Here is a 205,832-nt window from a genome sequence, read left to right on the forward strand (position 1 = left end):
TGAAAGAACTATTTTTATTAATACAAAGTTTTTTTATAATATATATTTAAGATTTTATATATTTTGCTCAATAGGTTACGGGAGATAAAAATATATAAAAAAAGCAAATTATGTTTGCCCTGTCCATTAAATTGTTTTTTTAAGAGAAATTTTGAATTAAATTTGTTTTTCATAGTGTTTTTAGCCTTGCATTCTGGGTTTTTTAAAATTTTGTTTCTATACCATTCTTAAAATAATTGCATTTAACAAGCAAGATTGTTAATATTGAGTGACCTATTACTATATTTTCTCTTTACAGATACAATGTAGAACTTATAGTTGGAAATTATAAATAATTATTAACTATAACTTAGTTACGCAGTTTTCAAAACATGAAAACTGTAAATGAGAATCCGATAAGTAGGTCAGAAGTTACTAAAAATATTAATTTTCATTCGTGTATGCATTAAATTAAAATATAAGACACATATGTTACAAGTAAATTTGTAAATCTGGAATTGTATACAATGCCAAAAATCAAATAGCAAAGTCTGAAATTAAAGCATTTCATGGTTTTCCTACAGATTGCATTCAGTACCTAATCACCAGACAGCAAAGTATGAAATGTAATCATTTAATCAGTAATATTAACAAATATTAGCTTTAGTTTCTGAAATAATTTCTTGGTTCTGTGATTAGATTCAAAACTTTTAATTGTTTTCTTCGATAAAAGAACCCTAAATTTTCAGTAATTGCCATGTGTTATGCTTGAATTGAACCAGATAATTACCCGAAATAGATGTGTGGACCATTGCCCGATATTCCCTACACTGAAATTCTCAAGATAAAAGACTATTGCCTTGTTTTCCTCACACTAATAGTCTTTTTAAAACTAGAAAGACTTAACTAGTATATACCTATATTGCAACAACAATATATATATATATATACTACAATATATACAATATTGGGCAATATAGGTATATACTAGAAGATTAGTATATACCTATATTGCCCAAAAGCAATCAAAATGACTGGATTGTAAAAGAATAAATAATGTGTAAGGAAATTTGTTTAAAATCAACTTTTAATATTTTTTATATTATTTACAGTTGTATAACAAGTTATTAGTGGATATTAACAATAAAATAATTATAAAAGTCACAAAATTCTGAGAAATTGTGTCATTATATACATCATTGTTTTTCAAATTGAAATTAAAAGCAGTCAAAATGACTTCCTTAGGCAATCTGGTGTTAAAGGCAAAGAGCCATAATTCATTATTACCAACACTGATGTTTTTCCAATTAGGATATTATTTTATGAATAACCAAATCACGTGATTAAAGTAGTTTCCTAAAAAATTCACTTCTTGAATAATGAAAATGTTATTTTTGTTTAGTTATTAGGACAGTACTTTATATATCTATATATATATTTAACCAAATCAGATGGTTAAAGTAAAAGCAGTGTTTCCTAAAATATTGACTGCTTGAATAAAGAAAATGTTATTTCTGTTTTTCAACAACGCAGTGATATTTTTTTAAGAAAGTGAAGCAAAAGCATTGCACTGTTTCTTTCCACGCGATTCTCATACTTCAAATTTAGTCTAGGACACATTTGCACTGCTTAAAATGCTAATATTTTGTTCATTTTTGATAACCTATAAAAGATCGCTCTATGTTTGTGTGCCAAACATATGAAACGTACTTCATTTAATTAATAAGAACGAAATAAACTCATTTAATTAATAAGAAAACAATCAATTTATGGTGTGCTTATGCCTGTGTGCATTGAAAAGAAAAACAGACAGAAAATATTCAGGAATATTAATCTTTTTTTCAAAATACTTCGAATTATAAATATTTATTCAACGACATTTTTTAAAAGTATGTTACAATGTTAAAAATTTCGAAAAATTCCCACAGCATTAGTAAAAATAAAAATTTAAAAATTATCATTTCACAAAAAATTTCACAAATTTTTTGTGAAATGATATTGGAAAAAATAAATTGCTTAAAAATAGAAAGCAATACAACGTATAAACTTTAAATATGAAAAATATTATAGTTTATAAGCCTAAAAAATAAAGATTTCACTAGTATAATTTGTAGAAAAAGTTTTGTAAACGCTTTTAAGTACAAGAATCAATAGATTATTTTATTCAGTAAAAAATTTTAAACATTCTAACTTTTTATAAATTCTTATCAATTTTACGTTAATTTTACGTTTAAGTACGTTAACAATAAGATCACATTAAAGTATTAACGTAAAAAAATCTGATTTTAAATTACAAAAACACTATCAGTATTAAGATGAAAATAATCAAGGCTGATATTTTAGAATCACGGTATTAAATTCTTTTGTATTGAAAAATAAAAATCACTGCAAATTAAAACGACATTGGCGGAATTCCAATTTAAAAGTTTCATAAAAAGCCCTATAAAAGAATTTATTTTTTCCCAGATAATTTAAAACTTGCGTAGAAGTAAACTGTTTTACTAAGCGTCGTATTTCACATATTGTCTCCAAAGCAAGTAATTTAAAGCTTAACAAATTTGTTTCTTCAGAAACATAAGATAATGCAGTAACTAATAATAAGAATTGTCCATATTGTACAGATCAGTCCATATTGTACAGGATAAGTAACAAAAAGTGATACTTGTAGCAATAAAATATTCATTTTTAGGTAATAGGTTAAGGAAGATAATGGATATCATTTATTTTTATATTATATTATATTATACTATATTATATTATATTATATTATATTATATTATATTATATTATATTATATTATATTATATTATATTATATTATATTATATTATATTATATTATATTATATTATATTATATTATATATATATATATATATATATATATATATATACCGAAGAGCCCATTACATTATGGCCACCCTCCATCTATAACAATGGGCTCACCCAGGTTTTCATGGTTTCTCGCCTAGGAACAATATTTTCATGAGGCACATTAGGATCCATAATCCTCATAGAACAATCCCTGACGTCAGTAAGCTACTTGAACATAGTTGCAGACCAGGATCACCCATTCATGGCAACAGTTTTTCCTGTGGGGGATGGTGTTTACCAACAGGATAATGCACCATGTCATAAGGGTCGAATCGTCGAGGAACATTCTAGTGACTTACAAGTCATGTCTTGGCCCCCAAATTCACCTGACCTTAATCCAATAGAGCATTTGTGGTCCTACTTCGAAAACCAAATTCGTGCTGCCACGCTACCCCCTCGCAATGTGAGGGAATTGCATGACCAGTTGGTGACTGCTTGGTACCAGATACCTCAGACTACCTATCAGAACCTTCTGGAATCAATGCCATGGCTGGTGCTAGCAATTTTGAGGGCTAAAGGTGGTCCTACATGCTATTAGCAGGGTGGTCATAATGTAATGGCTCTTCGGTATATATATATATATATATATATATATATATATATATATATATATATATATATATATATATATGGCCATTCGCAGCAGTTACAAACAGCCTCGCAAAATGGGTCTGTCCCATGTTTTATTCAGGGATTCTAAGAGAAAATGGCAAGCAAGAATATCTTTAAAGTAATCGTACGTCACCCAAAAGAGAAAATTTAACCGTCTTGGTTCGTTTCAACAGATGACGCCATGCAGACTACAGGGAATTTTTAAATTTGTTATATTTCCAAAAATTATAACCCATTAACTTGCATTCTGGACGTCATTTTCGTTTAATTCGATTTTCGTACTTATATTAATTATAAGCATACATAGTATCAAATGAGCAAGTGTAGCAAATCGAATTGTGAAGCAATCCAAGATATCTGCAAAAGCAAATTTCGGGACTTTACAAGCATAGCGAAAAGAAAAAGTGGGCCATCCTAGTTATTTTAAAACTTTTATTGTATTAAGGCTTTCCTTACTAGATATTCATGAATAGGCTTCTCAAATTAGTCAAGGAACTTGATCTGAGAATTGAAAGTTGTGGTGGGCGTTCAACATTCCATTTTTTAATAAAAATAACAGTGTAAACTTACAAGATTATTTCTATAAATAAGTCATATTTAAGCGAGGCAGATATTTTCTATGAAATTCTTACAAACTTTCCCCGTTTAATTCCTCTTTTTAGTATCCTATTTTAAACGGAGAAAAAGCGATTTTAAATGTTCACGCTACTGAAAAAGTCTTTATGCTCATTAAATTTGTAAGGTTCTTCCGGTTTCCACGCGTTAAATTCGATGAACAACAATTTATTGTATGTTGGGTAAAAAAATAAATAAATAAACTCTGTAAAATAGCTATTTTATGGCGACGTTTCTTTTAAAACTTGAAAACAAAGTTTTTACGATTTCCCGAAATACTTAAAATGATAACAAAGAGTAATATTTAAAATAAAAATATAATGCTTAAAGTCTTTTATCAGTGAAAGTGAACTGTTTCTAAAGCACTTTCCAAATTTAGCAGTAATATTACAGATAATAATGTAGTTATTTGAATTAAAGCCATTTTTAAAATAGAATGAAAGCAAACAATGCTGAAAAGTTAATGCTTTGTTTATTTATCATATTTTGTTCCCTATTCTGCCATACATGATAAAAGTAACTTATACAGTTTATTCAAAATAGAATATGTCCAAACCCTTTGACGACGAATTTATATTAAATATATTTTTCATACTTTTTTTCATTATTTTGTATAAATTGAAACCAAAATAAATTAAATATATTATATTAAGTATTGTGATAATTTATAGTTATGAAATACAACATGAATCTTTTTTCTGTGTTAGAGATAAAATCTTCCAAACATGGTTAACTTATAAACAATTTTTTTTCTTCAAATTTGCATTTATTTACGTGTATTTAGATCTAAAAAAGCAGTTATTCATCTTCAAAATTTTAGTTAATTTACAAAATCAATTATAGATAAACTTTTAAATATGGCTAGAAAAAAATTTCAAACTGCTTTACTTGGATTTCATATTTTAGTACAAATATAATTCCGATAATCTACCAGATTTTTAAGTAACTGATTTTTATAGTTAAGAAATGACAAATTGCAGTTATTTAAATCTAAGAGAAACAGTTATTCATCAGCGAAATTTCGTTATTTTACTAAATTAATTATTGATACATTTTTAAATCTGAATGGAGAAAAAAAATCACACGGCTTTGTTTATATTTTAAAACAAATATAATTCTGATAATCTAGCAGATACTTTTTAGAAACTGCTAAACTATTTTTTACAATTATAACTTTTCCCTTGTAATTATAGAGTTAGAAAAATATATACATATAAAGGACAGCTATGTTCCCTCTGCGTCAAAGGGTTAATTGAGAAATCTAAATGAAATGAAAAAAAGAATAAAATACTTGCTTTCTAGAAAAAATACCATCAAAACTCTCATTTTAGTTCAGTGAAGTACTAGAAAACACCACTCGCAAATTCCCGTGATATTTTTCACCGTTGTTCTTTTACTGTTATTATTGAAAGTTGATATTTTCATAAGGAAAATTGTTTTGTTACTAAATACGAATTTGAAAAATAATCATACGAACTAGAAAACAAAAATTTAAATTTGGGAACATGGAATGTCTGATTCAATGATAAAAAATAAATTAGTTGTTTACTTCTACGATTACACTTAAGGAAATTAAAAAATAAAAAAGTGGTTGGGGAAAAGTTTTCTGATCACTATATTTATGTCTAAGTACTATAACTTTAAATTTTAAAAAAAATAATACAGAAAGATATTTTCTCAACTCTTTTTCAAGCAATTTCTTCAAAATATTATCTTTTGCTCAAATGTGTTTTATAATCTTATAAAAAAAATTTTTTTTTACTTGATTCTAATACTTACATTCTACAGATAAATTACGCAAAGCCTTTAACACCTCCTGTAAAAATATTTCTCAAATGGACATTAAATAGAAGCAAATTATAAAAACAACCTGTATAGCATTTTCTCAGAGCATTAAATAAAGCAGTGGGAAAATATGTGAGATATATCCCCGGTAACAGAATTCACTAAGTGAACCTAGAGCACTATTTTCATAAATCCAAATTTGTTTGTGACCTTAACCAACACCACCTAGAAAAGAAAAGTCGTCCGCACGGGTTACCATGAACGAGAAATCCGATTCTTTAGTAGTCCGAACGTAGTGACATCTTTCTTATTTTCCCTCACTGCGCAGTTTATTAGCCTGTACGTCGTGACATATTTCGTATTTTTCCCTACTGCGCAGTTTGTGTTTGTTTAGTCAGACTACTAAATTGATTCGTGCAGAAGAATATTCTTTCTATTAGGAAGTGTTGCCTCAACGCAGCCTGGCAGCATTTATTATTGTGAAAATTCAGCTTAATCTAACATGCAGGTAGCAAAATGAGGTTATTATACACAAAATGCATGAGGTTATTATACACAAAAGCTTTATGTTGTTTAAATGTAAGTTCATTTTGTACAATGATTTTGATACAATAATGGCAATTAAAATTGGAATAAATCCAATACAGTTAAAGTTAAGCTTGTAATCAAAAAAATTAAAAAAAACTTTTTTGCCTGGCGAAGTTCTCTAAATTCAGCTTTTTAAGTTTGAATTAAAAACAAATTTAGAGATATTTTTAAAAGGAATATCAGTAATTTCGCCCTCATTTATTTCAAAAAGAGTTTTTTTTAAATTTAAGTGGAAAGTGATTTGCAGATCCTGTAGTAATTTAAAGTGCCGCTGCCGTAGAGGGTTTTGGCTACCTGGTTTACAACCTCTATTTTGGGTGCAATCGCTTCTGAAATAATAAAGCGGTAGTTGTTGTCGCGGTTCTTCTTGTATTCCAGCAAAACTTAGATAATTTTTGATACTAAGCTTTGATTGGCTGGTTTCTGAAACAACTTGGGCCACGCGTTAACCTTTTGTCACACCAGGGCCACCGGTGTCTTTTTTGTATATTTTTTTCTGAGACTCTAATTGCAAGCAAAAATATATTTTGGTACTTTTTAATTATAAAAAATAGTCTTATAGTTTCTAAAAAAAATCTGTTAAATTATTGGAATTATATTTGCAATAATATAAAATCCAAAAACAATTAGTTTAAAAAAAGAAATTTCATTTATGATCAAAAATTTATCAATAATTTATTTTCTGAATTAAAAATTTTCAATTATTAAAAACTGTTTCGATTAGATCTAAATGACTGCAAAAGAGTGCAAATTTGAAAAATCATTATTTGGAAGTGAGCCGTGTTTGGAAGAGTTTACTTTTAGCTCAGTAAAAGACACCGGTGTTTCATGATATATTTCATAACGATAAAGTATTAAATTGCTCAACGTAATATTTTTCACTTCAGCGTAATATTTTTCAATAATATTTTTCACTTATTTTTACCTAAATAAATACAAAATAAGGAAATACTCTAAGTCAAAGGAATAAAGACCTTTAAGGAATAATTTCTTTCAAATATAATAAATAATAAAAGCAAGTTTTTATTATTTATCACGTATAACAAAAAAGAAATTCGCTCAACACATTGCTCTACTAGTTATCCTCTATATTATTCTCCGACGGCTTGTTACTTTTTTTACCAAATTTCTGCTTTTAACTAAAAAAATATAGTTTTAAAGGACACAAAAATATCATTGGTGATCTCCAAGCGATCATCGTGTTATATATCGTAGAACTCAAAAAAACAATTCAATTCACTTTTCCACTTTAAACATAAAATACTTTTTTTCGTTCAACATATTATTAAATTTACAAAACTGTTTTAATAGACAACTAATATTATTCCTGAACAATATCCAATTTTCACATTATACAAATTCTTCAGAAATATTTCAAGAGAACTTTTAACTATTTAAGTATCATATTATGCCTGAAGATACTAAATACCCCCATAAGTATGACTAACTTAAAGACAGCTTTTCCTATTCAGCCCGTTTGTTTGCTATTAGAAAGATAAAGCGTGTATCTTAAATTCAACAAAAGCTTCCTCTCTGCAAGTTTTAAAATGTCAATAATCCGATCACTAAGAATATTATCTTTGAAAACGACACAAAGCAAAGTTTGATAGCTACTCAATACATCAAGTAGTATTGAACATTTAAGTTGAAAACTCATAAAACTAAATAATGAAACTTGAAACATCCTCTTCACTGATGATAAATTTCCGTTACGTCCTTTGATGTCAGTATTTGAGAAATTAGCATTGAATAAATGAAAATTGAACAAAACTTTGATTCTTATTCATTGCGACTACGTCTTTCATGAGTCTTGATAAGTAATTAAATATATTCAATCGTAAAATTAATTTCTGCTTAATTTTTTTATTTTATTTGTTATGTAAATAAAATGTATATTTAACGTGTAATCTCACTAGAATTATTCTCTACTATGCAAATTAATTTGAATAATTTAGCTTTTTTCTAGCCTTCTAGACTTAAGAGGATGCTATATAAACTGGAGAATTTTTTCATGGTTGTTTTGCAAAAATTTAATGTTCGGTTAAAAGTGAGGTTAGGCAAGTCTGGAGTAAACCATAAAGTTTCAAATTCTGAAAAAAATTGACTTTTTACAAAATATCAACACGCAAACAGTACGATTCTGTCATAATTTGTTTGATGTTTTGAAGACGTTTTTTTAACTTTTGAAACGTCATTATTTAATGTAAGTTTACCAAATTTCACTTTTCCTATACTTTAAATTACTTAGAGATCGAAAAAAGAATTAGCCACCAAGGATTTTTCCCAAGGCATAGCGTCCTCAGAAGCATGTTTCACAAACTGTAAAACACCATTTGAAGAAGAAAAAAAAATTTCTTTAGCAAACATTGTAAGCTTTTCCCCCATTGTAATGTATTACGAATTCCTAAAAGTGTACACAAAACAAGAACAACGTACGACTGCATACTGACGTCTGATGGGGACATTTTAATTTTGCTTGGCCCATTGCCAGAATTCAAAAATAGTCAAAAGATTTGTACGGAAAAATCAAAAAATGATATTTGATTTGTATGAAAATTAACCAGACTTAAGTTCAACTTAAGAACAGGTAGGTCATAGATTTTATGAAGAGTCGTTTAGGTAAAATGAAGAAAACAGCAAAAAATAAACCATGAGAAATAATTCTGTATTAGTCAAGCTCCTCTATGATGAAATTGGGAATCTCTATGGAGTCAATGACAAAAACTATTCCAAAATTCATGATTATTAAAGAAAGACAAAACATTTTTCAATGTATAATAAGACTTAAAGTTCGGCTATTTTGAAGGGAAAAAAAGGTCATTTTCATTTTGTCTTAATTAACAATCACGGAAGAAAAATTATAAAATTTAAAACATTTAGGTCTCGAGAAAAAAAATGGATAATAAGAATGCAAAAATGGAATAAGTAAGTTGATGTTCGGCTAAATGTTTCAGTAAACAAAGAATTGAATTTCGAAGGATTTTATCTTTAAGTCATACCTATATTAATAAATGAAAGTATGTGTCTGCGAGTGCCTTGATTATAATTTCCAAACCACTTTTACTAGGGTCCTAAAATTTTGACATTTGACACGAGTTGTAATTATTTGGTTCTAGGGGAATGCTTGAAAAACGAATTTTATTCTAATATTTGCAATGCGCATTGCTGCAAATTAAACAGCCGAAATTCTCCTTTTTAATGATTTAGGATATAACATCACTGATGTTCCTAGTTTACAGCTCTATTTAATTGAAAACGAGATTCATTCTGAGTTTATCGCACTTACTTTAATAATTATTTATTTGTGATTCACTGTGTCAGACAGATGGTATGTGAGAAAGTTTCTGAATTAGTTTTAATTTTAGAGCTAATATAAAGTCAGGTCACTCGTTGATACTTACACTTCTAAAGCGTGCTACAATAAACCTAAATTATATATATTATTATAAATTATATGCATATCGAAAATTGTTCACTTTTTTTATCCTGCTTAAAGAACAGGTATTTATTTGACTCATTCCAAAAGAAATCAACTTAAATAAAAAATAAAATAATAATCGTATTCATCATATCATAGATTTTCATGAAAACTTTTGTAAAAAAAATCTTTATAATGGGCGGCGAAAATATTTTTTCCAATTTTCGAGCCAAAGCTATGATTAACGGGACTTTTCGAAATTAGACCCAATTTTAAAAAATGACGTAAATGCAAACGGAGGTTCCTGTATTAAAAATGTCTATATCTTTTTTATTTATGAGTCATTTTTTTTTAATTTTGGTGTCATTTGAAAGAAAAAAGTCAACAGTATGTAACTATGCTATTAAAACGATGAAAATATTTGCGTATTTTTTTAAAAAATATTTATTGAAATAATTTTTGAAGGAATCTTTTTGAAAATTTCAAACCTTTTTTACAGACAAATAACAACTTTCACCACCTCAATTTTTTTCTCTTAACGTTAAACATCATATTTTTAAACATAAGAAAATCAAGAGGGTTTTTTGGTGTTAAAAAATCAAGAGGGTCTTTTTGGTCAGTAAGAAAATAAAAAGTGGATTTTCGCTTTTTTGACCTCAATTTTTTTTATAATGTTAAACGTCATATTTTTTTTATACAAAAAAGTCAAAAGGGTATTTTTTTGTTTTTGTCCAAGGACTAAAAACATCAAATAGTTTATAACCAACCTACTTCAATATTTTTTATATCAAAAGATGAAGTTTCTGACTTTACACAATGTTAAATGTTATACTTTTCAGCATAAAAGAACATGAAAAAATTTTCACTTTCGGGCATTTAAAAAAATAAGAAGCAGTTTTTAGTCAAATATCTCAAAAAAATTTTTAGATGAAATAACAAAGCTCCCCGATCCCAATTAAAGCAACAAAAAAGGACTCTCTTCATTTTTTTTATTAAAAAATACGATGCTTTATATTATAAGGGAAAAAATGATGTCAAGAAACTTTGTTTTCATGCTATAAGAAGTTCTTGCGGTTTTTTGCCGGCTAAAAACCACTTTTTATTTTCTTAAAAATTCAAAGAATTAATTTTAAATGCTACCTTAATTTTTTATGCTGAAAAGTATGATTTTTAAAATTATGAGAAAAGAATTGAGATGGTAAAAATTCTTACTTACCTAAAAAAAGTTTGCTGAAGATATCATTTTAATAAAATTTTTCTGTAACTTTTAAATAATAAAAATAATCTCAGAATTTTGCTAACTTTTTTGCATAGTGTTTACTTTATTTTCGAATGGCGCCAATATTAAGAAAATTGGCTTACAAATTAAAAAGGATATAGACATTTTCAACATACAGACCACCATCTGTAACTAAGTCATTTCTTAAATTAAGTCGAATTTCAAAATGGTCCCCTAAGAATATTTTTGGTCCAAAAATTCCTTAAAAAAAAACAATTTCTTCCGTTTTTCGCCAAACCCTTTTCAACATGAACAATTTTCATGAAAATCTGTGAAATAACAGCAACGGCACCCATAGGCCTAATGTAGAGAATTAAATTAAATGAAATAAGCTTTTCACGTGGGAAAAAATTAAAGAGAATGAAATAAAATTTATAATATCAACTCTATGATAGTATATCAGTAAAAAGCTTAAGTTATTTTTATTTTAAAATTTTAATAGTTTAGTTATTTAATATTTAATTTTTTAAGTTTTCCCTTATTATTACTTTTCGCTGACATACCTTGTTAATTCAAAGGGAATTTTTGTGTTCATATAGAATAAAGTAAAGATCCAAGACTTTCCGAAATTCATATTTCTCTGTCTGGTAACTATTCTAATATTTTCTTTAAAGATTTTTCAAACATTCGTTTAAGTTTTTCTTATGCTATTTATTCTTCGCTCAATTTACTCCCTGGCAGTTCAAAGTTTCCACAGCTAGCATGACTTGCATCAGAAAAGAAAAATATTTTCTAAGGTACATAACTTAAAAGCATCAAAATAAGAATACTTTTTCCACTTTAAGCTGTTTCCTTAAACTGAAAGAAAACATTTTCGGTGACTAAGAAAAACTGTTGAAAAAAATCGCAAAGAATCTTCTAAATTTTCCGCTGAGGAACTTCAATGCAAACATATCATTTTAGCTGTTCTATTCAATCGATTCAGAACATTTAAGGTCCTTACCATTGGTCATCGTTTAGCACGGTAGGTGGCGCTGTAAGTCGTTAGTAGTTAATGGGCGAGAACAAATTTAAAGCTGATGGGAGAAAAAATATTTCTTTTTTATCATTGATCTTTTTTTTCTTCTTTTTCTTGTATAAATATGATACAGAAATTCACCTTTGTGGTTAACGGTGAACGGTCCCAAAAGAACGATTACGAACTCCTTTTCCTGTTTTTCTTTTCCTTTTCAGAATCTAAGATGAGATTGTATTTAAAAAAAAATTTTATTATGCTTCCAGACTAGTTTTAGGCAATATGAATTTTAAGTTTCATTCCATGCATATGAACGCATTGAACTAAAACCGGCAGTTTACTAATAAAACAATGGATGCGGAAAATGCTAGTGTTCAAATCATATGATGATTGATATAAGATCTTTTTTTAAATTGTTGAATGAAAATAACAAATGTTTTGACAAACTGCTAATTTTCTGAAAAATAAATTTAAAATTTGTAGCAGTATTCGTAAGAACAAGCAGCGACTGTCTTAACACAAATTGAATTAAAAACATGCTGCTTATTTATTAATCCATTAATAACACTTCGATGCATTGAATGCTGGGACAATAATGATTTAAATTGGATTGCAATTTAATTCTCATACTATATTGTTAACCTAATAATATAAATTTCGCGTTTTAATTTTAAATTTACCGGTTTAAAAATAAATAACAACTATATTTACAAATTGAAATGGAGATTTCAACTGATTTTCTTTAGACAAAGTTACAATTCAATTTTTAAACGTGGCATACCATTTTAAGGAGAGGCTTTTAAAGAAACTATTGATTTTAAATTCGTCAAGAAGTACGATATATTTTTAATTGCGATGTTGGAACTCAGTTCTAAAATTCCTCTCTCTCTGCTTCTATGCCTCTCAAATAAATTTTCAAATTATCGTTTGGAACTCAGCTTTGAAATTCATCTTTCTCTGTCTTCCAAATAAATTTTCAAATTGTCGTTTGGAACTCAGCTTTCAAATTCATCTTTCTCTGTCTTCCAAATAAATTTTCAAATTATCGTTTGGAACTCAGCTTTGAAATTCATCTTTCTCTGTCTTCCAAATAAATTTTCAAATTATCGTTTAGAACTCAGCTTTGAAATTCATCTTTCTCTGTCTTCCAAATAAATTTTCAAATTATCATTTGGAACTCAGCTTTGAAATTCATCTTTCTCTGTCTTCCAAATAAATTTTCAAATTATCGTTTGGAACTCAGCTTTGAAATTCATCTTTCTCTGTCTTCCAAATAAATTTTCAAATTGTCGTTTGGGACTAAGCTCTGAAAATTACTATAAAGCTGTCTCACTATTAATATAAAATCTTCAAACAATCGTGATTATCATGTCAATATTTTTTTCCAATGCCCACCTGGGGAATCGTCATAAAGGCATCTGAAGGGCAGATTCGTTGGCCACTCTTTCTTAGGGGCACCGTATTAGGTGGACAACGTTATTCCTAAAGTAAGAACAGATAGTAGAGAGAATGGAAAAACATCCATGCCTTGCCCGGGATTCAAATCCAGAACCTTTCTGATGCAAAGCCAGTTCCCTGACCCTGAACCGGCCGGTCGGCTATCATGTCTATACAAATACAAAGACAATTTATCAGTGCAATAAGAATTAGGTGTTAATATCTCTTATGCGATCATAAAAATTGACTTCCACGCTTAAAAATTAATCGACAAATAATGTAATAAATATCCATAGACAGTTATTTTTAACCTTAAAACAGAATAACTACTTTTATTGTGTCACATAACTATATTTTCCTTAAAAGCAAGCATCTAAATCAGGTACATAGCTGTTTAGAAACGATGCCAAGACAAAATTAAATTCTTAGATTTCTCTTAAGATGTGAGAGGTTTCCTGGAAAAAGCATTTGATGTTCCGAAGGTCTGATTGAAAAGCAGAGGATTACCAAAGTATTTTAAGCATTTACGAGGAATTGCGTTTACGTAAGTGCTTTTGCACCTTCAGTTTCATGGATCCATTTATGAAATTGCTTTCCTACTTTTTCAGTGAAAATTGACTGTTCCTTTCTAGCTGAGCAGAAATTAAATCTAAAGCACTTTTGCCTTCTAATAAAAAAATCAGGTTATGATTTAGAGGAAGGTATTTCTGTAAAACAGGGATGAGCCATACTTGGAATTTGCTTTCCTATGCTGTTTTAAAATTTTTAAACTTGGGTATCAAAATTTCTTAGTTTTTTTAACTTTAATTTGTAGAAAACGAAATTATAAAAGTGATACAAGAGAATACAAAAGCTATAAAGAGTAAAAAAGTTTGAATAAAAATACAAAAATGATAATTTCATAACGTTAATGTTCAAAAATATTTAACTCAAATTGGAAATTATTTTTTATAAATTTTTGACTTGAAAGGGTGTTTTAAGAGAGAAACTACACACTTTACTTAACTCATCCGATTGAGCAATAGTTGGCAATTATGACGACGAAAATTTCGATTCTTTTTTTCCTTTTTTGTCTGCAATTGAAGTTTTGTTCATTAGCTTTTCAAATATCTTAAAATTTTTTTAATCTCCTTTCTTTAAAATCGAAGTTATAGTTGTTGTTGTTTTTTTTTTTGCATTTAACAGAAGAAACAGAATAGCAATTACATACTTAATATGCTTTTTCAGAAAATTGTTGATTTTGAAAAAAACCACACATTGCCAAAAAAGTTTATAATAGAATTCCTTGAAGCATTAAATGTAGATTTTGTGTAATGTTAACTACGTTTAGAACTAAACTCCGGGGTCTAAATGTGAATTTATTATTTTCATTTAGTGAGAATACTAAGAATTTTTCTTTCAAAAATCAATTTTGAACAATATATTTAATACTATTTCTTTGTATACTTGAAATTTTATAACGGTTTTAGTTCAGAACACAAAAACGCAAAAATTCGAAGAAAAAAGGTTTTCAACATTTATACATTACAATTTGTTGCATGGCATAAAAATTTAGTTTCTATGCTCAAATTTGCCCCTATTTTGAAAAAATATTTTATAAATTTTTAAAGTTTACTTGAGATTTCTAAATTATTTAAGACTCTTGCTCACGAAAAATGAAATTAAAATTTTAATTAAGATTGTTTTCAAAAAATAAAATTGTGTCGAGTCCAGCCGGATACCTTATCTTTAAGTTTAACAGCTTTTGTTTCTCTTTTATTTTTTTAATTTATTCTTTGAGACTTGTTGTTTCTGATCAAATGTTCAACTTTATTGTAGTTTTTCTGAGAAATTACTTAACAATTTTCAAAGTAATTTCGTTATTGACACCCATTTTATTTTAATATACCCTAACATGAAAATTTTTTAAATTATTAACTAATAATTCTTTCTAATCAAATAATTTACCTTTAAGCGTAACTGAACGACTGAAGTACCAAAGAAAGATAAAAGAATAGAATGAAAGTAAGAACCTGTGCCAAAAAAAGGACATCATTAAAAAAAACTTTTCTAAAATAGTAAACTCGTATGAGCTAGATAAATTGGTTGTCAGTTAAGGTATCTAATGACACGAACTCATGATACGACACTTGGTAAAATAGATTATCTGTTGAATCCCTTACCTTGAACCATTATATATGGTGAAAATATAGTTATAGTTGTTATCTTATGCCACTTGTCAATACTGATAAGCCTATTTTTTAAGGTAGAGGGGTGCGCTTTTTGCTTTCTAGTGACGCCTTCTATAGCCAAGAATGCGACTGCTACCACAACATACGTCACAATTCACTTTACAAGACACATTCACACACCATCCATCCATTCGTAGATCGTAATTTTGACCTAAACCAAAGTACGATAAATCTCCGATACAGTACCCTCAGTTGTATTGATTTGTTATGGGAACTTGGAGGACCTTGTGACCCCGACAGATTTACTAGAGCACCAGTCACTATGTAGTGCATGGGGAGTCTTCGGCGGGTGAGGATCGAACTCGTGACCTCTTGGACATGGATTCCTTCCAATAGAATATTTCGGCCGTGAAAATATGGTGCACCGCATTAAAGTGCAACGCATAACTATGCCTAATCTGTTTTCGGTTTTTTTTTACGCAAAATTACCCTTTCATTTATTTGTTTCACTCAAATATTTAAAAACAATCAAGCAACGAAAATACTTTTGCGTTAATATTTGTCAAAAACATAGCAAATAAGCTGATGAAAATTTAAGAGACATAAAGATGTTAACTGAAGGGGAAGAGTACATTAATCGTTATAATGGGAAAAGTATATTAATGTGAATATGCGCATTATTAGAATATACATTGTACTGTGAAAGTTAAAAGCACATTAATCATCATCTTATTATCGGAAAATGTTATATAGTGATAAGAGATTTTTTTCCTCCAAAAATGGTGTTTTTCTATCAAACTGTTCTTCAGTATTGCTTAAAGACAGATACTTTAAATGTGTTTAGTGTTTTCATTAAAACATAACACATTATGTAGAAAATTCACCAAACAAAATGTTTTCCTGAGTTTTTTTTTAGTGTAGCTTATTATTACATTACCCTTGCATTTAAATATACCTAATCAAATCTATATGGTCTTATTCATTTAGCTTAGACTAGTATGAAATTTCCCCTGTATTAAGTTCGCCTTAGCGCAACACTAATATTTAAAAACAAACCATTGCTTAACTTTTTCAACAACATTTTATTTTATTTTGTATACTATAACCTATGTTAAGCAGCCGACCCAAATCTATGTTTACAACTACCAATGTTCAACTTCGCAGCCTTGTAATTTTAAACCCAACCCAGGAGACTAGGAAACTCTTGGATCAATCATTGGGACAAACTACAACTCGCGGGGAACTTTTTGATGGAACTAACCCGCATTTACGTTACAAAGAGAAGAAAACCACGAAAATCTCCCATGGTTAGCCCAACGGAAATGAGATTCCAACTCATGATCCGTCTGCCACTGAGGATATTTTACATTTGCACTGCGATCAGTGTTAGAATTCATATCAACCTGACACCGCTGAGATTCAAACTTGGGTCATCTCATTGGAAGGCGTATGCTCGTCCCCTCAGCCACAGCGAACCCGGATTCAATTACCCTGAAAACCATGTTTTAATTTCATTGAAAACATGGTTTTAATTACATTGCAAGCCTGGTTTCAATTACATAGAAAACCTGGTTTTAATTACATCGAAAATCTGGTTTAAATTACATTTTGATTACATTAATAGTTTAACTATTAATAAAAACTGCAGTTTCTCATAATTTAGGAGGAACCATCTCATGCTCGCTATTGCTTTCATTCCAGTAGAGGTCACTATTTTCCTCAAAGACAAAGAACATTTTTATTAAGAAATTAGATAGCTACTATAATCTTATGTAAGAACGTTTTACCAAGGTGTTGAAAATAATGAAATGGCCATTACCATTATGAAAAATAAGAATCAACTCTACCTGAACAAAAAATCATTTAAACTTGTAACATGATAAAATGAAATTAATGAAAAACAATTTTACTCGTTAACGAGCTTACAGCACTATAAAAGTTTAAATAGAAAATAGTTTTTAATAATTAGTTTATTCTTTTTAGATTTTCAAAGATTTTAATATAAATGTCAAGATTTATTAATGGAAACATCTGATAATTTTTTTTTTTTTTGTAATTTCAACATTGACTCAAGCACGAACTTATTAAAATAAAATAAGTTTCCCTGCAGTAATGGATGAATAGTCATTATTATAAATGATATATAAAGTATATATAGATGTCAAGATTTATGCATGGAAACATCTAATGTCACTTTTTTTTGTTTTGTTAATTTAACCATTGATTCAAGTACGAATCAAAAGTAAGATAAGTTTTCCAGAAATAATGAATGAATAGTCATTATTAAAGCAGAAATAAGTGAGAAAAAGTTCTCGAAAAAAGCAAGTATAATTGCAGTAATTTTTAAATAAGTTTAAATTAAGTAAAAAACAATTCTAGTCAAAATCATAATTATAAAATGAGCTTTTCAGCACGTTAAGTGTCAGCGACGCAGTTTCATTTCTGTGGACTGCAGATCGGCTTACTTGGTATTTTTTATTACAAGTCAAAGAATAAATAATTCTCAAACTAGTTATCAAATTTTAATTTTTTTTTTCATTGTACCCCCTTTATATTATTTCTACACCCATTGCAAATTTAAATTTCTAAGTCTTACTGTTTCTTCGCAGTAAAGCAAATTGAAATGTAAAGTTACGTTAAGCAAAAAACAGAAAAATAATCACGGAAAAGGCACTAAAAATTACGCCAACTTTCAAATAAATTGGAAATTTCGAAATAAATATAGGTTGAGTACATTATATTTCAACATTGTAGTGGCTTTTCTTCTGCTAAAGGGTGGCCGGCATGCTACGCTTTAATACAAGTTTAACAAATAATGATTCTAGAGATAGTTATAGAATGATAATATTTTTTTAATTCTTGTATACACACGTACACAAGAATAAAAAAAGAACATTTTTTAATACACCAATCGTAATTCCAAGTTTTCAATTGATAACTTTTGCGCGGCAAAGCAGACTGCAATATATTACAAAGATATTCTTACGACATTTTTTAAAAAATAGAGGAAAACTAGTAAATTTTCTACTGTTTATTTCAAATAAACAAAAAATTCTGAAATCTAAAGTCTTAACACTATTCTGCATAGTGATGCAACATATGCAACAGCTTCCGCCATTTCCTCTTTATTTTCTCATAAAAATGTGTTTTGAATTTATTTAGAAAAAAATCTTCAGTGAACGAAACCGTATTTTACATTAAATGAAGAAAAAAATTTTAAGAAATATTCATAACTTCCTTAAAATTTCCTAAAAAAATTTTTAACGAAGCGCATTTTTAGAATAAATTCCAGCAACATAGGTTAACTATCTATTTTTTCATGAATCTCCTTACCTAAACTGTCTTTAAAAATATTCTCTTTTTTAACATTCATTTCTATTTTAAATCATTGCTTTTTGTTCCCCTTGCACTTATAATGCTCACTGACATCTTAAAACATTTTCCATTTTTACAAGAAAACTTTCAACTCCTCTTACGAAATGGATGCAATTATTTCACGAACCTTCTAGAAATCTCAACAGCTCTAAATTTGTGTAAAAAGCACTTAATGTTCCAAAACTCTGCTTGAAGACTCGAGAATTTTAAGATGGGTCACAAGCGCATGCGCAATATCTATTCTCTAAGAGCTTTTTCCAATTTTACAGTTTTATTGGAAAAATAAATGGTTACTTTTAAGATTTAAATATACATAGAAAGTCGTACAGACTTTAGTCCAGAAATATCAATATAATTTCCTAAATAAATTCATAGAGTAATATGCATGTTCGATTAGAAAAAATACATAACGGAAGCAAAATTGCATGCTATCTGGGAACTTTTAATAATCAGAGAGTAAGGTAGCTTATTTTTAGCTTTTAATCGTAAATTAAAACAGTATTTTAATCAAAAGACGCAATTAAATACGTAATTTCTTAAACGAGAGAGATAACGTGCTTATAGCACTTAATTTACAGAGACTAACTGTCCAGGAAATTGAAAGATTTATTTCTTTATTTGTTTTTTCGTTAACTGTATCTGTATCGGAGTCGTGGTCGTAGAGCGCTCAACTCCATATAAGATGACCCAGATTCGTATACCAGCGTGGGCTGGTTGATTCGAATTCAACTCCCTGCTCACTCCAACCACAATACCTTCATAAAATATCCTAAATTGTTGACGGATCGTGATCTAGAATCCCCTTGCCGTCGGGCTAACTATATGAGGCTTTCGTGTTTTAATCTTTATGTAACGCAAATGAGGGCTTTAGCCATCTAAAAATCCTTCGCTAAGGTTATTTTGTCCCAATCCTGATCCAGGAGTTCCTTTCTCTTCTTTAATGGGTTCAAAATTACAGAACTACAAACATTGATGGTCTTAAATTCAGAATTGGTAGGTTGTTTAACGATGGTCATAAAATTAATTATATTTGTACTATTTTTTTTTATGTCTGAATCAATTTTTGTGTGACTATATTAATTTTAGTGTCGTGTTATTGGGTTCAAACACAACTAGGTTTGACACAGTAACATGTGCTCAAATAAATGGCGGTGGTGTCGTATCTACAGTAGATCAAATATTCCCATGGATTGCAAACACACAAGCAGCAGTCTCAGTGATCTTGTTCGAGTAGAGTCGCTCTACGCTCTAGTGAAGTCTCAACTAAATGAGTTGTAATATATGATAAAACGTTTCCTTATCTTCATGCATATGTTCTCTTGTGTTATTTGTTCCTCACTGTTGTACTTACTAACAATGAGAGGGCATGACTTAGCAAATTCACTTTTGGATGAAATTTGGTATATACACTACTGGCCATTAAAATTGCTACACCAGAAAGGAATGCAAATGGCAGAATGATATTCATTGGGCACATACATTATAGTTGGAGGAACAGGTGATTAAATTTTCAAGATATGTGGATGTATAGATCCTCAGGAATCAGTACTCAGAGCAGTACTACTTATTTAGAAGTTGTTCATTCTTTAAAACATAAATGTTATTATTAAAAAATAATGAGACTGTCATTTCAATAACAGAAACCTTCGTAATAAACTTCAAATCCACCATATTCTGCAGAGCATGCGGTAGACAATATTTGTATTCAAATACCGTTATTAAAACATGAGAATTTCAAATAGTATTACAAAATATGACAATACTTGACAATGAAATGTGCAATAATAATATTATATATTTTATGGAGACATTTCAAGGGATATGCAAGCATTCTACTAAGGATGAATGTTTTTTAAATAAAGTAAGAAAATAAGGTCACAATAAGACTATTATTTAAAAGTGGTTCATTCTTCAAAACACTAATGTTATTATGAAAAAATAATGAGACTGTCATTCCAGTAGCAGAAACCTTCATAATAATCTTCAAAACCACCAAATTTATCTACAGAGCATGCGATAGAATATTTGTATCCAAATATCGTTATTAAAAGATGAGAATTTCAAACATTGCAAAACATGACAAAAAATAAGTAATCTACTATATTATAGTAGATTATAAGAACTAGAAATAAATTGAAAATTTATTCGTTTGAAAATAACTGTAAAAAAAAGAACATTTCTGAAGTAGTATATTTAAAATATATAAAATATCTTCGATTTCAATTATCCCTAACTTATTGAAGAAAAAAACGTAAAAAGTGTACTCAAAATTGGGTAAATAATGCGTTTTCGTATCGTATCGTACTGATTTTGCTATCGTCAATTTGAGACCCACTGAAAGAGGAAAATATAGATCATGCAGCAAAAAAGTTGCTAAACTAAAATTGTATTATTGCGGGTTTCCCAAATTTAGAAATTGTGTGTGAAATAAAATTGAAAAAAATTGAGATTTCGAGAACTGTGTGAAAATCCGTGAAAAACCGGTATTATCGAGAATATCTAGGCATCTAATAGACATCCTGATGCATTGTATTTTATACTTTACCATTTTATGCATTTGGTAGTACATAAAAAGCGTGGACAATATATGAAACGTTTAATCGTTTCATACTTACTCGGTTAGTTTTCAGCATTGTTTAATTTTCTATATAAAGCCTAATTTCTCTGAAACCAATAGGATGAGCATAATTTTTTCTACAAAATGCCTAGTTATTTATCTGAAAGAATAATTTTTCAATAGAATGCCTGATTTCAAGTTTTATCTGTAACATGAATTACATGTAATTTATCATAAATATTCATTCCTCAAAAATAAGTTTATTCATTAGTTCTTTTTTTTTTCATGCCTATTTCCAGTTTCGGAAGAAAAACATATTTGTAGAAACATTTATGCATAGAAATACAGGCCATTATTAGATCCAGCTAAATTACATCTTTCTCATAATTTATGGTTGCACAAATTTCAACGGAAGAAAAAATATATTCTTCATATTTCCATATTGAACCACTCATAAATCGCTCTTATCTTGCTACAAAAACCATTAAAAATATTGGTTTTGCTGCGGTATAATTTCTTTTTCGGTTACAGATTTTGAATTTCCACACGAATGCTCGATATTTTGAAAGAAAAATGAAATATTCTTCTCTTAGCACTATTTTGAGCCTAGAGTTCAGCTAACATCCATCCACCAAAGTAAATCGCTTTTCAGGAAAAGCTAGATGAAGAAAATAAAAAAAAAGTATCTCTCATTACTTAAAGCTCTCAGAATGATTAAAAATAAAAAATGGAAGGTCCACACAACCATGGAACTGATGCCACCTCGAATGCTGTTGAAAAATAATGATCGTCTGCCAAGCTTGCTTTCTTTTTATTCTTTTTACAATATCGTTTGGGAAAAAACTGAGGTAAAATAAAGCCAGTCTCAAAAATATGGATGGAATTTCTTTCAGTCTTATATTAATTCAAAATTATGTTTATATAATGATGTAATATCATGAAAAATATTTTACTTTTTTTTATTGTTCAAAATTATAAACTTTTTTCTTGTAAGGAAAATAATCGTTTTTCTAATATAGCCAAAAAAAATACAAACCTGTTTTGTAAATAATAAATAAAATCTCACTTTCAATGCGCTATTTCTCTCTAAATTAAGACTGTGCTCTCACCTTTTGTTAAAATAAATAATATAGTTTTTGTTAAAATATATGTAACATAAGAAGCTTCAATTAATCTTTTTATGTAATTCCTTTTCTGCAAATTTTTTTTTAATTTATCATTTCAAATGAAGCGCTCTATCTCACAATTTAAAATTCACATCCTGCTTTTTAATCTATTTTTAGTTAAAGTATGCATTAATTAACATTTTAACGTATGTAATGACGTGACTAAGCATGATAAAGATAAATTTCTCTTGACCTATTTAATAGAACAATTATAATTATTAAGATTTCCCTAGAACGAAACATTTTACGGATTTACTTCGCAAGATTTTCTCTAACTTCCATCGTGTCACTTGGATACTCATTTCCAAACTATGATAGATAAATAAAATTAATTTACTCATTTTAAAATCGTTAGCCTGTCTGTCCTGCTTAAACCGCTGCCACCCTTAGATATATATAATAATTTACATTTTCTATATTCTAAGAAATTTCTAAGCACTTCTATTTCTTTCTCTTTTCTACAAGAAATATGAGAAATTTATCTTTAAAATTTAAACATTTTATGAACTAATACAATTGAATATCTGAAATCATTATAATACCATTTTGTAGTTAAATGAAACTATTATTTTTGTTAACAACAAAAAACAAATTACATTCAAAAGTTTTTTTTTTATTCAAAGTTATCTAGTAAAGAAATGTCACATTTAATGACTGTTTGCTTATAACATTCTGTTATTTTTCACACTTCAAAGAATTATATTTTATAAAATAAGTCATACGAGAGCACTGCCGTTTTGGTCACAAACTTCTTACAGCTAATAGTTTAGTCGTGGGTAATTTAGGAATGATTAATGACCGCAGTCTTAAAATTGAAAAATTCTACTAGAATTCCTTTTAAAGACATTTAATTTCATCTCTGCCATAACACATTCGAACCATTTGGGATTGCTCTAACAAACATCCTACTCTATAATTTTGTTTTGAAATCAGTCCGGAAGACAATGAAACTGCAGAATCAAGCAATGAAACAAACTCGTCTTCCTTATAAACATTGTGTTATAAAATCATGAAAACCTTACAAGGTTAGCCCTACAGTTGCTGATTTCTTACCCAATATCCATCAACCCCTAGGAATATTTTTCGTCAAAACTTTAGTCGTCAACATTCGAACCTGCATCGTTTAATTTAAAACGAATGTTATATAATTGGAAAAATCTCAGCATTTTTTTTTTTTTTTTACAAAATTAGCGTTTTACCATTTTAATATCTTTTAAAGGAATCCGTAATTCATCACATATATTTATTTTTATATCACAATTATTTATTTTATAAATTTTAATTCAAAGAGTTTTCAGATCTTGATAATTGTATGCATTTTTTAATGTTTTATAACACCTGGAGCGCAAGCATCTTGAAACTTTTGATAGTTCTCATAAGATTTTTTTTTTAAATTTCTTATTCTTTTTTCAATCATTGAAAATCGTCCTCTTATCTCAATTAGAATGCAAGATAAGATTTAGTTTAATTTTTCACGCGTATTTTAAAATCGATGTATATCAAATATTATCAAACTCAACTAGAAAATATTTCTATAATGTATATTTCAGATATTCTACTTATTTTACTTCAGAAATTAGTATTTTTTGATGTATTTTTTGATATGAGGAAAACTAAAACTAAAAAAACATGCCATTTAAAAAAAATTCTTAATTTTAATCGTGAACTGAAATCTTGCGAAAAATTAAAATAACAATATTTTTATTCAAAATAAATCAGGATTTGTTAATATAAATGTATAAAATATTGTCAAAAATTTGTTAAAAGGGCAGGAATTTCTTCAACTTTTAGTAAGTATCAAAATGTTTCACAAAATTTATGGTTGAATTTTAAATATATATCAAATGGTACGAAAGCACAAAAAAACGTGCATTTATAAGCTTTTAAAAGTATACACCATTAAATGAAGACATCAATTTTTTTTCTCTTTCTTTTTCTGCGATTTACGATTTACAAAATAATTTTTTTCATACTTTGTAATATAAGGCTGGTTAGGTAATTATATAAACTAATTATCAGCTGTTTTCTGTTTACCTTATAAACATTCTATTTAAAAAGAAATTCGAAGGTTTTCAGTGTTCTACAAAAACAAATTGATCGTATGACATTTCATGATCAAAGAAATATTTCTTATAAAATGCAGTTTAATCTTAAAATTTAAAAATATAATTCGATCCTCTTTCAAAAAGAGCACATAATATGTTATTTTATGTAATTAAACAAGCAATTCCAAATAAATTAAAATTATTCAAATATCTATAAAACATTTACTATCATTAAAAAAGGACATAAAGAAAAATATTAAAGCACCTTAGGTTCATTTTACGTTAACGGTAATTAAAAAGATATTAAAAACACACTTGCTCTCTAATTACTTTAAATATTTATTCTTACAGCTGGTGCAATGTGTATTTTTTATTTGCTGAAATTAGAAAATAGTAGTAAATCATTAAGAATTATAAATTGTGATATTCTATATAGCCATATAATTAAAGATTTACTGAAAGTTTTAAAAAAAGGAAAAAAAATATCCTTAACGTGTTATTTTTTTTCTTCTCAGATTTAAAGATTATATTGTTTAAAAATGCTTATTTTGTGCAATATGACATTTAAAAATGTTAATTTAAAAGATTTTTCGTATGAAGTTTTGTAAAATATTTTAAATTAAGCTACGAATATTTTTATTCAAAATAAATCAAACTTAATTGATATTTAAGTGAAATATTTTCCTAAATCATTTAAAATAAATTTTTAGTGATTTTAAACTTAAGGAAAGGTTTTTTTTTTCTTTCAATATCTTAAAATAATTTTATAAAATGAGGTACTTAATTTTTTTCAATATAGTTTTGGTAACAATTTCATTTGTTGCTCAATTTTTCCTCGATAATTATTAAGGACAAAAACAATTAACACTCAAAAATTCGGTTGAGCAATGAATTGCAGCATTTGTACCGTCACACTATTTTACAAATTCACTGCAACTTTAATAAGGCGTTCAGTTAAACTATGTTTTAATTCGGGTAATACTATATTGTCATGCAATAAAATTAAAGGTGTACTTGAGCAAGATAATATGGGCCAAACTGATACCGTATATAAATTATATTGCCAACTTTAAGCAATATTGCGACTTAACGTAGTACAAGGCTTTTATTAGTTCAGTTAATCTTCTAAATCTTTCCAACAGTACAGATGCTGCTTAAACACTCATAGATAAGGAAGTTATTGTGCATTACGTATCTCTATAATTTAAGACGCTTATACGCAAGTATATAAACAGATAAACTATCCATTTGAAGACCTGGAACCAGCATCGACTACTATATAAAGTTTTTTAATTCACCCTGGCTCTGATACATCCATTCCTATGGTGGTCAGAGCATTTGACTACTGACACGGAAGTTCTTGTTTCAGTTTTCCAGTGGCTTAATGGCATTCCTCACATTCTTCCAAAATTTTTCTCTCAGTAGGTATAGACTGGACTTAAGTACACGTTTCTATTAGATCACCGAAGTCAAGCATCACTGATTGTAGTCAGTGAGCGGGTGGGTGACCACTTTGATCAGCCTGGAACAAGACCAAGGGTGAACGGTATCTGTTCTCTTTAAGATGCTCCACCGTGAAGTTCCACCAGGTCGTCGGGCTACCAAAGCGGATGAGCCATCCCTTCTGAAGAGGCTCAAAATTGTGATTAATGTCTTCGCATCATCCAAATGGATGCTTTCAAGACCGTCACCAATTGTGCATCTCTGGAGCGATGAAAATAAAGCACCACTACTGCTACCTCCACACCATTAGAATTTTAGGAATATATTGAGCCCTAATTTCGTTAAACATTGTTCGACTATGAACCGTACTATTTCACTAATTAATAATTACTAAAACCTAATTATGTATTGTTACGTTTCATCTTGAACCGATAAAGGCTTTAATTTAGCACCTCATTAGAGTTGTAGGAAATATATACAATATTATGGTTTAAAAAACCAACATATTATTCTCCAGTATTAAACAGATTTTTTCAGTGCAATTTACGAACTTAAAAATATAATTTCTTTAAAACAAATTAAAATTAGCAACTTTTTAAATTGAAAAATTACTTGTAAAACATTCAACATGATCATTCAAAACATCAATTATTACTAAAACTTAATTATGCATTGGTACGTTTCATCTTGAAACGAAAAAGGCTCTAATTTAACACCTTATTAGAGTTGTAGGAAATATATACAATATTATGGTTTGAAACACCGATATATTATGCTCTAGCATTAAACAGATTTTTTTTAGTACAACATGCAATTTACGAACTAAAAAATATGATTTCCTTAAAACAAATTAAAATTAGCAACTTTTTTAAACTGAAAAATTACTTGTGAAACATTTATTTAAAACATCAGAATCAACTTTGCAAAATTATCTGAACAAAATACAGAGACTAATTCTATGAGTAAGAAGATAATCCTAAAGACAAACATTAAAGCTTTCATTTCCTCAGTTCGGAATACATTAAAATTCACGGTAAGCTAAAGAAGCAGAAAATTACATCCCAGCGGTAATGTTAACTGAAGATTTAATTCATATTTTATACGGCTTAGATGTGAATTCGTAATCGTGTACTGGAGTATTTCGGGTGTTGCTATAGATTCTAAGGATGTAAATATACGGTTAGAACCAAGGGTGATTGATTTATACACTAAAGGGTATAGGAGTGTCTAGTGGAAATGGCTAGAAGCAGAATTCTTGACCGATAACCCAATAGGAGATCGATAAACTTAACGATTTTGCTTCCAAGCAGTCGTATACGCTGGGTACATTCGATAATGTAGTTGCTATCTCAAAACATAGGCTTAGTTGCATAGATTTTTTCTGGTGTCTGATACTTGCTGCAGAAAGTATCGAATAGATTACACCAACGTGTTGCTCTAAACTTAGAACTTTTTGTTACTTTTTATCATGATTTTAGTTAGAAAAATTCTGGCAAAAAAAAAATGTTTTTATTCAATTAATAATTTTTGACACATATTAGTGGCACTAAATAATCTCAAAACTATGCAATTATTTGACGACAATCATAAATATAAATATGTATAATGCATAAAATATATAACTATTAACTATTGTCTATATTTTTACACTCGCGGAAAAATATCGGCATTTCGAACCGTAAAATAGTTTCAGATCAAATTTTGGGACCTTGAGTGCAGAATCCGAAAAAAATTGTTTTACAGTAAAATCCATTTTTACCATAAAATTTTAAACCGCAATTTTTACAATAATATTTTTAATTACAGTGATTCTGTGATTTTACATGTTACTTTATATAAAAACTACGGTATATCAGAATTTTGAAAAGTAAAATCTTACGGTAAAATTGGATTTTACGGTAAAAAGTACTGGCACCCTGAGTGCCAGTGCTTTTAAATGTAATTTAATGAGGTATTTTTTACAGTGTAGTGCAAATTTACTGCAACTTTTATAATGTTTTATATAAAGGCATACGTTTCAATTCAAGTTGAACGATATTATTTTTTCAAGTACTATGAGGATATATTGAGCCATACGTTTCAATTAAAATTGATCCATAATTTCGTTTAATAAAGGATAATCAAGGTATACTTGATTATCATACGTTTCAATGGAAATTGAACAATAACATCGATTATTCAAGTATTAGTAGAAGAAGTGAATTGCACATTAAACTATTTCAGTTCGGTACTATATTAAGGTTGCATTAGTTATTCATTATAAGAAAAAAAATATTTATTTTGAAATCTTTCTCGAGTTTAATTTGATTTTGGAAAAATAGACTAAGATGAATAGCTGAAAAATAGACATTGTATGATTAAATAATCATTATAAAATTTGATTTTATATCTTCTATGAGATTTACAAATTTTTTTGTATTCTCAGACATACCTTTATAAATAGTTAGAACTCTACACCTATCGATAGAACGTATTATAAATAATAAAATACTTCAAAACTAATGAACACTCATACATTTATGCATTCAGCAGATTTTTAAAGATGAAGTTTTGGGAAGGAGGATAAGAAAAAAATTTAGTCCCCATTCCTTTTTTGGAGGGAATAAAAGGCAGATTATTGCACCTATTCAACATAAAAGCATCTAAGAGTATTAAATTTTTAAAATTCTTATAAACTTCTTTTACTTTCTTCCATATAAAATGAAATATTAGCTTTTCTGCAACCCTGCAGTTACATTTTCAAAATTTATATTTTTGACGTTGGAAGTATCTCTCCATTTTATAAGTGAAGTGTAGCTCACTAGTGAAATTTTAATGCATTAGAATAAAAACATTGATCTATTATCAGCAAAAGTTAGAGAATTTTTCGCACGAACGTTTAGAACGTTTTTTTTTTTTTTTTTTTTTTTTTTTTTTGATATTTTTATGTTCTCTTTATTAAATACGTTCAAGAAATGTAAATATAATGCTTGGAAAGTGGTTGCAAAACAGGTATAACGACTATTCATGGGAGTAAGTGTAAGTAAGTTCATGAATAGTCGTTATATATTCATGAAGTAAGTACTTACTTTACGGATATATAACTACTATTCATGAAGTAAGTTAAAGTTCATTCCTCAAAACATGGAATAGGTTTTGAGGAACTTAGAAATTTTTAAGCAGAGTAACAAATATTTAGGAAACATTTTGTTTTAAGAAAGAAAAATTTGTTTAGTTTTACTCACAGTTTCCCAAAAAAGAAAATTATATCTTATTCTATTGAGCTTCAGAGAACTATTAACCCTTTAATGGGCCCTTTATTTCTAGTAAAGGTAAATTAAAATATTTTTGGAATTGAAATTGTTTTAAGAACAGTAATTGATATAAAAAAGCTCATTTAGTTTATAAAAATGCCATTTTTTTGGTGATAAATATATTAGGAAATTACTGACTTTTGTTTTTCTTTATTTATAAAATAAATTCCTCAAATGCTACAAACTTCAAAAGGAATTATGTATTTTATAACTTTTATACGTTTTTTAAAAGTGACAAATGGTTACCAATTTTATTCAAGCTCACTTCAAGAAAGCTGAAGTTATTGAGAAATGGAAACCTAAATTAAAAGTGGTAAAACGTGGTGGTAAGTATACTTACCATGGCCTTCAAAAGGGTTAACTCTGAAACTATGTAAACATAAGTGAATAAAATCATGTCGCGCCTATATGATAAATACAAAAAACTTTTAGATGTCTGTTATAAAAATTGACGGAAATGATATATTAACTTTTTTGGAAAACTGTGCGCAAAATTAAGTAATTTTTTTTTTCATTAAAAAAAATGTTTCATTAATATTTGTTATTTTACTGAAGAATTTTGCTACATAAATGTATGTTAGCAATTTTGTTTTAATTTTAATAACAATAATTTGAAAATTTTTCTTAGTATGTAAGAAAAACAAACTTTTAACTAAATGAAAATAATGAATAAATTTTAGAAGCTATACTTTTAATACGTAATTGTTCATAAACTTAAAGCTGTTTATAAACTAAAAACAAAATTATTTTTACTTTTAGAATGAAATTGTTGATATATTGAGAATATTACTGTAAATAACTTTAAATTACAAATTTTTATAAGCAAAGTAAAGATACGTTCCAATTAGATCATTAAAAATTTATTCTGGTTAAATAAGTAAAATTTAATAAATTAGAATTTGCACATATTATATAACATTATATAACATAACATTATCTATATGTAAACAAAAGAATTTCTAATTTATGCATTTTTTTCTCATTTCATCTCATGTTCATTTAGTTTCGCTTAATTTCCTGCCATTCCATTCTGTTTCGCTTCCTTTCGCTTTCTTTCGTTTCATTTCATTTTATTTTTTTAACCACTCTACTTAATTGGATTCATGTCAAAAACTATAAACATCGTGACCTTGTCATTCTGAAGTAGATGACGATATGAAATCAAAGTAAAACAGAATTTTTAAAGAGCGAAGCGAACCATCTAGGGACAATATATATATGTATACATATATATATTTTTTTTTTACATTGATTTAAACGTATTCTAATAAAATCAAGTAAAAAATAATTTCCCGAAAAAAATAAAATAGCTTTTATCATACTGATGCGTATATTTTTGTCTTTTTTTTATCTCCGACCCAAGGGATTTTTTTACATTTGTAGCCCTTTTCTGTTTTATTTCTTACTGATTGAACGTATTTATTGGGGTTGCAAAAAAAAATTTATTGCTCTAATGCAATACAAAACCACCTTATTTTAATGCTAAAATCTCCACTAACGCAAATATCTATTCTCTTATCATGTTACTCATATTGATCATCGTCAATGTCAAGAAATGAAACTTATTCTACATTTATCCCTCTTTTTCTAAGCATTCTTTAATATTCAATATTGTAAATAAATTTAAAAGGAATATTTTACGCGTGTTACCGGCAATTTAGGGAATTTCAACAGCGTCTACAGTGCTTATGCATTGTATACATTGCCTGGCCTTTTTGAGAGAAAGTATGAAATTTAAGAATTATTATATATTTTATAATGGCACTAATTTGCAACTATTATATAACATTACATTATCTATGTATAAACTGGAAATTTTCTAATCTATGCACTTTTTTCTCATTTTATCTCATCTTCAGTTTCGTTTATTTTCATTCTGTTTTGTTTCCTTTCGATTTCTTTCATTTCATTTTATTTTATTAGCCACTCTGCCTATTTGGATTCATGTCAAAAACTATAAACATCGTGACCTTGTCATTCTGAAGCAGACTCAGTCGATTGAAATATGAAATCAAAGTAAAACCAAATTTTCTAAGAGCTTACCAAACCATCCCAAAACAAAATTTTTTATTTATTTATGGATGGTGTTTTCTACACCAGGGTGCGCTGCGAGCTCTTTACTGCGTATACTTCCGGGTTACTCTTTCCGGTGTATTTTGAAGCCATTTGGCTCACAACATAATCATTGTGCTTTGAGTTTTTCTTGAGTAATCCTGTATATGTGTATTCTCCTGAGTATTTCCTGTAAAAGTGTATTTGTTACCTTATTTATTATTTGTGTTTAAAAAAAGAATAGTTATAAGAATCTTCATTTGAAAACATGTTATTTGAAGACTTAATAATCGTCATTTGAAAAAACGAATCGTTTTAAAACACTTCTTACCTTGTCAGCAATATACCAAAATCGAAATTTAAGTCTAAATGATAATTTGCAAAATGAATTTAATCTCGTTTCTAAGCAATATGCTAACACTAGCGTATGATGGGAGACTGTTGGCAACAAGAATAATAAGAAACATAAATAAAAAGAGGCCAAATCGGGACTGACAAAAAAGCGAGTTCTTTCTGAATCTAGAAACCAAGTCACCTTTTTTAACACTATATCTACAAATAACTAAAACAAATTTTCACTTCACACTCACCAGAATTATTTAACGTCATTAAAATCTTATGAAATACAGCATATTTGAGCTCAGAAATTATATAATATATTTCTTTTAATACAAGCAAAATTATTTGTTATCTAAAAATTATTTTTTGCCTCGCAGAATAAGCTTTATAACTTTAAAACCGTGGTTGAACAGCCGACCCAATTTTATGGGTTTACGACTACTTATGTTCAATTCTACAGCCTCGTAATTTTGAATCCAATCAAGAAGACAAGGGAGCTCCCTCGATCGAGTATTGGGAGAAATTTGCCTTCCTGGAGGACTTTTTGATGGAGCTAACCCGCATTTGCGTTCATTGGAGAGGAAGACCACAAGAACTTCCCACGGTTAGCCTGACGTCAGGGGGACTCTAACCCATGCTCCGTCTACCACTGAGGATATTTCAAGTCAGCACTGTGGTCGGTGCAAGCCGGATGCGGAATTCGTATTAACTGGGATTCGAACCCGGATTGCCTAAATGGAAGACGAATGCTCTATAACAGGGGTTTACAACTTACATGAGGCCGCGGGCCACAATTAAAAACACAAATCAAGTGGCGGGCCACAACTTTATCAAAATTTTATGAAGGACTTTTTTATGCTTGAAAGAACATTAAGTAAGTTGTACAAAACAAAAGTATTGAATTACAAATTAAAATAAGAAGTTGATTTTTAAAAATATTTAATTGTTATTAATAATATTTTTAAAAATATTAAATAAATAATAAAAATTCGGGCTACAATAACTTTAATGTGCATCTAACAAATAATGTGCAACAGACATCTAATTGTAAAGATATAAAACTTTAAAAAGGTTGGTATTAAAACTTACATAGTAGCACACAAAATATTCAATGAGAAAATTGAGATTTGTCTGCTACAACCACCAGAGAATAGATATTTACCTTTAAAATTTACAAATGTGTGTGTAAATATTTTCGTCCATAATGAGTGAGTGATTTCAAAAAGTTAAGTCGGAAAATTTCTTCGAGAAAATTTCTGATACGCACATGCTAAATTATATTCACAAAATATAAAAAAATGAAATAAAATAGATCTACATACACGATTATTTTTGCATTTGAATATTTTCCTGGGTGCAAAACCTGAGAAATAAACTTTTTTGCACCGTTGGTATGCTAAATTTCACTGATACGAAGAAATTAGGTTTTTATTAACGAGAAAAGTATTTTAAACCCATATTGATTCTTTACGAAAATTATGCGCAAAGAAATGCTAACTAATATAGTTAAGTTCGCGGGCCACGAAAAAAGGCTTCGCGGGCCGGATGCGGCCCCCCGGGTCGCCAGTTGGAAACCCCTGCTCTATACCCTGAGCCATTGCAGCTCATCGCAGAATAAGCTGTAGTAAATAGCTATATATTTTCTAATCGAAATTAGAGCAGGTCAAGAGCTCGAGAGTTTTGTTATTTACATTTATATTCAAAACGCCATCTATTGATATTCTAATAAAAGCTAGTAAAAAAAAATTTCCCGAAATAAATAAAATAGCTTTTATCATACTGATGCGTGCATCTTCGTCTTTTTTTTATCCCCAACCCAAAGGATTTTTTTTTTACTTATGAACCTTTTTCTGTTTTATTTCTTCCTGATTGAACGTATTCATTGGGCTTGCAAAAAAAAAACGTTGGTTGTTCTAATGCAATGCAAAAACAACATTATTTTCATACTAACATCACCACTAACGCAAATATCTATTCTCCTGTCATGTTGCTCAGATTAATCATCGTCAATGTCAAGAAATGAAACTTATTCTACATGAATCCCTCATTTCTTTCTGGGTCTTCTTTAATATCTAATGTTAGTAATACATTTAATATGAATGTTTTAAGCATGTTACCGGCAATTAAAGAAACTTCAACTGTGTCTACAGTGCCTATTCATTGAATACATTACCTGGCCTTTTTGAGAGAAAGTATGAAATGTAAGATTCATTATATACTTTATAATGGCATTTAATACAAAGATATTCTTTATACGAAGTATTTTTTTTTAATCGCGGGCACTTGGAACTATTGTCCATTGGCCTCAGAAAGTACCAGAACTGCTACCCTCTTCTCGTTACCCAGTGGGCACCTGTGGCGAAACCACGGCGGTGGAGCAGCGTCTCCCACGTCACACAACCACAAACCCGTTTATAGGGCGGGTCACATTCACACAATCACACACAAAGGAGAAAGGACATAGAACACAAAGAGAAAAAAAGAAACATTCATGCCCAGAGCGGGATTCGAACCCCCAGCCACTGGCTCCGCAGTCAGGCACGCTAACCGCTCAGCCACCTGGCCGGCTTATACGAAATATAAAATAGGTAAATTATGTACAGAGAAATAAATTCTGCTAAAATTATCATACTGAACGGTAAGACCAATTCGGGAAGGAAACATAATTATTGTCATGAAAACCAAAATTTACGGCATTCAACCGATATATTACTAATTTTTCCGTTCATATGATAACGGTTTACCGGAAAATGTAGTTTTGAAAATTATAATCCTTCCTACCACATATTTAATGAAACTGCAAAACTAAAAAATAAATTTTACCGAATAAATGGTTTTCACCGAATAAATGCTAAAAGATAGCATGATAAAATTATCACATACACCAAATTTTATGGCATATTATAAAATTATATTTATTATTAATTTTATCAAAATCATTACCAAAGCTGAAAAAATAACCGAGCTTTTGTTCTCAGAGTAGAGAAAGAAACAACACACTAATTTTTCATGGCTTTCTGTTTTTGAAAAAGTATTACTGAGTTAACAACCAAAGTAAGATAAACTTTCTTTAATCAATAAATCAATTTTTTCTAAAACAAATTTTACTTTAACTGGTTTATTTGGCTATATCCAAATAGGTAAATCATCAGTGTAAAAAATACCGATCAGTTGACTTCGTAATTGTAACGGATTATTATCCCAGTTAATCTAATTATCATTAATAATGCATGGCGAGTAGTAAAATTTCTGCTTTTCTTTTCAAAAAAAATGAGCAAAATAAATAAAATATGAAATTATTTGTTGCCCAAAAAATTAACACTAATGAATAATAATATTATCAACTTCATACGCTGAGAAAAAAACTATGGTGAAAACTTTCAATATATGTTGAAATTTATCGTATTTATGGCTCTGTGGGAACACCAAAAAGTTCTGTAGTTTTTACCGAAGCATTTTGGTAATGGTTTTGGTAAAATTAACCATAAAATATGGTTTTATAATTTGTGACAAAATTTGGCAATTTTATCATGATACTTTAGAGCATGGCATAAATACCTTTATTTTCTGCTTTTCAGTTTTGCATTTCTAACAAAATGTCTGGTATTAAGAACTCACGTTTTGAAAACCAGAATTTCTAATTAACTGTTACCACATGAACAGAAAAATTACTAAATGAATGGTTTAAATAGCGTATTTTATAGTTTTATTATCAAAATTATCGGGGTTTTCTTATTACCAGAAATGTTATTACTATACAGTACGGTAATTTTACCAGGATTTTTTTTTTCTACGCAGTTTATCGATCGGGAATTTAGCATTGGATTGAATGCTTAGGCAATGGGAGAAATGTTTAATCATTTTCTACTTAGTCAATCGATTTCGGACATTGTACACGATGCAATATTTCCTACTTAACTTACAGGCATTTATTTTCATTGAAAATATTTGAAATTATATTGTTATTTAAACTATTCATTAAAAAACAGTTTATGATCTGAAATCCTAATTTCTTTGACTGAGTAATAAAATATCATGTCGTATTTTAATAGAAAAATCGATAATACAGAGCACAATAAGAAAGAAAAAGAGTAAAACTTGAAACTATATGAAAGTGTTAAGCAACATCTGGACATAATAAGCAGTTTTATCAGCTACAAAATTCATACAAGAGTCTAATATGACATGGGAGAAAGTATTTTTAAATTCGAAACTTGGTTAATTTAGAAATTCTGTTTGAGATGAGTTTTACAAATATATTTTGACTTTATACAGTGCTGAAATTGAAAAAATAGAAAGAGAGACAATAATGCAAACGACAAATGCATATGTTTTTTTACCTCGCAATTTTGTTGTTCCCAAAACTAGTGTTACTCGATATTCTTTAAACTATCAATTGAGATTTTCAAATGTGTGTTGACTTAAAACAGTGTATTAAATAAAAAAAAGAGATTAATACAAATGATAAATGTTTATTTTTCTTTCACCTGACTCGGTACCACACAAATAAAAAAAACATGCCTTGAAATCATGCATTTTTGCAGATAAAGCATTTCAAATTAAATAAAACATAAATATATGCAAGTAAAATACATTTGTTTTTTCAAATTTTAATCCTGTTTTTTCTTTTTTTCCGTTGGATTTTTAATTATTTTTTACAATTGAAATGGGATCAAGTTATTTTTTGAAGTAAGAAAAAGAGTAATTAAACAGGAAATCATTAATCCCTTCATTAGAAAGTAAAACATTTTATTTGCATTTTTTTCTTTTTTAAAAATAATAATTACTGAGCATAAATGTTTAATTTGTTTTTTACTGCAACGTTTAGGGAATATTAAAAGGAAATCAAATGTGTGTCTCTGTGGCATTTAATTTCAAATCTTATTTTTTATATTGTTTTGAGAGGGAAAAAGTAATTGCGTATACTCACGCTTTGAAACATAAAAATGAGAAGTTTTTGGTAAATTAATCATTAATTTTCTACTGTTTACTATTTCCTACTCTATTTTCAAATAGTATTAAGTTTACAATAAAAATAGTAATACGTAATAGTACACGTAATATTATATTTTAATACTTTTAAACAATTTAATTTTGTGAGTGGTTCAAAAGTCTCTAAATTTAATAAAAATATGAAATAGGAGTTTGTTTTTATAGTCTCTAAAATAAAATTAAATGTTAGTATCAGAAAACAAATTTAACATGTTTTATCAGATTTTCAAAAATAAGCTCATTTTTTCACGATTTTTTACTTTGTGTTTAAATAGCATTTAGTTTTTAAAAAAACAACAATATCGTAATATTCTTTTTTAATGACTTTTAAGTTACATTTAACGGTTCAATTTAATGGATAGTTTTTTAAATGTCTTTAAGTCATGTATAAATATAAATTTGTAATATTTTTTAAGTTAATTAACATTTAATAAATAATTTGTAATTAACTGTAAATAAATAAATTAACTGCTAAAATAAAGCAACAAATTTCATGAGTTTTTATCAGATTTTGTAAAATAATAATAATAATAATAAAAATATTTATTTCTCGTATTTAGCGTTATGTCTTTCAATAACAAAAACTTACTTTAATTTAAAAAAGCAACTAAATTCTAAAAAAATAAATATGCATACATAAAGAAATTTTAGATTAATCCGCATAATGATTCTGTACAATGGTTTTATTTTATTTTAATTAATGACCTTCATTGAACAATTAATTTTGAGTTCATGACTACCAATCAGAGTTGGCCAAAAATGTAATCGATTACATTTCTTGATTACAGTAATCAATTACTTGTAATCATGATTACAATTTTCAAAAATTTTGATTACAGCTGTAATCATGATTACAATATTGATTACAGTAATCAATTACTTGTAATCGTGATTACAAAGTTTGATTACAGCTGTAATCATGATTACATAGTCTATTACAGTAATCAATTACTTGTAATCATGATTCCAAGTAATTGCGATTACAAGTAATCACAACAAAAACGATTACAAGTAATTATGATTACAAGTAATCAAAATATATGATTACATGTAATCATGATTACATGTAATTTGATTACATGTAATTGTGATTACATGTAATCTAAATACACGATTACAAGACTATTGTATTCTTATAAATGATTATATTTTACAGTAGATAGTAGAATGTATTTTATAATGATACATTTTGCACGTATTAAGATTTTATCTAGTACATATGTTCAGACATTTTAGTTTCACACACATGTACATGCACTTATATTGTAGGTATAAAATATATGTACGTATGTATATAGATAATAATTACGTATGTATGTGCAAACAATGTAGACATGTACATTTATACACAATGAATATATGCATTTTATGCAAATATTTGTGCATGTAAAATGTATATCTATGTTCATGTACGCATATATATACAAGTACTTGTGTTTGTACGAACATAAATACATTGTCTGTACAATGTATGTCCCATGCATGCATGTGCAATTCATTTATGAACAGTATAATATATGTATGTATGTACAATATAGGTATATCTGTAGGATGTACAATATATGTATGTATACATGTACATGATATGCATGTCCAGTGTATTTATGTACATATACATAATATGTTCATGCTCAATGTATGTATCCAAATAGGCATAATACATTTGTGTACGATTGTACGTACATTAGGCGCATTTATATTTTACATATATTCATACATACATTCGACATGCATAACGTACGTACATACACACATTTGAGATGCATATAGCGTACAGATGTATATACATATAGCGTACAGATGTATATTCATATAATGTACATATGATGAAATGAACATATAATGTTCATATAATGTGCATATGTGTGTACATATACAGTACATATGTGCATAAATATATTGGGCATAATTCTTTCGTACAAATTTTGCATGTGTACATGCATGCTATCCCTATCTATGCATATGGTGCAATGTATATATGTCCAATGAATGTTTCCACACATGTACAATACACGTATGTTCCATGTATGCATATCCATATGTACTATATATGCACGTACAATACATGAATGTATGTACATACATTGTACGTACGTGCATACATTACACGTATACATATGTACATACATTGTACATACGTGCATACATTACACGTATACATATGTACATTACATTTATGTCTAAATATGTGTACAATGCAATAAATAAAATGCATGTAAGTTAGCTTGTAATGACTCAAGCAAGTTAAATGACAAAATCAAACGATATTTAAATTTAGTTTTCAGCTTTAATTGTTCTATATCATTTTGAAATTCTCTGAATAAAAAATTATTTTCAGGTATTTTCATGAAATGTTTGACAATACAGATTTATTTTTTTTATAACATAATGCATGATTCATAGAAATTTTTTAAATGGTAAGAAAAACGGTAAATTTTATGTGTGGAATTAATATTTAGAAATTCAAAATAAAATTATCGTTTGCTTTCTAAAAAATATGAGGTCAAGTTTCATATGCCTCAGAATAAATTTTAAAACAAATTTTAATAACTTTACTCATATAAATTTTTTTAATGTATGCTCAATGTATGTGTATATTGTAATTACATATATTTAAATGTACGCATGTATTTGTACATTACTTGTAATTATGTACATGTATACGTTGTATGTACATTGTGCATATAACTATTTTTTTGTACATCCATGCATTACATGCGCATAAGTATTAACAAAGTATGTAGTTATACAAGTACATACGTAAGTTGTACATAAGTACATACTTTGCGTGCACATATATCGATGTGCATATAAATATGCATGTATACATGTACGCATTTTATTTACGCAACTATGTGCATATATTGCACCTTTAAATAACATTCTTACATATTGTACGTAAATACGTACAATTTTATGTACATACGTACATTGTATATACGTGCTATTATCGTAAATTTATACAATATATGTACTTAAGTACATAAAAGCATGCAAACGCATAAACATTATTTTCATATACGTTCATACATACATTGTCTATGTATACAAAAATACAAAACATTACCTTTTTGTACAAACTAACATACCTGCGTAAATGTATCATAAATTCATAATTATATGTACTAAGCATATGCGCATTGCATTAAGTATATTACAATATAATTATGAATATTGTACGTACAAACAACGTTTGTGCATACATTGTATGTATAGGAATCGCAAATTGTACGTTCATGCGTGCGTACATTCTATGTACATAAAAATATGTAAGCACATGAATACTTACATAAAAAATTTGACTATAGTATACAATCGTAATAACTTGTAATCGTATAGTTTGATTACAAGTAATCACAATTACATGTAATCAAATTACATGTAATCATATATTTTGATTACTTGTAATCATAATTACTCGTAATCGTTCTTGTTGTGATTACTTGTAATCGCAATTACTTGGAATCATGATTACAAGTAATTGATTACTGTTATCAAAGATGTAATCATGATTACAGCTGTAATCAAAATTTTTTGAAAGTTGTATTCACGATTACAAGTAATTGATTACTTGTAATCGTGATTACAAGTAATTGATTACTGTAATCAAAATTGTAATCATGATTACAGCTGTAATCAAAATTTTTTGAAAGTTGTAATCACGATTACAAGTAATTGATTACTTGTAATCGTGATTACAAGTAATTGATTACATAGCTGTAATTATCTGTAATCAATTACAGTTGTAATCGATTACTGTAATCAACGGCCAACTCTGCTACCAATGTTCAACTCCGTAACCTTGTAATTTTTAACCCAATAAGGAATACAAAGGGACTCCTGTATGAAGTATTGGACTGATACAGGGACTCCTGTATCAATTTGCTTTAACAGAGAACTTTTTGATAGAACTAACCAGCATTTGCGTTACTTGGAGAGAAAAACCACAAACTCTCCTTCTGCAAGGAGATTCTAATTCGTGATCCGTCTACCACTGTGGATATTTTACGCCAGCAACACAGTCGGTACGAGCCGAGTGCAGCGAGCTATATGTAAACTAAACCATATCGACCACCCATCACTGGGGCTTAAGCCAGGGTCTCCTCATCAACAGGTGCGTGCTCTATTCCCTGAGCCACCATGACTCCAGTATAAATCAAACTGTGAGCATGGCAGAAGAAGAGAAAATTGAAGACCATCCCATGACCGAAATTGTCATCTCATCAATTGTCAACGCTTCTTTATAGGCTAGCTTCTTCATATGTTCACTTTATATTTTCTAGGCATTATGGTTGAAATTCGCGTTCAGATAAGTCTAGAAATAGCTATTTTATAGTAATTGAATGATTTAGGGACAAATTTGGTAAGCCCTTCAAATCAATAAATAACAACAATCTGGAGTTTTATTGCATATGACTAAAGAAAAAAGTTCAGATAAATCTTATTAATATATAGTAGATATGTAAAGTAATAAATATATGTAATGCAGAGTAGACATGTATAGTTTATAGAATATATATATGTAAAGTAGATAGAAATCATTTGAGGCCAGATATATTTGTATTGTATATGACTGGAGAAAAAAGTAATAAGCCAATAAATCTGATTATCTACTCTCTTATTATCAATAATAACTTGTCTTCTGGATTGGGTTCAAAATTACAAGGCTACGAAGTTGAACAATAGTAGTCGTAAGCCAAATATTGGGCCAGCTATTCAACGACGGTTATAAAATATTAAAAAATAAATATATTTCAAAATAAACTTTATCAACTGAATGCAATATCTATAAATTAACACTGTTATCAACTCGATTCTTATAAGTTACACCTAATATTGCCCAATATTTTATTTCCTTCGTACTTTTTTGTACGGAACCAAAGAAAACTTTATTTTTTACGTTTTTCAAAATTATTTTATTACTAAATAATTTTTAATGGCGGATTTCGATTCACTTCAGCTTACTGTTAATAAAATGCAATTTGTACAAATCATTAAAAATAATTTAAAAATAATTTTTTTATTTGTAATATCTTAATGAATACAAAAAGGAAAGCAGCAAAATAAATGAAAACAGGCAATACAAATAATATTCTTCAGAATCTCTAATTCTTTTCCATCTTAAAAATTATTCGTTGTAAAATTTGGTACAGACTTGAATTTGTAGCATAAATATATTGTATGTAGTTTAATATAACCTTAGCTGAAACTTGAAATTTAGTATTTTTTGTAATATTTCATAAGTTACTGAAAGAGGTCACTTAACTTTTCCTGCGATTTGAGATTAACTGGTGATTTTTGATCTTCAAAAAAAACAAAAGACTTTTGATTGCGGCGAAATTCAAATTCTCTGTGAAATATTATATTCCACCAAAATTCAGTTATTCATCTGAGTTGATAATTTATCTCTTTCAGAAATAATGGCCAAAGTTTTCAGAAACTTCGGAAACTTCCATTAAGTTCCTTTGATTACCTTCGGATTTGATAAGAACTCAGTGCAGTTTCGAAAGATAATTTGGTTCTCAAGACCCCATGAGAAAAGGGAAACCAATTCCTCTCATGAAAATATCTGAAGAAGCTTTAATTTCGATAGCTTTATTGATTTGTTTGAATTGATGTGAAAATATGCAATGATCCACGTTCGTAAATTATAATTCTCTTCTTTAAATACTACTCATAGGAAAGCACTAAATAAAGACTATTACTCTGGTCAAGAAAAGAACAAGTCGCGAAGTGAATACAATGCATTTCAATTTCTTCCCTGAAAATATTCGAAGATGCTAGAATTTCGAAAGGTATATTAGTTGCCTAAATCAAAACTTCTCTCATTCACTTCAAAAATATACAAATATGAAATAAAATAATATAAATTATATATCTTATTACAAATTTGATATAAATTATTTCATATAATAATATAAATTATGTATCTTATTGCAAATATGATATAAATTATTTCATATAATAATATAAATTATGTATCTTATTGCAAGTATGATATAAATTATTTCATATAATAATATAAATTATGCTTCTTATTGCAAATATGATATAAATTATTTCATATAATAATACAAATTATGTATCTTACTGCAAATATGATATAAATTATTTCATATAGTAATATAAATTATGTATCTTATTGCAAATATGATATAAATTATTTCATATAGTAATATAAATTATGTATCTTACTGCAAATATGATATAAATTATTTCATATAGTAATATAAATTATGTATCTTATTGCAAATATGATATAAATTATTTCATATAGTAATATAAATTATGTATCTTATTGCAAATATGATATAAATTATTTCATATAGTAACATAAATTATGTATCTTATTGCAAATATGACATAAATTATTTCATATAATAATATAAATTATGTATCTTATTGCAAATATGACATAAATTATTTCATACAATAATATAAATTATATATCTTATTACAAATATGACATAAATTATTTCATAAAATAATATAAATTATATATCTTATTACAAATATGATATAAATTATTTCATATAATAATATAAAATATCTATCTTATTGCAAATATGATATAAATTATTTCATATAATAATATAAATTATATATCTTATTACGAATATGATATAAATTATTTCATATTTGTATATTTTTGAAGCGAACCGAAGTTTTCAATCAGGTAATACCATACAGCTTCAATTTCTTGGGATTGTATATTTAATTAGTTTAAATTGATTGGAATATATGTACTGATTTGTTTAATCATGATTCTCTGTATTAATTATAGTCCGTAAGAAATCCTCTTGAGGTCAAAGAAAGAACAAATAATTGAACTTAATGCTATTTTTAAATTTCCAATGTGAAATTTAAACCTTACGTATTTTTAAAAATTTTAGAAATAAGCGTTCAATGTTACAAACTGCGTTCATTGTTTCGTACATGGTATAAACACGTACAGTGTATAATACACGCTTAAATTATTTTTTCGACGCAATTTAATCGTATATTTTGAAAATGACTGACGCATTGATAAATATAAATGAAAGTAAAACGAAAAATTATGTTTGTTTCATTCTGCTTCAGTAACCATGAATTTTTTCCACATTTATTTAGATGAATTTATTTAGAATTTTTCCAGATTATTTCAGACGAATTTAGTTTCCAGATTTATACAAATTCTAAAAGATGGCGCTGAAAATGAGAAAAACTTTAAAACAATAACAACTATTTTCCTTATAAACATGACGCAGACCGAGAACAAAAATCAAAAGAACCCTCCATATATTATTAGCAATTAGGGTTTTTTTTTAATTTTTAGTTAACATTTTAACTTATTTATATCATTGTTCACCATTCAGTAGAAAATTTTGTTTAATCATTTTTTAGATAGCAGCTCTATCTGCTTGCAGATTTCATAACTATTTTAAGAACTTGGTTTTAAAAATTCGTTTCCTAAACAGGACACAACAAACCATACATTACTTCTTCTCTTTTGTATTAATTGCTTTTTCTGATCATCGACCGTTTTGGGGACATCTAGTAGCTAAAGATAGACTTTTACAGAACACTGTTCTGACTGAGGTCTCGGCGTGTATCATTTTAAAGATATCTAAGGGAAATGGGTGGCATTACGGAGACTGTTTAATAATGGGTCTACCTAATGAATCAAAAGATGTCATAAAAAAAGTTAAAAATCAACCTCTTCGCGAAAAATATGCCACCTTGATGCACAAATGAGCCTGAACAATTAAGACAAAAAAAAGTCTAATCGTGAAAAAAAACAGTGACTAATTAAAAGCATCAATAAGAGAAGGAAAATAATTCTTTTTTCATACCGTTTCCCGTAATAGGATCATTTTTTCGGTATTGTTTCCTAAATAGGATCGATTTTTTACGATAAAAGGTCTTTAACAGATACGCTAATTTAACTCAAGTTTCCCCGTACTTTTTAGGGGTTTACTTGAAATGATTTGCTGAATTCTCGAAAAAGGAAATGAAAGCATTAACTCAATTTTTTTTAACACTTAAAATTCAGGAACTAACTTGTGGGAAGTCACATTAGCAGGGTGTTTTGCACCTATTTGAAAAATGAATAAATAATAAGTTATTTACTTTTAAGGAACTTTAACTTCGCTTTGAAGTGTTTATTACAATTAATTATTTTTAAAAAATGAGTCTTCAAAAAATTCATTTTAACTTATATGTATTATTTATTTTTTAGTGCACTAATATTCACATGATTTCTATTCTACACCTAGCCTCCCATATAAGTAGTCCCCGCTATTCCATTTATTCACTAATTTTGAAACTTTTTCCTTAATTTAATTAATTATAAATAGCTTAGATATTAATAACAAGTAAGTAGTTGTAATTATAAAAATTAAAATTAATTATAAAAATAATAATTAATTATTTATTTCTGAGAGGCTTTAGCTTATTGGTCTAAATATTGCTCTGAAGTGATAATTATCATTTATTATTTTTGAAAAACAAATTTATTTTATCATATATTATTTATTTTTATATGTGCTATCATTTATTCAGAGTCCTCAAAGTTCTTATTTTACATCTAACCACCCATGTAGTTAACAACACCATTGCATTTATTCGCTAATTTTGAAACCATATTTTTTAATTTAACTATTTAAGTAAAGTTTTAGCTTAGAGCAAGTGCTTATCACGATTGATTACTTATAAAGCAATTTAATGAAAAATTTCGATTTTTTTTTTTTTTTAACTCGCCGAGCTGTTATTTACGAAGTATTATTTGATAGCCAACTAATAAATTATTCTACTTATTCCCATAATTCAAAATCCATTTAAAAAAAACAGTATAATTAAATTTTGAAATGTGTTAGCTTTGTGCAGGTCTGCGATTAACACTGAAGTGGGTGTTTAAATTTTAATGGAATTATTTAATTTTTAGCTTGATATTATTCCACAATAGTTCTAATTTTAGCTAATCCTCAAGCCATTATGCTAATTCTCTAATAAAATCCAACTTTTTAATTTTAATTAATATTTCGTAGCATTATTTGTTTTTCAAAATGTTATTATTCCCGTAGCACTATTTTTTAGCTAGCCGTGATGTCAAATCACTTATTCGCTTAATACAATACCCTATTTTTAAAATATATTCATTCTGAAAGCTATGATTTCATACAAATCCAAAAACTGCACAGAAATTTTTATCATGAAAATTATTTCTGAAAAGTTTACCTTAAACAAACTTTTAGATAGCATCATTTTTTTTCCAGCTAGCTAATTATTCACGTAGCTCTATTTTTTAGCTAAACATCATACTTCTTCCCTTATTTGCTGACTTCCCACACGGAGAAAAATAATCCCGGAAAAATTACGGTACTGTATGGTAATGAAATTTATGTTAAATAAAAATGAAATTTTGGTAACAAGAAGCTAAATATTTACGCTATTTAAACTATTCCTCTGGCAATTTTCCTGTTTATATGTTATCGGGAGTTTTTTTCGACTTTTCTTAAATGAAATAATAAAAAATAGTAAATATTTACTAAAAGTTATTTTTTGCATGTAATTATCTTTGGATAAACGAATTTTACAATTGCTTACAAAAAATTTTAAATTCTCTCGAAAAGTTCTTGAGGTTTAACTAAATATGCAATTATAGGGACAAATGAACTATGAAACTAACATTTCCCAGATTGCGGCTATGTTTTGGGGGTCAGAAATTCAAATCAGTGGAAAAAAAATTATGTTTATTTAAAGGAAGTACGTTTTTATGTCTAATTTCGTAACTTAAAATATCGTCTGCAGTAATTAATTAGCATATTTTAAATCGCCCCCTCGAACTATCAAGTTTGATTCCTAAATAGTGAAAAACCAGTCATTAGATCAGTCGTTATTCAAGGTTGTCCGTTTTTTATTTTGGGCACTATACACTCGAGGATTGTGTTTGGTAAAAGAAACATTACAAACCAATTTCAATCATTCTATTCTATTAGACCTGAAAATTGAAATTTTCAGTTAGTTGCCAGTGGCCAGTAGACTTTAATAACTTAATAGCCACTTTTTAATCCACTCTAATGAGTCGGTGACCGATAGGTCCTTTTCATGTAATAGCTTCTTTTTGAAAACTTTCAACGCGAGGTGTCCTAGAGCGTGAAGATCCGATGAGTTCTAGAACGTGAAGATCCTATCATTAGACCAAAAGATATTCACATAGATCAGCTTTTTTTTGGTACACTGTACATACATTGTTAAAAATCAATAAGTTTCTTATTTAATGAAGTTCTTATCGCCCTTATCGGTTCCATGGGGTATTCATCCACTTTTCCTTCGAGGTTAATATCTCTTTACCTGTACTATGCATGATTCCTTATCGCCTTACGAGATCATCGCCAACAAAACCAATTATTTTTATTTTTTGAAAGGCCGGGTGCTATTTAGGCAAAGTATGAAATAATCGTCCTGATGAGGTTATTATGTAAATTATGTGCATGTTACTGTGAATGACCGAAATCGGTGGTTGTTGACTTTCACCGGTGAATGTTGACAATCAAATTAATCGCTTTGGTGAATGTCCGAAATATGTATTACATCCGATTTGATATTAATTTATTCGTGGATATAATTACATTTATTCGATATTTTAATACTTACTGACGATAGATTAGAACAAACATCAGTGTTTGGAGTATCGGGCAAATATATACCGGGCAGTGGCACTCGACTTTAAAAAAACATCAGTGAAGGGTATACCGGGCAAATGCATACCGGGCAGTGGCACTTGACCTTAAAAAAACATCAGTGTAGGATATACCGGGCAAATGTATACCGGGCAATGGCACTTAACCAGACCTAGTATGACTAGACCTTTGGTAAATGTCCGAAATATTTACGCAGGTCTAGTGCCACTTTTACTAAGGCTTAAATATTTAAAAAAAATTAAACTAAGCGTTTGAATCAATTTTAAACTGATAACGAAATTATTGTTTTAAAATTAAAAAAATAATAATGATAACTGCGCCAAATAAGAGTAATTGAAGTAGTTGCTTTATACAGCGCATGTGCGGAAAAAAAATTTTAAAAAAATAATCCAGGTGCATCTAAAAGTGGATGAATATCCCAAGACACCGTTCTTATCACCTTCCAGAAAATTAATATCGTGCAATAAATTAAATCGAATGTGCTGAATTTCTGTTTGGTTTTCATCTGCTAAAATTGCGTGATCATCAGTAAAATATGTAAATATACCTGAAGAATAATTATTTGGGTGTCTGAAATTTCTATTGACAAATAAAATGAAAAACATGTCTGTCTTTAATATTACTGGAGATAAAATAAGGAAATGTAAGTTTTTATCAGACATGAAATGTCCTTATTTACATTATTTTCAGACATTTCGTGACAGCTACAAATTCACTTGGAATATGTTCGAAATTCAATCTCAAAAGTTTTGTTTACCCTGAGCAGATTTATTTCAGTCTTTATATTACGTTTAAAACAAATATCTTCCTCAAATATTTAATATAAGTGTCGCACTCATACATCATATATAGTATCAAAAGATCTACTACTAATATTAACATATCCCTGAAACCACTTTGTCACACCATGTTAACACATTAAGTAGTTTCTACCTTCTTTGACGCTTAGTCATGTAAAGTAATACTTAGACAGCCTAAGGAAGAGCACCACTTAGAAATTTCTTTAAAAAATTACTTTCTTCACATAACTTAAAATAGCAAAATCGATAAAATTTTAAGCATTTTTTTCAAAATCAGGTGTTGGGTTCGACTTTGTCTAATTATTTTTTCTGCTGTGTGATGTTCTACTTGTAAACTCATTTTATTTTTAAAGAATTACTGTTTGTATACCTAAATTTAGTGTATCGAACCTAAACTTCTGATTCTTACATTACATAAACTCGTAAAAATAACTTTATTGATTTCTATATGTATTTAATTTTACTGAAATTATACATTTTAGTATAACTCAATAACATACATAAATGGTGGCTGCTACCTTACACCAAGTAGTGCACCAAGTAGAACATTTCAGGTGCTTCTCAGCACCAAGAACATCCTTGGGTTTTGGTGAAGGGGAATACTTAGAAGAGCACCACAATGGGGTAAAGTAGTCAAACATTTTTTAGCTCAGTTTTTCGAAAATTTTTACAGTGTTCTAATAAATCCTTGAATTCCCTATATCACTCTATTTAAATTCATAATTAATTCGTTTTTCCCTTCTTTGACATATAGTCATACAGTGTAATATTAGATTGCCTAAGGAAGATCACCACTTTTAATGTTTAGATATTTTTAAGCAGCGTTTTAAAAATAAAGAGTCGTGTGACCTCTTTCATCTTCCGCTAGTTTATTTAAGAACATAACAACGTGTATATTATTCATGCAGTTTCACAGCATGCAAAAATGTATCATTTACTGCATCGATAAATGATAAAAACTAAAACAGCTAATAATAGCATATCTCTGAATCCTTGATATCATATTACTCTTTATTTAATTATTAATTCATCTCTTCTATCTTCGAAATTTATTAGTGTAGTGCAATATTTATATAGCCTAAAGGAAAACATCAGCTTGAAGGTTTTTCAATCTCGTTTCGTTTGTAATGAAAATGCAGAATTTGTAAAACATGTCCTAAAAGTATAAATAGAAACTCGTATGACGAATAGACAACTAATGCAAAGTCAAATAACCAATTTTAAACTAAAAGGCATTTCTTGGCTGGGTGATCACTTTATCAGAGGAACATCACGCATTGCTGTTCGATTCCGCAGTTCGAATTTCCGTCATACCCCTTATTTGTAATAAGATGCTCAAACAATATGCAAAAGGCATTCATTCATTTAAATGAATCGTTTAAAATCGTTATTGTTAAAAACGCCGATGCTTAGTTAAGTTTAGTAATAGGTGCGGCTGATTTTACGTTAATTGATATTGTTTCATAAATACTAATTATATTTATATAGATACAAAAATTCCTACTATGAGTATTGAGGAAATAGGGCTTTTACTGCCCACAAAAGAAATATGTAGTAGAAAAGATCGCTGTCATGAGTTATACTCTTGAAAGGGCTTGATTTTAACAATAGATAGACTGAAACTTAGTATATACCTATTTTGCCCAAAAGCAGTCAAAATGACTGGATTGCAAAAGAATAAATAATGTGTAAAGATATTTGCTTAAAATTATTATTTAATATTTTTTATATTATTTACAGTTATATTACAAGTTATTAGTAAATATTAACAATAAAAAATTATATGTTGTACAAAATTCTAAGAAATTGTGTCATTATATACATCATCGTTTTTCTAATTGAAATGAAAAGAAGTCAAAATGACTTTCTTAGGCAATATAGTGTTAAATTATATTAAATATATTTAATCTTTATTTTATTGGGATGAACTTCTGAAAATGCATTTTACTTCATCTAATAATGTAAAGCTACTGGGAAGGCAAATGAATGGCAATAAATAAATAAAAACTGAAACTGCCTTTAGTTCAATAATCGTATAATCTTTCTGTTCTGTAATGGTTTCGTAATGTTGATTAATACTGTTTGTTTATTTGCTTTTCTTTCACCCCGTGCGAAAAAGTGCATTCAGATAGTATTCATATACATTTAAGAGGTGCCTAATTTATCAACCATCATCTTTAAACATATTTACTGCATTAAAATATCAAAATGTATTACTTGAAGAGATATTATAAAGCAAAGTGTTGTAACATTCTATACTCCAAAATAAAAGACTTTTTCGAAATTCAAACTATATCTATAAAACCAAAACTCAGAATTCGAAATTAACTAATATAATGAGTTTTCCCGAATAATTCATCCGTAAAAAAAAGTCTCGAACATAATCCTTCATTTTAGTTATGATAAAACTGATAGACGATGAAAGGACTGAAATCTATTTATCGAGACAGACTGTTGGGGGGGAAAAAAAGGAGAAAACCTTTTCAGTATATGCAAACTAAGTCCCTAATATCATCTTTTGGATCGTTAAATATCTCCATCCATCATCTTCATGTCAAAGATTATTAGTCATCTAAATGCCATGGCATCACACTTCGTTAATGCAGATATAATGGAGAGAAAATTTTTCCTATAGGGAGAGAGAGCTCTTTGAGGAAAACATTTTTAACTCTTTATGGATTCCATAATGAATTTGGGAAGTCATCTTTGATAAACAGAACCCATCATCTTGAAAAGGTGGCCACGTGTTTACTTTTAACAGTTGGATGAACTGATGTTTTGTTCTTGTTGGGGAAAGATAGAGATCTGTAGGGGAAATTTAAAGCGAAATTGGAGGAATTAACCAAAATTACTTCAATTGGGTATAATATAAAAAAAAACACAACTACTTCCACTTAGTAGGAATAACATTTACCATGACGCAATGCTAAATTCTATGCCACTATCCACATAAATCAATTATTAATCAAAAATCGAATATCAATAACTTTTCTTTATAATGCAATAAAATCTGGCGAGCAGCTATTTAAACGATCAAACATTTCGTTTGTTTATTTGTGGCTTGAAGTTAGGCTTGCAGAAAATGCCGTTCATGGGTTAAATTTAGTAGGAATAACACAACCTGTGACGTAGGCTATAGTATACCCAATTACAATCGGAAAATAAATTAAGTACACTCTCATTAATAAGACTCTTACTTTGATGATTCAGCAATCCTTGCGGAGTATTTCGATAACTTTGAGAAATATTCCGTCTCGAAATCTAGCGATTTGTGACGAAACGCGTGATCCAAATTTATGACGAAAATGTTTTCTCAACTGATGCAGATATATGATGACAAAGTTCAGATGATTATTAGAAGAGTTAGAAACATTAGGTGCCGACCGGACTGTGTAGTGGTCAGGGAGCTGACCTTACATCAGAAAGGTCCTGGGATTGAATCCCGGACAAGGCATGGATCTTATTTCATTCTCTGTATTATCTGTCCTTTCTGTGGGAGCAATGTTATCCCACCTAATAGGGTGCCCTTGAAAGAGTGTCAACAAATCTACCTTACTAACCTGAACAAATGACAAAATATTTTTCTTTAATTTTGAAAAAATTAACCTCCGTAAAGAAGTAACGATAGTTATTTTGTCACTTTGACGAAATTTTGGCTCGGAGCATATACCAAAAAACAGTTTCGGCAAAAACGAAGAAAGTTTCGTGATATTTGAGTTTCTATCTGTTTTTGTAAATCTCCAACTACATAGAGCAGATAATCGGTACTCGTGTATTGGTTCTCAAAGTTTTCCCCATTCCAGTTTTTTTAAATTCTCCAATCGCAACCCAAGTACTTAAAAACCAGAAAATTATTTGAAAAATTGAATTTGGGCAGAGATAAATCAAATTTCCCATTATTTAAAATATTGTATGTCATTGTATCAAATCTCATTTTGTAACAGTAAGCATTTTAAATAACATTGGAATTCAACCAATATGTGCGTACCAGTTCATAAAATTTCCAAGATTTGGCGTACCTGTTCTAAAGTATTTTGGAGCAAAAAATCGGTATTTAAAAACAAGCAGTTTATAAAATCGAAACCGGACAAATGATATTTGGCTAATATATTAAACAGAGCTAATATATTAGACAATATTCATTCAATTAAAATCAGCAATTTGAATAATTTTTCATCTGAATCAAATCTCCAATAGTATAAACTGATAACACTTTAGAAAGTTATGGGACTCAGTGACAGAATTTAGAAAGTGTTGAGAAGTACCAGTATGTTCGCATTTAATTTTATCTATCATTACACTAAATTTTCCAAAATATAGTGTACCGGTTCTGAAGTATTTTGGAACAAAAAATCGGTATTTAAAAACAAGCAGTTTATAAAATCGAAACCGGACAAACGATATTTGGCTAATATATTAAACAGGGCTAATATATTAGACAATATTCATTCACTTAAAATCAGCAATTTGAATAATTTTTCATCTGAATCAAATCTCCAATAGTATAAGCTGATAACACTTTAGAAAGTTATGGGACTCAGTGACAGAATTTAGAAAGTGTTGAGAAGTACCAGTATGTTCGCATTTAATTTTATCTATCATTACACTAAATTTTCCAAAATATAGTGTACCGGTTCTGAAGTATTTTGGAACAAAAAATTGGTATTTATAAACAAGCAATTTATGAAATAAAAATCGGAAAAACGGCATTCGGATAATATATTAACCAATATTCATGCCATTACAGTCAAAAAATTAAATAAAGTTTTCATCTGAATCAAATTCTCAATTGTGTAAAGCTGATAATGCTATAAACAATATTTTAATACTGTGACAAAATTTAGTGTTAAGAAGTTCCAATACGTTCGTATCATTTCTTTGATTTATCAAAGTTTAGCATATTGGTAATTATAATTTAATTTAAAATCGGTACTTTAAAACAAACAAATTATTTAAAAAATCAAAATCGAAAGCCCAGTCACAATAGCCCAATTGCAATAAGAAACTAAATTAAAGCTTTTTAGGGGGAAATAAATCTTCAATTGCATGAAGCAGATGACGCATTAAACAGTGATATGCCATACACGGGGAAAAAATTCTGGTAAAATTACCGTACTATATGGTAATAAAACTTCTGGTGAAAACGGGGAGAAAAACATAATTCTGTTTAATAAGACCAAAATTCGTTATTTAAACCATTCACTTGGTAATTCTTCCGTTCATATGGTAACAGTTTACAGGAAATTTTAGTTTTCAAAATTATAATTCATATTGCCTCACATTTAGTAAAAAAAAGAGAAAAACTGAAAAGTAAATTAAGTAAAGTAACTGAAAAGTAAAGTAACGTAATAAATGTTAATTTTACCAAAATCGTTACCCAAGCGATTCGGTGAAAATCACCGAGCTTTTCAGAAAAGTAAAGTTTTTTTAAAGGATATTATTTTTATTGGAATTTTGCAAAGTCATCAGCAGGCCTTAGTCCTTTAATTGCACATTACATTTTTAGTGCCACATTTGCGTCTCCATACCTACAATACTCATTTAACCACAACATGCTTATTTTCAATAAATTTTGTGGAGCTCTATTTCTTATAAATATTGTACCAACTTTTGATGTATCATAACAAACCGAATTGAAAAAGACAAACTCAAAATTGAAACGTATCAAAGAATCGGTCATATTAAATTATAATTGTTCAAAGAAATCAACGTAATATATCATGTAATAGTTTACTCTCTGAACTAAGATTAATTTTACAAAGCTCCTCACCTTAATTGAATTTTCCGCCATTGAAGAATAAGTTGAAGTTTCATGCGTCTTTAGAAGACTGCTTGCATTTGCTCTTTTTGTAGAATCTTAGCGTTTGTGTAGACTACATAATTTGATAGCTGCATAACTCTCATCAACCAGCAATTAGTTCCTATGTCCGGCTTTTAACAATAAGACTTTCTACTAACTCATGATCTTTTGGAACTTTTGTTCATCTTCTATAGACCATTTTCGAGCAATACAATGACAAAGTGATTTATGAGACACAAAGCCTGTGAAGCACGCTTTCATATCATCAAAACTGTTGGCTTACGTAAAAAATTCGAACAGTTGAATTTGAAGAAATTGCTTAAATTTTTAATTACTTGACTGCCGACTTTTCAAACAACCAACTTTACAGTTCTTAAGCGACTTAAATTTTGAGTTATTAATAACAATTCTTTTATCAATACTTTGAATAATTTCTGTCGAAAAATAAATTACTACAGAACTGTTTAAAGTTTTAAAATTAATAATATTTAATTCTCGATTTTCAGAAACTTAGTTAGCATTCCATATAGATCTCCAGATAGGACCGTTTTGCCTAAAACACACCAATCACATTCTCAAGTATCATACCAATCATGTTCATATCAACCATATCATTTCAACCAATCATATTCTCTGAATTTTCATTTTGATGAAAAAATTACTATAAAAAATTGTAGCCGACACCATTTTAGAAAAATTTTAAATTATAATTTCTATTTTAAATAAAGCATTTAATTTGACACAAAACTAATCTCTTATGAAAAAAAATGTAGGCAAAATACTGCACCACTGCTACGTTAAAAACGTATATAAAATTTATATGAGCTCGCCTTCTACTAACGCTGCTGCTATCTAATGACAAAGATAAAAAATAAAAGTTTTTCATAATTCCTTTCAAGAATAAAATGTACAAAACTTGATATTTATTCTATTCACGAGTCATTAAAAAGTTTTTACCATTTTCCATGGGAGAAGGGAGGAAAGAGAGCCCACGTTATTAAAAAAAAAAAATTTATATTATAGTAAAGCAGTATCTTTGATTTCAATGAGTTAAAAACTTTATGAAACTATTAACTATAGTAACTGGTGCTGTCATCTAATGATGCTTATAAAAAGTAAATATTCATCATATACTTTCATTACAAAAGATAGAACTTATTTTGGTATTTTTAGAAAATGCACACTTTTTAAAACATACCTCGAAGAGAATTCAGCTCAAGTATTATTTACTTAAATTTCAAATGAATAAATTAAGCATTACGGGTTTTTTACTGCCATGGGAAAATGTCACAAAAACAGTCTCGGCGCTAGTTTTAGGAGAATGCGAAAAGGCCCAGATGTGTAGCAGAAAATCATTGCTGTTTTTTAGTTATTTTTTGGCTGGAACGGTTCATCTCTATAATATGTCTCTGATCTTCTGAATCTGAAAGATTATAAACTGATTGAGTGATGTCGAAGTTTATCATCGTAAGACTCGGTTTTCAACAGATCAATGAAGTCAAGCATCACTGGCAGCGGTCAATGAGAGGGTTGATGACCAATTTGATCAGTCTGCGAAAGGACCGTGGATGCGTGGTATGAGACTTCATTAAATTATTCTCGACTCCTTGCGCAAATCGTCGAGCAACCAAAGTGAGAAGCCATCTATTCTGCAGAGGATCGAGAGATTGCATGTCTACGAATCATCTTCAGGGATGTTTCCCAGACGACACCAATAGCCCATTGCACAGCTCTTATGCTACTTAATACTACTATAATTGGCAACTGTTGTAACCGCCGAAACTAACTCCGTATCAGGTAGCTTGCAATTGGAGGAAATTCTATCCTCTTACTTTTTTCCCTTTTCTTTTCAACATTTTACCCAACTTCAAATCATTTTGACAAAAGATTTAACGTTAGATAACATGTTTAAATAACAAGCTTTTATTTGTAATCAAAAATATTATACAGCAGTACACCAACTTTAATTTTCTCAGTAACTCTTCAATTAAAATTCGCATGTAACATTAATTAGAGATTTAAAATTTGCTTGGTGCAATTCGTAGACAGGTTTGATTGGTGTAGAAAGAATGGTACCTAAGTTTGTGAAAATTATGAATGAAATAGAGTATTATTATTAGTTGAAGTTTTAAAGGATTTTATTTAATTTCATAAAATTCGTCTATACTTAGATAATTTCAAGGCCAAACGTAATTCTTAATAATTGTTTATAATATTTTGTAAGTTTATTTCATTATTGTCGAACAAGTGTTGAATTGTAAGGTACACAAATCGTCACATAATTTTAAAGAATCTAATTTTCTATGGCAAAATGCAACAAAAGTTGAGCGAAATAGGTTGAATAGTTTCTAATAAATCGAATTTTAAATACCAAATTTTCTTAAAATTTGATCTATCACTAATTCTTCTACCGTTTTCGTTGAAATTTTTTTTCAATCCTTATTCATGAAAATCAAATCATTACACCAAACGCTATTCATGGGGTTCATTTCTTTGCTCACAGTTCATCCAATAAATAATCTTCTTTGAATAATCTTTAAAAAAAAACTGAACTAAAATTACATTCAACGCTTGTTTTAAATTTCAATCCTCGTTTTGGTATTTTTCCACGAAATTCTTCTTTAAAGAAAGCCTTTTTTGATAAAAATAAAAAACATAAAAAATTTGTCTTGGCTTATGAATTATTAATATTCTTTTTTCATTACTTAAATATCGATCAATGCAATATATATCTTTCAAGCGATTTGCCCTCGTCAAAAGATAATATCTGAGAAAGAAAAAACTAAAGATTCGCCGCATTCTTTTATTTATTAGCTCCCATAGCTCTATTCAGTTATCTGTAATTGCCCTCTAGGGAGTAATATAATGCGGTTGATGCACCAGGACATGTTTCTCGTCCTACATCCTAATTTCTTGCAGTTCACTTATTCTGCCCGTACCATAATTCAACATTTAAATTATTGTGTTATAATGTTTTATACGTAATCTTAAATTTGACCGATTTTTGATAAAATTATGTTGAATAAATAGTTAACTTTTTTTCGCGTCATTTAATTGAATTTCTTTTTTATGAAAGCTCTAAGTTCACATCTATCAGCATTTAAAACCATAAAAAAATTTAATTTGCAAATTTGCAAATGCCTGAACAAGGCTAAATTAAATCAGTAGCTTAATTGATACCATTAGGGCTGTCTTAATATCCTAAAATGGAAACATAAACGTAACGGGTTCGAAATCCATAATAACCCTAGATGCGTCTATTTATTTACAAGGCATACGCAGGCTTGCGTGTTCTTAAAGAAAGCTTGACTTATGTGTCTCAATCAAGTGAAAACACAGATAGAACAAGATAAAAAAATAAAAGACAGCTCAAGCATACATTCTGAGACAAAGTGGGATTCGAACCGTCTACCTTAATGTTACAATAAACGTTCTCTGTAACGTCTTTTCTAGTTTAAAGAATCGATTCTTCAACTTCACGAGGGCTTATAATAAATCATACTTTGTAATAAGCCTGCTTATTTGTGTGTAACAATAAATAAGTAAATAAATTCGTGAAATTTTTTCAATTATTTTCTACAGCAAGATCTTTCTGCCAAACGCTATTTAAAATGGAGGTAACCAGTTTGAATCAAAGCTTAACTCTGGATACGTAACGCTTGATGTAAATAATTGGTGAGCACATAAATAAATTTAGTTTAGATACATATACAGGTTCAAAGAATGGCATGGCTCTTGTCAAATTCCGGAACAGATAGCCAAAAATGAGAAAATAGCACAAAGATATTGAACCCTTTTACGGTTCAAGGGGTTTAGCTGAAAGACGGCAATCGTGGCCCCAATAATATATGGCTGTCTTACTATAAATCGTCGCTACCTTCATAATAAACGTTCATTTGAAGAAAGAAAAAAAACTATGGAAGCGTAAACAGATTATTACCATTCCATTTGTAAGAGGCATAGACGTTATGAAATTAAAAGTACCAAATAAATAATAAAATGAGTGACAGTTCTGAAGAATATTTCGGAAATTTTATTATGATACCTAAGAACATAAAAACCATTTATTTGGTTAAATTTACTTTACAGTCTTGTATTTGTAATAGGAACTGAAATTTTTAAATACAGAATTTCCACTAAATCGTTACCACATGAATGGAAGAATTATCAAATGAATAGTTTAAATACAGTGATGTGATTTTATTAACCTCAATAATAGTTTTTATTTCTCACTGGAAATGTGATTGCCACACAGTACGGTAATTTGGTAATTTTATCAGAATTGTTTTCTCCATGTACGTTTAATGCACTATCTGCTTCATACGGTTGATAGTTTTCAATAAACCGTTACCATTGCGAATGATAAAACTACCAAAATAATGGTTTAAATACCGTATATTTTAGTTTAATTAGCAAAGTTATGGTTAATTTACCAGAAATGTCTTTACAATATAAGTTTTGTAATTTTGGAAGAATTTGTTTCACGATGTAGTAATAGAGAGCTACATTTTGTACCTATTTTTTAGAGGAGTATTTAAAAGCAATTAGAGCCAATTTATCGTTGAAAAAAGAGTTAGTCTTAGCTCAAGATGCATTTTAGAGACACTACTAAAATAGAAGCCTGGGTTCCAATGAGTTAATTTAACAAAATTTTTGAAACCGAAAAGAACTTTTATTAAAAGATTTCAAAACAAAATATTGATTATTTTTAATTTATTTTAAACAACACATTAGATATACAAATATGAATAATTAGGGAACAAACTAAAATCTTCAGTACATAACATATTTAGTATGCACTCCCATATAATTCATTTTCCCTCTAAATGTTCAGATAATCCAACGGCAAAAATAAGCGATGTTTGCTGTAATTATTTTTCTCGTTGATATATTCTGCCATCAAAAGTATCCAAAGAATGTCTTATTTAAGATATCCTTCACTCATCCTGTAATCATACTTCATAAATGTTGTAATATAAATAAGAGAAAAGTTATTATTACGTCAAGAAGCAGAAAGATAACGGTGCTTTCATTTGTAAAGGAGTTACGTAATAATTGTGTTTAGCTATATATATGTTTGAATACAGAAGAAAATTTATAAATTTACAAATTTCAAAAGAAATATCATTATTTAAAATATCATCCCCTTACGTCTGAGTTCAGTTTATACATAGACGAAATTTATTTTTGTTACACAAATATAACAAATATAACAAAATAAAGAAGAGAAAAATTATTATTAAATAGTATGATTAATATAATTAATGTAATTAATGTATAAAGAAGACAGGTATTAAAATTAAACACCATTTATATAATATTAAACACAATTTATAAAACATTAAATACGATTTACAAACTATTATTTGGTATTTTATAAACCTCCTTATTCTATCACCGTATGGTTAACAGTACAGTTCATTACTCTGAGGACTGAGAGCAGACGCATGACAGGAACAGTAAAAAAGCTTTGATAACTGAAAGTTTACATATGACTGGAACGATAAAAAAGCTTTGGTAGCTGAAAGTAGACTCCCAATTTGAGAGGTAAAAAAGCTTTGGTGGCTGAAAGTAGACACCAGATGGGAACGGTAAAATGTTTTGGTGACTGAAAGTAAACACCCAACTGCAAAGGTAAAAAAGCTTGGTTGGCTGAAAATGGACACACGACTATCTGAAAGCTGACATATGACTGAAACGATAAAAAAGCTATGGTGACTGAAAGTAGACACATGAGAGAACGGTAACAAATCTTCGGTGGATGAAAGTAGAAACATGACTTAGAAGGCAAAAAGGCTTTAGTGGCTGAAAGTAAACACACGATTGTAACTGCAAAAAGGCATTGGTGGCTGTAAGTAAATACCAGATGGGTGCTGTAAGAAGCTTTGGTCGCTGAAAGTAGACAACTTTCCAGTTAGATGTCTAGCTGCAAGTAGCCACCTGACAACAACGGTAAAAAAGCTTTGGTGGCTGAAAGTATGCACATTATAAGAACGACTCACGATTTGAACGGCATAAAAACTTTGATGGCCGAAAGTAGACATAAGATGGTAACGGAAAAAAGTTTTGGTGCTGAAAGTATACATACGACCGCAAAGAGTTAAAGCTGTTGCTTTTGAGCTAGTTGATTTGGTAATTACAATGCTGGAAGAAAGTATGAAGCAGAGCAAAAAGTTGCCAAATATGAAACATCACTGTTATAGCTGAATAGGCAAATTTATTTCCTACCATCAAATGTGAAGCATAATGGCGTGACAATTTGATTTTTTTCCGCATATTATTTAAATCATGGCAAAATTGACCTTATCTTTGAAAAACAACTTGGAAAAAAGTATAAACATGAGAGAAAGTGATTTGCTCCAGTACAAGAAGCAAATCTGACTGGTATAAAAGCAGATTTTGGGCAGTGTACAAACTCAATTTAATGCCAAAAAGAACTCATTTAACGAAAGGTGAACAAGATAGAATTTTGACTTTTAAAGAAATGGGTTTGAGTGATTCTTAAATTGCAAGAAAAATTTGACGATCCAAGGCAGCAGTGAATAGTTACCTCAGGAATCCTGTAAGTTATGGCAGTAAACAGCGTATAGGAAGGCAAAAAGAATTCCCCAAGGCAAAGAAAGACGAATCTGAAAGTTTGCTTCTTACGGTAAGATTTCATCTGCACAAATTAAAAATGAAATGTAGTTACCATGCGGATTAGAAATTATTTAAATAATAATCCGAACATTCAATTTAAAAATATAAGAGGAGAACCACCGTTCTCCAAATTACGCAAAGATGCTCGTTTAACATTTGCAATAAAATATCTTAGGAAGGTACGAATTGCACTTTATCACCAAATTGACGTTTTCTGAACATCAATTTGGTGATGGGTTCGTTATGGTTCGGACCGCTTTTGCAGCAGGCGGTACAATTTTAATTACATTTATACAAACTAAAATGAATTCAATTATGAATCAGGATATATTGGGAGATAATTTAATTCATGTTTCTCCTCATATAACATCCAGAGACTAGAACTTCCAGCAAGACAATTCGGCAGTCCATTCTTCATATTCAACTAAGTCTTGGATGAAAGCAAATGAGATTTAATCCGTTTGAGATTGAATCCGAGTAAACCTTTGGGGCATATTGGAAAAAGAACTATCCGACAATTCAAAAGCAAGTCGGATTTGAACAATGCAGTCAAGATTACTAGGAGCAATACTGATACCTCCATTTTACGAATTCTATCTGGATCCATAAGTACGAGATTGATAAATGTAATAGAAACAAGAGGATCTCACATTGATTACTGACGTAATAATTGCACCGACTTTATGCTTTTTTCTAAAACTTACTTCGTTGAAATCTTATTATGACACAAAGAGTAATGTGCAATGTATTTCGCTATTAATTTCATTTTGCTTTAGATTTTATTATGTTATTACCAATGGCTATTTTATAAAATAAAACCATATTAGTTCTTTCTTCTTACGTTTCATCATTTTTTTCAGTGACTTTACACTTTTTTCCAGCACTGTGTGTACGATAGCCCCAATTTTAATACAGACTGTACCGTTATGATAACCTTCAATTTATATATTTTGCGTTCCTTATCAAAAAATGACATTTTAATAAAATATGCACGTTTGGAATTATTGCAAATAAATATTTCAGCGTGGGTAGAAGCAAAAACGTTATTAAAATTTAACGAATCACTACTGAGAAAAGCGGGACTGAAAACATCTACACCTGTTTGGTTCAGGGGGGAGGACAGAGAGAATTCGAAAGGTAATTATAAGATAATAATAAATTCCTTTTTCATTAAGAAATCAAACTTTAACTTTTTCAGTCCCACCTTCTCCAGTAATGATTCATTAAATTTCTATAGAATTTCTGCTTTTTGCGCTCAAATATTAATTAATGACACTTAACGTGTGCACACTTTTTTCTTCGTTTTTGGCAAGAATTCGAATAATACGTAGCAAGGAGGATCATTACGGAGCGCCCTGCATGTTTGGTTATTATACAAAATTAAAAGCTTAGTTAGCGTGACCCCCTTTAAAAGTGCTAATTCTAATCCTGAGGTATTGCTTGCCATGTTCGTACTATCGTAAATTAATTTTTTTCTCGTTCACTGCCAGGTCAAAAACGAGAAAATTATGGCCCGAAAATTAATAACAGTTTTGTTAAAATCAGCGTTCTAAATTTTATCCGTTTGCCGGTAACAATTTTAGATAAAGATATTTCTAGATTTAACTTAAAGTCGCCAATTCTTTCACTGATCTATCATCATACAGAAAGAAATATAACAAAGTAATAAAAATTCCTTTCTATTAAATTGAAAGAAATTCTATTGAATTAGACTGATACCAAAGTAAAAATTTTTATTCCAAGTTCCTAGAGTTTCGTAATTTTTCATTCTTTTTACAGTAGGATATATTTTTTTATTACTCTGTGTATCAAAGTACTTCATTTTAAAGGATGTGGAAAGATATCCAATTTGAGAGGAAAAAAATATTGAGAATGTGTATTTCATTTTGGTAAAAATATAGTTATTCAAGTACGCAATATTTTGTAGAAATAGATATACTAGAATTGAAATTCAATATCTATTTTTCGATTCTCCGTTTGAAATACATTTCAATTTTAGTTTTCTTCGCATTCATAGATTCGGAACCGTTAAAATGAAATTCTTTTTAAATCGATAACTCAAAATTTAAATACAATTCTCATTTACTGTAGCGCTAGTAACAATATATCTATTTTGAAAGTTTCTTAATAAATAATGAGTTCCGACCGATGAATTTTGTTTTAGAAACTCATTATTATGTATAATAATTTGAACTGAGCGACATATCAATCCATTGTTAATTATTATCACATTTAAAACATTGCGATCGTAATTTTTAGCATTCCCACCGTATATTTTAAATATCATATACGATAATTTAATGAGAATAACAGGATACGACATTATAAGATACATAATACCGCTCAAGTATTATTGATAGCGAAGACTAAGGAATACGATTTTACTTTAAGTGTTAATACAGTTCATTTGCATTAAGAAATTACAATGTAATAAATTTTAGTGTATCTCAACGCCAAAAATGGTGGCAATGTATTTTAGTGAAACATCATACATAGCACTTGGATCTAGGTGTTTCTCAACACCAAGAGTGTTCTTTTATACTACTTAGTGTAAAGTAGCCGCCACCTTATTTTTTATTCAGAAGCACTAAAATATGTAATTATGGTAAGATAAGATACACCTAAGAGAGTTAGTAAAGTTATTTTAACGATGCAATATAAAGCAAGATATAAATATTTAGATGTGTGTGTGATTCAATTCAATTTCTGCGTATATATATATATATATATATATATATATATATATATATATATATATATATATATATATATATATATATATATATATATATATATATATATATATATATATATATATATATATATATGACGCCCGGTGGCTGAGCGGTAGCGCTTCGGCTTCGCACTGTCGTGCCACAGGTCCCTGGTTCGATCCTCGGGCCGGGCAGGGCTGACTCAGCCTCTCATCCCTTCAGTGGGTCGATAAATGAGTACCAAGCATGCTTGGGAACTCAACACTGGGGGTTCCGCGTTCGGCTGACCACCTGACCGGAGCATCTGCTCCTGCACCCCCAGAGCCCAAGGTCAAGAAAACTGAGATGGGCACAGTAGGCCTTGGCCCTCAAGGGCTGTCGCGCATTAAAATTGCTTCACCAGGAAGGCGACACACCACGAACGCGAAATTTGCAGGACGAATAAAGCATGTCGCAGCATGCAAATGATTAGCTTATCAACGTATTCATGCAAAGCAAGCGGCGGTAGCGACACCTACAATGTGTATAAAAGAAGAGATTTGACAGTAAGTTTCTCATACAGAAATTGAATTTGAGCTCTGTTCTCGGATGAAAAAGTTCTTTTATGACTCGTGTAAGAAGGAGAAATGCCTACCAACACGTGTCTGAGTTTTATCGAGGTCAAATTGTGGCCTACGGGGATTGCTGTTTACGGGGCATTTGTTACGGGGGCTCATGGTGATTATATGGAACGCCGTGTAGGATCTCAGCGGCCCCCATCACTAACAGCCCAGAGGACAGACATGTTATCCACATGGCCTTAAGGGATCATACAGCTACGTTACGAACCCTGAGTCAACAAATGGGGTCATTTGCAAGACAACAAGTGTCTACACGAACAGTTTGACGACGTTTGCAGCAGCAGGGACTGTCAGCACGGTGACCCTGGCTTCGGCTACCCTTGACACTACATCTCAGGCAAGAGCACCTCCAATGGTGGGATCAGCGACGAACATGGAAGCAGGAATGGCATTTCGTCATCCTTTCAGACAAATACAGGTTCTGTATACAGCATCATGATGGCCGCATCCGTGTTAGGCGACATCGTGGAGAACGCCCATTGGCAGCTTGCTTTCGACATCGACATACTGGCCCATCACCTGGAGTAATGGTATGGGGTGCTATTGGATACACGTCTTGATCCCCTTTTGTTCGCATTGCCGACATTTCGAACAGCAGCCGTTACATTTCTGATGTGTTAGGGCCAGTTGTTCTGCTTTATCTTCGAGGCCTCCATAACGCTACGTTTCAGCAGAACAATGCACGACCGCATGTTGCCCGCACTGTCCTGACCTTCCTTGACACAGATCATGTTCGCTTGTTGCCCTGGCCAGCACGTTCTCTTGATCTCTCACCAACTGAAAACGTCTGGTCAATGGTTGCCGAACGGCAGGCACGCCACCACTTGTCAGTCACTACGGTCGATGAATTGTAGCATAATGTTGAAGCTGAGTGGAATGCTGTACCCGTCCATGCTATCCAATCTCTACTCGATGCCCAGGGGAATAACTGCTGTTTTTGCTGATAGGGGAGGCTGCTTTGAGTACTGATACCTCAGGATCTATACATCCAAATATCCTGAAAATTTAATCACTTGTTCTTCCTACTATAATGTATGTTCCTAATAAATTTCATTCTGTTATTTGCATTCCTTTTTGGTGTAGCAGTTTTAATGGCCAGTAGTATATTGGACTAACTTACTGTGGTTCCCATTAATTTATGATCTTGAGAGCATGCCATTTCTTTTTTGTTATCATTGTTTTTGCCACATTTTAATAAATTTATTTAAATTTCATTTGATTTAATTCATTTCTTGAGTACTCCGTGAAAAAGTGTTTGTTCTTTAAATTTTGGCTATAGGAGTATAAATCGGCTCTCCACAATGACTTTTCTTAAAATGTATTTTTGTAATTATAAGTCTGCATTAATAATCTGCATTATTTATTACAGTACGAAATTCCGTCATCAATTATTTCCTCGACAGGGCGAATCATCGGCACCACATCGGCGCCAGATCATTTCATCGACTTGGTCGTTTCTTCAACAGGGTTGTTACATCGACAAGATTGTTTAGTGGGCGGATCATTTAATCGACAGGGCTGTTTCTTCAACAGACAGTTTTTTCATTGACATGATTGTTTCGTCAACAGGGTTGTTTCACCGACAGGTCATTGCGTTGACAGAATTGCTTCGTGCCAGGTTATATCAGTTAGGCAATAGCTATCTATAATAATAATATAAAAAAGATTATCTGTGTGTCTGTTTATCTCTCTTATAACTCCAGAACATTTTGTGCTAACGTCCTGAATTTCAGTTAAATCGTTCTTGAGAGACGTTTGTAAATTGGAAAGTCTTTCATTATCTTAAAGCTCTCAGTTGATATAAATTAAACTGCAGACGATTCTGTTTGTTCGAATATTTTAATGATGACATCAGTTACGCTTGCTAGCTTAAAGCTACCTAGTGAAAAGAAGAAGAAAAATTTGCATGCAATATGCCTAATTAGTTTTGGTAATAGGCATTACAGGTAGTATGGCAATTGGTGCAGTTTTAATAGGTTCCAAATATACTAACATAGAGACAGTGTATTACTACATTAGTTTATTTGGTACCTATCAAACCAGCATGACTATGCAGTTTTAATATAAATATTACGGAAAGACCTTTTTTACGATCTTCGAAAGAGATACATATAGCAGAAAACTGCTTGATTGTGTTAAAATCATGAGTTGACCTCACGTAACAACTCATGCCAAATGAATACAGCTAATTCTTATTTTGCTGGGATGAACTGCGAAAAACGTGTTATGCTTAATCTAATAGCGTAAAGCCACCAGGAAGGACAAAATACGATATTAAACAAAACAAAAAATATTATTTTAGCTTTATTGTGTTGGTATATATTTCATTTCTGGGCGTGATTTCTTAGTGTTGTTCAGCACTGATTCATTGATTATTTTCTTTTTATTACGTTGTACTAAGAACTGAAATTCAGCTAGTTATGAATAATTTTTGATAAAACAATCGTATAAATGGAGAAAAGGTCTAGAAAAAGAAAGGAAATGAATTAATAAGTTAGAAAACCTGCAAACATTGAATGAAGTTATTAGTGAATGGGTGAATCGGACAATAACCACTGAAAGTCATTCTTGATATAGCGAGTGAATAAAAATTGAAAAAGACAAGGAAATGGACCTTGCCGTCAAGGAATGACCCTGTCAAAGAAATGTCCTGGTCCACGAAGTGACTGCCAATGATGAACTGAGCAATTTCTTTACACCATAACTTAACTAGTACAAATCTTAAATTAAAAAATATTATACCAAAACAATAAAATATTGAATAACATTTTTATGAAACGAAGTTACTCCTACAGTAGAAAGCTACTTCGGAAACAAATGATAAATTGTAAGAAAAGACGTGCATGGTATATTCATTTCAGATAAATGTTCTAACATTTCTACATTTCCAGAAGTGCCTAACAATAGAAGATGAGGTATGTTTTCTTAAGATGTATGCCTGATGAATAAGAAAGCACCTTGAAGAGAAAAAACTTCAGGACTTTGCGTTGCATGACACGCATAAATGTATAAAATCTTCATCTTCTTTCCTAAATCCACAAAATTGGATTCCAAGAAATAAAAGTGTCCCGTTCCTCTGGATCTTCTTGGATATCTCTTTTCCAGTTTCCTATAGTAAAGAAGATGGTTGATGGTTAAAACAATGCAGAATACATTTAGAGAATGTGTGCTTTACGTGAATCGAATGATGGATTATGCTTGAAATATATATATATATATATATATATATATATATTTATTCAAGCTAAAGATTTTGCTTTTTCATGAAATTTGTTAACTGTTAATTTAGTATTTTACTTTTAAACCGAAACCACATTTTGCTCCACGCTGCTAAGTTTGATTTCTGCTTTCTTTTATTTCATGCTCTTTTTCAACTGAATTTTTCACCGATATCGATACATATAAAGAATAATTTTTATCTTAGGTTGTTCTTTATTCAGAAATATCACGTTAACTTATACCAAAAGATGCGTCTTGAGAAGGACTTTTGGTTTTTCACATTAATAGTCTTCTTAATTATATTATTTTATTATTTGTATATATATATATATATATATATATATATATATATATATATACATAAAAATTGTCAATTTCATACTGTTAGAATTTTCGTTTTAAAATTACGATAAAATAACTTGCTGTGATCTGTCCATCTAATTAACTTTAAAATTTACCATGAAGGTCATTGAACCATTGATTTGAAGCCTTTTACAACTGGTATGGTTAATAAACCATAAATACAAAACTACACAGTTTCTTAACCACTTACAACTAACCTGGATTTTAAAACAGTAAAAAAAAAAATTACTGGTCATTAGAGCTAGGCTTTTAATTAAGTAATGGACATTTAAGTTTGATTGTGGTTGAGTTGTGTTTCTTCAAATGAATCTAGAAATGTGGTTTAATTAGTATATCCGGTTGTTTCCCCTATCGTGAGAGATGAGAAACACTAGACTTTTTTGTGTTAAGCTTCTTTATGGTGATCTACGTGTGAATGAGAATATCGTATTCTAATAATCCATGGTCACAAATTATTGCAGGATGCAGGAAACTCTTCATGTTTTAAAGGAAATAGAGGAAATATTGTAGTTTCAAAGCACGGACTCGAACCCCCGTTCTGACAGTCATTAGATTTACAGATTAGCCTACTCGGTTGTAACATATATTCAGCTGCAAGGAACTTAGTGGCTTCATTGGATAGGTTTAGTTGGTGGTATAAATTTCTGGTTATTTAATCGTATTTGGTGAAAGCAATTAACAAACGGTTTTTTTTAGAGTTAATTGTTTGAATACCATCTTGTTTATGGCTTTTTAACTGTTTTGTTTGAATATGCAAAATAACAAGTAAATAGTTTGTTAATTAGCCATTTTTTTCCGAGAAATTTCTAACCGTAAAAAGTAAAATAAATATCACAATTTTATTCGTCTATATACTGCAATCAGAGCTTGCGTCTGAGTTACAATAAAAAGCTTTCTAGAGTAAAACTATCAAAGAAATGTTGTTTTTAAGCTTAGTTATGATTTGGGCTACTGCATATCTCCTGCATGGTAGTTGAAAAATAAATTCGCTGTTTTTTCTGACTAATAATAGATTCAAAAGAAATTAATAAAGATACTACTTTACTGTGGTATTATGTTTTGCACTGTCCACCGACGGGGAGAAAATTGCTCCAAGACAAGAGATAAAAAACAGGAGAACTCCGGGATCAAGTATTGGGGGAAATTTGCCTTCGTGGAGGACTAATTAGACCAGCATTTGCGTTACATGGAAAGGAATATCACGAAAGCTTTCCATGGCCAGCCTGACTGCGAGAGAACTCCAACCCATGATCCGTCTACTACTGAGGATATTTTACGTAAGCGCTGTGGTCAGTGCAAGCCGGATGCGGAATTTTTATCGACCAGCCATCCCTGGGATTCGAACCTGGTTCACCTCAATGAAAGTCGAACGCTCTATCCCCTGAGCCACAAATGAATATCTGGACAACTAATTGAGATTAAAACAAATCGTTTCTTATAAGTCAAGTTTTTCGAATAGAAATTATAACATATCCGCTGATTTTCTTATTTGCTTATATTTTATAAGAAATTCTTACAACACATTTTACATAAAAGGAACATAATATCTGGAAAATTAACTGAGACTAACTGAACTAGTAACTGAGACCTCGATTATAATAGGTTACACTTAATATTTTATTTCTTACTTTTTTATGCAAAACCATAAAAAAGTTCTTTTTTTTTTTTTTTTTTTTTTTTTTTTTTTTTTTTTTTTTTTTTAGAATCGTTACCGAAAAAAATGCAAAATCTCATGTGCAGCTCAAGATTAACATTTAAGAGCATTACATTAGCATTTTAACATTTAGCTTCCTGCAACCATACAATGACTAAATATTTCAAAAATAATCTGGTCAACCTTTATCCTCATAAAGCTCAATTTCGAATTATTGAAAATATAATGTAACGAAATTTCCTAATGTTAGGATATTTGAAATGATCGGTGATAAATGGTCGCCATTTAATTACTTCGCATTGTTCATTTCATCAATTAATCACGCTAGGAGGACATTATCTTTTTGGCTGTCCCTTAAAACCGAAGTTTATCCTTCAGCGAACCTTTTCATTAGCTGTCAAAATAGTGTTATACATATCTTTTGCGATATAGCTTTAGTTTAATCAATTTTTGTTTACATGTGATGATTGGTATTATTTTCCACTTTAACTTTCTATTCACTGCAAATCATAATGTTCTACATTGAATCATATAAGACTTCGGCAGAAAGTACAACTTATAGTAAAAGATAAATTATTTTATATTTATTCTACTTTTGTATTTTTTTTTCTTTTTCTTAGTACTTTGTATTATCTTTTTTTCTTTTCCTGGACTTCTTGCAAAGCCTTTGGGGTACAGAAAGAGCAAATTTTAGACCTTTGCTTGCTCTCTCCATAGAAAAGGTTTTGTATTATTTTTATGACTTCCGGGGCTGGTACCCCCTGACGACGTCAACTTCGGTTGTCATTATTATACTCTTCATATTTTTCATTGTTTTTTTTCTTTATTTACAATTCGCTATTTTAATTTTATAACTTATTTCATAAGCTTTAACTCTTCAAGTGTTCCGTGAAGAAGTTGTACTGAAATTTTCCTGCTGCATATTGCTTTACGGGTGGAAAAGAAATGCGAAATGGGAGAAAGAAACTTTCTTTTCTTGTAAAAAGAAAGCCTTGAAAAATTCCGTACAAACAAGTTCCATTAAAAAATATAAGTATAGGTAAAACCGTTTTTGTAGCTAAAAACCGGTTTTAAGAGAGGTTACTTAAACTACCATCGTGAAATTAGAAAAACTCTAGCACTAGTTCCGAAAGAGAATAATATTAGATTTTTAAACATTTACATTTTTATTTTGTAAAGAAATCTTATTTTCAGGGTGGTCAATTTATATACTTTATAAGAAGACAGCGAAGATTTAATGTTATAATGTAAAAACAGATGCAAATGATCAGCAAATTTTCGAATAAATAATGTTAAGAAAAAAATCATAAAAATAATTTTTTTTTGAAAATTATTCCATGTATTATTGAGCTAATATATTAAACTCTAATATATTCGCTGCATTCAATTCACCTTTCCCTAAAAAATGATAAGTAACTGACCTACTTATAATTAACACTACTAGAATGTTTGATTTTACTTTAAATTTATTACTTAAATTTTCCAATAAAATTTTATTAATTTAGATTTTTACCATGAAAAAATAATGAATTATAGTTGTCATACTTACGCCCGGTGACTGAGTGGTAGCGCTTCACGCTCCCGTGCCACAGGTCCTGAGTTCGAGCCTCGGGCCGGGCAAGATTGACTCAGCCTCTCATCCCTTCAGTGGGTCGATAAATGATTACCAAGCATGCTTGGGAACTAAACACTGAGGGTTTCGCGCTCGGCTTACCACCTAACATCTGCTCCTGCACCCCAAATCCCAAAGTCAAGAAAACTGAGATGGGCACAGTAGGCCTTGGCCCTCCATGGGCTGTCGTGCCACTAAGTTTAGTTTTAAATTAGTTTAGTAGTTGTCAGACTTATGTAAGGTCATACTTGTATACCTTATACTTGTATTAAAGTTTCCTAAAAGCTGATTATTTTGAGAAATAATTTTATCTCTTTTTTTTCAAAGGCATAGCCTAAAAGCTGAAATTTGTTATAAGGAAGAACCTAACTCTATTAAAAGAGCTGATGATATGAATAGTACACCAAGAAAAAAATTTAAAATACTGCTTATAAAATCAATATTTTTTAGTATTAAATGAAAAAAATAATAAATTCAATTGAATTACACTAAAAAGAATTTAATTAAATCTGATTACTGTGTTAACAAATATATTTCACCCTGAAGCAATTTATTTTCTGTCAAGTAAATTTAAAATAGGAAGATCTATTTTATCCGGAAAAATGGTATTCAAGCATTATTCAATTCCAAGCGTCATGTAGTTTCAATTTCTGGTATGTTTCTTAACAACCATTATTTTCTGGACTGTCTGCTGAATGTAGCTTTTTAATTAAGTGTTGTGAGTACAGTCTAACTAATTTTCTTATAGTTTGTAGTATAAGAAAAGCAATGGTGGACATGAAAAGCAACGGTGGACATCTGGGATCCGCAAGGGGGGAGGAAGGTTGAGGAGAAGGGATAAAAGGGAGAGAAACTTATCTAGACAAGCCATCTAGATGGCCATCTAGACATTGAGACGTTGTTTCAGATGTATTTTTTTTTTTTTCACTAAATCGAAGAAAACCAATTTTACGCTGATAGAACTAATAGTTTTAAGGTTATTTATGTTTCATGTTCGTAAAAAAAATAATAAAAATACACTTTTATGCTTGAAAATGAGAACAAATAAGGTATTATTTCCTACATAAGTGTTTAAAAGTTTTTGTGTATAAAAAGTACAGCTCTGTACTTATAGCTGCACTGGGAAAAAAAGTATGGTCAAAACTACCAGAATATGGAAAAATTTACCGTGTTTCTGACTCTATAGGAACACCAAAAAATCTCGGTAATTTACCTCGTTTTACAGAAACGCTTTGATAATGATTTTGGTAAACTTAACAATAAAATATGATTTTATATTATGCAATAAAATTTAGTAAATGTGGTGAAATCAGGTAATTTTATCATATGTAACCTTAGAGTATGATATAAAAACTACTTAATCGGTTAAATTTACTTTTCTGTTTTGTATTTTTTACTAAATGTGTAAAATAAGAGCTATAATTTTAAAAAACAGTATTTCCGGTAAACCCGTACCATATTAACGTAACCGAATAAATGGTCTAAATACCGTATATTTCGGTTTTTAATACCAGATTTTTTTTCACCGTATATTTAAGCATCTGACTTTGCTATCTAGGCAAGTGAGGTATTGTTTCCTGCGTATTTCTTTTGCACTGAATCGAAAAAGATCAAAAGTAAGTCGTTAGAATTGGTAGTTAGATATTATAAAATAGTTTTAACGGTTTCCTGAGTACAACGTATAATTTTTAACTTATAGCTATTTACGCATCTTATATTGCTATCTAGACAAATGAGGCATTGCTTCTTATGTACTTTTACACTAAAGCTAATACAGCTAAAATTAAATTAATAGAACTAATAAGTTAGAAGTAAATAGATTTTCATTCAGAAAACATATAATTTTTGACTTATACTCTAAGACGATAAAACATTTATATTTCCGAAGCTATTAGTTTCATTGACTGGATTTAGAAACAGTGACCTACTTGTCTAGATAGCAATGACAGATGTTAAAATAGGTAAATGTGCAAAACTATGATTTTCTTCATATACATTTTGAATTATAAATTCCATTGGCTTTGTTTTGATCTCATTTTTATCAGTGTAAAAATATCACGTGAGAAAAAAAACAATATCTCAAATACCGAGAAATAAAATTATAACGCATATAATCAAGCAAAGCTGTAGATTTTATAGGCGAGACATACTTCTTAACTATTGATTCTATTAACTTGAGATTGTTTTTATTCGATTAAATGTAAAGAAAAAATGTAATGGAAATATACCTCATTTGTCTAGATAGCAATATGTGAATTTTTTCCTCTGACTATACTTCATCACGTGATGGAGTCATTTCACACGTGATGAAATTGCGAAATCTATTAATCAGTCATTTTAAGTTTCATTTTATTAACTGAAATATATTCTGTTAAACCTAGCTGCTGAATTTTGAATTTCGTGATTGTAAATATTTTGAAAACTCGGTTTTTCAAAAAGTTAAAAGAATTCGTCTAACCAGAAATTTAAAATTATGCTACTAGACTTAATAGAATACATTTCTGTGAACAAAATAAAACAAAAAATATCTGAAAACTAGAGAGAAAAAGTGAAAAGTGATGATTTTGAACTATCTTTACGATTTATAGGATTATATAACTGCTTTTTTATGCTTTTAATCCTGCTTTCATGAATAGAGATTTGTCAAATTTTGGTTTTTCCTCACATAAATATCGATTCAAGATCTCCAAAATCCAAGTAAGTCGAATATCAAAATTGAATTCCTGAATAGCAATGCATCCCTCTAAACAATTTTTGGTAGGATTTGAAATAGTCTATAATTTGTCCACCTTAGACAAATCAAATATGATTTTCTTCAATAGCGATGCGTCCGCCTAACATTTTTATGTAGGAATTGGAATAGTTTTATAATTTGTCTACCTAACTGTTGCTGTTGTTGTTGTAGTTCATTTACGTCGCACTAGAGCTGCACAGTCGGCTACTGGAGACGGTCTGGGAAACATCACTAAGGATGATCCAAAGACATGCCGTCACAATTTTGATTCTCTGCAAAGGGAATGCCACTCCCGCTTCGGTAGCCCGACGACTTGCGCGAGAAGTCGAGCATTTTACGGTAGAACAGTTTAACGAGGACCAATACCGCACACTCTCGGACCCTTCGTAGACTGACCCGAGCAGTCACCCACCCGCACAATGACCGCAGCCAGTGATGCTTGACTTCGATGATCTACTGGAAACCGTATCTTAACTATCAGTCTTCTGCGGGAGACCTACCTAACTGAAATCAAATATGATTTTCTTCAAAAGCGATGCACCCGCCCAACAAAATATTAGCAATTCTGCTAGGTGGACAGTATATTAACAATTCCGCCTAATTGGAATTGTAAATATTTTTTCCACCTAAATCAAATCAAATATAATTTTCCTCCTGCCCACCTCAGCCCACTTTTTGAATCGATATTACAAACTTAATTCTTAATAATATACCCGTTTTTCTGCTTTGTTGCATTTATTTTAGTATGCTTTAAATCCGGAAGAAATGTTTCATCTAACTAATAATTTGACAAATAGGTACCGCTCACAAACTATAAATTTCCCAAGATAGTTAAGAGCGAAATATTAATAATAACTGCTGTCCTAAAAAAGAAGGCAACTAATACAGGATGTTTATAAAGTTCCGGACCCGTTTAATAACTCATAAAATAATAAAGATAGATTAAAATTAATAACATAAATTATTAGATAGACTCAAAAAGTTTTATGACCCTTGTCAATGAACTTCCACGTGTGCCCCCTTCGTCACACGGAGAATATCAAGTCGATAGTCAATTTCACGCCAGGTAGCGGCAAGCATGTCGGCATTCACAGAGGCTATTGCGGTTGTAATTCTGGCTTTTAGGTCATCAATGTTCGACACGATCCTCCTGTAAACATTGTCCTTTATAAATCCCCAAAGAAAAAAGTCCAGCGGCGTTATATCAGGTGATCTGGGTGGCCAAGGAATTGGACCTCCTCGCCCAATCCATCTTCCTGGAAAATGGTCATTCAAAGAACTACGAACGATGATACCCCAATGAGGTGGTGCACCATCTTGTTGCAAAAAGACATGGGGCTGAAGCTCTTCTAGTGGTGGAAATACGAAGATATCATCGAATACGAAGGTATATTAGGGTATCACCGGGACTTTATAAACACCCTGCATTTCCACAAATGTTAATTTCAAGGTGAGGCATATTTCCTTAGATAAAGCTAAGACACTATGAAAATAGCTATAGATTCCCGAAATACATAAGTGTGTTGTAGTCGTTAAATTGTGTTGTTGTATAACATGACCTGAGTAGTATCAAACAACACAATGAAGAGTGAAGCCGAAAATGGCGAAATTAGCAATGACCTTCTTGCTTAGAACAGCAGATTAATACAATTAATAAAAAACAAGAAACGCTATTATACCTCTCCCAAATTATTTCCACTTATATTCAAGGACTTCAGGACTCTGTTGCGATCAATTACATTTCTAAGGAAACAACCACTATTTGATGTTAAACTGTTGTACGATATGTCTAACTCACTTAACATATGGTTTGACAACAAACTTTCACAGATACTTGAAATTCCTGCATCGCCAATGAGATTGCCACTTACATCAAAACTACTCAAGGTTTTAGACTTTGTTAAAATTTTACACAAATCTGTAATACTGTCATTTGCAAGGTAATTTTTTCTCAATTTAAGTTTTCGAAGATTTGACATTTCTGATAATTTTCCGATTGTGTTCCATGATTCTGCAGAAATCATGCAGCAAGATAAATCTAATTCTTCAATAGTATCTATTAATACCAAATTGTCAATTAAACAAGATATATATTTTGCATTTAAACACATTCCAACTATCGTCACTTGGCGAAGTTTGGCGAAACTTAAAAAGCCCTTGCAAAACCCTTCGAAAATGCTTGAGTTTCTTTTATTAATTGAGCAATCACTAATTATAACAGGAAAGTTGAACAATAAAATTTCTTCCAAGTTTGTAAACATTGGTAATATCTTAGACACGTTACCTACTAATAATAGACTATCATTTATTAAGTTTTCGTCATGGTTTTTTTCGTTTATCACATTAAATTTAAAACCATTGATAGTTAATTTGAGTAGATAATTTCTGAATGGAAAAATAAGGACTTCCAAGTCTTCGTATTGGATTTTTTTCAAAATAAAATCATCCAGTGCATCTTGTACTAAGTGCGAAGCAAACGTGCTCTTCCAATTACAGCAAGATAACCAAAAATCAACGTAACTCCATCCTTTCTCTTCGCACTTTCTTTTCCAAAATGATTCTTCATCGATGAATGAAAAAACAAGATCTGATCTCAAATTCAAAGGCAAATAAGTCATCAATTGTTGCTTCTTATCGGTGGGAAAATTTAATAGAGCATGCTGTGTTTCTACATCTAAATCAAAGAAATGAAATTAAAGGTAATACGCACACTTACAGAAACATGACAACAATAAACATAATAACAATAGGAAACATGATAACAATAACGTTAATAAAAATTTTAAAAACAACATTTCACAAGCAGTTAACAAGAATTTAAATAATTTTTTTATTTTATTTATTTATTTATTTTTAATTTATTTTCATTCTTATTTTTTTTTTTTTTTTTTTTTTTTTTTTTTTGGTGGGTTGGGGAGAGATTGAGATTATAATCCGTAATTTGCTTAATAATTTGTTTTTTTCTTCAAAAACATTTTAAAGTTTTTAAGTAAAATAAAAATAAAAAAATTCTTTTTGAACGATCTATGTTTTACGATCCAATAAGTTTTTTATACTTTTGTTAGAAAAAAATTTCATTTTTCTCATTTTGTGCAGTATGTAACTTTTTACCAACAATTTTACTTGCAATATGCATTATTCATACACATACAACTTACAGGAATTATGAAAGTTATCAATATTTGCTTTAAAATAGCTTTCTTATCTGTATTCAAAAACGCACAAAGCGAGTAAATTAATTTCTAAAACTTAAATAAAAATATGTATTGCACTCAATATTGAAACAAACACATTTCATCACTTGTTTAAAAACTTTATTCGTTTCAAAAACATACAAATTTGAGATTACAGTCAACATGTTTCAAGCGCTTCAAAAACAGTCCCCCATTTTCAAGACTTGCCAGGTGTGGAAAAAAAATCATGCCCAGCAGTCTTGAAAATGGATGCCTGTTCTTGAGATCTCTTGAAACAAGTCGACTATTATTTCCGAGTTGTAAGTTTTTGAAGAGAATGAAGTTTTTAAACAAGTAATATCTTAACGCTTCAGCATCTTGGGATTATTTATTTTAACACATTACATATTTATCAATATTAAAAATTAGCATTTTGATGTTATTTGATTTATTGATTAGATTCCTTTTAACCCTAACAACTTATAATAAATCTCTTTTGCACTTTCCTGCTTTAAAACTTACGTAAAAAAAAGAACGTTTGAACGTAAAAAAGACCGTTAGACAATAACTGGTAGAAAGAAACTTAAACTAAATTATACTGGAAGTAAAAGTTGAGTTGGAATTAATAAATACCCAAGACAAAATTTATGATGGTACCATCAAAGGATTTTGATGGTTTATGTTGGTTTCAACAAGATTCTTGATGGTCCAACATGTTTTGATGGGCACCATCATACAACAATTTCCATCATGGTTTGTTGGTTTTTGATGGACCAACAAATTCCAACATAGCAAGATGGAAAATGTTGCTGTATTGCTATGATGGTAAACCATCAAGTAATGTTGGATTTTTCATGGACCAACAGTAGCCATCATATTATGATGGAATATGTTGTATTCCCTTTATGATGGTCAACCAACATGGTATGTTTACTATTGATGGACCAACAACAGTCATCAAAATATGATGGAAATTGTTGGTTTACATTTATGATGGTCTACCAACAAGTTATGTATATTAATGTTGGCCCAACAATAACCATCATATTATGATGGAATATGTTGTACTCCCTTTATGATGGTCAACCAACATGGTATGTTTACTATTGATGGACCAACAGCACCATCAAAATATGATGGAAATTGTTGGTTTATATTTATGATGGTCAACCAACATGTTATGTATGTTAATGTTGGCCCAACAATAACCATCATATTATGATGGAATGTGCTGTATTCCCTTTATGATGGTCAACCAACATGTAACGTTTATTATTGATGGACCAACAAGATCCATCAAAATATGATGGAAATTGTTGGTTTATATTTATGATGGTCAACCAGCATGTTATGTATGTTAATGTTGCCCCAACACTAACCATCATACTAAGATGTATTATGTTGTATTCCCTTTATGATGGTCAACCAACATGTTACGTTTATTATTGAGGACCAACAAGAGCCATCAAAATACGATGGAAATTGTTGGTTTATATTTATGATGGTCAACCAACAAGTTACGTATATTAATGTTGGCCCTACAATAACCATCATATTATGATGGAATATGTTGTATTTCCCTTATGATGGTAAATCAGCATGGTATGTTTACTAATGATGAACCAACAACAGCCTTCGAAATATGATGGAAATTGTTGGTAAAAAATAGTTATTGCAAATAATAGCAATAATTATTTTCATTAAGGTGAATTTGAGAAATATAGAACAATTAGGCCTTATATCAGGACTAATAAAGTTAAGAAATATTCATTCATAAAATTTTTATGTGTACGTGAACTGCTTGAGCTTTGTGTGTGACATTTTACTGAAAGGTTTAAAGTTGTTATTTAAATTACTAAATATGTGGTGAAAGTATTCTTATGAAAGTTAAAAAATAAATGGTTATTGCTATTTAGAAACACAAAACAATGAGGCACACGTTGGGTTTAACTTAATTAAGAAAAATTTAAATAAGATAAAATTTTTATTCGCGTGAGTTATAGTCGAATATAGTCTTGTGATATTTTGCAATATGGTAGAAATTTGTGGTTTTAATTGCAAAAAATGTAATAATATGTTGTTAAAGGTTAAAAATTAATAGTAACTGCAATTGATAACATTAATTTGAATTTTAAATTCAGAAAATAATAAGGCTTCATATCAATATTGATGAGATTAAAAAAGATTCACTCATATGGGTACACGACTGAGAAATTATGAGCACGTGTAGTATTTGAGCATCGTCTCGCGGCATTTTATTGAATGCTTAAAGGTTGTGGTTTAAATGATCAAACATGTGGTGAAATTATAACGAAGGGTTTAAAATAAATGGTTATTGCAATTCATAACATTATGGAGAATATTAGAAACACCAAACAAGAAGGCTACATATCAGGATTAATTAAATTAACATAGATTCAAAGAAGATAAAGTTTTTATTCACACGTGCGGTATAGTCGAACATATTTTTATGAAACTTCACGATAGGGTCGAAAGTTGTAATTTTAATAGCAAAAATCATAGTAATATGATGTTAAGGGTTTAAAATTTATATTAACTGCAATTAATATCTATAAGGTAAATTTAAATTCAGAAAAACAGTAAGGATACATATTAGTATTAATATGATCAAAAAAGATTTATTCATATGGGTATACGACTGCGAGATTAAATTATGAGCATGGTTTGGTAATTGCAATTTAATTACCATTTACATAAATGGTAATTGCAATTCAAAACATTATGGTGAATTTTAGAAACACAAATCAAGGAGGCTATATATCAGGATTAATTAAGTTAAAAAAGATTCACACGTGCGTTAGTTTTATTCACACGTGCGGTATAGTCGAACATATTCTTATGATACTTAACAATGGGGTTGAAAGTTGTACTTTGAAATGCTAAAAATGTAGTAATATGTTGCTAAAGTAGTAATAATATGTTGCTAAATGTAATAATATGTTACTAAAATATGTTGCTAAATGTAGTAATGATAGTAACTGCAATTAATATCGTAAAGGTGAGGTTTAAATGCAGAAAATAATAAAGCTACATGTCAGGATTAAGTTAAGAAAGATTCATTCATATAGGTACACTAGTGATAGATTAAATTTTTATGTACACGTGCACTACTTCAGCATTGTCTGGTTACTGAAAGGTTAAGACTTGTGATTTAAATTATTTAACATGTGGTTATTGCAATTAATAACATTATGGCGTTTTTAAAAAATACAAAACAGTAAAGCAACATATCAGAAATAATTAAATTTAGAGGATTTAAATAAGATAAATTTTTTTAGAAATTCTGCAATTTGTATAAAAGTTCTATTTAAGGTTAAAAATAAATAGTTATTAAATATAATAACATTGAGGTAGATCTTCAATTTAGAAAAAATTATACGTATTCACAGAAATTAGAACGATTCGTGGATTTAAGTAAACGAGTGATAGATTAAATGAGAGGAACAAAAGCCGTTATTTGTACTTTTTCTTAAATCGTGCATATTCTAGTAATATTTTACAACGGCGTGGAAATTTACTATTATAATAAATAAAAATTATTATATATATTGCTTTGGTTGTCGTAGGTCATTAAAGTAAGGGCTGTGTGATTGTACTTGTTTTCCAGTCACACAATCTAGGGCCTAGAATTTAACTTCTGCCACATCCATACATCACACCCATTTATATGGCGGAACCCATTCATAAATCCAATCATTCATTCACGGATCCTAATTTTGACCTGAACCAGAGAGCGATCAATCTCCATTCCAGTACCCCCCACCCCCACCCCAGAGATTTAATCTGTTATGAGATCATGGAGAACTTTGTGACCCAACAGATTTAACTTTCAACTGTCACCATTTATTACACGGGGAGTCTTCGAGGGATGGATTCAAATTCCCGTTCTCACGACCGTTAGTCCAGCACCTTGCCAACTAGGCTATCCCGAACTATTATATAAATGAAATAATATTTAGTAATTGCAATGATTAATATATTGAATTTTAAAGTTGCTAAGGAGTAGGTAAAAACTTAAAAAATACTTATTAAATTTATTATTTAAGTATTTTGATGGTGATGTAAACACACAAAATAACTCTGAATAACTTTCGATCTAATGATAGGATTTTCAGATTATAAATTTTCTCTATATCCCTGTACCCATGGTATAGCTAAGAGACCGAATACAAGACTTTCGATTCCTCCGATTTTACGAGATTGTACATGGCATGTACTCTCGGAGGGTCTTGGCTGAGTCAAGGATCGAACCCCGAAAGATATTTTAATAGAAAATGAATTTAAAAAAAAACACTTTATATTGCTTTGTTAAAATTCCAGAGTATACTTTAATTTCTCACAATATACATTCGACCCTGCGTCAATCGCAATCAGGAGTGCAGTGTGAATGGTAGTTAAGTGTTCTTTTCAAATTTTGCGTTTGGGGTGAGCAGCAAAATATCAGCTCAACTTCTTATTGTTTGTTGACTGTTCACCCTCGTGAGGGTTGCAATCACGTAAGTTTTTATAAAATTATTTATTCTTTTAATTATTATATTTTCAGTACCTTTTCTTCTAGATAATTTATAGGGGATAGTTCCGTATAGTGATCTGTCGTACCAACTGCAATTGCCAAGGTACCAAGTAGATTTTAAACTTGTTAATGTTTTCAAAAATAACACGTAGATGTTTGCCCGGGGATGTCTATTAGTAGGACTGGGCGATATAAGAAATTTTATATCGTGATGCATCGTCAGTTTTGCATCGCGATATAGTATTTTTGAAATTCATTTACTTGTAAGGCGCAGAAAGTCGGATTTCTATCAAAACTTCATACTCAGATTGATTTAAATCAATTTATGAATTTGATGTATATGTTTTACTTAAGAAAGATAGGATTTTCTAAAAATGATCGCACAAATAACGAAAGATTTCTTAGTTTAAAAATCAATAATAAAAAAATTAATAAAATTGAAATTTATCAATATATTTACCTAACAATATAGAAAGAAAATTCAAAAAATAAGTTCGTGAAAAATTATTTGTATGCTTAAAACAAAGTGCTAAATAAATTACACAAAATAAAGCACTTTTAAAACAACACTACTTTTTGTCATTATTATTTCAAATAAATAATAAAGTTAAATTGAATAATTACCGAATTCTGAACGAAAAAACAAAGTAAGGTTTAATTTCTTAAAAATAAAAACAAAAGAATTATGATATTCAATAATATAATCAAGTGACAATATTGAAAGAAAATTAAAAAACATGATTATACTCTTTAATAAAACGAAGTGCTAAATGATTTTAAAAAAAGAAGTCGTGGAAAAATAAGTTTTGTTATAATTTTATTTATAAAAATGAAAACAACTAAAGATTTATAAATTTAAAATCAGTAATAAAAACCCATTAAATTATTATTTTATCCAAAAAGTCTTTAATAACTTAAAATAAAGTAAAAAATAGCCTAACAAATTTGACTACTTTTTAATTTAATTCTTTATGGGCACCTTAAATTAGATTTCCGTTTGTAATAAATTTAATAATGTAAAATAATACTTAAACATATAATATCAAAATTAATTTTCACATTTAAAAATAAAAAAGAGCTTTGTTTAAAAAAAAATGTACCTAATTAATACAGAAACACTTCTTTATATATTCTTTTCAATAATAGATTACGTTCAGAACAAGGTAACGACGGCGATTACCAAGTCTGAAGTAATCTACAAGAAACGATCAAATCACGGCAAAGAAGAAAAAAAAGTAAGAGATGCGGAAAAGAACATGTGAGATCACGATATATGTTCTCAAAACTGATTCTGATTCTACCGCTCAGCAATCAAGGCCGTTTCAATATAACGATACGTACATCGTCTTTCCCAGCGCGAGTTGTCATCGAAACGTAAGAGATCTTTGCGTGTCTTGTATCGCTATATCGGATTTCTGATGCATCGCCTGGAACGAAAGTCACTGTATCGGCCTGTCGATACAGGCGTTAAATCAAAATGTCGCAATATATCGATTAATGGCCCAGTCCTAGCTATGAGTTATACCTTTCGAGTTGGTCCCTTTCAGTGATGTTTTTTTTTTTTGTTTCTCTCGGGACACTGCCCGGAAATTTCAAGACTTGGCGATTATACCCACAGATCATGGTACGGAAATCTCCATTTATTTTTATTCTTTACCTCGTGTAAAAGTGCAATGTTTATTAAAAAATTATGTGGAACTCGAGCTATAAATTGGCTGGGGACAAATCATAAATTCTATTATTATTTCATCTACCATCAGTATTCTCCCTAATCGTTTTTTGAAGGCTCTGCCTGAACTTTGGTACCAATAAATCAACCCCTTTTCATAAAAATAAACCGGTATCAATTCAGATTCTATCTAACCGCTATCTATTCCCTAATTTATTCAGATTCAATTTTGAAAACAATTGATTCATTGTTTAAAATAAATATTAATTAAACATTGATAAAATTATCTGTCTTCAGAGGTCTGTCCAAGCCAAATTTATTACCGTTCAGGGGTACCTTCAACAATTCAACTTCAAAACAGTAGTTTCACAAAATACTTTTTCTTAAAATTTTGTTTTTGTGTCTCATACGAAATGATAAATCCATAATTTTATGTTGATTTTTTAATATAATTTGTAATTTTCACTAAATATATCTAAATTTTCACGAAACAGGTACCTCTCAGAAAAACCTAGACAGTCCCTTGGTCTTTAACATAAACAGTGGGAATTAAAATAAATAAATTTTTTATTGATGTTATCGTAAAGATATTTGTAACATAGAAAATGATGGATAAAATAATTGTGATTAATGCTGTTGAAAGTCTTTTGAATTTAGTCTCTGGTGTAAGATCGTCACTCAGAAGCGAATGCAATTGCCGTACGCAAACACTCGGTGCATATGGCAAAGTTCCAAAATCCTGAACCTCCGTTGCATGGAAAGACATATGTTCATGCGTCTGACTGAATCTCACGAGATAATCTCTTCTGAGATTGAAATTCGAAAGGGGTTTAGGTAGCCCAAAGTGTTGCAATAAGGCTTTGTGTCCCGAATCTTAGAATTAAGTCGCTGAGCACGTAACTTTTGAGACTAAATTTTAAGACTGGTATCCTACAACACTAGTGATGCTCTATACATTAATAAGCAATTTTGTTTTTCTTTCATTTTATTGTTATGATCTTCTGTTTTCCCAATCTTTTTTGATAGTTTGATGTGAGCTTTTTTGTTATCCATAATGCACACATCTATATTATGTAAAGCAGTTAAAGATAAAGTATCTAACAATTAAACTACTTTAAATTCACTCCTGCTATTTTATCAATTGTATGAAGGACAAATGTTCTGATAGCGATACCCATATTCACATTTTTGTTTATATTCTGTAAAGTGACTGAAAATTTACTACAATTTTAAGATTATTTATTACCATTTTATTATCCTTATACGAGCGTAATTTGCTGAAAATTGTTGTAAACATAAATATTTCTTTTAAAATGTTCATTCCATTCTAAACAAGGTATTTCGTATTTAGGGCAACAAAATGCAATTTATTTTTTTCTATTAATTGACTTTCTTTTCAGTTCATTACTTTGGATGAGTTAAAAGGAACATTTAAACGTAGAATCTGTTGATCATTAGGATTTCATTTCCATTCATCTGTTTGAGAGGATGGGTAAGTTTTGTTAGTGCAAAAAATAATCATTTTCATTTTAAAATTTAGTTAGAATTAAGAAGCTTTTTTAATTTTTCTTCAATTAAATGGGTAAACTTCTTTTTATAATGTCTAACTTTTATTTCATAACTATTTTTATTTCATAATCTGGAGTGATTTTTGTGTATCTAAAAATATCAAACTCGAAACTTTCTAAAATATACTAGATCCTGGAAAGCACTTTGTTTACAAAAATTAAAAAAACCTGAAGTAATTAAGGTTTAAAAATAAGGTTTCCAATTTTCTTGTCGCCATCGTACTTGTGAATCAGAATTTTGATATCTGACATAAGTATTAATTTGAGTTTTTGCATAGCATTAAGAGTTATTTGGAAAATTTTCAAAAAATTGCAAATCACAGTCACATAGTGGTTCGGGCCAAAGCTGTAGCGTTACTGAAGCCTCATTTCATTTCTAATAATTTATTAGAAATGAATTATTATGTTTTTGTTTCTCAGTATTCAAAATGATTTTTAAACTAAGATTTTTAAAAAAATGTTGTGCGTTTTTTGTAGCATTAGAAACAAAAAGAAAATTCTGTTAAAGAAATTATAAGCTGAGTCAAACGCTTGACATTTCTTTTGGAAATAAATATTTTTAATGTGTCCTATTTTTTCTTACTGTTGTCACTAACACTGCTTTTAGTTTTTTTTACTTATTTTGTCTTTTAAAATTTTCTTGAAAAAGTCGAATGTAGTGACAATTTTGTCACCAGATAATTAGTTGAATATTTTGTATTTAGTTAACTGATCGTTTGCTTTTTTGTTAGAGTCTTCGTTTAGGACAACCTTATTATTTTATTACTAATAATTTTTGTAGCATTGAAGTCATTTTTCCGGCTTACTGTTATGGACTTAAGAATTTGTATTTCTAAGACTTCATAATTTGTTAGAAATTTAATCTTGCAAAAATTAACAAACTTAGTAAGAATTGCATCTCACATAATGGACATAATTATACAATGAAAACCTCTCAGGAGAGACCATTCTCTGTTCCTCGATAAAATGGACTTGGGAATGGAGGTTGGTCGTTCTTAGTGGTGTTACCTTCATCGACTCAAAGTTACGTGATTTTTCGCAAACAATTTTAATTATAGACTGTCATTCTCTTGGTATTGAAATGTTCCTTGTGTTGATGTCGTGAAAACTGGATGGGTGAATAAAATTTTACGTTAATAGAAATTATCCCTTCTAATATAATTATGTGTGAAACGAAATGTACCAACTATGTATGGTGTAGTTTTTTTAAATAAATAAAAAATTATGTTTTTAAGTTAGCATTTAATTTTTTTTTTCTTCATAAAAATCAGCTGTAAAAGATGATAAGGGATTTGTTTGTTTGAGATGCTGAGTTTTTTCCAATTGACTTTTTTTATATACTTAAAATAACTAAAAGTAATCCAACAAAAATTACTGATTAATCAAAAATAAATCATTCAACTCTGATTACTAAATTATCGTCTTTAGTGCAATTTGACTACAACATGAAGTTGTAGATATCTGAGAGATCATCAGAAATAATTCTTTAAATAAAAAGCAAGCAAATATTTAGAATACATTTTAAACTACTTATTTGTTTTGATATTTTATTGTGTTTCCTTACTTGACCTTTTCCTCATCTTGTGCAGAGATTTTGCCTAATTGCTGGGAGAGGTTTTTATGGTCTCTGCTAAAGTCCATGGAAAAAATACCTTGCCTCCCTAAAGTGGTTGTAAATAGAGTTCGCTACATAGAGGTGATCTTTCCTGGAGGTTTCACTGTATATGGCATTTTAATGCAGGGCAACAGTTTTATTAAACAGATGTAGAATTGTAATTTATTGATGTTTAATCTTTAACTTTCTTCCAAGCAATAGCAATAATTATACCTATTATTTTCATATATTCAACAACTTTTAAGAAATGTGTTTTAAGATTACATTTCGTCCGTTAAATTTCTATCTTATTTAAAATAGGACACAGTTGTAAAAGCTTAAATATTATATTTTATTTTTTCCATCGAAAATAATTTTTCCTAATTGCTAATATTTATTGAAGAATAGTTAATGTATAATTTATTTTATAGTAATTTTATTTATTTATTTTTGAATAAGAGAGAAATCATATTTTTCTACTGTTAAACTTCTAATTGTTTTGTTTACTGATTACTTTTTTGCCTTAAAACAATTTTCCCTTATAAATTTAACACTAGAAAGACAAAAGAAGCCAAATTAACCCCTTTCTCTTTTTTTTTTGGTTTCTCTATAATAGACAATTACAGTCTTTTTTTTTTATAATTTAATTCTTCATGCATTCAGAATTCCTTGAAACTCCCAAAAAGCATTTTATTACTTTACTTGTACCATTTGTAAAGTTTTTTTTATGCAAAAAACATGTACTTTCCGTAAACATAATTTTATTATACCACACTTGTCCATCTGCCGTTCATTTACAATAGCTGTGCTATGAAAGCCAATACATTCTTGCTTTCATTTGATTTTTTGTGATTAAATCCTACTATTTCACATGGTCAATAACTATCTGTATTATAAATTTTGCCCTTATGTAGCTGAATGAAAATGTGGGTTTGATATAATGTATTTTTATAATGTTAAAATTCAATGGTACCCACTGAAACATTGTTAATAGTTGACAAAATTTTCTAGTTCTGAATATTTAAGATTTTTTAGTTCAGTAAAAAAAAGGTGTTAGAATGGTATGATGTAAGTGATATCAAAACTAAAATAGCCTTAGCAGATGGAGGCTGCACATGTGGCCTCATAACGAATCAGGAATCGTTTTTGATTGCATTACTTACAGAGGCCTTTTTTGAGTTAAAATGTTTAATAAGTAAACATTTGGCAAAAGAAAACAATTTTACTTTTGGTTTTAGGAGAGAATTTCCAATAAGTTAGGATTGAAAAAAAATTAAAGAGATGCTGTACTTGTTCATTCAAACACTAACTTACTGAAAGTGCTGAGTATTTCTGACCTTCCATAAATTGTTCCAATTTAAGTGCTTATTTAATCATTCATGCCTTAGCAATATAGAAACATGTTAAAAATACAGTGTTTAGTTTAATCAAATATTTTCATTAACTAATTAGAATGAAATACCACAGAATTTCAATGATCAAGCCTATAGTATATTTTTATTAAATAATTATATTAAGATTTTGGATGTCTAATCACTAACCCCCTCAGTCTTTTTAAGGTATACAGCAATGTTCAGTTTTTCTAGTATTAAAAATTATGCAATATTTTCATCCAGGACTATATTTATTTTATATGTTTTCATTATTATTACAGGATTGTCAACTTTCTACGCTTTTTTTTCCAAATATTTATTCTAGTGCTACATAAGTTTATGTTTTAGGATATTATTTTCTATTTATTTTAGCCAATTTTCCATGCCAATTCTCATAAATTCATTCATTTGCAATGAGATTTTGTTCTAGGTCTTTTGTTTTAAGGCTGTTGGCAAATTTAACAAAAATTTTTAAAGCTTTGATTTTTAAATGTCCACCACTTTATAAAATATTTTTTAAAATGCGTATAAGCTGGCAGACCTGTTATTATTTTCAGCATAAAAATAAGCAAACAGCTACTGTCATTTGTTTATCTAATGTGTTTTAATTTGGTTTTTTTTATTTTGCAGTTATAATTCGAGAATTTATGGGAATAAAGTTCATCAATATTGTATATTGAAATTCAACATTTATGTATGTCAAATACTTTTGTAGATTATATGTGTAAAAAAAATTATTAAAAGTACTATAAATGTATTAAATGTATTTAAATAAATGTTTTCAATTTACATGTTTGTCTTTATTTATCAAAATTCTATTTTTTGAAATCTATTATATATTTTTTGTAAATTGTACTTATAAACTATAGGAAATTTTTTTTCCTCTTCAATCTTAATGTTAAATTAAAAATAAATTATGGAATGCTATCTTGTTTTAAATGTAGGAAAAAACTTTCTGTAAGTTAGGGTCCGCCAAATGATTAGAGTCTCAAGCTTTAATTTTGCTTAATTTAATTTCAATATTATAATGAAACTTCTACATAATCATAGCCGATATTGACATAGTATTCCATACAAAAAAATTTTTTTATATATTATTTTCAAATGTAAATTGGACTAACATAAAGATGTTCGAATCATGCTTATTAAAAAATACATGGATTGTGGCGAAAAGTTATGGTTGTAACCAGCCAATTTTGTTTGCGATGTACTTAGTGGTTCACCATAATGAAAACAGCAATATATATTGGTTTTTTATGTACCAACAAACAAGCTGAAATATGGGTAATGGCTAGTCTTCAAGAATTAGTAGAATAGTATGATCATCAAGAATTAGTATGATTGTTGTTGGAATTCGTTCATTTGTGTTTTGTTAAACCATGGAGCAAAGTTGGATTAGCTCATATCTGTTCAATATAGGTTGTTCCAAATTCTAATATGAAGTGATGGTCTATATTGATGGTACCAAAGAATAAAATGGTTTTTTTGTGACATTAAGTTGGAAACCATCAACACACGTAGGTTTTCTAACATGGGGTGATGGTCAGTTTTGATGGTGGCAGCAGAAATTAAGCTGGTTTTTGATGGAATGTAAGTTGGAAACCAACAAAATATGTTGGTTCCTGATTATTTTTTGTGTTGGACCATCAAAAAATACCATCAAACCATGTTGGTTTTTGATGGATTGTTTTGTTGGATTATTGAAAAATACCATCAAAATATGTTGGTTCCTGATAAATTTTTTTGTTGGACCATCAAAAAATACCATCTAACCATGTTGGTTTTTGATGAATTTTTTTTTGTTGGACCATTGAAAAATTCCATCAAAATATGTTGGTTCCTGATAAATTTTTTTGTTGGACCATCAAAAAATACCATCAAACTATGTTGGTTCTTAATGGATTTTTTGTTGGACCATTGAAAAACACCATCAAACTATGTTGGTTTTGTCTATGTTGGCCCAACATAAATTTGTTCCAATTCCTAATATGAGGTGATGGTCAGTCTTGTTGGTACCATCAGGAATTAAGATGGAATATAAGTTGAGACCAACAACATATGTTGGTTCCTGATTAATTTTTAGGTTGGGCTATCAAAAACTACCATCAAACCATGTTGGTTCTTGATGGATTTATTTGTTGGACTAACGGAAAATACCATCATACTATGGTGGTTTTGTTCATGTTGGTCCAACATAAATTTGTTCCAATTCCTAATATGAGGTGATGGTCAGTCTTGTTGGTACCATCATAAAATATGATGGTTTTTGATGGAAATTCATGATGGTTACCATCATATTCATGTTGGTCCATCAAAGAAAAACCATCATAAAATTTGTCTTGGGTAAAAATGAAATGTACAAAAGGACAATTTTAAAGATTATAATGGGAGCCTAAGCCCCCTGTTCGTTTCAGCTCTCCAACCCGGATGATTGCTTTGCAATAATAGTTGTTTCTTTTCATGAAAGTTTCTCTACAATTGTTGAAATTATTCACTTAAAATATAAGTACAAGAATTCTGCTCTTCTGATTGTTCTCGCTTATTCCCTCACTTTCTACAACCAACATTTTTATTTCTTTAAATTAAATCTTTATTTTGAGTCCCACTTTGATTAGTTAATGGCATGAGAGATTTCGATTGATTCTATTTCCCATAAGATCTATTAGTGCAGGGATTTCCGACTGGCGGCCCGGGGGCCGCATTCGGTCAGCGAAGCCTTTTTTTTTGTGGCCCGAAAACTAAATTTATTGGCGGACAATTTTCGTAAAAAGTCTATATGGGTTTAAAATACTTTTCTCGTTAATAAAAACCTAATTTCTTCGTTTCTGTGAAATTTAACATACCAACTGTGCAAAAAAAATTTATTTATCAGGTTTTGCATCCAAAAAAATGTTTATTCAAATACAAAAATAATCGTGTATGTTGCTCTTTTTTATTTCATTTTTTTGTATTTTGTGAATATAATTTGAAATGTGCGTATCAGAAATTTTCTCGAAGGAATTCTCCGATTTAGCTTTTTGAAACCACTCATTTTGGACGAAAATATTCACACACACATTTGTAAATTTTAAATTTCAAATGTCAATATTTATTCTCTAATGGTTGCAACAGACAAACCTCAATTTTCTCATTGAACACTTTGTGTGCTACTATGTAAATTTTAATATCAACCTTTTTAAAGTTTTATATCTTAACAATTAGATATCTGTTGCACATTAATTGTTTAATATATAGGTGCACATTAAAGTTACTGTAGCCCGAATTTTTAATATTTATTTAATATTTTTAAAAATATTATTAATAACAATTAAATATTTTTAAAAATCTACTTCTTACTTTAATTCGTAATTCAATACTTTTGTTTTGTACAACTTGGTAAAAATCTGACAGTAATATTTAATGTTCCTTCAAACATAAAAGAGTCCTACATAAAATTTTGATAAAGTTGCGGCCCGCCATTTGATTTGTGTTTTTAATTGTGGCCTTGTGGCCCCCGCCCTCATGTAAGTTTGAAACCCCTGTACGAAGCTAAATATTTCTTGCTTTGTTTTCACTTTATTAAAATAAAATTTTAAATTAAAGATATGTTGTTATATCAAATTTGGAGTGGGAAGTTCACTTCCGCAATTTAATATTATCGTTTACCAAACAGCCTGACATATTGAATACAATTTGAGCATGTGGTCGTTAAGTTTTAAATCATATAACGAATCTCTTTACAGTAATTTTTAATAAAATATTAATTTCATTTACACCAAAAAATAATAATTGGAAAAAGGTTACTAAATTTAGACAGCAGTTTAAATAAGTTTTTCTTATAATGTAGCCTAATAGTATAATTTCTTGTTTATTAAAGTAATAGAATAACATTATAATAAAGAAACAACTTTTTTAGTTCTAAACTCTTAATTTAAAAAGTAATCAAAAGAAAGCGTAATAATAGCCGAATTAATTAATAAAAATATTTTACAGGATACAAAAATATTTTACAGGAAAATAATACCTTTTTGTCTTTTATTAATTTTATGCTGGTGATAATGAAAAAGATATGAAAATTTATATGGGAAAACTGGATCCTACCATGTGATTTTAAGGCCAATAAAAAAGTAAGGACTTAAATGGAAACATTAACTTTTTAAATATAGTTAGAAATTTGAAAGACAAAAAATCTAAAGTATAATATATTTTTAAAAAAAACTCTAAGCTGTACTACTAAGGAGTTATTCATCTTACCCGAGAGTTTCGAAGTAATCACAAAATTACAAATGTCGATCAGCTTTTGTGCACTAATTACTGATTTTGTATCAGAGCCAGTAATAAAACGATAATCCATTTTAAGGTAGTAACAATATTTAATGTAAAATATGAAATATATTAAAAATAAGTGGAAAAAATTTCCTTGATATTCTTTCCATTAAAAAAGAAGGAGAAATAGCTTAAAACTAAATACTAATCTTACTGCTGTACAAATTTGAAAATTCGGATACCGAAACCACAACAAACAATAATAAACAGACGAAATTATTGCAATGAAGGCGAAATTTTAGAAACAGAAACTGGCAATTGAAGTCAGAAACGTGTGCGCGGTTGGATTGCAGAGCCGTTTAAACCGCAGAAACAGGGGAAAGATCGTGAATAAAACTTGTAATGAAAATAAGGGCTAGAAGTCCCAAAATATAGTTAAAACTTCCTGAAGTTAATAGAGATAAATGAGATCAGGGAGATAATTTTAAACAAGTAAAAGGTAAAGTATAAAATTCTCTCATTAGAGTGTAGGCGCATATGCTCATCCCAAACAAACCAAACTGTACATTTAAAGACACCCAAATCTTCAATTAAAAAGTTTGCTTGTACCGATGCGTCGAACCTACTGTGGGACAAAAATCACGTGATCATCTGGGCTGCCATTTTGTTTCGTATTGCTGTCGTGTCTAAAATTACAGTATTTTTTTCTCAATTATTATTTAAAAACGCATTGATTGCAGTTAAATTCATCGCTCTGATATTATACTCACTTCTCGTGCTCTGATTATCAATCCTCTTGTTACTTCGTTGAGACACCTAGTTAAATTAGGTTTTATTTACATTCATCTGTAATCAGCTGTGAGTTTTGTTTTTTCACAATAAACTAATTATTTTAAATCATTGATTAGTCTAAAAACTTATAAATAAAAATCGATACATTGCTTCCCGTTAAACCATCATTATATGTTTGATTATCATCGATTATTAATTACAATATTGAACGGGTATAATTAATAGCGATTTCCTGTCCTACCTTGTTTACTTTTAGTATTTTTGTTAAATTTACGTTAACTAATTACTTAAATAAAGGTATTATAAATACTTACTTAAGAAATGCAATTTTCTGTACTTATTCTTAATATATGTACTAATTAATATTACGATCTGTATTTAAGTAAATATATGCCCCCGTTAAATCATGTAATTATAGAAAGGTTTATTTATATTAATTAGTTATCAGCAAAGAGCTTCTTTTTTTTTTTTTTTTTTTTTTTAGTTAGACTGATTAGTGGAAATATCAATTCACCAACTTATTAAATACTGGTCCACTTAACAACCAACAACCATATACGTTATTAGGATTGAGGGATTAAAATTAATTATAACTTTCTCTCTTAACTTGTTTGCTAAACATTTATTTTTGAATAGATTATTTCTACCTTTTTTTTTTCATGTTTTGGCATGTTAAATCTGATCTAGCAAATGTCTTTTACCTTTTTTAGTGCTAAAATATGCACTAATATCTAGGTTAAAATGAGGTGACTTAATGCCATATAAGTTTTCGATATTAAATTAGCATCTAGCAATAGCTAGAATAACGATAAAATTTCAAGAATTTTTTGCCACTCTCAGAAGCGCAATTATATTGTGATGCAGTTGTCATTTCCGTGATTACTGATTCATGTTGATAAAAATTTCTGTGTTTATTTTTATCAATTTTTCACTACAATACTATTATTGATAAGGCAAGTTAATATTCAGATTCATAGTATAATGAATGAAACAACCAAGAATCATAGTCATGGTAACCAAGAATATTCTTTGAGTAGTGACTTAGAGCAAACTTATGGTTAAGGGTAATTCAATTATGAGAGCAGTAGTTATGACTATAAAGACAAAATTAGTGTTGATAGTGTTTGTTTTAATTTTGTGACGAGAAGAAATCTAGTGGAAGATGAGGTTAACATAAATGAAACAGTCTGACTTTGAGATGAAACATCAAAAATAAAAAATGTGTGTTTATTGTCTGTATTTCAACAAATTATACTCAGAAATACTTGCAGAAAATGGAGAAGTACCAGTTTTAATTTCATATTTTAATTTAGCATTTTTACCTTCCTAAAAGGATATTATAATGTGATGTTAAAAATTAAAATATTTTTAAATTTTCAAACTTTTGCATGTGTTGAACAAGAATATTAACTATGTGATTGATTAAAGTTTAAGTCAATTTTAAGGTAAAATATTAGGTGGCTTACAAGTCACTTCACCCAAGGTAGTAACTGAGTTCAAAAAAAAATTTTAAAAAAAAAACTTTTTTATTTATAATGAAGTTTAACTTACCACATGAAGAAAAGAGTTGAGTGTAGATATATTTTGTAAAATAATCTACCTATCTTGCAATTTAGTAGTAGATGTTGAGGAAAGTCTGCCCTTTTTATGGTATCTAATACAGTGTTTTAGTGAAAGTTAATGTAGAAAATTATATATATATAAGCACCTACCGGAATAAGTAACAGAGATAATCTGCATTGTTAATCTTTGTTTCTGCATATATTCATATTATATGTTCTTCTTAATTTAGCATTTCTATGTTAAGATGTCCTATTTGTATTTTTAACTCTTGGAATTTTAAACTTTAAGACTGATCCCTTTTTAATAATGGGATGCTACATAATAATGGATGCTTTTTAATAATGGGAAGTAATAGGATACTACAGAAAAAAGAAGTTGAAGGCATGTCTAATTATTTATATTAATTAGCATTTATTATAAAGTTGAGAAGCTGGCGCAAGTAATTTCTAAAAAAACAGTATAGCTTCAAGATCTTTGATAAAGGACATTGATCCTGTCTTAAGGGATCTTTGATAAATCAGATATTTGATGACAAGCAGAGCTGAGAATAGTCTTTCCATAATACCCTGAAAAGAAGGAAAAGCTGTTATTGTTAGGGCTATTTCTTTTAACTTTTCGAGATAGATTTGTATAAGTTCTATAAGTGGTCGTAGAACGATTATATTCCTCTGTTTCTTTAAGGTCTGTGTAGAAACCTTGTTTGTATTTTTTCATGTTTATATCTAAACGCCCCTGGTTCATTATTTTCTTTTAATTCTCAGTTTTCTTTTGAATTATGAGTCAATGTGTTTTTATTTGATTAGAACAAAATTAGTTCTTTCACACTATTACCTTAGGATAAGCTAAAGGTAGTTTTATAACTAGAAATTGAGTGGATACATTTCCTGCAATTAGTTTTGGCTTATTTTTATATTAAAAACCAGGGTTGGGCTTTTGACGTCAAAAAGTGGTTTTTGACATGACAAGGGTATAATACTGGTTTAAACCGTCAAAAACCCGTCAAAAATGTCAAAAACTGAAGTTTGCCAAGAAAATATATAAACTTCAAAACTACCAACAGTTGCCATGCATTATATTGAAATTTAATTATACTATAGGTAATCAGCAGGTTTTAAAATATTTTTTAATTAAAATTAAGGTAAAATAACAGATTTAAAATCTCAGAAATTTATATTCAAATGCATGTGCAGAAAAAGTTTGCACAAAAATTGCTTAAATATTTATATTTAAAAAAAAAATTTTTTTCTTTTTGATACTTAAGAAAATTAAAAGTTTATTACTATGCATTTTTGACATATAAGGAACATATAACTAATATTTATAAGGAACTTACAAGTTATGTTGTATAAATACAAACTTGATATAAGATACAAGTGTATAAAAAAAATTTTTAATGTTATACCGAATATCTTAATTATCCAGTATGTTAATTTGAATTTAAAAGTAGTTATATTTATGAATAATGATAAATATAATTCATATTGTTCATTATATTTATTTCTAATTATTACACTTATCATTTTAAAACAATTTTTATCTCTTAATTTTTTTTCTCCACTTGTATTAAGAATACAAATAATGCATATCTTGAAAGCAAGAAGTAATTATTCAACAGCTGAATATTTAGATATTCAACAAAACTATATCGTATTCAGCAAAATGAAATTCACAAGTATTTGGATAAACTAAATTTTCAGCATAGTAAATGAATAGGCTGAATATACTGTAAATCGACACTAACTACTCTGTGTATTTAACAGAAAGCACTTAAATTTATTTGTATTGTCTTATATTAAAAAGATTATTAAGAAGATTTAAAAGAACATTAAAAAGATTTTTCTTTAAAAGAAGATGTCTAATGTACAAAACTGCTAATGTTTATCTTTAAAAATGTCTAATTTTTAGTATAATCTATACTATACACTAAATTTGGTTATAAATAAATTTCTTAATAATATCACTGCAGATTTTCAATAACACATGAAAATGAATACATAATATTAAAAAAGATGTGAGTTTTCAAAAGTACAAGATTTTGGTTACTATTCAAAATATAAGTGTTTCTTCAAAATTTTAAATTAATTTTTTTTAGAACATATTTAGAAACACTATCCTTTAAAAAATATATAAATTTTATGTATTAATTAAATTTCACATATGAATATAGGTTTTTGACAGTGAGGTTTTTGACGTGACGGTTTAAACCATGGTTTAAACTGTCAAAAACTGTCACAAGTCAAAAACCTGCCAACCCTGTTAAAAACACTATCCATAATCTTGGTAGACTTGTGAAAAAATATGATACTCATTTATTAAAATAATGAGAGAAGTGTAACAAAATTTCTTTTTATTTGCAAATGAAAATCCTGCTTAAGAGTGTATTGTCTTTCAAGAGTCAAGTTTAAAAGTTTATAATTGGGCTAACAAATATAAATTGGAAAATTCCTGTCAAGAACTAATAATACCATTGAATGAGAGAAGATTAAAAAAAGGAACATTGAAAAATAAATATTTTTTTAAAAATCAAATACTAAGCATAAATTAAGTAAAGAGACTTTAACAGCTACTACTAACTTAATATATTTTTATTTAAATGAAAGAAAAAAAAATATTAATCTTAATGAAGTTCTTCCTACAAGGCTCATTTTTAGAATATTAAAAGACAAAACAGATTTGCTGTAAAACAATTAAACATTTAATTTAATTGTTTGGATAGTTTTGAATCATTTGTATTGCAGAGCAGAGAAAAAATCTTAAGGTCTATGAAATTGAGGTAATTATTTTTTATACAGCTCTCTAATAACGAAAGATCTTGAGATTCTGTACTTTTAAGAAACAATTTCAATGATACATTTTGCTTCAAATAATTTGAAAAAATGTCCTCACTAATTAAAAATATTTTTATATGCATTTGGATATTTTTTAAACCATTAAATAAACTGATTTATTTTTAATGTTATTTAGCTCTTGAATAAACTATTACAATGGCTGAAACTGCTTTGACTTTTGGTCCTGACTGGTAAGTTTTTTCTTAATTCTGGACTCATAATTTAATCTAATTTAATTGTTGTAAATACCTGTTTACATCTTGTTTTCTTATGCATGCATATTTGATATCTTTTTTTTTTTTTTTTTTTAATTTAAAGCTTATCTCGTTAGGAAATAAAATTAAATGTCAAATTTATGTGAACTTTTTTTTAACTGCTCAGTCAGTCTCATTTAATAAGTTTAAATGTTATCTTTTTCAATCAAAATACATCAATAATTTTTATATGTTACTTAAATAATTTCGATATGTGATTCTAGTAAATGTTTTCCTTTCCACATAAGTTAGCATTGCCATGTTTTTATGTATGATGCTGCTATGAATTTTGTTAGGAAAAACTTTCCCCAATTTTTAAATTTTGTTTATTCAGAAATTTTCATGTGTTTACCAGAAATTTTGGTGGTACACGTATAATGTTTGTACACATATGAATTTTTACCAATTAATGTCAATTTTACAAAAATGCTATTGTTTAGGAGGGATTTGATGTTCTATTTAATTTGGTAATTTTGTTGGGGGGGGGGAGTTTTTAATTCTTGGGGGGGGGAAATACCTTAATTTCCTGTGCATTATCTCTGACGGCGTGTAATCCACAGTCAGTGGTTTTTAACCAAGAAGGAAAAATTTCAGCAGACAGTCTGCCTTGCCATATAATCCAATCCATGGATTATGATATAGTTCTTTTAGTCCAGTTTTAATTTATGATGGAAATGACATAAATAATCAATAGAAATACGCAATCTTCTCTCATCGGCAGAATCTACATCTTACATGAGCCAATGGGTATCAGCAGAGACATGATCAAGTTTAAGAGGCATTCACCGTGAAAGCAAACAAAAACCTGATTGGTGAGTTTTGCAGGTAAATATATTTCATCAATAAGGTACTCATTCTCATCTTCAAATTTTTTTACGTGCACGGATTTTTCTTTTCCAGCGTGAATAATCCCTTACGCTTTTATAGCTGAGAAAAATTTATAGTAAATTCGCAATATTTGATGTCAAAAAAAATAATTTTGACAATTTCTTTTTTTTTTTTTTTTTACTGGTAATCTGCAAATTATACTCAAGAAATGTAAATAAAAAAAACTGTGTGCTAGTCCATTAATTTCTTTAAATAGGTTAATTATTTTGCATCACCATGCATTAACAGTATAATTAAATTTATAAAAAAATTATAAGCAAAAATATTTATGCCGGAGAGGATATTAGTTATAAAAATCGAATAGATAATCCCATATTGTAAAAACACAAAGTTTCAACAATTTTTACTTTTAACCTCTAGATTTAATTTACTTTATACTATATTCATATGTTGCATTTAAACTTCATAAATTAATTTTTTTCTTTCATCCCCATAGGATCCGTGCTTATTCTGCTGGGGCAGCTGCATCTAGTGCAGCTAATCCGCCTACGGTGATGAACATACCAAAGTATAGTTTAGCAGAATATCGCTATGGGCGTGAGGAAATGTTGGCCTTAATACCTAAAGATGCAAAAGTACCCACCTGTATGAAAGATTTTCCTCATTTAGTTCGTGAGCAGTTTCAAATGCCTTTGGCTTTGATACCTATGACTGAAGATGAGCAGGTATATAAAATTTTGCTGAAATGTGTAAATTAAATTGCTTCAGATTTCCATTCTAAATCTCTTATTAATTAACATGTTTATTTGCCAACTATCAAATTTTGTTTATTTATTATATTGTTCTGTTTAAGCCTGCCAATTAGATCATATTTTACTGCATAAACATGCAACAACATAACTCATTGCATGAAGTTAAGGTTTAATAAATTTAGACTTAATATTTTAGATTCGCTGAGCAATGCATTTTTAGGTATCTTCCACTAAATAACAACGATAAATAAATAAGTTATATGCAACTCAGGCTTGGGGTTTTGGACGTCATAAACTAGTTTTGGACAGGACACGTGGGTTTTACTGTCTTAAACTGGGTAAAACTGTCCAATTCCTTGAACTTTGGTAAAAGGTAAAAATTCTATAGGTGCAACCATTGTACACATAATAATTACATGTATCAAAACTTCAACTTATCAAAAGAAAGTAAGATAATATAATAGGAAGAGGTTTATAATTTTTAAAACTCCACAATTCATTGAACAACAAAAGTGAATACCTAATCCTTTAAATATAAATATGCTTTTAATACTCATAAATAATGTTTTTGCATAAGGATAAATAATGTAATATTAAAGAATAATAATTTTTTTAAAATAATACTAAATTTGTTTAAAAATTAACCTTTTATTTTTCACAAAACTTTTTTAAAAAAATTTTATTTTTTCTGCATCACAGGATGATAAAAAAGACATTTATTTTTAAAAAAAAATTGTTTTTAATTATAAATATATTAGTTTAAATTGAAAACACAAAATAACTGTAAAATTTATTAACAGCTTTGAAGGGCATAACATCAGTTTCAGTTACTGACACAGGTGATGTATCACCACTATGCTAAAAGAATTGAACATGAATGAAATAACAGTATTCTTGAATAGTACTATAGATAAATAAACCTGTTTATGATTAACCAAGCACTTAGTCCCTAATAGCTTAACCTGTATGGCAAGGTCAAACTTCAGTTATGTAGTATTGAATGCGAGGACCAATTGAACTTGATTACTGATTAATCTTCATTTGTTTAATGTTTAAATTGAAGAGTCAAACAATATTAATAAAACATTATACTTTTAAAAACAAATATTCTGTAGTAGATTTAATTATCAATATGTTATTAGTTCTATGTTTATTTTACATCTTAAGTATTGTTCAGATAAAATTGTGACATAATTTGAGTAAAAGGGTTTAGGACAGTTTTGGACAAAGGGATTTTGGACAGGACGGTTTAAACCGTGGTTTAATCCATTCTGTCCTAAACCTTGCCAACCCTGATGCAACTATAAATAAATTATACTGTAATAATATTGAAATCTAAATAACTTGAATGAATAAAGATAATTTTTAGTGTCCCTTAAGCATTTTCTCAGTTTGCCATCTTGAACACAGTTGCAACAAGAACAATCAACACTTTTTATATCACTCATTATAATGAAGATGGTGTTGTGTTAAAGAGTACAGACTGTTTAATAAAAGTTTATACTTAGTCAAAACTCCTCTATACCTATATGTACAGTAGGGAACCGATTATCCGGAATGATCGGGACCATTGTTATTCCGGATAACTGATTTTTCCGGTTTTCTAAATCGCTACGAAAAGCCGTTTTTTTATTGTTAAACCCAACTAAAAAAAATAATATTTGGAAATAATCTTAAACAGAAAAAAAAAGATGGAGTAATATACTAATGATTATTTCCAAAATGATAGTAAGGTAAACATCTTTCAAAAAAGAATGAAAAATCTTATGAGGAAAAGAAAAAAAAAAAATTTTTTAATGGCGGGAAAATTTATCAAATTTTGTTCTGGTTTTCTAATTTTAAGGTAATGGGTTCTGTACTAATAAAATAAACAATTTGTGTATGTCTCTCAGGGATGAAAGACTTCTGCAAAAAAGCAAAAATTTACCTTTTTCTCCCAATTTTTAAAATTTCCGGCAATGTTCCAAAAACATAGTTATTAGTGGGTTCAATTTTTCACTGAACCCCCTCCCATAACTGCCAAAACCCAAGCCGTCTGAACGATAGCCATACTTGGAACAAACATCTTTGCCTGCAGTAGCCTTATGGGTAAGAAAGATTTTCATGAGAAAATGGGTGGGGTTTCTGCAGGTGCACCGTTATGCAGAAAGGATGGGGTTCTTAGTTGTTGAGCTCTAAGCAGTTTCATTTCACCGGCCGATATTTAATCCGGGGTTTTTCTCCTTGGTGTGCCGTATATTGAATTTGCACATCAGTGCATTGTAGTTTTCTCAACTCCACCGGTTCTTATTTTCATCTGTGAACGATGGAAGTCAATTTGATAGACGAACGCAAAGTGCATATGATGGATACTGCTGAAAAAATATTAATTCAAGTTTGATTGGTTAAATAAAAGAGTCAAGGTGACTAAAACTGTTAGTAACAATCTATCAGAAGATAATGAGTTAGTGACTGTTTTAATTTAAAATGATTATTAAGCCTTATATATTTCTTACTTTTCTTTAATATATATCTTCTTTAATATAGTCAAAGATTTTTAAATTTAAAAAAAAACTTAAATTTCACTTTCCAAATGATTCTGCCATTTTCAATATAAAATAATCTCACGGCAGAGTTAGAAGTTATGTTTTTATATAATGTATTGATATCACAGTATTACATACAGGGTTGGCAAGGTTTAGGACAGAATGGATTAATCCACGGTTTAAACCCTGGTTTAAACCGTCCTGTCCAAAACCCCTTTGTCCAAAACTGTCTTAAACTGTCCAAAACCCTTTTACTCAAATTATGTCACAATTTTATCTGAACAATATTTAAGAGGTAAAATAGAAACAGAACTAATAACATATTGATAATTAAATATACTACAGAATATTTGTTTTTAAAAGTATAATGTTTTATTAATATTATTTGATTCTTCAATTTAAGCATTAAACAAGGGAAGATTAATCAGTAATCAAATTCAATTGGTCCTCTCATTCAATAGTACACAACTGAAGTTTGACCTTGCCATACAGGTTAAGCTATTAGGGACTAAGTGCTTGGTTAGTCATAAACAGGTTTATTTATCTGTAGTACTATTCAAGAATACTTTTATTTCATTCATGTTCAATTCCTTTAGCATAATGGTGATACATCACCAGTGTCAGTGACTGAAACTGATATTATGCACTTCAAAATTGTTAATACATTTTTCAGTTATTTTGTATTTCCAATTTAAACTAATATATTTATATTTTAAAAAAATATATTTTTTTTAAATAGATGTCTTTTTTATCATGCAGAAATTATAGCATTTTTTAAAAAAAAATATTGTGAAAAATAAAAGGTTAATTTTTAAAAAATTTAGTGTTTTTAAAAAAAAAAATGTTATTTTTTAATACTGCATTATTTATCCTTATGCAAAAATATTATTTATCAGTATTAATAGCATATTTATATTTAAAGGATTAGGTATTCACTTTTGTTGCTCAATGAATTATGGAAGTTCAAAAATTATAAACATTTTCCTATTATATTATATTATTTTTTTTATAAGTTAAAGTAAATTGCATAAAAAATATCAAATATTTATTGATACATGTAATTATTATGTGTACAATGGTTACACCTATAGAATTTTTACCTTTTACCAAAGTTCAAGGTTTTGGACAGTTTTACCCAGTTTAGGACAGTTTTATCCAGTTTAGGACAGTTTTACCCAGTTTAGGACAGTAAAACCCATGTGTCCTGTCCAAAACCAGTTAAAGACGTCCAAAACCCCAACCCTGATTACATAGAACACTCCTTCCCCCCACCTCTAAGTGTCTGTGTTGTAAAAGTTCAGTTTTTTTTTTTATTTTTACGACATTCAAATGAGTACAGTTGAAACAAAGATGCCAAATTTTTGATTTTTTTTTTATACATTTTTAATTCAGAGACATTTAAAAAATTGAATTTGTTAAATGGAATGGTGTGGTAAAATTCAAATGTTCTGTAACATTTAATTATTTTTTATTAATTCAGGAGAAAGAAGCTTGATTGTGGTAAATTTTAAATATCAATAATTGCTTCTAGCAACAGCATTGTGTTAGAAGATACTGAATACTTTATTTTTATGGGGTGGTCTATTAAATATTTTTTTTGCTTAATCTAATAGCATAAAGCTAGTGTGAAAAGGGCAACAAATAATAAGTAAATAAAAACATTGGAATTATTTTAGCTTCATTATTTGTGTTGGTAATTGCTTTAAAATTTTGTGCAAGATTTTGTAGTGGAGTTCATTACTGATTAATTGATGTTAATTTTTTCTCTCTGTACAAAAAAGGGGTAATTCAGCAAATAGCTTTATATTATGTTCATATCTTTCCCTGTAAAAGTAACCTTATCTAAATGTGGTATTCATTGGTATTTAAAAATTGGCCCATTTAATTTATTCCCTAAACACAAACAAAAACTGATATAAGAAACATAAATACATGACTTGAAAAATAATAAAAACAATCTATTGTTTTAGTTAACATTCATTCTTAAATATTACTCAACAGAAACATTTTCATAATCTGGTTTTATGTTTTTTCCCTTTTTTAGCGTCTTTGGACTCGAGTTAATAGTGATGCAGCTTTAAGAGCTTCTGGGAACCCAAGAGGTGGTATGGGTAGAATTGGGCGTGGTGGATCTGTAGACAGAGGAAGAGGACGTGGTGAGTTTTAGTTTTAAAATTAAATTTCATTCCATATAATTTTGTTTATTTTAATTACACACATTGAATATTTCACTTTTTTTGTGGGGTAATTAATGTGTTTTGTAGTTTTCATACTATTACATTTGTATCTCATTGTTCCAGAACCTAATATGCTTTTAATTGTGTAACTTTCCCAAAATTTAGCCATTTACAATAGATTTTTTCCCTCCTATTTTTATGATACTTAAAATGTGTTCAATTTATTTTATATCAGAGGTTAATCTGAATTAATATATATAATTTTGTAGCACTTGATTCTTTTAAGATAGTTAACCTTGAGAGTTATCAACAGGACTTTTTATTAAATAGATGTAGGTAAATGCTATGACCTATCACAAGGAAGAAAAGTTTTTTTTCCTCTCCCATATGTTCTTTTAAATATCTTTATCTAGTGATAATTCTAATGAATTAGTTTAAACTTTTCTAAGTCAGTTTTTTAAATACTACTAAAGATTTTATGCCTGCCCTACTATTTTTTATAGGTCGTGGCGGTTATTATCAGAGGGGGCTAATACATGACGATGATGATGGTTTACATGGTTTTTCACGTCCAAAACAAGTAGAGAGAAGTTTAAGTGCGAATGAAAGAGATATGCGATGGGATGACAGGTATATAATTAAGTATTAAACTGTTTTCTTCTCTTTTCTTTTCTTATCCTTTTTTTTTTTTTTTTTTTTTTTTTTTTTTTTTTTTTTTTTGGGCATTTATTGCTCGAAACTTAACTTAGTAATTGGAATGTTAGGAATCTAAAAAATAGAATGCCTAAATAACTTCTGATCTTAGGATAAATTTTTTAGAAGCTAACAAGTAATCTCAATGGTTCCTATGATAATATTTAATTCAAAATGTGATACTAAAAATTCAAATATTTTGCAGAATTTCTTGAGCAGAAAAAGATATTTTATATAATTATGTTTTCGTTTTTTTGATATTTTGAATTGTAAATTCTAAAAGTTATTTATATTTTATTTTAGAGATCGACGATACGATCGACCTTATTCAGGTAAGAATTTACTTTTGGTTTACAAAAAAAATTTCTTGTTATGTTACTCAAAATTTCCTTGTGTTATATCATGCCTAGAATGTAGAAAAGTTATAAAATGTTTATCATTTAGTGTCAATGATCATCATTCACTAAAGTAAATGCATCTTCAATAAATGGTTAAAAGTGTTTGATATTATAAAATACATTTTATAGCAATGAATGAGAAATATTGAAGCTTACAAAAGCTTTTTAAATTATCGTGAATCTTTGAAATTAAATTTTACTAACCAAGTAAATAGACTATTTTATAACCTTTTCTTCTTCAAATTAAAAATTGTAGCTTGTGTTTTATAAATATAAATTCAGTAAAAGTAACACATAAATGTAACAATATAACCTTTAGTGTATTTGTATTCTTTAATTTTTCTAATTTTTTTCCCCTGTGCATTTTGGTTTATAAAATCAAATGTTTTCAGGGCAAATAAAATTTTTATGTGTGCATAAGCACTTTGTCTTTTTTTTTTAACATTGATATTTATATGTAATTACAGAGTTAATGTATCATTTCAAAAGTAGAATAGAATTTCAAGATGTATAGATAATGTCACCAATTGTCAAGTTTTACTTGTTGCTATAATTTTATCAACTTATTGTTTTATGTAGTGTGTGGTCTAATAATTTCAGGGGAAATGAGGATTATAAAAAAATTCATAAATTGAATTCAAGCTGTAAAATGTAGAGTTATTTCAGCTTCAATAAAGATTATTTTATTTAAAATACATCTTTTTTCTGACTTAAACCAAATTATTTTCTTCCTAGTTATCTTTTTTTATTTTTTTTAAAGGGGGGGGGGGTTCTAAATGAACTAGGTTTTTATTTTTTTCCTTGACAAAAGTAGTTTCATCTATATATATATATTTAGTTACTTTTAAAATATGATTTTGATTTTTAAATAAATCATTGAAATACGTTTTTTTACACACATGTTTTGGTTAAAGAAAAGTTAAAAGGGATAAAATTAGATTTAAACACATTCATTTTGGAATAAATTTATTGAAACTAAATTTAAAAAATTCTGAAGTTTAGCTAGTATTTATGTAGGTTTTTATCAGTCATTTTTTGTTGTAAGATAGTGGGCTGCAGGTTGTGCATCCCTTATCAATTGTATATTTTTAACATGAAAGTATATTTTTAACATCACGAAAAAAAAAAATAAGATTTTCAGTTTAAAAATAATAATAAAGTATGTATTTTGCACCGATCCTTTTTTTAACTTTTTAGTAAGATATGAAATTAAATAACTCATTTGGAATTAAAAATATGAAATAGAACTAGTTTGTTATTGATGCCTTGACTATTTTGGGATTATACCGCTCATAAAGTAAACACTTTTTTAATCCTTAAAGGTCGGGGTAGCGGTGGTGATGATGGCTTTTTAAAACAAGATAATCCACGTGCACCTCACGATTATTGGAGGAAGTTTGATAAGGATGATGAAGGAGATTGGAGATCTTCTGGATCCCGATCATCTGACAGAATTGGTATCTAATTGTTCATAAAAATTCTTATCTGTACTAGATGTATAATTTTTTTTTTTTTTTTTTTTAATTTTGCATAAAAGCATTAACAAGAGTTCTAAACTATATTTATTCGAGATTACTGATAGACTTAGCCAATTCCTGATGTGGTTTCCTGTTTGAGAGCTTTCACTTGGGTGTTAAAATTTTACCTCTGTTTTTGGTGATGTGGTAATATTTTCTCGCCTCGCTCTTTCACTCAGAAGACTGCTTACACCCCGACCAGCATCCGTGCATGAGCAGCACATGTAATGTTCTCTTTTTCCGTGCTGATCCTTTTTAACGAGTTTGCTTCAATCGTCAGCATCAAGTGTCAACAATTAAGTTTAATTTAGTTCTTAACTAGTTAGAGAAAGCATGTATTTTACTAATACTGTTTATTTTCTTGTACAAAAACATTTCATTTTTTAATAATGATGTGAAAATGATCATTGAACTTTTTCTATCCTTGTAAAAAATTAAGGGTAAATAAATAAATTTTTTGGATCAAAATTTTAAATTTTATTTGTTAAAATTAAGTATTTTTAAAAATTAATTTAGCTTAAACATCTTTTATTTAATGACGCCCTGTTCTTCTTAAACTTGAGAGAAGATTTGTTTCTTTGAAAAATCTGGTTTAAAAATTTTCAGCCATTTTGTCATTAGAGTAATCACGTGTATAATATTAGATTTGTGTATTTTCTTTATTATTTTTAGTTATTCTCGTGTATTTTGTTAGTAGCAACTGTTGTATGTTCCAAAATATGTATATGAATCTCTCATTTATTTTTTAGGTGGCAGGGGCTCTTGGCGAAACAACTCAGAAAGAGACCGACAAGGTGCCTCAGACAGAAATCTTCATAATCGTAACATTAATCCTAATAGCAGGAGTGGTCCGAGTCCTCACAAAAATCATTCTTGGAAAGAACCTTCTGGTATTTTATTTATTTATTTTTATTATTTTTTTTTTACTGAAGCAATTTCAACAATTTTTTTACAGCAGAATTTTATTCCTTTTTTTCCTCGCCTCTTCTGTTCTTGTCTAGCTTAAACGATCCCACCATAAATGCTATTCTAGTGATATGTGTTTTGTTGTATAAAAAATAATAAACAAAATTGGCAAAATTCATGATTTTTTTTTTTCTCTGATAATTTAAACATGTTTTCTTAAAGTGTGATCGGCTCTAATGTTCTTCATCATGGAGTAGGCCATTTGGATTGGCCCAGTCTAATATAGTATGTTTTTTCTTCTAATTCAGGGTTGCTGCAGGCGACTAAAATGCAACTATTTTCAGTATGATAAAATGCAACTATTTCCAACAACTATATTCAGCTAAAATGCTGCTATTTTCATGCAACCTTTTCAGGCAGAAAAAGTTACCATAGACTAAATGGATTATTGTATATGACAATTAAATCATTTAATAAAATTTTAGTCTTATTTTTGTTCTTATTTAGGCAGCTATTTTCATAGTTTTCGGCAATTATTTTCATGCTTTAGACCAGTGTTTCCCAAAGTGTGGTACACGTACCCCCAGGGGTACGGGAACAGTTTAGCGGGTTACTTCTCTTATACGAAATATCTTACAACAAACGAAAATGTCAATTTTTTTTTTTTTTTTTTTTTTTTAAAAAAGCAAAGCTAGTCGTGAAAATTTATGATTACCTTTTTTTTTTATTTGCTGTTTTTTGCAGAGTTAACAGTTAAAAATTAGTGGTGTCAACAACCAGTTATGACTTTTAACTTTTGCGCAATTTTTTTTATAGTAATAAATACATTCATTTTTTTATTAGTGGTACACAACGTTACAAAAAATTTAGAACGGGTACACAAAAGTCGGAAACACTGCTTTAGGCTACTAAAAGCAACTATTTTGTTCATTTTTTTTCTGTGGCAACCCTGCTAATTAAGTAAATCTTCTAAAACTGATAAATCACTATATCAGTTTTGATAGAGTTTGGTTAATCAATGTTTAGATGAGCCCTTGCAGTTATCATTTCAATTCCTTGAAACAGAATTAAATTATCATTAAACGAAAATGAACGACCTGATTTCAATAATCTTCAGTCCTTAGTTTTTTTCTTTTTTGTATTTGAGCTTTCGCATTTCTGAAAATTAACATTTTCTACTATTGATGTACCTTTTATCTGTTTGAATATTGCCAAACAAAAACAACAAAAAAATTGTAATTTTGAGTTTAATTGCTAATGGTAATTCATATACTTAAAATAGACATAAATCTGCACTTTTTAAATGTTTGCGTAGAATTACAGTTTTGACAAAAATACCATGTAAAATAAATTCATGTGAGCAAATTTTAGATAAAATCATGGGGTCTCTTACAAAATACCTAAAATAAATTCGACAATAACTAATTCCATGTTCTGTTAGTTTTTAAAATTAATTAAATACTGTAATTATTGAAGGAATTAGAAGTTTCTCAAACTTTACTTTTATATACTTGTTAAAAATACATAATGATTGCTTAGTTTTCCGTTACTTGGGTAAAGAAATTTATATTGTATGTATGATATATTCATTATTTTAATATTTCAATTTTTATACTATATTTAAAGAAAACTGTTATAGAAAAAATATTCAAAAATTGATTTAAAATATTTTTAAAGTTCCACCGTTAGTTAATATTTTTAGTTACGGTTAGTTAATATTTTTAAATATTTATTATTCTTGGTTATTTTTTTTTAATTGATAGATCTAGGGCATACCTTTACTTTTTTATATGTTTGCATTTATGTAACTCATTTATCAATTTTACTCTTTTATATCATTCAATTAATTTTAAATATATTTTTTTATTGAAATAATGCATTGTCTTACTCCTTTCTATAAAAACTTGTATTGATTCAATAAATAAAATTAATTTTTAAAAAAATTTACTTATAACAATTAATTGATATTAATACTGCATATTGTGTACTGCTAAATATTGACATGATTGTAAATGATACTATAATATTTGATTTTTATACATACTGTCTATCAAAAGCGAAACTTCTTTATACACGCATTACCAAAATAACATTTACTTATTAAATGCTTATTTATATGTTAAGTGGAGTTGTAAAGTAATAAATAAGCTTGTTTACATCTCTAGTTATACTGTTTTATTATGTTTTTCATATTTATGAAACAAAAGTGAATAGTTTTGAATTCTTTATTCAAATTGTTAATCAATAGTTAAAAAAGGTTTCTGCGAAAGGATTTTTTTAATGGTTTGTGGTTCCTTTCAATTTGGATCTTCAAATATTATTTTACTTTTTGTTTTAAATAAACCGAAAAACCTGGTTTTGGGAAGTTTTTTGAAACAAATCAGTTTTTTTCTAACACTGATATTAAATTTAACAGAAATGTATTTATTAAGGAATCTTTCATGTATAAACTGTTGCATAATTAAGTAAATTACAATTTATAAATGCACGGAGATATCCTTTTTCCTTTAATAAAATATTTATTTAATTGTTATAGGTAATAATTTACCTGAATGGAGTGTTGAAGAAACGAATGAAACTGATACTGTGGGAACTTTTGATTCTAGTGGAGCCTTTTTGGAAACAAAAGTATTCGATATTTAAATTTTTATTTATAATTGAATATTTATTTGGCTAAATTGCTTAATTTTAATTTTTTTTCCAGACTTCTGAAGATGCAAGTGTGGATGAAATATATCTCTCAGACTCAGCTGATGAAGGGTCTTCTAAAGTAATACTTGTTATTTTCAAATAATATTCTTTTTTATTACAAAGCTAATTATAATGGATGTGTTTGTAGGGTAGATCCTTTGGAGCCGGTTTAAGTTTTTTAAATTTAAGGTGTTCGTAAAATCTCTCACCTATTAAAGACTCGTGCTTCCATTTTACAAATGTACCCAAGCTATAGATATTTGCTGACTTTTTTGGAAACAGTTTTATCTATTTGTGAATTTAGAGTCAACATTTGTTAATTTGAACTCATTTTAAACAAATATTTTTATAATTAAAAGTTTCAGTTGGTCAAATTTTATGTACTGAACTTACTTTTCAAATTCTGAGCATCTTCGACAAATGTTTGTATCTGCTCTAATAAACTGTTTTTAAATTTATATCATTTTTGTGCAAAGCATTCTGTCTGCATTGAATGATTGTCCTTTTTATCTTTTTTTAATACGATTCTCATTTTACCTATTAATGAATTAATTTGTGGTTTTTTAACTCAGGGTAAAGAAATAACTGCAAAATTTCATAGAAAACTGCTCATCTTAGTTTTTAACAAGTTTTACTCTCTAGTTTGACATTTGTGGGATATAGAATATCTTTATTTTGTGTCTTTTTTTTTCTTAAAAAAACACTTATTTTTTTTAAAAAAAAAAAAAAAAAAAAAAAAACTTTTTCTTTTTTCATTCTTTGAAACAATAAAAGCCTCCTTAAAACTATCAAGTTGAGAGTTTTTATTATTCTGGCAGTATTAACTTAGATTTTATAATATTCAAATATTTTTTTTTCTTTCAAATATTTAATGTGGTTTTGTATATCAGAATTAGTTATATGCTTGAATCACAAAAATGTGATTCCACAAAAAAAAAAAACACTTTTAAGTTTAGTAACCATGCTAAACCTATTTTTATAAAGTTACTTTATTTTTGTTCTCCTTTTTTTTTTTTTTTTTAAACTTATTCTATTTATTAGAAAAACAAAAACGTTCTTTCATTTTGTTTATATAAATTCATCGAATATTATATTCTAACTAACAAAAATAAACAATTTAAACTTTTTTTTTCTGCTTAAATTAAGTCTACCATTTTACATTGTTGCTAGTGTTCAACTTTTTATGGTTTGTTATTATACAGTTTTGTAAATTTATTAAATAACTTGTATTTCATTATTATGTTATAATATCTTGTATACAAAATTTTTGTTGGAAAGAATTTTCTATTCACAAAGTGCTATTTTTAATATTTCAGGAAAACCCAGAAGCAGACAAAAAAAATCTTAAGAAATTGCCAAAATCTACGCCAAATATTTCAAGTAATAAAACCTCTTCAAACAAGAAGAAAATAGACAGCACCTCAAGAGAAAATAAAACAGAAGTAAAACAAGCTCAAAATAGTCCTGAACTTTCAAAAAATAATTCTAAAAACTCTAAAACGGGGGTCACGAAGTCTGCTAGTGAAGTGATAAGAACTAAATCAGATGCTCAACTACAGCAACTTCGTTCTCAACCAGAATCTGAATTCATTCCAGATCCAAACACTAATGTGCCTGTTGTAAATTCAAAATGTAATAAAGTGGAGGAGTCGGTTGTGTTAAGTACTTTAAGAACTTCTGATAATGCCACTCCGACAAGTGGTACTGCAGAAGAAGATGCATTTGCCCACCATAAAAAAGCAACTGAAAATATGGTTGCTCAATGGACAGAAGAAGTAAGCATTTGTTATGAGTGATGGTTAAATTTATAGAAATTATTTATAAGCATTTTAAAATTTATAATAACTATTTAATTTCAATGCATTTTAATCCCGAATACAGGATTCTAAACAAAAATACTTCTGGAAACTCAAGGTCTGATTACAGTAACTATTTTACAGTAGTTTCACAGGGTATCCGCGCACCCGGAAAGTCATAAATTTTGGTATTGAACAAAATTTGTCATGATTTTAACTTTTTTTTCTTCTTTTTTTAAAGTCATGGATTTAGGTCCCCGAAAGAAAATTTTTTTTTTTTTAAATGGAGTCCCCCCCCCCCCTTCCCAGTGTTTCATGGTGTTCCAAATATCTGAATTTGTAACAAAATCCCCACTCAGAGTTTATATTTTATTAAAATATAAAAAGTTTTTATCATGTTTATTAAAAATTATGGCGTTCTTTAAAAAAAAAGAAGAAAAATCTTAATTTCTAGAGTGAAGTATCTTATAAACTTCTGTGATTTCAGAATTATTATTATTTTTTATTTTATCAATTTAAAATTCTAGCTGAAGCAAGCCAGTCATTGGTAAAATTTTTTTATTCGGAAATGAGAACAGAAAAATCAGGAGTATTCTTTTCCCTTCTGATGAACAAGAAAAGTATCTTTAGAATATAATTCTGCAGAAAAAAAAATAATTGCTCAGCTATTATTTTTTCAACTATTTTATTGCTTCAATTCTACCTTTTTACTCTGTTTTTTAAATTTAAAATCAATAAATGTAAAGATGCTGAGTATAACAGTTTTGATTATACCTATCATTTTAATTAATGTTATTATGATGCTTTTTGAATTTATTATTCTGTTTTAGTCAGAGAAAATAGTAACTTTGTTAAGGACATACTTGACCAGTTTTTAGTGATATGGGTCATATGTATATCTTTTAGCAGTGAAGGAATTGAATATTAAATTAAAAAATCAAATTGCGGCATATTTTTTGCTAAATAAATCTTTTAAATTGTAATTCCTATAATTTAATATTTTAATCAAGCTATGAAATAAACACTATGGCAGTAATTAACTTAATATTGTTTGTTGTAATAGTATCATTTAATAGGATACATACATAAACATTGCCTTTCAGCTTTAACTTTAAAATATTATCTATCAATTGATGCAAGTTTGACTTTTTTCTATTAAATTCTTCTTATAATATTTCATATATCTTGGAGACTAATATGGTGAAAAGGTTAATTTTAGTTGTCTGACTCTTGAGATTTGTCCATCCCTCTTTATTTCTGTCATTATAAACTACATTATTGTGGAAACACTTTTTTTTTATCCAGAACTTAGTTTATAATTTAGATCATCACTTAACATAATTCAGATCCCTAATCCTATAATATTTATTCAAAATAACCGTGTCTCATCAATCTCCCTCTTAGCTTTTTTTTTATGCCTAATGTTTTAGAAAATTGTTCATCAAATGTTTGTTACCAAAATCACTTTTCTTTCACTTCAAAACTTATCAAAAAATGCCATTTAAACCCTTTATTTATTCAGATTTTCATTCAATAGCTATACTTGAAGTCTATTTAACTTATTTCATTTTACAGTTGAATGTTATATAAAAATAACAGAAGACTGTATCTACATGTTTGAACAGCTTCCTGTACAGTAGAAATCAATACATAGGATCATCAAATGCTATTTCCGTTTTGTAGCCAGGCTTGGTTAAATAATAATATTTATCCTTGGAAAAGTTAAATTTATTTTCTGCTTTTTTTTTTTTTTTTTTAAGTTTATTTATTACTATACTTTACGTTATCTAAATTAGACTGTGTTGAAGAACTATGGAGCTACAATTCTTTGATAATTTAGTAATTAAAAATGAAAATCTTTATGACAAAAAAATTTGAAATTTAAAAATTTGGACCACTGCGGATATTTTACATCTGCACTGTGGTCAGTGCAAGCTGGGAGTAGAATTTGTATCTACTAGCCACCACTGAGATTCGAACTTGGGTGGTCTCATTGTGAGGCGAATGCTCTATTCCTTCAACCACTGTGCATCTTGTTTTAATTACATTGAAAAAGAAACATGAATTAATAATTTAACTATTAAAAAAAGTTGTATTGTTTCATGATTTAGGATGCACCATCTCATGCTCGCTATTGCTTTTATTCCAGTAAATGCAATAGATGACATTAGAACACACTTAAAAAGTTGCCATTGACTGTCAGGAAATACTTTTTCAATGATTGACACAACATAATGATTGGTATAAACATAAGATCCCTTATGTAAACAAATATGTTATAAAGTAATGGCATTTGATTGATGTTGTGGAGCCATGAATCCTTGAAATTAATAAAAATTAGCAGTTTAAGATTTGATTTATGTTATATTTATTTATTTTGAGGGAGGCATTTTCATATAATTAACACTTAGTCAATACCTAGAAGTTTATGCACCTTAAAAAAAATCATAAGGGATCATATTTCATACGGACTTTAAAATTGTGACTTACAAATTTGTTAAATTGGATAACCTTCCAAGTATTTATTTCCTAAAGTTAGTATTAAAAGTTACATGATACACTACATTTCTGTTGAATAACCTGTTGGTGAAAAAGACAATATCACACAATTGCATGAAAATTTCAGGTCAAATTCTCATAAGTTATATTCTAATAAATATAGTGAGTACTATCAAACTTCACAATGCACATTCTCTTTTCTAAACAAATAAAATGAAGTTAATTTTTCCAAAATTGTCTTCTTTTTTTTTACTGTTTATTTAAAAAATACTTATTGCAAATATTACTAACCTTGGTATAAACTATCCTGCTTCAACCTTGTACCTTAAACCCTAGTAACTAAATTTCATTAATTTTTATTGTTTGCTTATAATATATAGCTGCTAATAGCTAATGAATGTTTTTTTTTTATCAATGCATATATTTTGAATATGTATATAATTAATTTTATGAAATAATGAATATTCTGCTACACTTTTATATAATAATTTTTGAAAACATATTTATGTAAATGTGTTGTAGAAAATATTTTAGAACTTATGTTTTATTACTTTTTTTAGTCTCACTAATGGTTTTTATAGTATTGCATACATAATATCAAAGTGTGCTATTTATCGTAAAATTGTTAGCTATAACAGTAATAGTTTTTCCACTCAACTTTACATTACTGTTTTATTTGCCATCCAGGAGGAACAGCAGGCTATTTCTCATACTGTAGACATTCATGCACCTCACGAAAAAGAAACTAAATGGTTTTATCAAGATCCACAAGGTGATATACAAGGTACGAACAATATTATATATTTTAAAAATATTTTTTTTCTCAATAAATCTTAGTTTTAATATCAGCTTTAAAGTTAATATATATGTATATGTATATATATATATATATATATATATATATATATATATATATATATATATATATATATATATATAAATACAAAAATTATAACAACATTAAAACTCTCTGATTTTCATAAAATGTCTTTGGTAAAGAATAGGTGTAGAAATTCTATTTTGGGACTTCAAGGTGTTCCATAAAAGATCTACCGGAACCATCAGGAGTTTTGTCCACACTGCCTCCCTTGTGGAGTGGGGATGTAAACTGTTATACCCACCAGCCTACCTTTAAATAAACCTTTTAATAGCGTATTATGGCTTACGACTGAATTATTAAAGCTGCATACAACAAGGATGTAGCCCTGTTATTATATATATATATATACACTTTTTGTCATGATGAGAAAATTAATAAGTAAATTTTTGCTTTGTTTTTGAAATTTTAAATTCTTATCCTACTTTTTCTTATATCTTTTCCTGATGTTAAAGTCAAATTAAAATAAATATTAATATCTAACTATAAAGTTTAAGTAATTTATGGAGGTGTTCTTATATTTTTTTTTCTTGCATACATAAGAACTTCTTATAATTTTATGCTAAATTTTAAACTAGTTTTGATTTTTTTCCATATGGGGCCATTTTCTGCAAAAAATGTCAATGGGGGTTCGTAATATATTTTTTTTCTTTTTGTCATTTTACACTATGACTTGAAAAATTGACTTAACATTTCCTCCATAGACAATTTTCTTTATTTTAAACCCACTTACATAGAACAGTCATTCCTTTCAAAGAAGAAAATAAAATTACATAAGTTGTTTTACTGTCTAATATATGAAGAAAAAAAACTTAAATAAGCTGGAGGGTATTTTGCAAATACCGTCTGCTTCAGACTAACCGGTCTAATGTGACCACAAGGTATGCAGGATAATGAAATAGTCAAATAGGACTACCACCTTCTATTATCTCTCCTATGCACTTAAAAACTACGGAATTTTAGATAATTGGTTAAAGCAAATCTTCTTTTTGTTTATTAGTTAATTACAAAAATACATTAATTTTTGCTTGCAAGCAAATGCTATATTTGTAGAAAAATATTTTTATTTACGGTTAATAACTTCCCTTCATTTCTCTCCCAGCCTGTCTTCTGAAATATATGTGCAAGCATCTTACTTTTTTTCAATATTCACTATCAATGATTGTTTGTAATGTTCCTAACTTATACTTATATTTTTCTATGACAGTATTTATACTCGTCCAATTGTTTTTCAGGCCCATTTAAATCGCCAGAAATGCTGGAATGGTTTACCGCTGGTTATTTTACAGAAGATTTAATGGTCCGAAGAAATTATGATGAAACGTTTCATAAACTAGGTAAAAAGAAAAATTAAACTTTATGTATACCAGTACTGTACTATGTATGTGTATACCAGTACTATAATACTAGTTTTTTAAATTGAAGAAACTAAAATTCATGTCGTTAAACAGGTGATCTTATTAAAGTTTGGGATAGAGTACCTTTCCTACCTGGTAATCTACCTCCACCCATAAGGGTAAGATTTTTTATTATTATTTTATTTTGCTTAGCCTTTAAATGCATGGTATGGTGGAAGGTTAGTTTATTGATTTTTAACATGAGGCTTATAAACATTTCAACCCCAGGTATGGAAGACTTCTGCAAAAAAGCGATGCTCTTCTTTTTTCTCCCAATTTTTTAAAACTTCCGACAATGTTCCAAAAAAGTAATTTTGGGGGGGTTCAATTATTACAGACCCCCTTCCATAACTGCTGAAGCCCAAGCATCCAAACAATAGTCATAGTTGGAATGAACTTTTTTTTCACTGCAGTGGCCTCCTGAGAAAAAATTATCATCAGCAGAAAATGGGTGGAACTTCGGCAGGTGCACGTTTGTTTTAATAACCGCGACTTCCAGTGTAGAGTGAAAAGGGTAAGGTTCTTGGTTTTTTAATTCTGAACAGTTTCATTTTGACTGCCAATATTTGATCTGGGGTTTTCCACCTTGGTGCGGCGCATATTGAATTTCCGCATCCGTACATTATAGTTCTCTCGACTCTGCTAGTTCTTGTTTTTTGTGGTTACTATCTGTCATTGAAAAATATTAAAATAAGCCTTAACGCTTGGGCTTTTTTTGTGACCTGCTTCCTTGCATATCCCATGGATACCACTCTTCCGTCCTGAGGAACTGAAATCAGTCTTCAGAAAAGATCAACGGGCTGAATTTCATCCTTAAATTAATATGTATTTCTAATTTTTTTATATTAAGTTATCAAAATGAATGAAATAAAATTTTTCTTTAAATAAATTCAATAATGTATGTTAGAATAAATAAATAAAATTTAACTTTTTATGAAAATATTGTTATTTTTCATAATTATTGCAAATGTCACACCACAACAAAAGAATGGGGTCAACTGAACTTCTACATATGCTTGTATAAACAAAATTTGTATTGTTGAATCTGCTTCAGTTTTTGATTTTTTTTCCAACATTTTGAGCTGCTAGGTGAAGTAAACTTTAGATATTTTTTTAAAAATCAAATTTTATGGCACTAGGACAAACATTAAGGGTGCAGAGATGAAAATTAAGTAAAGATATAAATGACCCCAAGAAAAAAGTTAGGGGTGTAACTCAGCAATTGGCACTATTCTTATAGAAAATTAACTATAAATTTCTTAAAAATAGTATAACTATAAATTTCTGCCATCGGCTTTCCCGTCTGCCCCATAGTTTTGATGTGGCTTCTGAATAATTTAATAAAATTAATTTTTCTTTGTTTCTTTTGTCAGTTTTTAAATGTGTTTTTTTTCTTTCTTTCATCATTGTGCAGTTATATGTAGCTAAATTAAAATAATAGTAAATAATTGAAAAAAGTCTGAAATATATTTCTTCACTTACCATTCAGGAAAAAAACATTATTAAATTGTTGAATACTTTATTTTAATCTTTATCTTACACAGGCATTTTAATGGCCCTTAATCTATGTTCTTCAATACTAAAGCATTGTTTCTGTGCAGGTCACTCCCCTTTCTTCATCAATTCCAACACCAATTACTCAAACCAATGTGCCTAACCCAGCTACTACATCTACACCTTCTCAGTTGCCAAAACAAGATGACTTACTGGCTCTGCAAAGACAACTGTACCAGCAGCAGCTTATGCAACAACAGTTAATTATGAGGTTTATCAATTTGTATTTTTTTCTTTGTTGTATTTTTGTGAAGTTTATTTAAGAATAGATTAATAATTAATATGATTTTTAGGCAACAAGCTCAAATGCAGGCACTCCTTTCCCAGCTAAAACAACAAGACAACTTTTCTAGTCTACCTTCTCAACAGCAACAACAAGTACTTTTGCAACAATTTATGTCACAACAGCAAATGGCAAGGTGAGAATCTTCTTTTTATTTGATTTATGTTACCCAGTTTGGTGATGGAAATTGCAGTCAGAGTAACTATGTGAATGATTAATGTACACAATATAGTAAATATTTTTTTTTTTTTAAGAAATTGATGATTATGAGGTAAATTACATAAATCAATCTATACCTCATTAATTTATCATTTAAAATTATTTATTTTTTTTCTAGAAATTTAGGCAGGAAAAGTTTATTGCTGTGCCACATTAATAAATAATATACAAAGTAAATCTTTATATAATATTTTACAAATAATTAATTGATTAAATTCACTATAAATTTAATTTTAATTCCTGTAAATAATTGGTATGTTATTTGTTACTTGTGATAGCATGTAAGTTTATTCTTGGATTCTGTTCATGTTATTATAAATATCTCGCATACAACTGCCTTAATATAATTTTATTGCAATTTTGTTTTAGTTTTGTAAATTACCTCAACAATTTTTAATATAAAATATGATTTGCAGTATTTTCATTGAAAATTTTATTATTATTTTAATTCTTGAAAAATAAATGTTAAGAAATCAAATTTACTTTTATAACAAGCTTTGCAATATTCAATTTAAAGGTAAGATATAAAATTTCAAAAGAATTGTCTGTTAATATTTTAAAAAAATAATTATAATTATAATGTCATAAAATATTTGGAAAGATTCTTTTTATTTCCCTCTTTGTTTGAGTTGAATATTGTGCAATTGGCAGAACCACCAACCTACTGGTCCTACTAAATTAAAGGTGATTCTCCAGCTTTTAAAGACTTCAAATTGTTGTTTGTAGGTGAAATTCTTTCAAAACATTCACTGTACCTCAATAGTAAAACTATAATGTTTATTTTAAAATCTTAATTTAAACAAAATGCCATAAATTATTGAAAGATTAATTCAACATTTGAACTAAAGGGTTCATGCTTGTGTCCCCGTTCATACCTTGAAATCTCACTAGCAAAATCGAAGGTGAATTTAGCATAAGCAGTGTTTTCATCGCAGAAAAGAAATGGGTGAGAATTTCTCACCCTTTCTCAAAAACAGGGGGAGATTTCAAAAAGTTAAGTGAGGTTTCTAAAAATTATAAAAAAAAAAAAATTTTAAAAAATGAGACTTGAAAAAAAAAATTTCTTTACTTACAATACATTTTTAACATCTTCTAATTTTTCAAGCGTTGAATATTATTGCTGCATCATCAGATGGAAAATGTTCTATATCTACTTTTTCATCAGCTATTCTCATTAGGTTGCTCAAATGCGTATTTGTTTCGTTTTGATCGTTTCTACCCACATTTGTTTCATTTTCATTTGTCCGTTTCGGAGTAGAAGATATTGCCTTTACAAGGTATTTGTCCATCTTGCATTAATGCGCAAAAAATTTGAACGTCTAACATGAAGAAACCTTACCTACAGTGAAATGCGTTCTGAAAGAGGTTCGGAGGGATGGTGTTCTGTTGTTCTTAAAGGTTCTGAACAATACTAGTAAATAGGGATGGGGCAGATATTGAAAATAATGAAAGATCCAAGAAGAAAAGTGAAACGGATTTTATTCTAAATGGCGCGATGAAAAAAAAAAATTTCAAAATGCGAAACATTCGCGAATTTTGAAATTGTTTTATAGAATGCGCGAATTTCTCGCGGTAATAATTTTTTAATGCAAGAAAAGAAACAAAATATGCGAGATTCTCGCACTGTAGTAAAAGCACTGATAAGCTACATATTACGAATTCAAAAGCCATTAGACTAACTGTCTAAAATCAGCACACAATCTGGTAAAACAAGAGCCCTAATAAGCATGTTCGAAGACTGTATGCTATAGTTTACACAGTCAAAGAATAAAATAAGTTATTTCATCTGAAAGAAAACAGGGTTTCATCTTTTAAATTCTAATTTCTTAATTGCAACCAATTTTCAAAGAGAATGAAAATAAATGTTATCTGTTTTTAATTTTTTTTTTTTAAAAAAGAATTTTTTATTTCAATTTATTTTTTTTAAAGTCTTAATATTTCTTAAAAATAATACATGAATTTTCTAGTATAATTGATCCAATTTTTTGCTTTCTCTAAGGTGACAACTTACATGTGCCAGACATACCAGAAACATTTTCTGTTCAATAATGCTACCAAATGTTTAACATTATGGCAAGTTGTGTATAATTTTATTTTATAACAGTCGTTGAACTGCCCACACATTTTTGGGGCTTATGACTACTAATGTTCAACTCTGTAGCCTTATAATTTTGAATCAAATCCAGGTGATAAGGAAATTCCTGGATCACGCATTGGAACAAAGTAGCCTTTGCGGGGGAGTTTTTAGTAAAACTAACCCACACTTGTATTAGGAGAGTGTCTGGTACCCCCGCCCACTGTCAATTTCATATGTATAGAATATTTTTTCAAGTCAATGGGCCATCGGACATTAATTGTTATATTAAAAATAGATTATTTTCAAAGTTTCAAGTATTTATGCAGCTGGTAACATGGTAAACAACAGTTTTGAAAATATGTTGAATACAGTAGTCAAATTTTTTAAATTTCTATTTTTTTAAGTTTAACTATTCTTTTTTTGGTTTATTCTTCTTGCATTATTTAATTAGATGATAAAACAATAGAAACATACATAAATATTGATTATTACTCAATATTATACAGAAATATAAGCAATACTCCTTAAGTGGGCGGGGCTACCCGACTCTTCCCTACATGGAGAGGAAAACTACGAAAGCTCCCATGGTTAGCCTGATGGCAAGGGGACTCTGACCAAAGATCCATCTAGCACTAAGTATATTTTAGCACTGTGGTCAGTGCTAGCTGGGTGCAGAATTCGTATCAACCTGCCATCGCTGAGATTTGAACCTGGTTCACCTCATTGAAAGGCTCTTGAACGCCCACGGTTCAACACTAAACTTTGTAAATAAATAACAGTTTAAAGAACATTATTATGTTCTTTTATCTGTTATTTATTTACTAAGATAAAAGAACATTATTATGTTCTTTTAGCTGCAATGTTCAGCCAAATAAGGAGAATAATGTGTTTCATACAGCTTTTGTATGTATGATTGGTTAGAACAATTTTCAAAACAAAAAAATGCGTGTATTTTCTGTTATTGAAAACTTAAAACACGGTAGTCTTTTGAATAACAAACACTTACCTATTGGATAAGAAATGGAAAAAACTGGTTTTTTGGCAGGAAAAGCAACAGGTAAAAGTGCTTTAGGAAATTAATTACGCTGTTATTTTATTGGAATCATGTGTTTCATCTAGCTTATGTTAATGAGTCTAACTTTTATATCATTTTTCTGAGAACTCTGAATTGATTATCAAAAAAATCTTTGTTTTATCTCCTGTACAGAGTTATATATTTTTTTTTTTAAAAAGTGCTATAAAATTTTCTCTTAATAAGAAAAACACCAGTTTTCATCAATTACTAAAACCTTATTACTCATTTTAGGCCAAATGTCAATCCCTTGGCTGATCAGCCACCCATGTTAGATCCTTTATCAACACTCCCTCTTCCAATGCTTGGTATGTCTATGCCACCCATGATGAGCGACATGAACCTGTGGAATACAGCTGGTTCTGGTATGTTTATCAGATCTTTATTATTAAAGCTTTTATTAAAAAGTATATTATTTTAAATATTGTATTAAAATTTATTTTTACTCTGTTTTAAATAATGCAGAGTAAAAAAAAATTATTTGCAGAATAAGTTAGCCATTTAGATTGATATATTAGTATCTGAAAGTAGTTAACACTCATATGTGTAAGGATGAGTGTTAATTACTTATAGATAGAATAAATGAATATATTAAGAATGTATCTAAGATGATCTATATTGAGATGATATAAGCAGAAAATTATTAAATATTAAAAAGAAACTGCTTGTTTAATTTTTGTACAAATTTTTCTGTTTAGAAATAATTTGTTTTTCTTTGCCTAATTTGGATATGATGTTAGTTCAAAAAGCCTTTTTAATAAAAACATAGGTAGCATCTTACATCATATTTATTGAAAAGAAATTAGATCAATGATTTTTAAGTTGGACAGTGTTCTTACAATCTCCATATCAAATAAACTAATCCTTTTTTTGTCGTTACTATTTTAAAAAATTTAAGTACAATTGCATGTATTGAAACATTAGAAAATTTCTTTAAATTTGATAATGTTCAAGAAAGTTTTTCTAAAGAATATTTTATTTTTTCCTGTGTTTCAGTAAAAAAAATAAATAAAAAGTGAATAATAATTTATTGTACAAAATAATAATAAATAAAAAGTGAAAAATAATTTATTCTACAAGAAAATTGGTCCCATGTCTTTCTCACTGCTAACAATTTTAATTACTATCTTCTTTTTTTATATATAGAAAATTATGTTTATATAATGGAAACTTTCTATCATCCATGTAAAAAAAAAAAAATTTCATTTTTTAAATTCAAATAAGGTATGTATTTTTAACCTATACATGGTGGCTGGGCAAGTAAATATTTAATCAAAAATACAATAAAGTACAGATGAAACACACACTCTCAGATTTTGAAAAAGCAGTACCAACTGAGAGAGAAAATTAGAAAATGAATTTGATTTCATAAAACCTAAATGTTACTAAGTTTTATGATAAAATTCATTAAGAAGAAAGTTAGCTTTTTTATATTCCCCTAGTTATTTTTACTTAAAATAGTTTGTCCTGGTTACTGTGTATTTTTTAAACTTTGATACATAAAAAAAAATAGTAATAATAATAAAAAATTGTACATTGGTTGCTGTTCATGTACGAAAAAAAGCAGAGTGAAGGGCATATCCTTGCCAATCATTCTTAGCACTTCCGATAATATATCTTTGCTAATAACAATGCACTTCATTTACTCTGATACTTATTCGGGCAAAACAACCAATAAGAATGCAAATCAAATTTATCAATGAATATTTGGGTTAAATACTTCTTTGTTAATAACGCTTTTAATTTTTACATTTACACCTAAAATAAAAATGTCGGTTTAGACATAATGTTGTTTTTCCCCTACAGGTTAATAATTTGCATATTTATGTGTAAAGATGTTTGTGCTTGAACAAAATTCATTTGAGTATGTATTTTTTAATTAAAGTGGTTGGCAGCAAATGTAAAGGAAGAAGGCTAGCTTCAATAGACATAAAGTAAACCGGTCCCCCAAGGGTTGGTAAAATCTGTATGTAAAAGAAAAAAGCAACATTTAGGGGCACAGAAGAGTTTATTCTTCTTGAAATGTGTTTGTACCCACCTCTCCTTCCTACTGCTAGGGTTTGGAACGAGATGGAACGTTTTCTCTTTTTATCTATGGTTGATCTGCTGTTGAATTTTTACACTGTTTATTAACAATACTGTACTATTTATTGAAATATTTCTTTGAAAATGCATTTATATTTTCCGTGTTAATTACGTCTTCTAGCATAGAAAGAATAAAATGGCAGTTGGTGAGAGTGCCCAGCTAATAATCGGTTCAGGTGATATAGCTCCTAATCTCTGTAGCTTTGCTTCATATGCACATTCGTTCATATGCTTGCAATTTTCCGTGTTAATTACGTCTTCTAGCATAGAAAGAATAAAATGGCAGTTGGTGAGAGTGCCCAGCTAATAATCGGTTCAGGTGATATAGCTCCTAATCTCTGTAGCTTTGCTTCATATGCACATTCGCTGAATCTTGGTACATATGATGCTCTACTAAATCTGAATATGTTGCTCTCCTTTAATAATTCTGTTTTTGTAATTGCATCTCATACTAAGCAGTTCTCCATGTTAGTTACTGGAGGACTGGACTTTTTCAGCCTTTCTATATTCTTTGGTTTCGATCATCGCTCAATTTGTAGGTAATACTCCTTATTTGCAATGAATTCTCCCATAAAAATTTGAATGATTTTACGACTAAAAAATTTTATACATAATGCAAATTTAGTAATAGAATAGCATAAGATCTTGATCAGAAAAATTATAAATTAATTGAAAACGTGGAGTCTTATTTTATAATTATTAAATTTGTTTCAGAGAAGCAAAAACCACATTCAAGTGTATTTAAAATTGTGGATTTTTTTCCCCTCTATTTAGGAGCCTGGCCAATGAATATGAGTAATCCTCAACCAACAGGTGCTAGCATTTGGGATATGGATCTTTTAAAATCTAAGTCTGAAGATTCTGAATCTGGAAAGGTTTGTGAGAACTAATTAAATGAATAATGATAATCAGCGTTTGCTTGTAACTTTCGATTGCAAAGCCTAGATTCAAAAGATACTAATTCCTAAACAAAATATAAGATATAATTAAAAATAAGATAGTGAATGCTTCATGAAAATATTAAAGAAAAAAAAAGAATAAACTCAATTTTTTTTAAAAACTGTTTTGCAGGTTATATCATGGTGCGTAGCATTTTTAAAAAGTGCTTATTTTTGATTTTCTTTTTTTAAAAGCCCTTAAATGTGCTTTTTTTCATTGGATGTTTTTAAAAAGTACCTAATTTTCCCTCTTCAAAAATGAGGTATTTTTCTTTACCATGTCTATTTTCACCTCCTATTCTGCAAAAGCGTGCTTTTCACATTGTTCTATACAACGTTATCACATTTAATTCAACTGCACAATCTATTTCGGCGTACCGTCGATCCATAGCGTGTGAAAGCCCCTATCATTTTACATGTTTGATGACATACTTGCGAGTCCGCATGTTCGTTGACTGAGCGGGGGTCGGTGAGATAGTTGCACTCTCATGTGCAACTGTGCTGCATTTTGCAAGATATTCTCAATTTCAGGCTTCATTTTCCGCCCTCTGATATTGAACCGAAAAATCTCTTGGATCATTTTATAATTACTAATATAATCAAGAAAAGAGTTAATTGTCAGAAACTAGTTATTTTATTATGATCATGTAAAGTCTTTGAAAATTATTTTGCATTTTGTGCATAAAAATATCTTTTAAGTGCTTAAAAAGTACTTAAAAGGTGCAAGTCTGCCTTAAATGGCATTTAAATTGTTTGATTTATCACAAAATCATACTATTTTGTGCCTTTGTGGGGTTTAAAAAGTAAAATGCATCACTAACCATGTAAAATTAATAAACAGCTCTGTTTGTAATGAGAATTGGTCTTGATATAACTGTGCAAATTTGATTTTTCTGATTTATTGCTTTGAAATATTAAATGAATTTTGAGAAAAATATTCTATATTATTATAAGTTTTTTTTTTTTTTTTTATGTAAACATCTTCAAAACATTTTTTTCTTTTTTGAGAATAACTGTAAACATTTGGAATTGTTTCCTTTCTTCATTTTTCCAACCTTTAACTAGACAATTTTCATTGTTTATTAAAAATTACGCTACTAAAGCGGAATTGCTATTGTAATTTTTTCGTAAACAATAACTATTTCACTATTACCCAGTCTAGTGATCTTACTTTTTTTCAAGCTAAAGTTGAAGATAGAAATGTTGTTTTTTTTTCTTTCTTCTTTTTGTTGCTATTTTAATAAATCAACTAAAATGGATGCCTTTATTCAGTATATGTGGTATTTTTTCTTATGTTACAATTCACACTACTTTTTTACAGAAGATGACTGAAGAACAAGAAAAATTGAAAAAAGCTGAAGAGCTTAGACTGGAACAAGAGCTTGAAGAAAAAAGACGCCAAGAAGAAATCAAACGTAAACAAGAGGAAGCAAAACTTCTCCAGGAGCTGCAAAAGCAGGTAAAAAATATCAATATTTAAGTACTTGGGTTACTAATTTATGGCAGCATAATTTCCAATTAAAATAATTTTTGGGAGTATTTCCCTAATTTTTAAACTATCTTCTCAAAAATGTAGATATACCTATTTTAACAACGAAAATAGCATTTATAAAGATTTAGAATGACTCCCTTAAGTTATTTGTAAACTATTTTAAGAAACTAAATTTAATAGTTATATACTGAATATTTTTTTCTTTTGTGTACTTTATTTATGTAAACTCTTTTCTGTTGATAGTGATTATGTTATACAATTTCTGCAAACAAAGCTTTTAACCTCTCTAGGTTTTATTTTAAAACATTGATATTTAAAAAATTCTTGTATGTTATTTAAAAAAAATTATACACTATTCTATAAAATACTCTATTCTGTTGAATTTATTTAGTTACTTTAAAGTTAATTTTGTATTTGTTTTTCAACACTCAATGTTTTTAAAAAATCCTCCTATTTTCTTTACTATTTTCTGAGAATTTTGTCTGCTGTCCCTGTAGTTAGTAAATTGGTCTAAGTGTAATGGTCAAAAAGGAAGGTACATGGTCTAAAGTTGATCCTAAAAAAACAATTCCAGCTACATATCCTGAGTCTCCCAGAACAGCCATGTTTGTCCCACTGTTGCCATTCAACAGAAACAAATTTCTTTAAAAACTACTTGAAAAATTTATTTGAATTTTTAAATGTTTCAGGGCTTAGTATCAGAAAAAAAGAAACTTTTTTCTTATATTTTGTTCTCACTATTCATGGAATGACCCATTAGAAGATTCTTTAGTTTAATGTAAAAAGTAATTATGACTTCAAGTGAAGATAATATGGCATTAAGGGACAGTATCCTTTAAAAAAAATAAATACTGTCGTTCAAAACGGGAGGAATATTATCTTTATTTGATAATAAATTAATTTGTTGTGAATAAATTTTTCAGGAAGAAGAAAAAAGAAGATTAGAAGAATTAAAGCGTCATCAAGAAGAAGAACGGAGGAGACAGGAAGAGCTTAGAATACTTGAAGAGAAAAAACGGCAAGAAGAACTTAAAAGACTCGAAGAATTGAAGAGACAAGAAGAATTAAGAAAACAGGAAGAGCTCCGAAAGCAAGAAGAGTTGCGAAGACTAGAAGAATTGAGAAAGCAAGAAGAACTAAGAAAGCAAGAGGAGCTCCGAAAACAAGAACAGAGAAGGTTAGAAGAATTGCGAAAACAAGAAGAACAGAGACAAATGGAAGAGCTTCGAAAGAAAGAAGAGCAACACAGGCAAGAACAAGAAAAGAAACTAGAGGAAAAGCGAAAAAGGGAAGAAGCGTTGAAAGAAGAAAAGGTATTTCAACAGCATTTTCTAACTATTTGTTTTGTTGTCATGAAATTAAGTTATAGACTTTTCCTCTTAATTCTGCTATGTAAAATCTTCTTATCTGGCTTCACATTTATAGCTATGCTAATTTATATTTTGCTGTTTTTGCCAGATTTTTTGTATTTAAACGTTTTACCCCCTTTTTTTTAATCAAAAACCCATTAAAAAAAATTGCATAACTTTTTAATAAAACACTTCATATTATTTATTTTTTACTCAAGAGCAGGTGCTACCTAAACTATCATTTATTGGCGAATCTACGCCATATCGTAACAAATTGTTACCATTAGATGAAAAATACACTTGTGCTTTGAGAATATGCAAGTCATCGAGATTTGGTTATATTTCATTTAAAAAATAATTAGTCCTTAAATAATTTCTAAAGAAATATACATTTGGTGGTACTCAGATAAACTTTGTACATGAATTCAATTAAAAAATGTAAATCTCTAGTTATAAGTAATATTTTTATATGCATATATACATATCTGTTCAATTTTATTTACAGAGAAAACTAATTGAGAAAGAACAAGAGAAAATCTTAGAGATAGAACGTCAAAAAGAAGCTTTACGAATAAAAGAAATTGAAAGAGAAGAAAGGTATCTTGCTGAGAAGAGAGAAAGAGAAGAACTTGAATTAATGAAGTTAGCTGAACTCAAGCTTGGATCACAAGTAAGATTTGGCAATGTATTGTTGTTGATTTTATTTTATTCATATATAGGGTATTGCAAAACTAAGTTTTTATATTTATTATTACTTTACTTTCCCAAGCTCTTTAATTAATAATATTTTTACATGCATGATATTTTTAAAACTGAAATCTATGTTTTTGCTTAACTGATTTTTTTTTTCTTTGTTGTGAATTATAACAGCAGATTCAATGTGATATCAAAACCATAGCACACTTAAAAGATATCAATTATAAAATAAATAATTTATAACCATATATATATAAACAACTTTGTTCCAGAAAATATGGATTTGAATAATAATTTAAAATTAATACTGATTGTAATTATGAAGAAATAAGATTCAGGGTGCCATTTATTTTTAGAAGACAGGAAAAGCCAAGGGTGCCATTTATATATTGGTGATGATGATAGGCAGGTGAGGTTGGAGGTTTGTATTCGTATAGTGGGCCAGTTGAAGATAGTAATGAAAACAGAAGATGATGAATATAATAGTTGAGCCGGATTAGAATTAATAAAAAAAGGCTTTTATTTTATGTATAGTATTTGTAGAGCTCGAGATACAAAACTAAATATTATCCATAAATTTTAGTTGAATCAGTTTTGCATAGTAATAATTAAAATAGGTCAGGCCATGGGAGACAAATCCCCACGACCTGCCTAATCAAAAGCCAAATTAAAAAGTACATGTAATTTGTTCCGATCAGACACAGGAGAAGCATGGGTAGGAGATCCAAAATTGGCGGTCTATTAAAATATTACATAGCCAAAACAAAGCCAACCAGCCTATCAATATTGGGTTTAAATTAATACCTTGGCGATCACGAGTCGCCAACAAATTTATGAGAATTATTACAACCATGCAACCGAAACATTTAGCCGTTGGAAATTTAGAATAAAAAGTTATAAATAGATTTTTGTTTTCGATTAAAGGCGACAGTGAATTAATATGTCTGCATAATAATGAAATAAAAAGAAAGTATCCGTTACATTGATCTGGAAGAGAAGAAATAAATATTTTATGTTCATTTAAAAGATTAAGTTTTTGATTTATTTTTAAATGTAATTCTATTAATAAAAAAATCAGCTTAAGTAATGAAAGATATTTTAAAAGATAGGAAATAAATATGTGTATGCCAATTCTGGCATCACAGTAATGCTTCCTCTATTTTTTTTGTTTTGTTTCTTATATATATATATATATATATATATATATATATATATATATATATATATATATATATATATATATATATATATATATATATATATATATATATATATTATCATTTGTTTTATAGGGTCCAGTGTGGGGAATTCAAAACTCACAGTCTTCAAATGAGCTATCTCTTGCAGACATACAAAGACTTCAAGAAGAAAAGGAAAGAGAAGAAAGACAAGAGGTTGCTCTCAGTTTATCATATGATCAGGATTATTATTAATGAAAGGGATCTCCTAGCTAAAATAAATATTTTTCAATGTATTTGTGTGTAAAAAAAATTCTTATGGCTCAAATGAATGGTTAATTTATGTTTTAACCATTTAAATTTTTAGTTTTTCACACACTATCCACATATTTAGCATGTCTATAGATTGCACAATGTGGATGTCCACAATAGAAACAAAAACTTAATTTAACTGATTTGATTTTAAAGTTAGTAAAATGGGAATGGGACATTTTATTATTATTATTAAATACCATAATTAATCTTTGATTTTTCATTTTGTTTAGATAGGAGAAAAAAACTAAACATTTGAAAGTTAAATAAGCCTTTTATTCTTTTTTTTTTATATAATCAAGCATTTAAACAAAGTGCAAATAGAAAAATTTGCTAAAAATTTATTTAAAACTAATAAGTTGTATGCTATTAAAATTTCCCAGTTGAGTAAAATTGTATTCCTAAAATAATTAAATTTCTCTTTTACTATTCAGTAAGGGAGGAAAAAGATGTCGCTAGCAAAGATAATTTTTTTATGTAATACTGTTAAGTCCATTTTTGAAAATACCAGTTTAAACTTTTGCAATTTGAAGTAATTAATACTAAAAGCATGTGTGTTAAATACTTAACTGTATAAAAATCTCCCACACTTAGAATTTGAAATGTTTTCCTCGGGCATAAAAATTTTCATTGAACTTTTTGATTTGTTTTTTAAAACCATTAGTACAAACTGATACTAGTATTGGAAATAGATACCTAATAATATAAATTGATAACTGTAAAAATCAAATTGCATATTACTTGTCTTCCAAAGTTCCAACCTTTGTTCATTTTCTTTTAAAATTTAGGTAAAACACGCATAAAATCAAAAGTTTTGTCCATAGTAACATAAGTTAGTTAATAATTTTTTCAAGTTGTCTCTCTATAAGTCATACAGACTTTGATTATGCTTAAGCAAATAAAATGTCACATTAATATATATTTAAACTTATTACGTTAAACACTTATAAACAAGTAAATAACCTTAAAATGGTGTGTATTTTCATGATTAAATTTTATTCCAGAAACTCCGACAACAATCATTACAACAACAGACTGTAAAGACAGTTCAACAGAATAAAAGTAGCCTTAGTTGGGCTAAAAGGTAAATGGGTATATTTATTGCTGTAATGTCATGCAATCAGCATATTCTTTTGAATAATGTGTGTAATTACATTTTTTTCTCCTTTTAGAGCTACTGATACTCAGCCAGCTGTTAAGTCTCTCTTTGAAATTCAACAGGAAGAAGCTGAAAGGTTAGCTCAAATTCAACGCACATCAAAGCCACAGCCGGTAAGATCAAATTTTTCAACACTAGTTCTCTGACTCATTCATACATTTAAACTTAGAAACTCATTAAGTTTTAGTTACACATTTCTCTTATTTTATGCATGTATATTATATTCTCTTATTTTATTTAGATGGCTATATATGTTGTATTTTTGAAGCTACACTATTTCTCCTGTACTACTTATGCAATAATTGTCAATTTTTTGTTATATTTTTGCTTAAAATTTATTTTATCAAAACTCCAAACTACTGGAATCCTGGATTAGTTTTTCCAATAAAATTCTATTTTAAATATCATAAATCTGCAAATTTATGTGGTGTTAATAAAGATGCAACTCCTACATAAAATTCATTGTATTCTTTAATTTTAGTTAATAAAAAGTTATAAATATAAGTATTAATAATGTAATTTCTTTTTATTTATATTTTCTCTTATATGATATTAGTGATAAAATCTTATATATAATTTAAACAATATCTTATATACATAGTTGCCAACTCTTCTGGATTTTACCAGTTTCTACTGATCTACTGGTTTAATTGAAATTCTCCTAGTTTTTGTACATTTTAAAAAATTTCTTAAAATTGACTAAGTTTCTTTTAAAAAAAATGGCTACTGAAATAGAATTTATGCACAGATGATTGCTTGCTTGAATATTTAAATAAGTATTATTGATACATAATAAAGCGAGCCTTTATTTATAGTAATCAGTTGAAAGCTTTTTTTATTCTAAAATCTTCAGTTTATTTTTATTCAGAACTCTCTTTTTAAATTAATTTTAAAAAAATGGTAAATATCTTTGATGAATTAAATGCCTATTACTTCAGAATTGAGTAAACATAATGCATAACATTTCATGTTCATTTATTATCAATCATGACTGGAAAATAAAGATATTTTTTTGTAGAACAGCTGTAGCTAAAAACCTGTCTAGCACAGATATGAAGCACCAATAGGAATGATAATCCTGTAGATTTTTCAGTTAAAATACCTTAATATATCATAACTTTTATCGCCTTTACCTTAAAAGTTTTGAACTTCCACAGACTAGTATGGTTTATATTAGACTTGAAGTAGTAGACACCTCTCAGCATTCTTCAACTCGCACAATTTGGAAACCCTAGCTTTAATCTGGCTGTTTCTCTTACATTTTTACATGCTTTATTAAACTTTTGTTGAAAATAATCTTCATTCAAGTGATATTTTTTTCTTGATTTTTTTATAGCCACCCCAGACTTTAAGCTCCAACGCAGGAGTTTGGGGTAATACTAGTCACTTAAACAAAATCACGGCTGCGCCTCAAACATGGAACACGAGTAATGTGTCTTCAACGACTGGTTTCTGGGATGATGTAATTAGCAACAATTCGCACTCTAGAAAGCAGCCTCAAAAGACCAGGTGAATATTATGCTTGTAACAAAGTGATGTAAATTCCATTTAGTCAGGAGTCAATGCCCACTGAATTGGGAATATCACAAAAAGCTTTATTTAAAATCTATTTAGGTTTTCACTGTGGTTACATATTTACCAAAAATAATTTTTGTCAAATATTGAAATAGTTATGTTTAAATAGTACTTAAGTTCTTTTTTTTTTTTCTTTTTGTGGGGGGAGAGGTCAAAAACATAAATTTTTAAGGCATAAATATTATACGAATTTCGATTTTCAATCTCAAAAATATTAGCAATAGTAATTTTTTTAAAAAAATAATGCAAAATAAAACACGTCTCTTAGAATATTCATGAAAAACCTTAATTTTCATAAACAAATACGTGTGTTTTTGATTTTCAACCAGATTCTTAGGTTATGTTATTATATAAATGCAAACTTAGATAAATGTTTTCATTTAGATACTTTTTAAATGTTCTAAACTTTAAACCTTAAATTCATTTTATGTTTATGCTTTAAAAAAATTAAATTTATAATTTTTTCCCCACAAAAAGAATAAGATTTTAGGCTTATTTCTGGAAATCAAAATATATTTCAATCTTACTAAAAGCAGGGTTGCCACAGGCGACTAAAAAGCGACTATTTGCAACTATTTTCGACCTGTGGCAACTATTTTTGGCTTAAAAAGAAGCAACTATTTTCAGGAAAAGAAGACTATTGGGAGACTTTTCTGCTCTTCTAGTGATTTTTTTTTTTTTTTTAAACAATAAATTGGGTTGACAACCTGTGGCCTGCGGTAGCTTCTGAACATAATGAATTTTTTTTATACAATAAATTGGGTTGACAGCCTGTGGCCCGCAGTAGCTTCTGAACATAATGAAATATTTTTTCTTTAAAAAAAAAAAAAAAATTGAATTTTAAATTTGAGTAATCACTTTTTAATGAGCTCAATTTTCACAGATTCCATTGTGAATCTATTTTGTTTCTCAGTCGCCTTTTCTACGATTGCTACGAAATTCTGCGTGATTTTAAAGAACCCTATTTTTAATACAATATTATGATGCGTGAATTTGGAATTTTATTAATAATTTTTCAGTACATATATGTTTGCTAAATCAATTATTGGTAAAAGGGAAAAATTTTTAGAAAGAGTATGTTTTTAACAAAAAAAAAATTTCTGAATTAATTCTAGTATTTAAAAGTATTTAATTTTCTGCTAATATACTAATTTTTTTTATATAAAAATTTAGTGCTAGAACACTAACGTTTATTTAAAAAGTATCATATTGACCATCAACTTGACTAAATGGATCATGGTATATTACAATGAAGTCATTTAACAAAATTTTAGTAATATTATTGAAAAAGTTTTGTTCGTATTTTGGCAACTATTTTGTTAATTTTTTTCTGTGGCAACCCTGTAAAAAAAGTGATTCTCTACTACTTAATATTCATTCAAAACGTTACAATTTTTTTTTCCTCATTTTTTTTTTTTTTTTTTTTTACCAGTTTTGCCCATATTATTTAATTAGAAACTAGTTGCCAGCATGGAAAATACTGTGCAGTTTTGCCTAAAAAGGAATTATCAGCTCGTCAAATTTACTATCGTTAATTTAATTATTTGTATGTTTCATATTAAAATTAAAAAAATATGATTTTCTATGTTAATTGCTTCAACTTAATTCTTTATTCTTGTATATTTAATTGTCTTATTTATAATAGAAATTTAAAGCTATACAGTCAATTCGCTATAACTCGAAGTACGATAACTCGAATATTACTATAACTCGATTTTTTTATAAGGTCCCGACCCTTTTATCTTCAATTTCATGTTAATTATTCTCGATTACTCGAATTTTACTCCCTTTAACTCGATTTTTTTTGGATCTTTTAAAGCAAGAGAAAAACCCAGGAGCTGATATCTTGCCCCTTCCTTTGCAAAACACGCACAATGTCTTTCGCATTCTTCATAGAGAAGCTAAAGCTGTCCCTCTTGAAGTATGTGAACAGTGATTAAATGAAACGTTACCAAATTTACTTCAAGGATACAGTTAAAATGATGTTTTCAATATTGATGAAATGGGTTTATTTTTTAAATGTCTTCAAAATAAGACTATGATGTTTAAGGATGAAAACTGCTCAGGGGGTAAAATGAGCAAGGAACGTTTGACTGTCCTAGTTGGAGGAAATGCGTCTGGGACAGAGAAATTGCCCTTACTTGTTATCGGAAAAAAAGCGAAATCCCCGATGTTTCAAGAATGTAAAAACTTATCCTTTGGATTACAAGTCTAACAAAAAGTTTTGGATGACATCAGTTTTATTTGAAGACTATGTAAGAAAATTGGGTCGGAAATTCTTCGCTAAAAAAAGAAAAGTGATTCTCTTTATGGATAAATGCACAGCGCATAGTGATCTACCTAATTTGAAAGCAGTAAACTTGCAGTTTCTCCCGTCAAACACAACAGCAAAGTTGCAGCCGATGGACCAGGGTATCATAAAGTGCTTAAACAGTCTTATCGTAAATGGCTTGTCAGAAAAATGATCTTAAATATTGTAAGCATTTAGAAGATTTGTAATTAATAAGCATTAATTAAATAATCCGACATATTTTGAAAGTCCAAAACCTAAACTAACGGTAAGTCGAACTTCCGATAGGTCGAAGTTTTTCGTCAGTCCCATCAGATTCGAGTTATCGCGAATTCACTGTATTTATTTGAATTTCTGAACAATAAGCCACTTTGCTTGATAATGTAAAAATTTCATTTACTTTAAAGCATTATATTATATAAGTGGAAAAAGTCCGCATACATGATTGTTTAAAAATAACTTCCCTTTCTGAAAACTCTTCAGGCATGAACGAAGTAAACAAAATAGATATGAACCAAAAAATTTGAAATTGAAAACAAGAGATGAAAAATAAATACAGTTATAAAAGGAAACTAGGAAAACCGAGGTAACCTGAGAGAGACTATTTAGAGCAGGCTTCATTTTCAAACACTATCATATCTCCTTTATTTTCCATTTTATCGTTACCAGCTTTTAATAATTCAAATCTGTTTCATTTTCTCATTCATATCTGGCAAATCTTGGGAATAATTGCTTATGTTTTCATGCTCAAATTCTAACTTTTTCCACTTCTATCATTTCGACGCTAATGATGTTTATATAATCAAAGATATCTTTCCGCTTTATTTTCTTGGGATCATTCATTAAATAAATCACTTCAAGTATCTCAATATAAATTTATATGTAAAGATTATTTAACAAAAATTCTTTAATGAAACAGGTGTAAAAATATAATTGTAATTTTTAAGTATGTGCCTATTAGTTTATACATGAACTAGGTGGGGGTTCACCCTTGAAACAGGGTCAACCTATTCTCAGGGAAATTTTCCCTTAACTCTGAATTTTTTTTTTTTTTTTAATTTTAGCAATTAGCTACATTGTTTGTTATATTCATTTCAACTGCATTTTTTTCAAAACCAGACTATCTATGAAGTAATAAGATAATGAAAATTTTTGGTACAGTCATAAAAAAAAGCTTTTGTTCAATACCATGAATATACTAGCCTTGGCTCAATGAACAATTTTAATGTAAAAGAATAAAAATTTTAATTTCGATATTTTCTTCAGTATTTAGGTATAAATTCTTAATGTATATGTGTAAATTTTTATGCTAGTTTTAGTCTTGACAATTTGCAAAATATTTTAATTTTACTCTGGAAATATCAGGGATTAGTGGCTCTTTTAATGTAAGGTGTGTGCATACTTATTGCAAAAGATTTTAGCTTTAACTAATAAAGTTCTTAATATTTAGTTTGGTTTGTTTCACACTTGATGTAACTAGATACTAAAACTTTTAAATGCATTTTTTTAATTATACTATTGAGTTACAAATATTGTATTACATTTTTGATCGACTACGGTATTAGCATTCTATTTTTATTTTCTTTCTTTCCAGTGAAACCAGTGCCTTTCCTGCTTTAGCAAATCGTGGGCAACCTGCCACTGTAAATAATAAAAGTAAAAATGTCCGAGCCAAAAAAGAAGAGGTTAAAACTAATTTTTTTTTAAATTATTCTCTTTAATAGTGCCTTGTAGGAATTTTGATTAATAATTGGAATATTTTCTATTTAGGATGCTGTGACAAGATTATTTGGATCTCACCACAAGCCCACCGATGAGTTTACCAAGTGGTGCACAGATGCTCTTTCGTCTATGCCCTCTTCTGTTGATGGTAAATATCATTCATTCTTGTGCTTGGTTGATAGTCAGTATAGTAATGAATTTTAAGTCATATTTTTATTTTTTACTTTTTAGTTCCCACTTTTGTTGCATTTTTGAAAGATATAGAATCTCCATATGAGGTACGTATGTATTGTTTAGTTAGTGTATGTATTATTTGTAGCTAGAATATGTTATGTTCCTAAGAATGTAAAAAAAAAAAAAAATATTAATATTTAACTAATGAAGTTGAGGAAAAAAACTTGGTATAATGATTGCTTAACACAACTATTTTTTCTCCCACAAGAACACAGTTATTAAGTCAAGAGCCTGGTTCACTCAAATGATAAGTTAAATCTACCTTTTTCTTCTCTTCCTCTAAGTGAATAGGATTTAGATATAAGAAAATAAGCAACTTGTTTTCTACATTTTTTTTTTAAAACTTCAGCTTTTCTTTCAGTTTAAAAAATTCATGTTAAAGTAAAATAACTTGGTGAAGATTATCGCTTATTTTTAATCTTGCTAAAAATTTTAAAAAAAGAATGATAAAAGCATTTTTGCTAGTCTGAAAAAATAAAAATTTTTAATCAAAAGTTGTTTTTTTTTTTTTTTTTTTTTTTCCTTTAAAATTGTTAATTTTTTAACACACTTGCTCCGTGTCATTTTTATTGATGCATCAATTTAAGAATTTTTTTAAAGAAATTATTTATTCTTAATAAAAACTTATTTACTATGTTTAAGTGATTTTTTTCAAGTGCCTTAATTACTTTAATGAGAATTTTAGCTAATGTATTTTGTTACTGTGTGTATTATTTTATTGATCTGAATAGTCTGGAAAACTAAAGTAATATTTTTATTCAGATAATTATAAAACCTAAAACATAAGTAAAAACTTGAAATCTTTGACAAATTGTTCTTTATACAATTAGATTAATTAAGCACACACAGAATTTAATAAAAAAGATGAACAGGGGTGTTATATTATAATGCAATTACACATTTAAATGGAATTGTGAAGGTTATTACTTAAACATGGCCCAAAATTTCTACTTGTCATTGACAATCAAATATTTAGGATTGGTTTATAAGTGGTGCCTTGAAAAATATTTTGTTTAAATCAAACTACTGTATTTTCCTGAAAGTTTGTTGCAGACAAATATTAAAAATGGGCAGCAAGAGCATCAGACTTTAAGAGGGATATTAACATGTGCAAATACACACATCACAAAAGGGCTGACATCTGTGTGTTTTTACCCAAAGAAACTCTTGAAGTTGGGATAGAATATATAAAGAAACTTTTTTTGTATTTAAATCTAATTATCTTTAACCTGCCGTTAGTCGCGCGCACCTCACAGGTGCATCCCTACTGCACTTCCACCTCCTTTGCCGTCAATAGATTTTTCCGGGGGTCGAGCCTAATGTTATCTTCCTAACTTTGGATTACTCAAATGTCCGTGTAAAACCGACCTTCGAACATGTCGATGGAGAGTTGGAACCGCTCAAATCACCCCTCTGGTGCAGCGCGACCATTGACGCAAGTATTATGGATATAATATTTTTATGAATTAAACACATATATTTTATCTCATTTTCTGTCCTTCTCAACGTAGCAGGTATAAATGGTCAAGATATATACACAGAAAATGGTTACGGAGTAAAAAACCGCAGAACCTTCTTGCGTCAATTGGTTGAACATCTTGTGATGGAGGAAGAGATCCGACGCGGGAGAAAGAAAAATTTATCTTCGGTACCTCGCTAAATAAGTTTTTTGATATTTATCTCTCTAAAGAGTCTTAAATTGGTAACAATTAACTATTTAAACTAGACTAAATTTCATTTGGCTTTCAAAAAATCAGAAACACCTCATAGGTGCAACGCGATTAACCATGTCGGAAACAAGTGCGCGACTAACGGAAGGTTAATAAACAAGTGAATGCTGTGTTAGCAAAGTGGGCAGAATTTAAGTTTATGTTTTCCTCACTAATATGGACTCTGGTGGAGAATTTTAAGAGTGTTCAACAAATTTCCTTAAATTAGCTCCAGTTCATAATATTTCATGATATTTAAAAGTTTACAGCTTCTACATTATTTTATTGCTTTTGGCCACAAAAAGTTCTTTAAGCTAAATTTATCAAAATTTTAAAAATCTTCAGATTCTTCATGAAAATACAGGGTTTCCATGTATCAGGGGAATTGTCTTGGTATTTTATTTTAATTCTAAAAAGCAGGGAATAGTCAGGAAAAGTTGTGATTTTTTACAAAAACCTTGAAAATTCTTATATTATATCTGGAAAATAACAAGTCTTAGAATTGTTAGTAAAAGTAATCAGTTATTGAAATTAGAGTTAAACAATTCTATCTATTATAATTATTTGTTATAAAAATTTCACATTTTAGTCAAACTGATATGTTTCTATCCTCATTCAATATTTTTTTGCCCATGAAATCTAATTTTGATATTACAACTTTTCACAAAACCAATATTTTCTAATGAAAAATTGCAAGGTATGGATAAAATATGGTCTGGATTTTCCTCGAAATTTACCTTATATACCTGGAAATGTCAGGGAATGTTTTTTCTGAAATTGAGTGGGAGTCCTCAAATAGTGGCAAGTAAAAATTTTTGTTTTGCAAACACCTTTAAAACCTAAATTCCATGCCTTGTCTTTAAATATCTATATACATAAGTGGGTCACGTTCATTTATTTCGCATATTATTTTTATAAGTAATAAGATAAGATTAATTTGATAAATAATAGTAAGATCTGTGCAATTTCATACTTTTTTTATGCATTAATTTTTATTTTGACAAAAAAAGAAACTATTTTGACCTTGACAAGAACTTAATAATAAGACAAGACCTAAATTTTACCTTTGGTGTAAAAGAAAATCCATTGAAAAGTTCGTTATTCACAACTTCAGCCTCATATGTTAATTATGTATTGCATAAATTGTAATTTTTAATGTTGTATTACCTTAAACACAATTGATAAATAATAGTTTATTTGATCTATTTGTTGAAAAAGTTAAGTTAATGTTGGCATATGTTTATAATTCCTGATTTAAACCGGACTCTTGCTATTTATATTTAGGTTTATGATTATGTAAAATCTTATCTTGGAGAAGGCAAGGAACCAAGAGAATTTGCCAAACAGTTTATTGAAAAGCGAAGTAAATATCGTAACCAAACAAAGCAAGCTCCAACTGAGGTGAAGTATTTTTTATTTAGATTCGATGATATATTTTTGTTGGAAATTAATTCCTTATAAATGTTACTTCAAATTTTTTAATTAATTCGAATATTAAATATATATATATATATTTTTAATTGAAATACAACAGCTAATATTGTAAAATTAGCTGGGTTTTTTTTTTTTTTTTTACCAAATAAGTTTTTATGTGCTACTATTAATTGCTTCAGTTATATAAATGACTATTTCTTGCATTTTATTTATTTGATAAGTATATTTAGTTTAAATTTATTATTGATATAAATAATATTGATATATTATTGATAAAATTATTTACTGATATAAATCAGTTTTGATATGCTACTATTAAGTGCTTCAGTTATTATAAAGGACTACTTCTAGCATTTTAATTACTAGATATTTGATTTAAATTTATGGCAGAACATGCGTAAACATAATTCTTTCATAGTTATTGACAACCAAAATGATCATTTATGAATTGGATATGGGAAGTCTTAGAGAATATTGAGCATTTTCAAAACATCATGATTCTTTAAAACTGTTAAATTGATGATTGAAAATCATGTGACACAAGATATGTCATTGACAATTTTTCTATTTAGCTACCCAATATTTGTGCTGCAGTTTATGATCAATAGACAATTGTCCAAATCAGCGATTTAAAAATCACTTAGCATTGTGATTTGTCAACAAAACCTCTATCCTTCATAAAAATAAAAAGGAAAATATAAGTTTGCAGCAGAGTATCATGCAGCTTTTCCCAATAGTTTGTAGTACGACTCATTATTGAGAATTTGGAAATAATTTTTTTTTTTTTTTTAATTTTTTTAATGGCGGGCACTTGGGGGTTGTCCCATTGACCACAGAACTGCTACTCTCTTCTCGTTACCCAGTGGGCACCTGTGGCGAAGCCACGGCAGTGGAGCAGTGTCTCCCACGTCACACAACCACAAACCCGGGTCACATTCACGCAATCACACAAAGGAGAAAGGACATAGAACACAGAGAGAAAGAAACATCCATGCCCTGAGCAGGATTCGAACCCGCAACCAGCGGTTCCGCAGTCAGTCACCAGGTCGGCATTTTAAAAAATAATTATAGCAAAGTCAAATGTGTGTTATTTATTTTTTAATTCAGTTTTGCTTTTTGCATAGCATGTATGAAAAATAAAATTTCTATTTTTCTTAAATATTTGTTTCCCAGTACAATTTTAAAAATATAAACAAGTATAATTACAAACTATGAAAGCATGTAAAAAATCTATCTGAATTAAAATTCTATCCATTTTGAGCACAAGAATTTTAGAAAAAATTTTAACTGAACTTTGACTTGCATATAAAGTGCCTATTATCCCTGTAAACAGACAAACCTAGAAGATTCTCAAGAAAATTAATTATCAGTTCCGGAATTTCTTAGAGTATTTTGCTGTGTAATGATCACTTAACATGACTGTGTTTCAATCTATTTTAAAACATTAAAATTTTGTTGAAAATTAAAATTTTGTTTTTTGATCCTTATAAAAACTTATCCTTATTGACTTACACTTATTCTTAAACTCATTTAATCTTATAAAAACTTTCATTTATTTTATTTTATTAAATATTTCTAACTAATAATTTTATATGTATTTTTATTAAACATGCATTTTTTTATTGAGTCTAATTTTATGAAACTTAAAGATTATAAAATCATTTTTGTAAATTACTTCACATTTAAAGCTTTAATAAAATTAATGATGAGTTTATAGATCAAAAATTTTTAATTCTTAAGTGTGAAATAATGTGAACAATTTTAGATTGAAATTTATTACAAATTTAAAGAATAAATTGTGCATTTATTAATTAATTCTTAATGCTATGCATATATATCTATTTAAATTACTATTAGAATTTTCTCTTACAAAAAAGTAAGATGTTTTTGAGGTTGACAGATGTTAAGAAAAAATGAGATTATGTTTTGCTCCAAAAATAGCCTCATTTACACTTTATAAAATCATCCTCAAATGTACTTATTTGATTGAAGTACAAAAAAAAATAGCTTATATACCTCAAAAATAACCTCTCTAATCTGATTGCTCTAAAGTAGGTTTCTACCAACCTCAAGTGTGAATAAAACAACTTAAAGCACTTTGATAGGTTGATCTTTTAACGTTCTTTTTGAAGTCAACTTAAAATAGACATTAAATCAACCTTGATACCTCAAAAACACCTTAAATTTTTGTAAGGGTTACTCCATGAATCTCAATGAATTTGTGTTTGCCTGGAGAATAGTCACCCTTTGCATACAATTAAAAAAAAAAATTTCATTAATTATTCACCAAAATTGACAATTTGAATTTTTTCTACTTTTTAGGAAAATACTCTTTGGGGACCAGCACCTGCCATCACGCCCACTGTAAATAAAACTCCTGTACAAACTTCTAACGACTGTGATGGCAATTCCAATGCCAAAAGTAGAGCAAAGAAAAAGAAGAACAGGATGCAAAAGCTGGACAGCTCAATGCTCGGCTTCACCGTTCAATCAAATCCCGACCGAGTGAATGTTGGAGAAATCGATCACATTGAAGGGAATTAAAACTCGTTTGTTTGCTCTGGTGCTGCAAGTGTTTCATCTTCGTTAAAGCTGAAGGAGAAAAACAATTTCGGTCGACAAAAAAAAAAATTATGTGATATATAAATATATATTTAACAAATTTAAATTAACCAGCCATCATCTTGTGATATAAAATATCATTGTACAGTATTCAATAATAATAAAAGGTCGCTAAAAGTGTCACTGCCAATGGAAAACTGTTTTCCTTTAAATCTATTAAATTTATACAATAAAAATAATTGTATGGACACTTCATAGACAGATGACATTAAAAGTCTAATTGTATGACCCTTTGATCAAAGTGTTAACTTTGATACAAGTTGTGTAGACATTGTAAATAAACTTGTAAATGGCAGCAAAACTACTGATTGCTTTCTGATTGGAGAGAATAATCATTATCTAATGAAAGTAATCATAATAATGAAATTTTAATCTAATATAATTTTTGTACAATATGTAAATTACTATACATAACTGATATGACTAAATAATGTCAACAGCTTCTAAATAAAAATGTTTCACTTGCTTTTAATTTCTTTGTTTTATTTATTTCCTTACACAAATAAGAATTTCTCTACTGGTTGGTATTATGCATCTGTTGCTAATGACCAGGATTTGAATCCATACCATTTGTGTTCCTGTAGAATTTGCTCAACAGTAAATAACTGTTATCCTGAAGCAACAGTACTCTTTTTATTCCCCGCTTAATATTTTTCTGTTCAGTTTTATTTTTGCCTCACTATAGTTGTCATAAAGGTATTGAAATTAGCAGCCGTTAGTCTTATTTTACACTTAAAAATTTTGACAAGGTGGCAATAATTTTATAGATTTATCATTTTTTATGTATATCATCTAAATGAATGGTAATTTACAAACTTTAATTGTTGCAAAAAATTTCATTATCAGATATTTTTTTAATTCTATAATATTTGTGTTTTTCTTTGCAACTACCAATGTTCAACTCCGTAGCCTTGTAGTTTTGACCCCAATCCAGAAAATATGGCTCCAGAATCAAGTATTGGGAGAAATTTTGCCTTACTGGAGGGCTCATAGATTGAACTAACCCTCATTTGCGTTACATCGAGAAGAAAACCTCCCACGGTTAGTCTGACGGCAGACTCTAACCCATGATCCGTCTACCACTGACGATATTTAACGTCAGCACTGTGGTCGCTGCGATGCGGACCACAACTTCACAGTCTGTTTTACTGCACCCTTGTGGCACGATGAGGAAGTACTTTGTACTTTTTTATTCACGTCGCACAAGAGCTGCTCAATGGGCTATTGACGGCCGTCTGGGAAACATTCATACGTCACATCCCAGGAGACATATTCATACACCATCCATCCAACAATATATCGTAATTTTAAAAGACCTTCTTAACACAGTATTGACAGATCCTGATTATAGGATCTCAGTGTTTTCACTACAACGCGAGAATCTCGCATATTTTTTTCTTTTCTCGCATTAAAAAATTATTACTGCGAGAAATTCGCGCTTTCTATAAATCAATTTCAAAATTCGCGAATTTCTCGCATTTTGGAAAAAGTTTCGAATTACGCCATTTAGAATAAGATCCGTTTCACTTTTCTTCCTGGATCTTTCATTATTTTCAACATCTGCGCCCGTTATCTATCTTCCCTATTTACCAGTATTGTTCAGAACCTTTTCGAACAACGGAACACAACCACGGAACCCCTTTCAGAACACATTTCCCTGCAACCACGTGTTTACCGAAGGTAAGGTTTCTTCATGTTAAGACGTTAAAATTTTTTATACACTTAACTACGTAAGATGGACAAATACCTTGTCAAGGCAAAATCTTCTATGACGATGCACCAAAAATATTCAATGCTTTAAGAAATAGAAGACGTTAAAAATGTATTATAATTAAAGAAATTTTTTTTTCAAGAGTTTCTGTGTTTTTTTAGTTTTTAGAAATCTCACTTAACTTTTTGAAATCTCACCCAGTTTTTGAGAAAGAGTGAGAAATTCTCACCCATTTTTTTCTATGATGAAAACACTGGATCAGGAGTTGCACTTGCCCAGGAACCCCAAATTTTTAATCAAAATGTAAGCTCTACGATTTTTTTAATCTGAAAATGTTAGGATCCTTTAATCAGTATTTGCCCAGGGCCTCAGCTTCTCATAATTGGACCCGGAGTACTGATCCTTAGAATATGGTGGTATTGAAATAGGCCAGGGCGTTGCTCTTGTGCCTCAGCGATCATGGGGGCCCCTGAATGATGGAAACACATTTCAAAATAAAGATATTTTAAAAAACTATTCTTTTTTAAAAAGAAAATATAAAGTAAAAACAAATTAAAAAAAACTTTTTATTTTGTTGTCGTAAGTTATTCCACTTCCTTGATATATTTTTTTAAATATAATTTTGGTTGCTTTGAAAACAATGGCTAATTGGTATCCCTGAATGATATTCAAACTTGGCCAACAAAAATGTATGCCCGAGTGGGAATTTTTTATGTTCTTGTAGAAAACAATTACTTAAACGTGAGATTTTATAATAATCAGAAATTGCAATAAAAATATTAGGAAAATTGATGATTTCATAATCAGTTAAAGCTCTAAATTACAATGCTCAACAGGGGGGCCTCTTTTTTTTTCAACTTTTTATTTCATAGCAAAACGTTATACTGTTATATATTATAAACGTTATCCACCTGGATAGTACAGATAAATGTTTTTTTTTTCGAAGCTATCTTTTGTATGAAGTATTGGCTTGAAATTTTGATTAAAAATTATTTTATCTGGGTTGTAACGGTCAAATAACTAGGTTTAAAAAATGCCTTTTCCATTAAAAACTTACTTTTAGTCCATAAAATTCAAGTAAAATGTCTTTGAGGGAATAGATATGCTTCCTGTGGAAATTGACACGGAGCTCAAATTCGGTACTTCTCTCACTTGGTCAATAATGCTAGTCTAACGATTCAGGACCCACAGTATGTAAATGCAACCACCTAGGGTTGCTCCACTATCTCAAAAAGGAATAAAACTAATTGTAAAATCTACAGTTTTAGTTAAATTAAATCACTATTCTCTGGCAAAATAGTCACAAATTGGGATTTTGATTAAAACTGCGATAGAGCTTGTAGGGAAAGTAATATTGGCCTAATAATGCCATCTTAAGCATCACAGAAGCACACTCATAAAACTGCTACTGTAAACAACTTCACAGTCTGTTTTACTGCACCCTTATGGCACGATGAGGAAGTACTTTGTACTTTTTTATTCACGTCGCACAAGAGCTGCTCAATGGGCTATTGACGGCGGTCTGGGAAACATTACTGAGGATGATCCGGAAACAACATTCATACGTCACATCCCAGGAGACATATTCACACACCATCCATCCAACACTATATCGTAATTTTAAAAGACCTTCTTAACACAGTATTGACAGATCCTGATTATAGGATCAGGAGTTACACTTGCCCAGGAACCCCAAATTTCATGTGACCTCACACACTAATATTTAAAAGAGTTTAATTTTTCACTTTATTTAAGGTTGTGCCTTGCTGATTCATTAAACTGATACAATAGTCTAATTTTTACTCAAAATGACGTATGAAAGCTTGTGAAATTTTTAATCAAAATGTAAGCTCTACAAGTTTTTTAATCTGAAATCAGCTTCTCATAATCGGACCCTGAGTACTGACCCTTAGAATATGGTGGTATTGAAATAGATGCTGGAGTGTTTTTCATGTTGAATCATGATTGCGTATTCCTTCGCTTCAACTGTGGAATGTTATTTATCGATTGTAATGATGAACATTCTCAACCTCGCTTAAACAAGCGATAGGAATCATCATGGACAGAAGAACATTTTCTGAGAGGGTGAAATACGCATTCGTATGTATTAATAGATTATGGTGGGGAAATCCGTTGATTATTTAAACTTCAAACGATCACAAACACTCGTCCAGAATCATTTGCTGGGGAAGACGGCACCCTTATATTATGTAATGAATGAATATCAAATTTTCTAGAGAACTTTTTGAGATTCTTAACTGTTAGGTACATTCTTAGAATTCTGTTTGCTCCGCTGAACCAGTGTTCGTAGAGGGAATAGCTATCGAGCCTTAGCCAAATTGAATGGCTTCATATACCAGGACTTGGCAAACAAAGATTCCAAGTATCAGGAAAGAGTTCCTCAGAATGTTATTGAGTTTTCTTAGGTCATCACGACTGAAGTAAGTAACATTTAAATTGCGCACCTGGCGGACTTGATGTATTTTTGTCAACGCGCGAGAAGATATGTAGTTCCAATGTTCCATGTTTATAGCCTTCCGCCCATTTCAAAATATTTAGCAATAAAACATACATCACTCCTTAGTTACCTCAGATAAGTACGCATTTCGTTCACACAACCAATTATGTTTCTTCTTGCCATTCCCATTTTGTCTTCCTGTCTACCGAGATGCACGGAAATAAAACTCTTTTTAAGACGAGGTTTTAAAATATTCTCCTATTCATTTAATAGAATAACATCCCACATTATGCTTGATTTATCATAAGGTTTGAGCAGTCCCCTTAATGTTACAAATAATTTATTTTTGCTTAAGAATTATTTATTAGAATTATGAGTTGACGAAGAATGAAATATATAAGCTTGATGGCTCCCCCAGGGATCCTCAACTATCCCTACCGGACAAACCAATTACATGTAGGATCGACTTAAGTAATATAAATAGCAGTATCCCGGCAAGAAACATAAAGTAAAAAATAACTATCAAAATACGCAATATTTGTTAAGAGTCACCCTAAAATTGTAAAAATAATTTTTTTTCTATGATATCACAAAATTTTGCATTATTTTGAAATTTTGTAATTCACAGAATTTCCTTAGTTCCATGTCAATTATGAGACTAAAGATATAAAGTGACAGTGATAGATAGTTCTAAATATTATTCACGTGAAATTCGTAAAGAATAGTTCATATGTGCTTTTCAATGAAATATTGCACTTGCAGTTCAAAAAAATGACTTACCATTTTTTTAATACAACTTATTTTCAAATCTTTATTCATAATTATCTTTAAAAAATACATTAAAAATATAATAATTGTTTTGATCACAAAAAATATTATAGAATATATAAAATGTTTATTTAAAATTTTTTTAGAATTCTCTAACATATGATATGGATGGGTGGTCAAATGTAAACAATAACAAGCGTCCTTAAACCGGAAGAAATTTAGAAAATTTCCGGTGTATTCCTCCGCTTATGTTATGTCTACGAGGCGATGTGTGAACAAGCCAAATATTCTATGCAGTTTTGTCATTGTAATTTGGGTTCAAATCTAAACATAATTGTACCATTCATAAGAGCTTTCAGAAATGTATTGATTCTCAGAGGTCGAAAGGCCAAAAAAAAAATTTGGAAAGTAAATATCTCACTGTGAATAATTCTTAAGGTGTGCCATGTTTTGTATTTTATCCCTTATTTGGCTACATTTGAATAAAATATCTTTAAAAATATCTTTTTAAGTTAGCCTAATTAGAAAATATTCTAATGATTATAATATTAATATGATAATGCTGAAGTTTAAAGGCTGAAAGAAAGAACTCGGTACATGTGAAATACTGCAAAAGATATGATGCAATAATATGATGGCGCGTTCCTTCAATCTGCGGCGTAAAAATATATCGGAAGCAGTAACCCGGAAGTCTTGAAAGAGCAATTTTACCACTAGCGCCACCACCCTTAGCTTTCAAGATCACCCATCCATAAAATTTTATCCGTTATCTGCAGAAAGTTCCTAATGAAATTTTTGCATGTGGTGTTAATTTAAATGCACCTTATTTTTGAAAATGTTTTACCTCTACTTCAAAAAACATAGCCTACATTTTTAAAATGCAATTCATTTGCCATAAATTTAAAATTAACTTGTAGCTCTAACGACTAATTTCATACATGCCAACATTGGAGAAATAAAATAATGGAGATTTTACTAAACGATCCAACTTTGAGTTTACGACTACTGATGTTCAACTCTGTAGCCTTGTATTTTTTAACCCAATCCAGAAGACAAGGGAACTCCTGGAGCAAGTAGTGGGAGAAATTTGCCTTCATGGAAGACTTTTTTTTATGGAAATAACCAGCATTTGAGTAACATGGAGGGGAAAACCACTTACGGTTAGTCTGACGACAAGGCGACTCTAACTTATGATCCATCTACCACTGAGGATATTTTACTTTCAGCGCTGTGGTCGGTGCAAGCTGGATGCGGAATTAGTATCGGCCAGTCATGGGATTTGAACCTAGGTTCACCTCATTGGAAGGCAAACGCTCTATCCCCTAAGCCATCTTGGCTCGACTTAAATAATTCACATCCAACTTACTGCAGTACTGGCAATAGCATCATCTGTTGAGGAATAAGAGAAGCATTTTTGCCATCAGTGGATATTTTAATACTAATTTTTTTTAAAAAACTTCTTCAACAGATACAGAGAAATTTGTGAATATACAGGTAAACAGGAGATAGTCGTAAAATACAGGAGTCTTTGTTAAAAAAACAGGAGACGTGGCAGGTATGTTATTTAGTCCAAACAAATTAATGACAAAATTTACTTCAATCACTCAGAAAGATGAAATAAAAAAAATTATCAAGTCAAAATTATTTATTTTTATTTTAAAAATGTTTTTGATTGTAAAGAAAAATGACCAAATTTTCATTATATACAAAACTCAAAAAGTATGCACGAGAAGACACACACACAAAAAAAGTATTTATTTCTTCTTCTTAGATTTAGAGCTTTCAATTGGTTCATCTCTGCTTTTCTGCCAATTTAATGGTTTTTGACGAAACATTGGCCAAGGAGGAAGAGTCAACTAGAAATTAAAAAACATCATTATAAAAGGATTTTTTGGAAACAAAATTATCAAAGCTATCTAAAATTATCAAAGTAAGCAAACCTTTTTTTTAGTAAATTTTTTTTCAGTTCATTTTATAAGTGCATTTATTTTCAGTGAATTTCCAATTTTCAGAAAAGAATCTTACCACCACAGATCTTCTTTAATACCTCTATATCAAGCAATCTTTGGTCTTTTCCTTTTCTTATTACATTGTGTAGTATAATTCAAAACTTGTACCACTTTCAGTTAAAAATTCTTAAGTTATGAAAAATATTTCTCTATTATTAACCTAGTTTTGTTGCTGATAAAAGCTATAATCATTTTGAATGGAGAAAACAATTTTTAACCAACACTGACAAGATACACACTCAATTTAAAAAATTCCAAATTTAAATTCACTTAATTCCAAAATTAAAACTAATTAAGCTGGAAAAAAAAAAGATTTAATTCATCAGTATATTAGCAGACAGATTTTTTCCGGGAAATATTCTATTCCGAGACATTTTCACCCACAGGTTTAGTTTAAGTTCTTGAACAAAAATATTTTCAGAAAAAAAAAATAACTTTAGAAAGTATGAAAAATTTAAATTAGACAATAATAATATTGTAGAAAAAAGTGCAGCAAGAGTTAAAATACTTGAATTTTGGATTATTACTTTTTTAAAGAAAATTAAGAATGTGGGTGAATACTTACAGTAACTTTTGCATCCTTGAATTACTAATGGTTCATACTTTGTAAGTAGTTCTAAAATACCGATATTGCAGCATAAAAAGCAGCAGGTGACAGTTATGAATTAATTAATTTATTTTCTTTAATTAAGGAATTGTGTTTAGTACTGATACTTCATAAATTCAGATACAGTTGAATTTGAATTTTGACCAAAGATATACCAGAAAACTAAAACTGTTAGATAATCAGAAGTGCTCTATTATTTATATTCTAAGAGTACAAACATTAAATTATGCATAAAATTATTAAAAATTGATAAGTATTATCATTAAATGAGCTAGAGTAACTCTACTTTGACATTCACAAAACCCTATAAATATTTTAAATAAATAATCCCATGAAACTGAAGTGGTAAGATATTACCTGGTTAAATTACCTTCAAAAATATTTTAAAAGTAAATAACAGTCGACATGCTACAAGTGCTTCAAAAATAGGCGCCTATTTTCAAGACTTGCCAAGAGAGAATGAGAAGAAATAGAGAAATTTTGAGTATTTTCGAAGGGAATGAAGCTTTTAGTAAGGTAATATCTATAATTATTTGTTTTTACGTAATTTAAAAATAGGAAACGGGGATTAATATTCACGCAACTTTAAATAGCATCAATATTATATTGATGACCGTATAGAATCTGTTCTAAAAGTGCTACTAAATCTACTAAAGTGCAAGGAATATTCACTCATATGTTTTAATTTAATTCAAAATGGTTATGAGATAAAGATTAACAGATTAAGATATTACAGATTTTGTTTCTAATTTATAAAAGGATATTACAGATTAAGATTTACTGTAATATCCTTTTATAAATTAGAAACAAAAAATGTCTTTTTTAATATCGGTTCTAGTCTTTTTGCTGGGAAAAAATATTTTTTGTAACCAAATCTGAGATGAAGCAGAAAAAATAGTTTTTTTTCTTAAAAAAGAAAAAAAAAAAAAGCAGAATTTTAACACTAAATTATTGTACAGTTAAAAAAAAAAAAAAAAACAGGAACACCTTTAATTACTTTTGATACATTAATCAGATTTTCATGTACTAGAATTCCATCTTAATTATTCACAAGGTGATCTCAAATATAATATAAATGTGTCAAAAATTTTTTGAATTTGCTGGAAAAATTCTCAATATATAGCAAAATATACAAAAAGGTAAAATTAACATTAAGGGGTCTAACTTTCAATCGCTGTCCTGACCATGCATTTAGGACCATATTTTGGCTGCATTTCTGAGTAAAGTATGCTTTTGTTTCTGAATTTATAATTTGATTGTCTACGCTAATTAATAAGTTTATTCGAGGTCAACCCCGAGAACCAATAAATTTTAGTCCAGGTATATGAAAATCTGATCATCAGATCATAAGTTATACAAGGTGTTTAATTCTTTTGTGCACTGTACATATCATACCAGCCATATTCTTATCATACTCTTCCCTACAATGATTTTTTCAAGTGGTAATGTTGCTTAAACACGCCATCACATGAAAATCATGCATTTCTATACATGCTTAATTCTTTTACATATAAAATCAACTGATTCATGGGAGGGGGTATGCAGCTTCTGTTGTCCAAGACTCTCTCAATCTCTCCCTGGTGACAGGCAAACCAACACCTGCCTATCCCGACTGGCCAGTGGACACCTGAAAAGTCTCACATTTTCTGCAAATCAAAAGATCTTTTTTCTTTGCCCTAAATGCCAACAAAACCAGGCATCACCTGAGCACATCTTGATCTGTTTAGGGCTGGACTGGAACGATATTCATTCCTCTCCCATTCTGGTTTCGGATTTTCTCAATATCAACGGATTCATTGATCTGGTCTGACCCCGTCAGACCAGATGGGAATTAGCAACAACAACATATAAAATCATTTTAGATCAAATGTATAAACCCTAAAACTTAATCAATAAGTATAAGTTTTGTTACCACTTTAAAAAATAGAAAAGGCAGCTGTGACATATTAATATGTTTTTATAGAATACTTACTAAACTTGATAAAAGAAATCCAGCTCCAAGAATATAAACTGTGTATGAAAATTGTTGAAAAGAGTAGCCAACCATTAAGCCAGAAAACTGTAAACAAAAACATTCCTTTCATTAGAATGTTACATGCACGACATGTTTGTGAAAAAAATAAACACAGTACAGTACCTTTTAGAAATTGAAATATTTAAAAAAAAAATTTAACTACTAAAATGAATTGTTTTAATAAATTATATTTCAATAATAATTGAGGAAAAAATTTAAAATGCTGAAAACAGAAATTAAAATTTTTAGTGTTTACAAAAACATTTCTTTCAGCATAGCGTTGCCAGTCTGACAACACGTAACCCTTTTGCAACGGGAAGTGCAAACGCGTGCTTATCGCTGAGGCCGGCAGTCTCTCTCGCGAGTGTCTCTCCAGGGCCAAAGGGTTTTTTGCTGTTAAGCCTAAATCCATGAAATTACCGAAATATCCACGCATAGTTTAATAATGTTCTGTAGAGTATTTAAATGGCATATGCTTCATATATATTTCTATAGATACTTTATTTACTTAAGTTATTTCTTGTTTAAATATATATTTTAAACATTTTATTTTCATCACGTACTTACCATTCAATAACTTTTAACATTATATATCTGAAAACTAAGTATATGACTTAAAATTCTTTTTTCGTATGAAAAAGTTTGAAAACACTAACATTGCACTAAAAACTGGACCGCAAATCGAAATACCCAACGCTGTAGCGAAAAAAAATCAACCTCCTCTGCTTACTGTAAACAAATACCTAGTGCGAATTCAAAGAGCTGTCATAAAACATTTCTTTCTCCTCCACTCCTTCCCCCTAAAAACCACGTGTATGTGAGTCATACTACTATCATTTTGAGTAGAAGGTCAAATCTACATGTATCTGAAACCATATGGACATACAATGCCATCTTCTGGTAGAAATTTTATTTTTTAAAATGTTTCACGACATTGGCGTAAATGAGTGATGGCCGGGGGTGAACGAGAAAACACTTTGGCACACTGGTGTGTCGGTCGGGAAATAAGTGTGTTTCTTGCTGGCATGTATATGTGACAGTCGGCGCGAAAGGGTTAATTCAAAAGTGTTACAAATTACTAGAAATTTAACACTATTTGCTTTTACACATTAATCAATTTGTAAACACTATTCTTTAAACAACAAGAAATAAAGTATGTCTCTTGAATAAGAATACACTGTCTGAGGTCACGGTTGCTAATGTGTTGCACAACTAAAATTTGTAACCGAAATTTTCTGTTCTGCTACGATAATTGAAAAATAGTAGAAATAATAGATGAAAAAAAATGAGTTGATAGTTCTAGCTGGCCTAATCTGCAACACAAAGTACACTGTATAATGCTGAAAGTACCAATGATATAGTAAGTGCTTTAGCTTGTGGCTGTTGCAGTATATCTTGTTGTTATAACTAATAAATAATAACAAGATTAATAACTCTTAAAAATTAGATATAATATTTAACACTAAATATTTAAAAATAAATGGAAGTAATAATATTGAATTTATGAACTGTATAAAAACATAAGTATAAAAAATTCATTTATACTAAAAAAAAATAACATTCACTCAATTTAATAGCTTGTACTTCAATATATAATACAATATGCATTAATTAGTTATACAGGAAAATATGTAGTTTTTCTAGAAACAAACATGGAATCACTTTTTAATAAAAAGTTTATTATTGCGCTTACAACTGCAAGTATTCATAATTAAATAGAAAATTAAAAAGATATCCTAAAAGCTAAATAAAACTAATACTTACAGCAAACAAAAGAATTATTGTTTGAAAAATTCGCTCAGCCTTCTTTTGACCATCAAAATCCTTTAAAAAAGAAAAAAAAACATTAAATATTTTTATGCAGTATGACTTAGATCAATGTGATATAAGTGATTTTTAAAATTAGCCTTGTGTGAGTAACAAAAAAACACACAAGAATAATAATTTTCAATCCAATCAAGCAAACCAAATAAAGGGAAAAAATGTTGGAAATAATCACGCTAAAGGGCTCAAGCTGCTCCCAAATAACATACTTGGGGATATTCATGTATCAGCATCTGTTTGTGTTAAGTATAATCATCAAGAGGCCAAAGAGTTTTTAAACATTGCAAGAAAAAAAATATGTTGGAGTTTGCCCGAAGGTGGCTATGAGTTACAGCTGCTGTAGATATCTATTCAAAAATCTTTCCACATACTGCATCAGCTTTTTGATTAGCAACTGGATTTAAATTAACTGTTAGCAGTCTGTTAGATTTAAATTAACTTTGTGATACACTTTAACATTTTAATTTGTTTTATGCTGGTCAATTCTTTAAAGGTTGGTGCCTTATGTGCTTGTTAAACGCTAGTTAAAAAGTTTTATAATGAAGTGAAGTTGCTTAAGCTTAAGATTAAAAAATGTTTTAGCCTTGAGAAAAACATTTTTCTAAGTGGAGTTATTTTTGTATCAATATCTGTTTGTGCCAACTACAATTCTCAAGGAATTTTCAGTTAGCAAAAATTATAAAAACAAAATAGTACAAGTTAGTCAGAGGTGGTTTTATATTCCATCGGTGGTTGGAAAAACTATAAATAATTTTTTAGCTAACAACAACTACTTTACTAAAAATATAGTTAACTAAAACCTGCTTTTGAATAATTATCACTAATTAATTACTTTTAAAATTTTTTTGGAAGATTTAATTTACACTTATATTCAAAACTAAAAAATATTGAAAGAAAATTTCATAAAAAGGGGTTTAGAGTGGCACTCTTGGATTATTTTTAAAGGAAAAAATATTAAGTAATATAGACTTGTGTTTTGATGAGCTAATTTATTTTTCTAAACCATGTTTTCATCCCTTAACGATCGGTTAACTTAAAAGAAAACGGACATAAAAGTTACTATTTTTTTGGCTTTTGTATTACGTATTTGAAGAGTGCTGAAATCTAGTTTAAAATAAACTAATTATCTACAATTACCTTAAAAAATATCCAGGTACTGCTATCTGGTGTGTAAAATGAGAAATAAAAAAGAAATGAATTAGTTTTATTCTTATTGCCACGTTACTACTGAACACTCCAGCCCGTCAATGTCACGGGAGCGAGAAATAGGGGGCAAAAACTCACCCCGTCATTTTCACAGGAACAAGAAGGAAGGGGTTTTTAAGCCCTATTAGTTTATTAGCCTAAAAGTTTATTAGCCTTTGCAGTTTAGACAACTTGTGTCTCTGCTTTGGGGAAGTTGCCATATCGTGATCTGTGGCAGAATAATCACCAAGTCTTGGAAACTTCCGAGTAGTGGCCCTAGAGAAGCTAAAAAAAAAAAAAAAAATTCACAGAAAGGGACTAATTCAAAAGGTATAACTCGAAGCCACCCCTGGGCAAAATTCTACATGTTTTTTTTTAAAAAAATTTGCACGCTTTAAATCTATCAGGCACCCTGGCGATTGTAGTTAGCGTGGCATATCACGATACGGAAATATTAATAATAATAAAAAAACACAGTTACATGGATATGATCATCATCATGTTAAGCTTTTTTCAAATTAGCCAAAATATGTTTCAGTAATCAAAAAGACAATTGTAAAGATAAAAGATTTATGCATTTTAGAAACTCAGTTAAAAAAGAATATTTTTATGTTTTGTTACTTACAATGCAATAGTTCGGGAATATTTCCATATATCGTAATCTGCCACGCCAACTACAACCAACAAAGGGGCAAATTCCTTTTAAGTAGAACATTTTAAATAAAATCATGTAGAGGTTTCTCTGGGGGTGGCATAGAGTTATACCCTTCGAGTTGGTCCCTTCTTGCGATGTCTTTTTAGTTTCTTATGGGCCGCATCCCGAAAGTTGCCAAGACTTGGCGATTATTCTACCATAGATCACGATATGTCTTGCATCTACTGAGTTACACCCTTCAAATGGATTTCCTTCTGAGACTCTTTTTTAGTTTCTCACGACTTACTGCCTGCTGGAAGTCACAAAAGCTTGGCGTCTTCCTTTTAAATTTTAAAATTTCTTTCAATGCACTTCTTTAGTTTCTTGCATGCCACTGCTAGTTGTAGCCAAACCACAAAGACCAATTTAGCACAATAAAGAAATTTCCCAAAGTTACTTTTTAGGGGAGATTTCTGTACTGTGATCTGCGGCAGAATAATCGCCGAGTCTTGGAAAGTGTGCCTGCAAGGAACTAAAAATACATCACAGAAAGGGACTAACTCGAAACCACCCTGGGCAAACAGCTACATATTTTTTTTAAAAAAATTGGCAAGTTTAAAATCTATTTGGCGCCTTGGCGACTGTAGTTAGCACGACAGATCACGATACGGAAATATCCCAGTTTTTTATAAGATAAAATTGAGCTCGCATGCAAAAGTTTTATAAATTAGAGTTAAAATGGCTTTCATGTAGAGGCAACATATTTTGTCAAAATATGCCGGAAAATTTAGCATTTATACCAAATTAAAACAGAATGATTTTATCAATTTCATTGGAACAACCTTATTTAAAGCAACATACAATATATATAAACTTGAAGAATTTTCAAACCGGTAGACATAATTGACATGTATAAACAAACATATTTAGATAGAAATCAAGTTAACATTTTTTCCCCAAAGTCATAATACTTTTACCATATGAACAGGAAGACTTTTAAACTTTTCTATGATAGCAGACATTATGATACTTTAAGAATTGATCCAATTTTTAATTCCTTTTAAAGAATTCAAATCCAGCAGAAGAAAAAATTCAGTTTTTGTTTAACACGTATCACAGAAATTGCGGTTGCAGGCAGGTTATTTTTCTGTTGTCAAAGTTACAAATATATTTTTGTGAGAACGAGCTAAGCAGTAGACGCTCTCGTTCGCAATAAAGCTGCTGGTTGAACGGATTGTGTGAGTTTTTTGAGTTTTTAAATGTATTTATTCACTTTTCAAACACCTAAATACATTATATAATTTTTTTCGGATCATCGAGTTGAAGATGAAATTCCAAAGGGATTTAAAGATCGAAAATAATATACGCATTACATAAGTGGCAACAATTTTTCTAAAAAAAAAGGTATTAAAAAAATATTGCGCGCTAAAACAGGCATCAGACATTATTGTCTTACTTTAGACAAAAATATATACACAATTTAATGTTGTAGGAATTATTTTCTCGATTTCAAATATAATTAATTCATGTAAGTATTATTAAATACGTCTTTTCTGATGTGTTTTTGTTAGTTTAAAAGTTTGTTTATATAAACATTGCTTCGTTTGAGTTCTGTTTTCTCCCTCATTTAAAATCACCAGAAAGTTATTATTCTGAAATAAAATACCTTCATCTTGTGTGTGTTTTTGTTTTCGTAAAGAAAAAGTTATAATTTGAGTTCTGTTACGTCTTATTTTATTACGCAGGTATTTAGCTTTTTGCGTTTGTTGGTTTTAACTGCCATGTCAAATAGTAACTATCATAACTTCAAATATAACATTTGCGAAGTAGCATAAACATTGACTTTTTTAAATCACATTGTCTGTAACAAAATTGTTAAATCATGAATATCAAATTTGTGTTAAATATTTGTATCAAATTGGAGTTTGTATTGTATAACTGCTCGCTGATTGTTTAATTGCTGATTTAAAAATAAAAATTATGAGCATAAATTTTATTTATCTTTTTGTAAATCCCATTTAAGATACCGTAATTTTAATTATTGATTTATTTAGAAAATTACATCAGGATCCAAATATTAGGTACTTACGTTAAATAATACTTACCAAATAAATATACAGAAAAATGTTAACAAATTGCCACATTTATAAATTTTAATTCTGTGTGACATAACTTTAATGGTAAAAATTCTTTTTTAGTTTATAAGCACAGAGCTCTTTAATTACAATTGCCCTGTTATTTTTATTTTGCATACTTTATTTTATTGTGTTAATTTTCCTTATTTTATCAATATGGATTTATATTTCTTCATTTAACATTTATAAATTGGTAGCTCTTGAGTTGATGTTCAGAGGTTATTATAGAATTAAATTTTTTTTATTGTTATATTAAGAACAGCAATCTACAATTTTTATTTTCTGAAAACCACAACCGTTTTTGTTTCTTTTCATAAGCTAGTATATTACTAAATAGAATTTATCATATTTAGAATAATCTTTTTCTTCTACTTGGTTAGTCAATTTTTATTTTATTTTTATTTTTTTTTAAGTAGAGAATCCAGTTTCTTGAGTATTCAAAATTTAGAAGAAAATATTACTAAAATTTAAGCTAGAGTTATATTTTTTTAGACTGCAGAATAATGTCGATTTTTGACTGATTAAGATGTTTAGATTAACGTTAAAAGTTACTTTTGAAATTAATATGAGTTGTTGTGCCTTGTTTTAATTTTGTTATGTAATTGAACTGAAGTGAGAATAAATGTAAGTCCATAATATAAAGATAAATGTATATTGTTTTATCAATTTAATGAGTAATGTAGCAAAGCCTTGTTTTTATTATTTTTTTTCATTAAGTAGCATTGTGAGTTATGTTTTAAATCACTCGCTCTATGGCACCAAGGGTGCAGAAAAGTTAGTGCCTTTATAATATTCAAAACTGTTTTCTCCCCCCTTAGTTACAATAATTTTTTAGAAAGTAAAGTTTATTTTCTTTAACAGGAAAAATAAATTTTTATTTTTATACAATTCTTAATTAAATTAGCACAAGTATTAAAAATAATAGAAATCAAAGTATATAGAAATAGTAATAACTTATTTGTAAAGCAAAATTTTTATTTTGCAATCAAAAATTTTGCATCAATTTTTTTATTTATTTACATTAAAAATTTATCCTGGACTGCCATAATTTCTATGATTCTCGATCGCACAAACTGCGCTATTGCCTGGAATTACAGTCCATGGCTTCCTAAGAATAAGTCAGTGTTTTATAATTTTTTTAATAAATATTGCTTAACAATAAAAATACTTTTAGAGAATGAAAGCTGGTAAAGTGTTTTTTATTTATTTATTTTTCAAATTTTGTGATTTTTGTTTTTTGACTTTTAGATAGTAATGGCTCCCCAACTGACATCTGGAGCTATAGACAGAATATTGCAGGGAGAAGATGTGCCAAATGCTGTTCTACAAATACTTGGTTGCAAAAAAATCCCAGGAACTGGTAATGATCGTTATCGTTTACTTATTTCAGATGGAGTTATTGGGTGTCCATTTGCAATGCTCGGCACTCAACTGAACCACATGGTTACCAACAAAGAGTTAGAGAAATTTACGGTTGTTAGAGTTGATAAATGTGTGTGTAATCAGGTTCAACCTGATCGTAAAGTTATCATCTTATTAAATTTGACAGTATTGTGTCCCAGCCATGAAGTCAATGAAAAAATAGGAAATCCTGTAAATGCAACTGCTGCAAATGCAGCCCAACCAGCTCCTTCTACTGGAGCTGCTGCAACAAATGGGAGTGCTAAGCCATCTTATGCAAAGGAACCACAGCATAATGTGTCTGAAACTTCAATGGTTAATGGCACTGCTGTTCACCCAATTTCAAGTTTAACACCATATCAAAATAAATGGACTATTAAAGTTCGAGTCACTAACAAAACACCCTTGCGTACTTATAGTAATGCACGTGGTGAAGGAAAACTGTTTTCTATGAATTTGCTCGATGAAAGTGGGGAAATTAAAGCAACTGCCTTCAATGATGCTGCTGGTAAATATTATGATTTGATTGAAGTTGGCAAAGTGTATTACTTATCTAAAGCTCAGCTAAAAACCGCTGATAAAAGGTACTCATCTCTCAAAAATGAATATGAGTTAACTTTTAACAATGACACTACAGTCATGCCTTGTGAAGAATCCACTTCCATTCCGTCACTTCGATTCGATTTTGTGCCCATCGCCGAGATCGAGCAAGTAGAAAAAGATACGAATATTGACGTGATTGGCGTTTGTAAAAGCTGCACAGATGCTACTACTCTTATTTCAAAGCAAGGAAAGGAATTGGTGAAAAGAGAGGTCAAGCTTGTTGATCGTAGTAATAAGGAGGTTAGTTTAACTTTGTGGGGAAGTGATGCTGAAAAGTTTGATGGAACCTCAAATCCTGTTATAGCAGTCAAAGGTGCTAGAGTATCAGAATTCAATGGCAGAACATTATCTGTAAGCATGAGTAGTTCTATGCAAATAAATCCAGATATAAAGGAAGCTCACATTTTAAAAGGCTGGTTTGAAAGAGAAGGAGCCAATATGGAGGTTCAGTCGATATCTGGTAAAGGACCATCGGGTAGTATGGGCGGAGATTGGAAAACATTTGCCCAAACTGCGAGTGAACAACTTGGCATGGGTGACAAACCTGATTATTATATAAATAAAGCTACCATAGTAATGTTGAGGAAGGAAAATTGTTTATATATGGCTTGTCCTTCACAAGAATGTAATAAAAAAGTTGTTGATATGAATAATGGTGTCTACAGATGTGAAAAATGTAATCGAGAATACAGTGAGTTTCAATGGCGTCTCCTGTTGTCCTTGAGTGTTGCAGATTTTACTGAAAATACATGGGTAACTTGTTTCCAAGAATCTGCAGAAGCTATTTTGGGTGTTTCAGCCCAAGAATTAGGATCATTCAAAGAAAATGATGAAGAAAAATTTAATGAAGTTCTTACTGAGGCAAATTTCAAATCCTATGTCTTCAAGCTTCGCACTAAAATGGAGACATTCAATGAAGAAAGTCGTCTAAAAACAACTGTAGTGACTGTTTCACCAATTGATCCTGTAAGTTATACACGTAAAATATTATCGGATATAAAGAAGTTGGAGCAAGAGATTTAGTTGTGAATTGTTTTAAAGTTAAAGTTTCTGTGAAGATGTTCGGTCAATGAAGAGTGATCTTAAAACCTGACTGTTGCACCAATTTATCCTATAAGTTGTACACATAAAATATCAAATGTTAGGAAGTTGAAGCAAGAAATTTAGTTGGAAATGTTTTAAAATAATAATTTGCTTAAAAGTAAGCAAGGTTTTAGAGTTTAATATATCAACAGTGTTAAATTGTCTGCTACATGAAGATGTTATATGGCTTGTATATAGTTGAATTTTGCAATGAGCATTTAATTTTTTCTTGTTTGTTTACTTAGACTAATGATGCACACAAAATCCATAAACAAATGTTTCTTTTTTCTTTCTAAATCTTATTTTTTGTTTTCTTTTATGTTCTCAAAATAAATAACATTTTTATGTGTATTGAAAAAATCTAGAAATAAATATTTTCTTATGAGAAGATGAGGAATCTTTTATTAAATACAAGTCATTTAATTTTTTTGTTATTTTCAAACAATTTTTTTAAAAATTTTACTGTCTCCATAGAATAAAATAAAGTGCCGCTTTTGTCCTGAAAAGTGTTTTGATATATTTAAACACACAAATTAGTGTGTCTCTGCTTATTTATTTTTTAAGCAAGTTAATTTTCATGAAAGATTGCTCCATCAGTTTGGAAAGGTACTCTCTTTGGAAGCAATTAAAACTAGAAATTCTCTTGGAAACTTGCTATTATCAATTCTGGAAATTTTTGGAGCACACAGTTGGATATGTGTATCTGATTGGCTGTTGAAACATGGCATTTGTTTATGTTAGCAAAGTAAGCCTATCTCATCGAATATGAATTCTCTAAAGTGGCACATTCTATACTTTTCCATATAGAGTGATTTGAATTATTTCTTACTTAACATAAAGGTATGAAGCAATGTAAGACAAACTAATTATGCAAAAAAGTTGTGAAATGCATGAAAAAATCATGGTTACACAAAAATATAATTATATAATAAATCTGTTTGAAATAAAATATTTTAATAAATTTAATATGCGATATGGCAGTGTTTAATATATGGCAGCCAATTTGTTTATAAACAACCAGTTGGAGCTGAGGTCATAGGTCAGGAAATTGTGTATTTGTGTTCTTCTCGAATGAGAGTGTCATTGCAAATGTGTTTTAAACTATTAATAATAACTGAACATATCTTAAATAAATTTATACAGTGGTACTTTAAAAAGTAATTCTAACTTAATAAGTAATTCTTATTAGGTAAGAGGGGGCAGTAGCCCCCTCTGAAATTTTTGTGAGGGGGCAAATAATATGTTTCGCCCCTCCTGAAATGTAAACATTCGAGAAAATAAAATCAAGTTAAATTCCAATTAAAAAATAGTAAAAACGTAAATTTTTAGAAAAAAAAACATTTTAAATTGAACTTTAAAACTATTTTCCTCTGAAATTAAAGTAAGAGGTTATAATAAATATAAAGACAAGGCTCTTTTTCTCAACTCAGAAGCTATTTTTCAAAAAGAAAACTTTATTTTCCTCTGATATTTAATAAAAGGGCGAATAATGCGTTTCGCCCCTTCTGAAATTTAGACATTCAAAAAAATGAAGTCAATTTAAATTAGTAAACTTAGAGGGAAAAAAACCTTTTTTCCCCAACTAAATTGAGGGGGCGAGAGGTAAATTAATTTAATTGAGGGAGCGAATTAATAAATTAATTTCATTTTAATTGAGGGGGCGAATAATGCGTTTCGCCCCTTCTAAAATTTAGACATTCACAAAAATGAAGTCAAATTATATATTAGTAAACTTAGAGGGGAAAAAAAACCTTATTTTTTTCAACTAAATTGAGGGGTTGAATTAATAAATTAATTTAATTTAATTGAGGGGCGAATGATGTGCTTCGCCCCTTCTGAAATTAGCCATTCGTGAAAATAAAGTTGGATTGGTAGTTTTAGAAAAAAAAGGAAATTTTTTAAATTTAAAAATAAATAAATAAAATTATTTTCTTCTGAAATTTAATTGAGGGAGCAAATAGTGTGCTTAGCCCCTTTTGAAATTTAGACATTAGTGACTATAAGGTCAAGCAAAGAAAAAAAAGGAACAATTTCTTTTTCTACTTTAAAATTATTTTCGAAATCAAAATTTTTATTTTACTGCGACTTTAAGTTGAGGGGGCGAACAATGTGCCATTCGTGAAAATAAAGTTAAGTTAAATGAGTAATTTTAGAAAAAAAAACTTTTTTTCAACTTCAAAGTTGTTGTTTTTTTTAAAAGAAAACACTATTTATTCTGAAATTTAATTGAGGGGGCGAATAGTGTACTTAGACCCTTATGAAATTTAGACATTCATGAGAATGAAGCTAAATTAAATTGGTAACTTTTTAAAAAGTCTAATTTTTTTCTATTGTGAAGCTATTTTTAAAATATAAAATTTCATTTTCCTCTGAAATTTAATTGGGTATAATATAGCCTACGTCACAGGTTGTGTTGTTCCTACTAAATTTAACCCATGAACGGCATTTTCTGCGAGCCTAACTTCAAGCCACAAATAAACAAACGAAGTGTTCGATCGTTTAAATAGCTGCTCGCCAGATTTTATTGCATTATAAAGAAAAGTTATTGAAACTAAATACAACTAAGTAAACAACAACAACTAAAACAAATAATAACAACTACTAATAACAATAACTAAATAAACAACAACTAAATTCAATTCGTTTAGCATTGCGTCATATGTTGTTCCTACTAAATCGAAGTAGTTGTGTTTTTTTCATATTATACCCAATTGAAGGTCGGCGAATAATATGCTTCACTCCTTCTGAAATTTAGCCATTCGTGAAAATAATGTCAAGTTAAATTGATAACTTTAGAAAAAAAAACCTTTTTTTCTACTTTTAAGTTATTTTCGAAATCAAAAACTTTATTTAATAGTGAATTTAAATTGAGGGGGCGAATAATGTGCTTCGCCCCTTCTGAAATTTAGCAATTCGTGAAAATAAAATTCAGTTTAATTGGTAATTTTAGAAAAAAGAAATTGTTTTTTTCTTAAGACAAAGACTTTTTTTTACATACGAGTATTTTCTATATACGTAATTAAACGAAAAAAAAAAAACAATTTTAAAAACAAAATACTTCTTGAAAAACGGATTGCATATAAAATATATCAAATGTTTAGAAAACTAAAATAATTTCATTTCTTTTACCCTTCCCTGGAAAGAGTAATAAAAGGCATCCTCCACTGATAAAAATTGGTTTCAAAGAATCCCTTGACCTTCAAGAATTTCCTTTCCACCCACCTTGGCATATAATTCTGGTGGCCAAACCCCCCACAAAGACAGTTATTTGTCTCCTCAAAAACAGCCACCTCATGTTACTCTATGGAAAAAAGTACTTTTGCTTCTGTAATTTTCATTTTTATGCCCCTTTGACCTCTTTTTAAAATGTCAGATATCCACAAAACCATATCTTATTTGGATATCTCTTCATAAATTGTCTCAAACAAGCAATTATCTAGATTTTCTGAGAAAACAGATGTTTTAGGCGGGATCTAAACTGGGGAAGAATCTTGTTGACATTTTTCTCTGGTCATTTTGTGATGAGACTTTTAACGCTCTCTGTTGAATTTTCTTTTTTAGCTCATTTAATTACGTAATTTAAGCTATCGATTTTAAATTAAAGCATATTTTTTTTTATTTTGTTTAATTGCTTTAAATTATTTGGTTGATTTTTGTAGTTGTTTTTTTACATCAGTTTGATAAATTAGTTGCAACAGTTCTTTTTAACCTAAATTGTGTCATCCATCAATAATTCAAATTCTTAATGAAGCTTCTCGTTGAATAACAATAAATTTCGAAAGAGGTAAGCAAATGTTTTCATTCCATTAAATTATTTAATGCTTTAATAATTATGTACTGTTAGAATTGTTTTATATATTTGTTCGTATAGTAAATGTTTTTATTATGTTCGTATATCAAATTCATTTATATAGTGGATTAGGTCATGATTTTACTGTTTATTGTGTATGGATTTTGTTATCAGTTTATATTAGGAATTTTTTTTTTTTTAATTGTAAAATAATATTTCGAATTCTTTTTGCTTTTAACAAGTTTAATTTGATTCAGAAATGAAAATCAACCTTTAATTTTTTTATGATTGATTATGTAGAGCAGAATTCAAACACCAAATCCGTTACACATTTAAATCCGTTACACTATTTTTCTCTCTCATGTCAAATAAATCATTTGAAAAAACCTTTATAGACCAACTATAATTTGCATAAATAATGATAATTTTTATCGTAATACAAAAAAGTAACTACCATTTACATTTTTAACAATAAAAATGCAAAAAAAAATTATTCTTAAAAAATGCTTCGTTAAAATTTCTATAATATTTTATTATTTTTAGTAATAAAACTTTAATTAAACAAAACATATATTTCTAAGAATGGGGCAATTTGTTTCCGTAGCATTGGAGGGAGAAAAAAGTTTCAGCGTAATTTTTGTAGTTTATTTTAATCATAATTTTATGGGATGGTCAAATTGTGTTAATAACTTTGTGCTAAATAACATAGTAAAAGCTTTTTTCATGAATAATTTTTTTAAATTTAAAGTATTAATTTTTGAAAATTTTAATGCTGAAATTATAAAGGCTGTTGATAGAGGATAAAAAATTGATCCGATTGTAATTTAATATTTCTTAAAAATGTGAATATTTCTCTATTGAATATTTTTATTTTCCGTTTCCAATTTCGATTTAAATCCAGATAAATGAAACTGGAACAAGATGAGAAAAACCCTTCACATAAAACTGCTTAAATTTTATTTATCCACATTTTTTAAGAAATTTTATTGTTCTCTTTAAAAATCCGAAAGCAAATAATATTCATTGTCAAGACAAATCATTAAAAAAAGTTTTTTTACGTAGGAAGAAAGTTGTATGACGTTTTTCTTTGGTATGATATTTGCTTTGGAATTTCAAATAAATAAATAATCCTGTGTCAGGATTGTTTGTCATATATAATTGCATGGCGACGTGAATATATATATTCTGATCAGATACATGTCATTCTGATCAGAAGTTTCAACAGGCAAAATATTCAAAAATGATTTTTTTTCTTTCTAAATATAGCTATGTTTTTAGGACTGGATTGGAAATATAGCTATATTTTTGGGACACACTAAAGTAACGCAATTTTATTTTTCCCTCGATGTTAAAGATATAACAGCCGAATATTTTTTTAATTGTGACTTTTTAAAAGGATAGCAAATGACATAAAACCCTAAAATTTTATCCAGTTTCTATAACACGTGTCGAAAATTTTCGATTTGAAACCAATAAGTGATTTCATTTTTTATTTCCTAAAAAATAATTTCGGAAAGCTAAAAATATGCAAAAAGGAAGAAGTATGCATCAGTATGATAGAAGTATGCATCAAAGAAAAAAAATTGATAATTTCTTTTAAGATTTCGACTGAAAGAGAAAAAAGAAGTCCCTGGGCAAACTAGAAATCAAGAGCCATCGTCGATTTTATAGCTAATACATTTAGTGTAAATTTCTGTTCTAATAATTGGGTTTCTGGATCGCTCAAAATGAAAATCCTCGCCTTAAATTCCGATTGTTCATGCGATTTCCTAAAAATTTTGAGGAATCTTAATTAAGAGAATATAAATTGTAACAATAGTTCATTTCGAAGAAGCAAACAAAAATTCATAACCGACATTTACACCCAATTCTTAAAAAAAAGTTTAAATCCGATCTAAGAGTGTTCGCTTTGTTTATTTATTTGCGCTCAATACATTGTTCGATTTTGCTTTAAAATAGAAAGCCTCTCGAACGTTCACGTACATAAATAACGCGAATCGAGATTATTTGAAGCAGGGCTAAAGAGAATACAAGGGCTAGTTCAGCCCTGAGTTCACCCCGCTCTTAGAGCTGAAGCTACGATTTCCCTCCTCATGACGTCACTGTGTCCACAGATCTCGGAGATCGCAAGCAAAGATATGATAACTTTGCATCTTTCTCTTTGTAAAAATAAGTTAGACTTTTTCTGGTTATTAGCCTTCAAACTTTACGTAATTAACATATTATTTCCGTTCATAAACATAGTTCAAAAAAAAACTCTTGGTTATTATATTAAAAAAATACCATTTTAAACTTATAAAAATGTTTTGCTAGTTGGTGAAAATGACACGATAAATACTTTATTTTAAAAAGTTCAGTTTTAACTTTAACTATTAAGAAAAATGAAGGCATATATCGACACTTTTTTTATCTACATATTCTTTTATAAAGATAAGTTAAATTTAGAATCCCTGATTTTAAAATATGTCGTTAATAGCAATTTGTTCATACTTAATCATTAGGAAACATCAACTTTAAACGCTAATTACTGAAAAAAAAAATAATTTAGGTTCATAATGACATTAGAAATTTTACAATTGTTTATAGACATTTAAATTTACGATGATATAATTTATAGATATTTAAATTGAACAGAATATAATTTTTAAAAAAAATCATAAATATTTAGAATAACTACATTAAAAAATATGTTATGAAATTAGGAGAATTTCAACTATATACTATATATTTTATTTATACTTTTTACTTACATTTTAATTTTCTTTGACTTTATCTATTTTTTAATTCCTTTCACCTGCCTTTCTTTATGAAGTAACGAGGCGGTTTCTATTTAGATAATGAATTTTTATAAAAGTTCTTTACGACAGAATAAACGTATTGCTGTTTTATATTAACTATGTCATTTCGGAATCCATTCTTTACATAGTTGTTCATTTACTTTAGGGAACACGCGAAAAATTATTCTTTTTGTTTTTATATCAGAATTTTTGCAAGTTGCAATCGCGCAAACTGGCATTTCGATAATAGTTTTAAATTCTTGTAAATTCACTGCAAAAACTGAGGAAAGTCATTATAGAAAATAACAAATGTCTTAGAATATCTCGCAAAAAGAAATGATCCAATATTAGTTAGAGCTAGTAAGGCCAAACGCTCCGTTCTTGAAGTAAAAGTGCGAGCTTTGCGCCAAAGTGACGTCACTAGAGTGACGTCGGAGGATCGGCGCGGCGAAAGATACTTCAAAGGAGTGAACCAGCCCTTCTATTCTCTTTAGCCCTGATTTGAAGTGCCTGCACCCTGCACTGCACAGAATCAGAAATTAAAAGAGCGTGAGCGTGCGAGATATTACGCGAAAGAGCTCTCTAATAACGTTTATTCTTGAACGAAATAATAATTTGTGTTTGGTGTGGTTTAGCTGCTTCTGTACATTGTTCAGTTATATAAAGAATTAGCATCGCATTTTTTACTAAAAATGATAAAAACAAAGATAAAAATATTTTTACATTCTAATTGGTCAGTTAAATGTGAAAATTTACGGAATATGTACAGAAGCGGCTAAACCACGCCAAACACAAATTATTATTTCGTTCAAGAATAAACGTTATTAGAGAGCTCTTTCGCGTAATATCTCGCACGCTCACGCTCTTTTAATTTCTGATTCTGTGCAGTGCAGGGTGCAGGCACTTCAAATAATCTCGATTCGCGTTATTTATGTACGTGAACGAGCGAGAGGCTTTCTATTTTATAGCAAAATCGAACACAATGTATTGAGCGCAAATAAATAAACAAAGCGAACACTCTTAGATCGAATTTTCGCAGGACTCAACATGAATGGCTCGAGAGCCTAACTTTAAGTATGCGAAATAATTAGAGTAGACGGACAAGAAATTTCCCCCACAGAAACGTTTTGAATAAACATTTTTCTTTCAACGTATGCAGATTCCTTAAAATAATGGGGATAGCCGCAATCTGGAAAAAAAATGGTCCTAGCAATTTAGTCAGAGCATTCTCATGTTTGCGATTTGTAATTTTCAATTATTAACATGGCGATTCTAAGGTTGCTCAATAATCTTTTAATTTACTCCTTTTTTTGTGCGTCAGACATAGTTTAATGCATTTTTTGACAGTATACATGGCGCAGTAATTTGATTTTTGTCTGACTTTATTTACTTTCTATATTTAATCAGGTATTATTGAAATGCATTTTCCACACATTTTAATTTTCAATCTTCGCAGTTTACTTTAATTTTTTGTTAGTTATTTTTAAAAATGTTATTTTCTTCGGATTTTTTTTCTCTATAATAATTTTTATTCTTCAGTCCTTGCTATTTTTCAAATATTTTTAAGCTAATTGGGACTTTTTGTTTTGCTTTGATTATTTTTGTTTACTCATTAATAAAATAATAAGTCTTCATAAAAACTATGTAATAAATTTTAAAAGTACCACAAATTTTTCAGATTTATTATTTTTTTAATTGTAAATATTTTTTTCGATTTCATTTTTATCGGATTTTAGCTTTTACGTAGCTTATGTTAAGGATATTTTTCTTAATTGTCTTCTCTATATTTTGTTATAATAATTTAAATTCTTTAAAAACATTTCATTTAATTGATACTTTTTTTTAAATATTTTAAAAATATATAGCATATAATTTTCCAATATCATTAGGTTTTTCAGAAGATCTATCCAGCTATCCATTTTTGTTTTGAATAGCTATAATTCGAAGAATAATATTACATTGTTCAGTTTAAAAAAAATAATAACCATGTAACCTCAAATATACAATAAAATTTTGGTTATAATTTTACAATTAATTAATGAAAATCCCTTCATTTGTTTTAGTTTTTCATTCCTTTTCCTTTATCATAAAAATTTAATTAATATGATAAAGTTAATTCTACTTCGTTGAATTACAGCATATATGTTTTAAATTGTATATTTTCTTTTTCTTTGAATATATTTACAATTTTTACCTTGGAATAAACCAAAAAAATCAGAAGATTTCTTTAAAATTCAAAGTAATTTTTAAATAAGATTTAATTTGAGAAACCAATCTATTTTACGTCATTCATTTGTTGTAATTTTTATACAACTTGTGCTTGTACTTTATCATTAAATGATAAAGCACAAGTACCAAGATTAAAAAGGAGAATTAACTTTATCATATTAATTATTTATCATTAAATAATTAATATGATAAAGTTAATTCTCCTTTTTTGTATACTGAAAATTTGTATTCATGATCAAATTAAAATCTATGCCAGAATCAAAATGTAAATCACAAATTACTTCTGATTCAATAAGCTTTTGAGAAGCAAAAAATCATATTATGTCATTATGATTAACCCTTTCTGAGGCCGTGGTAAGTATAATTACTCTCTATTTTTAAAGTTTATGGTGAACTGTTTTACCAATTTTAATTTAGATTTCCATTTGTTAATAATTTCAGCTTTCTTGCCGTGCGTTTGAATAAAATTGGTTACAGTTTGTTAGTTTAAAAAAACGTATATAAGTTATAAAATACATAATTCCTTCTGAAGTTTGTAGTATTTATAAGATTTATTTTATAAATAACTAAAAGTAAAACTCAATAAGTTTCAAATAGGTCGTGATAAATACCAAAAACAAAATAATAATATTAAAATTTAGATTAATTTTTTATAAGCTAAATGGGTTATTCTTTCTTGTGTCAATTACTATTCTTATATCAATTTCAATTCCAAAAATTCTTCAATTTACCTTTACTAGAAATAAATGGCTCATTAAAAGGTTAATATGTATCTATAAAATGTCTTGCTCAGCATTAATGAATTTAAAGAAGTAAAATTACAAAATTAATTAATTAAATTTTAATACACTTTTTTAAAAATTTGTTTACAATTGATAAAAATTTTTTTGTTATCTAATTTGTTGGTGTGAATGTAATAGTTATATCATTGTCATCCTAAGCAATGGAAATAATAATATAATTAAAATTAGATAAATTACAATATTAAAATAATACAACTTATTTTAAAATACTAGATCGGACAAATTGACTTAGAATTGGCTCGCCCCCCCAGTCAAAAAGAAGTTGGCACGCCACTGAATTATGGAATTAATTAAATGAATGGATTATTTATTATGTTTGCCAATATGTTATAGTAGTAAGTAAATTTTTAAATCAAATTGAAAACGTGCTAATTTAATTAAATCATAAGAATCAGTAACATTTTTAATATTTTATTCTGAAAATCTCGAGGATTTTGGTTTTTCTCTAGACATCGTCCATACACTAAAAAAAAAAAAAAAAATTGCTATTTGTAGAATTTTTTTTTCTATGAATTTCAGAAGAATATTTTTGGATAAAATAAAACATTTCATGACAATTTTTTGTGTTACAAATTTTAGCAATAAATTTAAGTTGTTAATTGAGCTAGAAATTACACTGATGGATTAAGTAACAAAGAAATTACTTTTACATTCTGTCTTGGAGAAAATAATGTAAAATTTTTATCAATGTTTTAAAAAATATATAACAAGGTGTTGCAAAAAATTATTCATTTTATAGAGAACACTGAAATTTTTTCTTGGTTGTGGTTAAGAGCTTTTGTTTCATTATGACACTTAGTTAAAACATATGCCTGAGCTGTACCAGATAAGCTGTCCAAAAAGTAAAAGTGTGGTTAAGTCAAATATCTTAACTGTGCATCCTATCAAAAATATAACTGTATACATGTAAAATATTTTCAAAAAATTCATTTCATTATATTATACATTTCAATACCATATAAAGTTAATAAAAAAGTTATAGTAAACTTATAGGGTTACACTTTAAAATCGTTAAGCTATCAAAGCTTGTCGAATAGTTCGAAAGATAGAAGTTGACCACTTACAGAGGAGAATAAATCATTATTTCTTTTTCCCCTATCATTTTATCATGTTTTCTTTTGTAGCGTTATATGTTAACCATAATTTCATAAAAAAAAAAATGGATTTTTAAGTTTTATTTGGCAAATCCATAAAAGCAATAATTACCAGTGTGAATTAATTACATAAATTTAATGTCAAGCGATTAATTACCAAAATGAGTTTGTTTCATAAATTTAATATTGATGGTAAACTAAAAAAGGGGTTTAAATTAATTGTAATATTTATGAACTTAATGAAATATTTATACATAATGCAATAACATAGGTAATTTCTTTTTTTATTCTTTTTCCGGATCAACATGAAAGATATAGGTTTTGTACCTTTTATTATATAAATTTAGTTCTTGATTATAAAAATCAATTTGACAGGTTTCTTTTTAGTATAAAAAAGTATTCTAAAAATCACATGGTGGGTAGCGTTTTGATTTTGGCTATTCAAAAGCCCTTGAAGGTTTTTAAAAACAACATTGGTTGTTTTTAAAAAGTGCTAAATTTTTCCCTTTTAAAAAATGAGATTTTTTTTCGTTACCATGTCGATTTTCGCCATGTATTATGCAAAGGCGTGGTTTCCACAGTGTTCTATTCAAAGTTTTCACAATTTATTTCGGCGTACTGTCTGTCCATAGCATATGAATGTGCCAATCATTTTACATGCTTGATGAAATACTTGCGAGTCCCTATGTGCGTCTATTGAGCTGGGTTCGGTGAGATTATTACCTTACTCTTGTGAATTTGCAAGATATTCTCAATTTCAGACTTCATTTTCCATCCTCTGATATCGAACCGAAAAATCTCTTGATCATTTTATAACGGCTGATATAATCAAGAAAAAAGTTCTTCGTCAGAAACTTGTTATTTTAACGTAATCATGTAAAATCTTATTTTGTTAATGTATATTTTTTATTTAATTTTTTGTTAATGTATATAGTGCTTAAATATATTTTTTGAGTGCTTGAAAAGTACTTAAAAGGTGCTTATTTTTTGTTGAAAGATTTGGCTATGCACCCTGAATCAGTAATACTTAAGATATTTAAAAAGAAATAACATTCATGTTTTATACTTAACACACACCTCCCAATTAAAGTTTTCAAATATATTCGAATCTTACCATATTGCATGGATACGATAAGTACTTTGTGTATGAATATCCTTATACGTACATATTTGTTATTGGCTATAATAGATGAAAGAACCAAGTGTCCAAATCAATAACGTATTGTAAACCCCTTGATATATGTATAAGTTATAACTTGCTAGCATGTATCAAATTAAAATTACACAGTTATATTTCCTAAAAATGCTTTATTACAAACAACATTCCATTTAGTTTTATTTATAACAAAGATATAGTGAAAACTCAAATAAATATTTTATAAAAATTCAAATAAATAATACAGAAAATACACAAATTCACAAGCTGTAGATTAAACTTCTATAAGTATTTCAAAAGGATTGGTATTTACTCCATCAAATGATATTTATGAAATACTATATTATGAGGTCAGGGAAAGATTCTTTAATATTTAATCATTCTAATTTATTTATTTCACGTAAATTGTTTCAGATTTAATGATTACAATAATTTATAATTATTCTCTTTTTAATTTTGGAAAGTAATTATTTTATGCAAATATCTACAGATTCTTTAAATTCATTTTCTCAAAATAAATACAAAAACTATGATATATGTATCTATATAATTTTGATAGTAGATTGAGGGATTTGGAGTAAATAAAATAACATACCACAGTAGTCACCCATAAAAAGGGGAAAAAATATTTAAAAAAATCTCGAACCCAAATTAATGTAAAAGTTTTGATTTTTGTTCTTAATTATAAATTTATTCTGATTTTTAAGGAAAATTTATAAGATGTGAAACTTATAAATAACTTTCATTCTGGGATTAAAAAAAGAAGTGTAATTAATAATTTATGAAAAAAAGAGGATTAGTTACAATAATAACTAAATCTTCTGTATCACAACTAAAAAAAGATAAAAAACCATAACTTCTAGTTCAGCTTCTATATTACTATCCTAAGAGTGTTTCTTGTTTTAATATTCAAATATCAATAGTGTGATTATTTAATTCAATGTTAAAAAAAAGGCTTGTTAGAAAGTTAGTGGGGTTATGCTGAAAAACATCTATTTTCTCCTTTTAAATTGAGACAATTCGTTAAATATTTTGAGAGAAATTTTTTGAGAAAGCATTTTTATTTCAGTTTTAAAAACTGATAAAAAGTTTAATGTTCACAAAAAACTATTAACTTCAGTTCAAACTGGTAGAGGGACATCTAAAGAACAGATCTACATAGAAATTTAAGAATAAATATCTAAATTCTAATTATTATAAATTGTTTCCGAGATTGAGTAAAGTAGGTATATGGTTAGGTTTAACTAAGTGTTGTATGATAGGTATATTTTTTTCTCTTAGATTTAATAAATATCTATTTACATTTCACAAAAACTTACACTTTTCGTGCTTTTTGATGAAATTATGTAGAGTTCAACAAAATATTCTGCATCGAAAGTGAAACCTAATTTTGATAGCCATGAACATTAACTCTAATTTAATAATACAAAAAAAAAAATTTTTTTTTGGCCTCTTTTTTTTAAAAATATATTCTTACATTGATTTAAGAATACATTATTTACATTTTTATTTAAAAAAAATTATTTACATATATATTTTTTTTAATGAATTACTAATTTTATAACTAGTATACCACTTTCACCATTTCAACTTCCCCTTACCTGACCCAATAAATTGGTGCTTATATTCATTTGTTATTGCTATCTACGGCTTGTCTATCTATGATTAAAATTCTATCTGTTATTTGAAATCATGTAATTCCAAATAAGATTTGGATGAATATTGAACCTGTTAAGTGGGTCTAAAATGTTCATTATACACTCTCTATTTATTCATATTTTTAATATTTCTATAGTTTGAGCTACATATTTCATAACCGCTTTACTACCGAGTTTAATTTTAACATTATACATTTAATATAACCAAGAATATTAGTGAAAAAAAAATATCAGGTACTTAAAACAGATGCCATTTTATGCTTTTAATATTTTTAAAACATAATTGGTAAAAACCACTATCTGGCTCAGGGATTTCCAACTTTGTGGCCCTCAAACTATAATTATATATTTTTGTTTTGTTGCGGACAATTTTCATAAAAATCTATATGGGTTTAAAATACTTTTCTCATTAAAAAAGAAAACCTAATTACTTCGTTTCTGTGAAATTTCACATACCAACAGTGCAAAAAAATTTATTTCTCAGGTTTTTTTCATCCAAGAAAATATTTATTCAAATACAAAAATAATTGTGTATGTTGCTTTTTTTTTTAATCTGTTTTTTATTATTTTTATTTTGTGAATATAATTTAGCATGTGCGTATCAGAAATTTTCTTGAAGAAATTCACCCATTTAGCTTTTTGAAACCACTCGTTTAGGAAGAAATTATTTACATTTGTAAATTTTAAAACGCATAAAAGAGGGAATGAATAGCATGTTTTATCTAAATTCCTTGAATTGAATATTGCATGAGCGGAAAAGAAAAAAAAATTTCAGATGCTCACCAATTTTCGTTGTTGTTGCTATAATTCCTAATAAATCGAAATTTTTTTAAATTTGTCACAGAATTACATTTAAAAGGAAAAAAAACCTTGTCACTAAGTTTCTGATTAAGAGAAGATTCAAAATGAGGCGTAACAACTTTATTTGTAATGCTTTTTAATGTCAAAAAAAAAAAAAAAACTTTAATATAAATCTGACAGAAACATTTAATGTTCCTTCATATATGAAAGACTCCTATATAAAATTTTGATAAAGTTGCGGCCTGCCATTTGACTGGTGATTTTAATAGTGGCCCTGGCCTCATGTAAGTTGGAAACCCCTGATCTAGCTCATAAGCTGCCAAAATAGAAATTTCTGATGAACATTGTTTTGTATATAAGTAGATTTTAGTAAACTGCAGGTATTATAGCTCGTAAGTATGTATAGCCTACCTATGCAAAACATTCAAAAGGAAAACATACTAAACAAAAGTATTTAAAAAAAGTTACAATTAATATGAAAAACAATAACAGATAAAAATCTTGATACTGGAACGATAGATAACAGATGAGAATGCACCCTTAATATAGATATCAGAGGTATGCCCTAGTAGACCACAAGTTCCATTCTGTCTCCAGATGGTTTTAAAGTAAAGAAAATCTATATTATTGATTACATTTATAGAATATTAATCTTATTACTAAATATTTTAAGTTACAAAAAGTATCTAATTGGTAAAAAAAAAAAAAGTGATTTTTTCCAAAAGTAAAATTTTACATAAACCACTGATGATGTAAGTTTTTATGACACAATCAATGAATATAATGGTAAATTACACATGACAATTGTTAATATTTTATATGTCACATAACTTCCAATTTAACTATGACATAACTTTTCCTTTAAATGTTTCAGATTTGTTTAGAAATAAAGATTTTTTTACACATTCTTTAATGATGATAGGAAAAAAAAAACTTTATTCTAAACCTTATTCTTATTTTTAAAATATATTATTTCTTTAAGACTTTTTTTTTCTTCAAAAAAAAAAAAAAATTCAGTACAGATTTTGAGTATAAATTTTGTGCACAATTCTTAACTTCATTTAATGGCCATTGCTGATAATATTTCACGTAAGAAAGTTATGAACTTTAAAAAAAAAAAAAAAAAATGGAAATTGATACTGATAAGAGCTAAAAATCAGAGAGGAAAAAATGTCAAAGATTTCCATGTCAGTACCTGCCTTAAAATAGTCACCAAGTTTTGGTGACTACCGAGCAGTGAAGTGTATCTGAGAAACTAATTAAAACATCACAAAACAAATTTAAACAATATAATTAGCAACCAATCTGGGCATAGGTGCAGAAAAATCTTAGAGCATTATTTACGCGGAACACATTTCTAATAATTTAGAATACTCACAAAATTTTAAAGTTTTTTTTTTTTTAATTACAGTAACTTTTTCAAAATATTTTAGAAAATCAAATTTATAAATTGTTTAACTTTTTTGGTAATAATATAACAAAGAAAAAAATTAATTTGATTTTACACAGCTCTTGAACAAACACGCATGTGTTTGAAATAAGAGGAATCAAAACACAGTGAAATAGTAATTTATAAAACTAAATTTAAGGATATTAAGTTCAGGAATTCAAACTAATAAATATGTAAATAAATTGACTTATAAAATTTTTTTTGCAGGAAAAAATTTGGCTAAGAGACATTATTTTATAATAAAATTTTTTTAAAAATTAAACCAAAAATATCCCTAGGGGTACTAGAATTTCCTCCTAATTTTATTTACTATATATTCTGCACCTTTGCTTCTGAGTAGGCCACCACATATTTGTGTATTTAAAATTTATTACAAAAACTCAATAACAGTTTTTTAAGAATTCTAGTAGGAGCAAACAGTAATCAATGTCAGAACATTCCCAAAATCTGAATGTTAAGTCAATTTTGAATAAATATTGCATAATATTACTGAGTGAAGTTATGAAGAAACTTTAATTCAATAGTCAGTCTAAGATACATTAGACTTTAAAGAGTTTTGAGGAATCAAGTGGTCTTTCTAGTCTCAGAGAAAAATTTCAAATTACTAAACAAATTTCTAAATTGCAGTTCAAGTAAAAATTTTTATGCTAAACACATAAAGTAAAGCTTTGGTTTTCTCAACGAATCGTATACATATGAAAATGTCAGGAAGTGGCTTAAATTTAATTTTGTTGTAGTTCAATAAAGTATTTCAGTCATAAACAAAATGATACTGAAAAGAAGTTTAAGAGATATACATTTCAAGCTAACAAGCTATTTTGTGCCAAATAAATTTTACATATAATATTACTAAGTGAAGATGATTATCATAATACAATAGGTTTTATGTTCCGAAATTTCGTCTTAAAGAAGTTTGTTATGTATGATATTGACAACTTGTGCTTTGCTTTGAAAGAAGTACAAGTGTTTAAAACTGCCACACAGGGAAAAAAAATTCAAATTGCACTTCACGTCAAATAAATTTTAAAATTAACAAACATATATTAATATCACTGGCTAACTATAAGAATTTCTTCCACTTGATTGTTCATAATATTTAAAAGATCCTTGTCCTGGCAAGCCTGGCCAGGATTTGAACCACCATTTATATGTAGCATACCACAATAATATAGCAAGACTGCCTCCAATCACTTTTTGGATCATAGAATGGAAATAAAGAATGGTACAAACTAGCATAACATCCCATAAAATAGAGAAATATGTAAGAACAAGGAAAGCGCTGCGCACATATGGCGTTATTTTTTCATAGTTTTCCTTTAAATGCTGTCGCTCCTCGTCTTCAAGAGGGTTTAATGGACTGTCGTCATCAAATTCAAAATTTCGAATTAACTCACCAATTCTTTCCCAACCTCGTATTGCCTTAGCTTCCTCAGCGATCAGTAAACCGCAATATATCAACAAAAATGCATGGCCGGATATATCAAATCCTCGCCAGCTATGATTATTGCGAATACAGAGTGCTCTAGAAGTATATTTATCAACAGAACAGTAAGAAGTGTACGATTCTATCAGCACGAATGATTTTGTAAAACAAAACCAAACTCCTGTTCCTACTAAAAGACGGTAGAAATGTCTTTTGATCTTGTCAATGTTACCACAACAATAGATCCACGAGGTTAACCCCAGAAAAATTGACACTACTAAAAGGGTCCAGGCCCAACCCCATTTTACGAAGTAGTAGTTGAATAAATTACTCCGCCTGGAAAAATAAGATTTTGGAATAGGAGTAAAATCGGATACTAATGAACCGCAGAGAAGAGCACCTAAATATATAGCGATTTTTAACTCGGTTTCAAATAAAACGATTTTCCTTGCTACATGCATGATTATCATCAAAAACACATGTTTGATAGAGGATGGATCAGGCAATGGCTTTTTGCCTACATTTTGAGATCTTTTCGCTTGAAAATTTTGCCAATTTAACTCCTTAGGAGATGATTTTCTTTTTCCTCCAGCCATATTTGTTTTGAAAATGTAACCATTCATTTGTTTCGTTTTTTCCTGCTCAAAAACACTGAGAGTTGAGTTGTTTTCAAAAGTTTCTTTCATTATGTAAGCTATAAGCAAACCTTCTGAATGCTTTATAAAAAACCACAATAGATGTCAAGTCTTGTCAACAAAAATATTCCATCGAATTTTAGGGATATTATGTTAGAAATCGTATTCTAATTTAATTTATTACGCGAATTTTGTTTTTATGAATACCAATGTCAGTGGCGGATAATATTAGTATTACTCCGACTGTCAAAAGAGAAATAATTTGTCAGATTTGCAATAAATCCTTTAAACGAGGCAAAGACCTTAAGAGTCATTCCGTTATTCATCTTGATGCAAAACCTTATGTTTGCAGCCAATGCCCTGAAGCCTTTAAGCACAAAACAAGTTTGAAAAGACATTCTCTAATACATTCAGGAGAAAAACCATTTACCTGTAGAATTTGTGGAAAGTCTTTTAGACAGAAGGGATCATTGAATGAACATTCTCTTACTCACTCTGGAGTGAAACCTCATACTTGTGATGTATGTAATATGGGCTTTACAACTAAAAGTAATTACGGTCGCCATCTAAAAAAACATCTATTATCCAAACCTTTTACTTGCAATATTTGTAACAAAGGATTTAATGTACGTTCTTATCTTACTCGTCATTATAATAAACATAAAGAAATTGATGAAACTATTAATTCGTTGACATCAAAATCACAGCATAAATTTTCTTCTGCAGATGAAGAAGATAAAAAACTGTCATCTGGCCATTCAGAGGAAAAGCAGTTACCTTGTACCAAAGTAATTGTTAATGCTGAGATGGTCGAAGTTACTAATCATCTTGGATTGAAGACGTATGTATGTAGAAAATGCAAGAAACATTTTAATGATTTTAGTAACTTAAAGATCCACCTTATGTCACATGTGAACAAAAAAATTTATGTCTGCGATGTTTGCAAAAGTTCTTTTACGAGTATCGGTGCTTTTTGTAAACATAAACTTGCTCACAGTCAAGACACTTTTAAGTGTGAAGATTTTCCTGAGGAAAGTGAAATTCTGCCTCAATGCTTAAAAACAGCGGCATCCAATACCACACTTAATATAAAAACAGAATATTCTGATAAGGAAGCACTTGATAAGCGATATGTTTGTAGTGTTTGCAATCGAACATTTCTGAAAGAAATTCAATTTATGCATCATTCTGTTACCCATAAATATCCAGGTCCTTATTATTGTGATATTTGTGGTGAAAATATTGAGTTTGATAAAATACATGAGCTTCATAAACATTATGAAGAGCATGGTGAAATAGCTTGTATATGTTACAATTGTATTGAGGAATCTGGTATAGTGGAGACGAATGTAAATTATTCTAAGAACACTGTTTTTAAGTGTGATATATGTTATAAATGTTTTCCTGATAAAAACCTATTAAGGAAACATTTTCCTACTCATAAAAATAGAAGACCATTATTAATAAAACTTAGTACATGATACATAAAGTCATTATTTTTCTCAACAACCAAAAAAGTACTTCTGTGTTGCTGTAGCCCTAAATAAAGTTGCGAGTATGGCATAGTTGGTGCTTCAGCATGGCAACAACACAGCTGATTAGACAAACCTTCACATATTATTATTGTTAGCTATGCCAATAACTTATATTTCTTAATTTACTGTTATATTATAAATAGTTGTCATTACATTTTACTTTGACATCATTGTATCTAATATAGTATGTTATTTATTTATTAATTTTTCATAATGTACATTATCAATTACTAAGTATAAGATGTACAATTAACTCTACATTTAATGTATATTATGTACTAAATTCTGCTATGTTTACTTATCATAAGAGATCATTTTATTTGATGAATTTTACAACCAAATTTACCAACTCTGCTTTGTAAGTTTGGCAATGTTTTGAGTTGCATAGTACAAAGAGATCTGAATTTAAATTTTTGTGTAATAGTAAAATACTGGTTAAATCCAGTTTCTTGTTTAATCTGAATTCAAAGTTAGTTAAAAAAAATAAGCATAAGAAACGACTTTTGTGATTTGTTTTATAGTTTTTTTCTTCTTATAATTGTTTAAAAACAATGCATTCAATGTTTCATTATCTGTATTTTCTATAGTTTTAAAAAATTATACTACATCTTGTTATTATACTACAACACCAGTACATACTGAGGTTTTCACTTAAAGGCCTTTAAATGATGAATAGTGTTCCGTGTGTTTTATATAAAGTACATTTATATCCAAGTTGAATACTGAGTACTAAAACAGTATACAAAAAATATGTTATAGGATCTTTAAATAGTAGGTCAGCATTTAATGGGTACTCATTAAATTTCACTTATCTAAATAAATAAATCTTTTTTTTTTAAAGAAAAATAATTATTTAAGCTTAAGGGAAGGGAGTTTACAATAAGTTCATTTTTGTTGGCATGTAAGAAGCTAGAGCCCAAAATTACCAAAAATATTCTTTTATAAAATTTGAATTCTTCCCACTGATAAATTGATGAAAAATGACATATCTTTAAGGAAAATTGAGTTTCAAGTTTTGTTTTAAAAGTGACCAAAAATCTTTTTAAAATGATTTTCTTGTGAGATTTATATACGTGAAACGACAAGTGGAAAAATTTAGGAAATTGCTTGGGTGGCATGTTGAGATGTAATTTATGTTGCAGCTTTTATTTTCCATTTATATTTTAGTGTTATGGCATTTGCAACTTGTTTAGACTGTTGAAATTATTTTAAAATCTATGAAGTTTTTAATATTATACTATCCCATTTATGGACATAATTATACACATGCATTAATACTCTGTCTATTCATACTATGTGAAGCAAAATTTATATTAAAGCCTTGATAATGTCTGATGTTAAGTCTTATTTTATTAAAGAACATGAGAACAAGTTTGATTGTATCTTTATCGTTGGGGGCATAATGGTTACTGAGTCAGTCCAAAGTAATAAAGTTTTTTTTTACTAAATGCAAATAATGTTTTATCTTGTAAGAGTGGTTTAAATACATGTCATTGATTAAAACCAGTTGAAAAACTGGATATTTTGATGGAACAGGAAAAAAAATCTTTTGCCCTAACTGCAATGATGTATTAACATTTTTTATACAAAATTTGAATTGCATTTAGTGAAGAAAACTCTCTTTTATATATAAATACTTCCTTATAAGTTGCTGAATTTTTGCACGAAAGCTGATAAAACATAAAAGCATTAGAAAATAAAATCTGTAATATATTATTTTGAAGAAAAAAAAAAGCAAAGTATATTAAATTTACCAGAGGAATGATAGTTAAATTATTAAACAAAAATTAATTGTCCTCAATATTGCAATACAAAATTTTCATTATCCGTGGGTATTCATTATAGAAGTTCAAGTGCAAATCCATTCACAAATTCTGTGCCTAGCTTAAGAGTTTTAATTTCAACAACTAGCTTGATACTTTAATCGAAGAGAACTTTTATCGTGAACTTACAAAACATGTTTGAATTCTAGAATTTTCGAATTCCAGTTTTTTGAATTCTTGAAATTTTTCTTTAACTTTTATCGTGAATTCAAGAAAACTTTAATCTATTTCCAATACAGTTTCAGAGTTTTCTATTCACCTCAGTTACAAGTCCTGTTAAATTATGAATCTATATATAGAATGACTATGTTTGAATGTCATTGACAGAAACTGATAGAAGAAACGGTATGTTTGTGATATCCAGGATATACCGCAGGGCTCGAAAAACAGCCCTTCCGCCCGTCCTCGGCGGTCAAAAATTTCTCGAATCCAGCGTCCTTGCGGACGGCCATTTTCCCGTTAATGCTTGTGATACATTTTCAATTTCTGTTATCTTACAAGAGTCTAGCGCCTCACTTCTAAAATGACCCTCTAATCTCGAAATGCAGCAACATACTGCGCATGGTGGAATCGATGTTTTCACTGTCTGGGAGTACTGCAGCGGTTCAGCGATGAACTTACAAAAAAACACATTACTTCCTGGCCTTAAACAAGAGGCGTTAAACACATTTATGAACATCTACCTAAATGGAAAACCTCTTTCTGATTTCTGTGCAAAAACCTCTGTAAATCATTGGCATGATTGTGGAACTGGCAAACGTCATATTTGATTCATTTAAAAAACGCAGTACCATCGGATAAATTGACATGATAATTGACAGATAACTTAACATTTGTTATTTAAATTATTTCATACTAGGTTTTACTATTAGTAACCTAGTATTTCTTTTATTACTGTATAATGTAATCCTAGTAACTACTAATTCATTGTGCAATTTATATAAATGAATAAGAGAAAACTATATTTTTATTTATTTAGAAGCGACGGGTACATTGTTGGACAACCCGTCCTCGGGGACGGGTAAAATTTCTGAGTTTTTTTTAGCCCTGATATAACGTATATCTTGGCGTATAAGAAGACCCTCTATTTTTGATTACAAGGTAGCAAATTTTGGATATAATTGGGTGTGCTAAGTTGACTACTGAAGAATACAAAATTGTAGGGTAGTAAAAGTAGTTCTTGAAAGCAGAAAATTAATACAGAGTTATTAATATCTATCTCATTGTTTATCATGCAGCGAGTTTTCATGAATAATGGATGTCAAATTTTATTGATGGTGCATAAGGCAACCTGTTTTGCAAAAAATTTTAGGGGTTTGAGAAGTCAACTTATACACACAGGTATTTACAGTATTTCATGTCATATATAGACTAATGCAAATGACACAAATATCTAAAATGATTAAAAAAAAAAAAAAATGAGAATAATTCTGTGCTTCATAATGCTTTTAAATTAAGGTAACATTAAGTTCACATAGTTTGTTTAGCACATATTTTGATTATGTAAACAATTTTATTCAGCTAATTAAAAAAAAAAAAAAGAAAAAAAATCAAACAAATTCAAAGGACAAAAAATAGCAAAACATATTTACAAGTTCATCAAAAATAGTGCTTTGAGATTCCACTGGAAACAACTTATTGTATTCTTCTTTAATTTGATGTAAAATAATAAAGCAAATTTCAATAAACCAACGTCGATGCTAACAACTAACTGATAACTAATCAATATCAGGCAACAATATGAGAATCTTTTCTTAAGTTATGTAATGTCTTTTAACAATAGTTTAGAAAATTATTAACGAATTGGAAATATTTGGAAAGAGCCTTAAATCCATAGTTTTAAGTAAGACTTTTTAAATTGATAATAAATATTATGAAGCCATCTAGAAAATATTTCAGTTTTCAAAAGATCTTTTTTTAAAGAAAAGAAAATCAGATTTTTTCTTCATATTTAAATTAGAGTTTACTACATTTTTCAAGCAAAGCTAATATTAATAATGCTTAATAATATCGTAAAAAAAACAATATTGCAACTAAAATATACTATTAAAGTGATTTAAATTATTTAATTACTACAAACTAACCACTGAAAAGCTCAACACCATTATCAATTATGTAAGTAAATTTAAAATTTCATTATTTTTATCCATTAACAGCATATTTTAAAATTTTTAAAAGTACTTGTATTGAAATAAATTTAGAACAAAATAGGTATAATTGAAAGATTTTTTATTAAAAGCAAATTGTTTCAGTAGGTAATGAAAAATTATAGTTTCAATATTTCATGCTGCTTTTTCTTTAAATTCTATTTTGAACATCAAATAATAATTTAAAAACATCTCCTTTCATTATTTATCTAGATAAAACCTTCATTATCAATAAGATCAGACCTTAAAAAAATAACTTTAAGAATATGCTCATATATTATATTGTGTCAACAACTTTTTTGGCCTTTATTCTTTTTAAAAAAATCAGCTGATTTATATCATGTTGATCACCCTTGTTTGAATAAATTTTTTGTTTCTAAAAAATAGGGTACATTTTATACATGACTAACTTTATTTGCAAAGTGAATCATATAAAATCGCATAATGATCTTTGGGAATCCGCAATTGTTAATGAATAGGGGTAAAACACACTTGTATAATGAAATTTTAGTTAAAATTTTCCTTCCACTTTCATTTTGTTGGTTGCAATAAATATGAATCGTAAGTAACTAAATACAGTCGTAATCGTCATAGAAATTTTTTAGGCACTCAATTCATACTCTTTGTTTTTTAAAGGCCATAGCGAATGATAGTGTGCAGGCATTAAATTTTTTTCCTCAACAAAAACCATCATAATTGGAGGAATCATTATGTATAATAAAATAATGCATCAGGTAATAAACATACATGATTTAAATTACAAAAATTTATGAAACAAATTATTTTTGTACATGTGCATATTAAAATATGACTCCCCTCCACAATGAAATTCTAGCTACAGCTTTTGAAAGTTGAGCTCTTTAATTATTTTTTTTCGAACTGGCACACAAACTACTCACAATTATCAATAAATCTTTTTATCAAATAAAAATATCACATAAATGTTATGTAGACACGTAATTCTATATAATCAAACTAAATTAAATAAAGATGTTTTAAAAGAAATAATCAATTTATTCAGTAGATCCTAGACACACTTGAGCAATAAACATTACAGTAAATTTGACATTCAAATTTCTTTTTTTTATTATACATATCAATACAAAAAAAATCACTGATATAAAAAATTAAAAAGAGAAATGTCATATACTTCTAAGATATTTTAAATAATAACAACACATTTATTTCTTTATAGAACATTTGATTGTGAAGCACAAACACTAAAAAAAGAAAACTGACAATGTTTTCTTAGACAAACTGTTAATAATATTAAAAAGAAAAATATTGAACAGAAACATTTGAGTAGTTTTCAATAAATTTATTTAACATGTTGAGCATGATAACTAAAATTTACATGAAGAAAAATCTAATCTTAAAACCAAAAGTTATAAAAATAGTTTTTTTTGTCATCTCATCACAATTTCAAAGAATAATTCAAAAGGAAAAAAAAAATATCTAAATAGAATTTACAATGCTTTAAATTATACTTTTTCTTGATAACTAAATATAATATATGAAATTAAAAAAACAATATTTCAAACTTATTTTCATAAATTAATAATTTGATCCTTTTTCTAAAATTCAATATTAGAATAAATTGAGAAATTTCTTAAGTTTCTTTTTAAATATAACAAATAATCTCTTGAACTATGACGTTAAAAACTCTGGATGAAAATTTGACCAGAAAAGTTTTTTTTTCTTTCCTTTACAGCATATCCAAATATCAATAAATATTTGTATTAAGAGCAAGAAAAAAAAGTAATAAATATTTCACAAGTTTATAAATGATAAGAGTACACTATTAAAATTTAAATAAATAAAACACAACCACATAAAAATACCAAACTATTTATCTATTTTGATAAATTCAAGCAATAACTTATTTGAAGAAAAAAAATCTGGCATTAAAACTATTCCATTTCTACTTAAATATTCATACATTTACTTTTATAAGTTTCAAAAGTAAACATGAATGTTAACAAAGGTAGTCGAATAATTTCCTTCTTCCTAAAAAAACAAAGAAATGCAATAGTTTTAATTATTACTAGTTCTTTTCTGTTTTCTAAGTAACAGCCCCAATAAATATATTAGTAAAATGGATAAATAAAAAATTTTTTTACTTCAAATTCCATTAAAATAATTGATAAATTTTAAAAGAAACAATCAGTTTATTAAGTAAATCGGGAAATTTTTTGATGCATGATTTTAAAAATTAACTGGGTGAAAATATCTTGAAATATAGATTTTATGTTCTCTCAGTAAAACCAAAATATCAATAAATATTTTTATTATAAGCAGAAATAGAAATGTAATATGCTTTAAAGCATAAACGCACATTAAAATTAGATGACAAGTTCACATTATCTTATCATGACTCTGATTCCTCTACAACCTGCAAACTTTCATCAAACAATTGCATATAATCCACCATCATTACCATTCCACAGAGGAAAAAGTGAATTGCTCACAGCACACATATAGTATATCTGTTTAAACTTTTTATGAAGCTAAGTTAAATTTTTAATATGTACTTTCGATACCATCGATTTAAAACATCCACAGAAAAAATAAGTTGTACCTTAAAAATAGTAAAGTTTTGATTAGAAAATATTTTTAATCAATTTTAAAAGTTGATAATTTCATCAATAACAGAGATTTTTTGATATGATCATATTTTTTATTGATTTATAAGTACATACAGGGTGGTAGAATAAAAGTGAACCGAGTGAGTGATGAATACGATTGGACGTGAATGTCTGCATGTACCACACAATATGATCAAAACCGGTTAATATCTTAGTACAAGTTATGTCAGAGAGATCAGTGCACATGTGAAATTGCTACTCACAGTGCAGCAGAGAGTGCCCATATAGCCCGCCAAAACATGGTTCACATTTACACAATCTTTACTCCTGACAGAGTGGTTAACAGTAATCAGTCTGGTGTCGGCCGAAGCTGGACACCTGATCTGTCAGTGTGTGATTACTTTTTGTGGGGAGCCCTCAAGTCTGAGGTGTATTGCAACCACTCTCAGAACTCTGTTCTCTGAATCATTTTTATTTGAGCCACCCTCCCTGTATAATGTACACATTTTAATGGCTTCGATAAGAAATAGTGGCTTTCAAGAATTTTTATTTGGTTCATTATAGTATTTTGAGTTAATGTGAAAATTTCTGAAATGGTAAAAAACTAGTATGGTAATTCGTTATATGGCACTTATAGGAAGTTTTACAAACATAAATTATTCAGCACCATTGGAATAGTTTCTAGCTCACTAAATTACAAAAAGTTTTCATGTCATTTATAAATATTTTAAACTTAAATGGTTTCTTGACCATTTAACGTACAGAAAATTATGGGGTATACATTTAAGAATACGTAGAAAACTGGCAAGTCCAAATTTTATTATTTGACATATGGAGAAAACAGTACTATCTATACAGACGATGCAGTACCACTGAAGTAATTGTTTGCTCCATATGCCAAAGATTTTCATGTCAGCCATAGACATTTCAAGCTCGATGGGCTTTATGACCATTTATTGTGCGGAAAACTGTGGAGGGAATATTCTGAAATACTAAAAAGCCAGCATTTCTTTCAATGACATCTTTTGGAACCTAGAAAAAATAATAGTTTAAAGTAGTAATATAAAACATAAAAATATTATATCAGTATACTGGTGCTATATTAGCATTTAACCAAGTAAAAAAATTAGTTCACAGAAGCACAAGTGAGTCAATTTCCAAAAAATTGCTAATTTTTTCAAATTAATAAATAAAGGTAATAAGATAAGAAGAAATATTTCTAAATAACTTGCTCTACATTTAAACTTATACTATTGTAAAAATGTAGTCATCTGGCACAAATTTGTAAAGATTTTGAATCTCTAAAAATAAGATTTGCAACACAATGAAATAACCATAGAAACTTGCAACCGTCGAAAATAAAATTAAATTGTTCAATTTAATAAGCACTTTCTAATACAGACCTGTCATCTTTTAAGGCTTTAGTGAGAAATGTTTGTCAAATAATCAAAGAGATAGTAAATTTTATGATTTTACATTAAATATGACATAATTTTGAAGATTAACATACATGTTTAAATAACAATGCTAACTTGCTAAAATAATTTAATTATCTATATCAGGGTGCGTAGCCAAATCTTTGAATCGAAAATAAGCACTTTTTAAAAACTTTTCAAGCACTTCCCAAAAATTTTCAAGCACTCAAAAAATTCATATTCAATCAATGATATTATTGAAAAACAAAAACTTTTTATAAACAGTTTTAGAGTTAAAAGAAAAAAACCAAAAAGAAACGGGCGTAAATCGAAACAATCAGTACTTTCCCACATCACCGAGTGAATTCAACTTGACCCTGAACTCAGAACAAAAGTACCCTTACCCCCTACGTCAAAAAAAGTGTTAGAAGTAAAATAAAATAAACAAGAACAAAACTAAAATAAATTAAAAAGAAAACAATTTCATAAGGATCTGATATTCTCTATCCGAATTGGAGCACTCGGGTATCGGTTTCAAGTGTGCGCGCATGCGCAAGTCATAACGTGGGTACGACATGAAGTCCGCGTGAATGATTACGTAGCAAACTCCCCATTTTTCGTGAAATGCATGGGATCCACCAAATATCACTGAAGGGAAAAAAAAATTATTCGAAAAAAAAGCACTTTTTAAAAATGCCAGCTGAAAAAAGCACCTTTAAAAGCTTTTAAAAACGAAATCCCCAAAAAAGCACCTTTAAGCACTTTTTACAAATGCTACGCACCCTGTATATGAAAGATCTAATAAGTATGGTGTGATACCTTGAAATGCTTAAGAAATTTTAAATTCCTTTGGTTATTTTACATTATCCTACCATCATTTTAACTCTCCAATTGTTGAGCCATTGAGTAAAATTGTACACAAATTTTCCTGTTATGCACTACTCTCTCAATGAATAACATGTGGAGTAATTGGCTTTTTGAAGTAGGAAATATTGTAGCTAAAAGTTTAAAAGTTGGGAAAAGGCCGTAACCAACGCTCAGAGGTTTAAATATTGTGTAGAGCTAGAAATTCCCAAATTGATGGCTCTAAGAGACCCATGGAAACTTAATATTTTATTTGGGTAGAATTTCAAAATTTCTTAGAACATCCTATAAGCCAAACTTTTGTACGTAAATCATAATGGTATCAAATGTTATGTGATATAAAATGTATATTCTTAAAAAAAATATATAAACTAAAACTAGATAAAATATATAAACTAAAACTAAATAAAATATATAAACTAATTAGTTTAAAAAAATACATAATAGAAATATAAAAACAGCAGTTAACCTAAACAGAACTATACAAGTTACATCATTGCTTTCCACTTTTGAAAATTAGTTGGCTTGGCATTTTAAATTAAAGAAATAAATACAAATATTTTAAATTTTGATAAACGTCAATCTGTAGAAATCAATGCAAAGTTACAAGAATAAAATTCATACTTAACTAAAAAGAGTATTTTTTACTCAAATAAGCCAAATTTGATGCAAAATGCCAAAAATATTTAACTGATCAGTTTGAAATTGTGAATAAAAAAATATTAATTCCTATGAACTTATGCAGTTTTAGAACAATCACTAGAAAGGAAGCCTAGGTCGAAAATAAATCATTGCTAGAATTACATTTCTCTAGATATAATAGTTTTTTCTTTAAAAAAAATAAAAATTAAATATTTCAAAATAAGTTTAATTTCTTAGGAGAGAAACAATTGAATGATATAGATAAACAAACTCGGACAAAATGAAACAATTTCATAATACTAGGAAATATACAAACTTATAGCAAATTGAATAACTTAAAAAATAATATACACAAGCATAAAAAAGACATGGTGTAAATTTCATAAACAGAAAATTTTGAATAATTCTCTTCCATTTTTTATAAAATAAAAAAATAATGTGTAATACTACACATTGATAGTTTATACAAAATGAAATTTCTAAAATTAAATATAAAAATATACTTACAAGAAATGATTTGAGAGGCACATTTTCATCAATCACAGTATTTGGCATTACATAAGTTTCCATATCAAATTCACGATTTTCCGTTTCATAAACTACAACTTTAAAAAAATGTGTAGGAACAGCCACATTGTTTTTTCCAATGACTTGATATTTCACATACTTTTTACCATCTGTCTCCATTCTAAATTGAAATATAAGAATGAAATTAAAACTAAATTAAAATGCTAAGCTGAACAAATTCTTATAATAAGGAAAGGACTGAAAAATATTAATTACTATAAACAGTGCTTATCGTTTAATATGATCACATCAGTATTTCGAGATTTTGATTCCAACAATGGTATAAAATAATGCATTCTATTTCCCGTACCGAATATATTCTCACAGTAGAAATCAGATGGTTGCTTTCTGGAGTATTATATGTTAAGAAGCAACCTTTATTGTATCACTTATACTAAAATGTCTAATAGTTTTGAATTATAAATATTTAAAATCCAGTAGTTCATTTGCACTATCCTTGTACAATAAAATAAAGAGGTCTTAGAAAAATATTAATATGATTAAATTTATCTACAATTTTTTAAAAATTGAATCTATGCACTTGGAATGAAAAAGTACTTTTTTCAGTTACTCATGCTCCAGAACAACTAAAATACAAAGAAAAATGAAGCAGAGATTAAAATTCATAAGAATACAAACCTTGGCAAATACAAAGGTCCAGAACAAACATAAACATTTTGATATTTCTTCACTTGATGCCTTACATGCTTCTCTAAATTATTCCATGCATCACGGTTAAATCCTTTGCCAACCTAAATTAAATATAAAATATAGTGTTACCAAATATAAAAAGTACAAAATCATTAAAAAAAAAATGGACAAAATAAAAATTTAAGCAGAACAGGAGAACAAAAGTTGACTAAAATAGAAAAATACCCCTGTAAGATAGTTAATGTAATATCATTGATGTAATATTGTTACTATAATCAGGGGTCCATTTAGAAGAAATTTGGGTCCGTTAACGGCCCCTTCATAAAATATTTTTTCATAAAAACGGACCCTTTCACAAATTTGTTTATCTTCATTATTGTTTTGTGAATCGAATAAACCCTTCCCACGGGGGAAAACAAGAAAGATGGATGTAAACGAATTAAGTTTTGTCTTCAGCAGACGCTTCTTCCATTATTCGTCCAAAATGAATACTCTGCGTTTAGCAGTGTAGGCTAAATACCAAATATTTGTATGTTGCATCTCTAATTTAGAAGCCGCAATTGCTGTTAATTTTTGAAAATTTAATTTTTTTTTATTATAATTTTACAGTGCTGAGTATAATCTTGAATCTATTTACAATTTAAAAATTTATTGAAAAAGTTTTTTGCAATAACCAGATCCTATTTGCACAAATTCATAAAAGTAGGACCCTAGTTTAGGGGTGCTCAACCTGTGGCCCGCCAACCTTCGATGTGCGGCCCGCGGCCGCAATCTGAACAAAATGAAAAAAAAAATTAAATATTTGTTTTTGAAAAATAATAAAAAAAATTCGGTAATTTAAATTTACACTTTTAAGTTTTTGACGCACCCAATCTCAATCAATGTAGTTTTTCGATGGTTAACGCTACGGATTTCAGCATAGTTTTAAAAATCTCAAAATTTTTAATACATCATTATTACGATTTACGAATTTTAATTACCACTTTTGACGCTTTTCGTATGTGCCGATTCCAATGACTTTTCGGTAGTTATTGCTACCCATTTTCAAGTAGTTTCTGAAATAGCGATTTTTGAAAGTTATGAAACGCTTTATTTGTGCAAACTTCATGGAAAATCTAAATGACTTTAGATCCTTTCTTCAACAGTTATTGCTGCACCTTCCCGCCCGGTTTTTAAAACTTCGATATTTTAGCACGATATTATTTACAAATCGCGAGTAAAGAATCGTTCATTTAGATAACCATTTTTTGACATGGCTTATTTGTAACGATTTTATCGCAAATCAAATTATTTTTCAATCGTTATTTTAGAAATTATTGCTACACATTTCTACAAGGTTTTGAAAGTACCGATATTTTTTATACGCTATTGCGACATTTTAATTTCAAATCCCGCCTTTAAATTACATAAAATTTTGATGGACTTTATTTACTCCAATTTCATCTGAAATATAAAAGTATTTTGGTTAGTAGTTATTACGTTTTCCCGTGATTTAAAAAGATTATGATATTTTTAATACTATGGTTTGACAGCAAGCGAGTTTTGAATCGCGCATTAAAATAATTATTTTTTACGTGCTCTGTTTGTGCCGATTTTATCATTTGCGTTGTACCGATTTTAACACGCATTTTTTAAGAGGTTTTTCGAACGTGTTTTTTCTTCTTTCCCGTTATTGCTGCATTTTTATTTGTGATTTAGAATATACCTGATATTTTCACACAATATTACAACTCGTGAAATTCGATTCAGTTTAAATTTTTTTTCGTAACTTAAAAAGTAATTACGTATCCAGGGCCCGATTAACCTCTGAAAATAGGGGAAGCATAATAGGATTTTGGGGCCCCCCAAACTTGAGCAAAAGAAACTTTTGATCGCCCATAAACAATACATTTTAAAGAGAGAAGAACCATGTGAAAACTATTAGAACCTTAGAAAGGAATACAGAGATCTTATGCAATCATGTTGGACCCTTCTTTACATGCTTTATAGTAACAAAAACATGAGAGAGTAGCTAGCACATATGTTAACAAAATTTAAATATTTCACTAAATTAAATTATAATATTACTTGTTGTTATACGAAAGGTTCTTAGCAAGATTAGTCTCTTTTTTACGCCAATTTGTTTACTAGCGGTAAAACAACACAAAATTCTAATTCAGCATAAATTATTGTTACTGCACCAGAAAAATCATACCAAATAATTTTCAAACATGAAACAAAAATATTTTTTGTACTAATAGATATTTAAAAGTCTTATGTGCTTAGTTCAACAATAAAAAACAGAGTAAAATTAAATTGAGCACACATGATAGAGAAAAAAGATTTTAAAAAAATAAGAAGAAAGCTCATAGGTTACCATTACATAGGTTTTTTTCTCGCTTTCAAATTCGCAAAATCTTCAATAATATCTGCTAATTGTAGCCTATTTGTAATATCACTCTCTATTGCTAAAAGCGCTAAACCACTTAATTTATTATTTGAAAGAGTTGATCTCAACCGATTTTTTATTCTTTTCAATGCAGAAAATGAACGTTCACTAGTGCAGTTAGTTATTGGAATTGAGAGCATTATTCTCAAAGCTGTCTCCACATTTGGAAAAGTATGTCCAATATCCAATGTTTTTATCATTTTTAACTTTTCAACAAGCATCCCATTTTTTTTCCCGAGAGTTTTTGCTGGGGTCATTTTTTTCTTCTTATTTCTTTTATTATTATTTTTTTGTTGCAAAAAATAAGAAATTGGGTCCTTAATTTCAGTCATTTGGGGGCCCCCCTAGAATTTTACAGGAGAAGCACTTGCTTCCTGTGCCTTTTCGGTAATCAGGCCCTGTACGTATCTAAGCCAAATCAACACCTTCCCAGGAAAAAAAAAAACGAGATGTGTTCATATTAAACGCGGTCCGTTTTGCAAAAAAAATAATTCAAAACACGGCATAATTCTTTAGTACCATGAACACGTGCAAGCTTAACAACACACATCGAACCTATTCTTTTTGTTGTCACATGTAATTTAAAAGTCATACATCGTAATTTGTATTTACGCTATCTGAAGATTGCGCATCGCATTTCGTATTAACATTAACGAGATTTAAAAATAATCCATCGCGTTTCGTATTTATGGGATTTAAAATCACATATCGCGATTCGTGTTCTGGCGTTTAAAATATCATCCGTTGCTACTTTTCTCGCAATTCATATGCACGCGTTTTCAAATCATATATCGCGATTCATATTCATGCATTTTAAAAATCAAGTGTTGTGAGTAGTTCTTTCGCAATTTAAAAGCCACACGATTCGTATTCACGCGATTTGAAAAACAAGCATCGAGTTTTTTATTTACGCAATTTAAAAATCACACATGGCAATTCGTGTTCAAGCAATTAAAAAATAACACATAGCAATTCGTATTCAAGCAATTTAAAAATAACACATCGCTATATGTATTTCCGCGTTTTAAAAACCCAGAAAGGAAGAACACCATCTAGGACAAATTCCAAAACTGATTATGTTATTTGCTCTAAATTTAATACTACCCACAACAACAGCTTCTGTCGAAAGACTGTTTTCCAGAATGAATTTGGCCTGTTCAAAATTACAGAGTAGTCTTTAAATACAATCATTACATTTGCATTTAATGGCTCAAAAAATGTCACATGATCAAGTAGATAAAATTATCACAATATTCAAAAATTTTGCAAATTACAGTATAACCATTAAGAAATTTTTTAAACCATTTTCCACCTTCTTGGAGCATTTTATATCATTTATGATTATATGCTGGGAAATGATTTGTATATCATTAAATTTTAACTGTATAAAAAATTTAATCAAGATAAGTTTCGTAAAGTAATGTAAATTTTATTGATTGTTAATTCATTGTGTATTAATTGTAAATAGTAAGTGTCATGTTAAAAATATATTCGTCATAAAAAGTTGTAAACAAGTATCTTAATAGTTTTTTATTATTAAGGAATATAGTTCCTTAAAATTTAATGTGTTTTCTTTCTTTCTTTTTCTTCCCTCTCTCAGCCTCTTATTATTAATATAAAATAAAAATGTCTGAAAGTTAAAGTACATTCCCTAATAAATGCTAAATCTTATTTTCCACTTAAGGGGTTTTGTTTTAATCATTTTTAACCCTATAAACTTTCTTTAAATCAAAGTATTTAACTTGAATTTATATTAATAACTAAAATTTTTATTTATTTGAAATTTAATTCTATGAAAAAAAATTTAACGTTAAAATTTATGTTTAAACGGACTTTTGTATTCGGTAATGTGATAAAAAAAATTTCAATTTTTCCATAGTTTTTTAATTATTTCAATTTATCTAAATTTTTTCTGATAAATTGATTCTGATTTTCGAACTCAGTTTTCCTTCTTAAGTAATCAGTTTTGCATTTTCTAATTTTAAACGTTTTAAAGTATTGTATTTTCTGCAAAGAGATTACAAGGTTAACCGACAAAAAGAATTTAGTGTTATATAAACAATGATGTTTATATAACAATCACCACCAACAATTGCTTTCAATATGTCGGTCTAAACACTTTGGCATGCGGCCCTTCATTGGTCAATCTGCTGTGCATGTGGCCCTTCACTGAGAAAGGTTGTGCACACCTACCCTAGTTGAAAGAATGTGACTTAACGTTTATTTTATATTCACAAATTACGAGTAATTTTTTCACAATTTTTCAAAAATAGGACCTTTCACAAAATGTCTGGACAGGCCCCTGGTAATACAATTAATATAATATAGTTAATGATAATAATGCAGTTAATATAATATAGTTAAACCATTAACTGCTTACTCTGAATTGAGTTCAGTTAGAAACTAGTTTCTTCCCAGCATAAAGTTTCTTTTCTCCTAATTATTTTTAGAAGGAAAAAACTAAGAAAAAATTATGTAAAATGTTCAAGAAATCAAATAAAGGATTAACTTTGTGGTAACATATGCATAAAGTTAAACCAATTGAAAAAAAGCGCAAATAATATAACATAAAATAGACAAACCATCATTTTTGTACTAAAGGGAAACATCTTTAAAATAACAAAATGATTTTGACTGTTTTAGGTGATATTATTTGACTTTCTTTTACGACGTTTTGACCATTTGCAGTTATTGTTGACACTCGATGAAAATCAGAGGCTAACATCTGCCCCAAGACCAGAAAGGATTAACTTTATTTAGATGAATTTTTTTTTCAAACAATTCAACTACTTTAACACTTTTTTTTACATCATATACTAATAATTTCTGCATTCTAAAAGTTCATAACCAGTGTCTAAATTACTGTATTCACTGAATTTTTAGACATAAAGAATAAAATATGTCAATCTAAAAGAAAGAGGAATTTTTAATGTCCTACAATCAAAAGAATTACTTTGACACATGAAACCCAAGAAACAAGCTACAACGATAAATAACCTCAAACAATGGTATGAGCTTAATCATATTGTTTTGATGTAGATAGATGGAAAAATAAAAAGGAAATTAAATTTCAAATTTATATTACATTTTTCTTAATAAAAGAACAAAAACAAAGTTTCTAATAACTTACAAACTGCATAAATTTACCAACTGGAAAATTCATACATGTCATTTCCTAACTTTTACCCACAAAAGGAATGAACTTACTCCAATTTTTATAAAAACATTACCTTAGACTTTTAGTCAGCAAGAATTCTCACCAATGGCAAAATAATGAATTTCTTTAATTTGAAAGGTTTATTTGGAGTGAAATGCATAGTTCGACAATTAACTATCTGTTGGCTTAAAACTTTATATTATATTTCTCAAAGTATTTATGATATATATTTAGATTAAATTTCATAAAAAAACAAACACAATCCTTTATGCTATACCAGGGGTTTCCAACTTTCATGAGACCGGGGACAGCAATTAAAAACACCAGTCAAATGGCGGGTCGCAACTTTAACAAAATTTTATATAGGACTTTTTAATGTTTGAAGGAACATTAAATATTACACAGCCAGATTTTTATCAAGTTGTACAAAACAAAAGTATTGAATTACAAATAATAATAAATATTTTCCTGGATTCAAAATCTGAGAAATAATTTTTTTGTATTTTTGGTATGTTAAATTTCACAGAAACGAAGAAATTAGTGTTTTTTTTTTTTGACAAAGGAAAGTATTTTAAATCCATATAGAATTTTTTCGAAAATAGTCCGCAAAAAATGACAACTACTAATATATTTTAGTTCGCGGGCCACAAAAAAAGGCTTTGCGGGCTGCCGGTTAGTAACCACTGTTCTATACCCTTTTGGATTCCAAAAAATCATTCTGGTATAGATGTTTTGCTCTTTACAGTATTTTAAAGAATGTAATTTTAATGACAAAATACAAAATCAGTTTAAATAGGTCCTAAGAAATCAAATTAAAAAAAATAAATCTGTTTTTAAAATTCAATGTCTCAGGAATTTGATTCTCATGAAATTTAACTAATATTGCTCAAATTTTGTATTTTTTTTATATTATAGCTATCAGCAGGTTGTTATTATTCTTAAATGAGAAAATGGTTTCCCATTGACATTTAAAATGTATGAATTTGGTCATAGCTCAGTCGCATACATAAACCTAGATGTGGCTTCCCCAACAAGATTTAAAAGCACACCCTATCCAAGACAAAAAAAAAAAAAAAAATTACAATACCAAATAAAAACACTAGGGTGAAGAGATATTTTGATATTTATAATTATTTTTATTTTAAGATAATAAAAATCATAATTACGATGAAAAAGAACTGAATTGAAACTTTATACCTTTCCCACATTGCTTTAGAATAATTACAGTCAAAGTCCATTTAAGATTAATATTAATCTAAAAAATAAACTGAAAAAATGTCTTATAAAAAAATATTTTTCTTGCAACTCAGTGTTATTTTTTCTAGAGTATGTACCCTGAAATCTCTGGTGCTCCCAGCGTGTTGTTATTTATACCACTGTTATAGCTTTATAAAGGGTAAACATATAATTTGCAATACAGTCCTCTCACCATAATTTATAATCTTGAAGGGTGAACCTGATACTCTTATGTGCTATATTTTAGGCATAATCATGAATGTCTACTTTTCAATTGGATAACTCTTTAAAAAAAAAAACATTCTATTACCTGTGGAGTAATATTACTCAATACAAAAGTATCATCTAAAAAGTCTTGCCGGCATCTATGATTTCCAGCTGCAGCCAGATGTCCTCTATCAAATCCGCTGCGCTTGTAATCTGAATTAGTGGATCTAAAGTAAGGATGAATCGATAAATCTTCAAAAAATTCACTTTTTGATCTGTTAATGTTCTCATTATGTTTAATGTGGTCTTTTGTCAAATGTTCAAATACCCAATTGGGTACTCTATTCCTTCTGTCATAAGATAGAATGAAACTTTTTCGAAAACTGAGAGTATCTGGATTTGTTAAACCGAATTCTTGAACTTTATTCAAATAGTCACCAGATACACTTATGTCCATAGGCTCAGCAGGAGTGGGTAGTAAAGCATTACCAGCAAATACTTCAAAACTGCTAGGAGTTTGCACTTTATTGTACCATACACCAGCAAAGAATCCTACAGCACCAGCTACAACTGAAATACGGGCAGCCATGCTGGGAATAAAATAATCATCATTAAAAATCATTGTTTTTTAAACACAAAATTAAAGTAAAAAAGGGGCAAGGTGGCTTTTATCTTTTAGGTGAGGAATGAGTTTCTTTCATTAAAAAAATTAAACTACTCATTTGGATACAAATCAAACTTGGAGAGTCATAAAAAACATTACAACAATAACTATATATGTACATTAGGTACCTATTACAGTAATTAATTAGGACTAAATGGTATGAAAAGTAATTTGGAGTTTTTTTTATGCCTTTTAAGTAATAAGGAGAAGATTTACATATCATGATCTGTGGCAGAATAAAAATAAAGAAAAATCATTACAGAAGGGACCAACTCGAAAGGTTTATTTAATAGCTACTCCCAAACAAACCTCTATGTGTATTATTATCATTTTTAAATCTGTAAGCTTAAAATCCACTTGGCAAATTGGTGATTGTAAACGGTCTTTAGACCTCAATACAGAAATATACTCAAATAGGACAAAATGTGTTCTTTCTTTATAAAATACTCAATATATGTACAATTTGAATGAATACATAAAGGCTATTTTTGCCTCTTTCTCAGGGAGTTTTGCAATCCTGCTTACGTAAATCTTGATTTGTACCATAAATGAGTTATTATAAGAAATAGGAGAACAAAGGGTAAAATCAAACAAAATTTATGATTTTTTTTCTATCCAAAAAATACAATTAGATTTTTCTCCATATAAATAAATATTATTTATTACCTAAGAATATAATAATGCTTGAAAAATAGTTAAAAGTTAATGACTTATATGGGATATAGGTCTACTTAAATTAATTATAAAGAAATTTTTTTAAGCATTAAAATATTTATGTGATAAAAGATAAACAGTGGGGGAAGATCAAGAAAAAGATGCAAAAGAGTATTCATTGAAAACCAGAGACAACATATGCAAATATCATCCTAATACACAAAAGCGGCAAAAACTTTGTTGTACCATTTTGTACTGAAGGCTATAAAAAGATGCGAGTTATGTGTAATGAATTGTGGTATTAAGTACCATTCATTTTGCGATAATAGGTTATTAGGTGTGATATTATGCGCTTCCTATATAGCATAGCACTAATTAGATCCCCTATTCTGTATGATATTAGAGGTCGTGTAGTAGAACAAGTCTAGATAGATTTATGGAATTCCTAGCCTACTTTGAAATATACTAAATTAAAGCTAGTAATTTCAAATTCTAAGAAAATTTGATAGCGCAATCTACGGAAGATTAATCGCTAAGTCTTGGCAACTTCCAGGCAAAGGCGCAAAAACATCACAGAAGGGTATAACTCGTAGGGGTGAGATTTCCGTATCGTGGTTGAATGAAGAACAAGTCTTCGCAACTTCCGGGCAGCAGCCAGCGAGAAACTAAAGAAAACATCACAGAAAGGGACAAACTACAAAGGTATAACTCTTAGCCACCCCAGGCAAACATCTACATGTTTTATTTAAAAAAATTAGCAAGTTTGAAATTCATTTAGTGCCTTGGTGATATTAGATGGCGCGACAGATCTCAAGATAGAAATATCTCCAACTTGACTAAGAAAGTAGTAGATATTAAAATTAGAGAATTATTGTTCAAATAAAACATAAAAGATTAAAAAAAAAAAAAAAAATAAAACACTGTAAATAGATTTTTTAAAACAAATAGAAATAAAAGCATATAAGAAACCAAATTTTTGGAAAAAATATTTTTCTGAAATAATCAGAGTTAAATATTTTTCTAAGTTAAATACGTAAAATAAGATTTAAAAGAAAAGAAAAATATGTTTATTATAAGTATGCTGTTCAGATTTTTTAAGAAAAAATGTAACATCATAAAATAAAGAGAAATAAAAATTGGAAGGGATTTTTTTCTTCTTTTTTTAAAAAAAGACATACCTATTTTTAAAAGAATAATAATTCTGATAAGTTCTACATAGCAACTAAAGCTCTTTTTCTTTCAGAAAGAGAAACACACAAGAAAAAGAAGCTTCCATTATATTTTTTAAAATAAATGCAGAATAATTTACTTATATTAATATAGAAATAAGCACTGCAACATGAATAAGATTAAACTTTTACTTTTGTTTTTAAAATAACTGTTTTCACTTTAAAAGCGGAAACGGAAGCAGCCGAATTATTCTAGAGTTGAGATGTTATGAATATAGGGAAATAAAATAATGGATCTATAAGAGCTGTAAGCAAATTATCAACACATTTTCAAAATTTTGTATCTTCTAAGCCATTCTCACTGCATATAAAAACTCATTAATGAAAATTATGCAAATATATTTGCGCTTGCAATGACATTGACATATTAATTTTTTCAGGAATATTCACATGGGGAAAATATTCTCTTTATTTATTTCTGTCACAATAATAACGCTGGTTTTGAAATTGTGGAGTCTTAATATTCATGTTCCCCTCGGGTCACAATAATGGGCTATTACGAGAATGCTTTAGTTTTTAACTATTAATAAAGTTACAGAATCAGACTCAAATTCGAAATTTCTATCAAAATAAATACATAATTTCTTTTACTGAAGGATTTGGAATTTTAATAAATATTATGTCGTACTAGACGTCGCTATTATGTACTCTATTTATGTCGTACTAGAGTTGCACAACGGGCAACTGGTGACCGCCTGGGAGACATCCCTAACAATGATTCGAAGACATGCCATTGCGATTTCGATCCTTTGCGGAGGAGATGGCTCTCCCACGTCTCCTCTCCCATCCCTCCCACTTCTTCTACGTCAATTTTGGCACGTTATTGTAAAACTAATTGAGCTAAAATTATAAATTAGAGAACCTGAAATGGTCGACGTGCGACATTGAGGGATTATGTCACATCCAGGGGGCAGTTTAATGTATTTTTTTATGAATTTACTGAATAAAGTAGTTGTGACAGAAGTAATTTTCAAGCTAATAATGTTAAAATGAAAATTCTGGTTAAAGATGTTCATTTGGTAACTTTCTAATATTGAGAACATTAAGTGGCTCATTAAGTGGGTAGTTTAATAATTCCTAAATTAATTTGTAACTCTAGATTGCTGTCACCCATTAGGCACAGTGGATTCGTCTAATGTGGCCTAAGTCGGGGTAAGATTTCTCGTTCTTAATGCTGCACTTTTTCCGATTGAGTCCAAGTGGTTCACTCTATAATGCAATGACGATTTTAGAGCTGGAAGATTCACATGAAGGGAGAATGTGATGTGGGGGCTGGGTGATTATTACTATCATCTGTCCTTTAATTTAAATTGTAGTAGTTTTTTATGAAAATGTGCTTGTACTTCCTTCAGATCATCATGAAGGATCAAACCCTCGCTAATAGTCCATTTTCGAGTTCTACTGCAACATAAACAACCAAACAACTAGATAATGGATGGGTGATCGTGTAAAGCTAAGGGTGGTGGCGTTAGTGGCAAAATTGCTCTTTCATGACTTCCGGGTTACTGCTTCCGATATATTTTTACGCCGCAGATTGAAAAAACGCGCCATCATATTATTGCATCATATCTTTTGCAGTATTTCACATGTACCGAGTTCTTTCTTTCAGCCTTTAAACTTCAGCATTATCATATTAATATTATAATCATTAGAATATTTTCTAATTAGGCTATCTTAAAAAGATATTTTTAAAGATATTTTTGGCGACATTTTATTCAAATGTAGCCAAGTAAGGGATAAAATACAAAACATGGCAAACCTTAAGAATTATTCCCAATGAGATATTAACTTTCCAAAATTTTTTTTGGCCTTACCACCTCTGAGAATCAATACATTTCTGAAAGCTCTTATGAATGGTACAATTATGTTTAGATTTGAACCCAAATTACAATAACAAAACTGCATAGAATATTAGGCTTGTTCACACATCGCCTCGTAGTCATAACATAAGCGGAGGGATACACCGGAAATTTTCTAAATTTCTTCCGGTTTAAGGACGCTTGTTATTGTTTACATTAGACCACCCATCCATAATGAAACTAGTTTTATCTCAATGTATAGAATTCAAAGTAGCTAAGTATACGGGTGCTTCCCTATTTGAGTAGTAATAATAATAATAATAATAACAATAATAATAATAATAATAAAAGGAAATTCAAGCTTACATTGTTCAGTTTGTGGCTTTGTCATGGTGAAGACATTATTTCTTCACTAAAGAGTTTTATGCGATTTAAAACTATTTTGCTCTCTAAGGTTTAAGAAAAAAGTGATTAAAAAAGTTGTCGTCGATGAATTAGTAGGAGGTTGAAGAGTTGAAAAAAGTCCATGAATTAGTGCGTGCTGTGCGGAGACCGAGTAATTGCTATCCCCTCTGTCTTATACAATTAAAATAAAAAGCACGGATGAAGAATTTTCATTAACTTTTAAAAAATAATTATTATAACCAACATTTTTTTGCTGCTTTTTTTCCATCCTTTATTTACAGGTATCAACTTGGCAACAGAATACATTACGTAAATAAATAAATAAATAAATAAGTAAATAAATAAATGAATAAATATATAAATAAATAAATAATTTAGTTCAATCATATATTCATACAAACAAAGCAGCGCGGAATAAATATTTCTAAGTATTAGGCGATCAATATCTGCTCTATTTTTTATGGCACACGTTCTTGACTTCAAACTCTTCTACCTTCCTTCATTCAAAATGGCATGATTCAGGATGTTATCTCACTTGGTTCGGGGAAATTCCTCTGTATTGACAGAGCAGACTTTCGAAGGTCACAACAGGGCAGAGGAGAACAGGAAAATAGGGATAGATAAATTTATGACCACATAAAATGTAGAAAACCTTATCTTTCAATTTGCCTTCTAGGTACTTTAATGGGATGCAACATTACTTCAAGCTCCAAAAGAAATCTTCTATTGGCACTTGTCATTTCGCCTTAAAGTCCAACTTTTTTCAGGTAATCCATGAAAGGTTTTAGTTACTTTGCCCTATGCGTAACGTTGGTGCGGGTTAGTTTCGTTTAAAATGACCTAAGACAGAAGATCAATAAAGATCCTTTTATTTTCTATTTTGGATTATCAGGAATGTAATGCGGAAGCGAACAATGAACAAGCGTTTATTCTTAGAGATAAAAATAAGAATTTAATATTGTCAGTAAATCTGAAATGTAGATCATCTGTATAAATTACAGGGCAAACAGATTTATAATTTTATTTAGGATGCCCTTCCTTTCCCGATAGAACTCACAACTGTCGTAGGCGTGGAGACGGGGAGGGAAAGTCTAAACATGCGTTTAATCCTATTTATTTAATTTTCGAAAACAAACTGATTTACTCTACTTGGTAGTGTATTTCGATATATGTAAAATACAAGAATGTCCTACAATAACAATTTGAGAGTGCAAATTTTGGATTTTTTTAAATCAATTTTTTGTGACAAAATAAGGCCAATACAATTTTGCAATTAACGGCTAATGATAGATAATTAAATAATATACAGTTGTCTGTTTTTAGATTCTTAATAAGTATATTTGTTTTTTATACAATTAAACGTAAAAGAATTTTTTTTGTGCTATTCAAATCTATTTTAGCCAGTTTAAAATTAATAAAACTAGATTTTAAGAAATCTGAAAGCTGAGAAATTTGTAGTTTCAAATTACTTTCTCAAAATAGCAAATAGCATCTTTTTATTACTGCTTTAAAATTATGAGGAAAAATTCATAGGAGTTCAAAAAATTTTCTAGGGCTGTTTCATTTAATCTAATTAAGCGACCCCTTTATTTTCCATATTTTCATAAAGGTGTCGATCCAAAAATAATGTTATATCATCAAAAATTTGCTAAGTACAAAAAAATCAAGAAAACAAAAATTAAAAATTTTACCTTGAATCCAAGATTGCGTGCGTAGAGGCCTCTTAAGAAAATAGTTTAACAAAGGCAGAGGCGTACCTGTGGAAAGAAGGGCTTATGGCAAATCTCGTATTGGAGCCCTTCCCGAAATATTTATGTTCTCTTTCTTTTTTGATGCAAAACGAAATAAAAGCATTTTTTGAAGTATTTAATCCTTTTGACAATATTGCGAAAAGATGGCATTGTATATTAAAAAAAATAGATTAATAAATAAATAAAAATTAACTATGACAGTAAAATTATCTCTTTTGAAATGAAATGCATTCACGTGTATTCAAAATCATTGTTGGTCAGAAATAAAAAGGTCTGTTTTATCGCATTTATAGAAGATTCCATTGCGTTTGTTCGATTGTCAATAAAAATTCTAACAATTTGATTACGATTAACTGTTGGAATTTTCACTTTTTTATTTATTAATTACGATTTGTTATGACAATTACAAATAAAATAGCTGCAATCAAATTATGTATTTTGGTTGGTTTATTTACTGTTCTATATAAAAACCGATGCTCTTAATATAATTAAGTTTTACACAAACATTATATAAGAAAAAATATACGCATAATTGCATACAAAACTCTAGACTAAATAGCGACAATAATACATTCCTCAATGAGAAATAAATTAGAGGAAGTTAACGTTTTATTTTAAGAATATCTAGAAATAATTAATTTGTTAACAGTGAAAAAAAAGACAACAAGTAAAGAAATAGACCAGAATATATTCTGGTCTATTTTTAAAAAATCAAATTATGAAAAATTCTCTTCGCATCACAATATAACAAATTGCCGCATTCTGAAAAATTATTGTACTCAGATAAGACTTCAGATAAGTAACTCGAGAGCTTTTCAAGCGAAATTATAAAAATTTTCACGCAATTATGAAGGTCATTTATAATTATGTAAATTGTTACAAATTAACTTTTAGTAAGCATTTATTATTTTATTTAATAATAGTCGTAAAAAATTTGAATTATAAGGCATGCATTTTTTACACCGTTTTGAAAGAAGGTAATTTAACATGGAAACATGCAATATTTTAGCAAAATTGATCGAATAGTTACGAAGAAATCAAATTTTAAAAATCCAACTTTAAAAATTCGATTTCACAGAAATCCGAACTCCGTATTCGAACTAAATGAATTTAGACCAACCTGTATGACAGATTTAAAATAAATAAATAAATAAATAAATAAATAAATAAATAAATAAATAAAACTTTTTGAAATTTAATCAAAATTAATCAATTTTAAAGGTTGTTTTTAAGGAAAAAGAGAAAGATAAATCATTGGAATATTTGAGGAAAAGAGGGCTTTTTGTATCTTTATGAAAATACGTTATAAGAATGCGTATGCTTCATAATTAAACAAGCTCTAATTTTTCTATATATAAGATGCTTAT

General features: G+C 28.7%; 6 protein-coding genes and 2 long non-coding RNA genes across 14 annotated transcripts; 4 read left to right on the plus strand and 4 right to left on the minus strand.

Moving 5' to 3' along the window:
- Positions 1 to 66,982: 66,982 nt before the first annotated feature.
- Positions 66,983 to 92,251, minus strand: LOC107447305 (uncharacterized). Its single transcript, XM_087161038.1, has 3 exons — positions 91,954 to 92,251; positions 75,489 to 76,483; positions 66,983 to 67,336 (listed from the first exon to the last, which is right to left on the minus strand). Exons 1-3 carry the CDS (start codon positions 92,051 to 92,053, stop codon positions 67,202 to 67,204), a joined length of 1,230 nt encoding a protein of 409 aa, XP_087017164.1. The 5' UTR covers positions 92,054 to 92,251; the 3' UTR covers positions 66,983 to 67,201.
- Positions 81,427 to 88,509, plus strand: LOC147810944 (uncharacterized). Its single transcript, XR_015433041.1, has 3 exons — positions 81,427 to 81,499; positions 84,586 to 84,677; positions 88,351 to 88,509. It is a non-coding gene; the product is annotated as an uncharacterized LOC147810944 (long non-coding RNA).
- Positions 92,252 to 92,290: 39 nt separating the features above from the next.
- On the plus strand, positions 92,291 to 142,930 carry Gyf (GIGYF family protein Gyf). 3 transcript variants are annotated; one of them, XM_087161037.1, is made up of 31 exons: positions 92,632 to 92,823; positions 97,285 to 97,339; positions 98,124 to 98,227; positions 98,727 to 98,955; positions 103,552 to 103,663; positions 104,188 to 104,314; positions 104,681 to 104,709; positions 106,098 to 106,232; positions 107,042 to 107,182; positions 109,735 to 109,826; positions 109,903 to 109,968; positions 111,206 to 111,664; positions 114,872 to 114,968; positions 116,297 to 116,398; positions 116,513 to 116,577; positions 118,060 to 118,223; positions 118,306 to 118,431; positions 121,898 to 122,028; positions 124,523 to 124,623; positions 126,008 to 126,145; positions 127,102 to 127,491; positions 128,033 to 128,197; positions 129,516 to 129,617; positions 130,718 to 130,797; positions 130,886 to 130,985; positions 132,209 to 132,381; positions 136,332 to 136,422; positions 136,508 to 136,607; positions 136,691 to 136,737; positions 139,687 to 139,803; positions 142,159 to 142,930. In XM_087161037.1, exons 4-31 carry the CDS (start codon positions 98,785 to 98,787, stop codon positions 142,378 to 142,380), a joined length of 3,843 nt encoding a protein of 1,280 aa, XP_087017163.1. In that variant the 5' UTR covers positions 92,632 to 92,823; positions 97,285 to 97,339; positions 98,124 to 98,227; positions 98,727 to 98,784; the 3' UTR covers positions 142,381 to 142,930. The 3 variants fall into 3 exon arrangements, with proteins under 3 accessions (XP_087017162.1, XP_087017161.1, XP_087017163.1); XM_087161036.1 differs by lacking the exons at positions 92,632 to 92,823; positions 98,124 to 98,227 and adding an exon at positions 92,291 to 92,464; XM_087161035.1 differs by lacking the exon at positions 98,124 to 98,227 and having other exon boundaries at positions 92,544 to 92,823.
- Positions 142,931 to 144,455: 1,525 nt separating this feature from the next.
- On the plus strand, positions 144,456 to 146,878 carry LOC147810945 (uncharacterized). Its single transcript, XR_015433042.1, has 2 exons — positions 144,456 to 144,540; positions 146,048 to 146,878. It is a non-coding gene; the product is annotated as an uncharacterized LOC147810945 (long non-coding RNA).
- A 2,144-nt stretch (positions 146,879 to 149,022) lies between these two features.
- Spase12 (Signal peptidase complex subunit Spase12) lies at positions 149,023 to 156,842 on the minus strand. The gene is made up of 4 exons (XM_016064572.5): positions 156,646 to 156,842; positions 153,790 to 153,849; positions 151,984 to 152,070; positions 149,023 to 149,251 (listed from the first exon to the last, which is right to left on the minus strand). The coding sequence occupies exons 1-4, from the start codon at positions 156,688 to 156,690 to the stop codon at positions 149,150 to 149,152; spliced, it is 294 nt and encodes a 97-aa protein (XP_015920058.1). The 5' UTR covers positions 156,691 to 156,842; the 3' UTR covers positions 149,023 to 149,149.
- LOC107449115 (replication protein A 70 kDa DNA-binding subunit) lies at positions 149,188 to 161,278 on the plus strand. Of its 4 annotated transcripts, none has more exons than XM_043046164.2 (2): positions 149,188 to 149,325; positions 159,052 to 161,278. In XM_043046164.2, exon 2 carries the CDS (start codon positions 159,058 to 159,060, stop codon positions 160,828 to 160,830), a length of 1,773 nt encoding a protein of 590 aa, XP_042902098.1. In that variant the 5' UTR covers positions 149,188 to 149,325; positions 159,052 to 159,057; the 3' UTR covers positions 160,831 to 161,278. The 4 variants fall into 4 exon arrangements, with proteins under 4 accessions (XP_042902098.1, XP_015920041.1, XP_071038337.1 ...); XM_016064555.3 differs by lacking the exon at positions 149,188 to 149,325 and adding an exon at positions 156,836 to 157,196; XM_071182236.1 differs by lacking the exon at positions 149,188 to 149,325 and adding an exon at positions 156,841 to 156,906.
- Positions 161,279 to 172,871: 11,593 nt separating this feature from the next.
- On the minus strand, positions 172,872 to 178,739 carry Fitm (acyl-coenzyme A diphosphatase Fitm). The gene has a single exon (XM_016064544.4). It carries the CDS (start codon positions 178,692 to 178,694, stop codon positions 177,705 to 177,707), a length of 990 nt encoding a protein of 329 aa, XP_015920030.2. The 5' UTR covers positions 178,695 to 178,739; the 3' UTR covers positions 172,872 to 177,704.
- Positions 178,740 to 185,204: 6,465 nt separating this feature from the next.
- On the minus strand, positions 185,205 to 200,698 carry LOC107449089 (endonuclease G, mitochondrial). Of its 2 annotated transcripts, none has more exons than XM_071182242.2 (5): positions 200,643 to 200,698; positions 198,067 to 198,553; positions 190,924 to 191,036; positions 190,225 to 190,405; positions 185,205 to 187,828 (listed from the first exon to the last, which is right to left on the minus strand). In XM_071182242.2, the coding sequence occupies exons 2-5, from the start codon at positions 198,550 to 198,552 to the stop codon at positions 187,724 to 187,726; spliced, it is 885 nt and encodes a 294-aa protein (XP_071038343.1). In that variant the 5' UTR covers position 198,553; positions 200,643 to 200,698; the 3' UTR covers positions 185,205 to 187,723. The 2 variants fall into 2 exon arrangements, with proteins under 2 accessions (XP_071038343.1, XP_071038342.1); XM_071182241.1 differs by having other exon boundaries at positions 200,460 to 200,694.
- Positions 200,699 to 205,832: the final 5,134 nt, after the last annotated feature.

Source organism: Parasteatoda tepidariorum, chromosome 4, assembly GCF_982258835.1.
Source record: "Parasteatoda tepidariorum strain Cologne lab strain chromosome 4, Ptep-v5.0, whole genome shotgun sequence".
NCBI lineage: Eukaryota > Metazoa > Arthropoda > Arachnida > Araneae > Theridiidae > Parasteatoda > Parasteatoda tepidariorum.

Coding starts and splice junctions, on each gene's coding strand:
- LOC107447305 (XM_087161038.1), bottom strand. CDS start 92,053: ATGGATTATCGTTTTATTACTGGCTCTGATACAAAATCAGTAATTAGT. Junction 76,484..91,953: donor GATTACTTCGAAACTCTCGG/GTAAGATGAATA, acceptor TCTTTGATTTAG/ATGTAGAAACACAGCATGCT. Junction 67,337..75,488: donor GTGGAAATAATTTGGGAGAG/GTATAATAGCGT, acceptor TCTTTACTATAG/GAAACTGGAAAAGAGATATC.
- Gyf (XM_087161036.1), top strand. CDS start 97,305: ATGGCTGAAACTGCTTTGACTTTTGGTCCTGACTG. Junction 103,664..104,187: donor AGACAGAGGAAGAGGACGTG/GTGAGTTTTAGT, acceptor TATTTTTTATAG/GTCGTGGCGGTTATTATCAG. Junction 136,608..136,690: donor TATGCCCTCTTCTGTTGATG/GTAAATATCATT, acceptor TTTACTTTTTAG/TTCCCACTTTTGTTGCATTT.
- Spase12 (XM_016064572.5), bottom strand. CDS start 156,690: ATGTCTGCTATCATAGAAAAGTTTAAAAGTCTTCCTGTTCATATG. Junction 152,071..153,789: donor CAATAATTCTTTTGTTTGCT/GTAAGTATTAGT, acceptor TTTTGTTTACAG/TTTTCTGGCTTAATGGTTGG. Junction 149,252..151,983: donor GATTTCTTTTATCAAGTTTA/GTAAGTATTCTA, acceptor TTTAATTTCTAG/TTGACTCTTCCTCCTTGGCC.
- LOC107449115 (XM_043046164.2), top strand. CDS start 159,058: ATGGCTCCCCAACTGACATCTGGAGCTATAGACAGAATATTGCAGGGA.
- Fitm (XM_016064544.4), bottom strand. CDS start 178,694: ATGAATGGTTACATTTTCAAAACAAATATGGCTGGAGGAAAAAGAAAA.
- LOC107449089 (XM_071182242.2), bottom strand. CDS start 198,552: ATGGCTGCCCGTATTTCAGTTGTAGCTGGTGCTGTAGGATTCTTTGCT. Junction 190,406..190,923: donor GGACCTTTGTATTTGCCAAG/GTTTGTATTCTT, acceptor ATTTCAATTTAG/AATGGAGACAGATGGTAAAA. Junction 187,829..190,224: donor TGCCTCTCAAATCATTTCTT/GTAAGTATATTT, acceptor TATTTTTTCTAG/GTTCCAAAAGATGTCATTGA.